This window comes from Schistocerca nitens, chromosome 2, assembly GCF_023898315.1.
Source record: "Schistocerca nitens isolate TAMUIC-IGC-003100 chromosome 2, iqSchNite1.1, whole genome shotgun sequence".
NCBI classification, from domain to species: domain Eukaryota; kingdom Metazoa; phylum Arthropoda; class Insecta; order Orthoptera; family Acrididae; genus Schistocerca; species Schistocerca nitens.
Window position 1 is genome coordinate 769933319 of NC_064615.1, and position 285326 is coordinate 770218644.

At 42.2% G+C, this 285326-nt stretch overlaps 1 protein-coding gene across 3 annotated transcripts; it reads right to left on the reverse strand.

The window, feature by feature from the left end:
- Positions 1-14863: 14863 nt before the first annotated feature.
- Positions 14864-209085, reverse strand: LOC126234619 (uncharacterized). 3 transcript variants are annotated; one of them, XM_049943347.1, is made up of 6 exons: positions 209007-209085; positions 152666-152827; positions 89543-89701; positions 60909-61074; positions 49284-49311; positions 14864-14999 (listed from the first exon to the last, which is right to left on the reverse strand). In XM_049943347.1, the coding sequence occupies exons 1-5, from the start codon at positions 209013-209015 to the stop codon at positions 49286-49288; spliced, it is 522 nt and encodes a 173-aa protein (XP_049799304.1). In that variant the 5' UTR covers positions 209016-209085; the 3' UTR covers positions 14864-14999; positions 49284-49285. The 3 variants fall into 3 exon arrangements, with proteins under 3 accessions (XP_049799304.1, XP_049799305.1, XP_049799302.1); XM_049943348.1 differs by lacking the exon at positions 49284-49311 and having other exon boundaries at positions 14887-14999; XM_049943345.1 differs by lacking the exon at positions 14864-14999 and having other exon boundaries at positions 49177-49311.
- Between the last annotated feature and the right edge of the window lie 76241 nt (positions 209086-285326).

Sequence of the window (285326 nt, forward strand, 5' to 3'; positions counted from 1 at the left end):
ATAAGGAGGACTCCTGCACTTATCGTGAACTGAGCCTCATCGCATAGCCTGATGCTGGCTCCCTTTAAATACTCAACATTCCATTTCTCATCAGAAGTTGATCATTGGGATCAATGGCATTCACACTAATAGCACTCAATTCCACGATTATGATACTGTAGTGAATCTATGTCCATGATGATGCAGGGCAGTCTATGAACCAGCCGAGGCAATGGTCTTCACCTGGTGAACTACATGCTTCTCGCTGCCTACGACCTACAGATAGAGAAACTGACTGTCTTCCAACAACACCACATCACAGGTTGCTGTCAGCACTGAACTTCAACACAGAAGTCCACAACAGGGCCTCATTTAGTCCACATTCCTGTTCATCATCCAGGCGTCTCTGGGTGCTGAAACCTACCAGAGAGTAGGGAGGAGCTCAACCAACCACACGACTATCACACAGGCACATAGCAGATGAGTCATCAAGGATCATTGTAGTAATCAGAGTGGGACTGAGGACACTCCAGCATCCATCGTGAGATCACTTTGTGCTGGGCAATGGCTGTCCCTCGTCGCTGGGAACCTGATGTGGCGCCAGGGTCGCTAATATCTTCTCCTGGGCGTGCAGCTATTGAGCTGATTGGACAGATGTCACCTAGAATCCAACACACAGCCGACCGAGCAGTAGCTGAGGCTAGTGCAGAAGAACAGCGACTTTTAAACATCGTGAATAAATGATTGAATTATAATAATGTTTTGGTAGCGACTAAGACACTTCGCAGATTCCCAAGAGCTATTCCAACACCGCACAGAGGTGTCTGTGCTCGGCCCCTCTACAGTATACCTAAGTTATATGAGAACGAAGTCTTTCACGGCGACACTACCGTATAAAACACTCTCGCAACTCTCGCCGTGTAACTGTGGAAATCGTCGAAAGCTCGAGGTTTTATCCTGAACTGATGCGTCAACAGGTCCGAGAATGTTTTATACATTTAAGTTGCTCATTACTGACAAAATTTTCGTTGTGTATACTTGTGTGTGATCCTTTAAGTGCAATTCGGTGATATCATTCATCATTGAGAGTACTGTAGGATATTGAAGACTTAAGTGGAGTTGAGTATCATATATTTCCATCACAACAAAAATTAAAAATTGTACATTATTACAAAGATGAACAACATTCTGGGACATTATTCTGGCTCCTGTATAGACAGGAGTTAGGGGGAACTGATAACGATCCTTACCAACATCCATATCTGCGTGTTAAAGAGTAGTATCACCACAGGAGCCTGCGGTGGATGGGCATTGTACTTCCACTGACAACATAATACGTAAATAAAACTTTCTCGGTTTTCAAGCCGCATCAATTCGAATAAAATCCTCGAGCTTTCGATGACCATCTCCGTCATCGTCGTCAGAAGTTCACTGACTGCAGGGGCTGCTACGGTTTCTCGTTTATATAGGCATAGTGACATCATCAGCAGCCAATCAGATAGACCCAATGTGGTGCGCGCGCGTAAGTCGACCCAGGCAGCTAGCGGAGCTATTGCCCGTGGCAGCACCGGTGACGTCAGATGGCGCCAGGGGCAGGCGCCACGTTTGAAAAGTCGCTCCCGCGTCGAGCATCTGTCTTTGCTTTCTTTCGATGTCCAACGCCCGCCCCCATGCCCTGCTGAGTGTGTACCCCTGGTCTCTGTTGAAATTGTTGTTTAAACGAATCTCGGCCGCTTCCTTTATAACGGAGTCCTAATATGTAGATGCAAGAGCCAACACTTTTCTATTTTCGATCTGTATTTTATGTCCGTTTTCTAGGCAATGCTCCGCTATGGCCGACTTGTCAAGCTCCCTTTGTTTTATATGGCGCTTGTGCTCAGAACAACGCTCCGCAACCGTGCGAATTGTTTGTCCGATATACGTACTGCCACATTCACAGGGTACACCATACAAGCTGGACACTCGAAGAGCAATGTCGTCTTTAACAGGGCGCAACATATCTCGTATCTTGGGGGCGGGCCGGAACACTGGTTTAACCCACGTTTCTGCAGCAGACGTCCTAACTTGCTGCTAGTTGCTCCACAGTATGGCAGGAATGCAGTCCGTTTGTCCTCTTCTACTGATTCACCAGGTGTCTTTCGTCGGTGGCCCTTGAAAGCGTTTGCGGCGGTGGGGAGGGTGGACTGCTGCGGTCTATTATGGAATTGTGAACCACTGAGGGCTATGGCAGGATGAAGCCTCTCCGTCGTTTCTAGGTCCCCAGTCCAACACACAATACACAAAGTGGGTAACAACAAATATTAAATGAAGGTACCACATCTTAAGTGCCACAGGATCATATTAAGGGACAAATTGTGTCCTAGAGGTGTAACAGGATGGAAAATAGGGGGTGGGGGCGTTAAATGAAAGAAGTGTCAGGAAAAATAGGTTACTGGATTGAGATGACGCACTTCCCTCCTTCATAGATCTGCAAACTGAAGAGTGAGCGAACGATTCCCAACTCTCTACGCTCCACTATGTCACAAGCTGCAACTACAGGGTGTTTCACAAAGTTATACCAACCCTTCCACAGCTCGCATCATGAATCACTGCTGATCCAGTGGACATGACTGAAGGTGTCTGTATTCCACTACGTTGAATACATAAATGAATTACTAATAGTAGTACTAACCCAAGAAAAGCGTAAGTACAGAATCTATGTATATCTTTGTACACTGTTCTAAACTACTAGAGGGGAATTGATTCTTAATTATCCTTTACGGTAACTGTAGCGTTCTTCTAGGATACGCAATTTCATCTAAATCTACGTCATACTCCACAAGCCACCTAATGGTGTGTGGTGGAGGGTACTTTCGATACCACTGTCTGATCCCTCCAACCCTGTTCCACTCGCGAATAGTGCGTGGGAAGAATGATTGTCGGTAAGCCTCTGTATTGGCTCTAATTTCTCGAATTTTCTCCTCGTGGTCAATACGTGAGATGTATGTGGGGTGAAGTACGAGTAATATGTTGTCTGACTTCTCCTGATAAGTGCTGTCCCGAAATTTCAGTAGTAAATCTTTCCGTGATGCACGTCTCTCATGTAACGTCTGCCAGTGGAGTTTGTTTAGCATCTCCGTAACACTCTCTCGTCAGCTAAACGATCACGTGACGAAACGCGCCACTCTTCGCTGGATGTTCTCTATCTCCTCTATCAGCCCTACCTGATAGTAATCCCAGATAGATGAACAATACTCAAGAATCGGGCGAACAAGCGCCTTATAAGCCACTTCTTTCGTGGATGATTTACATTTCCTTAAGATTCTTCAGATGAATCCGAGTCTTGTCTCTGCTTTTCCCACTATCCTCCACCACAAGCACTGCCCGCTTTTCGGTTTACAGAAAAGCTATACTTATCTAGCATTTTCTGTCCAGTTCTCTCAAGTGAGTAGACAAAAGATCTTCACTAAGCTCTTGCTTATATAGTGGAGTTATTTTCAGTTTATTAAGTGAGTATTTATTTGCAGATATTAAGCGAGCTGTTATGTAAAAAAGTCCGCAACTGAAGCCATCAATGGGCTACCAGCATGAAGAACTGTCCCAAATATAGCATACTTGCAAAATGTATTCGACGATATTAATTTCATTGCCTCCACTATTAATGGCTGAAATACTTATTTGCAGCATGACGGGTATCAGATGCATCACCCCAACATCTAAATAGGTCCAGAGGTTTAAATCAGCAACCTCTGTAACAGAAATAGGTCACCTAGTGATTACGGAACTTCGGATCTTCAGCGAAGTCCAGCAATGTATTGCAGCAGATTACTGCTCTAGATATGAATCTGATCAGTAGAGCTCGGATTATATGCACTTGCATGTTGCATATACATTTGCATATCTGGCTCCTTTTCACCGCTTATTGCATGTCTTAACTAAAAACTAGTGATGATGAATATTTTCGCTCTACGTTTACAATATTTTAAAAATTTGGACTGGCGGTCTCTAGCTCGATCCAGTTTTGATGTCTCACACATTGACCGCGATCTAAAACTGCGTGCAATCGCTAACCGAGAGGCCACTGCCTAGCGAAATCGTTACAGAAGAGGAACAGGAACAGGCAGACAGAGTCAATGCTCCTCCGACCGCGCCCCAAGTTAGTCCTCTCCGCTGACATACCGTACGCGTCGGCAACACTTAATTAAACTACGTAAGCTTTTAGTCCCACGTCCATTGTTTCAGTTTAACTTTCTATTTACTTGAACGAAGTTGAACGTCTTTACGACATGTAGTGTCTAACGTGTTGTGCGCCATGCCGACCGAAAGAAAGAAACGTTGTTTCGTGGATAGTTGACCATCCTAGAACATTTACATATGATAGAATTGTTTTATATTGTTGAGTTCGCGAGAAAAATGTTTCGTGCAAAAAAAAGTTTCAAACAGATCAGCATGTCAAGACAAGTCTTCATATCGCAGGAATGTAGAAGAAAGGACCACAAAAAAGAACTTCTGATACAGTAAGTTGCAGTAGCAGGGATTCGTCCAAAGGTTACCAAAAAAGTCGGTTTAACATGGATCTATGTGAAGCATTCATTGCAAACGATATTGCCCTTCACAAACTTACAAACTCTATCCTCAAAAGCTTCCTGCGCAAATATTGTTTAAATCAAAATACCAGATGAATCAACATTGCGTAAAAATTTTACCGACAATTTACGTAAATGTTCTGGAAGAAATACTCAGTAAACTCAAGGACAGCATTATCTGGATTTCAGTTAACGAAACTACATATATTTGTGGCCGTTACATTGTAAATTTAATTGTTGGTGCTTTAAAAGAAGAGCCTTCTTCTTCCTGTTTAGGGGTCTGCAAAGAACTTTAAAAAGTAAATCATCCTACGATCGCTAGATATGTGAATGAGGGTATTAGAAAAATATTTCGAGAATCTTCTGCAAATGAAAGGGCGTTTGTGTTTATTTCAGATGCTGCTCCCTATAGGATCAAAGCGGGAATAGCCGTCTGAGTATTTTATCCCAGTTTGATTCATGTGACTTGCTTTGCTCGTAAAGTACATTGCCTTGCTGAAGAAGTGCGTTCCACATTCGTGAATGAAAATAAACTGATTTCATCCACAAAGAAAGTGTTTCTAAAGGCTCCTGCTCGCATCAAGCCCTACAAAGAAAAACTACCAAATTTGCCTTTACCTCCCAAACCAGTGGTAAATCGTTGATGTGCGTGGGTCGAAACTGTGTTGCTTTACAGTGAACATTTCGATGCCATTAGAGGGATAGTAAACGACTTCGACAGTGCAGAGGCTTTGGCAGTTTGCAAGGAAGCTTTTAATAATTCCGGTCTTAAAAAAGATATTGCTGTGTTTAGCACTCATTTTTCCCATATACCTGCAAGTATTAAAAAGCTTGAAACTCAAGGTTTGGCGTTAGATGAATCTATTTAGTTAATGAATAAAATTATTCTAGTGAATTTCTCATTGCCGGAGGTATTCCCAAGAAAACTTAAAGAAATGTTTGAAAACATTTTAAACAATGACCCAGGCTTTGAACATTTGTGACAAAGTGATAGTTTTATTAATAAGGAGGGTGAACTTTTACCAGAAACAATAAGGGCCAACATAGCACCCAAGTTAAAATATTGCCCAGTTACCACAGTTGATGCAGAACGGTCCTTTTCTGCTTATAAAAATGTTTTGAGTGATCGAAGACACACTACCGAATATTTGGAACCGTACTTGGTCGTTTATGTTTACAACAGCAGAAAAACGTAAAATAAATTGTAAATGATTATTTGGTCCAACAGTATTAACTGGAAGTTAATGCTGTTCAAAAAATTTATGATTGTATGTTGTTTTTTAAATAAAATATAACAGAGTTTTTGATCATGGCCCTCTGCGTGCGATATATCTCGAAGTTGGTCCTGTATATATGGATTGTTTCGTTCCTAACGTCTACCAGGAAGTATCAGCGTTCTAAATGTACCGATTTTTCGCATGGCCGGCGCTCTTTCTCGTAACTGATATGCACAGGTTCGACTTTGAGATATAATGCATGCAGTAACTACCATGTTTTTTTATGATTTGATCTTGCATATTTGGGCACATTTCATGCATTTTTAAGAATTTTTCATGCATATTTGAAGGTTTTTGTGGTGTGTATAATCCGGTCTCTAATGATCAGTCTTATCCCATCAGACATATTGACACCCACCTTGCAAGATAAGTTGTGGATGTGTGGTGATTGGCTCCACTCAGTGCAGCCCACTCTACAAGTGTCAGCAATTACTGAATTTAAGATATTTATACTGTCTACCGGTAACACAATTAATGGTGATAGAACTGCAGAGTAACAGAGAAATGTGTTCAATTTTTATTCAAGAAAGGGGAAGTGGCCCTAAGATATTCAATTAAAATACAAACAGAAAATATCCTTATCAAACGCAGTGAAGTTACGTTGAGAGCATTACGAGAATGGTAGCAAAATCCCTTAACTAAATATTCATCATAGATATGTAAAAACTAAGTACATTTAGTAATCAAAATACAAGAAATATTCATCAGCTCAAAACAGTTCAGAGTTCAAAATGATGATTTACAAATTAACACACACGAGATGATGAGTAGAAACTCATATTCTGTCTATCCTCAGTTCTGTACACAAGAGAAAGAGAGTCTTACTGTGAAGCACATTCAGCTCTTCCGAGACATAAAGTCCCTTCAAATGTTAGAGTAATGTAGCTGCCTTTCACTGCCCAGAATCAACCACTCACAAGCAGGTCTGCATCCTTCAAGCACACACGTAAAAGTGCCCAGAATCGCTTCCTTGAGCTCTTCGCTCAAAAAAGTCCCAGTCTCCACTTTACTCCTGTATGTTCCGCTACTGTCTGCTTTTACATTGGCTGAAGGCCGTCCCCATATAAAAATACATCGTTGTTGAATTCTACAGACATGATTTGACTCAACTGACAACTTCCCAGACCAGACTAACATATTACAACAGCATTTAAATGATGAAATGTTCTAAGCATTCAGTCACACTCAAATCATTCACAATAAATGTAAATGAAGGGTTACCCGTAAATAAATAAGCCAGTATCCTTGCACAAGTACACTCATGATGAATGGCAATAGTTGTCGTTAAATATTCTTTAAACAATTAAATAGGCCTGCTTGTCAGAAGTATTATTTGCACTCTTTTACAACAGTAGTGTCAGCTAATACACGCAGTTGACCACTTCTTAAATTACCATGATTTTTTATCATCGGTTGTAATTAATATTTAAACAAATTTACTGGCAATATAGTAAACTGCTCTTTAAACACGCAAGTGTGATAAAAATTTGAGTTATTCATTTGCTGTGTAACTGTGGAGGATACGATGTTCTGACAAACATTTGCATAATGAAAAGATATAATAACGTAGTCAGTCCTTCGACCATAGATACTAGATTGAATCAAGAAATAAAGAAGATACAGATATGTAGCTTTCAGAGATGATATCTGTAGTGCAATGCTGTCATCTGAGATATCGCTTGTTGAAATCGCTTGAAGCATTTAAAAGTTGTGAAGTCAGAGGTCATTGTGAAATATTAACTATTGTAATTTTAAAGACATTGAAATATTGTTGTGTCACTTAATGCGCCACATTTTTCTGATATCACAAATTTATTCAGGTTTGCTTTAATACTTGACTGTGAATTATTATAGATTCTTGAAGAGCTGTATGAAGCCATATTTCAGCTTGTCCAACACTCTTGCCATTGCTTGAAGTGTTGTCTGTCATCATAAGTGTCGAAATTCCCCATACTGGAATTTACCCATTTCGGACGACGTTGCTCGTCTTTGTCCCTGGACACGCCCATACCGATCACCTATCCAGAACGGCCAGAGGGCGCCCTGAGCCTTGGGCCCGCTAATGTTTAGCTGTACAACAATTTTATCTTACCTTCTACCAATACTGGGCGGCTGATTTGCTTGTTACATATATGTAATGTTATATGTTATTGCATCTTGCTGCTGTCTGTCATTGAAAGCATATTGTAAAGCCATGTAACTGTATTGCCATAACTTGGTGGTGATATAATAAATAATCAGAAAATTACTGCAGTTCTATCACCATTAATTACAGCCGTTAGAACAAAACCTGTGTCATCAAATTATTCATTTATCTAATACTTTGTATTTCTGTATATTTCGATAACTCGTAGTTCCAACCAATACACAGACTATCTGACTGCAAGATCACAGCTACAGGTTATTATTTGGAGCGAATTAGTCGCATGGCTTGCCCCTATGAGTACATCTAACTATTCTTTTTAAACAGAGCCGTGCATAGCCAAGTATCTAGGTACAGCCACCAAAAATTAAGCTTTCCTCTGCCACTGTTTATTGTAAGGCATTATTGCATGAAATCTCACTTGCCAACTGCAAGTAGGTACTCAACTATTGAACTTTAACTCCTCAGTGAAGTTATTTTGTCTACTTACATAAGACAACTGGACAGTAAATTCTGGAGAGGGGGGTATAGCATAGACATCTATCCATAAACTGAAAAGCGAGCAGTACTTGTGATGGGGGAAGTTGCGTTTCCCGGAATAACCTTACAGCTGGAGCACAAGTTGACTAAGAATTAATTTATTCTCTAGTACTGCAAAGAAATGTGCAGAGATTCACGTAGAATCAGTCCACATGATTTTCTTGTGTTAGTATTATTATCCCACTTGACAACTCAAATCTGTATTCAATGCACTGTTTTCACACATCGTCTAAAATTTTCACAACCCCAACACGATACTGTGACTACCCTGTGCCGCCATAAGACGGGCTATGGAATGGTCGGTACAACAATGTGAAATACCCTGTTGTGGGTATGAGGCAGAGAGAGTGGGGAATCGCCTGCTTACTCTTTCAGTTCACAGACATAGAAATGAGCGACGTGCGTGACAACAATCTGGGGACCTGCCTTCCTCCACACATCTCCTCTGCACCCACTGCATGTCCTCCAGCCCATCAGAGCTTCACAACGCAATTTATCCTTTAATATGGTTCTGCTGCACTTTCATGCGATACACGCATTAAACGATGTTCTTAACCATTTTCATTTAACAATACGTGTCAGTTTTATATCATTCAAGTACTATTTTTAATAATCTGAAATTTTCCCATCCTCTGCAACGTGGAAAGTATTAGTTCTAGAGAAAAAAATGAAGATCTTCTTTGAAGGAAATTTAATGCAGTGTAATTTTGTGCTGGGAAATATTTTCGCTACAGGTCGTGGTTTTCGAGATATTCAAGAGAAACATGAAACAGTGATATTTAAACACCCCCCACGTCCGCTTACACCCCAAGAGTAAAGCTTTTTACTGTTTTTTTTATGATACTCTCCCCTACCACTGTACCAAAATTTGCGACTACACGAACGTTTCTCCCCAGCCGTCACTTTTGATTTTCGGTGACTGCTCTATATTGCCCTGTTGGACAGCGACCTGGCGAGCAAATGCTGTTTCACCGTCTTTACTATAATCCGTTCATCATAAGAATAAATCTGATGTAAACAAACACAAACGCGATGATTGGTCAGAAGAGGTAGCACACGTACACTCGTGTTGTTACGCTCTTGGAAGTAGGTCCTACTTATGTGTTAGATATCGGTTTACTAAGTTACGTTAAATGATACTTTAAGATATTCAAATGTATTAACAGCCATCAACGTTTTTTCTTAATCACGCTTTAGCTACGTAGTTTTTATTTTAAAAAATCGTGTACAGTCACAGCCTCTGCAGTAATGTACTCTGATTGTCGCACTGTTAATGCGCAGTATAAAAATGGCTGAGGCTGCTTTCTGTTTCGTAGAGAAACATGCGCGTGGAACACGGTTAAAAAGTGCCGTGAAATAGGCTGTTCTTAATATTTTTCATAAATTTACGGAGATAATCAATTTTGAATTTTTTCCAGCCTTGTACACAATGCAGTACAAGTACAAATCAATACAGTTTGTGGCGCAGTCGGTAGCATAATGGGCTTTATTCTTGCGTTGGTTCAAATCTCCCCAGTACCAATCTCTATTTTCTCGTTCAATTTGAAATATCTGCATCTCGTAATTATAAAACTTATCATCATTTTTTATGAATAATGCACGTCTTCTTGTTTCTAATTACATATTGGACGCGAAATTCCTGTTTCCATTTCAAATACAAATTCTTAATTATCGATGTTTTATGAAAGACTGTTCATGAAAGTTTTAAATTAAGAAAGCATAACAATTTAATTTTTTGAGTTAAAAATGAAAAAGCAAATCCTCTTTATTTGGACTATGTCCATCGTTTTATACCACACAGAAACATACACAGATACATACATATCGCAGAAACATGAAAAATCATCATTTTCACAGCGTCGAGCACATCATACAAATGCCGCATTTTTACATTTGCTACTGTACCATTACAATACGAACCCAACAGACCTGATCTGGAGCCAAGCTGCGGGATTTGGCCCGAGAAGTAACAAGACTGTACGTTACCAGACGTAACACAACTAACGTACGCAGATTTTTTACACGTCAATGTTGAACGCTGGCGGAATATAGAACGGCTCGCCATAAAAGAAGAAGAAAAATTACCCTGTGGTTAAGTCAGGAATTTTCATCATTCTTGCTTTTAATTACAACAGTGCGTTAGCTAAAAACGATAACGTGTTGCAATTTTCGTCTAGTCGTGTACGAAGCGTATTGATGGAGATTTGCCGTTTATTATTTCATTCTGCTTAAAAATTAAATGACATTCGAAGCTGTATTGTTCCTCTGCTCGTCTTTTTTTTACGTGTGAAGTTCAGCTGGCCACGTCACTGCAGGCTGGCTGTATCAGCTGACCGGCCAGTGCTGTCCAAATTAATGCACCGGTAAAACTGTTGTCCCGTATTATGGCACACTTATTGTCGTACTTGACAGTACTCGAGACAGCTTGGCTGCAGTCCCATGTGAAATGGCAATCCAATGAGCTTCCAGCAAACGCGAAAAAATACATAGTGCAATGTTTACATCAGGTTTATTCTTATGATGAACGGATTATAGACACCAATACTGAGGTATGATTAATGAAACATTCGTTGATTCACAGACAATTATCCAAAAGCACAATACCTACAGCTTTCAGGCTGTTGAGGCACAGACCCTTTTGAGGAACACTCATGGCGCCACCATAGTGTCCCTGTAGTGTACACTTCGAACAACCGTATCTGTGACAGTTCATTTTCGTCTCCACTGCCCGCGGACTTGAAATCCCGCGGACTTGAATTCACGCTTGCGAGTTCAGCGCGGCGAGCGCTCGTCGCTGTACTGCACACGACGGTGATAGTAGACGATCTGCATCCACACTACGTCATCAAAAGTATCCGGACACCTGACTGAAAATGACGTACAAGTTCGTGGCGCCCTCCATCGGTAATGGTGGAATTCAACACGGTGTTGGACCACCCTTTGCCTTGATGACAGCTTCCACTATCGCAGGCGTACGTTCAATCAGGTGCTGGAAGGTTTCTTGGTGAATGGCAGCCCATTCTTCACGGAGTGCTGCACTGAGGAGGGGTATCGAAGTCAGTCGGTGAGGCCTGGCGAGAAGTCGGCGTTCCAAAACATGCCAAAGGTGTTCTGTAGGATTCAGGTCAGCACTCTGTGCAGGTCAATCCATTACAGGGATGTTATTGTCGTGTAACCACTCCGCCACAGGCCGTGCATTATGAACAGGTGCGCATTCGTGTTGAAAGAAGCAATCGCCATCCCCGCATTGCTCTTCAACACTGGGAAGCAAGAAGGAGCTTAAAACATCAATGTAGCCTGTGCTGTGATAGCGCCACGCAATACAGCAAGGGGTGCAAGCCACCACAGTGAAAAACTCGACCACACCATAACACCACCGCCTCAGGATTTTACTGCTGGCACTACGCATGCTGGCAGATAACGTTCACTGGGAATTCGCCATACCCACACGTTGCCATCAGATCGCAACATTGTGTACCGTGATTCGTCACTCCAAACAATGTTTTTCCACTGTTGAATCGTCCAATGTTTACACTCCTTACACCAAGCGAGGCGTCGTTTGGCATTTACCGGCGTGATGTATAGCTTATGAGCAGCCGCTCGACCATGAAATCCTTCTCAACTCCCGCCTAACTGTCATAATACTTGCAGTGGATCCTGATGCAGTTTGGAATTCCTGTGGGGTGGTCTGGATAGATGTCTTCATATTACACGTTACGACCCTTTTCAACTGCCGGTGGTCTCTGTCAGTCAACAGACGAGGTCGACCTGTACGCTTTTGTGCTGTACGTGTTCCTTCACGTTTCCACTTCACTATCACGTCAGAAACAGTGGATCGAGGGATGGTTAGGAGTGTGGAAATCTCACGTATAGTCGTATGACACAAGTGACACCCAATCACCTGACTACGTTCGAAGTCCGTGAGTTCCACGGAGCGCCCCTTCTGCTCTTTCACGATGCATAGTGACTACTGAGGTGGCTGATACGGAGTACCTGGCAGTAGGTGGCAGCACAATACACTTAATAGGAAAACGTATGTTTTTGGGAGCGTCCGGATACTTTTGATCACATAGTGTACATCTACATGGATACTCTACAAATCATGTATAAGTGCCTGGCAGAGGGTTCATCGAACCACCTTCACAATAATTCCCTATTATTCCAATCTCGAACAGCCAACGGAAAAAAACGAATACATATATCTTTCTGTGCGACCTTTGATTTCCCTTATTTTATTACGATGATCGTTTCTTCCTCTGTAGGTCGGTGTCAACAAAATATTTTCGCATTCGGAGGAGACTAATGGCGACTGGAATTTCGTGAAAAGATCTCGCCCCAACGAAAAACGCCCTTGTTTTAGGGATGTCCACGATCAATCCAGTACTCTCCCCTATTTCGCCATAATACAAAACGTGCTACACTTCTTTAAACTTTCTCGATGTACTCCGTTAATCTTATCTGGCAAGGATCACAGACCGCGCAGCAGTACTCCAAAAGAGGACGGACAGGTGTAGTGTAGGCATTCTCTATAGCAGATTTGTTACTTTTTGTAAGTGTTCTGCCAATAAAACACAGTCTTTGGTTTGCCTTCCCCCACAACATTTTCTGTGTTCTTTCCCATTCTGACTGTTCGTAATTGTAATTCCTAGGTATTTTGATGAATTTATGGCCTTTAGATTTGACTGATTTATCGTATAACCGAAGTTTAACGGATTCCTTTTAGCACTCATATGGATGACCTTACACTTTTAATTATTTAGGGTCAATTGTCTACTTTCGCACCATACAAATATCTTTCCTAAATCGTTTTGCAGTTTGTTTTGATCTTCTAATGACTTTATTAGTCGATAAACGACAGCGTCATCTACAAACAACCGAAGACGGCTGCTCAGATTGCCTCCCAAATCGTTTATATAGATAAGGAGCAGCGGAGGGGTCTTTAACACTACCATAGGGAACGCCTGAAATCACTTCTGTTTTACTCGATGACTTTCCGTCAATTACTACCAACTGTGACCTCTGTGAAAGCAAATCATCAATCCAGTCGCGTAACCGAAACGATATTCCATAAGCACGCAATTTCACTACAAGCCACTTTTTGTGGTACAGTGACGAAAGCCTTCTGGAAATGTAGGAATATGGGATCAATCTGAAATCCCTTGTCAACAGCACTCAATAGTTCGTGTAAGTAAAGAGCTAGTTGTGTTTCACAACAACGATGTTTTCTAAAGCCGTGTGACTGTGTGTCAGTTCATAAAATTCGAACACAATATATGTTCCAAAATCCTGCTGCATATCGACGTTAGTCATATGGGCCTGTAATTTAGTGGATTACTCCTATTACCTTTCTTGAATACTGGGGTGACCTGAGCAACTTTCCAGTCTTTGGGTCAAGATCTTTCATCGAGCGAGCGGCTGTATGTGATTGTTAAGTTCGGAGCTATTGGATCAGCATACTCTGAAAGGAACCTAGTTGGTATGCAGTCTGGACCGGAAGACTTGCTTTTTTTTAATTTAAGTTACTTCACTACTCGGAGGACATCTACTTCTAAGTTACTCATGTTGGCAGCTGTTCTTGGTTCCAATTCTGGAATATTTATTTCGTCTTCTTTGGTGAAGGAACTGCGGAAGGCTGTGTTTAGTAACTCTGCTTTGGCAGCACTGTCGTCGATAGTATTTCCATTGTTATCGCACAAAGAAGGCATTGACTCTTATCTTTCCGCTAGCATACTTTATATACGACCAGAATCTCTTGAGACTTTCTGCCTGGTTTTGAGGAAACTGTTATAAGCATCTCACATTGAAGTCCGCGCTCAATTTTGAGCTCCTGTAAAAGACTGCTAATCTAGGAGATTTTGTGTTCGTGGCCACCTACTCCACCCCCCCCCCCCCCCGCCCCTCTGTCCGCATGCTTCACACCCCACGCTCTGTTCTGCTCCCTACCCCCACTCTCTGTCTATCTTTTCCTCCTCCCTCTTTCTGTCCATTCTCCCCTCCCTCTTAATCTCCTCCTCTCTTTTTTCTCTGCCCATCTCCTCCTCTTCCCGTGCAATCCATTTCGCGCTCCCCCTCCCACTGTCCTTCCTCATGACCTGCGTCTATCTCCTAAACCTCCCCGGCCCCCCTCTTTTGAGAGGTGGGTGGTTCTTACGTCACAATGGTTCTCTTCCATCAGTAAGTGAAACGTGATGTGTACAAAATTTGTTCTAAATCGACCCAATGGTGTAGGAGGAGATGTGGAACAAACTTACTTACATTACTATAATATGTATGGATTCGTACAGACTTCCCATTGACATTTATTTGAAACACAGTTGACCACAGGAACGGAGCGCCAATGAAACACTGAAAACTGTGAAACTTTATTTAATTTATTGTGAATACTGTACGATTTGGGTATTTCAGTTGTGAAACTGAAGCTAGACGAGTGCACAATCCCGACGCTATCGTCGTCAACAGTACGCGTTGATCGACTTTTTCGGCCCATTGCTTAACCTGAAACAAGGAAAACCAAAGCATTAGTGTTGACAATAAATTTTCTTTGCCATATGACGAATCTGTATCAAACCTTTCTCCTCTGCAAAATAATGGAAATCAGAGTAGATTTTAAACGTCAAAACTGATGATTTCGAACTCACTGTCATTACTATGTTTGAACATGCCGTTATCATCTATGAAGTTCTGTATCGCAGAAGAAAATGCTCGTTTATGGAAAAGTTGAGGTAGAAGATTTATGGGTAAGACACTGGCCTGCAATCCTTAGGACAGTGATTAAAATTCCTGCCATTCCCATGAGGTTTAGGTTTTACATGGGTTTCCTTAATTACTTAACGTAAATGTCTTAATGGTTCCTCTGAAGACAAAGCGGCCAATTTTCTTCCATACCCTTTGCCAGTCCGAATTTTCCTGTTCTGTAACAACCTCGCCAATCAGCGAAACGTTTCATGTTAACTTCTGTGGCCTAGTTGAACGAGCTTTAGTAGTGATATGTGATTGACAACTCTATCGACGGCAGGAGTGGATTGCAAAACATTTCCTCCTGATCGTGTGAGGGCCGTCTGAACTATGTGTGTGAGGTTTAATTATCGATTATCAGTGATATTAATGTTAGGTTTGTGCATAAGTTCGAAGCTTTCTTGTTTTGCATGGTGGTATTCCAGTTGCTATGGATTTACTTGTCGACTGTCAGTTTTTATTTGTAGTTCACTGTTGCTACTTGAGTTTACGTGTTGTCAGTTTGTCATTTGGAGATAGTGAGTGGAGCTGTGGACGCTAGAAAGTGGAGTGCCAAGTGGAGAAATCGAAACACTTCCGACATAGTCTTCTGTTTGAGTTCAATAGAGAGTTGACAGCTGTGGAGGCAGTCAGAAACATTGGCGTCCCGTATGGGGATAACGTCATTCGACAGAGCACAGAAAGTTATTGATTTTCTCATGTTAAGGGTGTAGGTTCACTCTGCAAGGACTTCACAAAGGAAGACACCGTGGTAATAGTGGGTGGGGCAGACAACAGCATAGACAGGGACCCTAATTATCAACTGAGAGTGACCTGGTGAAGAAAGCTTCAGCGACGAGACATATTGGTGTTGATCTTGTGTTTGTTCTGAGGCACCATGACTGGGCTCTTTTAAACCCGTCTGTTAGGAGAATTAATTTAGAGGTGGAACGGCTGCCTGGATCAGGTATGAGATTTCATATTGGTGTGGTTCCTATTGACCCTATCAATAGGTGGGACTATATGAGCTTCACCTCAGCAGGAAAGAGGAGGGAAAACTACATGGGATAAGCAAATTACTTAAGGTGGGGATCACTATCGCATGTGGTAAAGTATCAGTCTCTACAAGTGACAGAACAGCAGCTTTTTGGGGCAGGGAGGAAAGAAACAAAAGATGATCAGAGATAGGTTGAAAATGACATTACAGTCATAAAAGAGGCAACCAAAAAGCAAATTATTATGTATGCAGTTCATGCTAACAGCCCTTAATTGAAACTGGAGATGTTCAGAAACTGACAGAAAAATTAGGTTCATCCATTTGGTAACTCAGCCAGTGTAAAAACTTACTTATCCTTATTGCATCAGAATATCCGAGGACCGAAGGGTAAGCTTGATGAATTGCTTATTTGAGGTGAAGAATTAGAGTTGAGCAAACCAACTGATATAATCTGCCCCACTGAACATCATGTGACCAGTGGTGTAGATATGTTAAGTGTTACAGGATTTAAGTTACCCTCTTACTTCTGTAGAGAAAAATGGAGAAAGGTGGAGTTGCCACATTTGTCAGAAACTGTGTTTATTTCAAGAAGAATGATATTAATAAATTTTGCCCAGAGCAGCACTTGAAGCTTGCGCCACAGAATAGTATGTCACTACCAGTCCTTTATAATAGTAAGTTTTTACAAAGCACCTTCAGAAAACTTTAAGCTCTTCATAAAAAATCTGGAATCTCTCTTGTCCCATCACACAGTAAAAAAGAAGGAAATAGTGATGACTGGTGATTTTAGAGCGTATTTATTGATAAGCGCTCTCAGTGAACAATTATAGCTATCAGCAACATTGTCATTCAATTTAATTCCTACTCTGAACTTTGGAACTAGGGTACATAAAAGCTCTGAGATTGCTATTGATAATATCTTTGTAGAAAAATCTAGGAAAAAAAACTCATGTCACAAAACCAATGGTAAATGAGCTCACTGATCATGGCATGCAGCATCTTGTGTTAAATTTTGAAACTTGTTAGGATAAAAAATCTGTTAAATCTGAATACAGGGGAGTAATAAATCAGTCAAACTTGAGAATTTTAGGAGGCTGCTCAAAGACATGAACTGGATGATAGATGTTCACAGTACTTCTGACTCAAATGGAAAATACGAAGCATTTGTTAATAAAGTTACTTCCTCTTCTGAAAATTGTTTTCCTCTAAAGGTAACTCAAATCAAACAGAAGTCTAAAAATAAACCATGGATTACAGAAGAAATAAAGATATCATGTGGGACAAATAGGAGACTGTATCTACTATCTAAGAACAGCTCTGATGGTACCATTGTAATGCATTACAAAGAAGACTGCAAAACACTTAAGCAGGTAATCCAGAAATCTAAGCAGCTTTACTATGAGAAAAAATAGTTACATCAGGGAACAAAAGAAACTATATGGGATATAGTGAAGTCAGAGACAAGTGGGGCCAAAAAGGAAAAGGAACAGACATCTCTAAAAATAAATGAGACATCAGTAACAGGTGCATATAGTGTTGCAAACATTTTAACCAAGTACTTTATTTCTGTTACTGACAGCTTGGGGTTATCAGATTTAATAAACAGTGCAATGGAATATCTGAGACCAGTCTCTACAAATAATTTCAGCAAAATGGAAATGACACTCACTTCTCCCAAAGAATTAGCATCCATCATAAAATCCTTAAAATCGAAGTATTCTAGCGGTTATGATAATATGGTAGCAAAGTTAATTAAAGGGTATTTATGTGAGTTGAGTTCTGTTTTAAGTTATTTGTGTAATTAGTCTTTTACCAGTGGAGCATTTCCATACTGGCTAAAATGCTCATCTTCTGAAGGTAACCTTTTTTACAAGAAGGGGGATAAAGAGACCAATTACACTTCTTCCAGCTTTTTCAAAATTGTTTGGAAAGGTTGTGTACAAGAGTCTTCTTAAGCATCTGACAGGAAATAATATATTGTCCAAGTCACAATTTGGGTTTCTTAAGAGTTTTGATATAGAGAAGGCTAGTTACATGCACAGTCTGAATGCAGTTAACTCATTAGATAAAAAATTAGAGGCTACTGGCATTTTCTGTGACCTGTCAGAAGCCTTTGACTGTGTAAATCACAGCATTATCTTAAGTAAATTACAATATTATGGTGTCACTGACAGTGCCGCAAAATAGTTCAAGTCTTATCTAACTAACAGAAAACAAAGGCTGTCATTGCAAAACATCTGTGGAGTAAGCAACCAGTCTTCATCTGATTGGGAATTAATTTCATATGGTGTTCCTCAAGGTTCAATCTTGGGTCCATTGCTTTCTCTTGTATATGCTAACGACATCTTGCCTGTTACGATGCCAGATGCTAAGCTTGTTTTGTTTGCAGATGATACAAACACTGCAATAAATAGCAAGCTAAATACAGGTTCAGAAATGGCTCCTAATCAAATTTTCACTGAAATTAATAAATAGTTTAAAGTTTATTAACTATCATTAAACTGTGAAAAGTCCCATTATATGCATTTCAGAAACTGTAAGAGATTTCTGTTCAGAACATGTATAGCATACGAGGACAAGCAGATAGATGAGGTTGGCAGTATTAAATTTCTGGGATTACCACTTGATAATAAATTTAGTTGGAAGGGCATATTACAGAATTGCTGAATCGCCTAAAGAAGTCTGTATTTGGAATGCGAATGACTTCAGAATAGGAGATACAAATATAAAAAACTTGCACACTTCGGCTGCTTTATGCCGTATGGGATTATGTTTTGGGGTAACCTGTCAAGGCAAGAAAAATTCTTTAGAGTGTAAAAGCGTGTAATGAGACTCATTTGTAGTGTAAATTCAAGAACACCATGTAGAAACCTGTTCAAGGAACTATGTATTCTAACCACTGAATCTTAGTGTAATTATTCCTTAATGAAATTTGTTTCACGTAACATGTCTATTTTTTCAACTAATAGCTCAAAACGTAGTGTTAATACTAGGAATAAGAACAACATACATAAAAACTTAAATTCATTTACTTTGGTCCAAAAATTTGTCAAATATACAGGAACACACATCTTCTATAAACTGCCAGCAACTATTAAAAACTTGGTTCCAGATCAAGTTTGAAAAACTTTTTGGTAGGCAACAACTTCTACTAAGATATTCATCTACAGATGAATATCTTAACAGGGACTGTTACATAAGCTTAAGTAAAAATGTCTGTTAGATTTCAATTTTGACAGCACTTGGTCACAATAGTCAAGATTAGGTGCTCTATGTATGATAAATTTATTAAAAGTGCGTAACTACGTTTCATTGTGACAGTGTATTAATTCTGTAAATATTAGCAGTTCCAGTTTACTGTAATGTACTGGCATATTTTTACAATCTCCTGACAAATGATCAGGGAAGTGGGTGTTATTTTCAAATGTTCTATGTTTTTTATGTTATACTTTCGGAAATGTTCCACACCCACGAGAATCACCTAATTTTTGAGTATATGCAAGGAAAACTGAATCTAGTCTAATCTAAGGAGTGTGGTATCGACATTAGTGATTCTCCACGTTCAAGAAGACCTTCGGGGTTTGATGAAGATCGTTTAAATGCAATAAACCACAATGATCCTCGTCAGTGTACTCGAGAACTAGTAAGTGTGATGAACTCTGATCATGCCACCATCGTGCGATATTTGCATGCAATGGGGAAGGTTCAAAAATCGGTTGTGTGGTTACCGCATGCGCTAAGCCAAAATCACAAAAATCTGTGGGTGGCCATATGTGCATCTCTGCTTGCTCGTCATCAGTTGACTCGTGAACAACATCGAGCATTGCTAACCTGTATCGTTACGCGTGACAAGAACTGGTGTCTTTAAGTTAACATAAGAAAACTGAATTAAATGCTGAGTCCAAATAAGGCAACAAAGTCCCATACAAAGACCTGTGCACATCCGCAAAGGATAATGTTACGAATCTGGTGAAACAGAGACAGTGTGGTGTTCTACGAATTGGTTCCCCAGGCTTTAACCACGACTGCTGACGTTCATTGTCAACAACTGAGACGTCTTGCAATGCAATCCAAGAACAACGACCAGGAAGACTGCGTGAAGTGATGTTTGTCCACGATAACAGCCGCCTACATTCTGCTAGACTGAAAAAAGACACTATACAAGAACTGGATTGGGAAGTAATACCGCACTCACCTTATTCATCTGCTCTTGTTCCCTCAGATTTTCATCTTTTCCGCTCTGTATCGAATAACGGACAAGGACTGAGAGAGAAGGAAGACTAATTGAGTTCTATAATAAATTTCAGCTGGTGATAGCGAATATTCTGCTCAAGAATCATAAGAGGAGAAGGTATACTAGGAAAAGGCCGGGTGATACGTCAAGATTTCAGTTCGATTACATGATGGTGAGACAGAGATAACGAAGTCAGATACTGGATGGTAAGGTGCACTCGGGAGCAGAGATAGACTCAGATCACAATATAGTAGTGATGAAGAAGAGACTGAAGTTTAAGAGATTAGTCAGGAAGAATCAATACGCACAGAAGTGGGTACAGAAGTAATAAGGAATGACGACATATGCTTCAAGGTCTCTAAGGCTGTAGATACCGCAAGAAGGAATAGGTCAATAAGCAGTGGAATTGAAGAGGAATAGACATCTCTAAAAAGAGCAATCACAGAACTTGGAAAGAAAAACATAGGTACTGCGAAGAAACCATGGATAACAGAAGAAATACTTCAGCTGATCGATGAAAGAAGGAAGTGCAAAAATGTTCAGGTAAATTCAGGAATACAGAAATACAAGTCACCGAGGAATGAGATAAATAGGACGCTCAGGGAAGCTCAGACGAAATGGCTGTGTGAAAAATATGAAGAAGTCGAAAAAGAAATTATTGTCTTGTGGACTGATTCAGCATATAGGAAAGTCGAAACAACGTTCGGTGAAATTAAAAGCAAGACTGGTAACATTAAGAGTGCAACAGAAATTCCACTGTTAAATGCAGAGGGGAGAGCAGATAGGTGGAAAGAGTACATTGGCGGCCTCAATGAGGGGGAAGATTTGTCTAATGTAATAGAAGAAGAAACAGGAGTCGATTTAGAAGAGACAGGGGATCCAGTACCAGAATTAGAATTTAAAAGAGGTTTGGAGAATTTAATATCAAATAAGGCGCAAGGGATAGATAACATTCCATCAGAATTTCTAAAATCATTGGGAGAAGTGGCAACAAGACGACTATCCACGATGGTGTGCAGAACGTATTGAGTCAGGCGACATACCATCTGACTTTCGAAAAACTATCATCCACTGCAAGAGATGACAAGGGCGAGAATTATCGCACAATCAGTTTAGCAGTTCATGCATCCAAGTTGCTGACAAAAGTAATATACAGAAGAATGGAAGAGAAAATTGGGGATGTGTTAGATGACGATCAGTTTAGCTTCAGGAAATGTAAAGGTAGCAGAAAAGCAATTCTGACGTTGCGATTGACAGTGGAAACAAGACCACAGAAAAATCAAGACCCGTTCATAGGATTTGTCGACATGGCAAACGCATTCGACAATGTTAAATGTTGCAAGATTTTCGAAATTCTGAGAAAAACAGGGGTAAGCTATAGGGAAAGGCAGGTAGTATAAAATAAGTACAAGAGCCAAGAGGGAATAATAGGAGTGGACGACCAAGAACGAAGTGCTCGGATAAAAAAGGGAGTAAGACAGGAATGTAGTCTTTTGCGGCTACTGCTCGATATATACATCGAAGAAGTTATGACGGAAATAAAAGAAAGGTTCAAGAATGGAATTAAAATTCATCAGTGATAAGATTGCTGAAGACATTGCTATCCTCAGTGAAGGTGAAGAAGAATTACAGGATTTACTGAATGGTATGAACGCTCTAATCAGTGCCAAATATAGATTGAAAGTAAATCGAAGAAAGACGAAAGTAATGAGAAGTAGCAGGAGTGAGAATCGCGAGAAACTTAAAATCAGGACTGATGGCTAAGAAGTAGGCAAAGTTAACGAATTCCGTTGCCTAGGCAGCAAAATAACCAATGACGGACGGAACATGGTCATCAAAAACAGACTAGCACTGGCAAAAAAGGGCATTCCTGGCCTAGAAAAGTCTATTGGTATCTACCACAAGCCTTAATTGGAGGAATAAATTTCTTGAAATGTCCGCCTGCCTAGCTACGTGGTAACGTGCTTGCCTCCCATGCAGCGGGTCTGGGTTCGATTTCCGGCCGTGTTGGAGATTTTCTCCGCTCGCGGATTGGGTGTTGTGTTGTCCTCTTCGTCATTTCATCTCATCACCGGCACGCAAGTCGCAAATAACACTTGCACTCGGTGGCCGAACTTCCCCGGATGGGGCCTCCCGACCAAAAATGGCACACGATCATTTGATTTCATTTTTCTTGACATATAAGTTTGGAGCACAGCATTATATGGTAGTGAAACATGGACTTTGGGAAAAAAGGAAGAGAATCGAGTGATTTGGTATGTGGTGCTACGAAAGAACGCTGTAAGTCAGTTTGACTGATAAGATAAAAAATGAGGAGATTCTGCACGGAAAGTGAGAGGAAAGGGACATGTGGAAAACACTGACAAGGAGAAGGGACAGGATGATATGACATCTGTTAAGACATCAGGGAACAACTTCCATGGTACTAGAGGGAGCTGTAGAGGGTAGACAGAGATTTGAATACATCCAGAAAATAATTGAGGATGTAGGTTGCAAGTGCTACTTTGAGATAAAGAGATTGGCAAATTCGTGGCGAGTCGCATCAATCCAGTCAAAAGACTGATGATTAGAAAAATAGAAAAACGAACAACTTTCAAGGAATTTCCTCTCCGGATGAAAAAGCGCTGTGAATATGATTCGACGAGTTCTTCGTCTCAAAACCTTGTTATTTCTACAGTAGCGGAATAGAAAAGTTATCCCGGTGTTGGCAGACTGTTATAAACAGTGGAAGAGAAAGTATTATTGGTGACTAAAGTCTCTGTTATGTGTACCTGTTGTGTTTAATAAAGTTACCGAAAAACGCTACTAACTTAGGCACCAACCTAATACAATCAACACGCGAGAACTGTGTAGTCATTTTTTTAGGTTAGGTTCCTCCCCACGCTAAACAAACCGTTGGCCTCAAAAATTACCAGTTCATGACACTGATGTGGGTGTGCCAACTAAATGATAAAAGATCTTTCTTTCTGTGTATTCGCAGCACATTACACTTGTCTACATTGATATTCAATAGCCATTCGCTGCACCATGCGTCAATTCGTTGCAGATAAATGCAGAATATTGGAGCAACAACAAGTAGAATAGAAAGGTGGTTGCAGCACCTAAGTTGCAGTTGATGTTTTTAACAATGTATCACTTAAAGTTTTAAATATGTATTATACTAACTGAACATAGGGGAAAGGCCGAAATGCGGGATCCTATGAATAAAGATATACAAAATATGGCTGGTTGTTGTATTTTTTCAAGTAATAGATAGTGGGTTATGTTGCAACTATAATGGCCAGCAGTGTATTTGCTGTCGATTTAGATGCAGTTATGGTTTCATCTGGCCGCACTTGCAGTGGTATATCATGTCGATCACAGCGCTTAAGTGCCTGTAAAAAAGAAGCTAACGTAGTCTGCGAAGATCATGCTCACTGATTTTGGCTGTTATCGTGGTATGCTGGTATCTACTGACAGAACGTGTCTCCAAAGGGCACAGACCTCCACAAAATCTTAAGCTATCTACTACAATAGTGTTTTGTTTTTGTCTTCTGCTGCTATAATGTTACACAGGATATCCCAAAATCATACACACAGTACATACCCGTTATATTATTTGACACCAGATAATAGAATTTTAATCCTCGAAAATGCGCAGTGCAAAGAAAATGTAATAATTTGTCATTGGTAAAAGTAAACTTGCAATTTAAATTGATGTCAATAACAGCGGAGGAAAGCCTAAGCTACTGACAATCTACCCAAAGAAGAAAAATGTCTGGCACACAGAACAACAGCTTTCAGATGTAGATCACAAATGTTTCCCCTTAACAGTTGTTTCTGTGCCGCAGAGTAATTCTTGAGGAAAAATAATTATTTTTCCAGAAAAAGCTCTGTAAATTTTCAGCATATAGCCATATCAATAATTTTATCTTCTTTCCTTTTTAGATACGTACATGTGTCTATCTTTGGGACACGTTTCACATCGTAACGTTTATCTTAAATATGATCTATAGAACACTAGGGAGGTGGAGCAGTTTCCGGCGCACTGATTTATGACCTTATGTAAACAAACACCATCTGCCGCTTTTAATGTTACCCCCATCCCTCTCCCCTTTCTGAGGAGCCCAGCTGCATCCTTCCTAATGAAAATAACATCAATGATGTGATTGTAAACGTGTAATGTTAACAAGCTGTGCACCATTGCTCTTATCGTTTATTTGTTTCAATCCAAGATGTTTATCTCTCTGACCCATTTCCATTTGACACTTAACACCCCCCTCCTCCATCCATTAGCCACTCCCCCCCCCCCCCCCACACACACACACACTGCTAGGCCAATTGGGTGATGTATAAATGGTATGGCAGGTTGAATTTCTGTGATTTATGACCCCAAAAAACAACCACTTTGTCACTACAATGGATATGGGACAATCATATGAGTGTTATCCTACAATTTATGAAACAGTACGTTATTCCAATTATTTAATTAATGTAATTTATGATCCTCTATCAATACACAGCTGCCTACATATTCATGTCGCCCTTGTTTACAGTTTGTACCACTTTTGGGGAAATATATTGCTACTTAGCCGATTTTCTTCCAGTATTCCAAATATACACTGTTCAAGATTATCATCAGCAGACACGATTTGTATGTTCTGAAACACCAATTTCAGTTTTCCCTCCTAGTCAGCGCTACAGTTGTGGTACTGCAGTTGCGTTTTGGAGGAAAATAAAACATCAAAGATTGCAAAATAAAAAAAAATATTTAAAAAATCAAAGGCGTTAAGACGAAAAATTTTAAAATCGACTAGAGCAAAGGAGTATCAGTGCCCCAGTGCGGAGTGTGAGGGGAGGATGTACTGTTTTCCGCATATCTGGTCCCCTGACCGCTATCGTACCCTACTTGGTGGGTGATATAGAAGCCATTCCATCACTTTCGTCATCCAGAGGCTGAAATAGGCGTAATCCACTACGGTAGCACTAGTGGTGCTAATGTGTACACAGAAAACTATAGATGCTTGGAACCTATCTGACATGTGAGGGGTGGTGACCCTTCCTGGGTTATGTTCGTTTACTTAAATAAATGTTCCTGTTCCATTGTGTCCTTTTTTTATGGTCATCAGTCTACTGACTGGTTTGATGCGACCCGCCACGAATTCCTTTCCTGTGCTAACCTCTTCATCTCAGAGTAGCACTTGCAACCTACGTCCTCAATTATTTGCTTTATTTGCTTGACGTATTCCAGTCTCTGTCTTCCTCTACAGTTTTTGCCCTCTACAGCTCCCTCTAGTACCATGGAAGTCATTCCCTCATGTCTTAGCAGATGTCCTATCATCCTGTCCCTTCTCCTTATCAGTGTTTTCCACATATTCCTTTCCTCTCCGATTCTGCGTAGAACCTCCTCATTCCTTACCTTATCAGTCCACCTAATTTTCAACATTCGTCTATAGCACCACATCTCAAATGCTTCGATTCTCTTCTGTTCCGGTTTTCCCACAGTCCATGTTTCACTACCATGCAATGCTGTACTCCAGACGTACATCCTCAGAAATTTCTTCCTCAAATTAAGGCCGGTATTTGATATTAGTACACTTCTCTTGGCCAGAAATGCCTTTTTTTTTGCCATAGCGAGTCTGCTTTTGATGTCCTCCTTGCTCCGTCCGTTATTGGTTATTTTACTGCCTAGGTAGCAGAATTCCTTAACTTCTTTGACTTCGTGACCATCAATCCTGATGTTAAGTTTCTCGCTGTTCTCATTTCTACTACTTCTCATTACCTTCGTCTTTCTCCGATTTACTTTCAAACCATACTGTGTACTCATTAGACTGTTCATTCCGTTCAGCAGATCATTTAATTCTTCTTCACTTTCACTCAGGATAGCAATGTCATCAGCGAATCGTATCATTGATATCCTTTCACCGTGTATTTTAATTCCACTCCTGAACCTTTCTTTTATTTCCATCATTGCTTCCTCGATGTACAGACTGAAGAGTAGGGGCGAAAGGCTACAGCCTTGTCTTACACCCTTCTTAATACGAGCACTTCGTTCTTGATCGTCCACTCTTATTATTCCCTCTTGGTTGTTGTACATTTTGTATATGACCCGTCTCTCCCTATAGCTTACCCCTACTTTTTTCAGAATCTCGAACAGCTTGCACCATTTTATATTGTCGAACGCTTTTTCCAGGTGGACAAATCCTATGAAAGTGTCTTGATTTTTCTTTAGCCTTGCTTCCATTATTAGCCGTAACGTCAGAATTGCCTCTCTCGTCCCTTTACTTTTCCTAAAGCCAAACTGATCGTCACCTAGCGCATTCTCAATTTTCTTTTCCATTCTTCTGTTTATTATTCTTGTAAGCAGCTTCGATGCATGAGCTGTTAAGCTGATTGTACGATAATTCTCGCACTTGTCAGCTCTTGCCGTCTTCGGAATTGTGTGGATGATGCTTTTCCGAAACTCAGATGGTATATCGCCAGACTCATATATTCTACACACCAACGTGAATAGTCGTTTTGTTGCCACTTCCCCCAATGATTTTAGAAATTCTGATGGAATGTTATCTATCCCTTCTGCCTTATTTGACCGTAAGTCCTCCAAAGCTCTTTTAAATTCCGATTCTAATACTGGATCCCCTATCTCTTCTAAATCGACTCCTGTTTTTTCTTCTATCACATCAGACAAATCTTCACCCTCATAGAGGCTTTCAATGTATTCTTTCCACCTATCTGCTCTCTCCTCTGCATTTAACAGTGGAATTCCCGTTGCACTCTTAATGTTACCACCATTGCTTTTAATGTCACCAAAGGTTGTTTTCACTTTCCTGTATGCTGAGTCTGTCCTTCCGACAATCATATCTTTTTCGATGTCTTAACATTTTTCCTGCAGCCATTCGTCTTAGCTTCCGTGCACTTCCTATTTATTTCATTCCTCAGCGACTTGTATTTCTGTATTCCTGATTTTCCCGGAACATGTTTGTACTTCCTCCTTTCATCAATCAACTGAAGTATTTCTTTTGTTACCCATGGTTTCTTCGCAGCTACCTTCTTTGTACCTATGTTTTCCTTCCCAACTTCTGTGATGGCCCTTTTTAGAGATGTCCATTCCTCTTCAACTGTACTGCCTACTGCGCTATTCCTTATTGCTGATCTATAGCGTTAGAGAACTTCAAACGTATCTCGTCATTCCTTAGTACTTCCGTATCCCACTTCTTTGCGTATTGATTCTTCCTGACTAATGTCTTGAACTTCAGCCTACTCTTCATCACTACTATATTGTGATCTGAGTCTATAACTGCTCCTGGGTACGCCCTACAATCCAGTATCTGATTTCGGAATCTCTGTCTGACCATGATGTAATCTAATTGAAATCTTCCCGTATCTCCCGGCCTTTTCCAAGTATACCTCCTCGTCTTGTGATTTTTGAACAGGGTATTCGCTATTACTAGCTGAAACTTGTTACGGAACTCAATTAGTCTTTCTCCTCTTTCATTCCTCGTCCCAAGCCCATATTCTCCTGTAACCTTTTCTTCTACTCCTTCCCCTACAACTGCATTCCAGTCGCCCATGACTATTAGATTTTCGTCCCCCTTTACATACTGCATTACCCTTTCAATATCCTCATACACTTTCTCTATCTGTTCATCTTCAGCTTGCGACGTCGGCGTGTATACCTGAACTATCGTTGTCGGTGTTGGTCTGCTGTCGATTCTGATTAGAACAACCCGGTCACTGAACTGTTCACAGTAGCACACCCTTTGCCCTACCTTCCTATTCATAACGAATCCTACACCTATTATACCATTTTCTGCTGCTGTTGATATTACCCGATACTCATCTGACCAGAAATTCTTGTCTTCCTTCCACTTCACTTCACTGACCCCTACTATATCTAGATTGAGCCTTTGCATTTCCCTTTTCAGATTTTCTAGTTTCCCTACCACGTTCAAGCTTCTGACATTCCACACCCCGACTCGTAGAACGTTACCCTTTCGTTGATTATTCAATCTTTTTCTCATGGTAACCTCCCCCTTGGCAGTCCCCTCCCGGAGATCCGAATGGGGGACTATTCCGGAATCTTTTGCCAATGGAGAGATCATCATGACACTTCTTCAATTGCAGGCCACATGTCCTGTGGATACACGTTACGTGTCTTTAATTCAGTGGTTTCCATTGCCTTCTGCATCCTCATGTCGTTGATCATTGCTGATTCTTCCGCCTTTAGGGGCAATTTCCCACCCCTAGGACAAGAGAGTGCCCTGAACCTCTATCCGCTCCTCCGCCCTCTTTGACAAGGCCGTTGGCAGAATGAGGCTGACTTCTTATGCCGGAAGTCTTCGGCCGCCAATGCTGATTATTTATCAAAATTTAGGCAGTGGCGGGGATCGAACCCGGGACCGAAGACCCTTTGATTATGAATCAAAGACGCTACCCCTTTTTTTTTTTTTTTTTTTTTTTTTTTTTTCCAGCTGGATTTATTAGTCATAACATTCCACAGTAGTACATATTATTCAACTGACATTTAAAAGTAATAAAACAAAGGTTCCTTGGCATTAAAAAAAAAAAAAAAAAAAAAAAAAAAAAAAAGTCTAAACCAGATAGTGATGTTCGTCACTTGATCGTATTTGTTTTTCAAAGATCAAATTGTCTCTCGTTTCTTCATGTTCTGAATCGCATCATCGAAAATGGTGTTCACATGACTAGACCACGGGTCGAACATCCATTGTGTCCTATCACGTAGTAAATGATAAACATTAAAAGTCTCTACTTGTGTTCTGAATGAGGATTTAGAAAAGTAGATATTTGGAATACTGGAAGAAAAAAGCCCTAAAACTATACGAAAATACCGCAAAACTGTTACAAATTGCACTGTTGAACATTAAACGATGGGACATAGATGGATTTCTTTAACTAACTTCAAGGGTGCTAATTATTTAAAATTTAAAGTTTCATGTTTATGTATGTCTTTCGACGACTGTAGGTTTGGTATGCACTTTCTGGAACAATAGTTGTAGTTTCTACTGGTAGTTGGTGTAACAGTTGTGATGCTGCAGCCACATCCGAGATGATGGATGGTGGGAAATCAACAAAAAAGGGCAAGAAATATACGCAATCAAAGATTGTTTTGGTGGAACATTTAAAAATTGATGATAAAATATCAGACTATCCCAGTTGTGCTTTATGCCCTGTTCCCCATCCCCTCTCCTGTTTCCAAATGAACACAGTGTATTTTTGAAAATTAAGAAGCTAGTCAACAATCTGAGATGGCCAAAAACCCAAATATTTTAATGGGGAATTAAAATCCCTCTCCCTTCCTCATCCCACCACCCACTCCCCTCCCTTCACCATAGCTCCACTCAATCAAAAAATCCAAAATGGCAGAACTTGCTCAACTGTGCTTTACGCCCTACCCCAGCCCCCTCTTTCAACCAATCACAGTGAAGTGTTAGTAAGTATTAAAACGGTTCAGCCAAGCAGATTTCAGCTTCAATGAACAAATTAACAATAAATCAACTAGCCCAGCTGTGCTTTGTACCTCCACACCCCCATCTCTTTCTCTTGCCAACCAGTCAGTGTCTAGTATAAAATGTCTAAAAGTGACACCAACTTGCATTATTTCGATAACATTTATGTAGAGTTACATTTACAAACGCACACTGCGTTTTAGTACCTGAATAGTGTAAATTCGCGTAGTCGTCTGTCTTCTGTTTCTATTTTGAACGGCCAGTGTCGGTTGGTCACAGCCAGTGTGCTCCCTGCCGCCGTTGGATAAGCAGCTGCCAGCAGCAAGTCGTATACTCTTAGCTCACTTATTTGTTACATAGTTTAATTCTTAGTTTCTTTGCGCGTTTTTGGGTACTTTCGTTGTTTAATTCATAAATTTCGGGTGTATTATAGTATTTGAGAGTTGTAGCATCGCTTTTAGTACCTGAAGAGTGTAAATTCGCGTAGTCTCCTTCTGCCGCCGAGCAGTGTGTCAGCAGTGCGGAAGTAGCAGCATTACTGCATTTACTAGGTAATCTTGTATTTTAATAACCGTTTAAATTTTGTGTCGAATTGTTTGTGCTCTCTGTAGATGAGTTCAGACGTTCTTTGCACAACAGTATTTAGCATGGACAGGGACTGCGACTGCTGTGTTCGGATGCGGACTGATTTGGCGTCCATTCGCTCCCAGCTTCAGGCAGTGTTGGCTTCGGTCACACAGCTTGAGGCTGTTGCCAACGGACATCACTGTAGGGGGCCGGACAGGGGTTTGTCGGGGACGGCCAGCTCGTCCCACACATCCCCTGATCGGACTATGGCTGTGGCTGCCCGGGATACTGCCCACATTGAGGCTGACCCCTCACCCGTGGTTGAGTGGGAGGTCGTCTCGAGGTATGGCAGGGGGCAAAAGACATTCCAGAGGGCTGAACGGAAGGCCTCTCCAGTTTGTCTGACGAACCGGTTTCAGGCTTTGTCTCCGGCTCATACTGATCTTCGGCCAGACATGGCTGCTTGTCTTGTTCCAGAGGTTGCCCCTCAGTCTGTAAGATCCAGGCGGTCGCAGAGGGTGGGCTTACTGGTAGTTGGGAGCTCCAACGTCAGACGCTTAATGGGGCCCCTTAGGGATATGGCAGCAAGAGAGGGGAAGAAAACCAATGTGCACTCCGTGTGCATACCGGGAGGAGTCATTCCAGATGTGGAAAGGGTCCTTCTTGATGCACATGAAGGGTACAGGGTGCACCCATCTCCAGGTGGTCGCTCATGTCGGCACCAACGATCTGTGTCGCTATGGATTGGAGAAAATCCTCTCTGGCTTCTGGCGATCTGATTTGGTGAAGACTGCCAGTCTCGCTAGCGGGATGAAAGCAGAGCTCACCATTTGCAGCATCATCGACAGGACTGACTGCGGACCTTTGGTACAGAGCCGAGTGGAGGGTCTGAATCAGATGCTGAGACAGTTCTGCGACCGTGTGGGCTGCATATTCCTCGACTTGCGCCATAGGGTGGTGGGGTTTCGGGTTCCGCTGGATAGGTCAGGAGTCCACTACACACAGCAGGCGGCTACACGGGAAGCAGGGGTTGTGTGGCGGCGACTGGGCGGTTTTTTAGGTTAGATGGCCTCGGGCAAGTACAGAAAGGGCAACAGCCTCAAAGAGTGCAGGGCAAAGTCAGGACATGCGGGGACCAAGCAGCAATCGGTATTGTAATTGTAAACTGTCGAAGCTGCGTTGGTAAAGTACCGGAACTTCAAGCACTGATAGAAAGCACTGAAGCTGAAATCGTTATAGGTACAGAAAGCTGGCTGAAGCCAGAGATAAATTCTGCCGAAATTTTTACAAAGGCACAGACGGTGTTTAGAAGGGACAGATTGCATGCAACCTGTGTGGCGTGTTTGTCGCTGTTAGTAGTAGTTTATCCTGTAGTGAAGTAGAAGTGGATAGTTCCTGTGAATTATTATGGGTGGAGGTTACACTCAACAACCTAGCTAGGTTAATGATTGACTCGTTTTACAGACCTCCCGACTCAGCAGCATTAGTGGTAGAACAACTGAGAGAAAATCTGGAATACATTTCACATAAATTTCCTCAGTATGTTATAGTCTTAGGTGGAGATTTCTATTTACCAGATATAGACTGGGACACTCAGATGTTTAGGACGGGTGGTAGGGACAGAGCATCGAGTGACATTATACTGAGTGCACTATCCGAAACTTACCTCGAGCAATTAAACAGAGAACCGACTCGTGGAGATAACATCTTGGACCTACTGATAACAAACAGACCCGAACTTGCGACTCTGTAAGCGCAGAACAGGGAATCAGTGATCATAAGGCAGTTGCAGCATCCCTGAATATGGAAGTAAATAGGAATATAAAAAAGGGAGGAAGGTTTATCTGTTTAGCAATAGTAATAGAAGGCAGATTTCAGACTACCTAACAGACCAAAGCGAGAATTTCTGTTCCGACACTGACAATGTTGAGTGTTTATGGATAAAGTTCAAGGCAATCGTAAAATGCGTTTTAGACAGGTACGTGCCGAGTAAAACTGTGAGGGACGGGAAAAACCCACCGTGGTTCAACTACAAAGTTAGGAAACTACAGCGAAAGCAAAAAGAGCTTCACTGCAAGTTTAAACGCAGCCAAAACCTCTCAGACAAACAGAAGCTAAACGATGTCAAAGTTAGCGTAAGGAGAGCTATGCGTGAAGCGTTCAGTGATTTCGAAAGTAAAAGACTATGTACCGACTTGACAGAAAATCCTAGGAAGTTCTGGTCTTACGTTAAATCAGTAAGTGGATCGAAACAGCATATCCAGACACTCCGGGATGATGACGGCATTGAAACAGAGGATGACACGCGTAAAGCTGAAACACTAAACACCTTTTTCCAAAACTGTTTCACACAGGAAGACCACACTGCAGTTCCTTCTCTAAATCCTCGCACAAACGAAAAAATGGCTGACATCGAAATAAGTGCCCAAGGAATAGAAAAGCAACTGAAATCAGTCAACAGAGGAAAGTCCACTGGACCTGACGGGATACCAATTCGAATCTACACAGAGTACGCGAAAGAACTCGCCCCCCTTCTAACAGCCGTGTACCGCAAGTCTCTAGAGGAATGGAAGGTTCCAAATGATTGGAAAAGAGCACAGGTAGTCCCAGTCTCCAAGAAGGCTCGTCGAGCAGATGTGCAAAACTATAGACCTATATCTCTGACATCGATCTGTAGTAGAATTTTAGAACATGTTTTCTGCTCGCGTATCATGTCATTTCTGGAAACCCAGAATCTAATCTGTAGGAATCAACATGGATTCCGGTAACAGCAATCGTGTGAGACCCAACGCGTTTTATTTGTTCATCAGACCCAGAAAATATTAGATACAGGCTCCCAGGTAGATGCCATTTTCCTTGACTTCCGGAAACCGTTCGATACAGTTACGCACTGTCGCCTGATAAACAAAGTAAGAGCCTACGGAATATCAGACCAGCTGTGTGGCTGGATTGAAGAGTTTTTAGCAAACAGAAAACAGCATTTTGTTCTCAATGGAGAGACGTCTACAGACATTAAAGTAACCTCTGGCGTGCCACAGGGGAGTGTTATGAGACCATTGCTTTTCACAATATATATATAAATGACCTAGTAGATAGTGTCGGAAGTTCCATGCGGCTTTCCGCGGATGATGCTGTAGTATACAGAGAAGTTGCAGCATTAGAAAATTGCAGTGAAATGCAGGAAGATCTGCAGCGGATAGGCACTTGGTGCAGGGAGTGGCAACTGACCCTTAACGTAGATAAATGTAATGTATTGCGAATACATAGAAAGAAGGATGCTTTATTGTATGATTATATGATAGCGGAACATACACTGGTACCAGTCACTTCTGTAAAATATCTGGGAGTATGCGTGCAGAACTTTTTGAAATGGAATGATCATATAAAATTAATTGTTGGTAAGGCGGGTGCCAGGTTGAGATTCATTGGGAGAGTCCTTAGAAAATGTAGTCCATCAACAAAGGAGGTGGCTTACAAAACACTCGTTCGACCTATACTTGAGTGTTGCTCATCAGTGTGGGATCCGTACCAGATCGGGTTGACAGAGGAGATAGAGAAGATCCAAAGAAGAGCGGCGCGTTTCGTCACAGGGTTATTTGGTAAGCGTGATAGCGTTACGGAGATGTTTAGCAAACTCAAGTGGCAGACTCTGCAAGAGAGGCGCTCTGCATCGCGGCGTAGCTTGCTGTCCAGGTTTCGAGAGGGTGCGTTTCTGGATGAGGTATCGAATATATTGCTTCCTGAGTGATTCGAGGACGCACAGAGGCTTTCCGGCAGTCGTTCTTCCCGCGAACCATACGCGACTGGAACAGGAAAGGGTGGTATTTACAGTGGCACGTAAAGTGCCCTCCGCCACACATCGTTGGGTGGCTTGAGGAGTATAAATGTAGATGTAGATGTAGATGCAGATAGTGAACCATCTCCCTCGCTCTACTCTAATCAGAGCCTAGTACTGCAGCTGACACTGAACTGAAATAGCCAGTCATAATGTAGTCCTGTTTTGGCTGTGCTCAAACGTACCAGAATGACCTGAATTATTTATAAAAAAAATGAATACACACTTAGGACAATAGCTCATTTGCTTAAAATGACGAAATTGTTATGGATTACGTTTTCATTACTGACTTCGAACAATCATTTATAGACTGGCTTGCGCACTACATCTGTGAGTTTCATTTAAATCTGTATGTCATTCGCTATGGACTCATAGAATGAGTATAAAACATATTGTCCATAAAACCGACATTTGCTTGTACAAAGTAGTTAATGAACTAGTGTTACATAGTTGCTAAGAATGAGTTTTACTTTCACTATTTTGCCAAACTCCCAAAAAATGCGAAATAAAATCAGTTGCTGTTTTATGTCTCCCTGTTGCTTATCTTCTCCAACAGATGGCAGCGTTGAAAGATCGATCTGAGTACCACACTTGGAGACAACAGAGCCTCAAATTAATAATATTCCATATCTACTACATTATGCTTTTAAATGTCACAATATTGTAAAATTTCGGCAAAAACGCGTCAGTGACACAAAAATGCAATGTTTTGTGGTAACAGTGTAGAAATACATAAAGTGTATTCAAACTGATGATGTGTTCTATTAACAAATAAAATGTGTGTTATTTCCTAAGGGACCAAACTGCTGAGGTCATCGCTCCCTAGACTTACACACTACTTAAACTTAAACTAACTTATGCTACGGACAGTACACACACCCATGCCCGAGGGAGGACTCGAAGTTGCAGAGTTGCTAACTGCTGCCCATCGAGCACGTATGCCTGTTATAGCTATTACGAGACCAGATAAAGGCACTGCTATATTGATAACACCAAGTTTACTGGATTGGAGCAGTTTAGGCCTGAAGATGACGAAATATAACGTCGAAACTGGTTGCCTAGAAATAAACCTATACAACGTCGATTGGTATTGTTTTTATTAAACATGGGAAAGCCGTTACTGTTTCCGACCCCAACATGTTTGCTTGCTTTCTACACCCGTCTCCAGACTTTGGGATTACAAAATTATATGTATTTTCACATGGTTTACTACAATATCATACCATTTACGCGATACTCCTCGATATCAAGCACATAGCAGTATGCTACCGATCGCTTGCACAATATAATTCCGAAGATATAGACTGGAAATTATTTCTCTAGAAACCCCAAACTTTAGCGAGGTGCAGCGAGGTGGAGCGTGCTGTTAACCACTAAGTAACTAGAAACTTATCTCGTCTTCGAAGACCTTTACGTGAAAACTCAGGAAACTGATATTTTCACTCACGGATACCGATATTGGTGATATAACAGATTCCCCATCCCCCATGAATCATGGACCTTGCCGTTGGTGGGGAGGCTTGCGTACCTCTGCGATACAGATAGTAGCCGTACCGTAGGTGCAACCACAACGGAGGGGTATCTGTTGAGAGGCTAGACAAATGTGTGGTTCCTGAAGAGGGCAGCAGCCTTTTCAGTAGTTGCAAGGGCAACAGTCTGGATGATTGACTGATCTGGCCGTGTAACACTAACCAAAACGGCCTTGCTGTGATGGTACTACGAACGGCTGAAAGCAAGGGGAAACTAAAGCCGTAATTTTTTCCGAGGCATGCAGCTTTACTGTATGGTTAAATGGTGATGGCGTCCTCTTGGGTAAAATATTCCGGAGGTAAAATAGTCCCCATTCGGATCTCCGGGCGGGGACTAATCAGGAGGACGTTGTTATCAGGAGAAAGAAAACTGGCGTTCTACAGGTCGGAGCGTGGAATGTCAGATCCCTTAAACGGGCAGGTAGGTTAGAAAATTTAAAAAGGGTAATGGATAGGTTAAAGTTAGATATAGTGGGAAGCAGTGAAGTTCGGTGGCAGGAGGAACAAGGCTTCTGGTCAGGTAAATACAGGGTTATAAATACAAAGTCAAATAGGGGTAATGCAGGAGTAGGTTTCATAATGAATAAAAAAATAGGAATGCGGGTAAGCTACTGCAAAAAGCATAGTGAACGCATTATTGTGGCCAAGATAGATACGAAGCCCCCGCCTACCACAGTACCAAAAGTTATATGCCAACTAGCTCCGCAGATGATGAAGAGATTGATGAAATGTGTGATGAGATAAAATAAATTATTCAGATGGTGACAGGAGATGAAAATTTAATAGTCTTGGGTGACTGGAATTCGATATTAGGAAGAGAGGGAAACGTAGTAGGTGAATATGGCGTAAGATATAAAAGAGGAAGCCACCTGGTAGAATTTTGCACAGAGCATAACTTAGTTCAAGAATCATGAAAGAAGGTTGTATACATGGAAGAGGCCTGGAGGTACTGGAAGGTTTCACATAGATTATATAATGGTAAGACAGAGATTTAGGAAGCAGGTTTTAAATTGTAAGACATTTCCAGGAGCAGATGTGGACTCTGACCACAATCTATTGGTTATGAACTGTAGATCAAAACTGAAGAGACCACAAAAAGATAGGAATTTAAGGAGATGGGACCTGAATAAACTGACAGAACCAGAGGTTCTAGAGGGTTTCAGGGAGAGCATTAGGGAACGACTGACAAGAACCGGGAAAAGAAATACAGTAGAAGAAGAATGGGTAGCTTTGAGAGATGAAATAATGAAGGGGGCAGAGGATCAAGTAGGTAAAAAGACGAGTGCTAATAGAAATCCTTGGGTAACAGAAGAGATATTGAAAGAAGAAAATATAAAAATGGAGTAAATGAAGCAGGCAAAAAGGAATACAAACGTCTCAAAAATTAGATCGGCAGGAAGTGCAAAATGGCTAAGCAGGGATGGCTAGAGGACAAATGTAAGGATATAGAAGCATATCTCACTAGGGGTAAGATAGATACTCCCTACAGGAAAATTAAAGAGACATTTGGAGAAAAGAGAACCACTTGCATGAATATCAATAGCTCAGATGGAAACCCAGTTCTAAGCAAAGAAGAGGAGAGTAGAAAGGTGGAAGGAGTATATAGAGGGTCTATACAAGGGCGATGTTTTTGAGGACAATATTATGGAAATAGAAGAGGATGTAGATGAAGATGAAATGGGAGATATGATACTGCGTGAAGGGTTTGACAGAGCACTGAAAGACCTGAGCCGAAACAAGGCCCTGGGAGTAGACAACATTTCATTAGCACTACTGATAGCCTTGGGAAAGCCAGCCCTGACAAATCTCTGCCATCTGGTGAGCAAGATGTATGAGACAGGCGAAATATCCTCAGACTTCAAGAAGATTATAATATTTCCAATCTCAAAGAAAGCACGTGTTGACAGATGTGAAAATTACCGAACTATCAGCTTAATAAGCCACAGCTGCAATATGCTAATACGAATTCTTTACAGACGAATGGGAAAACTGGTAGAAGCCGACCTGCGGAAAGATCAGTTTGGATTCTGTAGAAACATTGGAACACGTGAGGCAATACTGACCCTACGACTTATCTTAGAAAATAGATTAAGGAAAGGTAAACCTACGTTTCTAACATTTGTAGACTTAGAGAAAGCTTTTGACAATGTTGACTGGAATTCTCTCTTTCAAATTCTAAAGGTGGCAGGGGTAAAATACAGGGAGCGAAAGGCTATTTACAATTTGTACAGAAACCAGATTGCAGTTATAAGAGTCGAGGAGCATGAAAGGGAAGCAGTGGTTGGGAAGGGAGTGAGACAGGGTTGTAGCCTATCCCCGATGTTATTCAATCTGTATATTGAGCAAGCAGTAAAGGAAACAAAAGAAAAATTCGGAGTAGGAATTAAAATCCATGGAGAAGAAATAAGGCCGGCCGCGGTGGTCTAGCGGTTCTGGCACTGCAGTCCGGAACCGCGGGACTGCTACGGTCGCAGGTTCGAATCCTGCCTCGGGCATGGGTGTGTGTGATGTCCTTAGGTTAGTTAGGTTTAAGTAGTTCTAAGTTCTAGGGGACTTATGACCTAAGATGTTGAGTCCCATAGTGCTCAGAGCCATTTGAACCATTTTTGGAGAAGAAATAAAAACTTTGAGGTTCGTCGATGACATTGTAGTTCTGTCAGAGACAGCAAAGGACCTGGAAGAGCAGCTGAACTGAATGGACAGTGTCTTGAAAGGAGGATATAATATGAACATCAACAAAATCAAAACGAGGATAATGGAATGTATTCGAACTAAATCGAGTGATACTGAGGGAATTAGACTAGGAAATGAGTCGCTTAAAGTAGTAAATCAGTTTTGCTATTTGGGGAGCAAAATAACTGATGATGGTCGAAATAGAGAGGGTATAAAATATAGACTGGCAATGACAAGGAAAGCGTTTCTGAAGAAGAGTAATTTGTTAACATCGAGTATAGATTTAAGTGTCAGGAAGTCGTTTCTGCAAGTATTTGTATGGAGTGTAGCTATGTATGCAAGTGAAACGTGGACGATAAATAGTTTAGATAAGAAGAGAACAGAAGCTTTCGAAATGTGGTGCTATAGAATAATGCTGAAGATTCAATGGGTAGATCACATAACTAATGAGGAGGTATTGAACAGAATTGGGGAGAAGAGAAATTTTTGGCACAACTTGACTAGAAGAAGGGATCGGTTGGTAGGACATATTCTGCGGCATCAAGGGGTCACAAATTTAGCATTGGAGGGCAGCGTGGAGGGTAAAAATCGTAGACGGAGACTAAGAGATGAATACACTAAACAGATTCAGTAGGATGTAGGTTGCAGTAGGTACTGGGAGATGAAGAAGCTGGCACAGGATAGAGTAGCATGGAGAGCTACATCAAACCAGTCTCTGAACTGGAGACACAACAACTACACAACAGATTCCAAATCATCCTTCTAATTTACAAAGTCAACTAACGCGTTTCTTATATCTAGAGAAACAGCAAACGTGTCTTCACCTGCCAGATGCACACAACATACACCACAATCGATGTTTTCTCAACCAAATAAAGACAGGAAATGTGTAGAAGCAGTCAACTGGACAGTTTGCATGGGAAAAAATAATGGTCCAGCGCAAACACTCGTCCATATTAAATCTTCTCAAATTTCCATGGAGAACACACACTATTAAGAAGGTTGTCCAACACATACTGAGTATTAGTTTGCTATTCAGTCGTCTAGAGGGCGGCACGGTTAGGTCAGCTCTATTCCTACACTCCACTTGATCTCTTCATTTGGATGACTCAATGACAGGAAACGTGAATCATTACCGTCACAGGCCACCGCCACCACGCGCCCCACAGCCCCAGACAGAATCGTCTTAGGAAACCGGCCACATGTATATTTGATCGCTGTACTTACAGTTAGCTATTACGATTGCAGCCTCAATCGGACGACGTTCAACATTGAGCGAAGAATCGGAATTGCCCCTTCCTGACGACTGTGGCTCTGGAAATAGAAATGTCTATACCATTCTTATGACAAGTAAAAAAATCTTTCATTCCCTTTGCGGCTATGACATCACTGATTTACCGCTCCACCTCTAGCTAACACTGATTCTCTGCAGTCCATGCTCCGTAAGGCTTCCCCCAGACAATGCTATTGTCTACATGAAAATCAGATGCCCAACACCTACATACCACTTTATGGTGTGGTCATTCCAAAAGAAGTATATGAAAGGAAAAAATTCGTGGTAAGTTCCTATGGGACCAAACTGCTGAGGTCATCTGCTTAATCTAACTTAATCTAACATACGCTAAGGGCAAAACACACACACACACACACAGACAGACCGATGCCCAAGGGAGGACTCGAAACTCCGACGGAGGAGCCGTGGCAAGGCGTGGCGTATATGCAAGGAAGTAATACTGTGTGTAAACTTTTAGATGGCAGACCTCTCCCCAGTCCTGAATCGGTAGAAGTCGGTAAACGTCGGGAGGCTTCGGTAGGCACGCAGTTTCGACTGCTGCCAACATTATGTAGCTGACTGTGTTGTACAAGGTAGCCATTGTCGTCTGCTTCGTTATTGTTTTGCGCTGTACTGTTCTGCGTGTTTTTATTGTGCAGTTGTGCTAAACATTATAAAAATGAGTGAAGAGGCAGTTGCTGGCCCATCTCGGGAGTCGCCAACAACCCCTACCGGTAGGCCTACGGTTATAAGGAAACCAGTATTATGTAGCGATGCTCGCAAAATTATATTGCGTGTGCTGAATGCTGCGAAAGGGAAAGGGAGCAGAAAAAATTGCTTCACCCCATTTACAAATCTTCAGTGAGAGCTGCTACATACACAGGACAAAGCATGCATAGCATTGGAAGATTCAAAAAGTTTTCCAAGAATCATCCTGGCGTATCACCACAAACGCCTGGCAAGAAATGGTGAGTTTCCATTTCAGATATTTTGTTCGCGATCACTTTGAAGGAGACCCCTATTTCGTCGGAATTACCTTATATTTCATTTTTCCTTGCTACTGTATTGCTTTGTATGGAAACATCACTGGTTACTGTATTATTTCGAAACACATTCATATTACAGTACATTTCCAAATTCAAAAAAATACATGCAATGCAGAAGGCATTTTCTTATAAATCTTTCTCTCTCTTTTAACTTAGGAAAAGAAGTGGAGAAATCGAAGTAATGATCGATGATTTCACTGCAATCGGATGAGTGGTTTGTGAGCGCATATATATATATATATATATATATATATATATATATTAATGTAGATGACGATTTCAGTTTCGTTTACGAACAACATTTAAAGCGAGTTTTACTTCCAAGCCTTTCGTCTGCTTTCGTGTAAGCAAGACGTGTAATTTGTAGTGCCAGCACTGCAACTGGTAGGCGTGCCTTGTCCCCCCCCCCCCTCTCCAAAGGCTCCTTTCCCCTCGCCAGCCAATGCTTGCTTCCTCCTCTCCCCGCACTCCCCTCACAACTCTGCCATTTTACAGTTAACACACTGTACATTATCCACAACAAGCTCCCTCCAACTTTTACAACAATAAACCTCTCCATGACACACAGTGTCTCTCTTGCAGCGACTGTCACTGGAGTCTGTTCAGCATCTTGCACCGACTAAACGACCCCTTGACAAAATACAAAGCTGTTCGTTCGTTCTTGTCTGCTTCGTCTATTAATACGACCTAGTAAGGGCCCCAGACTGAACCTGGTCAAACATGTCTCTTAGAAGTCACTTCTTTCAAAAATGGTTCAAATGGCTCTGAGCACTATGGGACTTAACATCTGCGGTTATCAGTCCCCTAGAACTTAGAATTACTTAAACCTAACTAACCTAAGGACATCACACACATCCATGCCCGAGGCAGGATTCGAACCTGCGACCGTAGCTGTCGCGCCGTTCCAGACTGAAGCGCCTAGAACCGCTCGGCCACACCGACCGGCAGTCAGTTCTTTCGTGGATAAGATTCCCATCAGCTCGACGCCAGCTTTTCCTGCTATTTGTCCTGTTAGTCATTACGCCCTAGGTCGGTCCGGACGGTATTTTATAGTTGTTACTGCCCCCAGTGATTTATCGCGAGCGGTAGAACGGTAGTGGGACTCTTCGCGTATTTACATGCAGTGTGTTCCAGTGGTTTACATTCAGCTCCAACCGCCAGTTCTCTCCAAGTCTTCCTGTACATCGCTATGGCCTACTAGTGTTGCAGCCACCCTATAGAGAACAGCATCATCTGCGAACAGTCTACATCCAGTCCGCCCCCGGTAGCTCAGTGGTCAGCGCGACAGAATGTCAATCCTAAGGGGCCGGGTTCGATTCCCGACTGGGTCGGAGATTTTCTCCGGTCAGGGACTCGTGTTGTCCTAACCATCATCATTTCATCGCGATCGACGCGCAAGTCGTCGAAGTGGCGTCAAATCGAAAGACTTTTGGACCCGGCGAACGGTCTACCCGACGAGCGACGGGAGGCCCTAATCACACGACATTATATTACAGTCTACATCCAGACATGTATTCCGCAAGCCACTGTGGCGTTGAGTGGGGAGTGGTGCATCATAACAATGTTATCGATTTTTGTTCCTGTTTCACTCATGTAATGATCGAGGAAGAAATGATTAACCATATATGTTCATACCCTAATCTCTTTAACCTTATTCCTATAATCGCTGTGCCAAATATATGATGGTGGCAGTTGGAGCTCCCAACCCTATCACTGAATCAGTTATATTGATGCAGCTGCTTCGCAGGTCAGGTACAACCAATCAGGCAACGCGATTGATCAGTAAAAGTGCCTTATTAATTACTTCTGTCGTGGATGAATTACATTTCCCTATTATTTCTGTCGGCGTGGCATCTACTTTTGCTTTATATAGCCATTTCACTTTACGTCACTCCTGATGCTTACTGTTTCCAGCAATAGCATAATAAAATAGTAATGGATTTCTTCTCCTGTGTACGCACAATATGTTAATACCTGTGGAATAACAGAATTTTTGGGATCAGTTTACGGTGATTTTCTATTCATGACCTATGAAATAACAAGATGTACAATATCCAGTCCACCACAGATTGTCTGACAAAATTTGGCGGTAACAGCCCTCCCAACACTGTTATTTAAGCAACTGGTGTGATATACTGAATCCACGAAGTCTGTAGTTTTAATGGAGCATTTGTTACTTACGATAATATAGGGAGAGGTGCATTAATAGTTCTCCATAGCGATGACGAAGTACACATAGCTGCCGCAGCTTTATTATACATTGCTTATTATAGACGGTCTGCCTTTTTTTGCAGTAGAAGTTTATATACTTCTGTTATGGTAGTTGGTTTCGCCGTATACCCCAGTTCTCTTTCTTTCCTGTATTTGCAGTTTTTTCCTGTACACATAACATGTTAACTGCACTTAAAGGAGCAATATATTTAATGGGGAACAGTTTCAGTCCGTTGGACACATTCTCTCTTTCTCTTAAGACCTGCGGAATAAAACTTTTTATGGGACCATTCATAATATCTATATTTGACGGTATTGTGGAAAACAACGTCCTAAAGCGATACATACTGCAAACTCTCAATCAATCTGTGACGTTTCTGATGACTGTGATCCACGATTACAGATCTGTATTTCGTGAATTGTATTATGACAATGAATCTGCGTGTCTTGTGTCGGAAGCTACTACTCTACTTCTCCAAAACACCTTCTTCAGACGTAAATTTAATGGAATGTAGTTATTGTAGTACCAGACTCGGTGTCTTTTCAGTGTGAGACAATCATTACGCCTCATCCAGGCAACTGTCAGAGTCACGATCACCTCACCCTGTTTAATATGTGGTGCTAGGAGTGTGAATGGAGGGACAACATGTTCGGGGACAAACTCGGAAATGCTTCGCCTAAATTTTGTTCTTCTGTGCTTGAGAGGTTAGTCAGCAGTCTGTTCCAGCTTCCCAGTTCTATTCACCTTATACAGCGTCCCCCTAAATCCTTAAGAGTGCTTGGTGATGTAGTTACTCGGATGTAATTGGTGCAGGCATGCTATGTGGAGTTTTTGGGTTACTGATCTGTTTTATGGACTATGTAGCATACAATTACACATAAGAGCCTACGATGGTCTCATACACAATGGTCTAATCGAATTTAAAATGGTTTTATCTCTGTAGTTGCAGGCAATAGTCAGTTCACTACATCACAGTCACTGTAAATTCCATTATGTTCACAGAAACGTTTCCAGTCGTCAGCAGTCCAATATCGGTGTTGACGGGTCCAGGCAGTCATCAAGGGTACACGAGTGGGCCTATGGCTCCGAAAGCACATATCGATGATGTTTCGGTGAATGATTCGGAAGCTGACACTTGTTGATGGCCCAGCATTAAAATCTGCAGCAATTTGCGGAAGGGTTGCATTCCTGTTACGTTGAACGATTCTCTTCAATCGTCGTTGGTCCTGTTCTTGCAGGATCTTTTTCCGGCCAGCAATTTCGGAGGTTTGATGTTTTACCGGATTTCTGATATTCACGGTACGCTAGTGAAATGGTCGTACGGAATTTGGAGATGCTGTGTCCATCACTCGTGCGCCGACTATAACACCACGTTCAAACTCATTTATATCTTGATAAACTGCCATTGTAGCAGCAGTAACCGATCTAACAACTGCTCCGGATACTTGTCTTACACAGGCGTTGCCGATCGCAGCGCCGTATTCTGCCTGTTTACATATATCTGTATTTGAATACGTATGCCTATACCAGTTTCTTTGGCGCTTCAGTGTAAAACATCTGCTATAGAGTGACACAACAGGAAGAAATTACCCAAAAGGGAGGAAAATTGGTAGATGTGATGCGTATGTACAGACTAACAAAAGATAACAATTTCAGAAAAAATATGAATGACTTATTCAAGAGAAAGAATTTCACAAATTGAGCAACCCAGTAACACATTGCTTCAAATGGTTCAAATGGCTCTGAGCACTATGGGACTTAACATCTGATGTCATCAGTCCCCTGGAACTTAGAACTACTTAAACCTAACTAAAATAAAGACATCACACACATCCATGCCCGAGGCAGGATCGAACCTGCGACCGTAGCGGTCGCGCGGTTCCAGACTGAAGCGCCTAGAACCGCTCAGCCACACCGGCCGGCACACATTGGTCCATCTCTGGCCCTTATGCAAGCAGTTTATTCGGCTTGGCATTGACTGTTAGAGTTGCTGGATGTCCTCCTGAGGAATATCTCGCCGAATTCTGTCCAGTTGGCGCGTGGGATCTTCAAACTTTCGAGCTGGTTGCAGGGCGCTACCCATAATGGTCGAAGCGTTCTCAGCTGGGGAGATATCCGGCTACCTTGATGGCCAAGTTACGGTTTGGCAAGCACGAAGAAAAACTGTGGAAACTCTCGCCGTGTGCTGACGGGCACTAAATTATCGAAATGTAAGCCCAGGATGGCTCGCCATGAAGGGCATCAAAAGGAGGCGTAGAACATCGTAGACGTACCGCTGTGCTGTAAGGGTATCGCGGATGACAACCAAAAGGGTCCTGCTATGAAAAGAAATGGCACCCCCGACCATCAGCCATGGTTGTCGGGCCATACGGCGGGCGACAGACACATTGTCTCCCAGTACTGACACGAAAAGGGCTCAGGGGGGTACATAAAGGGTGTCAATGAAACCTTCCCTTTCCTTGGGGCGTTCATTCCCATCCAGACATTCTGCCACAGAACAGCGTTCTTGACAACCTTTGATACTATTGACCCCCCTTCTCCCCCCCGATTCAATCCTACTCTGAGGTTATTGTGGCCCTGCAGCCCCACGGAAAGTGATCTCACCCCTTTGTATTGTAGCATGTAGCATGACCACAGTTTCTGCTCTGGTATACAAGGTGCAACCTCTGGGAACTGCTCAAAACCATTCGACAAAATTATCTAAATTTGATTTGTTTATGCTTTTTCACTTATCCTGTTTTACGCCCTCCTGTGGTGTGATCTTGGGGGGGAGGGCAGGGGGGGGGGGGACGTGCAGATATGACATTAACACATGCGTGAATAAAGCGGCATTGGGCCTCTCTAAGACCACCTGTTCAGCAAAATACATGGTACCACTCACGCACTTTTGTCGAGCACTTAAGAAATGTACGTGTACAGAGACAACCTATGACGAATTTCTAGATTCCTGCAGGCAGCCACTCGACACCCTTCAGATGAGTGCCGCTACGTTATTCTGTGTATGGGTTGATTTGTCACATAGGCCCCCAGACTATGGTATTGGTTATGGGTAGCGTCCAAAGTTGGATCCACCAGCGTCACCTAAAAACAGTGTTTGGAGATGGATACGGTAAAGTTATGTGCAGAGTTGGATTCGCCTGCATCAGGTCTGTGGTACCGTCTGGAGGTGGATCCACCAGCGTTTGGTCTAGGTAGAGCTTGGGGGTGGATACATCTGCACTATATGTGAATGTGGTTAAGAAATGTGTTAGGTTCAGGGTAGGATCTAGGAGACAGCAGCAACCGTAATATAGCTAGGAGTAGCCGTCTAGCCTGACCTAAAATGTAACGACCACATCAGAGAAATACTAGAAAAACTAAAGCCAAGCTGCTGGAAATATTACCTTCAAAAGAAGTGGCTTAGAAAACACTTGTTTTATTGGTTTTTAAGTATTCCTCAGCAGTCTGGCATCCTTACCATGTCTGATTCATAGAAGATTTAGACAAAATACAACAAAGAGCGTGTTTTGTCAAGACATCATTTAGTTGGTGCGAAATGCTAAACAGGTCCAAGTGGCAGTCACCGTGTGAGAGGCATTGTGTATCATGGACAGGATTACTGTTGCCAGAATTGGGAAGATTATGTTGTAGGTAATATATCGTAAAAGTGTATGCGGGTGTTGCGCAACTGATTTTCAGTATAGACGGTAGTATTGTCTGAGACAATGTGTAAGGAGCGTGTAAGCAAGGGAATCTGTGTTAGCTAGAGGTGGAGGAGTAACTCAATGTCCTTCTCTCTAAGGAGACATCATATCATACTGAAATACTCTCAAACAGCACTGACAAGCATCCTGTAGGCAATATCTTAAGCTACATATTTGCTGCTACATTTTCTAAGAGGTTCAGTGTCTTTGGCTCCCTTTCCACATCTGTTATACAGGGCTGTCACCGCATTTCTGTCTATATGCAGATGTTAATTATGACATGAAACAAACCAATTAATGCATTATTATTACAAACCTCAAATGAGGGAAATTAATATTGATGAGAGGATATATTCTCAACGTAGTGCACAAAATTTATGTTACGCAGCTGCTTATCGAAGATATCTTCGTACAGAGCATTTGGGGACTCTATATGGCTCATGCGATGTTATAATTTACACATTTTGATTAGTTCTTAATATCTGCAAGGTATAAGATATAAGAAATGTCACATAACTGCAGCCTCCTTGGGGCGTGGTGCAGAAACCATTCCAACTCTCATCAGTTCCCCAGATGTTGTGGCAGCCCATTCACACTATGGTAGTGGTGCTTCAGGATAGCATGCGAAATGACATGCAGGTGGTGGTGATCCTCCCTGGGTGGTGTTTGCATAGTCAAATAAACATTCCTGCTCATTGTATCCTATCATATGGCAATTGTTAAAAAACAAAGTCTTGTATTTACATGTGTGTTTGGATGAAGATCTAGAAAACCGTGTATTTGGAATACTGGGAAAAAACTGCCTTAAAACTGTAACATATTACCTAAAGTGTAACAAACTACCATGGGATACTGTGCATTTGTTTATATTATACCGTGACATAATTGTTAAACATTTAAAGCCCTGTATTTTAAGTGTCTCTGGATGACGATCTTGAAAAGTGGATACTTGGAATACTGGGGGAGAAGCTGCTAAACTGCAACAAATTACTCCAAAATTGTAAATAACGTTGTACTGGTACGTATGTTATATCGTGCAACTACTGCAGTGTCAAATTGACTGGTGTCAATTTTGGGTCATAATTACAAAATGGTTCAAATGGCTCTGAGCACTATGGGACTTAACATCTGAGGTCATCAGTCCCCTAGAACTTAGAACTACTTAAACGTAACTAACCTAAGGACATCACACACATCCATGCCCGAAGCAGGATTCGAACCTGCGACCGTAGCGCTCATAATTACACTAATAAAAATAAGAGTGAAATATAGGGGCAACAATATTTTGATAAACGGTCATAAATTATATTAACTAAGATAAATGGAATAACATTTTGTGTCATAAATTATACTATATAATAACTGAAATAACATATTGGATCATAAATTATAGGATAACACATATTTGAATTCTTCACATCCACTGTAATGTCGACGTGTCTGACATCATTTTTGGGTCATAAATCATAGTAATTCAGACCGTCGTGCCATTTAGATGTCAAACAACAGGCCTGGTGGAATGGAGAAGAGGGGAAGCCGAGGAGGGTGGTGGCAATTTGAAAGAGGTTGGAGGGGTTAGCATATGAAGCTTAAATAAATAAACAATCAAAGCATTGGTGGACAGTTTGTTTTCATTAAGCTCATAAATTACGCCTGCATAAATGTAAGACTGATGTCATTGTTTATGTTAGGAAGAGCGCAAATAGGCTACTCAGAGATGGGAGAGAGGTGGGCGTGACCTTGTAAGTGACAGATGGTGTTGTTTACATAAGGGTCATAGGTCAGTGCACTGGAAGCCGCTCCAACCCCTATCTGGGACAAATAACTAACTAAAATGATCCCTGTGACTTCTTAATCTTTCCTCATATAGAGAATAATGTCAATAGTAGGCATTAGTGGGACGGCATTCAGGTGAAAGGAGAAGTGGATCAGTTACCTTGAAGCCAAATTATGGAGTTACTCAATCAGGAAATCCATCAAATCGTCCACAGATGGGAGAAATATGTGTTTTTATCTTCCTCTAGTGATGATCATAGTAACTCTTTGGCCAAAAGTCGCATGTAAATATGTATTATTCTTTTTTCAACACGATACTAGTGACCTCATTAAAGCTTTTATTTAATAATTGCTGAAATTCTCGTCCCTTTCATAGTATTTTGTTATTTTGTACACCTTATAGGTAAAATTGTATAAGGACATAAACTTTTGCGGTGATGGTAAATCATGTTGAATGTTCTTGTGTAGTATTATCACATCATTCCTGCAGAATCTTCAGATCCAATGTTGAGCCTTTCACTGAGACATTCTTCTGGACACCTGGTGCTTACTATGAGCAGTATCTAGAAGAAGACCTCAGCAAGAAGGTCGAAACGACATATCCAAAAATTCGGCAAGAATGACACAATAACAACAGAAGTTAACTCTTAATGTAAACTGATTATATGCCATGTACACTGAAAGTGTATTTTGTACTTTATCTCACATAACTAATATTACAAAGATTCTGATGTACAATTTAGGCCACATCCTCAATAATAAGAACAAAGTTTGAGTGTACTGATATTACATACTTTTAAAAGGCTGGCTTGAATCCCATACCTGAAGAAAGAAAAAGAAATGTAAATATATAAAGTCAACAAATTCTGCCATAAGTAAATATAAATACAGAAGAGTAAGTGAGAGTAGTACATTACAATAGTGTAATTCTAAGTACCTTGAGCTACAATACTCGCAATTTTTACAACACTAAACATGTAGTTCTGTCATGATACAGACAAGAAGCCGTTTTTCTGATATTTTACAGACGACACTGTGAGCAGATTTCGACTACTAACTTGCAAATTAACTAAGTTGTTACCAGTCTTAAAGTAAAAAGTGTACAATAACAAACAAAAACAGAAATGAAATAAATATAGTAAGTGTTAATTATCACACTGCATTCCTGAACAAACAAAAGAAGTTTGACATTCATGTAACATAAGGAAATTGAATTTACAAGGAAATAAGTGTGTATGATGTGGTTCAGTGATTGGATGTGTGTTAGACTACCAGTCCTAAGGCCACAGGTTCGATCCCCAGTCGCTCCTCGCACTTTTTCACTCTCTCTTATCTTATTTCCCCTCTAGCAGTAATTTGTTAATGTGGGAAACCAAGGTTGACCATGATTTGGAGACCATGTTAAGAAGTAGGTTGCCCTTTGAGCGACTGTACAGGTCTGTATCAAAGGTCAGGGGATGGCAAGGGCGGATCACCTCCAACAAGACGATATATGGCAACGAAATGTGTTGTTCACACCAACCTATGGATCGAATACAGTTTGCAGGTTGTAAAAAATCGTAGGGAATTGAATTTGAAAACATCCATTGTACAAAAGTATGTATGACCTACATTTAAGAACTTACGTTCTACTACTGGTAGAGAGCTCCTTCTTATAATGCGTGAGATTTAAGTATGGGTATAATGTTACACGTGACTAATTTTATGATTTCTTCGAAACTTTTGACTACAGAAGATTGTGAAGGGAAATTTCTTGGTACTGTTAATATTATTACACATTGGACTATGATCTCCATCAATATTTAATATAAAATCTATTTATCTGACACAAATAAGCTTTGTCTTACACATTATACGACGGGTGTTAAATAAGTAACGCAACAATTTTTTTCTCCACCAATTTCGGTTGAAAAATGTGGAATTTGTTGTGGGACATCGTGGAATATTCACGCTTCTGCCCCCGTAATTTCATGAACTCCAACTGGTGGCAGCGCTATTCGTGGCCTTCAACATGCAGTCCGTAACGGAGGTGCGTTCCAAGCACAGAGCTGTCATTGAATTTCTTTTGGCGGAAAACCAGAGCATCTCAGATACTCACAGGCGCTTCCAGACTGTCTACGGAGACCTGGCAGTGAACAAAAGCACGGTGAGTCGTTGGACGAGGCGTCTGTCAAATTCGCAACATGGTTTCACAAACCTTACGATCTCCCGCCTGCCAGCCAGCCGCACATAGTTGTGGCTCCTTCAATGTTGCCTCGAGGTGTTCGACGGATCACAACCAAACACCTCGCTGTACAACTGGACGTCTCTGTTGGTAGCGCCGACACACTTTTCTACCAGTTGGAATACTCAAAGGTGTGTGGCCGCTGGGTTCCTCGCAGCCTAACAGAGGACCTTAAAGAGCCATGAAGGACCATCGGTGGGGAATTGCTTGGGCGTTACGAGGCTGGTTTTGACAACGTTCTATCGAACATCGTCACAGGCGATGAAACATGGGTTCATCACTCCGAAACAGAAACTAAAAGGCAATCTATTGAGTGGCGCCACACCACGTCTACACCGAAGAAAACGATCAAAGCTGCACGCTCATTTGGTAAAGTCATGGAGACGGTCTTCTGGGACTGTGAATGGGTTATTACGTTTTATTTCCTCCCTCAAGGTGCAACGATCAACTCGGAAGTGTATTGTACTGCCCTTAGGAAATTGAAGAAACGACGTTCGTGTGTTCGTCGCCACGAAATGCAAACAAACTTTTCCTTCCTCGTGACAACGCAAGGCCTCACACAAGACTGGCCATCCGAGAGGAGTTCACAATGCTTCAGTGGGCAGTTCACCCTCATCCACCCAACCGCCCGGATCGAGCACCTTTCGACTTACATCTGTTTGGCCCAACGAAGGGTGCACTTCGCGGGCAGCAGTACGTGGATGATGAGGAGGTTGTTGCTGCAGCAAGACGTTGGCTCCGGCGTCGACCATTAGAGTGGTGCCGAGCGGGCCTTCCCAATAAGGTGGAGTAAGGCCGTCGCATTGAACGGAGATTATGTTGAAAAGTAGGATTTTTTAGCCAAAAGAGTGGGGAATGATATGCTGTCTTGGAATTCGGAATAAAACCAACCTTCTTTCAGAAAGAAATGCGTTGCAATACTTGTTGAACGCTCGTCGTAAATATCAATAAGCTAATTATTCGTATTGAAATGTCCCCTTTGAAAAATTTTGAATGACTGTGCTGGTGAACTTCTACGTTATTTGATTTTCAAACAGCTGAGCAAAACTCAACGTACTCAAACAGTTTTCTCTTTACTTATTCTGATCATCACTAAACTGACATACAATATTTTTAGCGCAACGCAATCTCACTTTCAAATATCCCTACAGAAGAATGGCCCTGACTAACAATAAACTATACCTTTCATGAATCACTTACCTCACAAAAATTTTCGTTACTGGAACTGCTACAATACAGCGAGCGCCAATACTGCCAGCTAAATAAAAGATTCTAACTACTGAAGGCACTAACTACTGATGGGTATACTAAGCAAATGAAAGATTTTGATAGAGAACAAATAATGTATTTACCTTAATAGCGTTCAAAAGTCATTATATATATATATATATATTGTGACATCCAATTAAACAAATTTCTTTTTTCCGACGGTCACACTTCCAGATCGCCCGCTGAAAACTTTGGCATCTCTTTCCCCACACCCACCACTGCTGGCGGCTCACGTACAACTGCGCAACGCTACGCGCTGTTCCCATCCAACTGCCCACACTACAATAGCGAATATTCCAACATAGCCAACCAACAGACCGCACACAGCACAGTCAGTGATTTTCATACAGAGCTCTGCGTGGCGTTACCAACATAAAAACCTAAACAGCCTACTTAACAATATGCTTTTTCCTAAAAAAAACTCTTATCTTCCATCTCCGCCCTCAGAATGAATTCACAGAACTCTACAAGTTGTTGTTTATCACCGTCATGAAGGGCTTGTATCAACTGAACTCTGTTTGATTTGAAGCCTAAACGTCGACGCAAAACACGCAAGGTGGACACAAGCAGAACGTGTAACTCTCGGCTGGCGTGAAGAGTACATTTCTGTAAACTACGTGCAAAACTATTGGGTGCGCTCTACGTCTCGAACGAGCACACAAGTATAACTTGTGGATTTCCCCTTACATCAACAACTACTGTCTTGAACTACGATGCCATTGACAAATGATTTAGGAGGCGCAGCACCGTATTCTCGACGAAAATAATACTACGCAATTGGAACTGATTTAACTTGTTGAAATAGGGATCGCAGAACGTCTTTTGAACTAGCGAGCGAGGTACAGGAGTTGGACAAAAGTATGGAAACACTGCGAGGAATGAGTGGCTGAGCATAAATCCGGATACTACCCAAGCCTGCAGGTTGCACTTGGTTGTATCTAACTAAGAACGGCACGTGTGCAATGTCCTCAATACATTGTGTTAGTCGTTGTCGGAACAGTTATCTGTGTACTTGTGAGTGCTAAGTGAATTCGATCATGGGAAAATTGCCGGTGCACCTGCGGTGAGTGCTTTCGGGAGCAGTCCAAGTGGAGTGGTTCAAGAGGCACCGTATCGAGGATATATACTGCATACTACGAAATCGGAAAATATGATCCACTAAATCACAACGCAGACGAAAGTATGTGTTGAGTCTTCATGACAGACTGTCATTGAAGAGGACTGTGGCGAAAAATAAGAAGATGACAGGTGCAAAAGTCATTCCAGAACAAAACGTGGCACTTGCGAACCTTGTCAGCACCAAAACAACACGAACAGAGCTCCATAAGAAAGGAACTGCACAGCGAAATGGAATTCCCAAACCACTCATCAGCTATACAAACGACCGTAACAGGAAAATATTCTGCCGGAGTCATAAAACCTGGACTGTGGAGCAATGGAAAAATGTCGTTTGGTCGGATGGGTCTTGTTGGACACTGTTCCCAACATCTGGCCGAGTTTTCGTCCCAATAGGGTAATGAGACACTTAAAGTAGTAAAGGAGTTTTGCTATTTGGGGAGCAAAATAACTCATGATGGTCGAAGTAGAGAGGATATAAAATGTAAACTGGCAATGGCAAGGAAAGCGTTTCTGAAGAAGAGTAATTTGTTAACATCGAGTATAGATTTAAATGTCAGGAAGTCGTTTCTGAAAGTATTTGTATGAAGTGTAGCCATGTATGGAAGTGAAACATGGACGATAAGTAGTTTAGACAAGAAGAGAATAGAAGCTTTCGAAATGTGGTGCTACAGAAGAATGCTGAAGATTACATGGGTAGATCACATAACTAATGAGGAGGCATTGAATAGAATTGGGGAGAAGAGGAGCTTGTGGCATAACTTGACTAGAAGAAGGGATCGGTTGGTAGGACATGTTCTGAGACATCGAGGGATCACCAGTTTAGTATTGGAGGGCAGCGACACAGAAGTTTGAAACTTGGCTCAAAGGTGCCTACAACACTCCTCTGAAAGGGTACAAAATCTTGGCGTCATGCGACGGCACCCTCGGGTTCGGCAACGTTTCAAACAGCAAATGGAAAAACAGAAGAATCCAGAGCTCGGAAGTTCATGTGAGGCGTAAGGTGGGTTAATGACGCCACATTGGCAGCAAATTTCCCCAAAATTCTGTAAACGTCACTGTAGAGTACTACAAGATGGGAAGGTCGTAACACCCCGTCTTACCGACACTTTGCCTTTCTTTTGACGCCTCTGTGATGGAGGTCAGATCCGCGTCGCTCAGTGTTGAAATCACGAATTTTTCTTGTGAATGGTCGAAGGAAACGTTCCAGACAAAGAGCCGCTCGATATCAAGAAGAAAAGGTCTCAGGGAGTAGCATAAAGGGTTTCAATGAAATCACACCTACCCTTGGGAAGTTGATTTCCATACATTTCGTGGTCGAAAACGACAGCCCGCAGTCCACTGAGAAACCAGACGACGTTCTTGACAACCTTCGACGCTGCTGAGACCCCACGGACGATTCAGCCCTGCTCTAAGGACATCGTGGGCCTGCAACCCCACTGACAGTGACCGCACCCATTTGGAGTGTAGCGCGACCCCAATTTTTTCTCTGGTACACAGGATGGGCCCACTAGGGACTGTTCATAACCATTCGACACAATTTGAACATCATTCGAAAGTGCAAAGGGTTTTTATGCTTTTTAAGGCCTCCTAAGGCGCAGTCAGGGGGAGGGGGACGGGGGGGGGGGGGACGGGGGGTGCGACATTGACATATGCATGAAGAAAACAGCAAAGGTCCCCTCGCTGCCACTCTTCCACTTTTGCTGAGCACTTTAAAAATACCTCTACAGGGACAGCCAGTCACTGATTACTACACGCCGGCGCGACCAGCATCCCTTTCGACACCCCTTACATATCACATGCGGCCACAGCGCCGCTAAGCTCAGGGGTGTTGAAATGTTTGCCGGTCACACTGCTTCTTAGTATAATCAGTGACTGGCTGTCTCGGTACAGGTATATTGCTAAAATGTCCACCAAGGGTGCGCGGCGGGCCGCTGTGACCGAGCGGTTCTAGGCGCTTCAGTCCGGAACCGCGCTGCTGCTACGGTCACAGGTTCGAATCCTGCCTCGGGCAAGGATGTGTGTGATGTCCTTAGGTTGGTTAGGTTTACGTAGTTCTAAGTTTAATGGACTGGTGACCTCAGATGTTAAGTCCCATAGTGCTTAGTGCCATTTGAACCATTTTGAAGGGTGCGCGGGTGGCAGCGAAGGTGTTACCAAAGTAGTGAGGGGGGTGGGGTGTTAGAGGGGACCCTTTACTGTTGTATTCACACGTGTGTCAATGTCGCATCCCCACACGAGGGCACGAAACAAGAGGGCTGAGAAATCATAAACACACTTCCATGCTTTGGATGACATTCAGATTTCGTCGAAGGGTTTTGAATGGTCCGCGCTGATTCGACCTTGTATACCAGAACACGAATTGCAGTACAGTTACTCTTCAAAGGGATACGATCACGTTCAATTCAGTTGCAGGCCCACGATGTCCTTAGAGATGGGCTGAATGGTCCGGGGAGTATCGGCAATATCAAAGGTTGCGAAGACCATCTTTCTGTTGCTCATCGCACTCGGACTGTCGTTTCCGACCGCAAAATGTATGGGACTCAACCCCCCCCCCCCCCCCCAAGGGAAGGAGTAGTTTGATCGAGGCGCCAATCCCCCCCCCCCTCCCCACCCGAGGCCTTTCGACGTTTACCTACACCCTCCCAAATTCCCTGCTGTTTGTTGTACTGTGAACAGTTGGCAACAGAAACCCAGCCAACTGTTGCTTCTCCATATTCTGTTGTAGGTTCATACACGAAGGACTTCGTGGAACCATATGCGAAAAATCCGCACTGAGCACACATTATGGGTGAGTGCGTCTTGTTTTTCAAGTATATGCCACCATTTTTGATGCAGAAACGTAAACAGATTGAAAACACGCACTTCATACTCATTATCTGTTCGAGACCTTGTATTGCCTGAAATATTCATTTCAGTTCACTGGCTCCTTACTCTCAAGACACTCAGTTTAGCACCTCCATCGTCTGTGTAATTTACAACATAAAGTTTTAAAACACAGTTGGTACTCTTGGACGGAAAATCGTGATAGATAGGATAAAAAACCTAATAGGAGAAAGTTCTCTCGAGCTTCCAGTCACGTTAAGTGGTGTACAATTTACGAGCTTTCGACCGAGTACTCCTCGGCCATTGTTAAGTGATGACTGTCCGTTGGTTGCTGCTACCATTCTTATACAGCAGCGCTGCCTCCAATGAAGTCATCGGTGTTCGCTCCAGCGCCATTTAAGTTAGTGTGTTCGTTGTGCGCCCGCCGCGCACATTTCAGCCTTCCGATGGCCGCGTCCCAAGCCGTGTTTAGCTGCAGGCTGTCGTCTTTAATGAAGGTGTTGTCACAAGTTTTAATTTCAAACGTTTAATTTCAGTCGTTCCTTTTGTCCCGTAATTGACCACTTCCGGAAAATCTTCAAGGAAAATGGCTACAACAGTCGCCAGATTTTGCAAGCTATCTGTAACATAACAGGTGAAATTGCGTATCTAAACAGGAGTCATTCACAAATACATAAAGCTATCAGCCTGCGTGGGTAATTTGTACCAATATTTCACTGTTCTGCTCATTCAATAATAATTTTATGTATTAGTAATTGTAGAAGGATTTGAATAACATAATGCAAAACGGGCAAGAAAGAATTAAGTAGTTGTTTTGATGAGCGATTGCTGTTGCGGTTCGTGCAATATATTAAAATAAAAATAATTGTAATAAGAAAATATAATAGTATGTGACAGAATAAGTGTGCCAGAACTGTGTAATGTATTTGGTTTAAGTATTTGTATATTGTAAAAAGTGTTTGTAACAGAAAGACGGTCAGCTATATGGATGTAAATTTGACTAAGGAAGTGTGTCACGTGACAAAACGCAGGACAGAGACGCAAGGCAGAGATCGTGGTCTTTTGTGTCCTGGGACCCGTGTGTGTAAGGTGGGCTCGAACGACCTGGGGCCTCACGTGTTATATTTCCGAGGTACACTGAAGCGCCGAAGAAACTGGTATAGGCATGTGTAGGCCTATTTAAATACAGAGATATGCAAAAAGGTAGAATACGGCGCAACGGTCGGCAACATCTCTATAAGACAAGTGTCTGCTGCAGTTATTAGCTCGGTTACTGCTGCTACAATGCCAGGTTATCGAGATTTAAATGAGTTTAAACATATACTCGGCGCACCAGCGATGGGACACAGCATCCCCGAGGTAGCGATGAAGTGGGGATTTTCCCGTACGATCATTCCTTGAGTGTACCATGAATATCAGAAATCCGTTAAAACATCAAATTTCCGACGTCACTGCGGGCGGAAAAAGATCCTGCATGAACGGAACCTACGACGACTGACGAGAATCGTTCAGGGCGACAGAAGTGCAACACTTCCGCAAATTACTGCACATTTCAATTATGGACCATCATCAAGCGTCAGCGTGCGAACCGTTCAACGAAACACTCGTGTTCCCTTGATGACTGCACGACTCGACTGGGCCTGTCAACACCAACAATGGACTGTTGATGACTGGAAACATGTTGCCTGGTCGTTTCAAATTGTATCGAGCGGACGTGTACGGACATGGAGACAACCTTATAAATCCATGGACCCTGCATGTCAGCAGGGGACTGTTCAAGCTGGTGGAGGCTCTGTACTAGTGAGGGGCGTGTGAAGTTAGAGTGATACGGGACCCCTGATACGACTCCGACAGGTGATACATACGTAAGCATCCTGTCTAACCACCTGCATCCATTCATGTCCATTGTGCTTTCCAACGGACTTGGGCAATTCCAGCAGGACAATACGACATTCCAGACGTCCAGAATTGATACAGAGTGGCTCCAGGAATTTGCAGTGACTGTGATGTACTGAAGTGTTTATTGCCAGCTAAAATTATTTTAGATTCTATTTGAACATTGTGTGTAAGACCATCGTTGATAGCAAAGCAATTTTCTGGGATAAAGTAACGATATAATTACCGATTTCATTGCTCAGTTTGCTCTTATATATCAGTATTTCACTGAATGACCTCATAGGTGAAATTAATAATTGTTAATCGTTTATGTAAGGGCATAAAGAAACGGTGTGCAACAAAACCCCTGTGGAGACGAGTGATTTAACAAGCTGTGCGCTGGCCCTCTGCTGGACTGCTAGCATCAGTAGTTACCGCTAACCGTTGGTATCGTTGCACGTCTTTCTGAAAACACGTAGGCAGAAGGACTCCGAGGACCCGGCTGGAGTGGCCGAGCGGTTCTAGGCGCTACAGTCTGGAACCGCGCGACCGCTACGGTCGCAGGTTCGAATCCTGCCTCGGGCATGGGTGTGTGTGATGTCCTTAGGTTAGTTAGGTTTAAGTAGTTCTAAGTTCTAGGGGACTGATGATCTCATAAGTTAAGTCCCATAGTGCTCAGAGGCATTTGAACCGTTTTTAAAAATCTGTGACAAGAGCTTCAGTTAAAGTGGCCTTAACTAAGCACGGCCTGGCACCCGGCACAGCGGACGCGCAACGACAACATTGCCTCACATGGCGCTGAAGTGAATCCCAGTGACGTCACTGGGTTGTATACGAACGGTAGCAGCAACGAACTGACAGTCACCACTTGACAATGACCGAGGAGTAGCAACACCGACTCAAAGGAAGGCCTCGGCGCTTGTTCGTGACGTCACGTCAGCTAGGCACGGCGAACGCCAGGTCTGTTGCAGGCATACTCATAATGGTGGTGTCTCCCTCTCTGACACTGGAAAATGTGAAAATATTGGCGGTAGTTGACCAATACACATTGTTCTGAGAGATTTCTGCAATCAATTAATTGTGCAATTCATTACATTTCTTAACAAATAGTGTACTCTTGAACTTAAATTTCCACCTGTTTTAAGGATTGACATACAAAAACAACTTCATGGTCCAGCAGCAACAGAATTCGTGCTTGTTTACCTTATTTGTAAATCTGAGGAAGTTACGTTTGTACTAGGTTGCTTTTACAAGAAACTGTGAACATATTGGTGCTCTTCTTTAGGTATCTTGGTTGACTATGGGGTGAGGAGCACTGAATGTTAATGAAATATCTTGCGATTGTACACGTTGGGGGAGGGGGTGGGGGACAGAAGAAGAGGCAAAAGAGAGATACTTGTTTTATCCAATAAAATTTTTTTATCTTATAAAGTTTCTCCTTTCAGTTGCAAGAGGGGAACATTTATCTTTTATAATGTGCATGTTTAAAAAAGTTTAAGCTCAGCAGTATTTACGATGTATGAAGCTATTTTGTTTCCTGTTTAGAATTCCTTTCGTTGGAAACGACTGCAATCTAATGACTGGCAACAGTTGGACATTTACACATGTAAATTAGTTCACATTTCCAGTGACGATGTCAAACGAAAATAAATGAATAAATAAATAAAAGAAACGAGTTAATTGTAAGGGGGTTGGGGTAACTTTCGATAACAAAATGGATCATGTAAATATAATTACTTGAATGTAAAATTTCCGAAGCTTGCAATGGGGCAAAGCATCTTCTCATATTGATCTACGTTTGTTTCGACAGGATTCAGGAATACAGAACTATGATCATCATTTGTAGCTTTACGATAGTAAGAAAATCTTTCGTCTAAATAAAACTGCAGAATCCAAAACAATACCAAGCATTTTGTCCAAAAATAATAGATTTATAGTGATAAGCACGCCCAGGCGTTTCTGCCTGCATCAGACCTGGCGTTCGCCGTGCCTAGCTGACGTGACGTCACCAACAAGCCCGGAGGCCTTCCTTTGAGTCGGTGTTGGGAGTAGTCGGCCGAAGGCTCGTGCACTTTAAACCACTTGATGCGGCTGGAAGCTCGAAAGAATTTTATCAGTGCATATCGGCCGAAACCATGTATTTGTATACCTGATAAAGAAGTGTCGTATTTCTTCACACAACATCCATTTAGTTTCGTGAAGGTTGAGTGTTGTTACTTATTTGCATCTGTATAAGTGCAGATGACTGTGATGACTGCTTGTATCCCATAAGGTCATGTTTGTGTCTTTCAAGCCAATGAGAGCAAGTGGAAAGCGTGAAATAATGTCGTGCGCTGACTGCAATTCTCAAACAGCACTACGGGGCGTGCTGAGCTCACCTATGAGGTTACCAGTAGAGGGCTTCTGTACCGTATCATGAAGTGTCTGTCAGTCGATACTGTAGCTTATACTTAAAGATTAATCTGTACCTTATGGAAGCCGTCATATAGCAGAAGATAAAGTCGCAATAAAAATAAGTATGTGAATCTTCATATTAGAAGAAGAAGGAGAATTCTTGCGGCTGCACACCCGAAACTTGACGGAACGAAAATAAGTATATTTGCAACTATACTTCCCTCTTCTTTATTCACCTGAATAGCTTAGAAGAATATTACTAAAATCTTTATGGGTTTGTATTTGTATTTGCTGCCCATTACTATGACGTGATATTATGATCAGTTATCATCTGCATGCATGTATGCACTAACATAAATTGTTTTCAGTCATCAGATATACCGCTTATTTAGTAAATTGCTAGCTAAGACGTATAATAATGTAGACCAAGAGAAAACAGACACCAATAATGCTCTCTTTTCTTGAGACAGTGTGGACAAGTTAGAGGCTTCATCATTGCCAAACGTGCACAGTCTAGTGGTCGGTAACTATAAGCAAGCAGTTCTTCTTCCAGTGCCAACCATATGCTTATAAGTTTAATTTATTCCATCAGCGCTATTCCTAATTGGTGTCTGCACCTTTCTAAAGATCATGAACACCCTCGGCTGTGGAAGTTAATGCTTTGCACAGATATAATTACAAGATAACAAGAGTTAAATAGGAAGCAGTTCCTCACCTTGGGAATTTTCAACTTCGTAGACAGAAGCAAGTGCCTGTAAACAGGATAATCTTTCGCCGTCCTTCAGTCCCTTGACATACAATTTGAACTTCCCGTAAGGAAACGCGACGAACTTTTTTAGAGTGACTCTTCTTGGCATAAACCGGTGAATGTGGTAGACGCCCTGTAAACAGAGGAAACAGTATAATTACACGAAGCATATTTTTTCTCTGAATTAAAAAGTTACAGAAATGATGAACGTCGATTTCGGGATATTTACTTATTCTCTTATCTATATCTTTTTTTCATGCCCCTTCGCTCACTTCTCGTATGGGATAAATGTTGTTTGGTTAACATATATTGGCATACATAAATTAAGGGAGTAACACATTTCTTCAAATTCACACTCTTATGGTTTACTTGGCAATGGGTGAAGATTCTGACAGTCAGGAAAACAGAAATCTCGAAGCATTCGCATACACATTATAAAAATGTGTGTGTGTTTTCCACATCTCCTCCTAAACCACTGGACCGATTTCAACGAAACTTGTGTGCACATATCCCTTACTGTCAGACAGCAATCGCTGAGGAGGTAAGAACCACCCACCTACCATATTTCAGGAGATAAACACTGAGACGCGTGAAAATTCCGCAGTTTTTCACGAATCTCAGTGCTTATGTCTTGCATTGCATGACTTCCAAATTTATTGCTTTTTTGCTACTAATTCTGCTCGCAACATATTTTGCAGACAGTGTCCACATACGCCGCTGAATGTACCCTGCACGAATATGTCATTGTACGCCATATACGCTGAGGTTGCAAAAGTCGTGGGATACGTGCTAATATCGTGTCGGACCTCCTTTTGCCCCGTGTAGTGTAGCAACTCGACGTGGCATGGAGTCGACAAGTCGCTGGAAGTCTCTCGCAGATATTGCCACAGCATTGCCGGTGCAGGACTTGGTGGATTAACTAATCTCCATATTACGTCCCATAAATGTTCGATGGGTTTCATGTCGGGAGATTTGGGTAGCTAAATGATTCACTTGAAATGTCTTGAATGTATTTCAAACCAGTCATGAATAACTATGGACCGGTGACATGACGCTGTTGTTCGGGAATATGAAGTCCATGGTCCTGCAAATGGTCTCCAAGTAAGTCAACGATCGGCTCAGTTGTATCAGAGGATCCAGTCCATTCCAAGTGAACATAGTCCACACCATTATGGATCCATCATCCGCTCGCACAGTGACTTGTTGACGACATGGATCCATAGCTTCGTGTGGTCTGCCCCACACTCAAACCCAACCATCAGCTCTTATCAGCTGAAAGTGGGAATCGTCTGATCAGGCCACGGTTTTCCAGTCGTCTAGGATCCAACCGATATGGTGACGAACCCAGGAGAGGCGCTACAGGCGATGCCATGCTGTTAGCAAGGGCTCTCGCGTCGATTGTCTGCTGCCATGGCCCATTCACTCCAAATTTCGCCGCGCTGTCCTAACGGATAGATTCGTTGTTCGTCCCACATTAATTTCTACTGTTATTTCACGCAGTGAAGAGGAGCTGCTGAGTACCCACCACGGTCTCCAGACCTTACAACTCTTGACTTCTACCAATGGGGGAACTTAAAAAATGAAGTTTATGAACGAAGACAGCTACACTGAACGAGCTACGAGAAACCATCGAGGCGTCCTGCGCGACTATCACACCGGAAACACTGACGGCCGTAATTCGGTCAAAAGCTCAGCGGCATCGACTTTTTTGGCTGCTAATGAGGGTCACGTTGAACACATAAAATAACATTACCCCTTGCAAGAATTGTAACGACATGTCATATTGTTTAATTGGTACTGACTATTTTTCTGGACCCCTCTGTACATACACTCCTGGAAATGGAAAAAAGAACACATTGACACCGGTGTGTCAGACCCACCATACTTGCTCCGGACACTGCGAGAGGGCTGTACAAGCAATGATAACACGCACGGCACAGCGGACACACCAGGAAGCGCGGTGTTGGCCGTCGAATGGCGCTAGCTGCGCAGCATTTGTGCACCGCCGCCGTCAGTGTCAGCCAGTTTGCCGTGGCATACGGAGCTCCACCACAGTCTTTAACACTGGTAGCATGCCGCGACAGCGTGGACGTGAACCGTATGTGCAGTTGACGGACTTTGAGCGAGGACGTATAGTGGGCATGCGGGAGGCCGGGTGGACGTACCGCCGAATTGCTCAACACGTGGGGCGTGAGGTCTCCACAGTACATCGATGTTGTCGCCAGTGGTCGGCGGAAGGTGCACGTGCCCGTCGACCTGGGACCGGACCGCAGCGACGCACGGATGCACGCCAAGACCGTAGGATCCTACGCAGTGCCGTAGGGGACCGCACCGCCACTTCCCAGCAAATTAGGGACACTGTTGCTCCTGGGGTATCGGCGAGGACCATTCGCAACCGTCTCCATGAAGCTGGGCTACGGTCCCGCACACCGTTAGGCCGTCTTCCGCTCACGCCCCAACATCGTGCAGCCCGCCTCCAGTGGTGTCGCGACAGGCGTGAATGGAGGGACGAATGGAGACGTGTCGTCTTCAGCGATGAGAGTCGCTTCTGCCTTGGTGCCAATGATGGTCGTATGCGTGTTTGGCGCCGTGCAGGTGAGCGCCACAATCAGGACTGCATACGACCGAGGCACACAGGGCCAACACCCGGCATCATGGTGTGGGGAGCGATCTCCTACACTGGCCGTACACCACTGGTGATCGTCGAGGGGACACTGAATAGTGCACGGTACATCCAAACCGTCATCGAACCCATCGTTCTACCATTCCTAGACCGGCAAGGGAACTTGCTGTTCCAACAGGACAATGCACGTCCGCATGTATCCCGTGCCACCCAACGTGCTCTAGAAGGTGTAAGTCAACTACCCTGGCCAGCAAGATCTCCGGATCTGTCGCCCATTGAGCATGTTTGGGACTGGATGAAGCGTCGTCTCACGCGGTCTGCACGTCCAGCACGAACGCTGGTCCAACTGAGGCGCCAGGTGGAAATGGCATGGCAAGCCGTTCCACAGGACTACATCCAGCATCTCTACGATCGTCTCCATGGGAGAATAGCAGCCTGCATTGCTGCGAAAGGTGGATATACACTGTACTAGTGCCGACATTGTGCATGCTCTGTTGCCTGTGTCTATGTGCCTGTGGTTCTGTCAGTGTGATCATGTGATGTATCTGACCCCAGGAATGTGTCAATAAAGTTTCCCCTTCCTGGGACAATGAATTCACGGTGTTCTTATTTCAATTTCCAGGAGTGTACAAATACGTCCAGAGCATATATGCAGACAATTTTGTTGTAGCTACTGCGGAGGATGCACATGAGGCTGTGATGATGTTACTTATGTTGCAAATATTGTGATAATGAGGTGGTACATCACATTTAAAGGTGAATATTGCACCAGGTTCATCGCAGCAATCGCTGTGTTGCGGGGAGGAGGTAAGGAAAGTGCTTGTAATACAAGTGATCGGTCCAACAAAGCTAAATTCTTTCAGGAAGGTATACCTAAGGATTAGGAAGTTCGTGAAATTTGTGATATTTGAAATGTAATGTTTACAGTGGGTAAAAGGAAACGTCATGCAAAAACTGATCTTTGGCAGCATGCAGTGGCACTCGGCGGTGCGTTATTCCAACTGGGGAAGCTGTTGTAAATGACGTACTGGTGGAAGGCTCATCTGACGAACCAACAGTGACCAACGTCTTTAAGACTCAGTTCGAACCACTAGGAAGCGTAGCACTGTGGAATGGAGTCAGACCATAATCAGCATTATAGTATTGGAAATAAGCGAAACTGCCGTAGTGGGTACTGGTAGTACGATATATTAGTTTAGAATCATCTTAATCTCATGGATGAATTTCCCAGGAAAACGTGAGGTAAACTTCTGCCGTAAAGGCAGAGTACCGACGTATGTATCAAGACAGTGAGTTAAGAAGTTACCAAACAAACAGGCATAAGAGATAAATTGGATAGGACGATTTGTTGTTCAGGATGATTTTGTAGGGGAATGTCTGAAGGGGAAAGAACTTAGCAATACTGTTTTATTAGTTTGTTCCACATAATTAGGATGTGGTGATTCATTGTAGAGACTGGAAAACGAGGGGCTTCAGTGAGTCAGTAGTAATTCAAGTAAGGTGCATTACTGCGGAACAGATGCAATACTGTCATAATCAACGTCACGAAGTTGCAGTGGCATTTGTCTCAGTGGTTCTAACTCTGCTTAGTACAGGAAACACACACACACAAACTCACAGTGCTGCAGGTGTCACTTGATACGGTCAGCCTTAGAAAATAACGATTAGTAGGTAAGCAGCCAATGACCTTGTGATTCGTATAAGAAAAATCAAAAAGTGTTGTATATGTATTTCAAACTGTGAGATGTGTTGTCAAGATTTTCTTGAAGAGATATTGTTAATATACGATCCAGTGGAGTATATCATCGAAGGGAGGAGGCACGTTTCTGCTGATGTAGTAGCTGATCCCTGTGACCAACTTCACAGGAGATGCCACAGAAATCATGACATATGAAACCCTGGCATCAAGGGTTCGGTAGGTGTTCTTGCGAAAGAAACCTTATTTGAGTTATACTGATATTACAGGCTTTTCATCAAGGGCATATGAAAAGAGAATCTCCTACACCACTTAGCACAGCCACAGCTGTGAAAATGCAGACACAAAGGAAACACTGGAGTCATAACGCCATAACTGACCTATAACCACACAAGGCGCCTTGGTTCTGTTATAGCTTGTTAGAGAGGCGTGGCAACTTCAGAAACATTAGTGGACCAAAGTCATATAGTTGTTTATTATTGTACATATGTAGTTTTCAGTCACTGGCAGCAGCCAGCTACGAGGGGAGTTCTATGGCAGCCTAAGACTGGAAGTGGCTCAAGACGATTCCATCGCTATGCGCTGACTTCACTAGCCATGGGTCTGCTATCCACACTAAGTCCAACTGCTGCAGACTTGCCGCCTTCCAGCTGGTGGTCTACCTTATGACTAACTGCCATTTGCTACTGGCCGCCTCAATTTGGGGGACCATGGTTCATGCACTGAGCACCTAGCCTCATAGCTGCTATCGTCGATGCAAACAGAATTCACTGTTTTTGGTCGCCATATGCGGCGAACTCTGTTACTGATCGACTCCCTGTGCTGGCACACATCACCACTGTGAGCCGCTGCTGCCTCCATGGGGTGTATTCGCACGATCTGGCACAGGTGCTACTCCAGCTGCCGCTACCCGCCCTACTTGGTTCCTGAGTCAGCGCCACGTGTGTAGAGTGCTGACCAAGCCGCCTGCTGTCCACGGGGAAGCTGGTGCTAGCCATCCCAGAAGGCCGCTTGCTGACCCAAGCACGTCGTCCGACCTGCGCCTTTGGGGCGTTGTCCACCACCTGGCACCACAACTGATGCATTCTGGCTACAGTGGAATATTATCTGTAAACACAGTTTACATGATGACACGTCGACCATCTCCTGGTGCTAACCCACCAAGCCGCTTGCAACCACGCCCAGGATGGTGAACTGCAGCCTTTCCTGACCACTAGTAGCCTTGCTCCAAACCCGCCACAGTGGTCCACAACTTAATTCAGTGAAAAGGTATCAGGGCTAGATGAGATATCAGTAAGTTTCTACAGAGATTATGTGAAATAACTATATACTCTTCTAGCAGCAGTTTATCGTAGGTCGCTGGAACATCGAAGTGTGCCTGGTGCCTGAAAAAAAGCGCAGGCCAGTCCCGTTTTCAGGAATTCCAGGGAAATGAGATAGGACCATTGCTGTTTACAATGAATATAAATCATCTAGCGGAATGTTTCGGTATCTCTTTAAGGTTGTCTGCAGATGATGCGATTGTCTGTCAGAAGATAGCAACGCCAGAAAACAATAACGATTTCCAAAAGGAACTATAGAGGATTGATGACTGCTGTAGAGACTGGCAGTTGACTCGGAGCGTAAATAAATGTAACATATTGCGCATAAGCAAAAAAATCCGCTACGAAACAATTGCGCTCATAACCATTTTACTGCCATATTATGATGTCCTTTGCGTCTCCATTTCCCGCAATCCGTTGCTTCCTTCTTAGTGTTGCTGTGTGTGCTGCCGTCCATCACATCATCCAAGATCTGAAATCTCTTCCTCCCTTGTCTCCCTTTCAATTCACATACTCTCATAAGACCGTTTTCATAAGCCCCCTCATTCTTTTTTAATATATGCCCAATGCAGTTTCGTTTCCTTCTTTTTATTACATCCACTCCTCTCAGTACCCCTTCATTTTTCACTCCATCCGTCCAACTTACTATTTCCATCTTCCGCCATGTCCACATCTCAAAAGCCTCCAGCCTTGCTCTTCTTTCTTCCTCACTGGCCACGCTTCAGCATTATACAAAAGGTAACTCCATACAAAACATTTTATTAGCATTTTCCACAAATCATTGTCCACATTGCTGTAGAAAATTCTCCTTTTCTTATAAAACGTCTCTTTCGTCATTTCTTTCCTTGTTTTAATTTCTGTGTTGCTCTTCCAGTCTCTTTCCATCCAGCTTCCCAGGAATTTAAGCCTATGCACATGTTCTAATACTTCTCCATTCAGTATTATATTCACCTTTTTATTTCCTCCTAGTGCCATTACTTTTTTCCCCTTTCCTTTAGCTTCAGAGGTATCCAGTATAATCTGTAACTGTTGTTTACCTGTTGCGAGGAAGACCATATCATCTGCAAACCTCAAACACCATATTGTTCTTCCTCCAATTATTTCCCCCTAGTCGTCTGATGGGCAATAGTTAATCATATTTTCTAAGTACAGACTGAAAAGGGTAGGAGACAGACAGCAGCCTTGTCTTACTCCATTTCCTAGTTATATCCAGTTGGAACGTTCTTCTCTCACTTTTAGTGACACCTTTCGATGTAAATATAATGATATCATAAGGCGTCTGGTTTTCCATATCACTCTATTTTCCCTAATTATAGTTGCAAGCTTATGAGTCTGTCCCAAACCCCACTGTCCAAGGTCTTTTCCAAGTCTATATAACACATATATAGGTAATAAAATAAAAGACGGAAATATATCAGAATGCTGCTATAATTGTTATCTGATAGACATTTTACATTAGCAGTAGGCCTACATCGGCATTAATGCCGTCTTCAGGCTCTCTGCAACCAAATACGCTTTGTTAAAAGTTGTAACATTGTAATTAATAACAATTTTGTTTTATTGTGTGCTAGTACTTACTTCCATATTGCATGGTGACGTTGTCGCTGTCCTATAATCTTACTGTTGAATAAGTCGTTACCAACTGCAGATAATTTTTGAAATTTTCATCTTAATCTCTGTTAATTTCTGTTGTTTGGAGATATAAGCTTATCGCTCGGATATACTATTGTGGATTTGTTTTGTTGCGATTGACAGCTAATCCAGCGATGCTTTATGGTACCACACTATGGGGTACTTCCTGCGCATGATATGCATAAAACCATACAGCATCTCTGGATTAGCTGTCAGTCGTAGCTGTCAAACCAACAACAGTATGACCTGACTTAACATCTGCGAACAACAGCAATTAATAGAGATTAAGATAAATATTTAAAAACTTGGCTGCATTTGGAAACGACCTATGCAACAAGACAGCGACAGCGCCATGATGCAGTGTGGAAGTAAATACTTGCACACAGTGAAACAAAACTGTTATTAGTTATAATCTCACAACTTATAACAAAGTCTATTTGGATGCAAGTGCCTGAAGATGGCGATAATGCCGAAATAGGCTTATTGCTAATGTAAAATGTCTAGCAATTAACAATTATAGCAGCACTCTGATACATTACCGTCTTTCATTTTATTTTGCCAGTACATCTGCCATGCTGAGGACCAAGAGAAAATAAAAGCATATATATATATATATATATATATATATATATATATATATATATATATATATATATATCTTCCGCTTTCAGTAAACCGCTCACCCAAAACTCGCATGAATCCTGTTGTATTCCTTGCGCCTGTATTCCATCTACAAACAAACTGTTCTTTAGGTAGATTCTCCTCCATCAGCTCTTCCAGTCATTTATTAATGATTCTTAACATAACTTTGGGAGAATGTGAAATAAGGCTGACATTTGTCCTGTGCTCACTGCACCTCTTGGTTCCTTGTTTCTTTGGTACTGGAATCATTACTGTTGACAGAAAGTTTTCTGACCATTCACCACTGCCATATATTTTGTTACGTAACCTCACTATATATGTTGGTCCTCCTTGGTTAAAGTATTTTAGTATTTTCCCTGGTACTGTAACCATATCTACTACTTCCCATTTCTTTGCTGTTATTGCATTCATTACTTTTTTCTCTATGATTGTTGGTTCCTTCTCGTCGTCATTTACGCTGTTCGCGGGGTGAAGTTCACACTTGTCGATTTGCAGTCTGTATCATATAGCTCCTTTAAATAGTCTTGACCTCCCTGAAGGACGTCCTCACGATATTTGTACACTAAATTTTCATCTTTGCTGAGAATTTCCATAAAAGTACCTCTTGGTCTGTTTTGATCCTATGTAGTAGTGTTTACTCTGTTGTACAGTAAATCGTGTTTTCCCCTCTCTCCAGTTCTTCAATTGATTCGCACTCCTCTTTTAGCCATTTTTCCCTGGCCTGCTCTGTTTCTCTGTGCAATGCGTTATTCAGTCTTCTGTACTGTTTTCTTGTATCTTCATTGTTTTTGTTTTTTAATTTCCTTCTCTCCTCCATCTTCTAAATCATTTCCTGTGTGACTCAAGACTTTTTTGCCCTTTTACAGTTTACATATCCCATACTTTTCTGTCCCCTTTGTAAGATTCCGTCTTTAAACATATTCTAATACTCGTTGACACTGTCAGATGGTCCTTTGTCTAGTAATGTGAGAGCATTTCCAGAATTCTTTCTCTCCTGGATCTTATCTTCTCTAGGTTCCACTTCTTCACCATGGCAGCTATCTTCAGCTTTTTTTAAATTTTTATTTCTATGCCTGCCATAAGTAAATCATTGTCGCTAATAATATCTGCATCTGGTAAAGTGTGCATCTTTTTGATTCCATTTCTATACCTTCCTTTCACAAGTCTAAAATCGATTTGGTTTCTATATTTATCCCCTGGACATTTCCAAGTGTAGATCCTCCTACTGTGATGCTTGAACTACCAGCTGTCTTTCCCTGTAGAAGTCAATAAGCCGTTCACCTCTGTGATTCCTACTTCCAAAACCATGACTGCCTACTGTGGTTTCCTACTTCTCAACTCCCACAATGACTTTCCAATTGCTCATTACTATTTTGCTGCATTCTTGATTCTCATCCATTACTTTCTCTATGGGGCTAAATGTTTCCTCTATGAGTTGCTCATCATGTTCTTAAGTTGTTATATGCATGCGAATAATTAATATAACTTTTTTTTACTCCTTTCAGCCTTCACCAGTAACCTTGTCACTTGCATAATCTACATTTTCCATACACTTAGCCAGTTCCTTCGTCATCACCCCTACTCTATTTCTTCTTTTTATTTGTCCTCCTGAGTAGTATACAGGGTGTACCCCAAAAGTTCCCAGAATGATTTTTGGTAGTTGGCAACTCTGGCTGATGGGGCGGAGCTTTGGGCAGAGAAGTTGGTAGGAGATCGAAACTAGACCGATATCAGTGCCTGCGGGCAGTTGTTAAGGCAGAGTCACGCTCTGTACAGAGGTATCTACTGCACACTCGTCGAGGAAAAAATGGACTAGTTTTTGGAGCGGCTTTATGCAACCAAGTTCTGTGTGAAATTGGGAAAAAACGAGTAGGAGACGCTCGAAATGCTTCAGGGAGCCTACAGTGACAGGGCGATGAAGCAAAGCCAAAACTTCATGTTCTGGGAAGGTCGGCAGCCCGTCAACGGTCGACTCGGTGCAAAAAGTGAGTCAAGTTGTGGACAAGGACAGACGATTAAGTTTTTGGATGATTGCAGAGGAGTGTGGAATACCCGAAACAATCGTTCACCGCATTTTAATTGAGGAACCTCAAATGAGGAGAGTCTGTTCGAAAATGGTGCGTAAAGTCCTGGCGAATGATATGAAGGAGCAGAGTTTGTTGAAATGCCAGGAATTGTGTGAACGCTATGAAACGGACCCAGAATATTTGGACAGAGTGATCACAGTGGACAAGACGTCGATTTTTGAGTATGATCCCGAATCAAAGTGTCAGCGCAGTGGGTCGCACACCAAAGAGTTTCCTCACCCAAAAAAAGCAATGGTGATGAAATTACGAATCAAGGCAATGCCCATCGCGTTTTTTTGACAGAAAAGATGTGGTTCACAGTGAATTTGTGCCACAAGGACGAATAGTCGCCGGCCGCGGTGGCCGAGCGGACGGTCGCAGGTTCGAATCCTGCCTCGGGCATGGATGTGTGTGATGTCCTTAGTTAGGTTTAAGTAGTTATAAGTTCTAGGGGACTGATGACCTCAGAAGTTGAGTCACATAGTGCTCAGAGCCATTTGAACCATTTTGACAAATAGTCAACAAGCAGTTTTACTGTCAAATGCTCAAACGGTTGTGTAACAGGATTCGACGCATCCGAATAGAAATTTGCGACAATTGGCACGTGCACCATGACAATGTATCAGGCTACACCGCGCTCATTGTTTCCGAGTTGCTGGCCAAAATGGGTGTGGCATCGCTGCCCCTGCCACCGTAAAACCCCAATCTGGCACCAACGGACTTCTTTTTGTTCCCAAGGATCAAAAGAACCATGAAAGAAACTCGGCATAGGCCGCTGGAAGCGGCAAAAGTAGCTTCGACCACCAAACTGAGGGAGATTTTGTTTGACGGCTTCCAGGGCGCCTTCAGTGGTTGGGTGAAGCGTTGGCAATAGCGCATCGAAGCAGGGGAAGAATAATTTGGAAAGTGCTGAACAGATTGTAAACTGATATTGAACAAATGATTTAAAAAACTCATTTTGGGAACTTTTGGGACAGACCCTGTATTATGTATTCATGTAACTGCAATTCTCCGCATCCATCGCATCTTACCTCAAACTCCTACAAAGTTCGTATTGTTCTATTCGCCCTCTCTCTTAAGGTTTTCTAGTTTTCCTGCTTGTAACAGTGTTCTGGTATCCAGGTACTAATCCTTGCTTTGATACTACGCCTCCTTTCAAGTTTTCATACCCGCTCCCCTGTAGATCCGAGTGGGAGATTACTTCGGATATTTATTTAACATGAGAGGAAGCGATATTCTAAATATAAAATGGACACTACTTCATAATGGGAAAATAATTTACGGTGGTATTCTGTTGCCTCCCGCATTTCTAGAGACCGTCCCTAACGTATAGACATCATCGGCAGCCGCTCACTCCGAGTCAGACAACTACACTATTGATCAAATATTGCTGGAAATAGTAGAAACAGTAAAATATATAGCAGTATCTATCTAGAGCATCCTTAAGTGGAACGACAACTTAAAAGAAATAGTAGGAAAATCAGAGGCTCGACTGAGGTTCTCGGGAACAAACTTAAGAAAATGTAATTCGTCTGCTAAAGAAGAGGGTTACAAAGCACTTGTTCGACCGATTCTTGGGTATTGCTCATTAACCTGGATCCCTTACCAAATAGGGCTGACAGAAGAGATGGAGAAGATGCAAGAAAGAGCGCCGCGTTTCGTCACAGGATCGTAGGGCCGTGTGAGAGCATTGCGGAAATGCTCAACAAACTCTAGTGACAGAGGCTAGAAGAGAGAAGTTGTACTTCACGGCAAGTTTTACTATTGAAGTTTCCATAGAGTACATTCCCGGAAGCGTCGGACAATATATCATTTTGTCTCATACAAGTTTCGTGAAATGACCACAACGAGAAAATTCGAGAAGATAGATCTAACATGGAGGCTTCCCGACAGTCATTCTTTCAACGTGCCATTCGCGAATGGGACAGGGAAAGGAGGAGGGGGGGGGGGCATGGATCAGCACCACGACTACATGCACCACCAACCACCAGGGGTGTTGCGGAGTACTGATGTAGATGTAGAACTGCAGCAAACCATTTGTATCTTTAATGGGTCGCTATGAAACTTCATCTACATCTACGTGATTACTCTGCTATTCACAATAAAGTGCCTGGCAGAGGGTTCAATGAACCACCTTCATGCTCTCTCTCTACCGTTCCACTTTCGAACGGCACGCGGGAAAAACGAGCACTTAAATTTTTCCGTGCGAGCCCTGATTTCTCTTGTTTTATCGTGATGATCATTCCTCCCTATGTAGTTGGGTGCCAACAGAATGTTTTCGCAATCGGAGGAGAAATCTGGTGATTGAAATTTCATGAGAAGATCCCGTAGCAGCGAAAAACGCCTTTGTTTTAATGATTGCCACTCCAATTCACGTATCATGTTTGTGACACTATCTCCCCTATTTCGCGATAATACAAAACGAGCTGCCCTTCTTTGTACTTTTTCGATGTCATCCGTCAGTCCCACCTGATGCGGATCCCACACCGCCCAGCAGTACTCCAGAATAGGGCGGACAAGCGTAGTGTAAGCAGTCTCTTTGGTAGACCTGTTGCACCTTCTAAGTGTTCTGCCAATGAATCGCAGTCTTTGGTTTGCTCTACCCACAATATTATCTATGTGATCGTTCCAATTTAGGTTATTTGTAATTGTAATCCCTAAATATTTAGTTGAATTTACAGCCCTCAGATTTGTGTGACTTATCGCGTAATCGAAATTTAGCGGATTTCTTTTAGTACTCATGTGAATAACTACGAACTTTTCTTTATTCAGGGTCAATTGCCACTTTTCGCACCTTACAGATATCTTTTCTAAATCATTTTGCAAGTCGTTTTGATCATCTGATGACTTTACAAGACGGTAAATGACAGCATCATCTGCAAACATTCTAAGACGGCTACTCAGATTGTCTCCTACGTCGTTCATGTACATGAGGAACAATAGAGGGCCTATAACGCCGGAAATTACTTCTGTTTCACTCGATGACTTTCCGTTTATTACTACAAACTGTGACCTTTGACAAGAAATCACGAATCCAGTCGCACAACTGAGGCGATACTACTTAAGCACGCAGTTTGGTTAGAAGACGCTTGTGAGTAACGGTGTCGAAAGCCTTCTGGAAATCTAAAAATATGGAACCAATTTGACATCCCCTGTCGATAGCACTTATTACTTCATGAGTATAAAGAGCTAGTTGTGTTTCACAAGAACGATATTTTCTGAATCCGTGCTGACTATATGCCAATAAATCGTTTTCTTCGAGGTACTTCATAATGTTCGAATACAGTATATGTTCTAAAACCCTACTGTAAATCGACGTTAGTGATATAGGCCTGTAATTCAGCGGATTACTCCTACTACCCTTTTTGGGTATTGGTGTGACTTGAGCAATTTTCCAGTCTTTAGGTACGTATCTTACTGTGAGCGAGTGGTTGTATATAATTGCTAAGTATGGAGCTATTTTATCAGCATACTCTGAGAGGAACCTGACTGGTATACAATCTGGACCGTAGGCCTTGCCTTTACTAAGTGATTTAAGCTACTTCGTTATACCGAGGATATCTACTTCAATATTTCTCATCTTGGCAGTTGTTCTTGATTGGAATTCAGGAATATTTACTTCGTCTTCTTTGGTGAGGGAGTTTCGGATAAACGTTTTTAATAACTCTGCTTTAGTGGTACTGTCATCAGTGACTTCACCGTTGTTATCGCGCAGTGAAGGTATTGATTGTGTCTTGCCAGAGGTGTGCTTTATGTGTGAACCTGACCTTTCAGCGGTTAACAAATAGGTCAAGGATGAAAATGTGGAATATATCTGGTAATAATTTCAGAGGCATTGCAGACCATATGCCAACAGCCTTGCCACAGTGGTAGTACTAGTTCCCGTCAGATCACCGAAGTTAAGCGCTGTCGGGCTTGGCTAGCACTTGGATAGGTGACTGGTCTGCTGACCGCTGATGGCGAGTGCGCTGCACTCAGCCCTTGTGAGGAAAACTGAGTAACTACTTGATTAAGAAATAGCGGCTCAGCTCACGAAAACTGACAACTGCCAGGAGAGGGAGCGGTGTGCTTAACACCTGCCCCTCTATATCCGCATGCAGTGGCGCCTATATTCTGAGGATGACGCGACGGTCAGTCAGCATCGCTGGGCCTTCCGAGTTGTGTTCGGAGTTTTTGTATTGTAAACCACATGTTAGACTCAGTGGTGCCTTGGAATATGGTGAAGATTAGGAAGGACTCACCACGGTTCAATAACAATATAATGAAGAAGCAGCTAGACTTAAAACGAAGACAAAGCCTTGCTCACAAACAAAAATTAAAGGAATCAAAACAAGCATAAGGTTAACTGTAATCAACGTATTGGAAGCAAGATATTAAGCGGACACTAGATGGTCAATAACACTGTGGTTCGGACTGTTGACAAATACGCTGCTGCTGTGTTAATTGCTCTACTTTGTTGCAAGCAGAAAAAAGTGAGGATGAAAAATTGGGTCATGGAGGCTCAGAGTTCACCCACAAAAATTTGTTGAGAGATTTGAGATTGAATGAAAAGAAAAATGAAAGTTTACATAACTTTTTATGATGGCGCAGCATGTGATCCGTTACTGGAAATGGCTGTCAGAATACAAAGGCTCTTGCCACTCCCCCGCCCCCCTCCCCCTCTGAATCTGGAGTAAGGTGTTTTTATCCATCACAAAAATTTTATACAATTCTAGAAGTGATTTCGCATGCTTTAGCTAAACCTCTCGTTTACACGAATGTAGCACTACCTGGCCTTACGAAACAAGCTGTGTCTCCTGACATGTCCAGTGGTCAGGTGCAACAGCAGTTAACTGTACCTGTACTGAGTTTGCCAGTGAGGCGGCGCACCATCTTGCCGCCAAAGTTCGGTGGTTCAGCATTTTCCAACTGAGCAAAGCTCCATAGTTATGGCGCATCAAGATAAGAAGCGCCAATTACTGTTGCTTTACCAAAAAAGAAAATCCTATAAACTTTCCACCGGAATAGACACAAAAAAATTCAATTTTGGGGAGTTTAGTTGCAATTGCACCATTCTGTTAGGGTTTCTTGACCTCCAGATGCGCACATTATGTGTGTTCACATTTCCACTTAGGTGAGACGTCGATTCATCACTAAAGACGACACGATCCAAATTATCTTCATCATCATGCAACAACGTTTCCTTTGCAAATTTGGTATGTAAACCTGTCTGCAGGTTTTAGAGCTTGTAAAAACTGCAAACGATAAGGACGTGGTTGTAAGCGTCTGTTTAAAAGTCTGCATATAGACGTTACTGGAACTGGTAATTGACGGCTAGCTTTCCACACTTTTTGGGGCTGCGAGTGGAAGACTCTCTCACTCGTTCAGCGTATTCTTCAGTCACTCTTGACTGTACTGTACTCTGATCTTTGAAAAGACAGCCAGTTTTTTTCAAAACGATGATACTGTCTATAGATGCCATTATCACTTAGAGGGTTGCAATGGAACTTAATAGGGAAAGCACGTGCACTGGACCAACAGATTCAGTCCTTGCAAACTGTAAACCACAAAAATCTTTCTGTTCAGTAACTGCCATCTTTGTTGCTAGTGCTTTCTGACGGAAGACACAGGAACAGTGCATGGACATGCACGCAGAAGACAATTAAAACTGTTTGAGTTGCTCTGTCATTTGATGCGTTGGTTATGAACTGGATTTAATAAATGCTACGAAGCATTGAAACCCCGCTATTGAAACACCCAGTATTCCTGGACATAGCAATATATTTCAAAAGGTTTTTATGTTCTCAATACTACTGCGCAACCTCTGACATCACCCCCACATATTCCATGTTATTGAGCATCAAGAAATATTGCGCAATATTATTGATCATCAAGGGGACGATTTACCCACTGAATTGTCACAGAACGTTTTTATCATGCTTAAAATCAACCAGTGGAAGATGTCTGCCCGAATGCACTTTGGTCAAGGCGGATTACCTTAAGAGGTAGATGACAAAATTAAGGCACAAATCTTAAATTATACCTTTCGACTGTGGCACGAATGCAAAAATGACACATATAAAAATAATTTAAAGTGTGGCACATATGGGAGTCCACATTTCAATCTGTTCCATTCCAGTCTGATGCAACGTCATTCCAGAAATGCATCTTTTAAAATTTGAATTTAAAATTGAGCATATAATTAAAATCTCAGTGCAAAGGCTAAAGTAGCTCTGCATATGGCGCAAACTTCCAGTCATAAAGCAAAATAAACTTCTTATCCATAACTCAAAAATTATTTCTGGGCAGCAAATAAGGGACGTGATGATACTTTATGGCGGACAGAGCTGTTAGAAAGACTAATGATGAACTTAAAGCCCACAGTGCTACAGGTACAAAATCAGGGAAAGGATATGATGGTAATAATTGGGACACGCAAGTCACCGACATAGCATTTAACTAAAAGAGGTACACTTGGCCGTTGAGCAACATAAAATTATTATACTCGTAATAATTTAATTTAAAAAATAATTATAAAAAGTAGTGTGGTAAGCTAAGTTTTTCATTTATTTGTGTTTAAATGCTTTTAGGCGCAGAATACTAAGGGTGGAAATTAGAAAAATATTATCGAAACTCAGATTGCTTCAGGCAAATTCAAGTCGTACCAGAAACAGTGGCGGAAGCAGGAAGCGCATTATGTCGCAAGTAGGTCAGGACGATGGCACTGCCTACCAAGTAAGGAATAAGCATTTAGTGGTAAGGAGGACGGAAAACTGAACAAAGCAAGACAAGCATATTCGTTAGCTTGTAAGGCATATTGAAGTAAACTGTATCTATTTCATAAAAGCACATAGCGAGGGATCGATACAGCAGTTAACAGCCGGTTAAATGAATGTAGCAGAATGAGGAGGACACATTCGGTCATTATGAACCGAGCTTTGCGTCATGGCCCCAGGTCGCAGGACAGACGGACCTCTCATATGGTCCGATGTGCTGGAGACTAAGCAGAAGGCTGCTATTTCCCCTCAGTGTTCTCTGGCTGATGATAGTGGGCTTCTTTTGATCAATTGTCCTGGTGTTGTACTCCTGTAGAAAGAAACCATGGCAGCAAGCAATCTAGCGGTTAAATTAACTTCTTCTTCTTCGGGTTGTTGAAGTACTCGATGGCTGGCGTATCCTCAGGGGGAGACTTCTTTCTTCTCAGCCGCCATTCCTCCTTCAACCAGTTTCCTGAAATACGGAAAATATGTACCCAGTTGTCAGGGTTGAATACAGGATTGGTATTTGTGATCCTAAGCTCCGTCTTCGGTATGACACCAACCGTGAGGTCGCGAATTTCGCGGACATCATGTGGTTTATGGGGAAGAGGAGGTTTAGGAATGTCCGGAGGGGTAAACGGATATGGGTTGTTTAGGCGTGGGTACGTCCCGTCTCGAAATGACACGGATATCTTCTTTAGCACAGCCTGCACGCTGCGCTCGTTTGGGAGCGGCAGGCATTCGTGCAATTCTTCCTCCTGCTCTTCCTCGTCGTGTGAGGTTGTCTCGGTGAGCGTCTCTTCGTCTTGCGTCTGCTGATCAGTCTCTCCATAGGGAGGGGGAGCAGGCGTCTCCATAGCCTTACGCTAACTTCTTTTAAATACTCCAGTTCTCCAGATTTTGTCACGAGTTGATCATTGGGACCGAAGGCATTCACAGTAATAGCCCTCGATCCCATGATTACGATACTGTAGTGGATCTATCTCCTAGATGCTCCGGAACAGTCTATGAACTAGCCGAAGGTGTACTCAAATTGATGGCCTCCTCCAGGTGAACTTCACGCTGCTCATTGCACACCATCTACTGATGGAGAAACTGACTGTCTTCCGATAGCGTCACACCGCAGAGTGCTGTCAATACCGGAGTGCAAGGTGAAAGACAGCAACATGGCTTCTTGGAGTCTGCATTCCTGTTCAACACCCAGAGGCCTTTGGGTGCTGAAAGCTACCAGGGGTAGGGAGGAGATCAACCGACCATACGACTACCGACACCAGGTACATCGCGGATGTATCATCAAGGGTCATTACAGAATTCAGAGTGGGATCCGTGTTTACTCCAATAGCCAGCGCGAGAACCACTCCGCCACCGTCCCCAACACCGCCAGGATTTCCGATATCACCTTCTGGGCCTGCAAACGCTAGGCTGACTCGACGGAAGTCAGCTAGAACCCAACACGCAGTTGAATTAGCAGCAGCCAAGAAGAAGGACGACTTGTAAACATTGAGAATAAAGAACTGAATTCTAATAATGTCTTATTGGCGTCGTTGACGCTTCACAGCTTCCCAACAGCCATCCTGACTCCACGCAGAGGTGTCTCCGCTCGGGCCTCTGCAGTGCTTTCAGCAGTTCTTTTGAACTCAAGTTATGCAAAACAGCATGCATCATGCAGCTTGTATCAACGAGCGGGTAGTTGCCGAAGAGCTCCAACCAGGAGGCAGAATAGCGGCACGCTGAACAGAGAGAGGTAAGCGCATTTTGTGATACCTGCCATAGCAGACCATATGTGAGCCGTGCGTGGCTCGTGTTCCCGCCATCGTGTATTTTACATCCTGTTTTCAACGTACTTCCACCTCACTACGTTAATTTAAATTACTACTGTCACTGAATTGCTGCTTTGCCTGACCGTGACCAGCGGTAGCAAAAAATGGCTCAAATGGCTCTGAGCACTATGGGACAACATCTGTGGTCATCAGTCCCCTAGGACTTAGAACTACTTAAAACCTAACTAACCTAAGGACATCACACACATCCATGCCCGAGGCAGGATTCGAACCTGCGACCGTAGCGCCAGCGGTAGCAGCGCATATCGATATATCCATGGAGGTATAAGGAGGGGAGATGGCACTATGGCCGTCTGCTGTACGTCTGTTTGAAGCCGGTGGGCCGCCATGTTTGATTGGTCAAAACAGTGACACAGCTCTTGTTAGAATTGCGTGTTCTTCATATTTAACGTTATGTCTGCGAAATAATTTCAGATGATGAGTGTTACAATGTTTACATGCATAACACAACGTCAGAATAGCTTTTTCAGGTGTTTTCGTTTTGTTTTTAATGCGTTTTTGCCCCAGCAATACAACTGATTTGGTCTCGTTAACTTAAGTGTCTCTTTTGGATACGAACTTCGAATGGTGAAAAATAACAGTGTACAAAGCTCTTTTCAAACTCAAATCACCTTTTACTGTATTTGTGTCGATGTAAACTGAAAGCAGAACCCGAAAGCTATGCTAGTTTACATACTGGATGATATTTCTTACTCGTTTAAACACTTATACAAAATTTCATTTGTAAATACAAACATCGTTTGTGCTTTGTCAAGAAAAATAAGCATATGAACCCACAGAGCCCTACGAGCTTCATTGATCGGAAATCTGAAATAAAATAAGAAGAAAATAGTTTCACAAAACGTAAACAAGGCCGCACATCTCACGCATATAAACGACAATATTTTACGAACGGGGCCACTTACGCATGGAACGTGATTCCTTTTAACTTGGTAGCACTATTCCAACGGTTAGTACACCCGTAAACAACGCAAACCGGCATTTTAAAATGAAAAAACCTTCAGCAGCTCTAGACAGTAGCATAATCGGAAACGAGTCTTCTGACCAAACTGCAATGGCGGAGCTCGGTTTCTGTCGGCTTCAAGTTTGTGACGTCATGGCATCTCCCCTCCTTATACCTCCATGGATATATCCCCTCTCGTAGTATCTCTGCTTGACTGCTATTACTGCCCGATCGCTGTCTGTCGTAAGGGAGTTCGGGTCGGGAGTTCGGGCTGCCAGTCAGTTGGAACGTGTCTGGAGCGCGGTCCGGACCTGCCAGTCGGGGAGTTGCAATGCGGCACTAGTGCAGTCGGGTTGGAGCAGTGAGGCCTGCGTCGACATGGTAAATAATAATGTTGGGCAGTAAGCGCTCTGCTCTGCCATTGGCTGGCCTAGTGACGTCAGCGTGGAAGCAAGCGCTCACAAGCAGACGACACGGCATGCGCGTTTACGTCAAGTTTTTAGCGGAAGATTTTGTTTATACCAGAATTGAGATGTCTAAACTGCTTTTCTGCTGCTAAACTATCACAGTTAAAACTGATGAGTTATATTCTTTCTCAGCTTATGCCTCACACATCGGTAAAATATCAGATCACAACCACACTGACACATACTTGAAATTCGAAACCTCAGCTCAAATAAATCAGAAACTATTCATTTAATCGCATTGAAATGAATTTACTTAAGAGCTCGAAGTTGCACACACTTGTTTGTAAGAACAGCATTCCTTCTTTCTAAAGCCGCTATAGTATTCATGAAAGTAACTTTATCCGTGTCTGGAAAAAAACTGTCATCTGTACATGTGCTCTTATTATGATGTTTCTTATTTGGTGACAGCTTTTCCAGAGTTTCCAGAGATCTCTTATGTAGTTCTCGTTTCTTATACCGTTTGGTTCTGTCTTCTGTTGCGGGTGACACATTGACAGTCGCATTACTGCACGGCAAATTGCACGAAGGAACTGCATCTGGCTTGAGCATTCTTTTTCGGGGCAAATTAAGCAATTCAGACTGTAAATCCCTTAAGTAATCTGTTTCTGCGAAATGGCGAGAACATATTCGTGCATGCGCAACATTTACACTGTCTTTCCTACAACATTTCGACAACCATAGTTTTTGTAATGTTTCATTACGCGGGAAACTGTATCACATTACGTCAGTTCCCTTTGTGCTCCGGTTGTAGGAAAAACAGCCCGTAAAAGCAGAGCCTGGCATTGTAAAAATTAATTTTCTCACTCACTTGTAGATTCTCCAATAAGAATTTCACAGGACGAACCATAAACTATAGAGCTGGCGAACACAATGTTGATCGCCCGCATCTCGTGGTCGTGCGGTAGCGTTCTCGCTTCCCACGCCCGGGTTCCCGGGTTCGATTCCCGGCGGGGTCAGGGATTTTCTCTGCCTCGTGATGGCTGGGTGTTGTGTGCTGTCCTTAGGTTAGTTAGGTTTAAGTAGTTCTAAGTTCTAGGGACTTATGACCACAGCAGTTGAGTCCCATAGTGCTCAGAGCCATTTTTTTTTGTTGATCCCGCTGTCCACTATCGCTAACTATTTCAGTTCCGAATCAAATATCAATTACAGCAAAAACCGTTAACACTCCCGAATTCCGAATGTTTCCGCTGTTGACTGAGTACCTCAGAAGAAAGAACTCAATCAAAATACTCCTTCAAACACAAAACAACACAAGAAAAACAATCACACACAATTCGAACTGTGTACTGTTTGGCACAGCTGCTTCCACCGTGACGTCATGCGGACAACTGAGAAAACACGTTGCTTTCTGCGCATAACTTTCTGCGCCCCCCTGGTTCGCACGACCATTGCCGCCACGCATCACTTGAGCCGGGCCGCGGTCTTGGTCGATCGTCGGTCGGTCGTCCTACCGGACGACTCGTGTTGGCTCGCCGATCGCTCATGAGTCGGTTGTGTGTGTGTGCATCGACTCCCGATTTGTCTTCGAGCGTGCTTAGTTACTGTTGTGTATCGTTCAGGACTTTGTGTGTTTGTCAAGTTGTGTGTGTAATTGGTGTTATTTTCACTGGCGACTATTTTAGATGTTGTCGGCATTCTGAGAGGAGTCGGTCGGTTGCTGCGGACCAGGGAAGTTATCTCCATCCGGTGCAGTCGGCTGGGTCTGCTGGGGGTCCCTGCACAGTGTCAGAGCGTGTGTGGAGCTGTCTGATCGCTACGAGCTTCGTGGTTCACCAACCCAGAACGTCAAAGTTCAGTAGTGGTTTTAACTACCCAAGCCACGTCCATTCATGTTGTGTGGTTCGTTTCGGTGGTTCGCAGTTGGGGATGTTTTCCTGTGAGCAACACCGAGTGTTTCCATTGGGGAAATTTAGCTGCTATGTGTTGCAATTAACTATACTGCTTGACTACAATTCAAGTGCACCAGCTGAATTTTCTGCCTTGTGGCCATTACTGTTCCGGTTACCTGCCCTGGCCACTAATGTAATTTTAGGCAGTGTCCTTTCCTCACCTGTTGTCGCTGTCCAACACGGTGTGTAATTTTGACAGCTTAATACATATACATATTTGTCTGTGGATAATCACGCCAGTCACATTTTGTGTTTGAATTCTCATGTACCGATTGGTGGCAAGCAAATCGTTGTGTCGGTCGGTCAGTGGCTGTCCCCTGGTTGGGTTCCGACGGATCAAGTGTAGTTGGGTTCACCACCTGTCTCACCAAGTGAACGAGGGCAGACCGACCCACTGGAGGCTTCTGAGTGCTGTTGTCTTTACTGTCTTTCTCACCAATGTTTAATTGTCTGTTTATAATCTATCATAGCCAATGATAAAAGAAAAATTTCTTACCTTTACTGTGTTTTATGTAAAAAAGTTTGAATTCCGGCAAGTGGATATTTGCTAAAAGGTAATTGCCATTGTGTTGTCTTTTCTTTTAGTCTGGTGTCAGTTACTTAAAATTTAAGGCTTAAGGCTTTTTTTTTAATTTTGGAAAATTAATTGTGGGCCTTCAGCCTTGGAAATTTATTCTTAAAATTTCCTTTCAAGCTTAAACATTACAACTTGGAACCTTATTCTAGAAATTACCTTTCAAGCTTAAACATTGCGTCCTTGCCTTTGAAAGGTTATGGTATTTTATTTCAAAATCTTGAAAATTTTATTGTGGGCCTTCAGCCGTTTGTATTGCACCTTGCATATGTCTGTTCTATCTACTTTTACCTTGAGGCTTTTTATGTTTTAATTATTTTACAGCCTATTTTAACTGCATTTTTATCTCGTTGATTTTTAAGATTTCTTGTTTGGAGGCCTTCAGCCGTGAAAGAATTGCATTTTGAGACTCGTAGTTGTAAAGGTTGGACTATGTGCCTCTTTGGTTGTAAATGTGTAATTAGATTATAAAAAACTACAATTTTAAGGTGAAACTTACCCCAACCTTATTTGGCCCTTTCCATAATCCTGGTCACCTGTTCTGCCCAGCGGGTTTAGCTGCCGTTTCACTGGTAGCAGAGCGTGGTTACACTCGTGGTTACCAACTTAGTCACGGTCAGTATCACTCTTGTTCCGATTGTGTCTGTGGCATCGTACTGTTTGGCTTGCTATTGTTTCAGGTGTTAAGATAATGGCAGTCAGACAGTGTCCGAGGATTGGCCTGCTGAGAAGAGAGCATCTCGTTTATGAGTTGGCAGTAAGGCGTCAGCCGACTGAGGGCAGTGCTCCAGAACTGGCAGCACGTTCGCGCGCTGCCATGCTGCAGCCGGTTGACGTCACGTCGGCTGTGATCGGAGAGACAGGAGCTGCAATTGGGTTTCCTTTAAGGCTATTGAAGGCCTTCAAGACACTATTTGTCTTCTAGAGGGAACCCAACCTGGTGACAGTAAGCTGGATTGAGTGCAGGCACTGGTAATCCGTTAAGTTCAGACATTACCTTCTGGCCTTAAAGTTCTGGTAGCTCTTTGGTCATCTTGTGAGGCTTAGCTCAGTGCCTTCTACTGTGTAGGGATGTCGGGTTTCCTGGGGCATGTTTCCTCTGCATTGTTGAATCCCGAAGGGGGACTCGCTAATTTCCTTGCTGGCTTAGCAATCGCTGTGAATTGGTCATTTTGCCGGACTTAGGTCGGTCTCTTCCCGGGGCAGGGATGTCAGGTAGCCAGTGGGCATCTTTCCTCTGCAGGGGTGGGTCCGACCGAGTGGATTGCTTGCGGCCTTTCTTAGCCACTGTTGTGCCTTTTTACAAGCAGCTGGTCAAATTATTTCGGCATATCACCCCCGGGTTCTTGTTTGAGGGGGAGAGGTTGAGCCGCGCGTGGCTCGTGTTCCCGCCATCGTGTATTTTACACCCTGTTTTCAACGTACTTCCACCTCACTACGTTAATTTAAATTACTACTGTCACTGAGTTGCTGCTTTGCCTGACCGTGACCAGCGCTACCAGTGCGTATCGATATACCTCTTCTCATAGTATCTGTGCCAGACTGCTATTACTGCCTAGTCGTTGTCTGTCGTAGGGAGTTCAGGTCGTGAGTTCGGGCTGCCAGCCAGTTGGTACGTGTCTGGAGCGCAGTCCGGACCTGGCAGTCGGGGAGTTGCAATGCGGCACTAGTGCAGTCGGGTCGGAGCAGCAGTGAGGTCTGCGTCGACATGGTTCGGAAGACGATTCCTGCCACGCATCACCTGAGCCGGGCCACGGTCTTAGTGGATCGTCGGTCGGTCGTCCTACGGGACGACGCGTTTTGGCTCGCCGATCGTTCATGAGTCAGCTGTGTGTGTGTGCATCGACTCCCAATTTGTCTTCGTGCGTGCTTAGTTACTGTTGGGTATTGTTTCGGTCTTCGTGCACGTGTTTGTCAGGTTGTGTGTGTAGTTGGTGTTATTTCCACTGAAGACTATTTCAGAAGTTGTCAGCACTCTTAGAGAAGTCGGTCAGATGCTGCGGACCAGGGAAGTTATGTCCGCGTGGTGCAGTCGTCTGGGTCCGTTGGCGGTTCATGTTGTGGTGGTTCCTTTCAGTGGTTCACTGTTGGGGAGGTTTTCCTGTGAGCCACAGCGAGTATTTCTATTGCTGAAATTTAGCGGCCATGCGGTGCAATTAACTACACTCCTGGAAATGGAAAAAAGAACACATTGACACCGGTGTGTCAGACCCACCATACTTCCTCCGGACACTGCGAGAGGGCTGTACAAGCAATGATCACACGCACGGCACAGCGGACACACCAGGAACCGCGGTGTTGGCCGTCGAATGGCGCTAGCTGCGCAGCATTTGTGCACCGCCGCCGTCAGTGTCAGCCAGTTTGCCGTGGCATACGGAGCTCCATCGCAGTCTTTGACACTGGTAGCATGCCGCGACAGCGTGGACGTGAACCGTATGTGCAGTTGACGGACTTTGAGCGAGGGCGTATAGTGGGCATGCGGGAGGCTGGGTGGACGTACCGCCGAATTGCTCAACACGTGGGGCGTGAGGTCTCCACAGTACATCGATGTTGTCGCCAGTGGTCGGCGGAAGGTGCACGTGCCCGTCGACCTGGGACCGGACCGCAGCGACGCACGGATGCACGCCAAAACCGTAGGATCCTACGCAGTGCCGTAGGGGACCGCACCGCCACTTCCCAGCAAATTAGGGACACTGTTGCTCCTGGGGTATCGGCGAGGACCATTCGTAACCGTCTCCATGAAGCTGGGCTACGGTCCCGCACACCGTTAGGCCGTCTTCCGCTCACGCCCCAACATCGTGCAGCCCGCCTCCAGTGGTGTCGCGACAGGCGTGAATGGAGGGACGAATGGAGACGTGTCGTCTTCAGCGATGAGAGTCGCTTCTGCCTTGGTGCCAATGATGGTCGTATGCGTGTTTGGCGCCGTGCAGGTGAGCGCCACAATCAGGACTGCATACGACCGAGGCACACAGGGCCAACACCCAGCATCATGGTGCGGGGAGCGATCTCCTACACTGGCCGTACACCACTGGTGATCGTCGAGGGGACACTGAATAGTGCACGGTACATCCAAACCGTCATCGAACCCATCGTTCTACCATTCCTAGACCGGCAAGGGAACTTGCTGTTCCAACAGGACAATGCACGTCCGCATGTATCCCGTACCACCCAACGTGCTCTAGAAGGTGTAAGTCAACTACCCTGGCCAGCAAGATCTCCGGATCTGTCCCCCATTGAGCATGTTTGGGACTGGATGATGCGTCGTCTCACGCGGCCTGCACGTCCAGCACGAACGCTGGTCCAACTGAGGCGCCAGATGGAAATGGCATGGCAAGCCGTTCCACAGGACTACATCCAGCATCTCTACGATCGTCTCCATGGGAGAATAGCAGCCTGCATTGCTGCGAAAGGTGGGTATACACTGTACTTACACTGTACTAGTGCCGACATTGTGCATGCTCTGTTGCCTGTGTCTATGTGCCTGTGGTTCTGTCAGTGTGATCATGTGATGTATCTGACCCCAGGAATGTGTCAATAAAGTTTCCCCTTCCTGGGACAATGAATTCACGGTGTTCTTATTTCAATTTCCAGGAGTGTATATTGGTTGACTACAATTAGAGTGCACCAACGGAATTTTCTGCCTTGTGGCCGTTACTGTTCTGGTTACCTGCGCTGGCCACTGACGTAAGTTCAGGGAGTGTTCTTTTTGGGTGAAGTTAATTATATTACCGTATTTCAAATTCAAGTGTACCAGCGGAATTTTCTGCCCTGTGGCGGGTTACCTGCTCTGGCCACTAACGTAATTTCAGCCAGCGTCCTTTCCTCACCTGTTGTCGCTGTCCAGCATGGTGTGTAATTTTGACAGCTAATACATACATCATTGCGGATTATCACGTTCGTAACCTTTTGTGTTTGAGTTCTCATGTACTGACTGATGGCAAGCAAGTCGTTGTGTCGGTCGGTCAGTGGCTGTCCCCTGGTTGGCTTCCGACGGATCAAGTGTAGTTGGGCTCACCACCTGTCTCACCTAAGTGAACGAGGACAGACCGACCTCCCTGGAGGTTTCTGAGTGCCGTTGTCTTTATTGTCTTTCTCACCGGTGTTTAATTATCTGTTTTCAGCTATTTAAAATTTAAGGCTTATGGTTATATATTCTTAGAAATTTTGGAAAATTAATTGTGGGCTTTTGGCCTTGCAACTTTATTCTTAAAATTATCTTTCAAGCTTAAACATTGCGGCATTCTGCCTTTAAAAGATTATGGTAATATATTTTAAAATTGTGAAATTTAATTGTGGCCTCAAGCCATTTGTATTGCACCTTGCATATGTTTGTTCTATCTAATTTGCCTTGAGACTTTCCAGTAACTGTGATATGTTTTTTTAATTATTTTATTTGCTATTTTAATTGCATTTTTATCTTGTTGGTTTTTAAGATTTCTTGTTTGGAGGCCTTCAGCCGTGAAAGAGTTGCATTTGGTAAAGGTTCGGCTATGTGCCGCTTTGGTTGTAAATGTGTTATTAAATTAAAATAAATTGCAATTAGAATGTGAAATTTATTTGGCCTTTTCCACAATCCTAATTACCTGTTCTGCCCAGCGGGTTTAGCGGGCGTTTCAGTATGATCAGCAGAAAAAGTGAGATGATGTCTAACTCAACTACACGTAAGGCCTTACAACTGCTACGTCACAAAACAAAGTAAACGCGAAATTTTAAAACAGCTCCTATCGCTCGACAGAGGGAAGGCTCCATCTCACAATGATGTGTACGTTAGCTTCTGTATAAGTATGTACCTATCTCATAGACGTCCATTTCTTATACACTGTGCAACGATATTAAAGGATCACTTCTTCGAAACCCCGTAATTGGCTCCCATTGCAAAACATAGGTTTGAAATTTGACTCAGTGGTGCCTACAACCTCCGTAATGGTGCAAAAGCGCGGCGCCCTGTGCCGTCACCGTGGAGCTCGACGACGCTTCAAACAGCAAGGTGCCAACACATGCAAAAAAAAAGCCATAGATCAGAAGTTCATCTGAGGTGTAAGACGGCTTAATGACGATTCATTGCCACAAAATTTCACCACAATTCTGCTCAACACCAGCGTGGCCGTGTCCCACGGTTGGAAGGTCGCCACAGCCCCACTTACACACACTTCACGCCATCTTTTGACGTCTCTGCGGCAGAGGTTAGAAGCGTGACACCAAGCATTGAAACCACACCGTATTCATATGGGTGGCCAAGGAAAACATTTCAGACCCACCGCCGCTCAGAACTGACACGAAGAGGCCTCATGGGCGTTAATGAAACCACTCCTTTCGCTGGTGGGGGGGGGGGGGGGGGGGATGAGAGCTGATTTCCACACTTTTCCCAACTGAAAACGACAGTTCGCAATGCGATGAGCAAGAGGGAGATCCTCTTGCGAACCCTTCACACTGCTGACACCGTTGGACGTTTCAACCCTTCTCTCAGGACGTCGTGGGGCTGCATCCCCAGTGAACGTGTTCGGACCCCTTCGGAGTGCAGCGCGACCAAAATTTTTGCTCTCGTGTACGGGCTGAAATCAATAGGGACCGTTTAAAACCATTTGAACGCGATCCGAAGCAGAAAATGGCACCTGTGCGTTTTCGGCCTTCCTGTTTTCTACCCTCCTGTGGCGTTATTATTCTGGATACACTAACAAATGGGTGAATAAAACGACAAAGGGTGCGTCTAATATCTTCCAATTCGGTAACACCTTTGGTGCGAACGACTCAACTTTCTTGTGCATTTTACAAATGTTCCTGTCAGAAGCTTAGACGCAAATTCAGACTGGCGACTGTTCTGTTACCTGAAGGCAAGCAAACGCCACATAAGAGGTGTCGGACCGTCAGGTGCTAGAGCAGCTCCTGAGCTGGTGTGAAATTTCCGAAGGTACATTTCTAACGTGCTCAACCAATGAGTGTGGGTAGCACCATGAATATTGCCAAACATGATGTATTCTTTTTGCAGTTCTCTAAAGGCATCGCACAGTTTCAAAAAAACACATTAACTAAAAAAATCTGCAGCTTTTCCAGATGTACACATACTATTATGAGCCTAGCAACAACATTAATTTTTCAGATATCTTAAGTGCTAATTACTGTTCATCCTTCTGAAGAGATACTCATTTTAGTGTCCTGATGGAATACTTACAGGGGTCACTGGCTGTTTGTCCATGCCCATCTCCACAAAGAGAAGATCAAAGACCAAAGGAAAATTAGTCTTCGTGAACTCGTACGGTTTGGTGTAGTTCAGGTAGTAAATTTGACTCCATCCACCAGTACTGCCCCACTTGAAAGCGATGATCTCCGCCTGCGATGAAACCACAGCAAGTCAGCTTAGAACTGTTGTTGAAAAACTTTCTGAGTGAAGGTCACTAGGAGACAAATCTGGAGAAAACTTAGTCCAAACATGTACAAATATGTAGTGACCTTCCAAAAGTGCAACAGACTGCGTGTGAGCAAAAAGAAAGTAGTAAATTTAAAGAAATTGTTGCACCCGTCACTTAGCTAATGGAAACGATACACATCTCCGCAATACTTTCTTAACCAATGCAATGAAATGTCTTTACTATTCTGCAAACTCAATTTCTGTATACATTTTTCAGAAATGAAAATGTGAGCGTTAATATATATATGACAGAAGTTATGGGATAGCGATATGCACATATACAAGTGACCGTAGTATCGCGTACAAGAGGTATAAAGGGGCAGGGCATTGAAGGAGCTGTCATTTGTAATCGGTGATTCATGCGAGAAGGTTTCCGACGTGATTATGGCCTCACGACAGAAATTAACAGACTTTGAACGTGGACTCGTAGTTGGAGCTAGGTGCATGGGGCATTCCATTTCCGAAATCTTAAGAAATTCAGTATTCAGAGATACACAATGTAAAGAATGTGCCAAGAATATCAAATTTCAGGCATCACCTCTCAGCACGGACAGCGCAGTGGCCGACGGCCTTCGCTTATCGACCGAGAGCATCGACTTATGCCCAGAATTGTCCGTGCCTATAGACAAGCAACGCTGAGTGAAATAACCGCAGAAATAAATGTGGGACGTACGATGAATCTATGACGTCAGTGGACCATGGCAGCAGACGACCGACGCGAGTGCCTTTGGCTCTGAGCACTATGGGACTCAACTACTGTGGTCATTAGTCCCCTAGAACTTAGAACTACTTAAACCTAACTAACCTAAGGACATCACACACACCTATGCCCGAGGCAGGATTCGAACCTGCGACCGTAGCAGCAGCGCGGCTCCGGACTGGAGCGCCTAGAACCGCACGGCCACCGCGGCCGGCCGAGTGCCTTTGCTAAAATCACCGCATTGCCTGCAGCGCCTCTCCTGGGCTTGTGACCATATCGGTTAGATCTTGGACAGCTGGAAAACGGTAGCCTGATCAGGTGAGTCCCGATTTCAGTTACTAAGAGCTGGTGGTTTGGTTCGAGTCTGGCGCAGACCCCACAAAGCCATGGACCCAAGTCGTCAACAAGGCACTGTGTAAGCTGGTGGTGGCTCCATAATGGTGTGGACTGTTTACTTGGAACAGACTGGGTCCTCTGGTTCAAGTGAACCGTTCGTTGAGTGAAAATTGCTACATTCGGTTACTTGGAGACCATTTGCAGCCATTCACGGATGTCATGTTCGCAAACAATGGCGTCGTGTCACCGGGCCACAGCTATTCACGACTGGTCTGAAACACATTATGGACAATTCTAGCGAATGATTTGGCCACCCAAATCGCAACGACATGAATCCCATTGAATATTTATGGTAATCTAGAGGTTAGTTCATGCACAAAATCCTGCACTGGCAGCACTTTTGCAGTTTTGGACGGCCATAGAGGCAGCTGGCTCAATATTTTTGCAGGATACTTCCAATGTCTTACTGAGTATATACAACGTCAAGTTGTTGCACTACGCCGGCAAAAGGAGGTCCGACACGATGTTAGTAGGTATCCCATGACTTTCGTAACCTAAGTACACAAGTTGAAAGGAAAAACGAATACACATCAAAAAAAGTTTTGCATCACCCCAGTTCCCAAAACTCCTGAAGACAGACGTTGACTGTGGATTTTGTATCACAGTCACAATCCCTTTGACTGTTCAGAGACGTCATTAAACCCGCCCAAAGATGTAAACAACCATGCACGGCAGAGCCTATTAGACGGAGGCGACGACAGCCGATCAGTTCCAGTCATTCTACCAGGAAGGAGGTACACAGCTCGTGTTGTCTGTAGTTCAACCATGCGTAGACGGTCAATACCGCGATTCGATAAAGTCCGCATTGTTACTTTGTGCCAGGAAGGCCTCTCAACAAGGGTGTATGTGGGCTGTTTATGTTTTCTTATTGGTAACGTCACGTAGCGCTCTGTATCAAAATCACTGGCTGTGCTGTGTGCAGTCTGTGGCTAGTTTGCATTGTTGTCTGCCATTGTAGTGTTGGGCAGCTGGATGTTAACAGCGCATAGCGTTCGGCAGTTGGAGGTGAGCCGCCAGCAGTGGTGGATGTGAGGAGAGAGATGGCGGAGTTTTGAAATTTGTAATACTGGGTATCATGAACTGCTATATACATTATGACTTTTGAACACTATTGAGGTAAATACATTGTTTGTTCTCTATTAATCTCTTTCATTTGCTAACTATGCCTATCAGTAGTTAGTGCCTTCCGTAGTTTGAATCTTTTATTTAGCTGGCAGTAGTGGCGCTCGCTGTATTGCAGTAGTTCGAGTAACGAAGATTTTTGGTGAGGTAAGTGATTTGTGAAACGTATAGGTTAATGTCAGTCAGGGCCATTCTTTTGTAGAGATTTTTGAAAGTCAGATTGCGTTGCGCTAAAAATATTGTGTGTCAGTTTAAGCATAGTCCTGTATAAAGTGTTCTAAGGGGACGTTTCATATGGCGACCCTGCCAGGATACCTCACTGGAATCTTCTGATTTTTTCTTGTAGTTTGTGTAATTAATGTAGATTTTGTTTATTGCTAGCACGTAATTGTAGAGAGAATCTCCTTTGTAGTTGCAGTCTTTCATTGTTGTACAGTAAAACAGGTGTGGCACGCATGTAAATTTGCACCAAGTATTTCGCAGCTTGCAATTAACTAGATATTATTTTCAGCGCTATGTTAATGTGTTCTCTTATTTTCTGCGTTATCGTGTGAAATATTGTGACAATAATGGCGTGTGAAAAACGTAACACTAGGCTCCAAAGTAAACTGAGAAATAATAGTCACAACGAGCGTAGCTTATCAGCACCACTGTGTAATGAATTAACAGACATTCAAAGTAGTAATTTGGTAACTGTGCATAGAGAAATGGAGTGGGCGTCAAATAATGGTATAGACAGTGAAACAGGTAGTGAACAGGGAAGCATTATCGATCGATCGGTCGGCAACAGCTCGCCTCAGGAATCGGGAATGACAGAACACAATATTGCAAATACTGTAGACTCAGGTTTTGGGTTCTCACTGTTTTCTCAAATGAGTCAAGACACATTTTCCGCTTGTCAAAATGTGAATGTTGCCGGTGCAAATTCACTGCCGAAAAGCACTGAGGAACATGTTTCAGACACCAGTGCATTGTTATTACAATTAATGCGACAAATGGGACAAAAGCTTCAAAAGTTAGACACAATGGAACAAAATCTTCAAAAGTTAGACACAATGGAACAACACCAGAGACAAACACAGCAACAGTTAGACACAATGGAACAAAATCTTAAAAAGTTAATCACAATGGAACAAAATCTTCAAAAGTTAGACACCACGCTTGAACAAACACGTGAAGATTGAACTACTGAGTTACATAACATCGAATCGAAATGTCAAAAAGTCTGTAATGACGTAAAAACACAAATTTGTGGGCATTTCCAACCTATTTTTTCGCGTCATGAAAATGCATTACAGAATCACGAAGCAGCCATAAAAGAACTGCAAACTATTGTTCATGAAAATCACGACACCTTGCAAGCTAAAATTGACTCAGTTGCATCTACCGATTCGGTTACGCAACTTGCAAAAACTCAAGAAAACTTAAAGGACACAGTAGATACGATTTCAACACAAATGGACACTCTGAAACTTGGTTCAGAAAAACACACTGAGGAAATAAGTACACTATCGGAGAAAGTAGCCGAACTTTCGGATCAGTTCACTAACTTATCTGCAAAGGTAGATGATGATCTGAATGACACAAGACCTGTAGCCATCACTGACACAGAAGAGTATGAACAAATTAAGAAATTCAAACAAAATCAGAATCAAATTAATACGCAATACAAAAGAGAAATCCGGGAAGTACAAGATCAGTTGGCACAATATTTCAGAGGACACTCGCGCTCCAACACGGGAAGAGGAACTTAGAAATACGGAAAAGCCACAAAATAATAACACAGGGCATTTCGGAAATTATGAAAGAAATTGGCAAGGTGCACCGAATTTTGAGATGGAACCGCCGACACGACGTAACAATGACCGATATGCTACTCGCCGACACGATGATTTTGACTATAAGCTGTTCATTACTACACGTAAATTTAAAACATTTAAGAATTCTGGCAACGACAGTCATCCACAAGCGTGGCTCCATCAATTCTCTCATTGTTTTCCTCCCAACTGGTCATTAGAGCACAGATTAGAATTTATGTGTGGCTATTTAGAGAATGAACCAGCTGTAAGAATGCGATCGGTCATTCACGATTGCCACAGTGAAGGAGAATTTTATCATGCCTTCCTCTCAGCATATTGGTCTCAAGCTACACAAGACCGAGTAAAACATAGCATCATAATGATGAAACATTTCGAACAATCTGAATTTTCCAGTCTTGTGAAATATTTTGAAGACATGTTGCACAAGAATCAGTACCTGTCAAACCCATACAGCCCCTCAGAACTCATCCGCATTTGCTTAATCAAATTGCCTGAACATTTACGACATATTATTTTGGCAGGACGTTGCAAAGACGACATTGAAGCTTTTCAGGTACTCTTACAAGAATTAGAAATTGACACTGCCAATCGCGGAACGTGGAAACAGGAACACAACAATTACAGGTCACATCCATCGCAATTCCGCGATGAAAGAAATAATAACTGAACATGACAAGGCTATTCTCACAACACAAATCGTGACCAAAACAGACAGCACCTGTATGACAACCGTTGGCAGAGTAACAATAGTTACAGAGAAAGATCACATTTCCGTAGTAATGAATATGACAGAGATTACCTTAGAAACAGACAATATGGGAACCAAAACAATTATTATCAAGGGAGACAGATTAACTTCAGACGCAACAGTTCAGCGCGCAGTTACGATTCAGAAAGAAATTCTCCACCACATGACCGACAAGAAAGAAATTATGAAATCTACCGACATGACGACAGACGAGATAATCATAACGACAGACCTGAATTTCATCAGAACTGGCGGGATTCAAACAGAGCAGGGCACTTTCGACAACGTGAATTTGTAGAAGCTAGGTCTCCTAATCCCAATAACGACGCGCGCCAATAAAGGAACAGACAATGACTCGCACCGCAGGCAGCCACCTGCGCCGGCTGGCTCAGAGAAAAATAACACAGACGCTAACCTTGAGAAAAATTCCAGCATTCTTTACCGACGTATACAACATGATAATTACTTTGAAGTTGAAACTCTGCGTACTAGAAAGGGTAAAGGATTGCATCACTTTTCACATGTAAAACCGTTTGTTGAAAAATAATCTGCTTTTTAACTTTGTCTTTGCCATATAACTTTTCACTTTACATTACAAGTATGCTTTGTCAGACTTAGAATCTGTTAATATGCAGCAATATTTGAAGTTAAATATCCAATCAAGAACCAAGAGAACTTATTTAAACAGAAATTACGAATGCATTGTTATAGTGAACAGACGTCACAGTGTCATTGTGTGTGTACATTCTTGCGTGTTAGTTGCACGATTACGTAACAACTATAAGGCTTACATACTTAGAACATTTACCAGTACTGCTAATGAGATTTTAATGCAACATTTTGGTTTACTTGAAAATACATTCTGGATTTAAAGTACTTTCTGTGAGATACCAGATGACACAGTGGTTAGTTTATGTGACAGCTACACGATTTTATCACGACGCTACTAATGAGTGACAATATACAATGTTGCTTTTGCAGTGTTTCTGTTTTATTTCTGCACAGTTTTTCTGTATTATTCTGGAAAGTAAAACATGTTTTAGTAGTAACTTTTGTGGTATAGCTACAATGAGACAGCCTTTTTCGTAGCACAACAATACGTTACATTATAGTGCTTTCTTGATCACTGTAAGGTACGTAATAACTACGGTATCCATACGCAAAGCATTTCACTTTCGTTTATGATGAGGTAAGTATATTGACTTCAGCAGAACTTTGCTTACAGAGGACGATAACTACGATACTTCCACAGAATTATCTTACAGCAAGACGCACATTTAGCGCTACAGGACACGTATTTGAGTGATTACTTTTGTACTTAAATCATTTATTTTTAAAGATATTTGAAGTACAATGATACAAAGGTTTTCCGTGATACATTTCATTCCATTGCTGTAATCTGTAACACCTGAGGGTATAATTACATTAATCCTCAGGGGGCTACACGCTTACTTTGTGTACCATGTGTTTGGCAAGCACAAGGAGCCCTAGCTAATATGGTATTTGCTTATACAACTTTACACATCGGTACCATATTTCTCTAACACACAAATTACACAGCTATCTGATCATTTAACTGAGAGATAAACTTTTTTTTACTACATAAGTGACACATGTTTACGCAATTACACAGTTGGGTAACTTCACACTTACGAAATTGTATTTTGTCCGTACTTTGTGAACTGTTCATATTTTTTTGGACCCATTGTGATATTATGAGAGCTTTGAATGATATATTTGGTATGGGATCACGATTTTTAAAGTACGTTTGAGGCAGATGACACGTTTGACATGAGCAGAGAATTTTTTTTAGGTTTTGAAATTATTGGAGGAAGCTACGACGATTTTGAGAGTTTACTGAGGTGTTATGATGTTATTATTACGATGACTATGTGTATTATGCTATTGCGGTATGTTTATGATCAATAAGCTGATGCTATATGAGGAATTTGATTATGCTACGTATCTGTTATGATGAAATATTGAAGAAGTGTCGACGAATATTTATATGTGTAATAAGATAAGGAGTAATGAATAGTGGTTCGGGACTCTGACTTGTGAAAAAGGATGTTGGAAACCAAGAATCGTACTTTAAGAGTTATGAAATGTGTGTAAATGCGTGAATGTATCACAATGCCGGCGAAAATTTTTTGGACACTGTTATATTCATAAGATTTTGTATCTACACATTTGCAACGCAAATTCTCGACCCGTGAAATTTTGTATATGAGACTGCCACTGTAGTGCAAACTGGTGTTGTAAATATTTCGGTAAGAAAGTTAAGTGACCACCTGCACGTAATGCGTCGTAGGCACCCAGCTGGGCGACAGTCGCCTGGAAAAAAGCCATTTGCGTGTGCCTTTCAGAGTCACAGGTGGAGAAAAAAAGGGAGGCCATTATCCTCGCTATTGACGTTCCTTTGTAGAAAGCATCGCAAAAACGACACGGTCGAACTTGAAAACATATGATTACACTGTGGAGCTCTTAATTTATGATATTTACTAAATTGCCTAATGAAATGACGAGGAACATTTTTACATCTATTGTCTTGCTAGTTGAGAGAAAGGCCATATGGCTTGCTTTATGTATATATTTGCTCATTTCGTTTAATATCTAGTTTCTAGCTGCACTGCAGCATTGGTTAAAATAAAATTTTATATATGTACTAAAATAAATATTTTCTGTCTAGAGATCGAGTAAATAATAATTTTTTTCAAAAAAATGAGGGAGCACAAAAAGACATTTACCTTCACAGGAACTGCATACATAATTTACTTTTCAAGTACTTGGTAATTTTTATGGTAGAATAAGTTGTGGTGCACCACTTTAATGACATAGATATCAAGATGTGAATAGACATTTCCCTTATCTGCATTGTTGTCTTTACTGTAATATTTTTCTGCTTGAGCTCTGTCATGTTTAGATATAACTTGTTGCATTTGCTTCTGCTGTTTGCCAGGCATAGTACTACTAAATTTCACTTTACATTACTCTGTTAAGCCACTTTTACTACCGATTTATTTTTCTTGTTTGCTGCTCATTGCATAATATTAGTTGTAATATTGCTGCTTGCTTGGCCAATTTGAATATTTTGTCATTGCTGTTTGTGTTAATTGTTTTGTGCTGCTGCATTGCCTCGTCCCTTAGATTAGCATCTGAGCTCAGTAGATTTAAGTTAGCTTAAGATGGGATTGGCTATATGAGAGAACGAGTTGTGATGAATTGGAAGAAATGCATTGAGAAGCTGTAAGAAAATGGTTTGGTCAAAAAAAAGTATTTTGAAAGGGAATATGAGAAAAAAAGTAGGGTTTAGGGACAACAGGTTTAGGTAGGATTTTCTTGGAAATAAATGATGAGGTAAGATAATGGAAAACAAATAATGAGGTGAGAAATATGTGAACATAAAAATACAGAAAGCATGCTTGGATAGGATTTTTTTGGTGGAAACAAATGTTGAAATAAGACGAAAGATCTATGGAATGAAGTTTTAGGTTGGACTGCAGTACCAAATGTTACACTGAAAACAAACCCTGTCCTTTCCTTTTGTGTTATCCCACTATGTGTTTGTGTACCCTTGTGTATTTGTTTTCTTACTGTCTCTGTGTACTGTTTCATAGAATTTTTTCTCTTCTAATACCAAGCTACATTCACTATGATGAGGAATACTGTTATCCTCAAATATAATTTGCATTAATAATATGTTATTTACTTCGTATAGATGTTTAGACATTATTTATTCTGTTTTGTTTTAATGCTCATGTGTGAAGTTGATGTTTCGAAAGTTATTCTGATCTTTTATGTATGTACTTATGTCATAATTCCTGTAACACTGATGTATATGTTATTTCGATTCTTCTGTAAAGCCTGCATTACTACAAATGTTCTCTGTATTGTTATGTTCTTTAATGATGTATTTTGTACCTTTGTAATTGTATTCTTATGTTATAAAATTGTAATTGACACCAGTTCATCAAATTAAGTAACTTGTAAGTTCCATTTCACTGCACACGTTTCTGTTGGTCATAGTATATGGACAATATGTAAGAAGTAGGGACTGTTAGTGTTTGCACGTGTGTTAATAATTCAGCAAGGGACTGGATAACAGCATTGCTGGTTCTGAGGACAATTCCAAAAACTTCGTGAGTGCACAAGTGGTGGTTATGGACTTGCTATATTATCCGCAAGACTCTTCAATGGTGATTGTGCACCTGCACAGTCACAACAGATGGCTGCTGGCCATCTCTACAAGGACTACAGTGGGTCTGCATCTTTGATGACCTACCAATACCATTATTTCTACAAGGACTACAGTGGGTCTGGACCTCTGGTGGCCCACCAATACCGTAATCTCTACCAGGACTACAGTGGGTCTACTCTGTGATGACCTACGTACCAATATTCTTCAAGCCTTCGACTGACTCTGTAGTGGGTTTGCTCTGTTGTGGCCCATTACCTGCCTGCATGTCAAGAGTCAGCACTGTCTTTCCGTTGGAAGGACAACACTACTGATTCAAGACTGCGTGGAAATCCACTACTTCCGAGTGCATTTTCTTTTACTGCTCAGACTTTCAGAAAAACACTGCAATTGTACTGTGATGAATGATCAGGACTGTCTTTATGGACTGTGAGAAAATTTTAGCTTTTGACCAACATTGTATCAATAAGTGTGTGCATTTGATATCTTTGTTATTGTAATTATGAAAAATTTTATCAAATCATTATTGGCCACTGCCCAAAACAATTTGTAAAATTTTTTTGTGGGGAGCATGGGGGCTATGTATGTAGGCTGTTTATGTTTTCTTATTGGTAACGTCACGTAGCGCTCTGTATCAAAATCACTGGCTGTGCTGTGTGCAGTCTGTGGCTAGTTTGCATTGTTGTCTGCCATTGTAGTGTTGGGCAGCTGGATGTTAACAGCGCATAGCGTTCGGCAGTTGGAGGTGAGCCGCCAGCAGTGGTGGATGTGAGGAGAGAGATGGCGGAGTTTTGAAATTTGTAATACTGGATATCATGAACTGCTATATACATTATGACTTTTGAACACTATTGAGGTAAATACATTGTTTGTTCTCTATTAAACTCTTTCATTTGCTAACTATGCCTATCAGTAGTTAATGCCTTCCGTAGTTTGAATCTTTTATTTAGCTGGCAGTAGTGGCGCTCGCTGTATTGCAGTAGTTCGAGTAACGAAGATTTTTGGTGAGGTAAGTGATTTGTGAAACGTATAGGTTAATGTCAGTCAGGGCCATTCTTTTGTAGAGATTTTTGAAAGTCAGATTGCGTTGCGCTAAAAATATTGTGTGTCAGTTTAAGCATAGTCCTGTATAAAGTGTTCTAAGGGGACGTTTCAAGGGAAGTGTCCAGGCGTCTCGCAGTGAACCAAACCGATGTTGTTCGGATATGAAGGAGATACAGAGGAACAGTAACAGTCGATGAAATGCCTCGCTCAGGCCGCCCAAGGGCTGCTACTGCAGTGGATGACCGCTACCTACGGCTTATGGCTCGGAGGAACCCTGACAGCAACGCCACCATGTCGAATGATGCTTTTCGTGCAGCCACAGGACGTCATGTTACGACTCAAACTGTGCGCAATAGGCTTCATGATGCGCAACTTCACTTCCGATGTCCAAGGCGAGATCCATCTTTACAACCACGACACCATGCAGTGCGGTACAGATGGGTCCAACAACATGCCGAAAGGACCGCTCAGGATTGGCATCACGTTCTCTTCTCCGATGAGTGTCGCATGTACCTTCAACCAGACAATCGTCGGAGACGTGTTTGGAAGCAACCCAGTCAGGCTGAACGCCTTAGACACAGTGTCCAGCGAGTGCAGCAAGGTGGAGGTTTCCTGCTGTCTTAGGGTAACATTATTTGGGGCCGACGTACGCCGCTGGTGGTCATGGAAGCCGCCGTAACTGCTGTACGATGCGTGAATGCCATCCTCCGATAGACAGTGCAACCATATCGGCAGCATATTAGCGAGGCATTTGTCTTCATAGACGACAATTTGCGCCCCCATCGTGCACATCTTGTGAATGACTTCCTTCAGGATAACGACATTGCCCGATTAGAGTGGCCAGCATGTTCTACAGACATGAACCCTATCGAACATGCCTGGGATAGATTGAATAGGGCTGTTTATGGACGACGTGACCCACCAACCACTCTGAGGGATCTACGGCAAATCTCCGTTGGGGAGTGGGTATTAGAGGTTCTGGTGTGTACAGCAATCTGGACCACCTCATCTGAAGGTCTTGCTGTATGGTGGTACAACATGCAATGTGTGGTTTTAATGAGCAATAAAAAGGCGGAAATGAAGTTTATGTTGATCTGTATTCCAATTTTTTGTACAGGTTCCGGATATCTAGGAACCGAGATGATGCAAAACTTTTTTTAATTTGTGTATTTTGTTCTGTAAAGGAATACTCCTCAGTAACTTAAAGTCCTTCATCAATTAACCCGAACATTAGTTAAATGACTGAAGAGTAAAATCTGTAGTCACCATGTTGCGTTAGAATGTAACCGGTAGTAGAAGCTGACCAATAAAACACTTCTAATACATTTGCAATATTTGTCATTTATTTATTTTTTTTAAATCATTTCTTTGAGTTCTTTTCTTTGCCTCACTTTTTACTGTGTACCAAATACTTAGTATCCTATTGCTTATTGAAAACACACACACATCTTTAGACTTCCACAATTCAGTTTGTACTGTGATATAGTATTGTAATAATCTGTATTAATTGAGGTTAAGTAAGATATTCTTTTGGTTATTCCTTATGTTCACCATTCATTTGTTTACCGGGTTTGAGAAAAAATTGATCTTTAGATAGAGGTCAGTTGCTTAGGAAAACAACTGTCCGTGCAGCCTACGCTTGTTACAGAATACATTACATTTGTAATTTTTGCAGGTATATTTTGTATGTATTTCCAGATTATATTTTAAAACTACTTCTTGAAGTCCTTAATTCCTATATCGTTAACTCCTCGAGTTATATTCTACGTATTAATTTATGTCAAACATCACAATCTCACATGCACGCACTAGTGCACCGTTATATAAATGACTATTATGTGCAGGATTTACAGTATGCTTATGCACTCGGAATGTGTCTACAACAATGTTGCTAACTGAACTGCTGCTACTTCCCATAAGCCTGGTTGCGTACTGCAGGGGCTGAGCTAGATTACGTGAAGTGGCGAGTTACTGTAATATAGCTGTAGAATAGATTACAGTGTATATCACCCAAAACTTGCACCATAAACTTTGCGGAAATGTGCTATTGAGGTGCGGTTTTCACACAATGGATTGGTAACCAAGGTCTCGTATTGTTAGCCAATCAACAGATTGTACACTACTGGCCATTAAAATTGCTACACCACGAAGATGACGTGCTACAGACGGGAAATTTAACCGACAGGAAGAAGATGCTGTGATATGCAAATGATTAGCTTTTCAGAGCATTCACACAAGGTAGGTGCCGGTGGCGACACCTACAACGTGCTGACATGAGGAAAGTTTCCTACCGATTTCTCATACACAAACAGCAGTTGACCGGCGTTGCCTGGTGAAACGTTGTTGTGATGCCTCGTGTAAGGAGGAGAAATGCGTTCCATCACGTTTCCGACTTTCATAAATGTCAGATTGTAGCCTATCGCGATTGCGGTTTCTCGTATTGCGACATTGCTGTTCCAATGACTGTTAGCAGAATATGGAATCGGTGGGTTCAGGAGGGTAATACGGAACGCCGTGCTGCATCCCAAGGGCCTCGTATCACTAGCAGTCGAGATGACAGGCATCTTATCCGCATGGCTGTAACGGATCGTACAGCCACGTCTCGATCCCTGAGTCAACAGATGGGGACGTTTGCAAGACAACAACCATCTGCACGAACAGTTCGACGACGTTCGCAGCAGCATAGACTTTCAGACCGTGGCTGCGGTTACCCCTGACGCTGTATCACAGACAGGAGCGCCTGCGACGGTGTACTCAACGACGAACTTGGGTGCACGAATGGCAAAACGTCATTTTTTCGGATGAATCCAGGTTCTGTTTACAGCATCATGATGGTCGCATCCGTGTTTGGCGACATCGTGGTGAACGCATATTGGAAGCATGTATTCGTCATCGCCATACTGGCATATCACCCGGCGTGATGGTATGGGGTGCCATTGGTTACACGTCTCGGTCACCTCTTGTTCGCATTGACGGCACTTTGAACAGTGGACGTTACATTTCAGATGTAATACGACCCGTGGCTCTACCCTTCATTCGATCCCTGCGAAACCCTACATTTCAGCAGGATAATGCACAACCGCATGTTGCAGGTCCTGTACGGGCCTTTCTGGATACAGAAAATGTTCGACTGCTGCTCTGGCCAGCACAGTCTCCAGATCTCTCACCAATTGAAAACGTCTGGTCGATGGTGGCCGAGCAACTGGCTCGTCACAATACGCCAGTCACTACTCTTGATGAACTGTGGTATCGTGTTGAAGCTGCATGGGCAGATGTATCTGTACACGCTATCCAAGCTCTGTTTGACTCAATGCCCAGGCGTATCAAGGCCGTTATTACGGCCAGAGGTGGTTGATCTGGGTACTGAGTTCTCAGGATCTATGCACCCAAATTGCGTGAAAATGTAATCACATGTCAGTTCTAGTATACTACATTTGTCCAATGAATACCCGTTTATCATCTGCATTTCTTCTTGGTGTAGCAATTTTAATGGCCAGCAGCGTAATAATACTTAGAAAGTGTATTTTTTGTGAAAGCACATTTTTTTTAAATGGAAAAATGCCGTTGACATTAACAAACTAAAAGTAGCGTAAATCAGAATGTCAGTGGTGTTTGTTGCAGGATTTTAGTCCGAGCCGTTTACGAGATGTATTCTGAAAACTTCCCACTCCGACACTTGTACAATACCTGTGGTGGCACACACTGAAGAACGACACGTTTGTATACACTAGTGATGCGGATTCTGACCATTAAGGAGACAACTGACCATCACAAGTTGTGTTGGAAATGACCACAGGAAGTGGCAATACACGCTTCGAGTCTGGTATGGAACGACTGCTGCACACCTGCTAGCATTTCAGAGGAGACACCCGAGCAGGATGGAGTGATACGTCGTAGCATACCAACGGGTGTAGTTGGTACGTCCTTGTAGACAGAGTCTATGACTTTTCCCACAGAAAAATTCTACAGGCGTCAAATTCTGGGAACGGGTCGGCCAAGGTACATGTCCTCTGCGTCTAGTTCAATGAGTAAGAAACAATTTGTGACGACATTGTGTAGTACTTTATGCACTACTGGCTGGACACTCATCATGTTGGTACCACAGGTTCCGCCTAGTTTGCAGAAGAACGTCTTCTAGCATCCGTGGAAGATGATCTGTTAGGAGGCTGCGATACTTGTGCGCGTTCAGTGTTCCGTCTATGAAAAACGGGTCTATGAGCTGATGGTTCACTATCATACACCACGCGTTTACACTTCAGGATAACGACATTGCCCGACTAGAGTGGCCAGCATGCTCTACAGACATGAACCCTATCGAACATGCTTGGGATAGATTGAAAAGGGCTGTTTATGGACGACGTGACCCACCAACCACTCTGAGGGATCTACGGCAAATCGCAGTTGAGGAGTGGGACAATGTGGACCGACAGTGCCTTGATGAACTTGTGGATAGTATGCCACGACGAATACAAGCATGCATGAATGCAAGAGGACGTGCTACTGGGTATGAGAGCTACTGGTGTGTACAGCAATCTGGACCACCATCTCTGAAGGTCTCACTGTATGGTGGTACAACATGCAATGTGTGGTTTTGATGAGCAATAAAAAAGGCGGAAATGATGTTTATGTTGATCTGTATTCCAATTTTCTGTACAGGTTCCGGAACTCTCGGAACCGAGATGATGCAAAACTTTTTTTGATGTGTGTATTTTGGACGTAGAACGAAAGCAGCTCCAAACCCAAACCTATTAGGCTTCAAGCTCCAACTCAGCACGAGTGGCTCGTTCTTTAAGCTGACCTTCTATGTCACAAAATGTTTCAACATAGCATACAGCTCAACAGCAGTGTTCCTAGACATCAAACGTGCCTTCCCTATAGTATGGCGTACTGGCCTACTCCGGAAGCCACTAACCATCGGTCTACAGACGAAATTTGTCAGAAAAATAAATCGCTAATGGTATGTTCAGGGTTTGTATCGGTGTAAATAAATCCGAATCGTTCATAGGGGTTCTTCAGAGCGCTATCGTGGGCCATCTGCGTTATTTTAGCTTATACACCACAAGCATCAAATACGCCGAAAAACTATATTCGTATGCAGATGACATAGCTTACTGTGCAATGAAATGAAAACAACGAAGTTAGTAACAGACAGAGAGATATCACCGCCAGCTTGAAAAGAGGATGACAAAAGTGGAAAATCCCTATAATCCAGCAGGAACTCTTAACAATATTGCTCTGTTTCAGGAGCCTTCACAAAAAGCGCCAACAACAGAAGGGGCACATAAAAGTAACCCTCTCGTACATCATTTAGGCTACAATATGCAGTGAATCTATATAGTAAATGAACAAGTGGACAGTTTTTACGATTGCGCTGAAACCTCTTTCACGGATGCTCAACGAGGACAGCCATCCACACTTACAAAACATTCATTCGCCCTATTTTCGATTATACCAATGTCCCACAGGACGGCGGACCGAAATCGTTTGTAACAGAATAGAGACTGCTGTGAAGTCTCACGCAGCTGCACGCTGTTGTGGAGAGGTGAGCTACAGAGTGGTGCAGCAACAGTCATCGCAGGAAAGCTGTTCCTCCAAATGCACGAAGACGCATTACAAATAATACAGCATGAAATAGAGTCCAGCTACCTAAAGGAAACACGAACGACGGTGTAGTAGCGGTGAGGTTTCAAGTGCAAGTGGGCTAAGCAGTAACCACCTGTCGTCCTATATTGTGGTCGCAGTACTGATCTGCTGGAAATGTGGCGCAGCGGACGCATACCAGTTGGTACGTCAGAACCCACTCGACCACTATTGACATCAGACCGAAACTTGCCATTCCATTACCAATCTTGATACGCCGTGGGGTGATGTCAGTATGTCATGCCATACATACTAGTGCCAAAAATGATGACTTTTCAAGGGTTGGACCCCAGAAAATGGGACTGGTCATACTTAAAGGGAGATACCGGTATGGCAGCCATTTGTTGAACACTATCACAATCAAATTAGCACAACACAGATATACAAGCACATATACTGCACTCTGCCAGACGTCCAAAACACTGTACGCACGTACCCAGACTTCGAAATGGCATTAACACCCCAAACGAAACACGAATTACCGTTCTGATCGAGTATTTTGGCCCAACTTCTACAAGTAATTAAAAAAAGCCAGTATTGCAGCAGTAGAATGGGTATCGTAATGCATCTTGTGGGTGATTGCTGGCTATTGGTACACAGAACTCAGCAGCTTACGTGGGTTGCAAGCTGTTATATGGAGCCAAATATTTAATGTATACAGCTATGTGAAATTACACAGCACGCGCTACTGAAGAAAATTAACTGCTCATTGAAGTAGCTACAAGTTTTCGCTTTGTGATGTCAGTCTCTTTCGCTGCTTGATTTTATTCTGCATAGATAGTCTTACGTGTTTCATTGCCTAATATCTGTTTCCATATTCGCGAATTACAACAGAAACCTGACATAATTTGAAATGAATGTTTTCTAAAAATCAACTAACGCGACGGAGCCAGCTAAATAATAATTCAGGTTCCTATATTAAATGTAGGAACTGGCTGAACTAAAATTTAGTGGAAACATTACTTTTATGGCGTGTGGCGAAATTAAAGTGTTATCCAATACCACCAGTACAGTGTTTGCATCATGCTCAGTAGAATATCGCCTTTCTCACATTTACTGTCTATTGAACTGTTGTACATTCTCATATATGAAAAATAAATATTTCTTACACTTATAACTAAAGCACAATCCGCCAAAGTGCCGATTTTGCCACCAGCGACACGCAGGTTAAACACATAACGAATTGTTGAATATTAGTTATTTTCATATTGATCAGCCTGAAGTGCTTATATGTTCATATCTTCAGCGATCATAAATGTAGATATTCTCAAGTATGTCTGCTACTGCGTTCATTTGTTTTGTTTGTGCTCCACTATGAGTCATCTCAAAATTGTGAAGTAATAATCAGCTCAATTAGTAACACTGCCTCTCTTCAAATTAAAATTCGAATTAATTATTTCATGTGTGATAGCTTGTTTTTGCTCTTGTTTCGGAATGTGCACTATGTAAGGACAATTGCTGAGCAGCTTCTGAATGTGGCAAATAAAGGATATTCATAATTAGTAAGGGACCAATTAAGAGAAATGAGATGAAACCATTGCACAGAGATGGACGGAGGGGCTGGTCACTCGTTAACCATACTAAATAGGCAACACTCTGGGCATAACAGGCTGACTCAAGGTAAAGTGATCTCCCGAGGATGGTCAGGATTTTTATCATTCGCTGCCAAGAAATTTGTAAAAACCCTTGCAAGAAACAGCTATAAACGGCAGCAGCAAATGACCACTGAAAATGCCTAAATTCTGCTCCTGCTGCTGACTGGCTGAAAGGCTTACATGTGACATACTTTTGTGGAGTAGTTAGGAGCTCATTAAATCGTTATTTCTGAAGTGGGGAGTAAATGATCCTTTGGGGACAACCAAGTTACTTATTGCAGTATGGAAGACGGTAAGACTCCGAAGTGTGTTCCTGGGCACAGGCGTGAAATTCTGTCATGTTTTCGTGTTTTTCTAGGCCAGTGTTGAGGGTAAATGAGCGTAGAAATATTAAGTAAAATGAGAGATCTCAGAACAGAGCACGAAACCTTAGGATAGTTGGAGATGTTGCTGGATAAAAGTGATGGACTCAATAAGGATTAATTCATACCAATAAATTTCATTTGCTTCTTTGACAATTAGAGAGTGAGGTTTCTGTGTAATTGCCCCTGTTGACTTTAAACTGTATTCTAGTTTTGTGGTGGTTATCGTCAGGAATTGCTGGTGGCAGTTTCATGTGTTATATAGAGCTGTTAGTGATGAACATTTTCCATCTCAGTGATCTGATTTCTGAATCTTTCTTGAAGGCAGTTAGGTATCTACAGCAGTTTTAATTATTGACTTCGGAATTATGTGAAAATTAACCCTGGCTCGCAGACCCAAGTGAGGTTTCCGAAAGTTAGAGTGATTGATAATGTAGTGGAGCAGAGAATAAATCGGGGTCTGCTAATAAACGTTTCCAATTAAATCTACTTAGCAGCAGGTAATTTGCATAACACATTGCACATTACCAAGACTACGATGATTCTGGCTGCGGCTATGAGTGAGAGTTAGTGTGATGCCATGGAAACCCTGATGCAGGGACTAAGGGACATTTCACTGGACAATACCTTGTCAGATCTGGAATCATCACACTGAATTTCATCTTCACCAGTTGGAAGATCGACCATCACGCCAACGTCAAGCATTGTTCGTAGACTGTACATAGAAGAAAACACAGTAAGGTACATGCTATAGCCTAGTGTGAGCCATTCTGAGCAATCGACTTTTGTTCTCGTCTCAGCTGTCGTTTTCACTAGTGGTCCACAGCACTCAAATTTTTGTCCAGTGTGAACGGTTTACTAGAGAAATGTTTGAGTAAGTACTTAGGAATTTCTGTTTCTGTAATATTTTTGGGAGAGTGAGAAAATGACGATGGCAGTAAGTCCAGAAAAATCCAATGGAAGAAATGGAATGGGAGAAGGAAAGTGTCAAGCCATTTTGTTTTTCGAAGGCTAATGTAGGAAGGCAGATTCCTGACTATATTCTGGATGATACATTGACATACCAGTGCAGCGTAAATCTGAAAAGTATAGGAGTAATAAGTCAGACACCAGGCAAAGGGACGAACGAAAAGGTAAACATCAGGAACATTAAATGTGTCACAGAAAGAAAGAATAAAAAAAAACATAAATTATTTTCTGCAGGGGCACATGAAAACTTAAAAGACAGTGCAAGACAGGAATATTCAGATGACAGAATTTATTGTTATGAGACAGAGGTAAACTACAGCACTGCAGAAGTAGTGAGCTATATGAAACCAGACGAGGAAGACTTAGTACCTAACCATGACTTACCAGAAAGTGTAGATAGAGAGTTTCTGCAAGCAACATAGTGTAAAAACTAAAAGGACGAATCCAAAGAGATGAATTTTGATTTTGAAACTGTTGCCACACAATCAGTGGCACCTGGAATACAAAGCAATTCTGATAATAAGGGCCTGTCAGAAATGAAGTTGGAACAAATATATTCAGCACCATTGGGGGGGAATATACCCATGTCTCAGAATGTCTTCAACATTTGAAAGATGATCAAAAGAACGAGAAAGTGTCAATTATGCAAGAATTTGATATATCCTTCACTCTCATGTCCACATTTATATGTTGCAAAAACAAGAGAAGACAGATATTTGGCAGAATCAGAGGGTGAATTGCATATGTTTGGTGAAACAACTGTCTCTGTATTGTCGACCATGGAAGACATTTGTGAGAAATTTACACAAAGTGAAGCAAGCACAAAGAAGAAACGAATAACATGGATGAAATGGAACCGAGGTTTTTCGAGAATGTAGGTGCTAAAGAAAGCCTAAATTAAACTCGGTAGTCAGTACAATTCCAGCTGTGTGGGGCTACTGAGAACGGCCGACAGGAGTTGCAGTAGCAGACACTAGCGCGACTTGCTCATCTAGTGGTACAGCTATGACGTAAATGACTTACAGAGCAGAGATCGCTGCTGAAAGAGTTGTGAAGAGGAGTCGAACTTGGAGGAAAGAAGGTTTACTATCAGTTCCTCATCGTGGTGCATCATCGATCAAAATAATCGAAAGAAAAAGATCTAAGTCCTCTCTGGCGACCCTTTCAAACCACTAGGTCAGATGCTTCACCTTCCCGATCCATCTCGGCAGACCCACTAAATGTTAGGAATGTGCACCAAATACAAAGCGCTGATAACAAAGCAGAACAATATAAAAACAGCTTCATGTCATTAGAAATATTGAGTGACTGACTTTGGTGGTCTACTGACGCCTAAGAATTTATGCTAATGATGTGCTTACCGAATGACATTCACTAAAGAAAGTAATATTTTCTTCTATTCACTATTCATTTGAATTTCATTTGAATTTAAAATACAGTTTCCTTGATTTGGTAGCACAGAAAGACCCTTGTTTGGGCTCCTGCGAATTCTTCTTCTTCTTTCGAATGGGTCAGCTAAGGATCACGATATTCAACTTTTCAGCCTGGAGGGGGACTTGATGTTTGCCCAGTAATCCCACATTCTCTGGCTATGTTTCTCCCTTCTCTTCTTTGTTCAAAGGGCGCCGGTGTTTTTACGGGATGATCTGTCCTGAAACCTCTTTTCTTTTAGTATGCTCGGTTACTAATGTCACTTTCAGTTATGTTCAGTTTCTGGATGTCTTTCTTGATTTCTATCAGCCAAGGTGTCACCGTCTTCCTGCTGTTCCCGTAGTTGAGAAGTCGTTTGGTTCAACTTGTTTGGACCATCCTTGTGATATGTCCGTGGAAAGCAAGACGTCTCTTCCTGCCTACATCTGTGATTTTCTCGGGATGATTGTATAGTTCCTGGTTTGATTGTCTTCTGTACTCACCATCTGTTTTGACTGGTCCCAGAATTTTTCTCAGGATCTTCCTCTCCTGAATCTCCAGATTATCTGTCAAACCTTTCTTGTTCAGATTCAAGCATTGTGAGGCATATGGGGGTTCAGGGCAGATAAACTGTTTGGTAGTGTTTTAGTTTGGAATTGCGAGATAAACATTTCTTATTACAGATGTTCTTGGTTAATCGATATGCTAATTCTAACTTATTAATCCGAGTTGTTAGTGCTGTTCCTTCTGATGGATTAGGTTCTAACCATTCTCCCAGATACTTGAATCTGTCAACTTGCTCAATTTGACCTTGTTCCAACTGTAGTTCACTGGGAGTATCACTGATGTTGGTGAGGTATTTTGTCTTTTCTAGTGACGATTGAAGTCCTACCTTGGCAGCCTGGAGTTTGAGCATATTGAGCTGCTTTACTGCTACTTCCACTGAGCTTCCTATAATTGCCATATCATCTGCGAAAGCTAAACAGTCTACTACTAGACCCTTCCGTTTGTGTCCCTAGTAAATACCGCTCGGTATATTTTGTACTTCCATTTCCTTTCGGAACTCTCTGATCATCTTGTCCAGTGCTCAATTGAAGAGAAGAGGTGAAAGTCCATCTCCCTGTCTCACTCATGTCTTTATCTCAAAGATTTCTGGAAGTGTTCCGCTGAACTTTACTCATGATCTAGAGTTACTCAGGGACTTTTGGATAAGGCTGTGGGTTTTCTGGTCCAGGCCCATTTCGTACAAAATTCTCGCGATTTATTGTTTATTTTGTCATACATTTGAGACAATTACTTTTCTGGGCTTCAATCGGATTTTAAATCATTCTGTTTTATGCTGCTTTCCTACAATACATTTACATAGTTTTCTTCCTTTGTGTATTTGAGTTTATGATAAATAGAACTACATTACTAGTTAATTTTGAGTTTTGGAATCTGTACATTGCTGCCACTTAACATTCATTGTCACTTTAGATACACAGATTTTTAAAATTTGTTCGTTTGCATAGCTTCATTAGCTATGCTTTTGGTTGTCGAAGCAATAGTAAAGCAGAAGTAAGGTATAGTGCACCGGCTTGAGGCTGGTTTTATTTTGACTATTAGAGGTTGTGTCTTATGAACGTTTGTAAATCTTACTTTTCATGCATCTCATCATTTTTAATTTCTCTTTCACAGTAAAGTATGTAATGACATTATGGAATTTGAATATGTGTATAATGCATGTAAACTAGAATTGTATGTCAAGTTTCCGTTTTCGAACAACAGATTTAAAGAGTTGTATCTATGGTGTCATGTGTACACTAACAGTTAGCCATTGATCCTACAATTTACTTCGATTTTCTGGCTTAAAGGGGATCATTATCCTGGTTAGGAACTTTTACATCTGTCGCCATACATAGGAAACGTTCGTCAGTATAAATTTTCCACAAAACGGATGTAAACTAGAGGAAAGGCAGATAACATAAGATGTATAAGATTTTGGGAAGCTATCTTAAATGGTAAAGATCAAGGCAGTGCTCACCATCACTGACAATACTGATTGCAGTCCTTTGATATGTATAGAGCTGAGTGGAGGGTCTTATCAGAGGCTCAGAAGGTTCTACGAGTGTGTAGGCTGCAGATTCCTTCACTTGTGCCGATGGGTGGTCAGTATCGGATTCTGTTTAATAGATCAGGAGTCCATTACATACATGAGGCGCCTACGCGTAGTGGGGCTGTGTGGAGTGGACTGTGAGGTTTTTTAGGTTAGAGGGTCTCGGGAAAGAACAAAAACGGCTTCAGTCTCAAGGGTACAGCGCAAACACAGGACGAAGGCAGACCAAGGAACCATAGTAGTTAGGCATAGTACCTTTACATCGCCGCTACAGAAGCCAGATGAAAGCAGATAGCTTTATATGGACAATGAGTCACAGCTTCTGTGACAGATATATGCTATGATCCTGCAGCAGTTCCAAGCATTAATGGCTGTGGCCAAATGATGTCGCTGTCGTACAGACTGTGAAATCATAAGCAGTGAAAACAATATATTCTGGAAACAAAACTTTTAGCTTCTATGAATATTATGTCTTTTATTAATTGTTACTGATTTAAGAAGTTTAGTTATTAGTGTTAATGTGAATAGTTACCTGTGACTATGACAGACAACTGGATATAACTTAAGTTTGTTTGGTCTATTATATACTTTTGTTAAAAGGTTGGCCACAATGGAAGAAAGTGGTGGTTCTGTAAATGTGAAAGAAGGGGATAGGGCTCATTTCAACGAGAGAGATAGTCATTGCGCACTCCTAAACAAAAGCAAGCCAGTGATTGAATAAATAATGATGTTCAGTTAATAATGTACCTCAGTTATTCCCAGTTGTAGGGATAGAATTGAAACAAAATGTTTCAACAGTTGCAACTATCGAAGATAGTTTAAATTTTGACAATAATCTACTGAACAGCTGTAGTGGTGCTAATTTGTTTTGATGTTAGCCCATTTAATACAAATGAACAAAACTGTGGAAGCAGATGCTAAACTCAGTCTGATGCCTGTCGAAAATAGAAAACAAAAAATAGCATGTGAAGAAAGTAAATAGAGTACATGCAGGGAATGTTTGCTGATGGGCACCATGAAAATAAAATATGACATCAGTTTAGTCAGCTTAAAATTCAGACAGATACTCTTCACAAGAAAACTGAACTACAGTGTAGCAGTTTTAAGAGTTTGGCAATGGAGCTTAAGAAATTTAAATCAGAAATTAATGTAAAAGTGGAACGCCAAGCAGTGATTTAAAGAAATTGTGAAAGGAGGATTTATATTTGTTTGACACAAAAATTGATTAAAAATTTCTCACGTTAAGGATAAGTGTAAACCTCAGAAGTCCTTGAAATATGTAGAAACTCAGTAAACAGAGATTATTAAAAAGGTGGTTATTGCAAACAAGCAAAGAATAAATAAGTTAAAGAGGATGTGTATAACATACAGCAGAGAGTTGCTGCTGAAAAATTTGTTTGCGAAAATGTCCACACAGCTTTAGACAGTAATATTAATGAGGGAAGTATACACTGTTTGAGATCGGATCATGTGGAAATGACAGGAACTAATGAAAATCAGCTGACGAACCAGGTTGGGAATATGGAAAGTAAGTTGCATGAAAATGATAACCAACTATCTAAGCGAGAACACAACAGTAGAATTGTTAGTAACAGTGGAGATTGTAATTTGATGACAAATTCATTTGAATTAGTTTATATTACTAACAGACATTTTTTACATTTTGACGTACTGAGGTAAGTGCATCCAAAACAATTTTGTAACAAGAAAGGGTGGAAAAGTATGCCTTAATATACATTACCAATTTATCGTACTTAATGAATAAACTGGAGCCTGAATAAATTATCATCGATTTAGATTGGAAATTCCTTATGAACAAGTGAAACAAAGTAATTGCTGATCTCAGCGGTGACATTAACAAGTTTCTTATTTTCTTGAAGAGGTTTGAGGAGTTATTGCAGAATATGGGCAATTAAATAGGAACTTCAGACACCGAAATAATGTGTAAAACAGCTAAAATGTAACTCTAAACACAATGGGTAAGTTCAGGAATAATTGGGAGAGGTCAGAGGACTGGCATCATACCTTGAAAAATTGTTCATTTAACAGAGAGTAAGGAGCTGTTTGTAGATTGCATTCTCCAAGATATGAAATGGTTCTTTTCAAAACAGAGAAGATGTGGGGGTATGTGTAGAAAATAAGGTGGAATCACAGGATGTGGGAAACTAGATTCTGTCTGTGAAGCGGCTAACATTTGCAGATTGGGTAACAGTAATTTAAACCCAGTAGCTATGCCGTCTATTTGAAATTACCACAAAGTATCAGAATTTAAAACTTATAACAGAAGAAATACCACTAAGGCAAATGAGGTTAATGAAGTCAAAATATGACTGTTTAGTTGCTTAGACAAATTTTTGAGTTGAAATAGGCGAAATGAATACTGCAGTACAGATAAGTTGTTGGATGGTTTAAGTGTATGGCTCTGAGCACTATGCGACTTAACTTCTGAGGTCATCAGTCGCCTAGAACTTAGAACTAATTAAACTTAACTAACCTAAGGACATCACACACATCCATGCCCGAGGCAGGATTCGAACCTGCGACCGTAGCGGTCGCTCGGTTCCAGGCTGTAGCGCCTAGAACCGCACGGCCACTCCGGCCGGCGTTAAGTGTAAATGACAGAACTGATGATGAATCTTGTCTGTAAGAAGGGGAGGACCCATATGGTGAAGGATTTCAGAAGCTAGATGAGACAAAGATGAATGAGGCAATTGAAGAAAACTTACTTGTAGTGATGAGAGATGTGCAGGCAGATGACAAACAAAATGGGGGACAGTCAGTAAGGGCTGGCAGGAAGATGAAGAGAATAGTGAATAAGAGGAGTTAGTGAACAGATGGAACAGTCCCAAAAGGGATGAGGTCGATTTGGGATGAGGAAGATTTGGGATGAGGTCGATTTGGGATGAGGTCGATTTGGGATGAGGTCGATTTTTAATTTGTGGATAGATTGATTAAGGTCAAAAAGATGAACAGTGAGTACAATCTAGACCTCGTGAAGGTTCTAATATAAGGGAAATTGCACAAAATTTGCTGGAGGAAGATGAAGCCAATAATAGTGGGGAAAAGGCAGGACACTCAGTAATAAATTTGTTGGTACATGGTGAATATGTGTGGTGTTTAGCTAATAGTGGCAGTGGTCTTTGTGCTGTTAGTCATAAATGTTTAGAGGCATAACGAAATTGGAAAGAATTTGTGATAATGCCTGGATGGGTGATCAGGTAAGTGTAGCCACTGGCAAGGTAAAGAAATCTATTAAAAATGAAGTTGCCTAAAAAAATCAATAAGTGGTATCGAGCTGTCTCATATCTTTCTGATAATTCTGCCCTTGAGTACTGAAATGTTGATCACTGTAGACTTTTCCAATAAATACAAAGTGAAACAGCATTTAGATGAAGGTTCCATGATTTCAGAAATAAATCGAAGAAAACTGACTGCACCATTTTCTACGAAAAAAAATTGACAACTGAAGAAAAGAATACTATTCTTATAAGATATTGTAGGAAACAAGAAGAACTGGAAGGCTATAAAGAGTATGATGAAGAAACGGGTTGGATCTGGAGGAACTGGTGTCGGTATAAAACAAAAAGAGGAAAAACCAGATTAGATTAACAAATTAGATGACCACCAAAAGAAAGAGTTGGAAAAGGTTCTGCTGAAAGGTAAAAATGTTTTCTCATATCAACCAGGGTTAGTAGGAAACGATCAATAATTATTTGACTGTTGAAGAAGAATTTTTCAAAAAACCTACACCAATTGCTGAACAGCACAAGGACGCTATGCGTGACTTAATTCAAAATATGCTTAAGTGGGGGATTATTAAGAAAGCTATGAGTGTACATAATAGCCATTTAATTGTGTTAATTAAAAAAGATGCATCTGTGAGGTTAGTGTTAGACACTAGGACCCTAAATAAGATGGTTTTACTAGCAAGTGAGCGACCTGAAAACACTAATGAATTATTATAAAAATTTAAGGTAACAAACTTTGCATGGGGGCTTAATTAAAATAGAATGCAAATAATTTTAATTTTTTGCTTCAGTAGCTGTCTGTTCAGTTACGAAGTCTCGTAACGGTTGGCCCTGACTAGTATTGTTACGCAATCTGACTGCATAGAACAACAACAAAGAATGAAATGGAAATTTTCATTAACACAATTAATTAATTAAGTCCCCAGCAACTATAAAACCTACGAAACCAAAGCACAAGTGTAACTGTTCTGTGTGTGGAAGTATGACTCAACGTACGCATCTGGCACGGTTCTTCTTCAACAACACAAGAAATTTTAAATATCATTTATACTGAATTAATTAAAGAAAATAGAAATACCATAATTACTCAAGAAAACCAGAATTACACTCTAATACAAGAACACAAGCCAGATGCTTTGTTGACTGAACCTGTAATGACGCATTATTCAGGACATTGAAATAATGAGAAAGAAAAGAAAAGTAGTTTGTTACCTTAATTTATATTGATGAAAAGCACTCTAGGCATTACAATCTCTCCACACCGACTCGCTACTATCACATCTCAACAAGAACTTTTCAGTATCACATCTCAGCAAGCACTGCCTACTAGCTCATCTCAACAAACACTCCTCACTACGACATCTCAGCACTGACTACCACGAGTTCTCCCAAAGCACTGCCCACTACGACATCTCAATAATCACTGCCAGTGGAGGCGGCGGAACAATACTCTCTAGCGCGATCTCTGGCGCTGTGGCTCAGTGTAGCCACCTTTCATATGCCCTTCCTTCACAGGCTAGAATTTGATGGTATTTTGCCAGCATTGGTGGTGAAAATACCACCAAATTCGTCAAAAAAAAAAATACAGACAAAAATAAAAGATAATATTAATGTGTAAATATCATATAACTAGATAAAATTTTGGCTTTGCACTGACCTTTCAATAACCTAATATATAAAATACAGTAAGCAATACAAATTCCTCCATACATGTGACTTTACATAACAGTTTACACAAGTATTATGTGGTTAAACAGTTCAATCAATAGCGTCAGCAATGACGAATATGTGCAGTTAAGAGTCTCATAACTTTTCACAAACAGTAATACACAAAAAAATCAGTTTATACAAATATTCACATAAACGCTTTCCATAGCTCAAGAATAAGCAGTTGACAGTTCCAGCAGTAGCACCCAGCAATGGTCAACAGGTGCAAAAACCAACAAGTGACATTTTTTCAGTAGAAACAGTCCATCAGTGGCACCCAGTAATGTTGAATAGGTGCAGACACCAACAAGTAACACAATTTCAGTATAAGCAGTTCCATTAGTTGCACCAGCAATGTTGAGCAGGTGCACACAGCAACAGGTGACATCTTTTCAGTAGAAGCAGTCCACCAGTGGCACCCAGCAATGTTGAGCAGGTGCCGACACCAACAAGTGACATCATTTCGGTAGAAGCTGTCCATCAGTGGCACCCAGCAATGTTGAGCAGGTGCAGACATCAACAAGTAACACCGTTTCAGTATAAGCAGTTCCATAAGTGGCACCAGCAATGTTGAACAGGTGCAGATATCAACAGGTGACACCTTTTCAGTAGAAGCAGTCCATCAGTGGCACCCACTAATGTTGAATAGGTGCAGACACCAACAAGTAACACCATTTCAGTATAAGCAGTTCCATTAGTGGCACCAGCAATGTTGAATAGGTGCAGACCGCAGTCCATAATATTCACTTTCACTAATCACACTGTTCATCAGCAGAAATTAAACATGTTCTAGTGGCACCAATCATGTAGAAAAAGTGCAAATAACAGTCCATAATATTCCCTATCACTAATCACACAGTTCATCAGCAGAAATTAAACATGACTAAACGTCACACATCATGTTGAAAAGTGCAGCACCATCACTAATCAGACAGTTCAGGCATGAACAATAGTTTGAATACACATACAATGCTTTTACACTAAACATACAAATCATAACAAACACACAAATGATATCAGATAATTGTCCTATTAACTATTACAATACACAAATACCAGTAAACCTATAATATTTATGGGTGTCAGTGCAAGCCACAACAAACAAGTAAAATAATATTTAGGAGATAGGTTGGTACCAATTTGGGATAGGAAAAGGAAAACACACAAAACACACTCACTCATCTTTCATCCACATTAGTGCTACTGTGTAATTGAATAGTGTTAACTGTGTAAATGCAATTCTGTCAAACTTTTATGTTCATCATGTGTATCAAGTAGTAGTGGCAGCAATGTATAACAGTCAATAATAGTTAGTCAACGTCATAGTCATCATGTCAAGACCAATGTTTGCCAAGCCAGATCAAAATGTACGGTTGCTGAACAACTGTCAGTGAGCCAAGATATGCAAATGCTTCCTCTCTCAATAAATCTATACTGCTTAGTGATTTAACAAAGTGTGTGTGTAGACAATCTTCCTTCTACTTGAGTGTTCTAGTCTGCCATCTTCATCCTCCTTGCTCCATATAGACCAACAAAAAAAAATATGCTCCTCACTTACTTTACCTCTTATCCACCAAAACTCCAATAATCATCAGCATCACATAATCTCAATACTTCACTAATACCTCTTCAATACGTTGATACATATAAACCTCAGCACCAATATCATGTCACTTCCATAAGAATTCTTTCCTCTAGTCAGTCTCCTCGAAAAAGTACAGACAAAATCCTAGCGCAAACTTCAATTCAGCATCCCATACAATCCGAAGACACAGTGTCCACACACAACCTCTGTGTAATCCATCTGACCCAAATTTTCTACTCATTATAAATTATAAGATACATTTTGGTTCCTTGTCCATCATTAAATAAAAGAAATGCATACATGACCTCTAACAGCCTTTAGTTTGAATAACTTTCAGTAAGTAAGTACGATTACGAAGTGTTAATGATCATAATATTTCACAGTGTGTACACCACTTCAAGAATTATGGCAAACAGAGGCAAACATGTGGAGTATTTCTTGTGTCAAGTGTCACTTCCTATTTCAATTACTCACGAAAAATGCAGTGTAATAACTGTCAGTGGTCTAACCTAGTGTTGGTATGTCATGTCGTTAGCTTCCTTCCTATTAGCATAAATTTATACAGCTTCCATAAAACCTCCATCTCATGTGACTTCTATGAAGTTTCTTGTACTAATGTCGTTCGTAGCATTATAGCAGTTCATTTTCTTATCTTCAAAATATCAGGCACTGAGCGTAAGCAAAACATGCAATAGCGAGTAAATATACCAGTAGAGAACAGAATGTCAACAAATGGATGCAGCACAATCCCTACAACGAGGCTCTGCCAAGCAAACAATCTATAATTAATACCACAGTGTAACCTAAACTCTATGTTCGTACACAGTATATCAGCATTTGTATATTCTAAATTAAAGAGTAGTTATGACAACAAAACAGAAGTGTGTAAATATGCAATCCATACGCAAGGCATCAAATATGTTATCTAACATAATAAGCAGGTCATTAGCATCATATCAGCATAAGCAAATAAATGTTCATACGTAACCTTAATAAGTAAATATGAAGGCGCAAGCCGATAAATCACAAAGTGTAACTTACATACATAACCACAGTCAGCACAATTAATCAGTTGACAATTACAATTTAAATAAATAAGCACAGCAGGCAAATAATAAAAAAATATGACATCAGTGAAAAGGCAGTGCAGCCAAGCGATGCATAATATACACAAGTAAAACCCTATTCATTAATCAATCATTGTCAAAATCAGTAAATGTACGCAAGCACGTCGCTTCACAAGTAAATTCATAGAACATGAAATTTAGCACAAAGTATGAGTCACGTAATCGCAAGCAGCAAATTACGTCTAAAGTACGTACCTAAGTGGAAATATGTTACCTGAAAAATAAACTCAATTAATCGTTAACTTTTTGGTTTTTTTACTTGTTTTTTTTTTTTTTTTTTTTTTTTTGAAATTACATTCTTCCTGAAATTTTCTCCATAGCAAGTCCTCTTAACGTTGGACACACACAGAATTTACCTGAAGGTCTTAAATACTTTATACAACCGTATCCTGAAAAATACTGAACGTTAATAACAGAATTTATAAAGTCACTATCGCTTTATACTGAATTTAATCGGAGAAATTAGACTGTGTATTTGTTTACGGCTGTCAGTGCATTCGCACTGAGCGCTCGATCAGCTGTAGGCGCGTGACGTAGGAAGTGATTGTTTGCGGTCAACGACTGCCTTGTGCGGCGCGCAGACTTCATTGTTGCTTTGAGTATCTGCCGCCGCCGGAACACGGCGCGGTATCCTTGTACTCTCCGCATGTTTACATGTAGCTGTTAGTTTCTCTAAAGTATGTCATTCCACAAAAATTTTTACGTTCGATATACACTCCTGGAAATGGAAAAAAGAACACATTGACACCGGTGTGTCAGACCCACCATACTTGCTCCGGACACTGCGAGAGGGCTGTAGAAGCAATGATCACACGCACGGCACAGCGGACACACCAGGAACCGCGGTGTTGGCCGTCGAATGGCGCTAGCTGCGCAGCATTTGTGCACCGCCGCCGTCAGTGTCAGCCAGTTTGCCGTAGCATACGGAGCTCCATCGCAGTCTTTAACACTGGTAGCATGCCGCGACAGCGTGGACGTGAACCATATGTGCAGTTGACGGACTTTGAGCGAGGGCGTATAGTGGGAATGCGGGAGGCCGGGTGGACGTACCGCCGAATTGCTCAACACGTGGGGCGTGAGGTCTCCACAGTACATCGATGTTGTCGCCAGTGGTCGGCGGAAGGTGCACGTGCCCGTCGACCTGGGACCGGACCGCAGCGACGCACGGATGCAAGCCAAGACCGTAGGATCCTACGCAGTGCCGTAGGGGACCGCACCGCCACTTCCCAGCAAATTAGGGACACTGTTGCTCCTGGGGTATCGGCGAGGACCATTCGCAACCGTCTCCATGAAGCTGGGCTACGGTCCCGCACACCGTTAGGCCGTCTTCCGCTCACGCCCCAACATCGTGCAGCCCGCCTCCAGTGGTGTCGCGACAGGCGTGAATGGAGGGACGAATGGAGACGTGTCGTCTTCAGCGATGAGAGTCGCTTCTGCCTCGGTGCCAATGATGGTCGTATGCTTGTTTGGCGCCGTGCAGGTGAGCGCCACAATCAGGACTGCATACGACCGAGGCACACAGGGCCAACACCCGGCATCATGGTGTGGGGAGCGATCTCCTACACTGGCCGTACACCACTGGTGATCGTCGAGGGGACACTGAATAGTGCACGGTACATCCAAACCGTCATCGAACCCATCGTTCTACCATTCCTAGACCGGCAAGGGAACTTGCTGTTCCAACAGGACAATGCACGTCCGCATGTATCCCGTGCCACCCAATGTGCTCTAGAAGGTGTAAGTCAACTACCCTGGCCAGCAAGATCTCCGGATCTGTCCCCCATTGAGCATGTTTGGGACTGGATGAAGCGTCGTCTCACGCGGTCTGCACGTCCAGCACGAACGCTGGTCCAACTGAGGCGCCAGGTGGAAATGGCATGGCAAGCCGTTCCACAGGACTACATCCAGCATCTCTACGATCGTCTCCATGGGAGAATAGCAGCCTGCATTGCTGCGAAAGGTGGATATACACTGTACTAGTGCCGATATTGTGCATGCTCTGTTGCCTGTGTCTATGTGCCTGTGGTTCTGTCAGTGTGATCATGTGATGAATCTGAGCCCAGGAATGTGTCAATAAAGTTTCCCCTTCCTGGGACAATGAAATCACGGTGTTCTTATTTCAATTTCCAGGAGTGTATGATGTATTCCCTTAGAGCGTCGAGATTTAAGAGTTTCTACTTCAACAGTGTTATCATGAATTATTTTGCGAACTCTATATGGACCGTTATAAAGCAGAAAAAATTTGCGACACAAGCCTTTTCCTTTGTGAGACAAACGATGAGACTTAATTAAGACCTTTTGACAAACTGACAAAATTTTTAAACGACCAGGACGTTTAGCTGATTTCCCTCTTCTTGCAGCCGCAAACGCAATATTTCGTAGAGCCAGGTTGACAACTTCAGAATGCCGCAGTTTCCGTGAAGGCGGAAAAGGAACGATTTCAGAAATGCGATTTGTTGGTACTTTATTTTTTAATATCAATAGAGGCGGTAAAGAAGTTGAGTCATTAGGAAGTTCATTCAGAATGTTTTGAAAAATATGAAGATACTGATCCCAAGTTCTGTGATTCTGATGACAATAAAGACGACACAATTTATTAATTTCTTTCATCCATCTTTCTGAAGCGTTAAACTGAGGGTGAAAAAGTGAAATGAAAATTGGTTTAATCTTACGACGCCGTAGAGTACGAAGCCAAATTTTAGAGCGAAACTGTGATCCATTATCTGATATAACCTTATCAGCATGACCAACTTCTTTAAGAAAATGTTTGATGAAACCATTAGATACTGAACGAGCTGTTGCTTTGCGTAAAGGTGTAAACACACATATTTTGATGTCAATTCCACTGCTACGAAAATGTACGCAAAACCATTAGTAGAACGAACCACTGGACCGAACAAATCGACGGCAGCCATGTCCTTTAATTTCGCTGGAATGATAGGAAACAACGGTGCTCTGTGAGAAACAGTTGGCGGCTTAGCCTTTTGACATAACTTGCATTTGGCAAGAACAGATCGAATGCGTTTTTCCATATTATTGAAGTAGCAATTTTCTCGTAATTTATGAAAGCATTTTCTGGGACCAAAGTGCGCATAACTGAAATGTGTAAACGAGGTGTGGCCAAATCATCCAATCTAACAAAGCGTCTAAGAAAATTACAGACACCAAGGAAACTACAAACATCACGTTTTGTGGTAGGAACAGCATAATTACGAATAGCGTCTAGTTTCTCTGGATCAGGAAGAATACCTTCTGTAGAAATAATGTGACCGAAAAATTTCACCTGAGAACGACCAAATTCAGATTTTTCCAAGTTCTCTGTAATGCCAACTCTTGCAAAAATACGTAATAATAAATCCAAAATTTTGTTATGCTCACTCCAAGAACGTTTAGCAATAAGAATATCGTCAACATATGAAGTAATATTGTCACGAAGATAAACAGGTAAAATTTCATTTAAATTACGAATGAATGCTGCAGAAAATATAGTAAGACCAAACGGTAATTTCCAAAGTCACTTTTGGGTAAAACAGTCAAATCCGGTTATTCTTTACCTACTGTCTAGATAGATTGATAGTAGAAGAGTTGTTTTTATAGATGCAAAGAATAGTGAAAGAGTAGGCAGCGGTGCAGAAAACTAAAAGGGAAATAGCACCACTACAGCTCGGGGCCCTGTGAACGCTACGGCACATATTCACTTAGTGTAGTGAATCCCCTGAGGACGTTAATAGCTGCACATAAATTTCAGTTTGTGACTTAATGGCAAATTTGGCGGAAGTGCGTACGTAAATTGATCAAGCCATGAACATGGATGTATGTCATTCTTAGAATTACGAAAGATCTGAAATTTCCGGACAGTCAAAAAGTGTTTATAGTCAAAGTTTTCGCCTCGTGGCGACAAAGACCTACCGCGTCTGTCCCAGTCCCAATGTCGATTATTGTCAAGTTCGCGCGCCTGGCGCTCTCTTGTTGCATCCCATAAATGAAATAAATTATTTTCTTCAAAGCCCTCTGCTATCTGTGATTCCAAATTTCTTCTGCTGTCTTGTCCTACAATTTCCCCTTCAATTTGTTTGACTTGCTTTCGTAATGCCTCAACTTCCCTTTTAACATGTTCATTAAATTTTCCCTGATTTTCAACATGCTTATTTATGTTCTGGTACTCTTCGGTTTCTGCAAATGGTAATGGAGCTGTATCATCCAAATCTCTGCCCCCATGTAAACTAAGACTTGTCAATTTATCTGAAATCTCCTCAACTCTTTCCGATGAGTCACCTAATTGTTCTTTCTGATTATTTACGTCTTCCGTAAGTGTCGCGACTCGGGTTTCGGTATTGTCACATTTAGTAGTTAACTGTTCGCACTGTTGCGTTAAGTTATTTATTCTGTCATTTGGTACGGATTCCGCGATTTTCTCAAATATTTCTTCCTTATCGTGTGCGCGTTGTAAATTTAACTCTGAAAATTTTTGTACTATCACGCGATCTCTTTCTTCCTGTTCTCTATCTTGTTCCCTTTGTCTAATCTCTACTGCAATTAATCTATTATTATGAGAATTCAAAATCGGTTGTACTTCTTCTCTAATTTCTTTCTTTAATTCATCTTTCATGTTTTTGAAACATGTCCCTATTCGTGAATCTAACCGTGTTTCCATTGTTTCCATCTCTGTTTTAATTGTTCCTATTTGTGATCCCAACTGTGATCCCAGTGAGTCTAACCGCGTTTCCATTGTTCCCCTATCTGTTTTTAATTCAGATCATAACTGTGATCCTAGTGAGTCTAACCGTGTTTCCATTGTTCCCATATCAGTCCTTAATTCAGATCTCAAAGTTCCCATCTCAGTTTTAATTGTTCCTATTTGTGATCCCAAATTTCCCATCTGTGATCCCAAATGTAATATAGCACCCATCAACTGCTCCATATTACACGGTTCGAAATTCTTTTCGCCCCTAACATTTCCCGCAAAACTAACTTCCTTCTGCATAGCTGTAAAGCTATCTGAGTTCGATACTATTCCAGAATCTTCTGTCGTTAATCTCGGATTCTGAAAATTTTTTGATTGTGAAAAATTTTGAAATGGTTCCGGACTATTTTCCCGACTTATTAAATTGTTTTCCACTTCATTATCCATCATACTGTTTTCCCCTGTTGGCGAGTTCGCCATGTTAACAATTTCGTCATTCTCACTATTCATCATTTTTGCCTTTTTCATTGATCGCGTAATCATTTACAAAACATACAAAACTCGTCACTGGACGAAAATTACACACAATGACTCTTTATCATCAACAATACCATTCACTCGAAATGTTTCCCTCAAACACGATTAACGAACAATTGAAATAATTGCACTAATTGTCAAACCCGTAGACAAGACAACAGAAATGAAATTTTGCAAAAAAAATACCATTAGAAGAATGACAATTACCAAATCTACACATGCAATATAGACTACAATTACTAAACTACAAATTACTACAACAATCCTACTGTCTACTATTTCTACAATCAGAATAATTCCAAGGGACGATCCTGGCAGGGTCGCCACGTGCATGGTGGCTTAATTAAAATAGAATGCAAATAATTTTAATTTTTTGCTTCAGTAGCTGTCTGTTCGGTTACGAAGTCTCGTAACGGTTGGCCCTGACTAGTATTATTACGCAATCTGACTGCATAGAACAACAACAAAGAATGAAATGGAAATTTTCATTAACGCAATTAATTAATTAAGTCCCCAGCAACTATAAAACCTACGAAACCAAAGCACAAGTGTAACTGTTCTGTGTGTGGAAGTATGACTCAACGTACGCATCTGGCACGGTTCTTCTTCAACAACACAAGAAATTTTAAATATCATTTATACTGAATTAATTAAAGAAAATAGAAATACCATAATTACTCAAGAAAACCAGAATTACACTCTAATACAAGAACACAAGCCAGATGCTTTGTTGACTGAACCTGTAATGACGCATTATTCAGGACATTGAAATAATGAGAAAGAAAAGAAAAGTAGTTTGTTACCTTAATTTATATTGATGAAAAGCACTCTAGACATTACAATCTCTCAACACCGACTCGCTACTATCACATCTCAACAAGAACTTTTCAGTATCACATCTCAGCAAGCACTGCCTACTAGCTCATCTCAACAAACACTCCTCACTACGACATCTCAGCACTGACTACCACGAGTTCTCCCAAAGCACTGCCCACTACGACATCTCAATAATCACTGCCAGTGGAGGCGGCGGAACAATACTCTCTAGCGCGATCTCTGGCGCTGTGGCTCAGTGTAGCCACCTTTCAACTTCTTTACACCAATGGCATGTGACATGAGGCTATTGGAACCTACCATTAGCAAAGAAATCCCTGAAGTACGGGGCATTCTTGTTTGAAGGAAGGTGTCACCAGTTCAGAGTTGTACAATTTGGACTAAATGTAAGTGTCTGTGCATTTGTCTGTGCTATATTACAAGTCTTGGGTGATGAATTGCTAAGGTAATTAACAGTACATGTTGATGATGCTTTAATTTCCACATTTCCTTCAGAAGAAAATTGCATGTTGTTAGACAAGGTTTTGGAATCAACTGAAAAGGAGGGAATGCAGTTTAAGTTACACTAAACCGAATTTTATAAAAAAATGAAATTTTTAGGATTAGAGTCACTGGCGAAGATATTCTTCTAGATCCTGGAAAAATGAAAGCTAGAGGGAATACAAAGCTCCTGTTGACAGAAAGAAGATAACGGGTCCGTCTAGATTATTTTGAGTCCATCGTAGATTTGTGCCAGGACAGTCATTTAATGCTCCATGCTTAAGGAACCTGCTGAAGGACGATTTACGTTATAAATGGATGGCTGACTGTCAAACCATATTTGAGAATCGTAAAGAGGTCTTGTGTAAAAGTAAAGTACTACAGCATGCATACTTAGCTAAGCTATTTTCTTTATTAGTAGATTCATGTGGATACTGGACAGCTGTAGATCTAATTCTTCAAGCTTTCCTGGCGAGGCTCAAAAAATGGCTCTGAGCACCATGGGACTTAACTGCTGTGGTCATCAGTCCCCTAGAACTTAGAACTACTTAAACCTAACTAACTTAAGGACATCACACACATCCATGTCCGAGGCAGGATTCGAACCTGCGACCGTAGCGGTCGCGCGGTTCCAGACTGTAGCGCCTAGAACCGCTGGGCCACCCCGGCCGGCCCCAGCGAGACGTTGTCATGTTGATTAATCGTGTTTATGCCGGTTATTCGCGTCTTTCCTGCACGATACGCGCACAGTGTTCGGAACAGCCGCGGCTAGAAGAAAGTGCTACAGCCGTTGCTATTGGTCGGCGCTCACCACGGACAGTTCGCCACACGCGGCGCGGAAGGCAGTGGGAACGCCTAGCACAAGGTAGGCATCAATACCGGACTCGTTCAGCACTGGAATCAGCATCAGACAGAACCTGAAGAAGACTGCGAGTCACGCAGTTGAAATATCGTGCAGGAAAGACGCGAATAACCGGCAGAAACCCGATTAATCAACATGACAGCTGTAGATCTGTTTCAGTGGGATAAAGAAGGCATGAAGAGATACACAACACCATAGCATTTGCTAGTAGAACTTTACAGCAATCCAAGAGCATTTCAGCAGTAATTATTGGAACACAAACTGATGGTTTACAGCTATCACATGGCCTTGAATTTCTTACAAACCTGCAAAATTAGGCACCCAAGGTTAACAAGGTTGGCTTTATATTTACAGCAATATGATACTGGGAGTAAATACAGTAGAGATCAGAAATTGAAGTCACTGATGCTTTATCCAGGAATGTAGAGGAAGGTGGTGTAAATGAAAACCCACTGATCTATACAGAAAGGGTGCACATTTCTACTACAATGATGGAAATGAATGAGCAAGGTCAACTGAAAAGGATTTGCAAAGAATTACAGCAGGAGCAGAATCGGGATAAAAATCTTAAATTAGATAAAAGTTATTTAGGTGATCCCGCATATCTCAAAGTAGCTGAATATTATTAGATACATAAAGGCATCTCGTTCAGAAGGAGAAAGAAAACTGAGAGTCAAAAGAAAATTTACTTTCCTGAGTAGCATGTGGACTTACTCATTGACTATGTACTTAAAAATTTTGCGCACTGTGGAGCAAGGAAGTGTATAGCAAACCTCAGTGAAACTGTCATATTTAACAAAATGTCAAAACCATGGGAAAACCTAAAGAAATAACGTTGGAGAAGAAAAAATTACTGATGAATACATGGGTTCTGTAGTGACTTGGCAAGACAGCCAAGCCACTCGGAGGTAGCCGAAAGGCACGCGTTTAAGCTCACGCAGACTGGCGTGAGGTCTGGAACAGGACAATGTCTTGAGAATTGCAAATAAAGTACGATCTTGGAATACTTAACTTTAATCCATAATTGGTGAACATCGCTCTTGATGATACATAATTTATAATCTCAATATAAACTGGTAATGGCGCCTTGCTAGGTCGTAGCAAATGACGTAGCTGAAGGCTATGCTAACTATCGTCTCGGCAAATGAGAGCGTATTTGTCAGTGAACCTTTCCTAGCAAAGTCGGCTGTACAACTGGGGCGAGTGCTAGGACGTCTCTCTAGACCTGCCGTGTGGCGGCGCTCGGTCTGCAATCACTGACAGTGGCGACACGCGGGTCCGACGTATACTACCGGACCGCGGCCGATTTAAAGGCTACCACCTAGCAAGTGTGGTGTCTGGCGGTGACACCACAGGTTCATTGAAACTAGTCGAAAAACAACGTCCAAATGCATACAGGTTGGAATATTGGAAATCAGGAAAACCCTTAGGATTATGCAATATTGTTTTCTTAAAGAGTCGTGCACGTCAACAACAGGAGCTGGGTGTGTAAAGACGTCAGAGGGCCACTGCAGCATTTTGAATGCTGGGTGACTGAGGATTACTTGGCATTTGCATTATTGACATTATTACCTAATTTTGTTTTCATACTGTTAATCTGGTCAATCTTCCTTTACTATAATTCTGAGCTATATGTTGAAATAATGATGTAAACTAGCAGATATGATTAATAAAAGAAAGTAATTGATTTATGGAAACTAATGAGGAAAAAACTAGTTGCAGAAGGATGCATTATAGGGATGAGAAATAGGCAATAGATATGAAACTGGTGATCTAAAGGCTATCGGATTTGAGTTGTAAAGGAACTAATTATTATGCAGAAACTAATGATGCAACAAGATGACTTGTTGTAGAGAGATTCTGTTATGATGAAAGATTGTTAATGGTTATGGAAGTATTGATGTAAAACAATCTGCCAATGTGACTTATACACTGGAGTGCCAACGAAACTGGTATAGACATGCGTATTCAAATACAGAGATATGTAAATAGCAGAATACGGCACTGCTGTCGGTAACGCCTGTATAACACAGCAAGTGTCTGGCGCGGTAGATCGGTTACTGCTGCTACAATGGCATGCTATTAAGATTTAAGTGTGTCTGAACATGACGCTCTAGTCGGCGCACGAGCGATGGGGCACAAGATTTCCGAGGCATTTTCCCATACGACCATTTCATCAGTGTACCGTGGATAGCAGGGATCCGGTAAAACATGAAATCTCCAGTATCGCTGCAGCCGGAAAAAAATCCTGCAAGAGCGGTGTGAACGGCAACTGAAGAGAATTGTTCAGAATGATAGTAATGCAACCCTTCCGCAAATTGCTACAGATTCCAGTGCTGGGCCATCAACAAGTGTCAACATGTGAACCATTCATTGATATGGGCTTTCAGAGTACCCTTGATGAATGCACCACACAAAGCTTTATGCCTCGCCTGGAGCAGTCAACTGTTGATGACTGGAAAGATGTTGCCTTGTCAGACGAGTCTCGTTTCAAATTGTATCGACTGGATGGACTTGTACGGGTATGGAGACAGCCTCATGAATCCATGGACCCTGCATGACAAAAAGGGGTTTTTCAAGCCGGTGGAGGCTCTGTAATGGTGTGGAGCGTGTGCAGTTGGAGTGATATGAGACCCCTGATATGTGTAGATACGACTCTTGACAGGTGACACGTACGTAAGCATTTTGTCTGATCGCCTGCATCCATTCATGTCCATCGTGTATTTCTACGGACTTGGACAATTCCAACAGGACAATGCAATACCCCACTCGTCCAGAATTGCTACAGAGTGGCTCCAGGAACACTCTTCTGAGTTTAAACACTTCCGGTGGCCACCAAACTCCCCAGACATGAATATTATTGAGCACATTTGGGGTGCCTTGCAACGTTTTGTTCAGAAGAGATCTACACTCCATCGTACTCTTATGGATTTATGCACAATCATGCAGGATTCATGGTGTCAGTTCCCTCCAGTACCACTTCAGACATGTGTAGAGTCCATGCCACGTCGTGTTGCAGTACTTCTGCGGGCTTGCGGGGACCCTACACGATATTAGGCAGGTGTACCAGTTTCTTTGGCTTTTCATTGTAGAAGAAAATAAATAGTACAGGGTGATTCAAAAAGAATACCACAACTTTAGGAATTTAAAACTCTGCAACGACAAAAGGCAGAGCTAAGCACTATCTGTCGGCGAATTAAGGGAGCTATAAAGTTTCATTTAGTTGTACATTTGTTCGCTTGAGGCGCTGTTGACTAGGCGTCATCGTCAGTTGATGCTAAGATGGCGACCGCTCAACAGAAAGCTTTTTGTGTTATTGAGTACGGCAGAAGTGAATCGACGACAGTTGTTCAGCGTGCATTTCGAACGAAGTATGGTGTTAAACCTCCTGATAGGTGGTGTATTAAACGTTGGTATAAACAGTTTCCAGAGGATGGGTGTTTGTGCAAAGGGAAAAGTTCTGGACGGCCGAGAACGAGTGATGAAAATGTAGCACGCCTCCAAGAAGCCCTGATCTTACCCCCTGCGATTTTTTCTTATGGGGAATGTTAAGGATATGGTGTTTCGGCCACCTCTCCCAGCCACCATTGATGATTTGAAACGAGAAATAACAGCAGCTATCCAAACTGTTACGTCTGATATGCTACAGAGAGTGTGGAACGAGTTGGAGTATCGGGTTGATATTGCTCGAGTGTCTGGAGGGGGCCATATTGAACATCTCTGAACTTGTTTTTGAGTGAAAAAAAAACCTTTTTAAATACTCTTTGTAATGATGTATAACAGAAGGTTATATTATGTTTCTTTCATTAAATACACATTTTTAAAGTTGTGGTATTCTTTTTGAATCACCCTGTATAATGAAACTAATGGAATAGCTACTTGAGAATGAGATCGTAGTCTGGCATGAGATGTTTTCAGAAACAAATATTAATTTAAAACATTTTATTGCGTATGTGGAATAGATATTCTAGAGCTGACGTGACTAACCTGAAAGTGTGAGAGGGTGAGGATAAAAAAAAGTGATGTGAAGAATTTTGTAAATACTTTCATGACCCTTGATGTAAGCTTATAAAACTTGACTTGTGCTAGATTTAAGATCTTTAGAAAAAGAGAACAGTATAAAGTGAATACTATCAATTAGTTACGTAAGTATAGAAGAAGTTTTCACAAGCAACTTATTTTGCTAAAGTCATTAATTTTTCTCGCTTTGAAAAATAATGTTTCGAAGTAATTTCGATTTCTGCCTCTTGAGAGCACCAATTAAAGAAAATTTTCTGTTAATTTCCTTTCATTGAGGTTAATCAGTAAAATAACGAAAATATATAAGTAATAGTGTAAAGAAACAGACTAATTTTAAGAAAAGCGTATGTACTAATATGTAATGGATAAAACTATAGGAGAACTGGAGCAGAAGTTGGAGCCCAGAAGAGCAACGAGACGGCAGCTGGACAGTAGAAACTGGGTGCTGAATTGTATGATCAGCTCCAGCATCCTCAGACCACAAGGGTTGGAGCCAGGCCACAGTCCTACATCGCGTACTCGACTCAACCTGCTGACTTACTGTCAGTTACGCCAACCTCACAGCCAGTGACGTGTTCCAGACAATTCAGTGCAGCACACTAACCAATGCAACCAGCGGAAATCAGTAGGGAGAAGCAGTATTTGACCACAGCTGAACCAGCTAATCCTCATTCGACCGGTTGGGCAGTATGTGACGTCCAGTCTGTCTCAATAGAGGACACTCGCCATGTGTCATCACCTGAAGCTACAATAGCAAAGTATTACGCTAAGGAGGAAACACACCACAATGACTGTTCTAGCTGATGGGATAATTAAGCAGTTGTTCATATTGTTGGAGGAGCCAAGTTGTATGATCCAATAAAGGACTATTTATAAGTACACCGCTGGTCTTTCTGACCCTTACCCACACATCTTCCCTGTCTCCCAAACCATCTACGGACCTAGAGGATGGATGGCAGAAGACAGCAAACAGGACGGTCGAAGTGGCCGAACGGTTCTAGGCCCTTCAGTCTGGAACCGCTCGACCGCTACGGTCGCAGGTTCGTATCCTGCCTCGGGCATGGATGTGTTTAATATCCTTAGCTTAGTTAGGTTTAGGTAGTTCTAAGTTCTAGGGGACTGATGACCTCAGATGTTAAGTCTCATAGTGTTCAGAGCCATTTGAACCTTTTGACCTGCAAACAGTGATCAACAGGGACAGCAAGATATGGAAACAACAGCACAAACTGTCAGTCGTAAGATTCCTGTAGCTTGACCTTTCCCTACACACTTCCCATAATGTCAGTACCACTGTAGTGATCAGTAAGGGACTGAGGACCGAACCGTTAACTCCAGTAAAATGCATCCTATGCAGTCTGCCTGGGCACTCTGCCTCATGCACTTAGTCACATCCCACAGTATGTTGGGTTTGCCAATAAATAGGACATTACGCCAGCCAATGCAGAGAGTGTGCCTGACTTAGGTGTGGCAAACGTGTACCGAGCAAACTTCGGCAATTTTGTAATAATAAAACAGAAGAGACATAAGGATTTTTCCTTTTAATAAGAAATCGTAATAGAGTAAACGATTTAGGATGAGAAACGACGGTAAGAATAACATGTTCAAAATGGTTCAAATGGCTCTAAGCACCACGGGACTTAACAAAAAATGGTTCAAATGGCTCTGAGCACAATGCGACTTAACTTCTGAGGTCATCAGTCGCCTAGAACTTAGAACTAATTAAACCTAACTAACATAAGGACATCACACACATCCATGCCCGAGGCTGGATTCGAACCTGCGACCGTAGCGGTCGCTCGGCTCCAGACTGTAGCGCCTAGAACCGCACGGCCACTCCGGCCGGCCACTTAACATCTGAGGTCATCAGTCCCCTAGACTTAGAACTAAGTAAACCTAACTAACCTAAGAACATCACACACATCCATGCCCGAGGCAGAATTCGAACCGGCGACCGGAGCAGCCATGTGGTTCCGGACTGAAGCGCCTAGAACCGCTCGTCCATCGCGGCCGGCGGATAACATGTATTTCAGTAAAAAGTATAATGTAAGATTTGAGGTCACAGCTAAGGCAGAAATACTAGGATATGTAATCTGGAAAAGTTGACGCCCAGTACTACTTAGTTTCTTGAGACACTTTTAAATTGTCGTACAGAGGCAATGGATTAGGACTACAGTAAATAGTCGCAATGGTGTTGTTTGCTGAGGTTTTACTATCTCCACTGCCCATTGTCCGAAACAGCCATAGCACTGAGATACCACGAGGATGTGAGACATTCCACTGGCTATCAAGTCATCAATTTAACCACTACAGGTACCTCGAATAGACATGTTCGTGATAGCGGCAAATTCACCAGGAACATCCGACCAAGCGAAAGAAGTGACAGAATGGAAAAACCTATAAGATGTTGGAAGAGATTTGGAAGTAAAGGAGTAAAAGTTTTTTATTGTACTACTCAGGGGAGGGGGTGATAAATTTCCTTTAGTCGGGAAATTGTAGGATTATTGTACAACACAGGTGGGACAGTTATAGCACCTGTGGTTTGGAAAATGTTATGGTTTTCTACAGCATAGGCAGGATTGTTACAGCGCCTGTATCTGGGTCAGTGGTATTGGATACCTCTTGAAGAGGGGCACTGGATAAATCTGTCAGAGTGTGAGGACTTTTGGATGGATTCCCAAGTCACAATGTCTTGAAACTGTGACCAGAGCAAGGTTACCATGGATCTCCTACTGTTTTAGAGAAACTTTGCTCATTGTTAAGGTATAAGAAAAAGGGGAAAAGAACAATGCGCAAACCACATAGTTCACGCACGTCACTATCGATAATCTTTCTGTTTGCATAGATCAATTCTGTTCAACCTAGGTTAAGATAGAACGTAGCCCACAGTACATGTATTCTCTTTGTTAATCAATAACGATAAACTTCCCCATGAACCATGGACCTTGCCGTTGGTGGGGAGGCTTGCGTGCCTCAGGGATACAGATGGCCGTACCGTAGGTGCAACCACAACGGAGGGGTATCTGTTGAGAGGCCAGACAAACGTGTGGTTCCTGAAGAGGGGCAGCAGCCTTTTCAGTAGTTGCAGGGGCAACAGTCTGGATGATTGACTGATCTGGCCTTGTAACATTAACCAAAATGGCCTTGCTGTGCTGGTACTGCGAACGGCTGAAAGCAAGGGGAAACTGCAGCCGTAATTTTTCCCGAGGGCATGCAGCTTTACTTTATGGATAAATGATGATGGCGTCCTCTTGGGTAAAATATTCCGGAGGTAAAATAGTCCCCCATTCGGATCTCGGGGCGGGGACTACTCAGGAGGACATCATTATCAGGAAAAAGAAAACTGGCGTTCTACGGATCGGAGCGTGGAATGTCAGATCCCTTAACCGGGCAGGTAGATTAGAAAATTTAAAAAGGGAAATGGATAGGTTTAAGTTAGATATAGTGGGAATTAGTGAAGTTCGGTGGCAGGAGGAACAAGACTTATGGTCGGGTGAATGCAGGGTTATAAACACAAAATCAAATAGGGGTAATGCAGGACTAGGTTTAATAATGAATTAAAAAATAGGAGTGCGGGTAAGCTACTACAAACAGCATAGTGAACGCATTATTGTGGCCAGATAGACACGAAGCCCATGCCCACTACAGCAGTACGAGTTTATATGCCAACTAGCTCTGCAGATGATGAAGAAATTGAAGAAATGTATGATGAGATAAAAGAAATTATTCAGGTAGTGAAGGGAGACGAAAATTTAATAGTCATGGGTGACTGGAATTCGAGAGTAGGAAAAGGGAGAGAAGGAAACATAGGTGAATATGGATTGGGGCTAAGAAATGAAAGAGGAAGCCGCCTGGTAGAGTTTTGCACAGAGCATAACTTAATCATAGCTAACACTTGGTTCAAGAATCATGACAGAAGGTTGTATACATGGAAGAATCCTGGAGATACTGGAAGGTATCAGATAGATTATATAATGGTAAGACAGAGATTTAGGAACCAGGTTTTAAATTGTAAGACATTTCCAGGGGCAGATGAGGACTCTGACCACAATCTATTGGTTATGAACTGTAGATTAAAACTGAAGAAACTGCAAAAAGGTGGGAATTTAAGGAAATGGGACCTGGATAAACTGAAAGAACCAGAGGTTGTACAGAGTTTCAGGGAGAGCATAAGGGAAAAATTGACAGGAATGGGGGAAAGAAGTACAGTAGAAGAAGAATGGGTAGCTCTGAGGGATGAAGTAGTGAAGGCAGCAGAGGATCAAGTAGGTAAAAAGAACGAGGGCTAGTAGAACTCCTTGGGTAACAGAAGAAATATTGAACTTAATTGACGAAAGGAGAAAATATAAAAATGCAGTAAATGAAGCAGGCAAAAAGGAATGCAAACGTCTCAAAAATGAGATCGACAGGAAATGCAAAATGGCTAAGCAGGGATGGATAGAGGACAAATGTAAGGATGTAGAGGGTTATCTCAGTAGGGTAAGATAGATACTGCCTACAGGAAAATTAAAGAGACCTTTGGAGAAAAGAGAACTACTTGTATGAATATCAAGAGCTCAGATGGAAACCCAGTTCTAAGCAAAGAAGGGAAAGCAGAAAGGTGGAAGGAGTATATAGAGGGTCTATACAAGGACGATGTACTTGAGGACAATATTATGGACATGGAAGAGGATGTAGATGAAGATGACAAGGGAGATACGATACTGCGTGAAGAGTTTGTCAGAGCACTGAAAGCCCTGAGTCGAAACAAGGCCCCGGGAGTAGACAACATTCCATTAGAACTACTGACGGCCTTGGGAGAGCCAGTCCTGACAAAACTCTACCATCTGGTGAGCAAGATGTATGAAACAGGCGAAATACCCCCAGACTTCAAGGAGAATATAATAATTCCAATCCCAAAGGAAGCAGGTGTTGACAGATGTGAAAATTACCGAACTATCAGTTTAATAAGTCACAGCTGCAAAATACTAACGCGAATTCTTTACAGACGAATGGAAAAACTAGTAGAAGCCGGCCTCGGGGAAGATCAGTTTGGATTCCGTAGAAATGTTGGAACACGTGAGGCAATACTGACCTTACGACTTATCTTAGAAGAAAGATTAAGGAAAGGCAAACCTACATTTCTAGGATTTGTAGACTTAGAGAAAGCTTTTGACAATGTTGACTGGAATACTCTTTTTCAAATTCTAAAGGTGGCAGGGGTAAAATACAGGGAGCGAAGGGCTATTTACAATTTGTACAGAAAACAGATGGCAGTTATAACAGTAGAGGGGCATGAAAGGGAAGCAGTGGTTGGGAAGGGAGTGAGACAGGGTTGTAGCCTCTCCCCGATGTTATTGAATTTCTATATTGAGCAAGCAGTAAAGGAAACAAAAGAAAAATTCGGAGTAGGTATTAAAATCCATGGAGAATAAATAAAGACTTTGAGGTTCGCCGATGACATTGTAATTCTATCAGAGACAGCAAAGGACTTGGAAGAGCAGTTGAACGGAATGGACAGTGCCTTGAAAGGAGGATATAAGATAAACATCAACAATAGCAAAACGAGGATAATGGAATGTAGTCGTATTAAGTCGGGTGATGCTGAGGGAATTAGATTCAGAAATGAGACACTTAAAGTAGTAAAGGAGTTTTGCTATTTGGGGAGCAAAATAACTGGTGATGGTCGAAGTAGAAAAGATATAAAATGTAGACTGGCAATGGCAAGGAAAGCGTTTCTAAAGAAGAGAAATTTGTTAACATCGAGTATAGATTTAAGCGTGAGGAAGTCGTTTCTGAAAATATTTGTATGGAGTGTAGCCATGTACGGAAGTGAAACATGGACAATAAATAGTTTGGAGAAGAAGAGAATAGAAGCTTTCGAAATGTGGTGCTACAGAAGAATGCTGAAGATTAGATGGGTAGATCACATAACTAATGATGAAGTATTGAATAGAATTGGGGAGAAGAGGAGTATGTGGCACAACTTGACAAAAAGATGGGACCGGTTAGTAGGACATGTTCTGAGGCATCAAGGGTTCACAAATTTAGCATTGGAGGGCAGCGTGGAGGGTAAAAATCATAAAGGGAGACCAAGAGATGAATACACTAAGCAGATTCAGAAGGATGTGGGTTGCAGTAAGTACTGGGAGATGAAGAAGCTTGCACAGGATAGAGTAGCATGGAGAGCTGCATCAAACCAGTCTCAGGACTGAAGACCACAACAGCAACAACAACGACGATAAACTGTAAGATATCATCGTAAACTTATAGACAGGTTCCATCAAAAGCTAGACGATAGTGGTGAGTAACAGAACAGTACACGTGCAGCCCAACGAAAAGATAGAATCGTACAGGACCACAGGTGTCTGGCTTTTTAATGATAGTGTCAAACAGCGTGTAATACTATTTATGTACATGTGAAATATGACTTACAAGGAACTCCTTCAGAGCGAGACCAACGATGTTTACGGCATTCGAGGCCCCACGAATTGTCTACCATGCAACCACAATATTGGCTGCTTATGGCAACAGATGGCGGGATTGGAAGTATCCAATGGTGAGAACAGCATGAGATTACGGAGCGTAGTTGATCTGCTTAACGCATAAGAAAAACTATACATATTCAAGCGAGGACAAGGTGCACTTGTTACAAAAACTGATGTCTGCGCGTTTCAGTGATGCTCGATACAATTTACCGGATGTGCATGATAGTGACCTAGCACGTCATATGCGCGACGTAGATTGCAGTGATTTCAAGGGAAGCAGTGGATGGTTGCATAGCTTCAAATAGTGCTACAAAACTGAGAGACGTAAGATACGAAATTTCAAACAAAGCATCAACTTGACGATGCACAGCAAACTGCGAAAATTTGTGGATGACACAATGAAAATTATCTCATCGTTCAGTAAGGAATTCGTTTTGAACTTCTACCAATCGGGATTTGAAGAAGAACTGCTTGTGAAAGGAACCCTAGAAATTAGAGGTGCCATAAGGATCATATCAAGATCAGCTAACATCAATGTCGTAACGCATTCGTGTTCAATTATGCCGACTGTTAATCTGGATTGTAAATTGGTTGGAAAGTTATTTATTGTGCTGTGAGATGTTCGAGATGTTCTGACTCCTTGCCATTCTTTCTAGTTTGCTTGATCTTGCAAGGGCAGAATGGAATATTTACATCAGAGCAAGCAAGAATGTGTGTGTGTGTATGTGTGTGTGTGTGTATGAATTCCTAAGGGACCAAACTGCTGAGGTCATCGGTCCCTAGACTTACACAATACTTAAACTAACTTACGCTAAGGACAACACACACAACCATGTGCGAATGAGGACTCGAACATCCGACGGAGGGGCCGCGCAATCCGTAACATGGCCCCTCAGACCGCAAGGCTACTACGCGCGGCCGCAAGAATGGAAAAATTGACGTAAGAGAACTACAGCTATGATATGAGCACTGCTTTTGGCCCGTAGCTACTCAAAATAACTTGCTTTTGTTTTATTCCTGGTCGGCATATAAAAATCATATTCGCTGAAACTATCCCTGCTGAAAAGTGTGAGATTGGAATCCATACCACCTGGTACTACTAGACAAATTCAACCCCTGGATGTTTTTTTTTCTGTCAATAGAAAACATATTATCGAACTATGTGCAGCTACATCTAAAAGGATAAGCAGTTCCACGATAAGCCCAACTACAGACTACTTCATGATCGGTGGCATGCTGTGACATTTCATCAGTTCTCATCACCTTGTTACGCCAATATGATTCTATGTGCGTTCTTAAAGAGTGGATAACGAGATGATCGTCCTGAACGTTTGTGATTTACATGGAGATTCGTACTTGACGGTGTGAACCTTTGTGATCACTGTGGCGCGCCGTTTTTCATTTGGTGTTCATGATGCAAGTTAACGGTATTTTTTTAACGTTTTAAGAATTTCGACGATGTCCATTTTGTGAAGTGTAATACAAACATCTCATAGAAGTTATAAAGTATAGATTAACTTCAATTGGTGGCCTATATTTTTTACTTGTTAGAAATAGTTTATCTTGTAACGAAGTTGTAGTAGATAGTTACCTGTGAGTTAGCATGGACATAAGTTGAGAATTGACAACAGGGATCAATTAATAATTAATCTCTTTTTCACTGATCCCCTGACAGATGATACAGTTGCTGAAAAGTTCAAAGAAAACTCCATGTGAGTTACATCTGAAGTAGTTATAGCTAGTGGTGACGTCAGTCTACACTCGATATTTGGGCGAAAATACAAGTTCGAATCTTGTGGTAGGTATAAAGTATCATCGGAAATTATGCTAAATGCTTCCTCCGCAAATTACACTCCTGGAAATTGAAATAAGAACACCGTGAATTCATTGTCCCAGGAAGGGGAAACTTTATTGACACATTCCTGGGGTCAGATACATCACATGATCACACTGACAGAACCACAGGCACATAGACACAGGCAACAGAGCATGCACAATGTCGGCACTAGTACAGTGTATATCCACCTTTCGCAGCAATGCAGGCTGCTATTCTCCCATGGAGACGATCGTAGAGATGCTGGATATAGTCCTGTGGAACAGCTTGCCATGCTATTTCCACCTGGCGCCTCAGTTGGACCAGCGTTCGTGCTGGACGTGCAGACCGCGTGAGACGACGCTTCATCCAGTCCCAAACATGCTCAATGGGGGACAGATCCGGAGATCTTGCTGGCCAGGGTAGTTGACTTACACCTTCTAGAGCACGTTGGGTGGTACGGGATACATGCGGACGTGCATTGTCCTGTTGGAACAGCAAGTTCCCTTGCCGGTCTAGGAATGGTAGAACGATGGGTTCGATGACGGTTTGTATGTACCGTGCACTATTCAGTGTCCCCTCGACGATCACCAGTGGTGTACGGCCAGTGTAGGAGATCGCTCCCCACACCATGATGCCGGGTGTTGGCCCTGTGTGCCTCGGTCGTATGCAGTCCTGATTGTGGCGCTCACCTGCACGGCGCCAAACACGCATACGACCATCATTGGCACCAAGGCAGAAGCGACTCTCATCGCTGAAGACGACACGTCTCCATTCGTCCCTCAATTCACGCCTGTCGCGACACCACTGGAGGCGGGCTGCACGATGTTGGGGCGTGAGCGGAAGACGGCCTAACGGTGTGCGGGACCGTAGCCCAGCTTCATGGAGAAGGTTGCGAATGGTCCTCGCCGATACCCCAGGAGCAACAGTGACCCTAATTTGCGGGGAAGTGGCGGTGCGGTCCCCTACGGCACTGCGTAGGATCCTACGGTCTTGGCGTGCATCCGTGCGTCGCTGCGGTCCGGTCCCAGGTCGACGGGCACGTGCACCTTCCGCCGACCACTGGCGACAACATCGATGTACTGTGGAGACCTCACGCCCCACGTGTTGAGCAATTCGGCGGTACGTCCTCCCGGCCTCCCGCATGCCCACTATACGCCCTCGCTCAAAGTCCGTCAACTGCACATACGATTCACGTCCACGCTGTCGCGGCATGCTACCAGTGTTAAAGACTGCGATGGAGCTCCGTATGCCACGGCAAACTGGCTGACACTGACGGCGGCGGTGCACAAATGCTGCGCAGCTAGCGCCATTCGACGGCCAACACCGCGGTTCCTGGTGTGTCCGCTGTGCCGTGCGTGTGATCATTGCTTGTACAGCCCTCTCGCAGTGTCCGGAGCAAGTATGGTGGGTCTGACACACCGGTGTCAATGTGTTCTTTTTTCCATTTCCAGGAGTGTATTTTGAATGGTTATTCTAGGGGCACGCTCGAAGTGTAAATGGTTGCGAAAGCCTAGTTGATGTCTCAGCATCAAATAATCCCGAGCAAATAGGGAGCATCATGATTGACACAGGGATTAGTGACCATGAGGATGTTGTAGCGAGATAGAACGTCGTAACGTCCGCAGTCTAGTGGTTAGCGCTGCTGCCTGTGGATCACGGCGTCTCTTGTTCGATTCCCGGCCGGGTTGAGGATTTTATCCGCCAGGGAACTGGGTGTTTGTGGTGTCATTATCATTCGTGAACGTGGCGTCACTGGACTGCGTAAAAATTGAAAATTTGTATGGAGCGCCCCACAAACCAAACATCATCAGACTGTCCTAACACCCAAACCTACCAAAAACGGGAGCAAAAAATATTTTTTTTAAAAAATTCGCTCGACCCCTTCCCATTGGACAGTCTCCTTTCTTTTCAAAATAACCGTGTAAGCATAGATCGAAGTAGCTTAAATTCAGAGTAGTATCGACAGCAGTTGAGATATTTATACCAAATAAATTTAGACGAGACAGTACTTATCTACCACGGTTCACAAATTATGTCATAACATTTTTGGCGCAGTTTACAGAAACTCGAAATTTAGCGCAAATTTCAAACGAGATGCTTTTAATAATTTGCACAACGAAACTCTGTCTCGAAATTTGGCACGAAATCTAACGAGATTCTGGTAGTGCATAAAGTACAGAAGCGTCAATTCGCAATCAATACCTTCACTGTGCGTTAGTGGTAGTAACCTTATCGATCACAGTACCACTAATGCGGAGTAACTAAACAAGACGAAGTATATATTTCAGAATTAGGATCAACAACTGCAAAAAACATGAGTAACTTAGAAGTAGATATCCTCGATGCAGCGAAGCAATTCAAACCACTTAATGAGGGTAAGTCTTCTGGTCCAGGCTGCTTAACAAATATCTAACCTTCGTTGATCCATTATGGATCGTGGGACGACGGCTGGCATGAACTTCTTGATGCAATAATTTACCAACAGCCGTATGTATTGTAGAAATTTATTTTATTTTATGAACTTCTATGTGCTACCAGTTTCGGCATTACATTGATGCCATCTTCAGGCCCCACTCGTCTGTGTCGCCTGGCCACCAAGAGCTGTTGCAGGACGATTGATTCACGGATCCAGTTATGTGGCTCCTTCCGTGTATAGCGATTTTACGACTATGATGAGTAGGGCTGTGACATTATTGTTCATATTTAAAAAAAAATTGTAAATATTTTATTGAAACTGTTAAAGCAGAAGTAGAGACATTTTGTTTGAAGCGAAATCGATACTGAAAATAAAAGATGGAGTAGTTCCGTCAGGAACGGAAAGCTGTGTAAGCGAAGGAAAAGGTGGGAGCGGAAACGTTTGGCGCGCTTTGGCGGACGCGAGCGAAGTCAGTCGGTGGCCAGTGATCTTAGAGGCAGCACGTACAGTGCCAGCATAGTGTGGAGTGCGCCATATTGTTGCATCTTGCCTCGGTTGGAAAGTGCACTTTATCATGGCCTGGTATGGGGAGAAAAACGGGCTATTGATTATAAGATGGATCATCGCTATGAAGATATTAATGCAGTGTTGCCACCAACGCCACCGTCGCTGATCACAGCTTACAGGGTACGACATTTTAGCTCTGTATTATAGTGTGTGCCATGAAGTTGAAATGTGCTTTAAGAATAATAACCATCATCCAAATTAACAATTGTGTCCACCTGGTAATTTATCCCACTCATAAACCAAGCAGAATCCTAACCTGGTAAATGAAAATTCCGAGTGACCTGTATTCAGCCAAGACTGTGAAATCTTTAACATATTGTTGGCAAATCAGTGATTATTCAGTGAAATAATTGATGGAAAGAATAACTGAGAATTTCATAATTAACATTGCTATTACTTTCTGTGTTAAAATGATTACGTAAGGTTATGCCAGATTCAGAGACCACATTAGATAAATTGTTTGCAGCTTTCACATTACGTATTAATGAAAGGAAATACTAAGTTGATGATTAATGGTGATAAATAGTAACGTTAAACAGTTTATAGTGAATCAATGAAATATTGAGTACCAAATACACTCCTGGAAATGGAAAAAAGAACACATTGACACCGGTGTGTCAGACCCACCATACTTGCTCCGGACACTGCGAGAGGGCTGTACAAGCAATGATCACACGCACGGCACAGCGGACACACCAGGAACCGCGGTGTTGGCCGTCGAATGGCGCTAGCTGCGCAGCATTTGTGCACCGCCGCCGTCAGTGTCAGCCAGTTTGCCGTGGCATACGGAGCTCCATCGCAGTCTTTAACACTGGTAGCATGCCGCGACAGCGTGGACGTGAATCGTATGTGCAGTTGACGGACTTTGAGCGAGGGCGTATAGTGGGCATGCGGGAGGCCGGGAGGACGTACCGCCGAATTGCTCAACACGTGGGGCGTGAGGTCTCCACAGTACATCGATGTTGTCGCCAGTGGTCGGCGGAAGGTGCACGTGCCCGTCGACCTGGGACCGGACCGCAGCGACGCACGGATGCACGCCAAGACCGTAGGATCCTACGCAGTGCCGTAGGGGACCGCACCGCCACTTCCCAGCAAATTAGGGACACTGTTGCTCCTGGGGTATCGGCGAGGACCATTCGCAACCGTCTCCATGAAGCTGGGCTACGGTCCCGCACACCGTTAGGCCGTCTTCCGCTCACGCCCCAACATCGTGCAGCCCGCCTCCAGTGGTGTCGCGACAGGCGTGAATGGAGGGACGAATGGAGACGTGTCGTCTTCAGCGATGAGAGTCGCTTCTGCCTTGGTGCCAATGATGGTCGTATGCGTGTTTGGCGCCGTGCAGGTGAGCGCCACAATCAGGACTGCATACGACCGAGGCACACAGGGCCAACACCCGGCATCATGGTGTGGGGAGCGATCTCCTACACTGGCCGCTAAAGCTGCTAAACTTTTCTTGTATTGCTGAACTATCTTTTATCTATATATAAAGTGAAGTCTGTTAGGTAAGTAGGGAGTTACAATCTTTTCTGGTGATCGTCGAGGGGACACTGAATAGTGCACGGTACATCCAAACCGTCATCGAACCTATCGTTCTACCATTCCTAGACCGGCAAGGGAACTTGCTGTTCCAACAGGACAATGCACGTCCGCATGTATCCCGTACCACCCAACGTGCTCTAGAAGGTGTAAGTCAACTACCCTGGCCAGCAAGATCTCCGGATCTGTCCCCCATTGAGCATGTTTGGGACTGGATGAAGCGTCGTCTCACGCGGTCTGCACGTCCAGCACGAACGCTGGTCCAACTGAGGCGCCAGGTGGAAATGGCATGGCAAGCTGTTCCACAGGACTATATCCAGCATCTCTACGATCGTCTCCATGGGAGAATAGCAGCCTGCATTGCTGCGAAAGGTGGATATACACTGTACTAGTGCCGACATTGTGCATGCTCTGTTGCCTGTGTCTATGTGCCTGTGGTTCTGTCAGTGTGATCATGTGATGAATCTGAGCCCAGGAATGTGTCAATAAAGTTTCCCCTTCCTGGGACAATGAATTCACGGTGTTCTTATTTCAATTTCCAGGAGTGTATGTTGATGGAGAAACCCCCCCCCCCCCCCTGTCCAAATTTACTTTTGCTTTCATGAAATCAGTCTGTTTGTTTAAGTAATTGGGTACTGTAGTTTTGTTTCGAGCTGCTAAACTTTTCTTGTATTGCTGAACTATCTTTTATCTAAATATAAAGTGAAGTCTGTTAGGTAAGTAGAGAGTTACAATCTTTTCTGACGTCCTGCTCAGCTTCATTACGTGTGCCTAATTAGACTGGCGAATGATAGTGTACCACCAACCACATATCTTGTTATCGATGCAGAATAGTAGTCTAACTACTGTTATTTGCCATACCTCTGAACTAATGACTTATTTGAAGAAACGAGTTAAAGTCTGATGCTTATTCCTTAGGTTAACACACACGGTTATTACACTTGTTTTTGTGGTTCTGCTGTCCGGATAGGTAACTGTATTTCTGTTTGTTACATTGCTTATTATTAACAGTATGGTATAAGAATATTATAGATGGCTTTGCATGACAGTATGTTTTGTAAACCAATTCAGAGAATACAAAATGCACGCAAGTATTAAATCTAGTTTTACATATCAGGATAGTAAATAACACACGCAATCAAAAGGAGGAATATTACAGGGCCTGAAGATGGCATCAATGTAATGCTGAAACTGGTAGCACATAGAAGTTCATAAAATAAAATAAATTTCTACAATACATACTGCTGTTGGTAAATTATTGCATCAAGAAGATGCTTAACATATAGGATCCTTTCAAAATATGCCGATGTCATATGTCCATATTAAGCAATCATATACAACCTCTCGGTCAATGAAAAACCCTTAATTAAAGGCTGGAAAACGAAAATTTGTATCGTATACATCTGACGTCAGTGCAGAGTCGCAGAATGCGGATGTATTTCGTGATAATAATGAATTAAGGATGGATCCACCCTTTTGCAAGTACACAAATTATTGTTTGGTTTTGTCACACAAACATGGTTCACCACAATTGTGATATTCTCAGTGTTTTTTTTATTTTTCTTTTATTTTAAATTGTGAGTGTCCTGTGGCTGCCAATCAAAATCAGCCACACGTCTAAATTAGTACACCATGTAATCATTGTAGTATTTTGCTAGTCTTTAGCTGTGACAAATTTGTTTTTATGTACGAAACACGTTTTTGTGTACCTGAGCTAAACGTTTTGTTCTGCTTTTTTGTAAATACTGCGTCCTGTTTTGCGGATGTGGCTTGGACACAAGTTTCACTGCACAAATTTACATCTCTGATGGGAGACATGAATTTCTGGAAACACAGACATTTCCGAAGGACTTTGAACTGTAAAAAATACAGACAGTGTAGAAACACAGACATTGTAACCTCAGTGTTGTGTCCATGCCCCGATGGGCTAAAACGACGATATAATATTTGCCTCCTTTTATGGGAATCACAAACTGTGCGAGCATAATATTTGTGACTACGTGATGTATGGAAGTTTGGATTGTCTCTACAGGTGTTGTCGGATAGCCGAAGTTGTTGAGTGGAGTATCATGACAGAAAATGGAAGTGACAGGAGGAAGCTAGCAAGTACAATTCGTGCATTTCAAATTGCAGCATCTGTTTTAGAGAAGACACCCAATGTAAGGTTCGATACGACAAAGAAAAGATTAGAGACCATTCTTCTGCACTCTACCACCTCAATTGGTTTTAATTTCATTTGCTCTTCCATTTTTCGCCACACTTCAGGTAGCCATACCTTATCCCATGTGTTCTTACTTAACTGCTTTTCCAACTGCCCTAATTCGGATTCTAATCTTTTGTAATTTATTGCCCTAAGCAAAAGTGTCGTAGAAGCACTTGTGTGTCTACAGTTCATGTTTTGTCTATTTAGTCAACCGTCGCGCAGCAAGATGCGTCTGTCGAATAAGTTGGATGTGCTCTACGGCCTAAAACCGATTCCAGACTTGCCTCAGTCCACTGACCTCAACATACTTATTTTAGGGGTTGACATACTGGCGTCCCAAGACCTAAACTACTGTGGATAAAACTAAACTCCGCCCGAACAGACCATGAAGGCCCAACGGTACCGACCGGCCGCCGTGTCATCCTTACCCACAGGCGCCATTGGATGCGGATACGGAGGGGCATGTGGTCAGCACGCCGCTATCCCGGCCGTATATCAGTTTACGAGACCGGAGCCGCTACTTCTAAATCAAGTAGTTCCTCGGTTTGCCTCACAAGGGCTGACCTGCACCTCTCTTGCCAACAGCGCTCGGCAGACTGGATGGTTTCCCATCCCAGTGCTAGTCCAGCCCGACAGCGCTTAGCTTCGGTAATCTGAGAGGAACCGGTGTTACCGCTGTCTAAATTACTGATGTATACATACAAAAAATAAAAAGTTAAAGTGGAACTATACTGACGGCATTAACGGCGTTGCTGCTGGTGTGAACTGACAACTGAATTTTTGTGCTAACACCAATAGAGGAACTGTCTTTCTCAAGCTTGGATGGCCTAATGGTACAGAGATTGCTGTCAAAAAGCCCGAAATCCAAATGCGAGCTCTCCCACGGGCATACAATTTTCTTTCTACACAAATGATGTACACTGTTGGATCCAAACATTATGAGCACTGCCGACTGTAAGGTTTAGTGCCGCCTGTTGGTGTTGCGTGCCTGTTACGTAAGGGAAGTACTGGGTGGCAATAAATGAAGTGTTGCTACCGACAGATGTCCAGCGTAGGTTGTGTAATCATCATATGGCAGCGAAATTTGATATATATTCTAATTTTAAACATGGTTGCCAGGCAGCAACTGTGTAAATCTCAAGAGGTTGAAAAAATCAGCCAACCAGTTGCAAAACAACAGCTTATTAGCCCTTGACCTAGGTTTCGATATTTCTAAAAATACCTTCTTCAGAAGAAACCTACGTCAAGGGCTAATAAACGGTTATTTTGCAACTATTTGGCTGATTTTTTCAACCTCTTCAGATATTGTAATGCTTTAACGTGTAACCAATTTCTGCTGGGAAAAGAACTAGTTCCAGTTTTGGGCAACAGGTGCAAATCTGACGCTGTGAATGCATGAAGGACGTACAGAAATGTTTTATTACGTTTTGGATTAGGAACCGGATGCAGGCACAGAAAGTCAAACAAATGAGAAAGGCATAATGTTGATGTTATTATCAACCACTGCTTTTTAAATTATAGCACCGGAGATGTCGACGAGATGCTGCACAGCGCGAGGTTTATTTGCACTCGGTGAACAAAATAGGAACTAAATTTTTCCAGCTTAAATCGGTACTGCATTAACGCATTAGAATATCTACCAAGTTTTACCGTACAGGATAATTACAGCCTTACTGGATCTCTCTGAGTAGATGCACTTTAATTATAGCCGCCTGGTATCATAGTGGGCAGGGGCTAAATGGGGAATAATCCCAGCGACGGTACGACGGCAAAAGAGGGAATCCGCTGACATGTGGCTCAGGCGAAGAGTAGATTACTGTAGCTCTGTCCTTAAGGACATAGACAACGTGTTGGATGTCAGTGCCTCATCGCGGAATGTGGATGTTGCAGGCCTCTTTGCTCTCTAAAGCAGGATAGGTGGCGATATGTCGAGGGTCTGACGACAGATTATAATGAAGGAATTATGATACGAGGGGTCATTCACCTGGGCTCTCACGGAACCTGTCGTTGTAACGCAAGGCACCACGACTGCTGCCGGCCGGGGTGGCCGAGCGGTTCTAGGCGCTACAGTCTGGAACCGCGCGACCGCTACGGTCGCAGGTTCGAATCCTGCCTCGGGCATGGATGTGTGTGATGTCCTTAGGTTAGTTAGGTTTAAGTAGTTCTAAGTTCTATGGGACTGATGACTTCAGCTATTAAGTCCCATAGTGCTCAGAGCCATTTTTTTGAACCACGACTGCTGTGGATAAGTGAACGACACTGCGGATACCTAAATCCCTTCAGTCTTGACGTCTTCCCGAAGCGATGGTGTCTTCTGATAGGGTAACTGCCCGTCCGTGTCACGACGTCAGAATTGTGCGACAGTGATTTTGAGGAGCGCGACACTGAATTTACGTTGATGTCTTGGTCACCATCTGTGCCCGATGGAACAAATCTGGGATGCAATCGGGAGCGAGCTCCGCACCCGCAAACCAGTGGCCTGCAGTTTGCGGGAACTGACCGTGTCATGCGGAATCGCCGCTGTGTTGCTTTCAGATGGTGGTTCATACCGCTATTAATCAGGCGGTCCCAATGTTTCGGCTTAACGGTGGATGCGGGGTGTCCCAGGAGGAAAGGTCAACAGTCAGCGATATGACTGCAACCCTTATTTACAGCAAAAAACTTCTACATCTACATCTACGTCCATACTCCGCAAGCCACCTGACGGTGTGTGGCGGAGGGTACCTTGAGTACCTCTATCGGTTCTCCCTTCTATTCCAGTCTCGTATTGTTCGTGAAAAGAAGGATTGTCGGTATGCCTCTGTGCGGGCTCTAATCTCTCTGATTTTATCCTCATAGTCTCTTCGCGAGATATACGTAGGAGGGAGCAAATGGTTCAAATGGCTCTGAGCACTATGGGACTCAACTGCTGAGGTCATAAGTCCCCTAGAACTTAGAACTACTTAAACCTAACTAACCTAAGGACAACACACACATCCATGCCCGAGGCAGGATTCGAACCTGCGACCGTAGCGGTCGCGCGGTTCCAGACTGAAGCGCCAGAACCGCTCGGCCACCAGCGGCCGGCTAGGAGGGAGCAATATACTGCTTGACTCCTCGGTGAAGGTATGTTCTCGAAACTTCAACAAAAGCCCGTACCGAGCTACTGAGCGTCTCTCCTGCAGAGTCTTCCACTGGAGTTTATCTATCATCTCCGTAACGCTTTCGCGATTACTAAATGATCCTGTAACCAAGTGCGCTGCTCTCCATCGGATCTTCTCTATCTCTTCTATCAACCCTATCTGGTACGGATCCCACACTGCTGAGCAGTATTCAAGCAGTGGGCGAACAAGCGTACTGTAACCTACTTCCTTTGTTTTCGGATTGCATTTCCTTAGGATTCTTCCAATGAATCTCAGTCTGGCGTCCGATCTACCGACGATCAACTTTATATGATCATTCCATTTTAAATCACTCCTAATACGTACTCCCAGATAATTTATGGAATTAACTGCTTCAAGTTGCTGACCTGCTATATTGTAGCTAAATGATAAGGTATCTTTCTTTCTGTGTATTCGCAGCACCCTTACACTTGTCTACATTGAGATTCAATTGCCATTCCCTGCACCATGCGTCAATTCGCTGCAGATCCTCCTGCATTTCAGTACAATTTTCCATTGTTACAACCTCTCGATATACCACAGCATCATCCGCAAAAAGCCTCAGTGAACTTCCGATGTTATCCACAAGGTCATTTATGTATATTGTGAATAGCAACGGTCCTAAGAACTCCCCTGCGGCACACCTGAAATCACTCTTACTTCGGAAGACTTCTCTCCATTGAGAATGACATTCTGCGTTCTGTTGTCTAGGAACTCTTCAATCCAATCACACAATTGGTCTGACAGTCCATATGCTCTTACTTTGTTCATTAAACGACTGTGGGGAACTGTATCGAACGCCTTGCGGAAGTCAAGAAACACGGCATCTACCTGGGAACCCGTGTCTATGGCCCTCTGTGTCTCGCGGACAAATAGCGCGAGCTGGGTTTCACACGATCGTCTTTTTCGAAACCCATGCTGATTCCTACAGAGTAGATTTCTAGTCTCCAGAAAAGTCATTATACTCGAACATAATACGTGTTCCAAAATTCTACAACTGATAGACGTTAGAGATATAGGTCTATAGTTCTGCACTTCTGTTCGACATCCCTTCTTGAAAACGGGGATGACCTGTGCCCTTTTCCAATCCTTTGGAACGCTACGCTCTTCTAGAGACCTACGGTACACCGCTGCAAGAAGGGGGGCAAGTTCCTTCGCGTACTCTGTGTAAAATCGAACTGGTATCCCATCAGGTCCAGCGGCCTTTCCTCTTTCGAGCGATTTTAATTGTTTCTCTATCCCTCTGTCGTCTATTTCGATATCTACCATTTTGACATCTGTGCGACAATCTAGAGAAGGAACTACAGTGCAGTCTTCCTCTGTAAAACAGCTTTGGAAAAAGACATTTAGTATTCCGGCCTTTAGTCTGTCATCCTCTGTTTCAGTACCATTTTGGTCACAGAGTGCCTGGACATTTGACATAAGACCAAAATTTCTTAGGATTTTCTGCCAAGTCAGTACATAGAACTTTACTTTCGAATTCATTGAAAGCCTCTCTTCGGACATATTCCCCGTTCCGAAGAGTTTCACAGGTAGAACACAATTTAGTGTACATTTGTTTTTGAGCTAGTGGCACGCCTGTACGTATCGAACACAGCCAACATCTTTGACATTTTGTTTTAGCCCAACGTATCTCGTTTCTTGCATCCTCGCTGCTCGTGGCTTCCATCTGTCATAGGAATAGGAGTAGACCGAAAATTGAACCCTATGGAACTTCCTTTGTGATTCCTCCCCAGGCCTAAAATTTTCTACCTTTCCAACTTTGATTGAATTATTCAGCACGTCTTTTGCATTCTGTTCGTTAAGTATGATTCAAACCAGTTGTGTGTAAATGTATTTAAGGGCAGACGTAGACCAAAGCACATACTGACATTTAAACACCGATGTCACCAACAATGCTAAAGTTAAAACGTTAAAAGTTGAGACTCTTGTGTAGAAAATAGCGTACCATATTGTGTGCATATTTTGTTTGATAATGTTCATGGAAATTCAGTTCATGAAGATTTGAATTTTTAATTACCTGTGTACATATGGTGTACCTTTTCTCAACAAATAATGGAGCATTAACGCTGAAACTTTAAAACTTACATCTGCATAAAAGGCTGGTTAAATGAGTGCAACAGATTTTTGCTTATGTTCATACTTACTTCCAAATTAATTTTTCATTTTTATGTTAACCGAACAGATCTGTTTTCCTCATATAATAAAGGATAATATTTCTCAGACGCAAGATAAATAAAAAATGCTTCACAGGATTGTCCAGTAAGTGATTTTTTAGAATTGTGACATAGTTCAGGATGTTAGCTCTTATAGTTCCTGAGAAAAGGTGCACTGTAGCTAAAACAAGTCACTCAATGGCAAACCTCGTTTGAAGCTTTTTTTCATTTTTTACCAATATTGCAATATCTCCATTTATACTCCTTGGGAATTGTCAAGCCGTGCTTCACCGATCCCTCTGAGTATCTTCAGTGTGAATGCGCCTGGATGGAAACCTAATCTCTGCAGGCACTTAATCGTTCCTACATTTCCACTATTAAACACAGACACGCATCATATACAGCTTGTATTACAACATCTGAAAACATAAATACTGTTTTTGGACAAAAGGTGATTGTAACTCTCATTCATGCTTTATGTTTCCTCATCTACATATTTTTTCTGCAGTTAAGGATTGGCTAGGTATCTAAAAGTTGCCATTATAACATTTAAAACAACAAGTAGCAAATAATGCTTATAGGTGTATGTCTTTCCACTGACTTCTGCCTGAAGATATTTGCACCGTGATATATCACAGAGGAGTGCTACAGTAACGACTTTCTTCAGTGCAAAGTTTGTGAAAGAATATTGCCCACGCTGCTTACTGCGTTGTTTTCACGCTAAGTGCATTGTCCCTGATGGGTTTTCCATGATATATTTTTAATGTATGAATTTCTTCATCTGCAAGTCTGTTAGCGCCTCCCAGTGGCTTTCTATCGTCTAATTTCTTACCGTTCATTCCTTCACAGCCTTCTACGTAATACATCTGCAGTTCCTTTCGATTGTGTGATCGAAAAATTATCACAAAAATGTCTAGTACACAGAACATATGATTCATAGCACGGAAAGAAGGGAGCGTAGCCGGTGCCCATGGCCAAATAACATTATGAAAAAAACATACGTTTCTAGGCAGATGTCGATTATGAAACTTTGAGATGTCATTCTTAAAGCATCAATCTAAAGAGTTAAACAATAAAAAAATTCTATTTTTTCGCTTTTCTTGCTCTACATCTTTCCTTAACGTACAGTAAGTGTGTTCAATCTCGGAAACCATTCGCAATAGGACATATGTCCATATGAACGTGTTTTGCTTCAAACCAGCATTCCTGTCATATCCCTGAATGTTGACCATTCCTCCCGGGACGCCCTACATACCTGAAAAGCTGTGTACTTCTGTAAACGATTTCACAGTGCATAATGGCGAAGAACGTATTGAACCAGGACTCGTTGACGAGTAGGGCAGCCTGTGTCTCACTGCTTTCTTTCAGAGCTGATGGTTGCAGCAGTGGATGCAGCTGAGCGACGTACCTCGTTCTCGTCTGCAAAAACGTCGTAGAAGACTGTGAGGTCTCCTCTGTATGTGGTTTCGTTGGTTTCCTCGTCCAGGATCTGTGAGACATTGATTGTCATGCCACGGTATTCCCCATCGTCGCAGCCGCCGAACTCCAAGAGGTCCCCAGCGTACGGGCCCTGCCAACCAGAAACACGTACATTAAAACAGGTCTTCACTTGACAACAAAGAAGAAAACGTCCCCCACAACAGAACAGAAGCTAAAGCTAGGCAGTCGCAAAGAAAAATGTATTGCTACATTATTAACGCAAACATCTTTCGGCAAAAATTTTCGATTATACAATTCTACCAAAATTCGATGAGAAAAGTTCAGAAGTAGACTCTTTGTATTGAGCAAAAGTTGTATGAAACAATTATGAAGCCCACTGTGGTATGGAAAATCTCAGGGTAGTTTTTCTTGGATTTTAGGTATTGCTCTGAGACAAACAGAGCTGTATTGGTGACTTCCAGTTGTTGTGCTCGGGACAGCAACTGTTCACGGTGGTGCGTATGAATACCCGCCTCTGTCGATAGTATTTACAGCCCAGGTTGAAGCCAAAATTCAGCGTTACATGCAGTATTACCCACTGACTGCTATCGTTTTTGCTCAAGCCCAAAGTCTCACCATACTTTTAAATAACCTCCCAGGATGTCTCACGGCAAAGTGTCTCCTTCGAACCTAGCACCCTAGCGTCTCACACCAGCCTTCTGCAGAATTGCTATGATTGTGTCCATCCATATGACCAGCCACCTTGGATGTTTTGCCCTGTCAACTGAATTATGAGGGTTGCCCAGAAAGTAATGCATCGCATTTTTTTTCTCAGCCGAAAACAATGCTACGAATGTGAAACGTTAAGTATGTATTATTTGAAGTCCCCTGAGTGAGCGCGCCAAGTTTCCGTCACCTCCGACAGATAGCGTAGCTGCTGGACAGACTCACAATGGCGTCTGTAGGTGATGTACGTCACAAGCATCGTGCAGTCATTGAAATTCTCACTGTAGAAGAAGAAACTGTGGGGAATATTCACAAACGCTTGTGCAAATTCTATTGCTCACCTGCTGTCGAAAGAAGTACAGTTAGTCGCTGGGCACAGACGGTGAGGTCTTGAGAAGGCGGTTCGGAGGAGCTTCGCGATTTGCAACGGTCAGAGAGACCATCTAGGGCTGTCACACCTGACATGTTGCAGCGAGCTGATGTCATTCGCGAGGACAGACGCATTAGACTCGGAAGTTGACACTGCATCTGTCATCAGCAATGGAAATGTGGATGCAGTTATCGGCACTCTCGGTTATTGAAAAGTGCGTGCAAGATGGATCCCGCGGTGTCTAATGGTGGATCACAAATCGCACAGAAAAAACTTTTGTCCTGATTTGTTGCAACGATTTCAATCTGAGGGGGATGTCTTCTTGTTCCGGATTGTGACAGGTGATGAAACCTGGGTTCACCATTTTGAGCCCAAAACAAAACGATTGGCGCCATTAATACCCCCTATGGAAGAAAAAATTCAAGGAAACTGCTTCCACCAGTAAGTTCATCATCACCGTGTTCGTGGACTGTGAAGGTGTGATTGTCATTGATGTGACGCCAAGAGGTGTAACATTACTTCAGTAGCATATGACAACATTATAACAAAACTCAAGACGCGCTTCGAGCGACTTCAGAGCCACAGAAACCAAGGAGATGTAATTCTTCAGGCTTTCCCGGCGATCTGTTGACATTTTGAGAAAACTGGACTTGTGCACTATGTTCGCGTCGTTCTCGCACGATATTTCGACAGTGTAATTCGCTGTCTTCTTCAGGTGCAACCCGAGAATGGTCCACTATTTATGCCTGTAAGGTGCTGGGCGCTCCCTAGTCGGTAAGCGCCGCATCGAGTGTTCCCTCCAGTGTCTGCGTCCGCCAGACGCGGCTTCGTTGGTCCTCTCTGGTCGTTGGTGTTCCCACTCCCGTCTGCTCACGGCTCGGCCGATCTATGGGGTAACGGTAGTCATCTGTAGTGTCTTATACTCTGTAATCTGGCTGTTTCATTGGTCTCCACTTCTGTTTCTTGCTCGGCGCTCCGTAACTGGTCCGCGCCGTGTCGATTGTTCCCTCTCCAATGATTCCCTCTGATCGTTGGTGTTCTGATCGACGTCCAGGCCCAACTTGGACGTCCTATAGAGTCGTGGTCTTCATCTCGGGAGTGTCAGGACAAATCTGTCTTGTGGCTGTTTTCTCGGTCCCCACTCCTGGTTCTTGAGAAATCTCGATGTGTTTTGCATTGAGTTTTAAGAAGTTCGTGGCCGGATCCCAGGCCGTGTGAAAGGTGGCTACACTGAGCCACAGCGCCAGAGATCACGCTAGAGAGTATTGTTCCGCCGCCTCCACTGGCAGTGATTATTGAGAACTCGTAGTGGGCAGTGCTTTGGGAGAACTCGTGGTAGTCAGTGCTGAGATGTCGTAGTGAGGAGTGTTTGTTGAGATGAGCTAGTAGGCAGTGCTTGCTGAGATGTGATACTGAAAAGTTCTTGTTGAGATGTGATAGTAGCGAGTCGGTGTGGAGAGATTGTAATGTCTAGAGTGCTTTTCATCAATATAAATTAAGGTAACAAGCTACTTTTCTTTTCTTTCTCATTATTTCAATGTCCTGATTAATGCGTCATTACAGGTTCAGTCAACAAAGCATCTGGCTTGTGTTCTTGTATTAGAGTGTAATTCTGGTTTTCTTGAGTAATTATGGTATTTCTATTTTCTTTAATTAATTCAGTATAAATGATATTTAAAATTTCTTGTGTTGTTGAAGAAGAACCGTGCCAGATGCGTACGTTGAGTCATACTTCCACACACAGAACAGTTACACTTGTGCTTTGGTTTCGTAGGTTTTATAGTTGCTGGGGACTTAATTAATTAATTGTGTTAATGAAAATTTCCATTTCATTCTTTGTTGTTGTTCTATGCAGTCAGATTGCGTAATAATACTAGTCAGGGCCAACCGTTACGAGACTTCGTAACCGAACAGACAGCTACAGAAGCAAAAAATTTAAAAATAATTTGCATTATATTTTAAATAAGCCCCCATGCACGTGGCGACCGCTGCTTCGGATCGTCCCTTGGAATTCTTCTGATTGTAAAAATAGTAGACAGTAGTATTGTTGTAGTAATTTGTAGTTTAGTAATTGTAGTCTATTTTGCATGTGTAGATTTGGTAATTGTCATTCTTCTAATGGTATTTTTATTTTGCAAAATTTAATTTTGTTATCTTGTATACGGGTTTGACAATTTAGTGCAGTCAGGAAGATTTCAATTGTTCGTTAATCGTGTTTGAGGGAAACATTTCGTGTGAATGGTATTGTTGGAGATAAAGTGTCATTGTGTGTAATTTTCATATAGTGACGAGTTTTGTATGTTTTGTAAATGTTTACGCGATCAATGAAAAAGGCAAAAATGATGGATAGTCAGAATGACGAAATTGTTAACATGGCGAACTCGCCAACAGAGGAAAACAGTATCATGAATAATGAAGTAGAAAACAATTTAATAAGTCGGGAAAATAGTCCGGAACCATTTCAAAATTTTTCTCAATCAAAAAAGTTTCAGAATCCGAGATTAACGACAGAAGATTCTGGGACAGTATCGAACACAGATAGCTTTACAGCTATGACGAAGGAAGCTGGTTTTGTGGGAAATGTTAGGGGCGAAAGGAATTTCGAACCAGACCATATGGAGCAGTTGATGGGTGCAATATTAAATTTGGGATCACAAATGAGAACAATGGAAGCACGGTTAGACTCACAGATGGGAACAATGGAGCAGTTACGATCTGAATTAAAAACTGATAGGGGCACAATGGAAACACGGTTAGACTCACTGGGGTCACAGTTGGGATCTGAATTAAAAACAGTGGGTTCACAAATAGGAACAATTAAAACAGAGATGGAAACAATGGAAACACGGTTAGACTCACGAATAGGGACATGTTTCAAAAACATGAAAGATGAATTAAAGAAAGAAATCAGAGAAGAAGTACAACCGATTTTGAATGCTCACAATAATAGATTAATTGCAGTAGAGATTAGACAAAGGGAACAGGATAGAGAACAGGAGGAAAGAGATCGCCTGATAGTACAAAAATTTTCAGAGTTAAATTTACAATGTGCACACGATAAGGAAGAAATATTTGAGAAAATCGAGGAAACCGTACCAAATGACAGATTAAATAACCTAACACAACAATATGAACAGTTAACTACCAAATGTGTCAATACTGAAACCCGAGTCGCGACACTTACGGAAGACGTAAATGAACAGAAAGAAAAAATAGGTGACTTATCGGAAAGAGTTGAGGAGATTTCAGATAAACTGACAAGTCTTAGTTTAAATGGGGATAGAGATTCGGATGATACAGCTCCATTACCATTTGCAGAAACCGAAGAGTACCAGAACATAAATAAGCATGTTGAAAATCAGGGAAAATTTAATGTTCGCGTTAAAAGGGAATTTGAGGCATTACGAAAGCAAGTCAAACATATTGAAGGCGAAATCGTAGGAAAAGACAGCAGAAGAAATTTGGAATCACAGATAGCAGAGGGCTTTGAAGAAAATAATTTATTTCGTTTATGGGATGCAACAAGAGAGCGCCAGGCGCGCGAACTTGACAATAATCGACATTGGGACTGGGACAGACGCGGTAGGTCTTTGTCGCCACGAGGCGAAAACTTTGACTATAAACACTTTTTGACTGTCCGGAAATTTCAGATCTTTCGTAATTCTAAGAATGACATACATCCATGTTCATGGCTTGATCAATTTACGTACGCACTTCCGCCAAATTTGCCATTAAGTCACAAACTGAAATTTATGTGCAGCTATTAAAGTCCTCAGGGGATTCACTACACTAAGTGAATATGTGCCGTAGCGTTCACAGGGCCCCGAGCTGTAGTGGTGCTATTTCCCTTTTAGTTTTCTGCACCGCTGCCTACTCTTTCACTATTCTTTGCATCTATAAAAACAATTCTACTACTATCCATCTATCTAGACAGTAGGTAAAGAATAACCGGATTTCACTGTTTTACCCGAAAGTGACTTTGGAAATTACCGTTTGGACTTACTATATTTTCTCCAGCATTCAATCGTAGTTTCAGCGAAATCTTACCTGTTCATCTTCGTGACAATATTACTTCATATGTTGACGATATTCTTATTGCTAAACGTTCTTGGAGTGAGCACAACAAAATTTTGGATTCATTATTACGTATCTTTGCAAGAGCTGGCATTACAGTGAACTTGAAAAAATCTGAATTTGGTCGTTCTCAGGTGAAATTTCTCGGTCACATTATTTCTACAGAAGGTATTCTTCCTGATCCAGAGAAACTAGACGCGATTCGTAATTATGCTGTTCCTACCACAAAACGTGATGTTCGTAGTTTCCTTGGTGTTTGTAATTTTCTTAGACGCTTTGTTAGATTGGATGATTTGGTCACACCTCGTTTACACATTTCAGTTATGCGCACTTTGGTCCCAGAAAATGCTTTCATAAATTACGAGAAAATTGTTACTTCAGTAATATGGAAAAACGTATTCGATCTGTTCTTGCCAAATGCAAATTATGTCAAAAGGCTAAGCCTCCAACGATTTCTCACAGAGCACCGTTGTTTCCTATCATTCCAGCGAAATTAAAGGACATGGCTGCAGTCGATTTGTTCGGTCCAGTGGTTCGTTCTACTAATGGTTTTGCGTACATTTTCGTAGCAGTGGAATTGACATCAAAATATGTGTGTTTTACACCTTTACGCAAAGCAACAGCTCGTTCAGTATCCAACGCTTTCATCAAACATTTTCTTAAAGAAGTTGGTCATGTTGATATGGTAATATCAGATAATGGATCACAGTTTCGCTCTAAAATTTGGCTTCGTACTCTACGGCGTCGTAAGATTAAACCAATTTTTATTTCACTTTTTCACCCTCAATCTAATGCTTCAGAGAGATGGATGAAGGAAATCAATAAATTGTGCCGTCTTTATTGTCATCAGAATCACAGAACTTAGGATCAGTATCTTCATATTTTTCAAAACATTCTGAATGAACTTCCTAATGACTCAACTTCTTTACCACCTCTATTGATATTAAAAAATAAAGTACCAACAAATCGCATTTCTGAAATCGTTCCTTTTCCGCCTTCACGGAAACTGCGGCATTCTGAAGTTGTCAACCTGGCTCTACGAAATATTGCGTTTGCGGCTGCAAGAAGAGGGAAATCAGCTAAACGTCCTGGTCGTTTAAAAATCTTGTCAGTTGGTCAAAAGGTATTAATTAAGTCCCACCGTTTGTCTCACAAAGGAAAAGGCTTGTGTCGCAAATTTTTTCTGCTTTATAACGGTCCATATACACTCCTGGAAATTGAAATAAGAACACCGTGATTCATTGTCCCAGGAAGGGGAAACTTTATTGACACATTCCTGGGGTCAGATACATCACATGATCACACTGACAGAACCACAGGCACATAGACACAGGCAACAGAGCATGCACAATGTCGGCACTAGTTCAGTGTATATCCACCTTCCGCAGCAATGCAGGCTGCTATTCTCCCATGGAGACGATCGTAGAGATGCTGGATGTAGTCCTGTGGAACGGCTTGCCATGCCATTTCCACCTGGCGCCTCAGTTGGACCAGCGTTCGTGCTGGCGTGCAGACCGCGTGAGACGACGCTTCATCCAGTCCCAAACATGCTCAATGGGGGACAGATCCGGAGATCTTGCTGGCAAGGGTAGTTGACCTACACCTTCTAGAGCACGTTGGGTGGCACGGGATACATGCGGACGTGCATTGTCCTGTTGGAACAGCAAGTTCCCCTGACGGTCTAGGAATGGTAGAAAGATGGGTTCGATGACGGTTTGGATGTACCGTGCACTATTCAGTGTCCCCTCGACGATCACCAGTGGTGTACGGCCAGTGTAGGAGATCGCTCCCCTCACCATGATGCCGGGTGTTGGCCCTGTGTGCCTCGGTCGTATGCAGTCCTGATTGTGGCGCTCACCTGCACGGCGCCAAACACGCATACGACCATCATTGGCACCAAGGCAGAAGCGACTCTCATCGCTGAAGACGACACGTCTCCATTCGTCCCTCCATTCACGCCTGTTGCGACACCACTGGAGGCGGGCTGCACGATGTTGGGGCGTGAGCGGAAGACGGCCTAACGGTGTGCGGGACCGTAGCCCAGCTTCATGGAGACGGTTGCGAATGGTCCTCGCCGATACCCCAGGAGCAACAGTGTCCCTAATTTGCTGGGAAGTGGCGGTGCGGTCCCCTACGGCACTGCGTAGGATCCTACGGTCTTGGCGTGCATCCGTGCGTCGCTGCGGTCCGGTCCCAGGTCGACGGGCACGTGCACCTTCCGCCGACCACTGGCGACAACATCGATGTACTGTGGAGACCTCACGCCCCACGTGTTGAGCAATTCGGCGGTACGTCCACCCGGCCTCCCGCATGCCCACTATACGCCCTCGCTCAAAGTCCGTCAACTGCACATACGGTTCACGTCCACGCTGTCGCGGCATGCTACCAGTGTTAAAGACTGCGATGGAGCTCCGTATGCCACGGCAAACTGGCTGACACAGACGGCGGCGGTGCACAAATGCTGCGCAGCTAGCGCCATTCGACGGCCAACACCGCGGTTCCTGGTGTGTCCGCTGTGCCGTGCGTGTGATCATTGCTTGTACAGCCCTCTCGCAGTGTCCGGAGCAAGTATGGTGGGTCTGACACACCGGTGTCAATGTGTTCTTTTTTCCATTTCCAGGAGTGTAGAATTCGCAAAATTATCCATGATAACACTGTTGAAGTAGAAACTCTTAAATCTCGGCGCTCGAAGGGAATACATCACATATCTAACGTTAAAATTTTTGTGGAATGACATACTTTAGAGAAACTAACAGCTACATGTAAACATGCGGAGAGTACAAGGATACCGCGCTGTGTTTTGGCGGTGCAGTCTGGACCCGCAAGACCGCTACGGTCGCAGGTTCGAATCCTGCCTCGGGCATGGATGTTTGTGATGTCCTTAGGTTAGTTAGGTTTAACTAGTTCTCAGTTCTAGGGGACTAATGACCTCAGCAGTTGAGTCCCATAGTGCTCAGAGCCATTTGAACCATTTTTTTGTTTTGGCGGCGGCACATACTCAAAGCAACAGTCAGTCTGCGCGTCGCACAAGGCAGTCGTTGACCGCAAACAATTACTTCCTACGTCACGCGTCTACAGCTGATCGAGCGTTCAGTGCGAATGCACTGACAGACGTAAACAAATACACAGTCTAATTTCTCGGATTAAATTCAGTATAAAGCTATGGGACTTTATGAATTATGTTATTAACGTTCAGTATTTTTCAGGATACGGTTGTATAAAATATTTAAGACCTTCAGGTAAATTCTGTGCGTGTCCGACGTTAAGACGACTTGCTATGGAGAAAATTTCAGGAAGAATGTAATTTCAAAGAAAAAAGTAATAAACTAAAAAAGGGTAACTATTAATTGAGTTTATTTTTCAGGTAACATATTTCCACTTAGGTACGTACTTTAGACGTAATTTGCTGCTTGCGATTACGTGACTCATACTTTGTGCTAATTTCATGTTCTATGAATTTACTTGTGAAGCGACGTGCTTGTGTACATTTGCTGATTTTGACAATTATTGATTAATGAACAGTGTTGTTACTTATGTATATTATGCATCGCTTGGCTGCTATGCCTTTTCACTGATGTCATATTTTTTTTATTATGTGCCTGCTGTGTTCATTTATTTAAATTGTAATTGTCAACTGATTAATTGTGCTGACGGTGGTTATGTATGTAAGTTATACTTTGTGATTTATCTGCTTGCGCCTTCATGTTTACTTATTAAGATTACGTATGAACATTTATTTGCTTATGCTGATATGGCGATAATGGCCTGTTTATTATGTAAGATACATATTTGCTGCTTTGCGTATGGATTGTATATTAACACATTTCCTTTTGTTGTCATAACTACTCTTCAATTTAGAATATAGCAATGCTGATGTACAGTGTACGAACATAGAGTTTAGGTTACACTGTGGTATTAATTATAGATCGTTCGCTTGGCAGAGCCTCGTTATAGGGATTGTGCTGCATCCACTTGTTGACATTCTGTTCTCTACTGGTATATTTACTCGCTATTGCATGTTTTGCTTACGTTCAGTGCTTTATATTTTTAAGATAAGAAAATGAACTGCTATAATTCGACGAACGACATTAGTACGAGAAACTTCATAGAAGTCACATGAGCTGGAGGTTTTATGGAAGCTGTATAAATTTATGCTAATAGGAAGGAAGCTAACGACATGACATACCAACACTAGGTTAGACCATTGACAGTTATTACACTGCATTCTTCGTGAGCAATTGAAATAGGAAGTGACACTTGACACAAGTAATACTCCACATGTTTGCTTCTGTTTGCCATAATTCTTGAAGTGGTGTACACACTGTGAAATATTATGATCATTCACACTCCGTAATCATAATTAATTACTGAGAGTTATTCGAACTAAGTCTGTTAGAGGTCATGTACGCATTTCTTTTATTTAATGATGGACAAGGTAAACAAAATGTATCTTATAATTTATAATGAGTAGCAGATTTGGATCAGATGGATTACACGAGAGGTTGTGTGTTGACATTGTGTCTTCGGATTGTATGAGATGATGAATTGAGGTTTGCATTAGAATTTTGTCTGCACTTGTTCGAGGAGACTGACTAGAGGAAAGAGTTGTTATGGAAGTGAAATGATATTGGCAATGAGGTTATATGTATCAACGTATTGAAGAGGTATTATAGAGGTATTGAGATTATGTGAAGTTGATGATTATTGGAGTTTTCGTGGACAAGAGGTAAGGTAAATGATATTGATGATAAGGTTTATATGTATCGACGTATTGAAGAGGTATTAGTGAAGTATTGAGATTATGTGATGCTGATGATTATTGGAGTTTTGGTGGATAAGAGGTAAAGTAAGTGAGGAGCATATTTTTTTTGTTGGTCCATATGGAACAAGGAGGATGAAGATGGCAGACTAGAACACTCAAGTAGAAGGAAGATTGTCTACACACACACTTTGTCAAATCACTAAGCAGTATATACTTTTTTTTTGAGAGAGGAAGCATTTGCATATCTTGGTACACTGACAGTTGTTCATCAACCGTACATTTTGATCTGGCTTGGCAAACATTGGTCTTGACATGATGACTATGACGTTGACTAACTATTATTGACTGTTATACATTGCTGCCACTACTACTTGATACACATGATGAACATAAAATTTTGACAGAATTGCATTTACACAGTTAACACTATTCAACTACACAGTAGCACTAAATGTGGATGAAAGATGAGTAAGTGTGTTTTGTGTGTTTTCCTTTTATAATCCCAGAGAAGTGATCCCAACCTGTCTCCTAAATATTATTTTACTTGTTTGTTGTGGCTTGCACTGACACCCATAAAAATTATAGGTTTACTGATATTTGTGTATTTGTAATATTTAATATGACAATTATCTGATATCATTTGTGTGTTTATTATGATTTGTATGTTTAGTGTAAAAGCATTGTATGTGTATTCAAACTATTGTTCATGCCTGAACTGTCTGATTAGTGATGGTGCTGCACTTTTCAACATGATGTGTGACATTTAGTCATGTTTAATTTCTGCTGATGAACAGTGTGATTAGTGAAAGTGAATATTATGGACTGCGGTCAGCACCTGTTCAACATTGCTGGGTGCCACTGATGGACTGTTTCTACTGAAAAGATGTCACCTGTTGCTGTCTGCACCTGCTCAACATTGCTGGGTGCCACTGATGGACTGCTTCTACTAAAATGATGTCACTTGTTGGTGTCTGCACCTGCTCAACATTGCTGGTGCCACTAATGGAACTGCTTATACTGAAATGGTGTTACTTGTTGATGTCTGCACCTGCTCAACATTGCTGGGTGCCACTGATGGACTGCTTCTACTGAAAAGATGTCACCTGTTGATGTCTGCACCTGCTGAACATTGCTGGGTGCCACTGATGGACTGCTTCTACTGAAATGGTGTTACTTGTTGGTGTCTGCACCTGCTCAACATTGCTGGGTGCCACTGATGGACTGCTTCTACTGAAAAGATGTCACCTGTTGGTGTCTGCACCTGCTCAACATTGCTGGGTGCCACTGATGGACTGCTTCTACCGAAATGGTGTTACTTGTTGGTGTCTGCACCTATTCAACATTGCTGGGTGCCACTGATGGACTGCTTCTACTGAAAAGATGTCACATGTTGCTGTGTGCACCTGCTCAACATTGCTGGTGCCATTAATGGAACTGCTTATACTGAAATGGTGTTACTTGTTGGTGTCTGCACCTATTCAACATTACTGGGTGCCACTGATGGACTGTTTCTACTGAAAAAATGTCACTTGTTGGTTTTTGCACCTGTTGACCATTGCTGGGTGCTACTGCTGGAACTGTCAACTGCTTATTCTTGAGCTATGGAAAGCGTTTATGTGAATATTTGTATAAACTGATTTTTTGTGTATTACTGTTTGTGAAAAGTTATGAGACTCTTACCTGCACATATTCGTCATTGCTGACGCTATTGATTGAACTGTTTAACCACATAATACTTGTGTAAACTGTTATGTAAAGTCACATGTATGAAGGAATTTGTATTGCTTACTGTATTTTATATATTAGGTTATTGAAAGGTCAGTGCAAAGCCAAAATTTTATCTAGTTATATGATATTTACGCATTAATATTATCTTTTATTTTTGTCTGTATTTTTTTTGACGAATTTGGTGGTATTTTCACCACCAATGCTGGCAAAAATACCATCAAATTCTAGCCTGTGGAGGAAGGGCATATGAAAGGTGGCTACACTGAGCCACAGCGCCAGAGATCGCGCTAGAGAGTATTGTTCCGCCGCCTCCACTGGCAGTGATTATTGAGAACTCGTAGTGGGCAGTGCTTTGGGAGAACTCGTGGTAGTCAGTGCTGAGATGTCGTAGTGAGGAGTGTTTGTTGAGATGAGCTAGTAGGCAGTGCTTGCTGAGATGTGATACTGAAAAGTTCTTGTTGAGATGTGATAGTAGCGAGTCGGTGTGGAGAGATTGTAATGTCTAGAGTGCTTTTCATCAATATAAATTAAGGTAACAAGCTACTTTTCTTTTCTTTCTCATTATTTCAATGTCCTGATTAATGCGTCATTACAGGTTCAGTCAACAAAGCATCTGGCTTGTGTTCTTGTATTAGAGTGTAATTCTGGTTTTCTTGAGTAATTATGGTATTTCTATTTTCTTTAATTAATTCAGTATAAATGATATTTAAAATTTCTTGTGTTGTTGAAGAAGAACCGTGCCAGATGCGTACGTTGAGTCATACTTCCACACACAGAACAGTTACACTTGTGCTTTGGTTTCGTAGGTTTTATAGTTGCTGGGGACTTAATTAATTAATTGTGTTAATGAAAATTTCCATTTCATTCTTTGTTGTTGTTCTATGCAGTCAGATTGCGTAATAATACTAGTCAGGGCCAACCGTTACGAGACTTCGTAACCGAACAGACAGCTACTGAAGCAAAAAAATTAAAATTATTTGCATTCAATTTTAATTAAGCCCCCATGCACGTGCTAAGCTGGTATCCAGTGCCACAGTTGATGAGATTCTCTGTGATCTTGATCTCGATGGACTCTTTCATGACACTGTCCCAATATCTAGGTGTCTGTGTGACAATCTTGGTGTGATTGTAGTTCATCAAGTGACTGAGCTCTAGACAGTGTTCTGTTATGGCTGATTTGGTTGCCCATCTGAATCTAGTGTGCCTCTGGTGTTCTTTACACCCGATGTCCACAGTCCTGGTGGTCTGGCCGATGTATGACATCCCACACTCGCATGCTGTGTTGTAAATGCCTGGCTTCCGTAACCCCAGCTCATCCTTTACATTCCCCAACATTGTCCCAATCTTAGTAGGTGGGGAAAATACGCTCTTGATGACATGTTTCATGAGAACTCTGCTGATCTTAGCAGAGATCGGTCCAGCGTATGGCAAGTATGCCATCCTCTTCACCTGTTCTGGCTCTTCTACTAGATCCTGTGGTTGACTGGCAGGTCAAAGTGTCTTCTGGATGTCTGTAGATGAGAATCCAGTTTTGCTGAACGCCGACTGTATGTGTTCTATTTCCAGAAGGCACTTCGATCTGCCAGTCAACCACAGATTCCAGTAGAAGAACCAGAAGAGACGAAGAGGGTGGCATACTTGTGCCTTGTACTCGACCGATCTCTGCTAAGATCAGCAGAATTCTCATGAAACATGACACCAAGAGCGTATTTTGCTCACCCACTAAGATTGGGATAATGCTGTGGAATGTAAAGGATGAACTAGAGTTCTGGGAGCCAGGCATTTACAACATACCACAGGAGTGTGGGATGTCATACATCGGCCAGACCACCAGGATTGTGGACATCAGCTGTAAAGAATACCAAGGCACATCAGACTCAGACAGGCAACCAAATCAGCCACAGCAAAACACTGTTTAGAGCTCAGTCACTCGACGAACTACATTCACACCAAGATTGTCACACAGACCCCTAGATATTTGGACAGTGTCATAAAAGAGTCCATCAAGATCACGGAGAATCTCATCAACCGTGACACTGGAGACCAGCTCAGCATGACCTGGGATCCATTCAGCTCTTGAACTTATGAAAACTCAACGCAAAACACATCGAGATTTCACAAGAACCTGTAGTAGGGACAGAAAAAACAGCCACGAGACAAAGCACCAGACACTGCATATTTGTCCTGACACTCCCGAGATGACGACCACGACCCTAGAGGACGTCCAAGTCGGGCCTGGACGTCGGTCGGAACACCAACGCTCAGAGGGAACAACTGGAGCCGCGGCGCCTGACGGGTGCGGACTGGAGACGGAACACTCGACGAGGCGCAGACCGATTACGGAGTGCCCAGCAAGAGACAGAAGTGGAAAGCGAGGAAATAGCAATGAGACATAACATCAGACGTTACAGACCAGTTTTGACAGACCTCAGACAACGACCACGACCCCAGAGAACGGCCGCACAGGGCGCGGACAGCAGTCGGAACACCAGCGATCAGAGGGGACCATGGGTGCTGGGCCTGGCGAGTGGGGAACGCGAACGAAACACTCGACGCGGCGTGGACCAGTTACGACGCGCCCAGCAAGAAACAGAAGTGGACACCAAGGAAACAGCCAGGATACAGAGCACCAGACACTACAGATAACTACCGCGACCCCAGAGAGCGCCCGAACAGTGCGCGTACGGCAGTGGGAACACCAGCGACCAGAATTGACCGTGGAAGCCGCGTCTGGCGGGCGCGGACTGTGGAGGGAACACCCGGACCGACTAGGGAGCGCCCAGCACCTTACGGGCATAAATAGTCGACTTGATCCGCCCAAGGACCATTCTCGCATAGCACCTGAAGAAGACAGCGAGTTACGCAGTCGAAATATCGTGTGTGAACGACATGCAGATCTGACAGAAGTCCCGTTTTTCCAAAATGTCAACCCAGGAGATGTTTTGCTCCAACACGATAACGCTCGGCCCCACACAAGTTTGACAACTGATGAACACATCGCAAATCAGGGTTGAACAGTGTTACCCCATCCACCCTATAGCCCTGACTTAGCCCCCTCCCACTTCCTCTTATTTGGGCCATTAAACGATGCCATTCGCGGAAGACATTTTGAGGACGATGAGGAGGTGATTCACACAGTGAAACACTGGCTCCGCCACCAGGAGAAGTATTTGTACCGACAGGGCATACATGCTCTTGTTTAGCGCTGGAGGAAGGCTACAGAATGGAATGGAGATTACGTGAAAAATAGGGTGTGTAGATAAAACACTATTCTTCCGTGTGTGTAATTTTTATTATGTTCAATAAAGAATTTTGAAGAAAAAAATGCTGTGCGCTTCTTCCTAGGAAACCATCATATTTGGTTAAAACTTCTTTTGATATTCTGTAACGCCCTCATTCCTCACGCTAGAAGACAAACATACAGTCCCCTAGAAAATTCCTCTTTGATGGCATTTCAGTTCTATGTTGAGTTACATTTAATTTCTTTCATATCTGCACGCTCTCTGGTCTACTGAACTCTGTACTTATTAGCTCTCTTGGCAGCACAAGTATCTGTGCTCATAACAGAAACACACGGTAATGGCGCCCATTCCATCCAGTCACATAAGGGTGCTTGGCCTCCTGGGCCACTATTGTCCAGCGATATTCCCTGCGTCGTCTCCAGGCTCCATTTCGCTACCATTCTCCGCCTGCTCAACATACTGCAACCTTACTTGTTGATAAATAACTCAGAGAAGCAGGAACTGTCCCGCTGATTTAGTGAAAAGCACCTGATGTTGCTAGAATGCAACGAGACCTCCAAAGTCACGGTATCAGTTGCAGATTTAAGTGCGTTGTTAACCGTAATTTAGCGCTGGTATATTGACTCACTATCTGAGAGTTCAGCGTCTCTCACTGCAATGTGGAGGACTGAGAAACAGTGAGAGTAAAGAAAAATTACAAGATCTGTTGAATCGAATAAACAGTCCAACGAGTACAGAATATGGATTGACAGTAAATCGAAGGAGGACAAAAGTAATGAGGAACAACAGAAATGAGAACAGCGAGAAACATAACGTCGGATTTGGGGATCATGAAATAGAAATTAAGGAATTCTGCCACCTAGGCGGCAAAATAACCCATGGTGTACGGAGCAGGGATCACGTAAAAAGCAGACTAGCAGTGGCAAAGGTGGCATTCCTGACCAAGAGAAGTATACTGGCTTCATGTATAGGCCTTAATTTGAGGTAGAAATTATTGAGAATATACGTCTGGTGTACAACATTGTACAGTAGTGAAATATGGACTGTGGGGCAACTGAAATGGAAGAGAGACGAAGCATTTGAGATACTGTGCGACAGAAGAATGTTGAAAATTTAGTGGACTGGTAAGGTAAGGAATGAAGCGGTTCACTGCGGAATCGGAGTGGAAAGGAATATGTGGAAAACACTGACAAGAATATGGAACAGGATGATAGGTTATCGGATAAGACCTCAGGGAATAACCCCCGTGGTACTGGAAGGAGCTGTAGTGGGTAGAAAGAGTAGAGGAAGACAGAGATTGGAATACTCCAGCAAATATTTTACGACGTAGGTTGCAAGTGCTATTCAGAGACAAAAAGGTTGGCAAAGGAGATGAATTCCTGGCTGACTGTATCAATGAGAAGTAGTAGTCCTGAAGCCTGAGACGCTGACAACATCTGGGAGAGCGGTATGCTGACCCAACGTCCCTCAGTAAAACATATAAATGATGAAATACACTTAGGTGACAAAAGTCATCAATCTTCTCATTGGTTTCATGCGGCCAACCACGAATTCCTCTCCTGTGGAAATCTCTTCATCTCAGAGTGGCACTTGCAACCTACGTCCTCAATTATTTGTTGGATGTATTCCAATCTCTGTCTTCTCTACAGTTTTTGCCCTAGCTCCCTCTAGTACCATGGAAGTCATTCCCTGATCTCTTAACAAATGTCCTATCATCCTGTCTCTTCTTTTTCTCAGTGTTTTTCACATATTCCTTTCCTCTCCGATTCTGCGCAGAACCTCCTCATTCTTTACCTTAGCAGTCCATCTAATTTTCAAAATTCGTCTGTAGCACCACATGTCAAATGCTTCGATTCTCTTCTGTTCCGGTTTTTCCGCAGTCCATGTTTCACTACCATACAATGCCGTGCTCCAAACTCACATTCTCAGACATTTCTTCCTCAAACTAATGCTCTTTTTGCAAGTGCTAGTCTGCTTTCGAAATCCTGCTCGCTCTGTCCGTCATTGGTTATTTTGCTGCCCAGGTAGTAGAATTCCTTAACTTCATCTGCTTCGTGACCATCAATCTCACTTTTCTCATTTCTGCCACTTCTCATTACTTTCGTCTTTCTTTGATTTACTCTCAATCTGTATTCTGTACACCGTTCATTCCATTCAGCCGATCATGTAATTCTTCTTCATTTTCAATCAGAATTGCAATGTCATCAGCGAGTTTATCATTTATATCCTTTCACCTTCAATTTTAATCCCACTTCTGAATCTCTCTTTTATTTCCATCACTGCTTCTTCGATGTACAGATTGAACAGTAGGGGCGAAAGGCTACATCCCTGTCTTACTCTTCTTTTTATCTGAGCACTTCGTTCTTGGTCGTCCACTCTTATTTTTCCCTCTTTTTATAGGTTCTCCCTATTTTTCTCAGAATTTCAAACATCTTGCACCATTTTATATTGTCGAACGCTTTTTTTAGGTCGACAATCCGATGAACGTGTCTTGATTTTTGCCTCCATTATCAACCGCAACTTCAGAATTGCCTCTCTGGTACCTTTACGCTTCCTAAAGCCAAACTGTTCGTCATCTAACAAATCCTAAATTTTCTTTTCAATTGCTCTGTTATTATTCCTGTCGCAACTTGGATGCATGCGCTGTTAAGCTGATTGTGCGATAATTCTCGCGCTTGTCACTTCTTACAGTCTTCGGAAATGTGTAGATAACACTGTATATTTCCGAAAGCCAGATGGTATGTCACCAGACTCATACATTCTACACATCAACGTGAACAGTCGTTTTGTTGCCACTTCCCCCAATGATTTTCAAAAACCTGCTGGAATATTATCTGTATCTGCTGCCTTATTTGAACTAAGACCTCCAAGGCTCTTTTAAATTCTGATTCTAATAGTGGATCCCCTATCTCTTCTAAATCGGCTCCTGTTTCTTCTTCTATCGCATCAGACGAATCTTCCCCTCAAATAGCTCTTCAGTGTGCTCTTTCCACCTATCCTCTCTCTCCTCTGCATTTAATAGTGGAATCCCCATTGCACTCTTAATGTTGCCGCCTTTGTTTTTAATTTCTTATATGCTGAGTCAGTCCTTACGACAATCATTTTTTTTCGACTTATCCACATTTTTCATGCAACCATTTTGTCTTAGCTTCCCTCCAGTTCCTATTTATTTCATTCCCCAGTGACTTGCATTCCTGTATTCCTGGATTTCCCAAGACATTTTTGTATTTCCTTCCTTCATCGATCACCTCAAGTATTTCTTCTGTTATTCTTGGCATTTACCTTCTTTGTACGTATGATTTTCTTTCCAACTTCTGTGATAGTTCTGTTTAGACATGTCCGTTCTTCTTCACTGAACTGCCTACTGAGCTATTCCTTATTGTTGCATCTGTAGCCATAGAGAACTTCAAGCGTATCTCGTCATTCCTTAGTACTTCTGTATCCCACATCTTTGCGTATTGATTCTTCGTTACTAATCTCTTAAACTTTAGTCTACTCGTCATCACTACTACATTGTGATCTGAGTCTACATCTGCTCTAGGGTACTTCTTACAATCCACAATCTGATTTCAGATTCGCTGCCTCACCACGCTGTAATCGAACTGAAAGATTCCCATATTACCCAGCCTTTTCCAAGTTTATCTCCTCCTCTTGTGATTCTTGAACAGAGTATTCGCTATTACTAGCTGAAATTTATTACAGAACTCAAGTATTTCTCCTCTCTCATTCCTAGTACGAAATTTTTATATAAATTTGGAGTTGTCATGTTCGTCCATATAATTTGTGTAATGTCCCCGTTTCTTCTGCTTCCTCGTTCTAACAGATTATCACCACTAATTCTGTAACTATTCCTGCCAGTGTCTGAATCCATGGATTTCGCTGCTATGCATTTATCTGTTTCCTTGTCGAGGTATTCTCCATTACTAACAATCATTTTAAGTAGAACTGATGTGGGCATAGTATAATTTCTGAGCCGTGATTGGATGTGGACAGTGGACAATGTATCACACAGAGCCGCTGTTTTAAGGAAGTAGTTTTCTCGTTTTATCGTTCGATACCATAGTTTATCGTAGAGAAACCTGCAAGAAGGATGTACATCATGAACTGGAAATATATTTCTTACATTCCTATATTAACATGACTGATAGGTCAGAAACTCAAGCGATCTAACATTATAGCCTGTTTTATGTGCGGAACGTTGTAGCCCTAAGAGTGCATGAGTTTATGTTCTCTCTTACTAACACCTTCCAAGTACTGATCCTAGACCCTAGAACAGTACTTTAGAGTTGGTAGTGTTGTTGATATATGTAAAATGGTTTGAACTCCAACCGTCTGGAGCTCCATCATGCATAAAAATCACCTTTTTCTTGTTCTTCTTAACCATCTATTATTGCATCACAACAATTACAAATCTGTTACTATACACCGACAAGGGGTGCTATCCTCAAAATGGTTCAAATGGCTCTGAGCACTGTGGGACTTAACATCCGAGGTCATCAGTCCCCTGGAACTTCGAACTACTTAAACCTAACTAAAATAAGGACATCATACACATCCATGCCCGAGGCAGGATTCGAACCTGCGACCGTAGCGGTCGCGCAGTTCCAGACTGTAGCGCGTAGAACCGCTCGGCTACAATGGCCGGCTGGTGCTCACCTCCTCTACATGGGTCATCTGGAGAAATCTTGTGTACTTGGATGGCCGAGGACTCGGCTAGCTCCATTCATTCACGAGACATATGGAATGTAGCGGTCTATTTCTGGTCAGTTGCATATTAAATCAGTAATGGTGCTGCAGAGCTGGTTGGTCAATGACAGTGTGAGGGGGGTCTTTCAGTCTCTAATTTTACCCTAAGACTGCGAGAATGCTCTGTGACCCTCATCAGCATAGAGATAGATCGTAAATTAAGCACTACGCTCAAGGTGATAGAAATATGTAGAGCGCTGTCTGGTATACTTTGATCATGTATGTTTTCGACAATTAACACTGAGTGGACATACTGCACAGCCATCTATCTACATTCGCAATGATACTCGAGAAGCAGAGAGGGGACAGCTTAGCTATAGTACTGAAATTGGGAAACATGCTGTTGCAGCATTCTTCGGTGTTCAAATTACTGTAAAATTGGTAAAATTGTTCGCCCTATCAACTTTATGCTTATTATTAGAGTACATCGATGGTGTCTTTTCCATCCCATCCGTCCACTTGTAGGCTGTTGGTTACCACATAATGATTGACTGACATCGCTTGTTTGAATTGGAGAAAGAGTTTAGGTGGAGGGAAAAAACATTCTGCAGATGGATAGCACCGAAACAGCGATCACGTACATGACTGCAATGTGAGGAATCAGTCGAAATGGAATGCAGAGCCATCAGCTCTTCCGTCACTTTGACAGATATCACTGTGACAGTTTGCAAACTCTCCACAACGCCGCCAAACTTATCCAGTTTCCTTATGTTGTATCTGTCTTTTATTTAAAATCATCCAGTGTGTGTGGTGTGTTATGGTAACAACATGACTTATACTGTGCAATGTCTTGTTTTCTGTGAGAAGCAATGGAGCAGAATGTGTTAATGTAAGTTTAGAACTTGACACAGACCTCGAAGTCTAGTCGATAACAAAATGTTTGGCAGTGTACAAAGCGTGTTAGAGCAGAAAAAAACAATGTTTCAAACAACGACACAGGGTCTTCGACTTATAGCGTAGTTTGTGGGGTACGGTACAGTACAGGTGATGAAGCTTTAAACTGGCCTCTGCAGTGGATCTATACCTGTATATTTAATAGGATCATCACATGTGCTCGATGCCGACACGCATGTGGTATTTATATATACACTCCTGGAAATTGAAATAAGAACACCGTGAATTCATTGTCCCAGGAAGGGGAAACTTTATTGACACATTCCTGGGGTCAGATACATCACATGATCACACTGACAGAACCACAGGCACATAGACACAGGCAACAGAGCATGCACAATGTCGGCACTAGTACAGTGTATATCCACCTTTCGCAGCAATGCAGGCTGCTATTCTCCCATGGAGACGATCGTAGAGATGCTGGATGTAGTCCTGTGGAACGGCTTGCCATGCCATTTCCACCTGGCGCCTCAGTTGGACCAGCGTTCGTGCTGGACGTGCAGACCGCGTGAGACGACGCTTCATCCAGTCCCAAACATGCTCAATGGGGGACAGATCCGGAGATCTTGCTGGCCAGGGTAGTTGACTTACACCTTCTAGAGCACGTTGGGTGGCACGGGATACATGCGGACGTGCATTGTCCTGTTGGAACAGCAAGCTCCCTTGCCGGTCTAGGAATGGTAGAACGATGGGTTCGATGACGGTTTGTATGTACCGTGCACTATTCAGTGTCCCCTCGACGATCACCAGTGGTGTACGGCCAGTGTAGGAGATCGCTCCCCACACCATGATGCCGGGTGTTGGCCCTGTGTGCCTCGGTCGTATGCAGTCCTGATTGTGGCGCTCACCTGCACGGCGTCAAACACGCATACGACCATCATTGGCACCAAGGCAGAAGCGACTCTCATCGCTGAAGACGACACGTCTCCATTCGTCCCTCCATTCACGCCTGTCGCGACACCACTGGAGGCGGGCTGCACGATGTTGGGGCGTGAGCGGAAGACGGCCTAACGGTGTGCGGGACCGTAGCCCAGCTTCATGGAGACGGTTGCGAATGGTCCTCGCCGATACCCCAGGAGCAACAGTGTCCCTAATTTGCTGGGAAGTGGCGGTGCGGTCCCCTACGGCACTGCGTAGGATCCTACGGTCTTGGCGTGCATCCGTGCGTCGCTGCGGTCCGGTCCCAGGTCGACGGGCACGTGCACCTTCCGCCGACCACTGGCGACAACATCGATGTACTGTGGAGACCTCACGCCCCACGTGTTGAGCAATTCGGCGGTACGTCCACCCGGCCTCCCGCATGCCCACTATACACCCTCGCTCAAAGTCCGTCAACTGCACATACGGTTCACGTCCACGCTGTCGCGGCATGCTACCAGTGTTAAAGACTGCGATGGAGCTCCGTATGCCACGGCAAACTGGCTGACACTGACGGCGGCGGTGCACAAATGCTGCGCAGCTAGCGCCATTCGACGGCCAACACCGCGGTTCCTGGTGTGTCCGCTGTGCCGTGCGTGTGATCATTGCTTGTACAGACCTCTCGCAGTGTCCGGAGCAAGTATGGTGGGTCTGACACACCGGTGTCAATGTGTTCTTTTTTCGATTTCCAGGAGTATATATATATATATATAAATATATATATATATATATATATATATATATATATATATATATATATATATATATATATATATATATATATATGAGAGGAGAGAGATGTAGTTAAAATCTTATCGAGTTCTATATTGGATGAAGTTAGTGGAGCTTTTATAGTACGTAATTTTTCTCAGTTGGATGGTACAGAATAACGATGATAGTATGTTGGGCTGATAGACGTGAATGGCTCCTGAGGGATGCGGATCTGCTTCGGACTGTAGTATCTGTATGTACAGTAGTTTTGGGACGTACCACAATACGCCCATTTCCACCAAATGGTGAAAACACGGTCCTGTCACACTAACTCAGGCCGCTCTGTTTCTAGACGGTTTGCAGAAAGTGGTGGATATGGCTTTCTCCGACTTAAGCTCGATTACGACTTAATGGCAGCAGTGCATACAGGTTCGAGAAAGGTGACTCGTTTCAAGATATGAGAGTGCCATAAATATGATTCACTTGTAGCTGTAATCATTAAAGGTGTTCTCCATAGGATCCAATGCAGGTATGTAGTTGAATGGAAAGACTTGATTCCAAATCATAGGCATCATTTCTAGCGGATAGCTTAACACTAGAGATCTGAAAAGCGAGTGTACATTTCTTACGACCTCAATCAGCAAACCATCTAATACTGTTTGTGATCCTTCTCAATCAGTCATCGCCTTTAACTCGGTGGATATATGGCAGAACCTCTGACATGGTATCGAGACAGAATACATTACAAATACTGGATAAATATCTAGCGGCGTGAGGGAGTTGCAAATAGCAGTTTCATACCACGTTCCTTAGCCGAATCACTTTCAAAATTAGCGATTTTATGACGAGGTTGCGTCGTGGGCTACGTGTAACCGGACTGCTGGTCTGATAATATACAATCCTATTATCACCGTCTCAGTATTTGTCTGGAAAAACTAATTCATTCGGAGGTAATACCATACACCGATTTATAAAGCCAGTATAGCTTTCAACATGGATACTTGTGTGCACCTGTAGAACCAAGACCTCTTGTGACAGTAGCATACAGCAGTTGTTGCGATCGGGTTTTTTTACCATCTGGCTGTTTGTAAGACTATTAAATTTCTCTTTCTAAGACACAGTGGTACCACTCGCAAGAAAAACTTATGAGACATGTCTGCCCATCGCTGATTTTCTCTCAGTATTATTTTGTATCGTCTGCAATCATTTATTGGCGAAGTATTGTACTTAGTAGTAGGGGATGCGTGATAGGTTCACCTTGAGCATCAGGATTATAAAGTGTGTGTTTGTGTTCCGACATGTGCAAAGGAAATAACTATGTCCAGTTGTAAGGAAGGCACGGATTGGACGTGGAGTACTGTGATAGCAAAGGGAAGAGTATGTCAGGTCATAAGAATGGTGCAGATATTTCTATTTCCAGAGCCACAGCCGTCAGCAGGGTGTATTTCTGATACTTTGCTCATTTTCGAATGTCGTTCAACTGAGACCACAATCATAACATTTAGTTGTAAGTACAGGAATAAAATATATATGAGGCCGGTTTTTTTCCTAGGACAGATCTCTCTATGTGTGCTTGGTGTGTAGCGCCAGTGACCTGTGCGGGAATGATGCATGTTCCCTGTTAACAGTAGGATCCGTCCGAATTGAGAGGCCTGTTGGAGTATAGGAGTGTAGCTGACTTAACTGTGTTGTCCTCTACACGACCGAATAGCAAACTAATACTTAGTATGTGCTGGATAGCTTTCGTGATCAAGTGGAAATTTGAGAAGGTTGAATATGGACTTGTGTTTGCGCTGGACCGTTATTCCCTCCCATGTAAATTGTTTGGTTGACTGTGTGTGCATCTAGCAGGTGAAAGACACATATGCTGGTTCTCTAGACATGAGAAACACATCAGTTGACTTTGCAAATTATAGGGATGATTTGGAATCTGTTACATGACCGACATCGTTATTTGTGAGTGGAAATATCATTTTCCTTTATTTGTTTCGAGTTCTCACGTAAAGGTCTTCACAGATGGGATATGTTTCTTGTTACTCAGTGGTCTAGAGCATGCTCCACCTCGCTAAAGTTTGGGGTTTGTAGAGAAATAATTTCCAGTCTATATCTTTGGTATTATGTTGTGCAAGTGATCAGTAGGATACTGCTGTGTGCTTGACATGGAAATGTATCGCGGAAATGGTATAATATTATGGCAAACCATGCGAAAATACATGTGTTGTTGTAACCCCAGAGTCTGGAGATGGGTGTAGAAAAGCAAGCACGCAAGCATGTCCAGACCAGAAACAGTGACGCGTTTGTGTCGAGGGAAAATGAGCCCAAATTTGTAGAACAGTTCTGAGAGTGACTTTGGTCTTCTGAGGGCACTCTGGTTACCCGTCAGGAGTGGATGACCACCAGCCTAGCAGGGAAATATCTAGTGCTGCAACGGGTATATATGGTGCTGTCTGTCTTCACGGTATATGTACGAATGATGTAAAAGGGGTGATTTTGTATGGTGCAGGATACGAATTATGTGTTTATTACATCAACACAGTATGCGGTGATATATTGCTGAGTTGGAGATCGGTTTGGTGCAGGATACGAATTATGTGTTTATTACATCAACACAGTATGCGGTGATATATTGCTGAGTTGGAGATCGGTTTCATGCTCTAATATCCAGGCTCCTGTCCTCGGTGGGAGAGCAGTGTAATTGAGTAAGAGTCTCTCCATATAGTTATTTGCCGCAGAAAGTCTCATATGCAGAAAGAAAGAAAAGACGGACGGTACTTCCACACCGGCGGCATCAGTAATTCAGAGGGTAAATTCGATAAGAGCCAATCATAATGCCCAACTCACTCAGAAGACATCCTTTGTGCCAGTACATAGGAAGTCTACAAACTGATTCGAACAAGATGGAGGCAAGGTATGCTTGGAAAGGTCTGAGAAAGCAAGTGTTCAAAGACAAGTTGAAGCAGACCATCCATCTCTGGAGGGAATGCCGTCACTCATCCGCCACTGTGGCATTAGGACATCTCCAGACCTGTAGCTGTAGGATACCGAAAATTCGCGCCATTTTTCTCTTCTGCAAGACAGTGCTTTGAATTCTGATTTCATAATTGTTCTGATTTCCTCCCACCTGCACCTAGACAGTGCTCTCTTTCCAAACAACAAGATTGCTTTTATGATTAACGGTGTTTTCACGAGCATGCACAGACATGATTAAGGCTTTTAGTGGTGAGAACGTTTAACGTTTTTGAGGCGTATATTGACAGCAGGATGAACATTTCACAGCAATGTCTCAGCCACGATGGGTATGCATGCATGGCTAGATGCAGCTCACATGTCCCATTAGGATCGCTAGGAACAATGCACCCTGTGTTATTCTGTGACATCAGTATCCACAAGTATTGCATCAGCAATGGTAAACACATGTGCTGTCCAGAGGTGTCTCGCATATGGGACTAGCGTGAGCGTGCCTTGGAGTTCTGTGACCTCAGTATAACACTCGAAGAACTCTAAATGTATACACGAAAATGGACCTGACTTCCACCTGCTTGCTGTAGGCAGCAGAGGCGTGAGAGTGCTGGCTTGCGTCTGGTGGTGGCTCGCGGTGGCGTCGACTCACACGCACCCTTGAAGTGTTGAATATGTTGACGATAGTTCGAAAGTGTTTTTACGTGCAATGAGTGTTTGTATTCTACATTATTTCCGGAAGTTTAAGCGTTGTGAGTGTGTTGGCAGAGCTTTATATATGCATTATTTCGGTAATTTATGAGTAGTTTGCAGGTCTGTAGGCTGTGTGGCATGACCCCAAGCATGACAGAACATGTGTTTTGTATCAGTGTAATAAATAATCTGTGTGAAATCCGTCCTTACATAAATTGCTAGAAAATAAATAAAGTACACTCCTTCCTCTCGCCAGCAGCCCAGCACAGGCTGAGTTGTTTTCCCACCATTTTTCCCTGAGACCGCCATCTAGGCTGATGTCATGGGTAGGATGACAGCGCCCTCTGGTGGCAGTACTGTGTACTAGGTGAGTTGGACTCCAGACCTTGTGGTGGACACACTGTTTCCCGCCATTTTCCCCCACCCCAGACCGCCATCTTGGATTACATTCCAGAATGGACAACAGTGCCCTCTGGTGGCAGTACTGTGTACTAGGTCAGTTGGACTCTGCACCCCATGGCGACTACACTTGATGGTGGTACTGCCTCTAATTGTTTAAATAAATAGTGCATGCAAAATAAAGACTTATGTCGAGCCAGGTCAAGTTCTCTTCCCACCATTTCCTAGAAAGAGGTGGCGGTCAGATGACTTAGGTTAGTGGAGGCAGCCCAAGTGCCCTTTCTTTCCCACCATTTTCTTAAGTTAGCAGAGATAGCCCAAGTGGCCTTTCTTTTTACCACCAAAATTCAAATTTCCCGCCAATCCCTAGGAAGAGGTGGTGTCAGATGACTTAGGTTAGTGGAGGTAGTCCAAGTTCCCTGTGTCCTTGCTATTTTCTTATGTTAGTGGAGGTAGCTGTGATGTGTTGCATTGTCCTGGTGGAATTTGAACTTCCTTCATTTTCTGGGGGACGGGAGGTTCAAAAATGGCTCTAAGCGCTATGGGACTTAACACAAACCTAAGGACATCACACACACCCATGCCCAAGGCAGGATTCGAACCGTAGCAGCAGCGCGGTTCCTTACTGAAGCGCCTAGAACCGCTTGGCCGCAGCGGCCGGTGAGAGTGGAGGAGTGGGGTGATTAGGTTAGTGGAGGTAGCCCAATTGACCTATCTTCCTACCAAAATTCAAACTTCAGGCCAAAAGCCGCCATCTAGGATGACGTCATCAGATGACGTCATGGCCGCCATCTTGGATGTCGTCATTGCCGCCATGTTGGATAACGGTACTTGGGGTGCATTCGCCTAGTGCCTCTACTTATATGATCTGACGAGGAGCAAAAACCGAACTGCACTGTAAACAGCCATAGCTGTGTGTGTAGTGGTAGCCTGAAAATCCTTACGTACACATGGAGAAACATGTTATTCTGCCGGGTATTAATGTGTGGTGTGGTCTGTCATCCTGCGATTTGACTGGCCAATTCTTCTTTGAAGGCACTGTAATTGGTGAGGTGTATCTTCATATACTGTAAACATCGATTTTACATGCCATTGCAGAGGTGTTAAATTTTGGAAATGAACGATTATAAGCAACAACAAGATGGTGCTCCGCCTCACTAACTCAGAGACGTCAGAGCCTACTTGGACGTAAATCTACCTGGGCGTTGGACAGGTCGAAGAGGAGCTGTTGAGGATCCATCACAGTCTCCAGACCTTACACCTCTTGACTTTTACCTGTGAGTGACCCTGAAAAATGAAGTTTATCAATAGAAGGCAGGTACACTGAACGAACTACGAGAAAACATCGAGGCGTCCTGTGTGGCTACCACACCGGCAACACTGCCAGCCGTAGTTCGGTCAACAATTTAGAGGCATTGATGTTGTTTGGCTGCTAGTGGGAGTCGCTTTAGACACGTAAAATAACCTTCACCCTGTGCAAAAATTGGAACAGTATGTAATTTTGTTCCATTAATATTGACTATCAAAGAGCCTTTTTTCTGGACCCCACCAGCAATGGGATGAAATTTCTTATTAATTTTTTCGGTTTGTTTGTCAATAATAAAGCTGGAGGACGCTTTAGTAAAATTGTGCGGTCATTCTTGTTAGCTGTATGTGAATTTACCAACGTATAGCTTAAAGAGACTTCTCAGGTTATTACTGCAGAAGATACATCTTCTTACACAATGTAAATTGTCCAGCCTGAGGCTACTAAAGGATGTAGGCTGGAGACGGCATTTAGATTTGGACCATGATTGTCACTGGGCCTGTGATACTCTGGAGTAACGAACAGCTGCAGATTTATGTTCGAACTTGAGAGTTTTACGTGTGTAAAAATTTGGAGTTATGGCTTGCACCCAGACTGTGTTCCGTACTTTCTCAGACTCTGCTGACTTTTCATTTCAGCCACCAATAATTTGTAACGATTAGGTGTTTGAGTTATTCGTATGTTAGTCACAGTCGAGATTTGTGTTTATTTGTGATGTGACGAACGGTCAGAAATTGTATCAGTAGAAATAGTTAACTGAAGTACCACATGAACAATCCTAAAAGTGAAGTAACAAAAAAGAAACTTAAAACAAAACTGCGGTGGCATCTATAACACTGTTTGCTTGCAAAAAATTCACGTCAAATCACGTTAGCGGCTTTTTGTTACTTTAACCATTCTATCTATAAATGTTGACTGGCATGATAAAAGTTGAGCATAATGCGTTTTGAAAACTAACTTTTTAGTTCGTTTGGTAACAAATGTCTTGGGTACGACTAGTTCCTGGAGACGATATTTTATTACATCGAAATTTCAGACTTTTTCCCCTCTCTCCTAACGCGCCAGTGCAATAACTCTAGTAAGCAAAAGCGAATATATAATCAGGAAGCCATCATGGATCGTCTTCGTCCATATGAAAACGATAAGCTATTGTTGTGATTCTTTGTGCAGGGAAGGTAGAGGACGTTATTTAACCTGCTGCCTAGTTTCTGATATGCAGGAAGGAATAACAACATTATTGTTGAACTGACATACTGTATTGTCGTCTGACAATGCGTTTATCGTTTAGCGGCGAAGGAAAACAGCAAGAAAGTTTAAGAAGCTGCTACAAACTGTAACAAATAGCAAAAAATGCATTAAAAATAATAAGAGAGGGAAGTTTTTGCTAATCTGCGGAATTTTAGAAAAAAGAACGTACAGCCAGCCGTACACAAAAGATACCGTGTTACAGAGTACTCTCATCCTAGGCGGCATACCTGACGTGCAGTTACATTAAAATAAGTAAAGTATAACAACAACAGTGAGTAAATAAACTGCATTTAATATCTATGAAAGTATATCAGTTATCAGTACGTATCAAGTAATTAAAGAATAAACTAGCACCTTCTTACTTAAAATCAAAGGAAATAAATTACATTTAATTAAATTTCTTTAAAAACGTAAAAATTCCCGATATGTCTAAAATCTAAACTACTTAACTCCTTTCAATAATACGTAATCGTTTACGTCACTCCATTCACTTTGTGGAGGGAACACTGACTTAAAAGTCAGTTTGGCACATTCGGCTAATTTTACATCGATACCATGTCACGTGGAGTTTGGCTAAACAAGCGACAATATGAACCTTAGGTACTCAGCTTTTTCTACTAACTTTCCATCTAAAAGCAATAAATTACAAAACCTTGACACTAAGGACAGGTTTGTGAAATTGAAAGAGGAGTTAAATTTAATTGCACGGGATACCGTAGGGTTATCACAAGCGCAGTGGGAAAAAAATGGAATAAAATGTTTTATAAGAGAGGGGTAGAGAAGGGAGGAAAGGCAAGTGTGGGGTTTCTTATAAACATGGAGAATAGAAATGCTGAAAGAAAGAATCTCACACCCAATGGGAACACTTATTTCAGCGTAAACGAAAGGTATTTCATGGACATAAAACAAGTTAATGCACAACAAACACAGTACCAGTCTGACAATGAGCTAGATGCAAAGCATTACATAAAAAGATAAATGAGAGCAAATCCCGCTATAGAAAATTTTAATTCAAGTGTAGGATAGCAGCTAAAATATTGTGAGAAAATAAAACACGCACAACCGTCCTTATGATTTTATTTATTTTATTGCAACAAAATAAACAAAATAAATAAAATCATAAGAACGGCTGTAGGTATTTTATTTTCTCACAATAGTAAACGGCCGTCGTCCCAAAGATCTCCTGTCAGAATAACGGACATACAGCAACTAGAATATGTGAGAGACTTTGGGCACAGTTACCGACATCATTCCGGGCATCAGTGACCATGCATAGAATTTAACCGTTTCTTCGACCGGCCCCGGTAGGTGAGTGGTCAGCGCGACAGAATTTTATTCCTAAGGGCTCGGGTTCGATTCCAGGCTGTGTCGAAGATTTTCTACGCTCAGGGACTGGGTGTTGTGTTGTCCTCTTCATCATCATTTCTTCCCCATCGACGCGCAAGTCGCCGAAGTGGCGTCAAATCGAAAGACTTGCACCCGGCGAACGGTCTACCCGACGGGAGGCCCTAGTCACACGACATTTACATTTACCGTTTCTTTATTCTTCTATAGTACACATGATCTTCGTCGCTGGTAGATGAAATGATATGCAGATAACAATAAAGAGAAAACCGAACAGAATAGATTATTTTAAGACAATATGTTTTGCCAGCAATGGTCATAATATTACGGACACAGATCCTCGTATTATTGACATTCATACCAGTAGATATACTCAACATTGGTGGCCGAAGACTTCCGACATAAGAAGTCACCCTCATCTGCCAACAGCATTGTCAAAGAGGGCGGAGGAGGAGATATGGTTTCAGGGCACTCTCTTGCTCTTGGAGTGGGAAACTGTCCCTAAAGGCGAAGAATCATCAATGATCAACGGCTGAAAGTGCAGAAGGTAATGGAAATCATTGCATTAAAGACACGTAACGTGTATCCACAGGACATGTGGCCTGTTACTGAAAAAAGTCATGATGAACTCTCCATTGGCAAAAGATTCCAGAATAGTACCACATTCGGATCTCCGGGAGGGGACTGCCTAGGGCAGGGCTGCCAGAAATTCTGCACGCGTGCGGTGCTCCTGCACGCGTGCAACTTCCGGGTCACAGCGTGCACGCCGCAGCCGTCAGCGTTCATGTAGTCCATGTTTCTACCCACAGATGTCGCTTTATCCACTTGCTGGGATACTCTGCACCGGCGCATTCTAGTGCTCTTTCCACAGCTTGCAAGCCAACCATGGGAAGGTATTTCGCGTATTAAACATTTAAAATACTGTCACAGTCTACTCATTGAGACATTTACTTTTATGTTAACAGTTTAACCCAGTAAGACATGTAATACAGTTAACAAACGTGGGTTTTTATTAATGCAGCTTGACTGACGGCACGTAAATACGCGTAATGTTTTTGACCTAGTATTAAAGAAATAGAGCACTTAGCGACTTCTAACGAACCTTATTCACGATTTCAAATAACATTAAACTAATGCAAGGTTTTCTATAACTAATTCTCGGTGCTCTCAGTTACACCCACATAATTTCTGTCTCACTGACCTCTGAACAGAATGATAACCGCAGACCTCTCGATGATCACCTGTTATTTCAATACCATTATTGCTGTATCTTTCATGTAGCCCTTCACACATTTAAAAAAAAAACCCTAAATGTAAGTATACATTGAAACAATCGGTTTAATGACCAATTTTCCTCTTGCTTGTACCACATAAACAGGGAAGTGGAGCCGTCGCCGTTCATTTAGGACACATGTCTAATAACAGATGTCGCTGTCGCTCCCTGTCGCACACGTGCGCACATGTGCAGCACTTCCGCACGTCTGCACACTGTGCAGCATTTGGCCGGCCCTGGCCTAGGGGAAGTGACCATGAGGAAAAGATTGAATAACCAACGAAAGGGTAACGTTCCATGACTCGGGGTGTGTAATGCCAGAAGACTGAACGTGGTAGGGAAGCTATAAAATCTGAAAAGGGAAATGTTAAGCATGAATTTAGACATGTAGGCGTCAGTGAAGTGAAATGGAAAGAAAACAAGGTTTTCTGGTCAGATGAGTATAGAGTAATAGCAACAATAGCAGAAAGTGATATAATGGGAATAGGATTCGTTATGAACAGGATGGTAGGGCAAAGAGTGAATCATTGTGAACATTTTGAACAGTTCAGTGATAAAATTCTTCTCATCAGGGTCGACAGCAAACCAACACTGACAACGATAGTTCAGGTACACATACCGACGTCACATCTACATCTACGTCTACATCTACATGACTACTCTGCAATTCACATTTAAGTGCTTGGCAGGGGGTTCGTCGAACCACAATCATACTATCTCTCTACCATTCCACTCCCGAACAGCGCGCGGAAAAAACGAACACCTAAACCTTTCTGTTCGAGCTCTGATTTTTCTTATTTTATTTTGATGATCATTCCTACCTATGTAGGTTGGGCTCAACAAAATATTTTCGCATTCGGAAGAGAAAGTTGGTGACTGAAATTTCGTAAATAGATCTCGCCGCGACGAGAAACGTCTTTGCTGTAATGATTTCCATCCCAATTTGCGTATCATATCTGCCACACTCTCTCCCCTGCTACGTGATAATACAAAACGAGCTGCCCTTTTTTGCACCCTTTCGATGTCCTCCGTCAATCCCACCTGGTAAGGATCCCACACCGCGCAGCAATATTCTAACAGAGGACGAACGAGTGTAGTGTAAGCTGTCTCTTTAGAGGACTTGTTGCATCTTCTAAGTGTCCTGCCAATGAAACGCAACCTTTGGCTCGCCTTCCCCACAATATTATCTATGTGGTCTTTCCAACTGAAGTTGTTCGTAATTTTAACACCCAGGTACTTAGTTGAATTGACGGCCTTGAGAATTGTACTATTTATCGAGTAATCGAATTCCAACGAATTTCTTTTGGATCTCATGTGGATCACCTCACACTTTTCGTTATTTAGCGTCAACTGCCACCTGCCACACCATACAGCAATCTTTTCTAAATCGCTTTGCAACTGATACCGGTCTTCGGATGACCTTACTAGACGGTAAATTACAGCATCATCTGCGAACAATCTAAGAGAACTGCTCAGATTGTCACCCAGGTCATTTATATAGATCAGGAACAGCAGAGGTCCCAGGACGCTTCCCTGGGGAACATTTGATATCACTTCAGTTTTACTCAATGATTTTCCGTCTATTACTACGAACTGCGACCTTCCTGACAGGAAATCACGAATCCAGTCGCACAACTGAGACGATACCCCGTAGGCCCGCAGCTTGATTAGAAGTCGCTTGTGAGGAGCAGTGTCAAAAGCTTTCCGGAAATCTAGAAATACGGAATCAACTTGAGATCCCCTGTCGATAGCGGCCATTACTTCGTGCGAATAAAGAGCTAGCTGCGTTGCACAAGAACGATGTTTTCTGAAACCATGCTGATTACGAATCAATAGATCGTTCCCTTCGAGGTGATTCATAATGTTTGAATACAGTATATGCTCCAAAACCATACTGCAAACCGACGTCAATGATATAGGTCTGTAGTTAGATGGATTACTCCTACTACCCTTCTTAAACACTGGTGCGACCTGCGCAATTTTCCAATCTGTAGGTACAGATCTATCGGTGAGTGAGCGGTTGTGTATGATTGCTAAGTAGGGAGCTATTGTATCAGCGTAATCTGAAAGGAACCTAATCGGTATACAATCTGGACCTGAAGACTTGCCGTATCAAGCAATTTGAGTTGCTTCGCAACCCCTAAGGTATCTACTTCTAAGAAACTCATGCTAGCAGCTGTCACAGGTTGAAGATAAAGAGATAGAGAATGTATACTAATATATAGAATGGGTAATTCAGTACGTAAAAGGAGATGAAAATCTAGTAGCCTTAGGGTCTGGAATGAGGTTGCAGGGGAAGGAGTAGGAGTAAGGATTATGGGAGAATGTGGGCTTGGTACTAGGAAAGACAGGAGAAAGAATAATTGAGTTCTGCAATAAATTTCAGCTAGTAACAGCGAATTCTCTGTTCAAGAACCATAAGAGGAGGAGATATACTTGGAAAAAGCCGGGAAGTACGGGAAGATTTCAGATAGATTACATCATGGTCAGACGGAGATTCCGAAGTCAGTTACTGTATCGTAAGACGTATCCAGGAGCAGATATAGACTCAGATTACAATGTAGGGGTGATGGAGAGAAGGCTGAAGTTTAAGAGATTAGTCAGGTAAAATCAGTGGAATACGGAAGAACTGAGGAATGAAGAAATACGCTTGGAGTTCTCCAAAGGTATAGATACAGCAATGAGGAATAGTTCAGTACGCAGTTCAGTTGAAAAGGAATGGACATCTCCAAAAAGAGCAATCACAGAAATTGGAAAGAAAAACATAGGTACAAATAAGGTAACTGCGAAGAAATCGTGAGTAACAGAAGAAATATTTCAGTTGATCGATGAAAGAACGAAGTAAAAAATGTTCGGGAAAATTCAGGAATACAGAAATACAAGTCGCTGAGGAATGAAATGAGTAAGAATTTCATGGAATCTAAGACGAAATAGCTGCATGAAACACGTGAAGAAATCGAAAATACATGATGAAACTAAAAGCAGGGGTTGTAACATTAAGAGTGGAATGGGAATTCCACTTTTTAGTGCAGATGAGAGAGCAGATAGGTGGAAAGAGTACACTGAATGTATCTATGAGGGAGAAGATTTGTCTGTTGTGACAGAAGAAGAAACAGGAATCGATATAGAAGAGGTAGGGGATTTAGTATTAAAATCAAAATGTAAAAGAGCTTTGGAAGACTTAAGATCAAATAAGGCAGAAGTGACTGGTAACATTCCATCAGAATTTCTTACATCGTTGGGGGAAGTGGCAACAAAATGACTACTCACTTTGGTGTGAAGAATGTAGGAGTCTGGCGCTACACTATCTGACTTTCGGAAAAAAATTATCCACACAAGTCCGAAGGCTGCAAGAACCGACAAGTGCGAGAGGTATTGCGCACTCAGCTCAACAGCTCATGAGTCCAAGTTGTTGACAAGAGTAATATAGATAAAAATGGGAAAGGAAATTGGGGATGTGTTAGCCGACGATCAGTTTCGCTTTAGGAACGGTAAAGGCTCCAGAGAGGCAGATCTGAGGTTGCTGTCAATAATGGAAGCAAGACTGAAGAAAAACCAAGACACGTTCGTAAGACCTGTCGACTTGAAAAAAGTGTTCGACAATGTAAAATTGTAAAAGATACTCGAAATTCTGAGGAAAATGGGGATAAATAGGGATAGACGGGTAATATACAACGTGTACGAGAACCAAGAGGGAGTAATAAGGGTGGAAGACTAAGAAGGAAGTGCTCGGACTAAAAATAATATGACAGGGATGGAGTCCTTCATTCCTGCTGCTCAATCTATACATCGAAGAAGCAATGATGGAAATTAAAGAAAGGGTCAGGAGTAGAATTAAAATTCAAAGAGAAAGGATATTAGTGAGACGATTCGCTGATGACATTGCTATCTTGAGTGAAAGTAAAGAAGAATTTCAAGACCTGCTGAGTGGAATGAACTGTCCTGTGGGAAAACCGGAAAAGAAGAGAATAGAGTAATTTGATATGTGGTGCTACAGAAGATTTCTACATGCCACAGATTCGACAAATCCTTCGTAGGTTTCTGGATATGTGTGGCAGTACAGGTCAATTATCATAAACTAGCGAACCCAGCAACACTTCACAATTGCTAAATATCTATGGGAATTGCATATACATCCTAAATTTTTTGCGCCTTTCTCTCTGCCCATCTTCTCATCCCTCCTCCCCCCCCTCTCACTATACATTTCCTCTTCCCCATCTCTCTGTGCATAACTTTCACCCCACTCTCTGTTCATCTCTTCCTCCCCTATGTCCATTTCCCTCTGAATCTTTAGTAGAGTATCGTGTAAAAATTTGAGGTAAATCAGTCAAGATATTTTCGAGATTTTTGGTAAAAACTTTTCGCCTTTATATATTACATACATATTTACAAAAGTATTTAGCCTGTGTCCCTCCGAATGTTCATTAGAGTATCGCGTAAACGTTGGAAGTAAATCTTTCAAGAACTTTTCCAGATTTGTGATATGTATGTACATGTATTACATGTATTAAAAGAATATACAGCTTATCTGCCTAAGCTCGTACGAGTATTTATTACAGAATCGTGCGAAAATTTGAAGTAAATCAGTGAAGAACTTTTCGAAATTTGTGGTAACTACGCTTCCCCATATATATATATATATATATATATATATATATATATATATATATATATATATATATATATATATATATATATATATATGTTCATTAGCGTCGTGTAAAAATGTGAGGTAAATCGGTCAAGAACTTTTCGATGTATATATTTTAGATATAACTGTCAACTGATTCTTTTTTTTTTTTTATGAGAACGTGTGACACCAAAACTGTCAATGTGAAAGCAAAGATTTTTCGTTTCATTTTTCATACAAAAAGTACCATTACCATCCACAATTACGTACACAAAAAAGAACAACCAAACCGGTCGGGACTTTCTCACGTGATGATCTTTCACAAATGATTCTAATTTCCGACTTCTCTGGTGGATTTTCCAAAAACTTTCTTTCATAAAAACCGTGTCCTGACAATTATGAACACGAAAAAGAGAAAAATCAACCAAATATGTCGAGCCGTTGTGAATTGATGATATTTCATACATGTGGCAATTGATGTTAATTTCCAACTTTTTCGTTGGATTTTCCAAAAATTTTCTTTCATAGAAACCTTGTCCCGACAGTAACAAACACAAGAAAAAATAAAATCAACTATGTCCGCCATGCCGTTCTGAGGTGAGGATCTTTCGCACATGCGGCAACTGACGTTTATTTATATAAATTACATGAGGGTGGTGTGAATGGTGGAGCTGCCGATAGTGTCCCCAGTGTATTCCATCGGATTCAGATTAAGCGAATTTGGTGACCAAGAAATCAACGTGAGTTCATTATCATATCATGTTTCTCAATCCGCTCTAACACGACTCTGTCCTTGTGACCCGTTAGCTGTCGGGGAAGCATTCAGGCAAGAAGGGATGCAGGTGATCCGCAATAACTTCCACGTTGTCCAGCAAGTCTCATGATGCCTTCCATTACTAGTACAGTTCTCATGGTAGCTCGGGTGAATGTCTCCTACAACACAATAGTATCTCCCCTGATCTGCTTCCGCCAAAACATAATACTATCTCTACCTACCTGCTTCCGTGCCTGGATGTCGACGTAACCGGACGCTGTAATCGACCTGGTGCAACAAGAAACGTTATTGAAACGACTAGGTGACACGTTTGCATTCATGTACAATCCAGTGTCGATGATCCCATGCCCACTGCAATCGTAACGAAGTTTACCGTTGGGACGCCATTGGAGCACGTGGGGGTTGTCTGCTATGGAGTCCCGTGTTCAACAATGTGTGCTGAAGGAACCAGTTGTGCCCGCTCCCCCAGCATTGTACACTGTCCTCAGATCTGCCACAGGCCGCCGCCTATTCATTTGCACAGACTGCGCAAGCCGACCTCCACGTTCTGAGGCGAGGCGCAGACATCCAGTACCTTGTCGCCTACTTGTGGTTTCACCGTAACTCAACCACTTACCATAGACGCTCACGACAGTAACACGTGAACGAATGAACACGCTGGCGTTTCCGAGATACAGGCGCCGGGCAGTAGCAATCTGCCCTTTGTCAAAGTAGCTTACGTCCCCACTTTCCCGTTTGCGGCCCGTAACGTCGCTACAGTAATTCTCAATTCCGCTCGCTCCATTTTTACGTTTTCCTTACCACTTAACCTGCCCGCAACACCACGAGGTGACATTCAGTCTTACGTCGTTGCACTATCCCTACTATGCCGTGAAGTTTAATTCTCTATGGACTTTTTATTGTCTTTCCTTTCCTAACACTAGAAAAGTATATCTTTCTTCCCATTTTATTTATTTATTTGTTTTTGTCATATGTCTTCTGCATGGTTTCATGTGGCCCACCAATTCCCCCTCTTCTGTGCAAACTTCTTCATTTCCAGAGTGCCATCTACACGCCAGGTTTCTCAGTTATTTGTTGGATATATTCCGATATCTGTCTTCCCCTATAGCTTTTACTCTTTACGGCTCCCTCCTGAGCCATGGAAGTTATTTCATGATGTCTTAACATACATCCTACCACCCTGTTCCTTCGTCTTGTAGTATTTCCCACGTATCACATCCCTCGCTGATCCTGCAGAGAACGTCCTCATTTCTTACCTTGTCAGTCTACCTAATTTTCAGCTTCCTTCTACAGAACCACATCTCGAACGCGTCGATTGTCTTCTTTTGTTGGTTTCAGCACAGTCCACGATCCACTTCTGTACAGGGCTGTGATCCACACATCTGTTCTCGGAAACTTCTTCCTCAAATTGAGGGCAATGTCTGATTGCTTTCGCCAGGTATGCCCTCTTTGCAGTGCGAGTGTACTTTTTGCGTCCTCCTTGCTTCATCCGTCATGCGTTGCATATTACGTGCCTTTCCCGTAAATTACACCCATTTTTTCTCGTAACTTCGAACATCCTTCGCCATTTTACATTGTCGAACGCTTTTTCTACATCGACTTACCCTATGAAGGTAGTTTGATTTTTCATAAGTCTTTCTTCAATTGTCAAACGCAACGTCTGATCTGCCTCTCTGATCTCCTCACCTTCTCTAAAGCCGAACCGATCGTCACCTAAGAGATCCTTAATTTTCTTTTCCATGCTTCCGTATATTATTCTTGTTAGTAACGTAGATGCATGAGCTGTCAAGCTGATTGTGCGATAGTTCTCGTGCTTGCCTAGATGATATTCTTCCGATGTGTGTCCAGTCGCATAGATTCTACACACTAACCTGTATAGTCTGTAATCTGCCATTTCCTCCAACTATTGTACGAATTCATGTACTTGTCTACATTCTTCAAAAATTTGAAGCGATTCGCCCAAGATTGAAACATAGAAGTATGAGCGCGTGTAAAACTCAAAAAAATGTGTATTTTGTACGTAAAATACGAATGAAGCTAGATTTTTCAATTCTATCGTAAGAATACGTTTTTTAATTACTTGATTCACTTTAAACCATTTCTGGGTATTCAGTTCAGGTAAGAAAGAATTTTACCTGCTACACTTAGCTCGACTTTAAATCATACTAGGCGCTTCAGTCTGGAACCGCGTGACCGCTACGGTCGCAGGTTCGAATCCTGCCTCGGGCATGGATGTGTGTTCAAATGGTTCAAATGGCTCTGAGCACTACGCGACTCAACTTCTGAGGTCATCAGTCGCCTAGAACTTAGAACTAATTAAACCTAACTAACCTAAGGACATCACACACATCCATGCCCGAGGCAGGATTCGAACCTGCGACCGTAGCGGGCACGCGGTTCCAGACTGAAGCGCCTTTAACCGCACGGCCACACCGGCCGGCATGGATGTGTGTGATGTCCTTAGGTTAGTTAGGTTTAAGTAGTTCTAAGATCTAGGGGACTGATGATCTAAGAAGTTAAGTCCCATAGTGCTCAGAGCCATTTGAACTATTTTTGAAATCATACTATGTCGACAATGGATAAAGATTAATGTATAAAAAATTCTTTTAGATATTATCCATTTAGCTACCTTCGAGGAAACTCTGACTCGATTCATGCAAATTTAAAGTACAGAGGTGGTGCGCTTGAGACACCTCCCAGAAATACTTCTTTTTTTTTGCGTGTAATATCCAAACGAAGCAAGCATTTTCAAACGGGTATAATTTATCTTACACCAAGTTGCAGCACACCGGAGGACCAAATTTGAACCATGAGACTCGCTACAGTCCGGTAATATTTAATGACTGTTATTGCACTTAAAATCCACACGGTGCACATACAAATGGTAAAACTAGCTTGAACATTAGTTTCAGCCCAATTAAAATATTTTGGAAAAGGAATTAATCGATTCACGTAATCTGTCTAGGTATCAGCTCCGGTTCGTCGTCCAAACCCTGCTTACTACACTACTGGCCATTACAATTGCTACACCACGAAGATGACGTGCTACAGACGCGAAAATTTAACCGACAGGAAGAAGATGCTGTGATACTCAAATGATTAGCTTTTCAGAGCATTCACACAAGGTTGGCGCCCGTGACGACACCTACAACGTGCTGACATGAGAAAAGTTTCCAACCGATTTCTCATACACAAACAGCAGTTGACCGGCGTTACCTGGTGAAACGTTGTTGCGATGCCTCGTGTAAGGAGGAGAAATGCGTACCATCACGTTTCCGACTTTGATAAAGGTCGGATTGTAGCCTGTCGCGATTGCGGTTTATCGTATCGCGACATTGCTGCTCGCGTTGGTCGAGATCCAATGACTGTTAGTAGAATATGGAATCGGTGGGCTCAGGAGGGTAATACGGAACGCCGTGCTGGATCCCAACGGCCTCGTATCACAAGCAGTCGAGATGACAGGCATCTTATCCGCATGGCTGTAACGGATCTTGCAGCCACGTCTCGAACCCTGAGTCAACAGATGGGGACGTTTGCAAGACAACAACCATCTGCACGAACAGTTCGACTACGTTTGCAGCAGCTTGTCTATCAGCTCAGAGACCATAGCTGCGGTTACCCTTGACGCTGCATCACAGACAGGAGCGCCTGCGATGGTGTACTCAACGACAAACCTGGGTGCACGAATGGCAAAACGTCATTTTTTCGGACGAATGCAGGTTCTGTTTACAGCATCATGATGGTCGCATCCCTGTTTGGCGACATCGCTGTGAACGCACATTGGAAGCGTGTATTCGTCATCGCCATACTGGCTCAGCACCTGGCGTGATGGTATGGGGTGCCATTGGTTACACGTCTCAGTCAGCTCTTGTTGGCATTGACGGCACTTTGAACAGTGGACGTTACATTTCAGGTGCGTTATGACCCGTGGCTCAACCCTTCATTCGATCCCTGCGAAACCCTACATTTCAGCAGGATAACGCACGACCGCAAGTTGCAGGTCCTGTACGGGCCTTTCTGGATACAGAAAATGTTCGACTGCTGCTCTGACCAGCACATTCTCCAGATCTCTCACCAATTGAAAAGTCTGGTCAATGTTGCCGAGCAACTGTCTCGTCACAATACGCCAGTCATTACTCTTGATGAACTGTGGTATCGTGTTGAAGCTGCATGGGCAGCTGTACCTGTACACGCCATCCAAGCTCTGTTTGGCTCAATGCCCAGGCGTATCAAGGCCGTTATTACGGTCAGAGGTGGTTGTTCTGGGTATTGATTTCTCAGTATCTATGCACCCAAACTGCGTGAAAACGTAATCACATCTCAGTTCTAGTATAATATATTTGTCCAATGAATACCCGTTTATCATCTGGATTTCTTCTTGGTGTAGCAATTTTAATGGCCAGTAGTGTATATGGTGACATAGCTACAGTAAGACAGATGTGCCATGGCTGCACAAATGACCTCTAGTCTGGGCTAAACCAAAAACGTTTTACCTCATGATTCTACCATCTTAGGAACCGAGCACCAAGACCTCCGCCCCTCCCCCGTCCCCTAAACCGCTATTCTGTGCGCGGCCTTTCGGTGCACATTTGTTGCAGCGCTTCCGTGCTGTAACGATAAGCTACCTGGCAATTAGCTACTTCATGAAATTTCCTGTATTTCTATATGTAATCTGGACTTACCAACGTTCGCGCGTAATTCAGTTAAATAGTTGGTAGAGGGCTGCGTATTTTCGCTAACAATCGTATTAAGTTCCACGCGAAATGTTCTTCTTTCATAGTGCAGAATAAAAAATAATAATATCAGTAACAGCTAAGATTAGTAAACAGTACATGTTTAAAATAAGAAATATTCGAATTATTTTGTTTTTGTTATGCGTACAGTCAACTCAAACAAAAGCTCTCTCGCTTTCGAAAAAGAAAATGACTGAACAAAACGTAACGTATTGCACAAGCCAACATTCTGGTTACATATAGCGAAAGTCGTCGACTCTACTCTGTCCTCACGTTGTCAAATACTCATACAAATTAACTAGAGTAACGCTAAGTGACACTGCTGGGTTCAGAATCTTCACGCAAAACGTTACTGTTTAATTGGCTTTCTAGTGGGTGATGTAACGACCAGTTTTTCCTCACTTTGCAGACCCAGTTTTTGCGTTAGATCACAATTTATTAAAACGTACACAGCTAGCTGGACAAAGAAAACTTATTTTTAAAAGATGTGGTTCACTTTACTCTGAACATAGCTGCTGCAACGGGAAAGGTATCGAGTGACCTGTGACTGAGTCCCTGCAAGACCAACACAAAATAGTGGCTTCCAAAACATCAATAATTGTTACAAACTGCACACATTACGGCATTATAAAATGAAATACTACTGGTTGAAATGTTTCTTTAATTGTTTGTTAATAAAATTCAGTCATTCTAATTAAACTCAATGCTGTGTGCCACAGAATATGGTCACAAGTGTACTGTTCTAATGTTCATTTTATTTTACAGCTTAAGACCATGTTCTTTTTAAATTAATGTGACTTTTCACAACTCGTGACAGGTTAGATCTCAAGATTAACTGTGACCTAAACTAGCTATCAATTGTGACATGCTGCAACTGAGCTGTAGCGGTAAAAATTTTTTAAAAAATTGTACAGTTGTGGCGTCTCTCATGACGATATGATCTTCATTATCAACAGAGAAAACTCTGCATAGTGCGTGCCGAATGGGCGCAAACATTCTAAGAATTCCGAGTAGCGTTTGAATAGCATGCGCAAGAGCTCAGAATTCCGGTGAGAACAACTGACGTGTGTCCTTAAAGATGCTGAGAGTCTCTCGCACGCTGTCAGTTAATGATATTACTTTAATGGTTTACTAAGCTATCATAATTTTTTTCTGAGACATATTACCACAGAATTTAATTCAAAATTGTTCCAGTCACAGTCCGGAACCGCGCTGCTGCTACGGTCCTGCCTCGATCACGGATGTATGTGATGTCCTTAGGTTAGTTAGGTTTAAGTAGTTCTAAGTCTAGGGGACTGACGACCTCAGATGTTAAGTCCCATTGTGCTTAGAGCCGTTAGAACCTTTTTTTTTTTTTTTTTTTGTTCCAGTCACCCTCTTAAAAACTCTTGCCGGGAGGTCTGTTTGGTTGTAAGAGAAAATCCGTAACTGGCAATTCTCTTCCTAGTATTCAAAATTGGGTCTCTTAAGCCCTACTGCAAGCTCGCCTTTTATTTGGCTGGTAAGACCCAAATTCGACAATGGGTCAGAACATGAACTGCCTGTTCTACCTTTCGGTGTGGAGAATTGAAGTAGAAATAAAAAATTAGGGGTGACAGGAGAACAGATGCCCTTCAGCGTATGTCTAACACGCTATCGACAATTACTTCTTACACACACGAATAGTTACATGTACACACACTGGGTCCTTGCATTTTTTGCCTCCTACGTTGTACTAGAAATAAATGAAAAATAGCTCCAGTCTTCTAATTTCAATCGCTCCAACAAGTTCGTACCAAGATTTTGTGGAACCTTCGTTAAATGGAAGATGCAGGAACTCCGAATTCGCTCTCAAATATTATCAATTAGGAACCCTTCAGCCCAATATCAGGAAATCTTATGTGTGGTTTGGAAGAACCAGGGACTAAATGGGTAGTCTCTGAAATAGCTCTTCCTGTTCATTCGGTCAGCGAATGAAAATTAAAAGCGAATATTGTAAAATATGTCTCAAACTCTCTAGATATTTTCCACACATTTGTCTTGACGAGACATTCACAACTGCTGATACTTATCATCAATCATAAAATCCGATACAGTTGCAAAAACTGTTAATTTCTAAAAGGGAAAGCACGACCTGCGTCCCGTCAACAGCTGCATTCGCAATCAATAATACCACCTATCCACGTTGTTAACATATGATGATGATGAGGTCCCATACTCCGAGGAGCGTAGGGGACGATGCGGGAAACCCGCACAACCGTACTAGGCAAGGTCCTAGCGGAGGTGGTTTGCCATTGCCTTCCTCCGACCGTAATGGGGACGAATGATGATGATGAAGACGACACAACAACACCCAGTCAGCTCGAGGCAGGGAAAATCCCTGACCCCGTCGGGAATCGAACCCAGGCCCCCGTTCGCGGGAAGCGAGAACGCTACCGCAAGACCACGAGCTGTGGACTTGTTAACAACACAAACGCTAAAGAGAACCAACAGAAATTCTCAGAAAGAAAGTCCTTTACGTACATTAAGCTGTGAATTCATAAAGGATGCATAACTGAAGTTAAAATAGGTTGAAATAGTGCATCCCTGTTACGTGGCATGAAACAGTATATCCTCTTCAATCGTTGGCCTGCCTGAAAGACTCTCACATAATACGACCTCCGTAAAAGGACAAAGGTCTTCAATTAAAAGAGCGGGAAACACCAATAAAATACAAATCAAATACAGAGTATTAACTGATTGACAGCCCATACCCCCATTACAAAATTTAGAACTATTCATGGTTAAGGGGGTGCCACAGATGGATCCGCATGAAGATAGATCGGCGGTCATCAGCTCAACAGCTGTAACGTCGAAAAAAGGTGGTTCTACAGAATGTGTGAAAACACAATGGAACTTCCTGAGTAAAATTTGCAACTCATTAGTGCTGCAAACACATGAGAGGTTAGTTTTCACTACAGTGAATATTAGTTTTTGGTTTCTTAAAGCTGTTGTCGGCGGTTTCATTGATCGAAATGTTGACCGTCAGATGGCGTGAGCAATCCACTCGCTTAAGTTACGGATGTAACTTGAGTTGTGTCTCGTATGAATCTGGTGGGTTTGTATTCAGTACTGGCGAGTTGCAAATTTTACTCATGGAATTACATTGTGTTTACACACATGCCTGCAGGCGCACAGTCTATACAGAGTGCTCGGAAATTCCCGTTACAAACTTCTAGGACTTGTTGAGGAGAGTAAGTACGTAATGTTTTGATTAAGAACCCATCTCCACAAACGCCGTCCAGCGACTCCACACAGCGTCAAAGTTATAGGCCCTGGCGCCTGTACATATATGAATATACATCGTGATTCCGTGATAACGCTCCAAACTTTCATTGATGACGGAGAAGGATGATTGTATCAATTCGAGGTAAGGGTCCCTGGTTCGGCAACGAACGAGTCGAAAGCTAAAAGCGAAAGCCATTCTGATGCCTCTGGCACCAACACATGTGTACCGGTACTGTTGTATGCAACTTTCAGAGGTGGTAGTACGAATATGGACCAAAACAAGAAAAAAGGTCTGATAAACGTGGCTGTAAAATGAGCACTTGAAGAGCTATGAGAACTTTTTTATCTTCGCTAGTATGAAACACATCTCCTCTATGGAACACGTGCGCATAGCTCTTAAAATTCGCATTTTACAGCCCACATTTACCAGACAATTTTTCTTATTTTGCTCCATACTAGCAGCTTTGAAAGTTGCATACCCTACATTTTAGCAACGACAGTACCAGTACATGTACTTTGCTGTCAGAGGTATCAGATTGATTTCCGCTTGTATCTTCCGACTCGTTCGTTGCCGAAAGAGGGACTTTTACCGCAAATTGATGCATTTGTGATTCTCCATCATCACTGAAAGTTTGTGACATCATCACGGAATCACCCTGTATATACACACATTTACACACGGCAGGGCCTATAACTTTGATGTTCTGTAGCGTTGTTGAATGACGTTTCCGGAAATAGGTTCCTATTCAAAATATTATGTACTCACTCCTCTCTACAAGTCCTAGAAATATGTAACGAGAATGTCCGAACACGCTATATAATCCTCCTTTTTTCGGCGTTTCAGTGTTCGAAAGACTACCTGTCTATCTTCTAGCGGATCCATGTGATATAATGAGTACAGTAGCACAAGTAATTGGTGAAGGAAAGATGAAAACTACAGTGTTTGCAGATGATCTGGTGATTTGGGGGAATAAGGAGGAGGAAGTACAAGAGCAGTTGTCCGGCCGCTGTGGTCAAGCGGTTCTAGGCGCTTCAGTCCGGAACCACACGGCTGCTGCAGTCGCAGGTTCGAATCCTGCCTCGGGCATAGATGTGTGTGATGTCCATAGGTTAGTTAGGTTTAAGTAGTTCTAAGAATAGGGGACTGATGACCTCAGATGTTAACTCCCATAGTGCTTAGAGCCATTTGAACCATTTTTACAAGAGCTGTTGGATGTATGGGATCGAACAGTACAAGAATATGGGATAAAAAGTATTATAAGTAAGAGTGAGATGATTATCACAACAAGAACTAAGGAGAGAGGAACAAATGGGATAACAATTGGTGGAGAACGATTGAGGAGAGTGGAGAGTTTCAAGTACTTAGGAAGCCTGATACAGGAAGATGGAGAAAACAACAGAGAAATAAACGAGCGGGGGAGAAAAGCAGAAGCATTTCGGAAAAGTGTCAGAAGGTTAATATGGACTAAGGAAGTAGCCCAAATCAGTAAAAAGGTTGTATACCGGTTGTACTATGTCCCGATCCTGAAATATGCATCCAAAACTGGGAGTATTGGAACAAGTCAAACACCTGTACCGTTATCCAAGTTGGCGATGAAGACGTCATCCAAGATGGCGGTGATGACGTCAATCAAGATGGCGGATTTTGCGGGAAGTTTGAATTTTAGCGGGAAAGTGCCACGCCCCCCTCACCCAGAAAAATGGCGCGAAATTCAAATTCCAACAGGATAATGCATCACACCCAACAAAATGGCGGAAAAAGGACTTGTCTTTACTGTTTAACCAATTTAAAGCAGGTGTGTTCTCCACTGGGTATCGACTCCAACTGGCTTAGTTCATATTGGTGCAACCACAGGGCTCTCTCCTGACATCAGGTGATGATGGAAGTACTGTCATTCAAGATGGCTGCACCCAGTCTGTTCACCAAGAGCTCCAGAGCCCAACTGGCTTAGTTCATATTGGTGCCACCAGAGGGCACTCTCCTGATGTCAGATCATGACACAAGTACGGTATTCAAGATGACGGCACCCAGCGTGTTCACCGCGAGCTCCAGAGCCCAACTGACTTAGTTCATATTGTGGCCACCAGAGGGCACTACCGTGAAGTCGAGTGATGACACAAAATCGTCTTCACTCTCGCGCGCGTTATACCCTGACACGCGACGCATCAGCGGCCTGTGAGCGACCACTTACATCTCAGCCTCAAGACCGCACCTTTATACTCGGGCTGGACATAGACTTCTGTAAATATGCTAACTAAAGTAACACACACATTGTGCATCTAACCTATCAATTACGTAAGTACTTAATCCCATTTCAATTTTAATCATATTCAATAAGTCAATTTACAAGTTCAATGTTCAATGATCAAATGAGAAGTTCCACATTTTCCCACTATCAGTGGGGTGTTAATTCATGACCTAGCACCCTCCACCCCTAGAATGCTGCACTCCTATTGACTACTGCATTAGTCATGTGATTCGACTTCATAAAACCTAGGACTTGGAATCAATTTTTACCAATGCCACACCCAACTGGACTTGGAATCAAAGAGTTAAATTCTCAGCCACGATTTTCAACCCAGCACCACACTGCCTTACTGACCAATGTTGGTGGGTTAATGTGCACTAACCTGTACTAACGTGTACTAATGTGCACAGTGCATGGTTAATCCAAGAGGGTGGGGCAAAATGGCGGGAAAACAGATCTGAACAGAAGTTTTTATTTTGCAGGCGGTGTCTCCACCACAAGGTTTACTGTCCAACTGACATAGTACACATTACTGCCATCACATCATACTATCATCCCTCCTATGACTTAATCCCAGATGGTGGTGTGAGGGGTGAGAATTATTCTAAAATTACTCAGGCTGCGCTAGGCTGCTGTGGAAAGTAAGGAAGGAGTCCACTCTATTTCTTTCGAGCATTTTATTTAGAGATAGAATATATTTATCACACTGAAGCAAAACACTCTCCATCTTATGCTTGTGCTCACAATACACAGTCTGCAGACACGCAAACAACTCCTAATTTACGCAAATAATTTAATTACAGACATTCATACTCCTCCTAAATAATTCAGCACAGGTATGTCTAGACAAGCTCAGTACTCGTAAACTGTCCAAATAACTCATAGCACTGCCTACACACTTGCTTCCAAAATATTTCAATCAACACCTATAAGCACCCTCCGCCAACCCCTGCCCAGTAGAGCGCACATACAAGCCCACCAACATCATGTCATGTCATGTCATGTCATGTTCATCAGCTGTCAAACCTTACACTGGCACCCGCCTGGGTCCTGCAAGCATGAGGCGGCGACATCTCATTCATACGTCATTTCTGAGAAATTCCTATCCAAACACGCTTTCACCTAGACACACACGTTGACGTGATCGGGCAAGAGTGCAGCCGCGAGCTGCCCCCAAATGCAGGGGAAAGTTGTATGTAAGCACCATTGATGACACGACCGGACAGGGGTTGGGGCTTATTTACAGTGCGCGCCTTCCAAGCAGGGACGCGCATGTGGGGCTTTCCTCACTACCCTCACTCTAACTGCGGTCCGGCGAAGACCCTGCAGAAGTCAATTCCACAATAGCAGAACCTGTTTTCTCCTTAGCGATTCTAACAGACCATACGTGACGTTTGACTGACGTTTCACCGCGGGTAGCCGTATACCATCGCAAACGCATCTAGCAACGTTATCAATCTTAAACTCAAGTCACATTGCTATCTAACATAATAACCAACTCGACCTCTCCCAAATTGTGTATTCTCCCAGAAATAGTTAACTCTAGCTTTCTATATGTCCCAGCTTGTATGCATGGAAATTCCTACTCTAACAGAACCTCCTTACGAAAATAATATCGAATGCACTCATCCCAGCGCTGCTAACGACTTTCCCCTCCAGATTTCAACATACGCAAACGTTCCCTGCACTGTATAGAGACTCCTATATCCCAGCACAAACGATGTCAATGAATCGAGCATTCTTATTTGCTCTTATCGAATTTACACAACGAATTACTTATGCCGCTAGTGTCGAAGTGCCACCTACCTATTCTTTCTCGGACTTCCAGTGGTTATTTTACACAGATCGCTAAATTGCGTTGACAATTAAACCCACAAAATTCTCCCCAAATTATCAAATACATACTAGACTCACAAGAATATTGCAAGCCCAGAATACATTTACCAATCTAACTACAATTAAATATTAGCATTGCTGCTACCATCCGACACCAATCACTGTACAGGCAATGTCTCCTCTTGACGACTGTGCTTCAGTATCTATAGTACATATAATTTTCCACGTAAAAACTCTCTATCATACCCTCGTCGTTATCAATGTGTTGAATCTATATGTCCCTCACGATAGGACACACAGTCATTCTGTCTGGTCATGCAATAACACATACTATAGTAACTTTACAATGCAATATATACATATTTTATTACAATACAATATATACACATTCTATAGAAACAATGCACTTATCTTTTATATCTGTACAGCATCCGAAAAAATTATCATATGCCTACACTCACACCGGCTATATGTTACAATGCCATCCAGTCCTAGGGGAGTGCCGTCAGCCTTTTCTTTATTTCTACAGACGCGACATTCTGCGGTAATAAACTACTTTACACTGATCACCAGTTCACACCGACAACTAAACCACGCAAAATTGTCTACAGATCATCAAATACGTAAACACACCTACTCATTTACACCCTCCTCCCACTGGGGCCAGGAGCTTGAACATTAGTGAGTGAAACCGATCTCCAACTCAGGAATATATCAATGCGTACGGTGTCAATCTAGCGAACATACAGTTCGTATCCCCCGCCATACAAAATCGACCCTTTTACATCAGCGGGCCGAAATCGCTCTCAGAACTGTTGTACAAATTCGCAGTCGTTTCCCCTCTACACAAATGCGTTTCTGTCGCTCCGTCCTTGCTGCTCGCTTTTCTATACACATCTCCAGACTCGGCGATTACAAGAACACACGTATTTTCTCCATAATATTATACAATTTTCCTGATACTTCTCCATATCAAACGCTAGGCGGCGTCCTACAGATCACTAATGCTTCTCGACAAACAGACGCGAAGTCATTTCTCAACATACACGAAACTTTAGCTACCTGGAGTGTGCTCTAGACCACTGACTAACTAGAAACAAACACATGAAAAATCATATTTCCACCCGCAAATACCTATCTCGCTAATCTAATATACTCCAAATCATCCATATAATTTACAAGCCAATTAAGGTCTTTCCCATGTCTGGAGAACAGGCAAACTTATCCTCCATGTGCCAGATGCACACACCACAATCGATCTTCTCTCAACTAAATAAAGATGCGAAATGTTCAGAAGCAATCAACCAAACAATTTACATGGGATGGAGTAGTGGTCCAGCGCAAATGCACCTCCATACACAATGTTCTCAAATTTCCACTTGATCATTAAAGCCGCCCATCTTACGATTGCGATCTCAATTGAACATCACTCGACAATGAGTGAAGTATCATAAATACACTCTACTGAAAGCAGTGGCTCTGAAAAATGAAATATCTCTACCTGCCTTAAGACTGGACGCACTCTTCCCTTTGCTATCACAGTACTCCAAGTCAATTCCATACCTTCCCTACAACAGGCCATAGTCATCTCCTTTCCACAGACACATGCTTTATAAACCTAATTCTCAAATACGTACATATCATGCACCCACAGTCACTACTAAGTATAAAAGTTCGTCAATAAATCATTGCCTGTGATACGAAATAATACTGACCCAAAATCAACGATGCGTGTGCATGTTGCTTATGTTCTTCTTGCGAGTCCTACCACAGTGTCATAGAAAGAGAGACGTAATCGACCAGATGTTAAAGAAAAACACTCCATCCCAACAACTATTGCATGTTGCTCTCACAAGCGCTCTTTGTTCTACAGGTATCTTTGTTCTACGAGTATCGATGTTAAAAGCTATACCCACTTTACAAATGGTGGTATGACGTTACCTCTGATTGAGATAGTTTTCTTTTTTCGGGACAAATACCATGACCATGATCGTAGGAATATGCAAGCCCACGATGCAACCTCGGAATAAAAACAATGAACTTTGAAAGTGATTCGGCCAAGGAACGTGGCGTGTACGTGGTATTTACGACCCCCTCACACCGACCCTAAAGAATTATTATTTGCAGCGCATTCTGTCTCGAGACTATAACACAGGTTCCACGACATATCCGCAGAGTTACAGGCCATGACTCATTGAGAAGCAACACAAACAGTAGTAGCAGATGATGTGCTGATTAAGGTCGTAAGAAGGAAAATGTACACTAGCTTCTCTGATCTGTAGTGTTACACTATATGTCAGAAATTACGTCCATCATTTGGAAACAGATCTTTCCATTCAAGCACATACTTGCGTAGGCTCACAGCCACAAGTGAATCATATTTCAGGCACTCTCATATCTCTAAACGAGTCACCTTTCCTTGAAACTATCTGCTACAGTAAAATTAAAACATGTTTTTAGTCACACCCTACGCATCTTGCAACTGCTCCCATTTCTACAGCTTTCCGCATGTGATCGTTCCAATGTAAGTCAGAACTGAGCAAAAGTCGTATAAAGACATATCCACCACCCTCTGCAACTCATGTAGAAACAGAACGACCTTAGTGCAACAGGACCGTGTTTTGACCATTCGGCGGAAATACGTGCAATGTGGCACGTCCCCAAACTACATACAAGTACTACAGATCCGCGCCCATTCAAATCAGCCAGCCCAACATGCTATCATCCTTATTCTCTACACCCCAGCAGAGAAAAATTACGAACATCCCATTTAGAAGTCACCTAGGCACTTATGCTGGTGCAATGACACACAGCTGCGCTGCACTCCAGAGCGGAGAAAGATATTACACAATACTCCCCAGAATAGCGCAGCGTACAGCCAGCCAAGCATTCCTAGCGGTGTACACAGTCCCTCTGGGAATTTTCATCTCAAACTGCTGCTGCCAGTGCCTCCTGTGTCTTATGGCGGAAACCATAACACACCACACATCTGCTGATTTAAATAAAAGACACTCCCAACATAATCAAACTGGAAGATGGAGAGTGTTTTGCTTCAGTGTGATAAATGTATTCGAGCTCTAAGTAAAATGTTCGAAAGTAAATAGAGTGGACTCCTTCCTTACTTTCCCCAGCAGCCTAGCGCTGCCTGAGTAATTTTAGCATAATTCTCGCCCCTCAGACCACCATCTGGGATTAGGTCATAGGTGGGATGATAGTACGATCTGATGGCAGTAATGTGTACTATGTCAGTTGGACAGTAAACTTCATGGTGGGGACACGGCCTGCAAAATAAAGACTTGTGTCCAGATCTGCTTTCCAGCTGTTTCGCCCCACCATCTTGGGTTACACCATGCACTGTGCACAGGTTGAGGATCGTGGTTGAGAATTTAACTCTTTGAGTCCAAGTCCAGGTGGGTGTGGCATTGGTGAAAATTGATTCCAAGTCCTAGGTTCTATGAAGTCGAATCACATAACTAATGCAGTAGCCAATAGGAGTGCAGTTTCTAGGGGCGGGGGGTGCTAGGTCATGAATGAACACTGCGCTGATAGTGGGAAAATGTGGAACTTCTCATTTGATCATTAAATATTGAACTTGTAAATTGACTTATTGAATACGATTAAAACTGAAATGGAATTAAGTACTTAGGTAATTGATAGGTTAGATTAGCGATGTGGGTGTTACTTTAGTTAGTATATTTACAGACGACTATGTCCATCGCAAGTATAAAGGTGCGCTCTTGAGTCTGTGATGTAAGCGGTCATTTGTGGGCTGCTGACGTGGCACGTGTCCAGTTATAACAAGTGCATGAGAGAGAGCAGACGATTTTGTGTCATCACTCGACTTCACGGTAGCGCCGTCTGGTGGCCACGATATGAACTAAGTCAGTTGGGCTCTGGAACTCGCAGTGAACACACTGGGTGCCATCATCTTGAATACAGGTACTTGCGTCATGATCTGACATCAGGAGAACGCCCTCTGGTGGAACCAATATGAACTAAGGCAGTTGGGTTCTGGAGCTCGTGGTGAACAGACTGGGTGCAGCCATCTTGAATGACGGTACTTGCTTCATCACCTGACGTCATGAGAGCACACTCTGGTGACACCGACATGAACTAAGCCAGTTGGAGTCCAGATCCAGTGGAGAACACACCTGCTTGAAACTGGTTAAATAATAATGACAAGTCCTTTTTTCCCGCCATTTTCTTAGGTGTGATGCATTATCCTGTTGGAATTTGAATTTAGCGCCATCTTTCTGGGCGAGAGGGGTGTGGCACTTTCTCGCCAAAATTCAAACTTCCCGCCAAAATCTGCCATCTTGATTGACGTCATCGCCGCCATCTTGGATGACGTTATCGTCGCCAACTTGGATAACGGTACTTCGGACTGGTGCCTGCCTAGTTCCAATACTTCTGGGTTATGAAAGGAAAAGAGAAAAGCAAAGTACAAGCTAGTGAGATGAAATTCTTGAGAAACAGTATCGGAGTGACAAAAATAGACAGGTTAAGAAATGAGAGGATCAGAGAGTTAATGAAGGTGGAACCATTACAGGAGGGGATAGAGAAATCAAGGCTTAGATGGTATGGGCATGTTAAGTGAATGGAGGAGAAGAGGATACCCAGGAGGATACACGAGATGAAACAGGAAGGAAAGAGACCAGGAGGAAGACCAAGAGACAGATGGCTGAAAGGAGTGGAGGAATGCGTCCAGAAGAAAGGAGAAGACTGGACCAAGGTGAAGATGGAGAGATGGTGGCAAGATACAACACGATGGAGAGACCTATGTTCAAAACAGACCCAGCCAGAGGCTGGAAACTGTCCAAGATGATGATGATTATACTCCACATATTTAATACTCTATATTTGATTCGACGGTGTTTTCCGCTCTTTTAATTGAGGAGCTTTGTCCTTTTATGTAGGGCCACCTCTGTGATAGGCTTTGTGGCAGGCCTAGTATTGAAGCAGCGTGCACTCCTTAATACTAGGCAGAAATCAAATCTGCATGTGGAATGCACTTCCTTGACTCTTGTGCAGAAACGAGTGCAGTATTCTGCTGCATCCATTTTCAATAAGCTACCACAAGAACTCAAAAATCTTAGCAGTAGTCCAAACACTTTTAAGTCCAAACTGAAGAGTTTCCTCATGGCGCACTCCTTCTATTCTGTCGAGGAGCTCCTGGAAGAGATGAAAGATTAAGCAAATTCCAGTGTTACATTGTTGCTTTTCTATATTTAAACTTACGACTTGTCGCCTGAATATGTTTCTTATATTGAGAGGTGGCATGAGCCCCCTCTCATATTTCTATCTTACGATTTTCGTCTCTAATTGCATGCGGTGAAAAGTTGCTATTCCTTCACACGTGGACTTCCCATGCAGCGTCTCTCGTCACCCAGGTAGTCTGGTGACAGACGGGCTCTGCGGATCTCGACGAGTGTGAGGGAGTCGAGTGAATGCTTTCCAGACGCCGACATTGTCAAGAGACACGCCAGCAGGGGCCTGAAGTAGCGGCTGGGGTAGAGGTTCCGTTACTTCGCAGAAACTTAGCGAAAACACTTTCTGGCGGGCTACCAGCGAGGCGTGGGAATGACTTGTGTACCCAGGCAGTTGTGGCGGGAAAATTCCCGCGCTTTCTGCAAAATAGTAACTGTGATTGGCTTGCTCAGGGCATAGCTCCGTGACGTAGCAAAATCAGCGCAGAAATTGGCGCCAAGAATCTCCATTGGTGGAATGCTAGTGCTCCGGCAATGGAGTGGAATTTTCCGCCGGTTTTCGAGTTGCTGATTGGAACGTTTAACCACGGCCACTGTCGTGGGGGCGGGAATGTTCTGTGTTCGGCCTGTACGGGTGCTCAGGGGTAGTCGGCTCTCGCATTTCGGTCCAGGACGTCGAAGCAACCAGCCATCGCCTCCGGTACGCCAGATCGTGTTCTGGCAGTTAAGAAGCCAGTTTGGTAATGTATGTCCGCAGCACCGGCAGATAGGGATTTTCCTAGGTGGTAATCAGAGCACAGCAGAGCGCGCCTGTTCGTCTTTTTCTAACTTTGTCCTGTCTTGAGTAGCAGCAATTAATGTTGGGTTAGCTGTGTGTCTCTCTTAAGATTTGAGTGGCAAGGAATTGGCTCCACATACCACTTCGTCATAAACCACACAATCTAGTTTAAGGACAACTTCACCTTCACAGCGTTTGTTTGAGTATCCAATTTGAGCCAATTTGATGTATTATAAATGTTTCATGTGTTTTTGTTTATTATTTTGTGTTTAGTCTTAATAAATCATATTGGTATATTGGACAGAACTTTCATTCTGTTAATCGGTAGAGCAACCCTATCATTCCTCACTATGTTAATGAAACCTTCGTTTATTTAACTTATTTCTCAAATTAAATTATTGCAGGTGCCAAACTCTCTTCTACTCCACTGGCAGGGTTGATTAGAGCCAGTTCGCGTATTTTTTTTTAATCCTTGTGCAACAGCAAAAGTCGGAGTTAGAATAGGGGGGCTTAGAGCATCATTTACATATGTAGATTCTAGAAGAATTTAGTGTTAAATACACTGCTAGCCCCGGCACCTCGCAATATTTCATTTTATGTGTTTCTACTATTGTGTTATAATTTCATGTATTGACTCGTTCCATGACCATGGAGACTTGTCCTTAATTTGGTCCCACGGAACAATAAATAAATAAATAAATAAGGAGGATATCCTGTTTCATGCCATGTACCAGGGATACACCATTTTTATATATTTTAATGTATTTTAACAACAGTAATCTTTTATGGACTCACATTTTAAGGTAGGTACAGGTTTTTTTTCTAAGAATTCTTGTTGGTTCTGCTTTTCTTAGGTTAACAATGTGGCTAGGTGTAATTATTGACGTATACCGTACTTTTGCATATGCACATGAGGATGGGAAAAAAGTCCCTATACCAGGTTGGCCGGCCGGGGTGTCGAGCGGTTCTACGCGCTACAGTCTGGAACTGCGCGACCGCTACGGTCGCAGGTTCGAATCCTGCCTCGGGCATGGCTGTGTGTGATGTCCTTAGGTTGATTAGGTTTAAGTAGTTATAAGTTCTAGGGGACTGATGACCTCAGAAGTTGAGTCCCATAGTGCTCAGAGCCATTTTTTTTTTTTTTTGGACCTGTACCGGGTTGAGCTTTTCTTTTTAGAATTATATAATTTTTAGGACAGCAGAGGATTTTGTCATTGATGGGCTCTAGATATTAATTCTCCTCTCTTCAGGTTTAGCCCAGTCAGTTGATGCTTGTTGTCATTTCCCACCCCCTTAAAAACAGCATGCTGCTGACGATGGTTTCTCGGTCCAACAGTGCCCGAAGTTTCTACTTTCAAATCACTTCACAAATCGTGCTTTAGCGACTTCGACTGCGTGGGAGGGTCAAATTATGCAAAATTACAAAGGTACAAATGACGCTGGCACGTCGATTCGTGGAATAAAGAAATAGAGAAGCTACTCACCGCGGCCATGAGGTCTGCAGAAACGAGGAGGAATACCGTTACGCTGGCGACAGCCGCCACTAGCAGCGCTCGAGCCTCCATCTCGGTAGCGAGTGGGCCTCCACTCCGACCGCGCTCCGCAGCCCGGCAACCTCGCGTGACCCATCCGGCGCCGGTCTGGTAAATACGAAAAACCCTGAAAAGCGCTATCTCTCCGCGGCACGTGTGCTCATCGAGGCTACCTTTCCTCACCTGCTCGTCGATCCCATCTGTGTCCTCTTTTTGTTTCGCATCAGCCATCAGCTCTTTGAGTATAATTTGGGAATCAGGAATTAGCATCGTTGGCTAGGAACGTAAGGTTGCCCCGCTCATTTCGCAGTGATCATCTCAAATTTCTCTGATTTGGAGTGTCTGTATACGCGTCTACTCTGCCTCGTCACGTCAAATGAAAACCGAGGTGATTTATATGGCTTCGGCAGCATCACTCACAACTAAACGTTATAAATGGGACGTATAGGTCACTGAAAACGTCCTGGGATTTATGTTTCGTATCCTGTGTGAGGTTATTAACTCACTGATCGCCCCGCTGGGGCACATTCAGTACCTTACTGTTACATGGCAGGAGTTCTTTTAGAAGATAGTTTACCCTTTTTTCTTCTGAAACTTGATAAAACTCGAGTAAAAATACTGCGCACATTTGCTTCCAGGGTAATTAGATGGTAACGGTGAAGGCTAAAAAATATTAGATCTACTACTTAGCTTCCGCCGTTTCCCAGAATGGATCAAATGGCTCTGAGCACTATGGGACTTAACATCTGAGGTCATCAGTCCCCTAGAACTTAGAACTACGTAAACCTAACTAACCTAAGGACATCACACACATCCATGCCCGAGGCAGGATTCGAACCTGCGACCGTAGCGGTCGCGCGGTTCCGGACTGTAGCGCCTAGAACCGCTCGGCCACCCCGGCCGGCCCGTTTTGCAATACAGGGTGTTATTAATGAATATCGGGGTTTTAACGCTTTATAATATTTATTACATTACACTTACAGTTATAAATGGTATGTCAAATGAAAGAGCAACTCAAACAGTTTTACCAAGAACCTTATAAATGTTCAGCGTAAGTACCAGTTGTCACACGGCACACATCAACTCTGGATAGGCTGCAAGGGGCCCAATGACAGGGCTTGCTTTGCATGGCCTCCGCGTTCACCCGACCTAACGCCATGCGATTTTTTCCTTTGGAGCTTCATCAAGGATCGTGTGTACGTGCCTCCGCTACCAGCAGACCTCCCTGAATTAAGAAACCAGATTGAAGCAGCTGTTGCTACAATCACTGAAGACACACTTATCAACGTTTGGGGAGAACTCGGCTATAGACTTGATGAGTGCCGTGTGATAAATGGTGCTCACAGTGAATATTTATAAGGTTCTTGGTAAAACTGTTAGTTGCTCTTTCATTTCACGTATCATTTATAACTGTAAGTTTAATATAATAAATATTATAAAGCGTTAAAACCCCGGTATTCATTTATAAACACCCGTATATGGCAGTCGCGGCACCTGCCGGTGCAGATTGTAGGTCATAAGTGTCATACAATAAGCTTAGGTATTTGTAAACATAACGCCATCAAAATATTAGTCGACTTGTGATTGCATCACAAAGTTATTCTCGATTGAATATGTCAACATACGAGCCCAGTTCTCGTTATTTGAGAGCAGAAATCTGCGACTGAGGCTCGTAATATGCTGGGTAAGACCTATGGCAAGGCGCTTGTTAGTGAAAGAAGCGCAAGAACGGTGATTTTGACGTCGAAGACCGGCATGGCGGTGGAAGAGATAAGGTTTTTGAAGCTGCTGAAATCTAAGGAAACACTCGCAGCAGATCATTATCGAAAGCAGTTGATGCGTTTGAGCCATGCACCGAAAGACAAAAGGGCATAATGCAGCGATACAAATGAAAAGGTGATTTTTGCAGCATGACAGTGCTGACGCCCAATCGCAAAACCCGTCAAAACGTACTTGGTATTGTATTCTCTTTAGCCGCTTTTATGTCGTCTCTTTGTCTCTTTAGAGCTGTACCACAGGAAGCAGGGAGAGGATGTTGGTTGCTGCCCGATATACTCGTTCTATAACGCAAACTGCACGCTATTAATAACTGGCTAAACAGTCTGGCTAAATTGGCCCTCCGGCCCGCGGCAGCGACCCTAAATACTGGCGGGTGAGAGGGCATTAGCTGCTCGTTCCCAGCGACTCTTGTGGTTGGCCTCAATACTCTCGTAACCTCTATGCCGCATATTGCGCTATCGCTAGTGAACGCCAGAACACTTGGAAACGTTGAAATGGGAAGTCCTTACTCTCCAGACATTCCCCCCTCTGACTACCACCTTTTTCGATCAGTGCCACACGGCCGGGCTGACCAGCACCTCTCGTCATGTGAACAAGTGCACAATTGGATCGATTCGTGGATCTCCTCGAAAGACGGCCAGTTCTTCCGCAGTAGGATTCGTATGCTGCCTGAAAGATGGGAGAACGCAGTGCAAGCAGTGTGAGTGTCTCACAATAGTTCCTCGAACTTCGAGAAAAAAAGGGCGAAAGCAGAATTGTAGACCTAATAATTAGCAGAACATTTTCTAATACTTCCAGATTAGCTATTCCATCTTCAGACTCTCTATTTATTTAATGTCTTGTCAAAAGTACAACGTGTATTATCAACAAAAAGAAATCGATGGTTGGCATCAGTTTATACATTGGTTGACAAAAAACTGGCCACGGCAGGTCTCTCATTGTACATGTGGCTGCAAGTAGATGTGTGTTAGTCTACACAGAGACTCACTTGCAGAGAATTGACTCCATAGGAAGGCCTCACTTTTGCAGGCTCGTCTTCCGCCTCGTAGTACTAGAGTACTCTGTTGCCCACTTTCAAAAATGTTCAAATGTGTGTGAATTTCTAAGGGACCAAACTGCTCAGGTCATCGGTCCCTAGACTTACACACTACTAACTTATGCTAAGAACAACACGCACACCCATGCTCGAGGGAGGACTCGAACCTCCGGCGGTAGGGGACACGCAGTCCGCGACATGGCGCCTCAAACCGCGCAGCCACTTCTCGTCCACTTTCCTAAATGACAGAAGGGAGCTCTTCCTTCTGAACCATCCATTTCTCCAAAAAGCGCCACGTTGAGATCCTGGCTTGCTGTAAGAGCTTTAGTGGTTGCCAAAAAGCGCTTTCTTGATTTCAGCCGAGAATGCGCCGGTTGACGGCCATACAATGTGCGGGCTTCCGTAGTCATAGCCTTGCTTTTCTCGCATCTAGGAGCTACCTAGCGTCTAATTTCAGGAGGGGCTACGCCAGCAAGACAATGAAGTTTACATACGAGTGTATGTCTTAAAAACCCGTTATAGTCGACAGGTTTCATTAAACGCCACATCTCTGTTTCTGGCATGGCTGTACTTGTACCACGCCGGCCGGAATGGCCGAGCGGTTCTAGGCGCTTCAGTCCGGAACCGCGCGACCGGTACGGTCGCAGGTTCGAATCCTGCCTCGGGCATGGATGTGTGCGATGTCCTTAGGTTACTTAGATTTAAGTAGTTCTAAGTTCTAGGGGACTGATGACCTCTGCTGTTACGTCCCATAGTGCTCAGAGCCATTTGAACCATACTTGTACCACACCGAACATGCATTTCGTGCGCGGAAGCAGAACACTGTATCAACGAATCTAGTGCGACGGGAACTGAGCAAATATAAGGAAAGGAAATATATCCGTAGTACTTCTGCTCTTAGCAAACAACTTATAAATCAAGTGAGCGCATAGAAAATGTTTCAGTAGTGAAAAGAATACAGAATCTGGACTACTGACCAATGTAAGGCGTAGAACTTCGTTTGTCAAGTGACAAAATGGAAAACGTTATTGTGAGGTCGCGTGTGATGTTATTTCGTAGTATAAGAATAGCAGGCACGGACAAAAAATATGTTCAGGGGCAACCTCAACATTTACTAGTGATGTTATTACAGCCATCAATCAGAAAAAGTGAATTAAGGGTGACAACTAAAAGAAGAGAAACGAAGACAGTGCCAATGAAAAAGGTAACGTAATAAGCTTTCAAAGAAAAAAAACGTTTTAAAGTTTTATTGAAGTTGGTTTTCAAGTGGAGAACTATAAAATAAATGTAAAAAAAAATGTAAAAAAGGATACAACTGGGGCATGAATGAAGCTTGGATAAGTTTATTGGTGTGACCATTTTACTCAACAAGTACTGGGTGGCAATAATTAAAGTACAGCTACTCGCAGAGGTACAGCGTGGGCTGTAATGATCGTATGGCAGCAAAACTTTGCTAACGCGTTAACGCGGAACCGATTTATGCTGCAAAAAAAATTAACTCTAGTTTTGACCAGCTGTTGCAAACCTGGCGCTGTCAGTGCCAGAAAGACATATAGAAATATTTCCACACGTAATGGATTAGGAACGGGACGTGGGCAGGAAAGTCCAAACAAGTGAGAAAGGCATATGTTGATTTTATTTTTAACCGTCGTTTTAGTCAGTCTGTTCAGTATGGACATCGGATGCGTCGACGAGATGCTGAATCCGTGAAATGACGTCATGAACAGCTGCTTGCAGCAGTTCTGGTGGAATCTGAGCAGCTTGTTCCTGTGTACTGGCCTTCAGATCAGTTAGATATCTAACGTATACTAGTAAAGGTGTCTTTTAGATATCCCCAGAGCCAAAAGCCACATGGATTAATATAAAGTGATCATGCAGGCCATGCATCTGGGAAACCTCTAGACTTAACACATTCATGGTAGATTGCATTAAAAAGATCTTTCGCTGGGCGAGCGACATGAGGTCCTGCCTCATCTAGCATGGAAACAGTGCTTTCCACACAGTTGCGCTCTTCCAAAGCAGGAACGACATGCTGTTCGAGAAAGTCTCGATGACGTGGAGTAGACAGGCCCTCTGGGTATATTCTCTTCAAAGAAGTACGGATCGAGAATAGAGGTTCTTGAAAACCACACCACACAGTCACATAGGACGAGTGTAATGGGTTTTCGTGCACAGCACACGTAAAACTACACCAGCCATGGTACTTCTGTGCATTCACTGCACCCTCTAAATGTAAGTTGTGTCTCATCATCCCACAGAATATTGCCCGGCTACATGTCATCAACTTCGATTCGTGCCAGAAATCGTAGAGCAAATTCAGGACACTGCTGCAGATCATGAGGTTATAGTTGCTGCACCGTCTGGATCTTGTACTGGTACACGTGCAAAATAGATAGCAAAACATTCCGCACTGTTGATCATAGGATGGACAATCCTCGTGACACTGCACGAGTTCTAGCACTGCCCCAGGGACGGTTCTGCATGGTCAGTTACAGCAACAGCAATCTCGTCAATCACTTCCACCAGGATAGGAGGGCTTCGCCTTTCAGGTGCCGATCATATAAAACAGTTTCACTAACAGCGCACGGTTTCTCTTCTCCACAGCCATACTGTTCACTCACGATATGGTTGTCAAAATACAGCGTGTATGTCACACAAACAGTGTACAGCTCCAGATTCGTACCTGGTGGCCAAAATTGGAACTAATTTTTTTCGAGCGTAAATCGGTTCCGCATTAATGCATTAGCATGTGTACCAAGTTTCTCCGCCATCCGATGATCACAGCCCACACTGGGCCTTTGTGGGTAGCTTCACCTTAATTATAATCACCCTGTATACAGGGTGTTTGGCGAGGGAACGTCAATATTTTACACAGTGACAGTATAAGTAATTCTGAACAAAAAGTGTTATATGAACATAGGTCCGCAAATGCTTCGTTAGGGAGGTATGGGTATTGAAAGGAATGTAAACCCAATACAACTGGGCCGTAACGTGATATTCTTGAAAACATTTTTACAGACAAGTACAGTTATGTCACATATTTTTACATAATGTTTATTTACTTTGTATTTAGTACATAATGCATAAAAACATGCATGTTACATGTACTCAGTTGACAAAGACGTACCACATCTTTTACAAACGGCTTTAACACTTATCGTACAGATGTTGTACAGTTCACAGAACAGGCTCGAATATTCCACCATGAACGTCAACACACTTTTGCGCTCCAGCGATAAAATGTTGTGTTGCTTGTTCAGTTGCCTGTGGTTGGTTCCTAATCAATTCAGCAGCGTCCATGATACGACGAAGCAGTTCATCTCGTGTACGAGTATTTACCTTCACTTTGTGCACCTCTGATTTCATCCAACCCCATAAACAGAAATCTAAAGGTGTAACGTCAGGTGGTCTTGGAGACCAGTTAATAGCACTGCCACGGCAATTAGGAAAGGTGCGGCTTAGATAGTCCCTCAGGCGTAAGATAATATGTGGAGGGGCACCGTCATGTTGAAAATACCGGGTGATCAAAAAGTCAGTATAAATTTGAAAACTGAATAAATCACGGAATAATGTAGATAGAGAGGTACAAATTGACACACATGCTTGGAATGACATGGGGTTTTATTAGAACCAAAAAAATACAAAAGTTCGAAAAAGTCCGACACATGGCGCTTCATCGGATCAGAACAGCAATAATTAGCATAACAAAGTAAGACAAAGCAAAGATGATGTTCTTTACAGGAAATGCTCAATATGTCCACCATCATTCCTCAACAATAGCTGTAGTCGAGGAATAATGTTGTGAACAGCAGTGTAAAGCATGTCCGGAGTTACGGCGAGGCATTGGCTTCGGATGTTGTCTTTCAGCATCCCTAGAGATGTCGGTCGATCACGATACATTTGCGATTTCAGGTAACCCCAAAGCCAACAATCGCACGGACTGAGGTCTGGGGACCTGGGAGGCCAAGCATGACGGAAGTGGCGGCTGAACACACGATCATCACCAAACGACGAGCGCAAGAGGTCTTTCACGCGTCTAGCAATATAGGGTGGAGCGCCATCCTGCATAAACATCGTACGTTCCAGCAGGTGTTTATCAGCCAAGCTGGGGATGATGCGATTCTGTAACATATCGGCGCACCTCTCACTCCTCACGGTAGCAGTTACAAAACCAGAATCACGCATTTCCTCGAAGAAAAAAGGCCCGATAACGGTGGGTGTGGTAAATCCAATCCATACCATGACTTTCTCGTTGTGCAATGGAGTTTCCACGACAGTTCTAGGATTTTCGGTAGTCCAAATTCTGCAGTTGTGGGCGTTGACAGACGCTCGGAGCGTGAAATGAGCTTCGTCGGTCCACAACACGTTACTCAACCAATCGTCATCTTCCGCCATCTTTTGAAACGCCCACACCACAAATGCCCTCCGCTTCACTAAATCGGCAAGTAACAGTCCATGATCCCAATGGTTTTTGTACGGATAGCATCGGAGGGTACGCCTAAGTGCCGGCCAAACAGTAGTGTATGGAATGCTGGTGCGACGTGCGACTGCACGAGCGCTGACTTCCCCGTGCATAGACGGTCCCGCTACAGTCTCCATTTCTTCCTGAACTGTTTCAGCAGCATTACGCCTTGTGCTCGGTCGGTCACTACGGGGTCTATCGTCTAAACAACCCGTGACTTCGAGCTTCAAAATCATTCTCGCCACAGCTGCATTTGTCAACGTACCTTTACCCGTTCGAATGCCCTTCCTATGGCGATAGGATCGTAACGCTAAACTAGCACATTCCTCATTCTGATAATACAGCTTCATTAAAAGCGCCTTTTCAGGTAACGTCAACATGCTACGACTGCTGGCGCATCTGATTATCTCTCTCATTACAGCTCTTTTTATACACGATTGTCATGCGCAGTCACTGATGTTTTGTTGTCCAGCGCCATCTGTCGGACATTTTGTGAACTTTGTTTTTTTTTTCTAATAAAATCCCATGTCATTTCAAGCATGTGTGTCAATTTTTACCTCTCTATCTACATTATTCCGTGGTTTATTAAGTTTTCAAAATTATACTGACTTTTTGATCACCCGGTACATTCCAGTTCGCTTGGCTAAAGGAACGTCTTCCAATAGTTCCACAAATGAATTTTCCAAAAAATGCAGGTACCTCTCTCCCGTCAACCGCTGATTGATAATAAATGGACCTATCAAAAGGTTACCGATCATGTCGCACGAAACATTTATGGCAAAACTAACGTGGAAATTGCTATCCACTGAAGCGTGCGTATTTTCCAGTGACTATCGATGATTATTGCGTGTGTTGTTTATTCCATGTCGCGAAAACTAAGCTTCGGCAGTGAAAAGTATGTATGGAAGCAAATGATTATTTTCAGTTACCCAGTGACAGAACTGAAGTCGTTGGGTATTGTCGCCAACGTGGAGATTTTGGACACGCTGTGTGTGAAATGGAACAGGTTTTCCGCATTTAATGTTTCCCATACACGTGTCTGTGGGACATTCATACGCAGAGACATTCTTCATATGCTCGTACTGGGACTTCGCTCAAAACGTGCCATAGTTTCTTCCTGTTCTTGCAAAGTTTGTTGACTTGCACGCTCGGACGAAAAATGTCTACTTTGAAGAGAGACTGTTGCACGCAAAGTGATGAACACTTTGGTAAACACCCTGCGATCACATAATCATCGAGTCGGAAAGCGCCTGTGGTATTCTTCTCTTTCAGCGGTAGCACTACCGTCGCAGAAGCTATAAACATACACCATATCTGCGTATTCCTCATTAGTGTAGACGTGTTGCATTGTTAGCAGCGCTTGTACGAACACAGTTAACACTATATACTACACAGCTAACCGATCCGTCTTACAAGGCACAAATGCGCAAACAACGGGTGATTGTACTACGTACATCACATGACCATAATACGTGGTAGGTTGCATAGCGTAAACAGAGCATGTACCCGTGAATTATTTGCAACAAAATCACGTTACGGTCCAGCTGTATTGCGTATACATTCACGTTGTGCACATCAATTTTGCATAATTAAAGTTCCTTTCAATACCCATACCTCCCTAACGAAGCATTTGCCGACCTATGTTCACATAAAATTTTTTGTTCAGAATTATTTATACTATCACCATTTAAAATATTGACCTTTCCTCCCCAAACACACTGTATAAATATTTGTATTATAAATCAAAAATCCCTTAACGCTGCAACCTTATTTTTACTTCTGCTACAGATGCGTTACGCCGTTTATACACTACTGGCCATTAAAACTGCTACACCACGAAGATGACGTGCTACAGACGCGAAATTTAACCGACAGGAAGAAGATGCTGTGATATGCAAATGATTAGCTTTTCAGAGCATTCACACAAGGTAGGCGCCGGTGGCGACACCTACAGCGTGCTGACATGAGGAAAGTTTCCAACCGATTTCTCATACACAAACAGCAGTTGACCGGCGTTACCTGGTGAAACGTTGTTGTGATGCCTCGTGTAAAGAGGAGAAATGCGTACCATCACGTTTCCGACTTTGATAATGGTCGGATTGTAGCCTATCGCGGTTGCAGTTTATCGTATCGCGACATTGCTGCTCGCATTGGTCGAGATCCAATGACTGTTAGCAGAATATGGAATCGGTGGGTTCAGGAGGGTAATACGAAACGCCCTGCTGGATCCCAACGGCCTCGTATCACTAGCAGTCGAGATGACAGGCATCTTATCCGCATGGCTGTAACGGATCGTACAGCCACGTCTCGAACCCTGAGTCAACAGATGGGGACGTTTGCAAGACAACAACCATCTGCACGAACAGTTCGACGACGTTTGCAGCAGCGTGGACTATCAGCTCGGAGACCATGGCTGCGGTTACCCTTGACGCTGCATCACAGACAGGAGCGCCTGCGATGGTGTACTCAACGACAAACCTGGGTGCACGAATGGCAAAACGTCATTTTTTCGGATGAATCCAGTTCTCTTTACAGCATCATGATGGTCGCATCCGTGTTTGGCGACTTAATTCCTAGGCGTATCAAGGCCGTTATTACGGCCAGAGGTGGTTGTTCTGTGTATTGATTTCTCAGGATATACTCACCCAAACTGCGTGAAAATGTAATCACTTGTCAGTTCTAGTATAATATATTTGTCCAATGAATACCCATTTATCATCTGCATTTCTTCTTGGTGTAGCAATTTTAATGGCCAGTAGTGTATATTACAGACATTATTAGTGAATTTTAACTAGAATAACACAGTTTTGTTTTTACAAATGATACTTAGAGATTCAAAACAATCACCTAACAACTGTTACATAAATAAAGTTTTATTTATCCTGCCAAAACCTACGTTTTCTCTTGATACAGGGGATGGGCAAAAATATGGAAACACCGCGAGAAATATATGCTTGAACAAAAATACAGATGCCAGTCAAACGTGCAGGTTGCACTGTTATACTTGCGTATTGGCTTTTGGTTTCATGCCCGTACAACCGAACATGGTTTGTACATATCGGTAACAACTGTCAGTTTTGACTGTTATTTTTGGCCATGCACGGCATCTGTACTATGTCCTGAATGCGTTGCAAGTGTGCATCGTGGTCATAGCAGTGTTTTGTGTAGCTGTGAGTACCATATGTCAGACCTTAATGCATAATTACATGGGCAGTTGTTGTTGCTTCTATGACGGGTGCTTCCCTGAACAAGGTAGCCGAAGTGTTTGGTGCTTCAAGAGGCGCCGTATCGAAGATTCATACTGCTTGCAGGGAAAGCGGGAAAAATATTTGCTAAATCACGAATTGGACGAATGTGTATGTTGAGTGATGGTGAGCGACAGTCACTGAAAAGGATTGTGACAACGAATAAGAGAAAAACAGCTACATAAGTCACTGCAGAACTGAATGCCGCACTAGCGGTCCCTGTCAAGACCGAAACAAATGAAGCGAGCTCCATAACCAGGGAATTGCGAGGCGAGCTGACATCTCAAACCCACTCCTCAGTTATGCAAATGCCCGTAACAGGAAAACATAGTGCCGTAGCTATTAAACATGAACTCTGGAGCCATGGAAGAATGCCATTTCGTCGGGTTAATCTTCTTTCACATTGTTTTCAACTTCTGGCCGACTTACGACCCAAGTTTGAAAAATGGCAGTTCGGTGACTGTTGGGCGGCCATATCGTGATATTCCACTGGCCCCATGGTTACCCTGTAATTTCGCATTACAGCCAAGAATTATATGACCATTTTGGCTGATCAGGTTCATCCCATGGTACAATGTTTGTTCCCCTATGGTGACGCAGTGTCGCCTCGTCCAGGACTGGTTTTAGAGCACGAAGATGAACTGTTGGGTCTCACCTGGTCGCCACAGTCACCAGACCTCAATACTGTGCCCTTGTGGCTTGCTTTGGAGAGAAGCGAACGTGATCGCTGTCCACTCCCACGGACGCTACCTCAACTTGCCGCTACTTTGCGGAAGAATGGTATAAGATTCCCTTGAAAACCATACAGGAGCTGTGTTTATCCATTACGATATGACTGTAAGCTGTTTTTAATGCTAGGGGTGTCCTACACAGTATCGGGCACGATATTGTGTTGTATCTTTGGCGATTCCATATTTTTATCAACCCCACCCCCCCCCCCCCCTCCCCAGGTCAGAAACCGTACTTCCACTTCACTTACGGAAAACCAGCAAATAGTTGCATTGCAAATTCCATGTTTTGTTACAGTATATTGATAATTTTTACTTTTTGGACCTTCTGACTACAACTAAATGAAACACAATTTTCGTGCCATACCCGTTTCGGCTTTATACTCTGCAAGGCGTCTTCAGTGGCCTGGAATATGTACATATTTTTACAATTTAGTTTACGTTTTGGGGCAATGCACCTATAGGTTGTAAACGCTTCTGGTGGCTGGTTTTTGCTATTATGTAGTAATATTTTAAATTCTACTTACAGGTTGCGTGGACGATTTTCTACATATTATATTTCTGTTCCATTTTTGGTGCCGTTCCTCTTCTTATAATTTCCACATTTCGCAACATTAGGAACTGAACACTTCTTTTGATGCCGTGTTTTGGTTTGTGTTGCCGACTGTCGGATGTTCTTGCCAACGAACGAATGTTATTGTCAACTTTCGAGAGAAATTTTTGAAATATCTGTGCGGTTTTGTGTGTGTGTGTGTGTGTGTGTGTGTGTGTGTGTGTGTGTGTGTGTGTGTCTGTGTGTGTGTTTTGGTGTGAAATAATATTTATTTTGGTGTGCTTTTTTTTGTGGCAACTTGTGTGAGAGGGACGATTTTATCTTGTCATTTCTTTTATTGAGTGTAGTAGAGAGCCTGTACTGATGTGTGTTTGCTCATTTATCACATGTTTGTTTTCAGTGATTGCTTTCTGAATGTGGAAGTTTCTTGCATTTGTATAAGGTATTTGTAATGGTTGTTTATTCTCATTATTTTCATTTCTTGTTCCGTGTTTGTAGGATGGTGGTTATGGTGTTTTAAATGTTCTGCAAATGTGGAATGGTTTGTTTCGCACTTCCAACACCTGATATGTTCTTTGTACCGTGTTATAAAATCCCTTCATGTTATGCCTATGTATACTGCATCACAACTTTGACATTCAAGTTTATACACACACCAAAAAAAGTTCTGCATCACCTCGGTTTCGAGAGTTCCGGAACCTGTACAGAAAATTGGAATAGAGATCAACATAAACATCATTTCCGCCCTTTTTATTGCTCATGAAAACCACACATTGTATGTTGTACCACCATACACCGAGACCATCATAGGTGGTGGTCCAGATTGCTTAACACACTGCTATGTCTAATACCCAGTAGCACGTCCTCTTGCATTGATGAATGCCTGTATTCGTCGTGCCACACTATCCACAAGTTCATCAAGGCACTGTTGGTCCTACTCCTCAACGACGATTCGGCGTAGATCCCTCATAGTGGTTGGTGGGTCACGTCGTCCATAAACAGTCCTTTTCAACCTATCCCAGGCATGTTCGATAGGGTTCACGGCTGAAGAACACGCTAGCCACTCTAGTCGAGCGATGTCGTTATCTTGAAAGAAGTCATTCACAAGATGTGCACGATAGGTGCGCGAATTGCCGTCCATCGTTCGGGGGATGGCATTCACGTATTGTGCAACAGTTACGGCGCCTTCCGTGACCACCAGCGGCGTACGTCGGCCACACATAATGCCACCCTAAAACAGCAGGAAACTTCCACCTTGCTGCACTCGCTGGACAGTGTGTATAAGACGTTCACCCTGACTGGGTTGCCTCCAAACACATCTCCGACGATTGTCTGGTTGAAGACATATGTGACACTCCTCGGTGAAGAGAACGTGATGCCAATGCTGAGCAGTCCATTCGGCTTGTTGTTGGGCCCACCTGCACAGCGCTGCATGGTGTCGTGGTTGCAAAGATGGACCTCGCCATGGATGTCGCGAGTGGAGTTGCGCATCATGCAGCCTATTGCGCACAGTTTTTAGTCGTAACACGACGTCCTGTGGCTGCACGAAAAGCATTATTCAACATGATGGCGTTGCTGTCAGGGTTCCTCCGAGCCATAATCCGTAGGTAGCGGTCATCCACTACAGTAGTAGCCCTTGGGCGGCCTGAGCGAGGCATGTCATCGACAGTTTCTGTCTCTCTGTATCTCCTCCATGTCCGAACAACATCGCTTTGGTTCACTCCGAGGCGCCTGGACACTTCCCTTGTTGAGAGCTCTTCCTGGCACAAAGTAACAAAACGGACACGATCGAACCGTGGTATTGACCGTCTAGGCATGGTTGAACTACAGACAACACGAGCCGTGTACCTCCTTCCTGGTGGAATGACTGTAACTGATCGGCTATCGGACTCCCTCCGCCTAATAGGCGCTGCTCATGCATGGTTGTTTACATCTTTGGGCGGGTTTAGTGACATCCCTGAAAAGTCAAAGGGACTGTGTCTGTGATACAATACCCACAGTTAACGTCTATCTCAGGAGTTGGGGAACCGGGGTGAAAACGTTTTTTGATGTTTTTATACTCCTGATCCCTGGAATTTATCCCTCTTGGTGTTTGGTTGGCTTAGGTGTGATTGGAGTGTCTGCCCAGTCTCATATGCTATCTGGAACCCATGTCTCTAGCATGTCGGCAACTCTGAGTGTTAAGTAAGTCGCGAAAGTCGCATGACACGAAAATTGTATTTCATTCGGGTGTTGTCAGATGCTCCAAAAAGTAAAAATTATCAATATACCGTAATACTACACGCAACTGAGGAAGACAGGACTAAAAAAGTTGAAGATGTTTTGTTTTGTAGTTTCATACTTCGTTTTCGTTACCTAAATGACATGAAGCACATTAATATTGATCTGGTAAGAAGTGCAGGTTTATCTTACGAGAGAAGTGTGAGCGATTTTGATCTAAAAGAACAGATACCATCTTCATATAGTTAAGGCTAGCCGGCCATTGACCTTCTTCTTCTGTGCGGATGCACACGTATTGCCCGAACTCTTACGGGACTCGGTAAGATTGTCTCCTGCGAGTAATGAGTGTAATGGGCAGGGTCACTACGAATGTAGTATGTGGACATTAATGTGGGAATGTGGGTCTCACGGGGAGCGTGCAAGGGATAAGTCCCTGCAGGCGCACTATCCTCTGTACCCTCGGTGGCTCAGATGGATAGAGCGTCTGTCGTGTAAGCAGGGGATCCAGGATTCGAGTCCCAGTCGCGGCACACATTTTCAACTATCCCCATTGATGTATATCAACGCCTGTGTGCAGCGTAGAGTCTTGATTTAATTATCATTTCATATGTGGTGTTTGTTCTTTCAGACATGTCCGAAAGAATGGACACCACTAAAGTAATTAACGTGAGGACTACCAAGTTCAAATGGCTCTAAGCACAATGGGACTTAACGTCTGAGGTCATCAGTCCCCTAGACTTAGAACTACTTAAACCTAACTAACCTACGGACATCACACACATCCATGCCCGAAGCAGGATTCGAACCTGCGACCGTAGCAGCAGCGCGGTTCCGGACTGAAGCGCCTAGAACCACTCAGCCACAGCGGCCGGCTGAGTACCAAGTTGTCACTTCAGTACAGACGTACACTACACTCGAGCTGGGAATCAGTGAAATGCCGCGAGTAACATCGGTAGTGGGCAAGGGGCACTACAACAGTAGTATGGATAAGTTGAGAACTTCAGTCTGACAGGAAGCGTGCTAGCATAGTCCGTGCAGTTGCAGTGAACCATTGTGACCAGATGGCACAGTGGTCTGTACATCTGGCTAGTAAGCCTGAGATCTGGGTTCTAATCCCGGTATGCCACAAATTTTTAACTTTCCCCTTCGATTTAAATCAATGCCCACTTGCAACTGATATCTCTCTCTCTCGCTCTCTCTCTCTCTCTCTCTCTCTCTCTCTCTGTGCGTGTGTATGTGTGTGTGTGTGTGTGTGTGTGTGTGTGTGTCGGTGTGCCCTTGTCTGCATGCATGTATGCGAGTACACGTTATTAAAATTGTGTGGTATGGTGACGTATTCCACAGGGGTGTTAACATTACACTAAGTTGAAGAATGGAATTGTGGTATTGGGGAGGGGGCTCCAGAATGCTGAATGTAGATTGAGTAGTTGTCATGGAGTGGGTAAAGGGTCGTGGAGGGGGGCATTATGAGTTCAAACGATTAGATTTTTGGTTTAGAGGCTATTTGGAGGGAATCAGGATAGGAGGGGGATGTCTAGATTGTAAATAAATATTAGATTACATCGAGAAAATGTCGTTTGCACTCATAAAACTAAATTCGAATATTTTTTCTGGGCAGGAAAGAGAATCTGGAAAGTGCTTTATTTATACGTTCGGTGAAAGATCTGTTTAAATATGTTACGTGGCAGCTGTCCTTTTAGTCGTATGATTAGTCCAGTCACTCTTTGGAAACTTAGCACCACTTTCACAGGTGAATTCTTCATTTTTTTGTTGCCATATTGCCAAAAGATTACAGTAGGCTGTTAGTTCTGAGACGGAAAATGTAAATGACCTCAATTTAGTGGCGGAAAATTTCCACAGGGCTGCTGACAGAGGACATGAAGCAAAATGCAGTAGCTGTAATATAATTGGCGGCTGTTGACCTAGTTATTATTATTGGGATTTTTTTCAGGCGTGTCGGAAGTGCATTACTTTCGGGGATGCGGCCAACATAATTTGAGTGCTCCGAAAAATGTCATAGAGATAATACAGAACAATAAAATAATGTGTTTCCAAATAAGGTTACCGGCTTGTTGTACCTTTTCAAAGGAAGTTTGTCTGATTGTAATCGACACGCAAAACTGAAATGTGTCACGTCAATGCATGTTTGCCTTCCATCCTATCCTTTGTCTGCTGTTGCATTTTAGACGATCGTCATATATCTTTACCTGTCACAGGCCACAAAAAGTGCAGCGGGAAAGGGAGGGAGAGAGTGAGACATCAACATTTCCAATACAGGATAGGTGGAACGCAGGGAATTGTGTTGTCGCTTTGTAAACCTACACTGTATGATCATAAGTATCCGGACACCTAGCTGAAAATGACTTACATATTCGTGCCTCCGTCAATCGGTAATGATGGAATTCATTGTGGTGTTGGCTCACCCTTAGCCTTGATGACAGCTTCCACTCTCGCAGGCAGATGTTCAATCAGGTGCTGGAAGATCTCTTGAGGAATGGCAGCCCATTCTTCACGGAGTGCTGCACTGAGCAGGGGTATCGATGTCGGTCGGTGAGGCCTGGCATTAAGACGGCGTTCCAAAACATCCCAAAGGTGTTCTAAGGGATTCAGGTCAGGAGCCGGTGCAGGCCAGTCCGTTACAGGGATGTTATTGTCGTGTAACCGCTATAGGCCGTACGTTATGAACAGGTGCTCAGTCTTGTTGAAAGATGCAATCGCCATCCACGAATTCCTCAACAGTGGGAAGCAAGAAGGTGCTTAAAACATCAATGTTGGTCTGTGCTGTTATAGTGCCTCGCAAAACAACAAATGGTGCAAGCCTCCTCCGTGAAAAACACGACCGCCCATAACACCAACGCCTCCGAATTTTACTGTTGGCACTACACACGATGGCAGATGACGTTCACCAGGCATTCGCCATACCCACACCTTGTCATCGGATCGCCACATTGTGTACCGTGATTCGACACTCCACACAACGTTTTTACACTGTTCAATCGTCCAATGTTTAGGCTCCTTACACCAAGCGAGGCGTCGTTTACAATTTACCGGCGTGATGTGTGGCTTATGAGCAGCCGCTAGACCATGAAATCCAAGTTTTCTCACCTCCCGCCGAACTGTCATAGTCTTGCAGTGGATCCTGATGTAGCTTGGAATTCCAGCGTGATGATCTCGATAGTTGTCTGCCTATTACACATTACGACCCTCTTCAACTGTCGGCGGTCTCTGTCAGTCAACAGACGACGTCGGCCTGTACGCTTTTGTGCTGTACGTATCCCTTCACGTTTCCACTTCAATATCACATTGGAAACAGTGGACCTAGGGATGTTTAGGAGTGTAGAAATCTCGCGTACAGACGTATGACACAAGTGACACCCACCCACCTAACCACATTCGAAGTCCGTGAGTTCCGCGGAGCGCCCCGTTCTGCTCTCTCACGATGTCGGATGACTCCTGAGGTCGCTGATATGGAGTACCTGGCAGTAGGTGGCAGCACAATGCACCTAATATGAAAAACATATGTTTTTGGCGTGTCCGAATACTTTTGATCACACAGTGTGTACATAAAAACGATCTCCGTTTGAGACACATCTTCAGGTACTATGATCAGATCTATAAAAGGAGGAACGTTCAAGATACATCTTTGATTTAATGCATTAGTAATTATCATAAAACCCACGTTGGAGGAATATTAAAAGAATGTTGATAATGATCTCTCACAAAGAACACTCAGCAGAGGATATGCAGAAATGTAGTGAACGTTAGACATGGGTAGTCATTGAACTGCTAGAAGGAGTTACTCCTGACACATTTACCTTTTTTATGTGAAGGAAATAAAGAAAAGAGACTTATCGTGTTAATAAAGCTGTATAAATTAACAGAAAACTGTGATTTTTTTGCTGTTACGAATGTGTCATTTTAGTATTATTCTAGCAAGAGAAAAGAGTATGATAAAACATTAAAATGAAAGTTCCTGGCAGATTAAAACTGTGTGCCGGACCGAGACTCGAACTCGGGACCTTTGTCTTTCGCGGGCAAGTGCTCCACCAACTGAGCAACCCAAGCACATTCACGTTGGGTGAGTCAGATATCATGGTGAGTTTTGACGTCGTTTCCTTGTTCACGAGGGTACCCCTGCGAGAGTCACTAGAACTGATTAGTCAGAAGTTTGACGAGAAGACCACTGAACTTTTTAGGCATGTCTTGACTTCCACGTATTTTCTTTTTAATGGAGAATACTACGAACAAACGGAGGGAGTCGCCATGGGTAGCCCACTCTCACCGGTGGTAGCGAATTTGTACATGGAGAACTTCGAGGAAGAAGCCCTGTCGTCATCCGAATGGAAACCTACTTGCTTTTTCCGTTACGTGGACGACACGTTCGTCATCTGGTATGGATAACTCTTTGACTTCCTTACACGTCTAAACTCCAAACACCCCAACATCAAATTCACTATGGAGACTGAAACGGAGGGTAAACTACCTTTCCTTGACGTCTTGGTCAAGAGAAGGCCTGACGGCAACCTAGGTCATGGGGTGTATCGGAAGACAACGCACACTGATCTGTATTTGCACGCAGACAGCTGCCACCACCCTTCCCAGAGGAATGGGGTACTTAAAACTCTAGGACTTAGGGCGCGCACTATCTCTGACGCAGAGAGTCTACTCCAGGAATTGGAACATCTGAGAACTGTATTTCGAAAAAATGGGTACTCAGAGTGGCAGATTCAACGTGCTCTCCGCCCAACCACTACAGCACAACCTGTGGAGATGGATGAAATCACGAGGGAGGAGGTAGGCCTGCATTTATCCCATATACAGGCGCACTCTCGGGGAAAATCGCCCGCATTTTGAAGAAACACCGGGTCGGAACTGTGTTTTGTCCTCCGAATAAAACTAGTGCACTGGTGGGGAGCGCCAAAGATGACCTCGGTTTGAGGAAGGCCGGCGTGTACCAGATTCCGTGTCAATGTGGCAAGTCGTATATTGGTCAGACGATGGGTACCGTCGAGGATCGATGCCGTGAACACCAGAGGCACACTCGACTGATGTATCCGAGCAAGTCGGCGGTCGCTGAACATTGTTTGTCGGAAAATCACGCTATGGAGTATGAACGCACGAGGATTCTGGTACAGACGTCGAGATACTGGGACAGCGTTGTTAGAGAGGCCATCGAAATTCGCACCAATGACGACCTCATAAACCGTGACTGTGGCTATAATCTTAGCAAGGCTTGGGAACCAGCGATTTGGTTAATCAAGAGTTAATCGAGCAAATGTATATAGTTGTGACGACCACGGCGGACAGAGCCATCACACCGACGTCATCTCAGACGCCGTCGCAATCTGTTCCACCGCGCGACCGTGGCGCGGGGCGCGGACGGCGGAGTGAGCGCGCCGCGGGCGGAGGGTATTTAAATCGGCCGTCGCCGCGACCGAACCCAGTTCCCCCTGAGCAGCCATAGTGTACGGATCTCCGTGCCGGCACGTTCACAGGAGCTCAGTCCGTCAGTTCACCTGATGATGGCGACATTATGATCGCCGAAATATTGTGCCCGTTGGACACTGTAGACCGGCAGTACACCCGTGGATATTTTAAATCTACATTATCAGGAGCTTGACATTCAAACAGATCTTTGAATTCATCACAGTTGGGGAAGTCTCTGAACTATTGTTTCAATCTCTTAACAATGCTGAACTCATTGGTCAGTACGGCCCCATTATTGCGCTTGACGACTCTGATATCCTTTCTTAAACGTCTTTACTTCACTTTGCATCTTTTGAACCTCTTTTCCCAAGAAATCTTGTTGCGCCTCCTCTAATATCCCTTTGACGTATATTCTCAAGACTCTCCACAGGGTTGCTTGGGTAATTCGATGTACTTCTTGAAACTGTGTTTTTCCTTGTACAAAATCTGGGCCTTGTAGCCAGTTTTCTTCATTAGTTAGTTAGTCACATGTTCCATGGATCATTTGAACGATTCTATTGCCTATATTATGTGGAATGAGTCAGTTTACAGTATATGTATACATGATTAGTGTCAACATTAATGAATACTTTTTTTTCCTAGTCATGCCACTACACTTAGAAACTAATTTTTTTTACAGGTTACCAGTTTTTAAATAGAAATTCGAGCATGGAATAGTAGAAGTTGTCCAGGAGTATGATTTCAAGATAGATTTAAAATTTCCTTTCTATTTGTCAGAGATTTTATCTTACTGGAAAAATTATGAAAAAATTGTATTCTTGCATATTGAGCTCCTTTCTGAGCCACTGGCAACTTTAATAATGGTTAATAAATGTAATTCTTTCTGTTAACGTTGTCGCTATGTATATCACTATTCTTCTGAAAATGTGATGATTTTTTATGACGAATTTTACTACCGAATATATGTATTGTTATGTTGCAGTTAAAATGCCCAACTCCTTGAAAAGGTACCTACAGGATGACGACGAGTGAACACCACACATTTTTCTTACTGCACGCTTTTGTGTAGTCAGTACTTTCTTTCTGAGTGATAGTTACCCAGAAAATATTTCCAGAAGACACAACTGAGTGGAAATATACAAAATATGTCAGGAAATTGATTCTTTTGCACAAAGGGTAGTACTTATACGAAAAGCAGAAGCAGGCGAACTTAATTGTTTGAGCACCTAAATAATAAGCCTTCATCGACATGTACAGACCAAATCTGGAGCATTCTACCCAATTTACTAACTCCTTTTCATGTACTGCCTCAGTTTTTATTATGACTCCATTTGTAGTATGGATCTGTATGTTGTGTGTTTTTTCAGAATTTTGGGAGAGTGTATTTTCAGAGAACCACTTACCAGTTGTTTGTGAAACATCATTAAAAATGAAACATCCTGGCAGATTAAAACTGTGTGCCTTACCAAGACTTGAACTCGGGACCTTTGCCTTTTGTAGGCAAGTGTCCTACCGTCGGTAGAGCACTTGCTTGTCGAAGGCAAAGGTCCCGAGTTTGAGTCTCGGTTCTGCACACATTTTTAATCTTCCAGGAAGTTTCACATCAGTACACAATACGCTGCACAGAGATATTTCCGCCAGCCGTGGTGGCCGAGCGGTTCTAGGCGCTTCAGCCCGGAACCGCGCTACTGCTACGGTCGCAGGTTCGAATCCTGCCTCGGGCATGGATGTATGTGATGTCTGTAGGTTAGTTAGGTTTACGTAGTTCTAAGTTCTAGGGGACTGAAGACCTTAGATGTTAAGTCCCATAGTGTTCAGAGCCATTTGAACCATTTAGAGATATTTCCATTCTGGAATCTTTAAAAATTTCTTCTGTTGCTATCTGTCTAATGTGATGTATTGCAACACTAGTTTCATCTGCAAAATGTACCAATTCTGCTTGTTGAATGTTAAGTGCAAGGTCATTCACATACGTAGCAAATAGGAGTGGACACAAAATTGAACCCTTTGGGGCTCCCTTTGTGTTTCCTCCCCAGTCACCAAAATTTTCTAGTTCTCCATTCTCCAGCACTGATTGAATTATTCAGCACAACCTTTAGCATTCTGTTTGTGAAGTATGATTCAAACAAGTTGAGTGTAAAGTCATCATTTCTATAAAATTAAAGTTTTTCTAAGATCATAACATGATCTACATAGTCTAAAGCCTAGGAATGATCACAAAAATACTAATTGTGATATTTTATTATTTAAAGGTTGTAATATTTGGTGGGTAAATGTGTCAATAGCCTTCTCAGTCGAGTAATTCCTCTGGAATACAAACAGCAATATGCTAAGCAAATTGATTCTACTTAATTGTGGGACTGCTATTGAATATATAACTTATTCCATTATTTTGGAAAAAGATGTCAATATAGAAAGTGGACTTTAATTATTGAAGTCTTTGTTGTCACCTTTCTTATAAAAAGGATTAACAATTGCATATTTTGAACTGTCTGTAAAAACTATCTCTGTCAGTGATGCATTAGAAGGACACAACTAGTTAAGATAGAGCAACATTTCAGAAATTTGTTCAAAATTACATCAACATCCTATGAGCATCTTTTTTTAGAATTTTTATAATTCTATCAATTTCAGTGAAGAATGCTGGTGGTACTTTCAATTGCTTAAAGTTTTGTGCATTGATGTTTTTAATATATTCTCTTGCTACTTCAACTAAACCGTTTAGTCCTACTATTGCTGCAACATTTAGAAAGTGATTGTTAAAAGTACTTGCAAATCGTAAATTATCACTCACAACATTGTCATTTAGTTTAATTTGTATGGTATTTCATTCATTGACTGTCTGCCCTGTCTCTCATTTGACAATATCCCATATAAATTAAATCTTATTATCTGTGTTATTAATTTCCATGAATACAACCATACTTCTGGAAATTTTATTTACTTTCTTCAAATGTAACAGTATTTTTCTGATATGCAGTAATGTTAGATCTTGATTTATATTGTTTTTTATACTGTGTATGCCCTCTTCATAACATTTTAATTCCCTTTGTTATCCATGACTTACATTTTTTAAATTGATTTTCTGAATAACTTTTCAGGAAAGCTACTTTCAAAAATTGGCACAAATTTACTTGGTAATTAGCGTGTCTTTTTATATAAACCTCATCCCATAAAACCTCATTTCACTTACTTATAAAATTGAATTTGTCCTCATAACGAGCCTCACTGCCTTGTAAGAACCTAACTCACGGGTTTTGGTCTATTGTTAGTTCCATTAACTGATAATGACGATCAGGTAGTCCGTTAACAATTGGGTACACATTAATTGTCTCAACTTGAGCACTGTCTCTAAAGATGTAATAACCAGCTGCGCATGAGTTGAAAAATAAACCGCTGAAATTAGATTTAAACGCTCAAATAATGATATCAGTTCATTTGCCCTGCCTGTACCTTTTAAGAAATCTACGACGAAATACCTACAAATTACTGTTTCTTATTGTCTGGTAGCTCAATAATGCATCTAGATTTCACATCAAAAAGTGAAAGTTATCGATAGGGGATCTGTAACCCGTTAAAATCACAAGAGTATTCTAAAGTAACAATTCACAGTCACCTGAGTCCATCAGTATCTTCGAATTGTTGAATGGATTATATCTTTCTTTCCACTTTAGCATTCATATTGCCCAGTGGGACTTTAAAACTGCTATCTGGAATGGCATCAACCACTACCTCCAGTTCTCCATAGAATTCAGCCTTCATTTGAGGTGTGCTTTCTTCTGGGGTTGCATGCCAATTCGCAAATGACAATTTACATCTCTTTGTGTCTGTTCTAAATACTGCTGATCTAGGGGTCACTGACGATAACCCAGATACATTAGCAGCTAGAACCTTACTCACACAAAGTCCCATGCACCCTTCGTGTCCTGACTTACAGTTTTCGTAATAGATTGTGAGAATTCGTTTACTTGCCTTCAAATGAAATGTGTCTCAAGTAACAAGCATCAGGCAAAGCTTCTGGCTGTTGTTGACTTAAGAAGAACAAATTGTCTTCAGTGCTGTACCACAAAGGCATAATCCTGGTAATGAACCTAAAATATGCTCTATATTGCAATAATATATGACACAGCAAATTACAGTAGTGGTCTTCTAACAGTGATTAAAAAAACTTCGAGAAGATATTTAATTAACTAAATGTGTGTATCGTAAAAGAGCCAATACATTTGTATTTACTGTGATATCAATTGCAGCTATAGTTTTTTTTAATATACGTATAGCTGTATGATGCAAGAAGAACGTATTATCATTCATGGACTGAATCAAGTATGAACAGCTACTGTAAAACTAATACTTTTCATGTTAACAGAATCTTCCGTCGGTTCTTGGTAGAACAACATTATAATAAATGAGAAGTACCAGTTTACTTTTGTACTACAATATTACTTTTATTGTGTTAACCGGTTTTCGGCTTACATCAGTAAATGTATGAAGATGGCCTTGTAAGCTGAAAACCGGTTAACACAATACAATTGATATTGTAGAACAAAAGCTACCGGCTGCTTTTCATTTATTAATACTTTTCATATGTAGTACAAGTACTTAAATGCTGCATAAGCCACTGTATAGCAAAGGTAGAAGGTACGTCGTCTTTCTCACATTTCTCTTCCTCTGCGGTCTGCAGCGTAGGGTTTTCCTGTCTCTACACCTCTGTTCGAGCGCCAGTCTCTCCTAACTTTTTTTTCTGGTTCGCATGTGGGAAATACGATGGTGACAGTAGAACTGAATAGCACTGAACGAAGTGGATAGCATCGTGAAAAAGAGGATGTAAGATGAGCATCAACAAAAGTATAACAGGGATAATGGAGTGTGCTAAAATTAAATCAGATGATGCTGATAGAATCATGTTAGGAAATGAGACGCTAAATGTACATGAGCATTATTTGAGCAGCAACGTAAGGAACAATGGCCGTAGTGGAGAGGATATAAAATGCTTAGCAAGAAATGTGTTTTTAAATAAGAGAAATTTGTTAACATTGAATGTAAATTTAAGAATTAGAAGCCTTTTTCTGGTGGTAGTTGCCTGCGGTATACCCTTGTAGGGCAGTGAGACGTAGACGACAAACTGCTCATACAAGAAGAGAGAATAAGCTTTTGAAATGCTGGGCTACAGAAGGATGTTACAGGTTAGATTCATCTTTCTGATAACTAATGAAAAGTTACTGAATCGAATTAGGGAGAAAATAAATCTATGCCACAACTTGAGTAGGAAAATTGATTGGTTGAGAGGACACATACTGAGGTACCAAGGAACTGCCAGTTACGTAATGGAGGGAAGTGTGTTTGGGGGGTGGGAAGGGGCGATGGTATAGGGAGACCAAGGCCCGAGTACAGTAGGCAGATTCAAATGGATGTGGGTTCTGGTAGTCAACCGCAATATGAAAAGGTTTGCGCAGGTTAAAGGTATGGAGAGTTGCATCAAACCAGCTTTCGGACCAAGACCACAACAACAACTGGTTCGCTTATGAAACATTTAAAAAAATTCGCTGTCACTGGTCCTTCTTTGTTAACGAGGCTGTTCTACCATGTTCCTGTAACATACAAAAATTTTAACGCTTCATTCGTATTCCTTTCCGGCCTTTAATTTATTTAATACTGTCAGATTTTTATCTGTCAATTGTATGGCCTGGATCATTAATTTGAGTACCTATTGCCGATTCTTTTAGTGTGTTGTACGAGAATGCATCGCAATGTTCTCTAACCACTGGTGTGATAATTCCACCCAACATATTTCTTATTAAGGTAAGTATGATACCAACCTCAACCCCATCCACAGGAATATCTTTCGGGGAGGGGGGGGGGGTGGAGGGGGCAAATCGGAAAGCTAATTTCACCTAGTGTGGCTCTGTATTCTACACAGGGTGTCCATTGATCGTGACTGGGCCACATATCTCACGAAATAAGCGTCAAACGAAAAAACTACGAAGAACGAAACTCGTCTAGATTGAAGGGGGAAACCAGATGGCGCTATGGTTGGCCCGCTAGATGGCGCTGCCATAGCTCAAACGGATATCAACTGTGTTTTTTTAAATAGGAACCCCCATTTTTATTTCATATTCGTGTAGTAGAAATATGAGTGTTTTAGTTGGACCACTTTTTTAGCTTTGTGATAGATGGCGCTGTAACAGTCACAAACATATGGCTCACAATTTTAGAAGAACAGTTGGTAAAAGGTAGGTTTTTTAAATTAAAATACAGAACGTAGGTACGTTTGAACATTTTACTTCGGTTGTTCCAATGTGATAGATGTACCTTCGTGAACTTATCACTTCTGAGAACACATTCTGTTACAGCGTAATTACAGGTAAATACCACATTAATGCAATAAATGCTCAAAATTATATCCTTCAACCTCAATGCATTTCGCAATACGTGTAACGACATTACTCTCAACAGCGAGTAGTTTGCCATCCGTAATGTTCGCACATGCATTGACAATGTGCTGACGCGTGTTGTCAGGTGTTGTCGGTGGATCACGATAGCAAATATCCTTCAACTTTCTCCGCAGAAAGAAATCAGGGTACGTCAGATCCGGTGAACGTCCGGGCCATGGTGCTTCGACGACCAATCCACCTGTCATGAAATATGCTATTCAGTACTGCTTCAACCGCACGCGAGCTACGTGCCGGACATCCATCATGTTGGAAGTAAATCGCCATTCTGTCATGCAGTGAAACATCTTGTAGTAACATCAGTAGAACATTGCGTAGGAAAGCAGCATACTTTGCACCATTTAGATTGCCATCGATAAAATAGGGGCCAATTATCCTTCCTCCCATAATGCCGCACCATACATTAACCCGCCAAGGTCGCTGATGTTCCATTTGTCGCAGCCATCGTAGATTTTCCGTTGCCCAATAGTGCATATTATGCCGGTTTACGTTACCGCTGTTGGTGAAGCACGCTTCGTCGCTAAATAGAACGCGTGCGAAGAATCTGTCATCGTGTCGTAATTTCTCTTGTGCCCAGCGGCAGAACTGTACACGACGTTCAAAGTCGTCGCCATGCAATTCCTGGTGCATAGAAATATGGTACGGGTGCAATCGATGTTGTTGTAGCATTCTCAACACCGACGTTTTTGAGATTCCCGATTCTCGCGCAATTTTTCTGCTACTGACGTGCTGATTAGCCGCGACAGCATCTAAAACACCTACTTGGGCATCATCATTTGCTGCAGGTCGTGGTTGACGTTTCACATGTGGCCGAACACTTCCTGTTTCCTTAAATAACGTAATTATCCGGCGAACGGTCCGGACACTTGGATGATGTCGTCCAGGATACCGAGCAGCATACATAGCACACGCCCGTTGGGCATTTTGATCACAATAGTCATACATCAACATGATATCGACCTTTTCCGCAATTGATAAACGGTCCATTTTAACACAGATAATGTATCACGAAGCAAATACCGTCCGCGCTGGCGGAATGTTACGTGATACCACGTACTTATACGTTTGTGACTATTACAGCGCCATCTATCACAAAGCGAAAAAAGTGGTCCAACTAAAACATTCGTATTTCTTTACGTACTACACGAATATGTAATAAAAATGGGGGTTCCTATTTTTTAAAAAAACGCGGTTGATATCCGTTTGTCCTATGGCAGCGCCATCTAGCGGGCCAACCATAGCGCCATCTGGTTTCAAAATGGTCAAATGGCTCTGAGCACTATGGGACTTAACATCTTAGGTCATCAGTCCCCTAGAACTTAGAACTACTTAAACCTAACTAACCTAAGGACATCACACACATTCATGACCGAGGCAGGATTCGAACCTGCGACCGTAGCAGTCGCGCGGTTCCGGACTGACGCGCCTAGAACCGCTCGGCCACTGCGGCCGGCATCTGGTTTCCCCCTTCAAGTTAGACGAGTTTCGTTCTTTGTAGTTTTTTCGTTTGATGCTTATTTCGTGAGATATTTGGCCCGGTCACTATCAATGGACCACCCTGTATATTGTAAATATAAGTACAAATTAGATTAAACATTAATAGACCAGATAGACGGACAAGAACTAATTTGTTGTTAATAGCTGAAATGACAGCAAAATTTCTATATAAATATTTATTTACTTTACAGCAATGTTATTGAAATATCAGTTTTACGAAGTACCCATTAGAATAGCAAATACTTTGAAAAATTCGAAGAATCTAACCGATGGTTACAAAGTAAAGTCAAGTCGTCGAGGAGCTCGAGCGAAAATGTCAATTATGACGTCGGGGTTCACATTAATATGACACTTAATGGACAAATATGCCAGTCTATTCAGCCTCTTTTCGTTCATTACCGAGAGCAAATAAGTTTTCAGTCGACGTAGACAGCTATAACTTCACTCACCAACTGCAGCTTTATACAGGGATGACAGAAAACGTTTGATGCAGCGTTCGAATGTTTGGGAAGAAAGCCTCCGAACACGTCCACAATGTTTCGACTGCGTTCTTCGACTTATCACTGTAGTCAACATTTTCCCACTTCTTCTTCCGTCTCTCGAACTCATTTTTTTACTGAACGTGGGAGGTCACTACCATAGTCGCGAATAACGGACTGTACATCTGAAAAGTTTACTTTAATAATGAATTTCGGGACAAGGTGTTGCAACTTAAGAAAAGGTTCTGGCAGTTCACTGTGCAATATCTCAATGTAAGGGATGGAAAGAGTAATGCGTAAGTATTCCTCAGGTGCCGAGTCAGAAGTGTTCTCAGGGTGTGGTTTGTCTCCGAACCAGAAGTGACAATCGGATATCGATATCAAGCTCTTCACAGAGCTCTGTAAATTGTAGATCCATCAACAGCAATTTGCCTCAACCAGTGAGTATACTGACATCTTCAACGTGGAACTAGGGAAATTATACCTTTTATTTCTTTGAACACTTTTTCAGGTTACAAAGGTAATATAGGCACTCATACAAATGTTGGAAATGCGTCTCTGTTTTGACTCAGTTCCAATTTAAAAAAAAATATATAAAATTGTTTATGTAACAATTATGATAAAAACGGTTTGTTTCATGTTTATATTACATTTTCCAACTTCAAATACAGAGCAATCAAGTTACGGTATACAAAATAAGAGGTATTTCCATGTGATTTAAATGCAATAAAAGCGACACAAATAATTGTGTTTATCTGTTTTATGCCTCAATGATGTCAAAGTTGTGGAGTTCCTCAGGAGCTCAAACTTTTCTCCGTCTTGGATATTTCGTTTCCTAACATACTGTCCTATGTCAAGACGATGAAATTCGGATGGTGGCTCCTCTTCTTGTATTTGTACCCTTTTACCTGGGTCACCGATGTCCAGGCGTTTCTTTTGTAGCTCTGTACTAGTGCTTGAAGATGGTAATGCTATGTTTATCCCTACATGTGAACCTTCAGGCACATCTGGTACAGAAGAGTCAGGTCCTTTCTGTTTTTCGGCAAACAGTTCAGTCAAAGTTAATTGTCTTTTTTTCCCTTTCTCCTTTGCACTCATATTGAAATTTTCATATATTTATTTGATTACTGCGATTACTTCAATAGGTGATAGAGAAAGGCTGGGTTATTTGAGGTATTTAGCATTTACATTATATACTAGTTTCTCATTGCGACGCAAAATTAACACACGCACACAAACCATTTGTGACTTAAGGGGGGTAGGACGTCAAACGGGCCGACTAGGAGCAGGAGAGGCACCACAGCACATTTTAATTTCCACTGTCTACACTTTTACAAATAAATTCATAAAACTTTGTCAGCATGACCAAGAAGGATTCAGGAATCACAGTCACAACAGCGGAAGTTCAAAAACAGCAAAATAAATTTTTATGTAAAATTTCATCATTTTTTTCTCTTATTATTGGCTGCATTTGTTACTATAGGTACACTTTTCTTCATAAGTAAGAGAAATTCTTCGATGAATTTTGCACAGCATACAAACCATACTTACAGGTGTATGAAACTCCAGAATTTATTAAATTTATGAAAAAATGAATGAGCTGTTACATTTTAAACTTCATGTTTAGAAAAAATTCAAATTTTATAGTTATTATCTCAATTTTTACCCCGGGTTTTTATAGGCTTGGAAAATTCTACAGTTTCATACATATGAAAGTATGGTTTGTACGCTGTGCAAAATTCATCGAAGAATCTCTCTTACTTATGAAGAAAAGTGTACCTCTAGCAACAAATGCAGCCAATAGTAAGTGAAAAGATGATGAACTATCACATGTAGAAAGAAATTTATTTTGTTTTGTTTTTGAACTTCCAATGTTATGAGTATGAATCCTAAATCCTTCCTGGTCATGCTGACAAAGTTTTGTGAATTTATTTGTAAAAGTATAGACAGTGGAAATTAAAATGTGCTTTTATGCCTCTCCTGCTCCAAGTTGACCCGTTTTGCGTCCTATCCCCCTTAAACTGTTCACACTTCCACCACGCGCAGTCAGACGACTTGTCTGTAAGGTTCTCTGAGCACTACTATTATGATTTAAATGAAGTTCCTAGGCGAAACAAGTCGGTTCAATTGTTTGAAAGGAAATAATGCAAAAACAGCATACTATAGCCATTGTCACGTTAACTGCGTTATTGGACTACACTGTACTTAATGGGTTGTCGCGATCGAATTTCACGTGCCATGTCGCTCTATACCACTTTGAAATGAATACGACCGCAACAATCGCAATTCACGTATTGCCAATAATGTTCGAGAATTGCGGTTGACCCTTGCTCATCAATTACACGTGGGGTTAGGGTTGCAATATTTCAGTATTTCAAAGGCATGGAGCGATCAAAATATTACAAATAACATTAAATTAAAATTAGGACATTGCTACATCGCCCAAAAAATCACGTTGATCGACAAAGTAACGTCCAAAAATGCAATGGTCGCATTTCTTTAAAAAATTATCAACAAATTCTGTCGTTAATAGCCGAAAAGGCGACATATCGCCCAACTGGTCACCCAGTGCTGGCTTTCTGCTTCGCTGAAACGAAGTTCATTGTTTAATATATTGTTATTTGATTACTGTTGTAGAAGTCAAGAATGGACTCAACTCTCGCAAAGTTCGTTACTCTACATGAAAATATTTGAAATACATAAAGCTGTACTTGAAATTTTACAGTTTTGTTTCACGGAATTTGTTGGCTAGTGTGATTTACCAATTCTATGAGTGGGCGCCCTTCAGGTTTACTGCTAATTAACCTTTGCTTATTCCCAGTGAGTTATCCATGTCGCCCCTTTCCCTTGTAAGATTATCATTTAATATAAAATGAATGGGTGGATACGAATTCGGTACGATGCTGTGATAATGAATAACCAACGATCAGACCCCAGTCCCAATGACTGAGGATTTTCACTCAGCTCTGCTTAGAAACAGTGTGTTCCAAGGCCAACTCGGATCTGTGGTACGCATTTTACGCTCAGAATCGATATTAAGTAATGAATGTTGGTTTGGTGGCTTTGGAGGAGAGGTATCTTTTATATCTCATTAAACAAATTTTTCTGGCTTAGAAATGTTCATAATGTGGATGAAATGTTTAATGCCATTAAACTTTTGGAGAACTGAAATAAAGAATGAAATGATTTGCATTACTCACAATAATTCCAATGATTGGAGATGCTATGGTTACCCTGTTTCTATCTACAGTATACTTGAAGCAAGGATACAAAATACTGAATGTGCTGGCTTACAAAATTGCCTACTTCACTAGACAACACATACACGTTAAACCGAACAAACTGAAAATTTACTTCCAGTAGCTAAGTGGGTCAAAAGCTGTCTTATAAGACGATCGACGAGAAATTCCTAGTTAAGTGATTCCGAGTCGGTGTCTGCAAATGTAACTGGCGGTGATTTCTTTGAAATGATTGGACAGGTGCTTGAAGATGACTCTCGCTTCGAAGACTATTCCACTTTATGTGGCCCTTCCTGCTAAAATAATTCGTTAATTTTTTCCTACGCGAAAGGCATCTGTTTACTTTACCCAAGTTTCCGAACGAAGATAGTAACATTGAGTCTACTCTGTTCTGCTCCGAAATATCCCGACACCGCCGTATTGTACCTTAACTTCACCTGGTTTGGCTAGTATGGCACTAAAATTCTAGATAAAGGAAGCTAATTAGCTCAAAGCTGTCCTTCGGTGATCCATTTTCAGCTAAACGGAAATCTTTACGCAAATATAGATTTAGTAATGTTATGAAACTGTTCGCCACCTACTTTGCTTTACAAAAGTTAAAGCCTGATATAGTTTTGTGAATCTTCCTCCACTGTTTTTCACCAACTTCTTTACACCTGGAACTCATTTCACTTAACTTTCAGTCATAAACAAGAATGAGTAATATTAAGAAAGCATTTTCGTGCTAGAAAATTTCAATTGTTTCCAGTATAAGCCCAAACACTTCTGTGTGCGGAGGGGAGAGTGGGGGGGGGGGGGGGGGGGGGCGTGGGGTTGTTTTACGTTCCCTTGGTACACCAGCCCCCCCCCCCCCCCTTCCCTGCTTGTTTATCTGGCCAAACTTCTCTGCAGATGAATATTCTTCTAAAATTTTACTAACACTTTCAGCTAAATAAATTCAAATGTCTGTCGGAGTGACTGAGTGGTTGCAGCCAAACGGACGACACAAAGAAGCTGATAAGAATAGGATCTAGCTTACAAGCTCGCGCAAAACATTTACAATAATAAATCAATAATCAACTGAACTAAACTAAGAAGCTACTACACGATGGTAAGACTAGAATGTATCCGAATGTTTGAACCAAAACCAGGAAATACGAGTAGAGGACATGAAAAAAAAGAGACGATAATATCAAGAATGTGAGGGAAATATGCCAGAAGTTTACCAGGCACATTCCTAGGAAGAGCAGCACCAGAATCAGGAAATACACCAAGAAACCCAATGCCATCAAGAAATGAAAGAATTTACTCCACGTAAGACTTAGGTGAAGTATGTCTAAGCACAGAAGACATGATGGGTGGGGGCATGTACTGAAGAGCACCAGAAATACAAAGAGTTCAGGCAACCCAAGAAACAATGGAAAACTCTAACTGACCAACTGAGGGAAGCTAGAAGTCAGAATGTGAAGTTGTGACAGTGGGGAAGGCAATACTGGTCCGAGGGCTATCAGTGCCATTCCTGGCCCAAAGAAACCTGATGTCACCACATTCCACTAATAAAATGAGGGAGGCATCATGTTACACTTCCTGTGGCAAGGTACACACTTGGGCTAGTTGTAGTCATGTTCAATGTCCCCCCCCCCCCCCCCCCCCAATCACCTCCACTAGGGAACCATGGGCAGTTCATCAAGGCCAACCAGTGGAATCCCCACACCCCACTCCTTCCGTTCTCCCCTTCCTCCTGGACTAATGAGGTATAAGCCCCTTCCCTTCCTCATCTTTCATAACTGGAGCACCTGAGTGGGTGGCTTCGGTCTTGAGTTTCGCAGTGTAGGGAGAGGATCAGGATGTGTCCATTTTTACTAACAAATTAATGTTATTACAGTCATATCAATCAAAGTCAGTTACTTAATAACAAATTTAATTTAATATTATGTGATTTTCATCATTTGGGGCAACAGAAGCAACCACACGCAGGCACATATGTAAGAACTCTCATTCTTCCATGTTCTCTACAATTTTACATATTTTTCCCAGTTTTTAGTATTTTTTTCTTATTCTTCTGTTTTCCACAATTTTACTCTATTTACACAATTTTTCGTATCTTTCCGCATTTTCCACAATTGTACTTATTTTTCTCATTTATTTGTATTTTTCCACAATTTTATTCAGTTACGCCAGTTCTGTCCCACTGTTCTCGAAGACACATCAGCATCACGTTACATTGTGTTGTGCCTTGATGCCATGTCGCGTCAATGTAAGGTCATGTCACGGTGATGTCACGTCAGCGTCGCGCCGTGTCTTAAAGAGGTGGTGTGAATCATCTGACGTAGGCAGGCGAGCATGTTCTGAGGCGTTGGAAAGCCTTTCGTGACTGTTACCTATAGAGAGACCACGCCCCGCCCCCCTCCCCCTCTTTATCAGTTTTGCTTAGGACGTTCTTCCAGTGGTTATTGTCAACCAATGCCTGTACGTTGAGGCTGTAATGGTTCTTTCCCAGTGCCAGACGCTTCTTTTAGCGAGGAATGCCATTGCGTCGACAGGTGTATTCCTCTGAGCTACCAGGAGACTTTGAGGTGGAGGCAGCGTTCACTCGCGGGTGCGGGAATCGAAACGAAATGATGGTGATTCTGCTCTTATCAGGAATGTGCTGGGCGTTTTTCCAGCAGACATTGTGCTTGTGGTGTTCAGGAGTTAATTCCTGTTTGTGGAGGATCAACTTTAATTACGTGCGCGTCTTTGCAGAAACAACTTATAGACAAGCAGTGCGTGAAATCTGCATCTCTCTCTAAGGTCTCATTTATCGAATAGCGAGAGAAGGGTCGTGACCTCTGTAAGTCGATTACTTCGTATACTGAAATAGCTTCCTAGCTTTCTTTATTTTTTATTTAATTTATTTTATTTTGCTGCACTGTGGCCATAGCGCAGTCTTATTGTGGTGGTGAGGACGTTTGCGTGCACTTCGAATTATTTCAGTATCAATTTACATGTATTATAGTGACGTCACACATATTGCGAGAGTTTATTTCAATGTTACATGTCTCTATAATCTGCCTCGGACCACAGGCAGATCTCTGCCACTGTCAGCTTGCTTGCAGGATTGTATTTCTCGCAAAATTTTTGCTGATATCCCCAACATGGTCCACGTGTAGAGGGAATGTAGCGATTTCGTTGCATTGCGCCACTCCTGTCCATGTCTGAAGGAAACTCCGGACCAACCTTACCAATGTGATGCACACAAAATGATTGCTAGCACTCTTAGCGGGATTTTTTTCGGAGTTATTTGTAAGTCTTCGAGCAATGTTCCGCTCTCATGAATACTGCAACTGTTGATGTCGTGTTGTGGAAGGTCTTACACATTTTCATTCTGGCTGGGAGCTCTGGTCGACCGGGGCTGATGCCGCCATTCCATGATCACTAGTTCTGAGAGCATGCTGCTTGTGATTGCGAGAGCTTGATTCTGACTGGTCCACAGATAAGTGGGGAGGGGAGGGGATTGCTTACCGCTTATCTACAATACACCCCACGTATTTCCGGCGACTAGTTGAGATCTGTTTGCCGTGGGCAGGATAGCTTTTCCTGGTGTGCATGCTTTCGTAACAGTGCATTTTTCCGCTAGAAGCCAACTTGATTGCATCAGAAATGATTACACATATATTAAGCAACTTTCTCCTCCTTGGGGGGAGGGGGGGGGGCGATGGTTGGCTAGCATAGTGGTTGGCAGACATGTGGAGCTCTCTTATTCGAGGACCTTTGTCGCACCCTGAGCGTGGGTTTCGCCTGTGATTGAATGGCACGTTTCGTTATAAGGGATTTAGGCGATTTACCGTTGTGGGACTGACGGTAGACTGGAGGTGGCATGAAATTAAACCCCTGAGAAGTGTTTACTTAACAACTTCTAAGTTTATTTCTGAAATAGTAGAAGCTCAACCTAGTGGTACTGAAGGAGATGTCTCCGCGAAGTGACCAAGTCTCAAAATACAGAGACGGAGACTTTCCGTGTTCTATAAGTGAACCTATCCGTGCTAACAAGACTCACGCGATAAACACACAGAGTCCCACGGCTCGTTAACAACCCTCTAAGATCCCTTCAGTCTGCTACCTTCCTGCAACATCCTCTGTCTAATTATACCTGCAGCATATCGACAACTAACTTGCCTCCATAGTCTATACCCACTTCCTCTTCGACCCCGTCTGCTATGCCATGACTTAATGTCGAAGCGCTCTCGCCACCTTACTGGCTTTACATATGTTACTCCTTTAGCAGTTCTTCAGAGTCTGTGTGGAGGGGAAGAGCTGCCGCTCTTAGTACGGTCACAATTGTGTCCTAAGCCCTTCATTGGCTTCTCATGACGCATGGCTGTCCCCACCAAAGCTCCCCCCACTCTCTCTCTTTATCGTCCCACGATCCTCTCTGTCTGCCAAAAAGTTCTGGTATCACCATTAAACTATCATAATAAGGTGAATGAACTTAGATACCACGCTTATGAATGGACCACTGTCCAGTAATGACCTCTGGACTCTCTGTGTGGTTGCAGCGTACCTTAATTACACCTGGCTGATAGACTGTTGTCTGGCCGATGGTCTCGCTTCCCATCGCTTCCCAGAGGCTTCTCTTGCCGCGACTAAGAATCTGAGTTTATTCTTACTTTGTTTATAATGTTAATAAGAGACTTGACTTTTTGCTGTGGACACGACAAGGGGAACGCCACCGTCCTTCTCTCACGAGTTGAATACAACAGCAAGATGGAGGCGCTGCTCGACGATCCTGCTTGTCGCAAGCTAAGAGTGGATCCGACTGGCAAGATCCACGGAAAACCATGAGATCTTCTCAAGAAGGGTTCTATTCCTTCTAATGTCATTAAGAGCCTACGCCAACAGGCTGCAGTTCCTCTAAGACTGTACGGCTTACCCAAGATACAAAAGCACGGGACTCTTGTTCACCCAATAGTGGGCAGCATTGGCGCTCCTACCTATTTTCTGGCCAAACATCTTACTACGCTGTTGCGACCTCTCATAGGGAAATGTGATCTCCATATCCGGAATTGAGAAGCCTGCAACCGTCGGATCTTTTGGTTAGCTTTTTATTTACGAAAGTACCCCTGTAGGTCTCGTTGGAGCTTATCAGCAGCCAGTTTCAGAAAGACATTGTGGCATTATTTAAACACGTGCTTACCTCTTATTCAGTGACCAGTATTTTGAACAAGTGGACGGTGTCGCCTTGGGAAGTTCTCTGTCTCCCATGGTGGCCAACTATTCTATGGAAGACTTTGAGGAAAAAGCACTGCAGTCAGCACGTCTCAAACCTTCCTGCTTCTGCCGGTATGTAGACAATACATTTGTGCTGCGGCCTCACGGAATAGAGACATTACCTGTGTTTCTCCAGCATCTGAACTCGCTCCATCCCAATGTACAATTCACAATGGAAGTGGAAAAGGACCGCATTTTACCATTCCTGGATGTTATGGTAAAAAGAAAAGCAGATGGTACACTGGGACATGGTGCCCATCCGCAAATCAACTCACATCGAGCTACATTTGCAGGCCACAAGTTGTCATCATCGTGCAAAACGCGGTAGTGTCTTACGCTCTTGGTATATGGAACACATGTGGGCCGCGCGGGATTAGCCGAGCGGTCTTGGCCGCTGCAGTCATGGACTATGCGGCTGGTCCCGGGGGAGGTTCGAGTCGTCCCTCGGGTGTGGGTGTGTGTGTTTGTCCTTAGGATAATTTAGGTTAAGTAGTGTGTAAGCTTAGGGACTGATGACCTTAGCAGTTAAGTCCCATACGATTTCACACACATTTGAACATTTGAATACATGTGGTTTCAGATGCCGAGAGTCTACCTGTTGAGCTACACCACCTAAGAACGATATTCCAACAGCGTGGTTATTCCGGTACACAGATACGCCGTGCATTCCGTTCTAAGCAAACTCGAAGCAGGGATGAAAATGAAGATGCGGAGCCACCAGTTGCATCGGCGTTTGACAGCATGTCTTCAAGAATAGAAAGATTCCTCAAAAAGTACGACATCAACTATGTTTTCCGGCCACCAGCAAATTTGAGGAATTTATTAGGCTCGGTCAAAGACGAACTTCGCCTTAGGAAACGTGGCGTGTATAAGATCCCATGCCAATGTGGAAAGTCTTACACTGAGCATACATGCCGAACCGTGCAAGAACGTTGCGTTGAACAGCATCGTCATACACGCCTGGGGCAACGTGATAAGTCAGCGGTAGCGGAGCATTGCCTGAACAGGGGGCATCGTATGTTTTCGAAAATACTGTAAGTTTATCCCCAGCGTCGTATTTCTGGGAATGTGTTTTTAAGGAGGCCATAGATATCCGTACGGCGGATAATCTTATCAACAGGGATACAGGTTATCAATCAAGCGCCGCCTGGAATCCAGCACTGGCTGTCATTAAATCAAAATAGGAAAAACAAGAACTTCCGATTCATGACTCGACGCAACGCACTGCTGAGATATAATTCAGCTTCTAGCCACACTAGCGTCCTGCAGCACAGTCATTACTCACAGCGCACGCGCGAAGGCCTTACTGCGGCTACTAGCAGGGGCACTAGGAGCGTCGCTTTCTTAGGACTGTGAGCGTCTTCTGAGCATGCGTATTGCCTGCTCCCGGCCTGATAAATTTCGACGCTGCTTTGCAGCAGTGACAGCAGCAATTATCACCATACGAAGATGTCGAGCAGCTGCTTCGATGAAGTATTGTGCGATTTACACAATACGATCCGACAGCAAACCCGAGAAGCGTATGTGCAACAGATCCGTCGGGAAGGCCTGAAAAATAACATCAGTAATTTTTCTATTTTTTCAGTGAATCGACGAACGATATTTTAGTTATACAAGCACATATCGTGTTAATTACTTCGTCGAATAATGTACCTCCCAAACGTTCCTTACTTAGTAGATTCACGAGCGCATTATGTAGACAAAAGCGAATTCGAGCTTCTCAAACAAACGAGGAACGATAGGCGGGCAATGAAGCAGAACGTTTACGAATTGCACATTCACATGCAGCAAGAACCGAAACAGAATGTTTACGTGCTACCCAGTCGCTCGCATCACGATCACAAGACCAACATACAGCAAAGAATGAAGCTGCTCGTTTACGAATAGTTTATTAGCGGGCATCACCATCAGGAGATCGGCATGCTGCAACAATCGAAGGGGAGCGTTTATGTGCTACCCGATAGCGCGCATAAGAATCAGAAGACCAACATGCAGCGAGAATTGAAAGAGGACATTCACGAGCTCTCTGATGACGAAAAGTACGTGTTGATTTGAATCTTGCTGCATTTCAGTTTGATGTTAACTGCAATTACAGTTTGCGTTCCAATGTAAATAGTGGCAAAATGGATAAGGTGTATGGGCATTGCGGTTCTCTTAACCCTAGGACGCCTAAGGGGGGGCGGGTTTGTTGAACCGACAATTTTTTTATGTCCACTGCTTTTGCCCAAGTAACTTTCATACTACATATTCCCTTTGAGTTATTGTTTGTTGCCTATTTTATGAAAAGTTAGTGTCAATATATTTTATAGAAAATTCCTGCTTTGAAAGAAAAAATAAATAAACTTATTATGGGTCCAACAACCTCCCCCCCCCCCCCCCTTAGGCTTCCATGCTATAGAAAATTTCCCTTAGTAGGATTTCGTATTTCTCATCTCTACAACAATGCAAGTTAGTTTCTTGTTGGTTGGTATTCTTGATATTCACAACAATCGGTTTACTTTCAGAGGAAGTGATTGTTGATGTCAGTCAGCTGTTATTTATCTTTTAAACTTGCAGTGAACTAGTGCAGTTCCGAACACGTAGGCCTCCAGTAACTTTGGTGTCCTACACAGCAAAAACGAAACCAGGTAAAAACTTAATGATATTGTCAACAATGCACCAAGATAAAGGCGCTGTTGGAGGAGAGAAGAATAAGACCGAGATAAATGCATATTATAATTCCACTAAAGGTGGAATTGATACCATTGATCAAATGGCGCGTATGTACACCTGCAAGAGGGGAACAAAGAGACGGCCTCTATCTGTATTCTACTCTCTCATCGACATTTGTGCTATCAATGCAACCACCATATTCATCGAGCAACATCCAAGATGGAATGAAAAGAAACACAACAAACGGAACTTTATCTTCTGCAAGCTGGGATGGAACTAGTGAAATTGCAGGTAGAAGAAAGAAGTGTCAATGCAAGAGGGTTATCTAACCAAATTGTTCAATCAATGGAGACTATTCAACAAAAGGAAATCAAAGAAGTGACAACATAAGCACGTCGGCCTCCTGCAGGGAAAGGTCGGTGCTATATTTGTGTAAGAAAAGCTAAAACAAAGAACCAGAAGTACAACAATCTAAGTGAACAAAAACAGTATTGTGGACAGTGTCATAAATATGTGTGTAACACACATTCAGAAAAAATTTGCCTTGAAGTTGAGGACTCTGAGTAGTCTATTGTATATGAACACATCTGTATTTTGTATTGTAATATGTTAATTTTTTATTCACTCTGAAAGGGTACAGTACCGCCCGACATTGAAAATAGGTACAAAATACTTCATTATTCTTGTCAGAACAACACATTTTTTGTGTAAAAATAACTCAATTTCAATTAATGCAGCGAAGCCGGATACCAGTGTGGGAAAGAATGACAATTTATTTATTTAATTGATCGCCTGTGCACTCCCACAAAGTAAATCCCTACATCCAGTTTGGTGAGATCTGTGAAATGAATGATTGTATGGTCGTCTGCTAACCACAGATAGTGAATGTGAATATATGATCATCTTTGAGTCGATCCTTTGGCCACCTTTGGTGGGACCAAAGACATGAAATTTACCAGAGCTTTGAGCGCCTGAAATGTGGCTGACCAATACGATAGCAAGGTGCTTCCCCCACCTCGACAGAGATGGGAGATGACCTACAGAACGGCCATGTTTCGGCACTCTGCCGCTGGATCTTGTGCTGTTAAGACCTGTTTTAGTTGTGCTCTGTAATGACGAAAGAGTGGAGACATGGTATGCATGTGGAATATTTAAGAGTAGTTTGAACTAATAATTTCTCTATCTCAGGAACTTTTGTGGGGAGAATTAAATGTCAGGCAGGTAACATTAATGGGCTTGTAGTAATCTTCGGAAGTGACCAACGGTCACAATGAAACCACGTGTAGCAATAAGTTGAAATACTTCCGTGTGCTTAAGTTAAGCTGAATTACTAGCGTGTGTACAATAAGTTGAAATATTTAAGAAATAGCGTGTGTACCATAAGCTGAAATATTTAAGTGTGCAGGACTTGAAATTAGAGACGAGTACTTCCACGTGGTGAGTACTGTGTGAGTCTCAATTTGTGTATGAGACAAAGGATAAAGAGAAGTACTCGTCCATGGTATCAGTTGAGGACTCGCGTGTGTGATGAATATGTTCTTAATGTTATTCCGTGTGACGCTAGATTTAAACTCTGAGAGAGAATCAAGGTGAGTCGGCCGTCTATCCAGCAACGCCACTTGGCTTGCATTGCACAGGAAGACGTGCATATATCTCCAGAGTTCATAGTAGGAAAGTAGAATTACAAAGTGGGGCAGTTAAATAAAAGACAAAAAGAAAATGTGGTATTGCCAGTGCGTAGTGTACAGTCCGAGTTCTGTAAATCACTGATAGTCAGATATGCGTTTCCGTTGCGTAGTAATCATATAGGAGGATAACTTGTAACTAAGTGTGACTACTAGAGTTCATGTTACTCGTCAAATAAGAAAGAATCCACTCGCTTGGCAGACCACTCATCTTGCAGGCCTGACTGCTTGATGCCACAGTATGAGCAAGGCATGTGGGTGCCTCTCAACTCAATCCAATATTTATAACAATTAACAACATTTATAAACCGAAGCCTTACTTAAAATACATAAACCATTTTGAAAGTAGTAATTTTTCGTCAGTAAACTTATTTAATACCTGTGGGCTCGCTGAACCCCCGCCCCCCCTTAGGCATCCAAGTTAGAAAAAAAGGCTTGGGCGTCCTAGGGTTAAGTTCAACAGTGAATCACCAGGAATATGCTGCGCGAATGGCTAAGTTAATTTGCCGACATTGCATCCACCAGTTGATCCAGTGTTGTCATTGTTTTCGGGCGACTCACCTGATTCCAAACACTTTTTGCAGCGTTTTAAATGACGTCTTTTGAGCAGACAAAGTTTTCTGGGAGCAGTGGCTTGGCTCTGAGCGCTATGGGACTCAACTGCTGTGGTCATAAGTCCCCTAGAACTTAGAACTACTTAAACCTAACTAACCTAAGGACATCACACACAACCATGCCCGAGGCAGGATTCGAACCAGCGACCGTAGCGGTCGTGCGGTTCCAGACTGTAGCGCCTTTAACCGCTCGGCCACTCCGGCCGGCTGGGAGCAGTACATGCCTACTTTCAAAAAGCGAGGACAATTACATCAGTGTGCTGGTTCATTTCTACCCGTTTCCGACCCTCAACGCAAATGTGTACAAATATACTTTACGGGTAGCGGTGGTGCGCAAGCTGATCAATGCTGCGATGCAGTTCCAGCTACCAAACGCCACATTAGATGCTATTTGCAAAACATTTTTCCACCAAAACAATTCACTGATAAAATTGAATAAAAGGTTCTCGGTTATCCAGCCGCGTCAGTTCGAATAAAATGCTCGAGCTTTCGACGGCCATGGCTCGCTTATATAGGCACGATGACATCATCAGCAGCCAATCAGTGAACTCCTGACGACGATGGCGGAGACGGCCATCGAAAGCTCGAGCATTTTATTCGAACTGACATGGCTGGAAAACCGAGAACGTTTTATTCATGTATGCCGTCGCGAAAGACTCCGAGGACACACACTGATAAAATTATTCAAAACTTCAATTGACAGTTTACCGGCGGATCATTACGCAATTCAAATACGAACCGACAAAACACCGCTCGGAACTCATACTGGACCCCACAACGCACCTGCCGTAAATGAAGTTGTGATTGTCACAATTGGCGAAGAACGTGATACGCGTGATCTACTGTTTCAGCGACGGACTAATACAGTTTAATGTGTTGCTGTAACACATCGATCATACGATATGCAGCAGTACCCCATAATGTTTTGGGAGGGGCAGGACGGATATCACTCCAATATGCAAACTATTCCAATTACAGAATGACATGGTAGAGCACTTGCCCGCGAAAGCCAAAGGTCCCGAGTTCGTGTCTCGGTCCGGCACACAGCTTTAATCTGCCAGGAAGTTTCATATCAGCGCACACTCCGCTGCAGAGTGAAAATGTCATTCTGGAAACATCCCCCAGGCTGTGGCTAAGCCATGTCTCCGCAATATCCTTTCTTTCAGGAGTGCTAGTTCTGCAAAGTTCGCAGGAGAGCTTCCGTAAAGTTTGGAAGGTAGGAGACGAGGTACTGGCAGAAGTAAAGCTGTGAGGACAGTGCGTGGGTCGTGCTTTGGTATCTCAAGTGGTAGAGCACTTGCCCGCGAAAGGCAAAGGTCCCGAGTTTGAGTCTCGGTCCGGCACACAGTTTTAATCTGCCAGGAAGTTTTATTCCAATTACAGGTAAACATAAATATATTTTTTCATTTGATCAAATAAAAATATCATTTTCTCTTAAACATTAAAACATTCGTAAGTATAATTTACATTTTTCTTCTCTTTCCTTTTCTTTATTCTTTACAGGTGAACAACTCAATAAAAAATGTCAGCCATAAATTATTATTCACACCGCGTAATGAAACGCAGCGGGGCGGGGCAAGGTGGGGTGGGGCGAGGCGAGGCGAGTAAGTTGTCATATGGATAAAACTCAGAAGTAAGGTAAACCTTAGCATTTGTTAAATTAAAATTGTCAAATTTTCACAATTGAGTTTCGCTTTTGTTACCTGTTTGAAATGTAAATATGGTAAATCATGGTATTTCTAATTAAACTGATGTTTTAATATTCCATGATTGTTGGGATGAACTTGGAAGTAGAGAATATTCAAACATTTACCATGATCTGAAATGTAAAGGCCTGAACCTTTTCCAAATTAATTTCTCAAACAGAAGCTTGTTCTCTCCTGGAGTGATGCCTAAGATATATGCATTACCTTTTGTTCCACTTTGTACTAATATAAACTCCCACTTAACACTAGAAGGTGCCTTACATCCTCAGAGTGCCTCATCAGCATCTTGAGAGGAATGCATACACTAAACTGCATGTACTCTTCTGCTCAGCGGGTTTCTCCACAAACCATCCTGCGTTTTCTGAACCATTCAAGTCTGACGCTGACACTGAAATATATGTTTTATGGTTGATGTGATACCTGCATTTCGAGTACAGTCAATTTCAATCCAATTCAGCTCATACACTATCTTCTGAACGTGTTACACGTAAGATGAAATGTTGCTGTAGGACTTCCATCCTTCATGAATTTCCTCTCTAAGTATAGAAAATTGTTGTTTGGGATGGTCAAAGAGTCTTGGTGCTGGATCACAACCCAGATCTCATCGTTGTTCTTAAACATTGTTGGAGCAAAGGTTTGTGGGAGATGTATTCGAACGATTCGCGCTCCATATTCGAGTTTAGTGATTATGGTGACTGATGTCATTATTCTTGCGAGATTCAATCCCAACGACTTAAGGAACTGACATTTTATTGTCGTTAACACGTTATGTTTTGGTTGTAAAGTGACGTGCTGTTGGCTGTGTGTGCTGGTTTTATACCATACAACCACCATGTTTCAGTTGAAGCCATGTCACGAGTTCTTCACCACGAAAGTTGAGGAGATCATTTTGATTCAAGCTGTTCAGCTGTATATTACCTAATGTCTGGAAGGTAAATGGCGTTGCTGAGCTTCTCTGCAATTGTATATCCTGGTTTTATTCTAAGGAAGAATCCAGAGATTGTGTGAATCAATTTAGCGTTGAGAAATGAATTTTTCACAATACTCTACTTGACACGAATTGTGCTAACTGGTAGCGAATCCACTGAATGAGAAACCTTATAGTGATCCTATTGATTTTCCTTTGTGAGTTCTAGCACCTCCCTAGCCACACCTATTTCCGGTTTGAGTGTACTGATGTTCACGCGCAACTCGAAACCTGGTACAGCTTGTTTTAAATATAGATTTAAATTGTCGACATCATATGCATTGTGGCGTATATGCAGATCTGTGCAGTTTGATATTGTGATATTAGATGTAGTTATACGTTTCTAACCCAGTTAATGCAATACTCCAAATCCCTTTGCTTAATTCGATCGATGGCAAGTAATTAATATGTAATTCCCACTACCGATTTTTTAAAGTCAAAATGTATGATCTAGTTCCTCAAGCTCAACTTATGTACATAATTGTTTTTATATCTTTTTCTTTGTAGCTGTCAGGATGAACATGAGTTATAGGTGCCCACAGAAATAGGTATTGAACTTTTGGTAGTGTTGCAAATTGTAGAATACATGGTTTTCAGTAAAGTAATACCATGATTCTTCCGATGGCTGTAAGTCGCCAAATGAATCGAAGTAATAGATGTTATTTCGGGTTCTTTTTTTTAAATATATGGTACCCAGTGAGTTCCACATCCTCCTTCAATGTCTAAATTTACTGTTCAGGCATTCATTAGATTTCCACATAGTCGTACGTGGTGTACTCCGCACAAAAACGCCACGAAATCTTGGACTGCAAAACTTTTCGATGAATTTAAGCAGGTCGATATTTGTAAGCGGTCTGTTGGGCAATACAGTCAATAGCTTCTTCTTCTTCTTCTTTAAAAAAAAATGAACAGTCCAAGTCCTTTCCTGTGCAGTTTTAATTATAGTCCTTTCCCAATAGCCACAGTTTCCATGAACCTCTCCACATTATGTTTTCTGCTTTTTTCGCTGTTCTGGTAATAGCTGTTGTACTGCTAGCTGGAAAATCAATCGCTGAAAATCTCACCAAAGTTGAAATTATGAAGGGGAGGATTCCACACGACATGGCAGACAAAGGCAGGACACTACTTTCTTTAATCAGCTTTCCTTTTGAGATTCTTTTAACTGCCATGAGTGATAACAGAAAGGATTCTTTAAACACTTTAATGAACCTTTCTTCTTATTATTCCTCAATGGACAACAAGCTGTATTCATAACAAGACTGAAACTTAATCCCATGCCTAATTTAAGTTTTGCATGCATTGCTTTATGAACTAGAAGTGCGACAATATGCTGGCCAATACTGATATCCCTTCTTGCTTGAATCTCCTTAGCTGTGTCAGCTAAAATTCAGTCTGCAATGTGACACAGTGAGAAATCTTTATTTCCTGCATAGATGGTAATATGTTGTCTGCAGGCCACATCTAAAACATTGATCCCCTTGTCACCAAGTATGAGTCGTTCCTCGAGCTTCTTTTCAGGCTCACAATCCCTGTATGTAGGGATGTGGAGTTCTGTAGGTAAACTGTCAGGAATACCGTTACCACTGGTGATGTGCTTCCTATCATGCATGTTATGCTACTGTGTTGTTTGTTATAGAGCAAACAGTCAGCGTCTACCCAAATGTTGTGCGATGAGTGGAAGCCAGACCATTTAATAAGGGCTGTACTTTAATAATAATTTATTTTAAAAATTTTCACTCACTAATTCACCAACTTAGGGTTTGAGTTTCGAAAAATTCTGAAACACGTATTTTCTTATTTCTAATCGACTAGCCAAACACAACTGTTTATAGAATTAGCGTCAAAAATGCTTTTATAATGAAATATTTCCGTAAAAACTTTAATCTCCAATCTCATTCCCTTGGGGATTGAATTTCCAAAGTGCAGGAACACTTACTTTTTTTATTACTGACAAAGGTGGTAAATATAAGTTTCATCGATTTAGCTTTAAACATGCTTTAAAAATATTTTCATAAAACTTTTCATCACCTGTTTCACCTGCTTAGGAGATGAATTTCCAAAAACACTAACTGAGAAGTCAAATACCAATTTTCATAGACATTGCTTTAAAAACTCTTTAGTAGTACTTTAATAATAATTTATTTTAAAAAATTTTCACTCACTAATTCACCAACTTAGGGTTTGAGTTTCGAAAAATTCTGAAACACGTATTTTCTTATTTCTAATCGACTAGCCAAACACAACTGTTTATAGAATTAGCGTCAAAAATGCTTTTATAATGAAATATTTCCGTAAAAACTTTTATCTCCAATCTCATTCCCTTGGGGATTGAATTTCCAAAGTGCAGGAACACTTACTTTTTTTATTACTGACAAAGGTGGTAAATATAAGTTTCATCGATTTAGCTTTAAACATGCTTTAAAAATATTTTCATAAAACTTTTCATCACCTGTTTCACCTCCTTAGGAGATGAATTTCCAAAAACACTGAAATATATTTTTTTATCTAACTGAGAAACCCTATACCATCTATTGTAGTTCTATCTTCAAAACTGCCTTAACAGAGGCATATTTTCCAAGAACCTATTATCCCCTGTTTCGAAAAGTCTCTTCTTAAACTATTGCCTACAGTATAAAGTCAATATCCCTCCCATATTTCAAGTTTCTGTCCTTACCGGTTTGGGCTGGGTGATGCTCAGTCAGGACTTTTCCTTTTATATATGGAGATATATGCTGTTGTGCATATGTAATTTGATGGAAAAAATCGCAGCACCAAAAAATAATTAATGTAGAGTAATAAATTTCGAAAATACATTTGTCTACATAACATATTTAAGTGATTAAAATTGCAAAATCACCAATTAATGTAAGCATGGGATAAGCCATTGCAGATGTGAAATGCTGGTACAATAACAACCAGTGTAGCCTCCAGAATATTGCTTACAAGCATGCAAATGTACATGCATTGTGTCGTACAGGTGCTAGAAGTCAGTTTGTGGCATGGAGTTTCATGCCTGTTGCACTTGGTCCGTCAATAAAGGGATAGTTAATGTCGTTTGTGGATGTCACTGGAGTTGTCGTCCTATGATGTCCCATATATACTCGATTCGAGATATCTCTGGCGGTCAAGCAGGCCAAGGCAGCATGCTGATAGTCTGTAGAGCATGTGGGGTTACAATGACGGTATGTGGGCGATCGTTGTCTTGTTGCACAACACATCCTTAATGCAGCTCATTAATGGCAGCACCCTGGTACCGAGCCAGAAACAGCTTTCATTAGAAAACACAATAGACCTCCATTCTGCCCTCCAATGAGCAGTCGTTTGATACCAAGTCGCAGATGACGCTGGTTTGCAGTCAGTGGAATTCATGCTACAGGGGTCAGACTCAGAGCTGTCCTTGAAGTAACTGATTTGTAACAGTTCGCTGTGTCATTGTGGTGCCAACTGCTGCTCTAATTCCTGCTGCACATCCAGTATGATGCACCGGAGCCATATGCTGAACACGATGCCTTTCCGTTTCAGTAGCGCTAGGTAGCAGCCCAGAGACCTGACTTCTTTCAGCTGTACACTCTTGTGACCACTGCTGCCTGCAATCATGTACAGTGGTTAAATTCCTGCCAAGTCTTTCTGCAGTATCGCAGAAGGAACATTCAGCTTATCGTAGCTCTATTACACGTCCTCGTTCAAACTAGTGAAGTCTTGATAACGGCGCCTTTACCACCTTAAAGGCATTCTTGAATAACGTTAACTCGCCGTGTCCAATCTTAAAGGTAACTAATGCTCAAAACCGTTACGCCTGCGACTGTTGCGAAATCTGAACAGATGTAGAAACACGCCTACCAACTTCTGTTATGTCGCACAACTCCTTCTTGGTGTTGCGATTTTTTCGACCAGCATGCATACTCAAATTAGATTGCAGTTCTAGGCCTACATCAAGTGTTGTAAAGTCAGACATAGTGGCCTGCAACTCAATCGAAATATTGGGCCACATCTTCTTCTGTGGGATTAAAAGTTTGTCGCAACAGTTCTGTAAACTGTCCACAATGGTTCTTAGAAGCCATTAACATATGACATTTTTTGGTCTAGTACGGGCATTATGGCATAAGTGCTATGGGAAGTCACCTGCACTGATCTTTTGATCGTTAACACTGTTCAGATGTTTGCCTATTTCGAGCAAACATGCCCACAGTCACATTTGAGTCATCACACAGGGTACACCAATCTGTATGAGGTAATATGACTTTCGTGCCACAACAACGCAGGTTTTCAAAAATCATAGATGGTTTGAATTCACGATCAGCCATCATCTGAACACTGATTCCTTTACTTCCACATGAATTTAGGATGAAATGCATGTTGAATATGGATATGTACTCCTGTTAAGATATCTTTGGCAGGGTATAATCCGCAACATCATCTGAAAATTAAAAAAAAAAACGAGTTAAACGATGTGCGCGCACCCACACACACATACACACACACACACACATGAAAAAAAAAAAACAGCGCGTTCGCGCAAGCGAACTGATTATAGTTACATGATGTCGACTGTTTTGGTGCAGTTTGGCGTTCATAGCGGCGATGTTACTGCTTTGACAGCTCACTATTAATTGAAATCATTGCTTATCGGTGGTTTAAATATTATTTTCGCAATCTAGTGTGGTTAACTTTGTAAAAAAAATGTCTGTGCTGATGTTCAGTAGTCATATGTGCGGACCTAGTGTTAGAATCTTTGGTAGTGTAGGAGATTGTGTGAGCTACTGTTTGAATTTATGGAATGAGCATACGACTATCACGAAACCAACAGCACCACGCTGCCAACACATCTTTATTTATTTTCAGGTGGTTCGTGGTCCAATAGGAAGGCTATTAATAGACGATTATCCTCTTCAAGTTTCTATATTCGCTGTGTGAGTTCTATTAGTATTGAATCACTGTATTCTGGGGTCTAGTGTAGCAGGGGATACTACAGGGGGTGCTGATACAACCCGTCGGCTTTGAACAATGACGTCACAAGTCGCCAGAGAGCATGTATTACAAAGATGAAAGAGCTGAGGAGAATGTTGAGAAACAAAGGAATGCGAGATAGATAAACTTTATTTCACATATGTAAGGGCCACTAGTATTTTCACGTTAACGATAACGCGTGTTTGTATCTTAGTATTTCTGCGCAAAATACAATGGAAAGAAATGAATGAAATTACTAGCAAAGAATACATCACGTTACATGTATGTCAGTTGTATCTCGAAAGTGTTTTGAACTGTATTGCTTAAGTGCAGTACGGGGGTCTAGTGCAGCAGGGGATACAACCCGTCGGCTTTGAACAATGACGTCATTCCTTAGTTATAGATCGTAATGTCTTCACTTCGAGGCATAGATAATAAAGCAGTTCTGTGTTCTAATAAGCACTATCATTAAAATAATTGAATGTTAATCTAAAAGCGATCGCTTGATATTCGGTGCATCATTAAATGTGAGATTTAATTAACTTAATTGTTTGTTTTTTATTCGTCCGGTACTTAATATTTTTCGTAATGATATTGAGGTAATGTGGATTGTGTTTTTTGGCTTTTTTTTTAAAAAAATCTCACGAGATAGAATAAACTGATCCTACTTTATTCAGCAATCAATAAAAAAAAACTAAACTAAAACATAACAGCTTTTGCTGTTATCTTTCCATTTCGTTTTTTTACTGATTGCTTAATAAAGTAGGATCAGTTTATTCTATCTCGTGAGATTTTTTTTTAAAGCCAAAAAACACTTATCAGCTACTGAAGGCAGCTACAACACTACGAATAATCGCTTCTCGGCTTCTGACAAGATATTGCGTAATAAAGTAGGATCAGTTTATTCTATCTCATGAGATTTTTTTTTAAGCCAAAAAACACTATTGCTTAATAAAGTAGGATCAGGTTATTCTATCTCGCGAGATTTTTTTTTTTTTAAAAGCCAAAAAACTCTTATTACGTACTGAAGGGAGCTAGAACACTAAGAAGAATCGCTTCTCAGCTTTTGACAAGATATTGCTTAATAAAGTAGGATCAGTTTATTCTATCTCGTGGATTTTTTTTTTAAAGGCAAAAAACAGTTATTAGGTACTGAAGGGAGCTGCTTAATAAACTAGGATCAGTTTATTCTATATCGTGAGATTTTTTTTAAGTCAAAAAACACTTATTACGTACTGAAGGGAGCTACAACATTAAGAACAATCGCTTCTCGGCTTTTGACAAGATATTGCTTAATAAAGTAGGATCAGTTTATTCTATCTCGTGAGATTTTTTTTTTTTTAAGTCAAAAAACACTTATGCCTTTGACAAGATCAATGTTTATCACTCTCACATTCCTTTGTTTCTCAACATTCTCCTCAGCTCTTTCATCTCTGTAATACATGCTCTCTGGCGACTTGTGACGTCATTGTTCAAAGCTGACGGGTTGTATCCCCTGCTGCACTAGTCCCCAGTACGGGATACAAGTTCAGCGTACTCGATTTCTTAGTTTCAAGTGGCATTGCTGTCGTGTTGTTCACTTGAACTATGTATCCCCTGCTTCGCTAAACCGTAAATGAAACACCCGATACAAATTAAAAGCTGATTCCAAGTGTGTTGCTTAAGTACAGTCCCCAATACGAGTTTGTCGTAAGGCGATTTCTTCGTTTTCACTAGCATTACTTTCCTGTTCTTCGCCTGAACGATGTATCCTCCGCTTCAGTAAACCCTAAGTGGAACACGGGATACAAATTGTAGATGTGCTGTTTATTTCGTCTCCGCTATTACTAACAGTCCTTTCTTACGTACATATCAGTATTACTGATGACGGAAGGACCTACGTATGTAATATATGTATACCAAACTTCCATTGACCTCGATATATGTACACTGGTAACGAATAGGTGGAAATACACGTACGTTACATTTGCAACCTGTTTCATTTTATACGTTTTGATTGTTTATTTAACCTTTGTGTTTCACTTGTTGAAAGGGAACTACACAGTGATCTTGTCAAAAGCCGAGAAGCGATTCTTCTTAGTGCTGTAGCTCCCTTCAGTAGCTGATAAGTGTTTTTTGGCTTTTAAAAAAAAATCTCACGAGATAGAATAAACAGATCCTACTTTATTAAGCAATCAGTAAAAAAACGAAACTGAAACATAACTGCAAAAGCGAAAATGGTAAACTGCAAATAGAATAGATTACCACATGAGAAGGTATGTGACCTTCATTTATTATTGTTTCACAAATTTTATTGCATTGATTGCGCTCAGATTTATCTACAGTGTATGTGCGTGGAGTAACTCAAAATTCCAAAACCGTAAGTGCTAGAAAGTACATTTCCACATTCCTGATCAGTGAATTTTCGTGGGTCTCCTATAAATATCCCTGCAGATCCCTGCATACCTGATTACTTTTCTTGGTGAGCGAAAAATTTGTTTATGCCTCTTAGTGGCTTCCTAGAAATAGCTGACAGGTTCTGACTCGTCCACAGAGGTTTAGCTCAGCAGGGGAAAAATATATTTGTCTTACCCGTAAATAACCGACAGGTTTAAACTTGCTACAACCAAAATAGCATGACTAATCAGTTTCTACCCGCTTGGAAAAAACATGTTTGTGTCAGCTAAATGTAATTTCATGTTGTGGAAACGTAGATCATATGTGAATAGTGAACCACTCATGTTTGAGCTCATCTGGGAGAAAATATGTTTGTCTTAGCTACGAATAGCAGGCAGGCTTGAACCAGTTGGAGAACACAATCACACATCTGAAGCCATCTTGGTCAGTAGACACCACGTGGCTTCAGGATGCACCAATGGAGAGATTGGCAGCAGGAGAGAGGGACAGGTGAAGAGCTCAAAGCGACTTAGCGGCAAGGAAGTGGTGGCCATCACTGTGATGTCATGTATTGTGTGGTGATGGGTGGGGGAAGACATTATCAGGCAGTACATTTCGACCAATTGTGTACTCACAGTAGGTTACTGCAGTGCAGTGACCCAACCTGGCCTGGCGTGGCACAGCACCAGTGACCTGGTGGCTCCCCCTGGCTGGTAACACTTGTGTATATTGCTCCCACAACTTCTCTTACGTGCAGAGAGCTGTGCTGGGGTGCCAGGGGCGCTTCTGGTGTGGTATTTGTTTAAACAAAGGCATAAACTTTCCTATACTATTCCTATTTCACAGCACATAATTTTAAACTTATGGCAAGTCGTTTTTTGGAATTGAAACTTTGGATGACAATTGTTTAAACTGTGATGTCTCTTGGGTGGGGGAAATTGTTTCACCTGAGCTGTCAGAAGAGCAACTGTTTAAACTATGGACAGCTAGATTACCAATTTTTTAAACTTAGGGCAAGTGAACTGTAATGACATAGGAGTGGGGAACGCCCATCATTTTTGGACTTCTCGCCATTTTAAAGTTAGGAATGGATTCAGTACTTGGCAAAAGCGACCTGGCAGCCACTCAAGCTCAGGTCCTCCATCTTGAATTCTATACTTATCCCAAATGATCTGGCAACTATGCAAGTTGTGCTCGTATTCCAAGATTGAATTATGATGTCATAGGACTGTGCTTGTATTCCCAAGTCAGTTATTTTGGATTGTCACCTTGGATTGTGATGACATAAAGGATGTGCATACATTCCCAGGCCCGTCATCTTAAATCGTCATCTTGGATTTTGATGTCACGGATTTTGTACCTGTATTACTAGGTTCGCCATCTTGGACTGTGATGTCTTAGAGTCTGTACTCATATTATGAGGTCCGCCATCTTGTATCGCCATCTTGGATTGTGACATTGTAGAGCCCATGCTCATATTCCCAGATCAGTGTTCTTGGACTGTGATGTAGAGCCTGAACTCATATTCCCAATCTGCCTTCTTGGATTTTCAACCAATAAGACAATTTCATATATTCGATTTTTCAAATTTTATGCTTAGGATATCTCCCTAACTTCCACAGTGACATCATAGGAGTGGAGTATACATGTAGCACAGTTGGACTATTTTGAATTTTCCATCATTTTTTAATTTCCTGGTATTTGATACATTGGGCAGTTGGCCTATGAAGTATTAAGGGTGGGAAAGGGCAGGGGGAAATCTGGCAACGTTGTATATTTCTTAGAGGGGTGAGAAAATCTAGTAACAACACTGACTGTGCTCAAATTGTCTCAGCCCCACTACTAATACAATGTTGAGAACAAAATTATTAGAGAAGGAGAGAAAACTGTGATAGATCAAGGATGGGGCTAGAAATCAGCCGTACCAATTCAAATGATAAATCCCAGAATTCACTTCCATATGTTTACAGAAAACACGGAAAATCGAAATCGAGGTGGTCGCACAGACATCTGAACCCTGCTCCTTCAAGCCCCAGCTCTCGGATGATACACTTCTACAGACTGGCAAGTTAAGTGTTTATATTTTCCTGTCATATTTGTAAAACTTCTTGCATGTTTCCATTTAAGAGGTGTGAGCTCACATTTTGTAAGCGTAAATTAGGGCAGCCTGTAGAGCAGTTTTCAGTTCTTCTGAACAGACAGCTAAATAACTCACTGAGGCATCAGCATACACTGATGATATTTCAGGAGGGTAGCAAGTTGCCTATGTAGGATTTGTCTGGTTTTTTAATTTACTTTTTCAGTCACTCTTGTTAGGATTTGTAGGACGTGTGCATGCTGTGTGCCGACGCAGAAGGAGATGGCCACAGTTCATGAATAGCTGAATGCATTTTTGGCTATGGTCAGTCACCTTCAGGCTGCTGCCTCAAGGAGTAATGGTAGTGCATAATCTGGCACATCACATGGGATACCTCATGTATAACTTGTTTCAACCATGGATTCTGTTGCTGAGGCACTTCCTAGTGCACCAAATGCGATGGACCTGCCCTCACAGTAGAGAGTGGGTGGTAAAACATTTATGTCACCCAAAGCAGAGGGTCAATGTGGAGACTGGTCATCTGGCCTTGGCCATTTACCCTGTGAGTGGACAGGCACCCACTCCTTCAGCAGGGTCCCATCAGGCACATGGGGGTGGGGGTGCGAGGTGGGAAGTGGTTTACTAATTATTGTGAACTCCAACACTAGATGCATTACGAAGGCCCTTAGGCAGGTAGCATTCAGGGCTGGAAAGAAAGCCAATGTGCCCTCGGTGTGTCCACCAGTGAGCCTCATCCGAGATGTGGAGGTGGCAGCTATCGAGCGAGTTGTGGCTCCCGTCAGCACCAACGACGTCTGTCACTCTGAGGCCATCCTCAGTTCATACAGTCAGCAGGTGGAAGTGTTGAAGGCTGCTGGTTTCACACTTGGGGTGCATGCAGACTCTGGCTGTGGATTTGTAGGGCTCTCCTTGATGGGTCAGGGGTACGCTACACAAAGGAAGCAGCTATTGGGTAGCAGAGTACTTGTGGAGAGCACATGGCGGCTTTTTAGGCTAGACGATAGTTTGAGGTACTCTGATGAAAACTCGTCAATCAAAACGCAGCAAGGGAAATCAGACTGCGTTCAGAGCAAAGACACTTCGACTGACAAAACTTTATCAGCAATTTGTCAAAGTATTCATAACAAAGTTCCGTAATTTACTGCCCTCCAGGAAAGTTCTCGCACTCAAATTATTCTCGGGACCGAGAGCTGGTTGAAACCCGAAGTGGAAAGCTGTGAGATATTTAGCTAGTAATAGAATATACAATGGAAAGACATATTAGACAGTTTGAGAGTCATTCAAAGAATGTCTATTGTCAGTAGCACGTAAATACCCAGATCATGCACTGCTGTTTGGACGCGACTTTAACCTATCGAATATAGACGGGGGTGGTTATGAATACATGGCAGGGGGTTACAGACATTCATGAGAAGTACTTTTGAACACGTTTTCTGAAAACTGTCTTGAGCAGCCAGTTCGGCAGCCCTCGCGCAGTGGAAATATCTTAGACCTTGTAGCTACAAATAAGCCGAACCTTATCGACAACGTCAGTATAGAAACTGGGATATGCGATCATGATGCCATTATAGCAACAATGTTTATGAAAGTTAATAAATCAACCCAGAAGGCTAGGAGAGTATTTCTGCTGGGAAGGACAGGTAAGTACTTGTTAGAATCTCATTTACATAGTGAGTGGAATCACTTAGTTCCCGTAAGATGGCCGTAGAGGATTTATGGGCAAAGTTTAAGCATATTGTAAATCGTGGTATGGAGGATTATGTGCCTATTAAATGGATTAAGGACGGAAAAGACCACCAAGGTCTAATAACGAGATTCGGAAGCTGCCGAGGTAGCAGAGGCTGTTACACTCTCAGTTCAAAATGGAAAGTACAAATAACGACAAGCAAATGTTAGTAGAGATTCCTGCGTCTGTGAAACGTACTATGCGCGAAGCATACAACTACTTCCACCGTCATACGTTAACAAAAGTTCTGGCGGAGAACCCGAAAAATTCTGATCCTATGTAAAGTTGCTATAAAAAACTATAAGCGGGTCTAAGGCTTCCATCCAGTCATTTGTTAACTAGTCTGGTGTGGCAGCTGAAGATAGAAAAACGAAAGCCGAAGTTTTAAATTTCATATTCAAGAATTCGTTCACGCGTGAGAATAGTACAAAGATATCGTCATTTGACAATTGAGCAGACTTCCGTATGGGCAACATAGTAATAAGCATCCCTGACGTAGAGAAACAACTGAAGGAGTTGAAAACAAATACGTCACCAGGTCCGAATGGTGTCCTACTTCGGTTTATCAAAGAGGACACTATGGCATTTTCCCTTTAGTTAGCTTGCATTTATCGCGAATATCTCGCCCAGCACAAAGTCCCAAGCGACTGGAAAAAGTACAGGTGACTCCTCTGTATAAGAAGGGCAAAAGAACGCTCCCGCAAAATTACAGACCAATATTACTGCTGAATCCTTAAACACATTCTCAGTTCAAATATAATCAATTTTCTTGAGACCGAGAAGCTTATGTCCGCGAGTCAGCATGGTTTTAGAAAGTATCGCCCGTGCTAAGCTCAGCTTGCCCTTTTTTCACATGATATACTGTGAACTGTGGATGAAGAACAACAGGCAGATTCCATATTTCTATATTTCCTAAAACATTTGACACAGTGCTCCACTAGAGGCTGTTAACGAAAGTATGAACATCTGGAGTAAGTTCACAGATATGTGAGCGGCTCGAACACTTCTTAAGTAATAGAATCCAGTATGTTGTTCTTCATAGCTAGTGTTCATCAGAGACAAAGATATTGTCAGGAGTTCCCCAGGAAAGTGTAACAGGACCGCTAATATTCTCTATATACATAAATGATTTGGTGTACAGGATGGATAGCAATCTACAGTTGTTTGCTGGTTAGGTTGCGGTCTATGGTTAGGGTAAGGTGTCATCATTGAATGACTGTAGGAGGATACAAAATGACTTAGACAAAATTTCTAGTTGGTGTGATGAATGGCAGTTGCTCTCAACGTAGGAAAATGTAAGTTAATACAGATGAGGAGGGAAAACAAACCCATAATGTTCAGATACAGCATTAGTAGTGCCCTGCTAAACAGTCACGTCGTTTAAACATCTGGACATAAACGTTGCAAAACAATATGAAATAGAACAAGCATGTGATGGTTGTGGTAGGAAACGAATGATCGACTTCGGTAAATTGGGAGAATTCTAGGAAAGTGTGGTTCATCTGTAAAGGAAACTGCAAATAGGACACTAGCGGACCTATCCTTGAGTATTGCTCGAGTGTTTGGGATCCATACTAAGTCGGATTAAAAGAAGACATCGAAGCAGTTCAGAGGAGGCTACAAGATTTCTTATTGTAGTTTCAAACAACATGCAAGTGTTACAGAGACGTTTCAGGAACTCAAATGGGAATCCCCAGAGGGAAGGCGTCGTTCTTTTCGAGGAACACTATTGGCAAAATTTAGATGATTGGCATTTGTAGCTGTCTGCAGAACGTGTCTACTGCCGCGAACGTACATTTCGCATAAGGACCATGAAGATAAGACAAGAGAAATTAGGTCTCATACAGAGGTACATAGACACTCATTTTTCCCACGTTCTGTCTATGGGGGAACAGGAAAGGAAGTGACTGGTAGTGGTATATGGTACCTTCCACCATGCGCCACAAGGTTGATTGTGGAGTATCGATGTAGATGCAGAATATGAGTCAAGTGTTTTAACCACTTCACCACCATGCTCGGTAGTCATGCATTATGGTAAGGACGTGTTGGTGAGAAAGATAGCGGAGTTTTTCACCACTCCAAGTAACCGCTGTTGTGTGAGTGTTAGATTATCAAGAAAGCCAGTAAACATAGTGGCTAGCATGTGATGGCATGTCAGTCTCTCGGAACCAATGACTGGATGGTTTCAGTGGATGACAGATCTGCAGAATGTGCTGGCCAGGGCAACAGTTGAACGTCGATGGTATGAACGCAGGTCAAGGTAGCATGGATATCATGCAGTCTTGCATTATCTTGTTGAAAGGTGATGTAAGCCTTAACATGTCAGAAATGTACTGGCTGTTGTCCCAATTATCAGCTGTGTGAACCAGAGAAGATCATATTGTATAGCCAGTGGTAATACAAACCACCACTCTAGGTGCAGAGCCAGTATGATAAGGACGAATACCATCTGGCAACTTTTGTTCTCTACAGATCTTTCTCATATGAATACATCTATCGTGGTACTGTATGCAGAACAGGGATTCTGAAAAACCGACATAGTGCCCTTCATGTGGCCAATCTTGACACTGTGTGCATTGCTGTCAGTGCACCTCTCAGCTGCCATTCCAAATAGAGGTATAACAATGGCCACCGTGTTGACAGTCTGTGGTGCTACAGGCATCATACACTGTGCATGTAGATGTTTCTCTTGCTGAAAATAAGCCCATTTCCTGACCCAAGGTACATGGCGTACCTACACGTTCCCGCACAGCCAAGCAAACACTATGTCTGTCACTCTTGGGTACTAGATGCGTCAGGCCATTAACATGGCATTGAGTGTGGTGTTCCTGAACTCCTGAGCTCATATTCGAATTTCAGTCTTATAATCCTGACCATCATGAGCAGCAGTATTGTGGGCGAGAATGTCCACAGCAAACACATCATGAACTTGTAGAAGAAAGGGAAACAAATGGTCATTGAGGCTGTTGAGATGAACATCCTGGTATATATCCATAGTAACTTGAATAATGGGTCCATGGACCCAAGTCATAACACGAAAACACTTACAAAACGTCGTAGAACAATCTCTGGCATGAACGACATTTTCAATACACTGTGGATTTAATGTCTCACTGGTTTTTCGACGCACTTAACGCCTTGCATCAATTGAAAAGAGACCAAATCACGAGTTGTCAATTCACACTACACTCCTCCAGTCAGCTCTTGTGCAGTTTTTGTGTTGTTTGGAGCACTTACAATATACAGGTTTAAATGCCGCTATCCGCTCGAAAAATGAGTGAGATGGACAAAATTCCTTGAATGCAGCAGCCCTCTTAGGATTTGAGACTGTTAGTCATTGAGAAGGAGTGAAACTCGTCTTCGACTCATGTCCATCAGGATCTTTCCATGACCTCTGTTTTTACGCCATATTACATGGCTGCAAGCGATACACCATTCCTTGTAGACATATCGAACAGCCCATGCTGACACACCAACAAATTTAGCAATTTTATGCATGGTGTAATAGGTACATCCAAACACGATAGCTTCTTTCTGTCATTCTGTGTCACCTCTACATCAACTCCTCTTACTGCACTGATACCATACAACCAGCTGACGCATTCTCACCACTTCACTGCCATGTCTTAAGTCAGTAAGGGAAGGTTATGTAACAACTGATCTTAGTGCACTGATTCTATACTACCAACTGGCATATTCACACCACTTCACTGCCATGACTTCAGTCAGTAGGGTCATATGCTACCTACAGCTTTTCACAACGACCAGCATTGCATTTTAAGAGTTGATTAATATTTTGTCTGGTGAGATAACACATGTTTTGAAAATTTTCTGTGTTATAACGAAGGTTCATTGTTACAGTACTAAAAAACTGAGCGTAGATATGGAAGAATGCCCCCAAAAATCCATGACATTAAGCTGTTAGTTATCAAGAAGAAATTTAAAAATGTTAGGGGCGTTCAATAAGTAATGCAACACAATTTTTTTTCTGAGAGCAGGTCTATTTTATTCGTGATTCTAATACATCATGCTATTCCTCTCTTTTGGATACAAAGCCCCGTTTCTCAACAAAATCTCCGTTCAAAGTGACGGCCTTACACCATCTTACTGAGAAGGTCTTTATTTCCTTATGGTACCAGTCCAAAGTCGATGTTGGAGCCAAATTCTTGCTGCACCAATAAACTCCACATCATACATGTACTGCTTCCAAAGAGTGCATCCTTCATTGGGCCAAAAGATAGAAGTTGTAAGATGCAAGATCCAGACCACAGGGGGGATGAGGAAGAACAGTGCAATGAAGTTTTGTGAGCTCCTCTTGGGTATACAAACTTGTCTGGGACCTGGTGTTGTCATGGAAAGGAGAAGTTCATTTGCATTTTTGTGGTGGTGAGCATGCCACAGTCGTTTCTCCAATTTCCTAAAGGTAGCACAATATGTGTCAGAGTTCACTGTTGCCCTGTGAGTTAGGACATCAAACAGAATAACCCCTCCAGAGTCCCAGAAGCCCACCATCATATCTTTACCGCCTGGTGGTGTGGCTTTGAACTTTTTCTTTGGAGGAAAGGTGGTGTAGGGCCCCTTCATGGATTGCCATTTTGGTTCCAGTTCAAAGTGATGAATGACAATTGATAATGGGCCAGAGAATGCTGTGAATACTCCATGCCCCTCTGTACTGCGCCGGCCGTTGTGGCTGAGCGGTTCTAGGCGCTTCAGTCTGGAACCGCGCGACCGCTATGGTGCCAGGTTTGAATCCTGCCTCGGGCATGGATGTCCTTAGGTTAGTTAGGTTTAAGTAGTTCTAAGTTCTAGGGGACTGATGACCTCAGATGTTAAGTCCCATAGTGCTCCGAGCCATTTGAACCTATATGCTGCAATGGATGATGCTAACATTGGGGAGAGGCTTCAACCCTATCTCACTCCCTTCCCAACCGCTGCTTCCCTTTCATGCCTCTCGACTCTTATAACTGCCATCTGGTTTCTGTACAAATTGTAAATAGCCTTTCGCTCCCTGGATTTTACCCTTGCCACCTTTAGAATTTGAAAGAGAGTATTCCAGTCAACATTGTCAAAAGCTTTCTCTAAGTCCACAAATGCTAGAAATGTAGGTATGCCTTTCCTTAATCTATTTTCTAAGATAAGTCGTAGGGTCAGTATTGCCTCACGTGTTCCAACATTTCTGCGGAATCAAAACTGATCTTCGCCGAGGTCGGCTTCTACCAGTTTTTCCATTCGTGTGTAAAGAATTCGCGTCAGTATTTTGCAGCTGTGACTTATTAAACTGATAGTTCGGTAATTTTCACATCTGTCAACACCTGCTTTCTTTGGGATTGGAATTATTATATTCTTCTTGAAGTCTGAGGGTATTTCGCCTGTATCATACATCTTGCTCACCAGATGGTAGAGTTTTGTCAGGACTGGCTCTCCCAAGGCCGTCAGTAGTTCCAATGGAATGTTGTCTACTCCTGGGGCCTTGTTTTGACTCAGGTCTTTCAGTGCTCTGTCAAACTCTTCACGCAGTATTGTATCTCCCATTTCATCTTCATCTACATTCTCTTCCATTTCCATAATTGTCCTCAAGTACATCGCCCTTGTATAGACCCTCTATATACTCCTTCCATATTTCTGCTTTCCCTTATTTGCTTAGAACTGGGTTTCCATCTGAGCTCTTGATATTCATACAAGTGGCTCTCTTTTCTCCAAAGGTCTCTTTAATTTTCCTGTAGGCAGTATCTATCTTACCCCTAGTGAGGTAAGCCTCTACATCCTTACATTTGTCCTCTAGCCATCACTGCTTAGCCATTTTGCACTTCCTGTCGATATCATTTTTGAGACGTTTGTATTCCCTTTTGCCTGCTTCATTTACTGCGTTTTTATATTTTCTCCTTTCATCAATTACATTCAATAGTACGGTGAGTGAATAGACCAAGTTTGTTTCCAAACAAGACACATAGCATACACCATCATACATATAATCGACATTTGCACTGTACATTAGATTAGATTAGATTAGATTAATACTAGTTCCATGGATCATGAATACAATATTTCGTAATGATGTGGAACGAGTCAAATTTTCCGATACATGACATAATTAAGTTAATTTAACAACATAATTAAGTTAATATGACAACTTTTTTATTTTTTGTTTTTGTTTTTTTAATTTATTTAATAATTTTTTTGTTCTGTTTTTTTTTCTTAATTTATATCTAAAAATTCCTCTATGACGTAGAAGGAGTTGTCATTCAGAAAGTCTTTTAATTTCTTCTTAAATACTTGTTGGTTATCTGTCAGACTTTTGATACTATTTGGTAAGTGACCAAAGACTTTAGTGGCAGTATAATTCACCCCTTTCTGTGCCAAAGTTAGATTTAATCTTGAGTAGTGAAGATCGTCCTTTCTCCTAGTATTGTAGTTATGCACACTGCTATTACTATTGAATTGGGTTTGGTTGTTAATAACAAATTTGATAAGAGAGTATATACTGAGAAGCTACTGTGAATATCCCTAGATCGTTAAATAAATGTCTGCAGGATGATCTTGGGTGAACTCCAGCTATTATTCTGATTACACGCTTTTGTGCAATAAATACTTTATTCCTCAGTGATGAATTACCCCAAAATATAATGCCATATGCAAGCAATGAGTGAAAATAGGTGTAGTAAGCTAATTTACTAAGATGTTTATCACCAAAATTTGCAATGACCCTTATTGCATAAGTAGTTGAACTCAAACATTTCAGCAGATCATCAATGTGTTTCTTCCAATTTAATCTCTCATCAATGGACGCACCTAAAAATTTTGAATGTTCTACCTTAGCTATATGCTTCTGATTAAGGTCTATATTTATTAATGGCGTCATACCATTTACTGTACGGAACTGTATGTACTGTGTCTTATCAAAATTCAGTGAGGGTCCGTTTACAAGGAACTACTTAGTAATTTTCTGAAAGACATTATTGACAATTTCATCAGTTAATTCTTGTTTGTCAGGTGTGATTACTATACTTGTATCATCAGCAAAGAGAACTAACTTTGCCTCTTCATGAATATAGAATGGCAAGTCATTAATATATATTAAGAACAACAAAGGACCCAAGACCGACCCTTGTGGAACCCCATTCTTGATAGTTCCCCAGTTTGAGGAATGTGCTGGTCTTTGCATATTATGAGAACTGCTTATTTCAACTTTCTGCACTCTTCCAGTTAGGTACGAATTAAACCATTTGTGTACTGTCCCACACATTCCACAATACTTGAGCTTGTCTAGCATAATTTCATGATTTACACAATCAAAAGCGTGTTGTTCAGAAATCTTCAGTGCAATACACAAGAATAAATGAGGGCAAGAAATCAAACAATATGTAAGTACTCTATAATTAATGATCAGAGACCATGGGTGCCTTACACTGAAATACTCAGAAAAAAATCCCTGAACAACCCACCAAATTTTGTCAATGTAGTTTGGATTGATCCTTTATATATAACAGCAAATGAACTACACTGTGTACCTCTAGACATATGACATAATGGGTGTGATGTGTGTGCCAAATCTTTGTGTGCAGCCCAACTTGCATTCAATTTTGACATGGATTCCACACTCATCCAGCATCTGTGGTATGGGGTACAAAGTGCTGCCATGTTTGTTCCTTTCTAAACATGTTCAACAATCCTTTGATTGAATTATAGAAGACACATGTTGCATATGAATGCCAAAGAGTGTGTACACACTGCTGACTCTCAGGGTATAACCAATATTAAAAGACAACTAATGTCACCGGGAAGGACCAGTGAACATCTTCTTTCCAATAAATGTTGTTCACTTGACATGACCTATAACTTCTTAAACATTTGATGCAAAGACTTTGGAACACTGTGAATACTGATATTACTCTCATTCACCATTGTATCTGTCATGCATTGAAAATATCTGCATGATAGTGCAAATGTCAATGGCACACAGTCTGTGTCTTATTTGAAAACAAATTTGTTCCATTCACTTACGGTACTTACTACTGTCAATGGTAATGCCCAGTTTATTCTTCATCCTCAAGCATGTATTCAGTACTGCTCGATTGCATCTCTTCTTTGTTTTTCTGCAAGTGTCAGTTCTGTGTCAACACTGATATCCAGCAATATAGATATGTTTACTGATGAAGAGCTGGAAAGTGTTCAACTCATGTACAGGTTCACTGAATGCAATGAAAGAGTTGCACAATGACACAGTGCTGGGCTGTTCCTGCAGTGATGGCAATCACATTACAGTACTTTTGCATCTGTTCAGAGGCGCCTACAAGAAACTGTGTTAGGTTTGGTGACAGCATATTGCAGGCTTTTTTACTGTTGTGAATGTGTACTTTCACAAAAACAAAGGTAACAAGCTGAATAAACCATTACAACATTACTACTCTGTAACGAGCCACTGGGGATGACAACTCCATCAATAAAAATTCTAAGAAAATATCTCTGAACAACCTCCAAAATTGTGCTGGTGGAGTTATGGTTCACTTTGCATATTCTTGTAGCTATATTATTTCTTATAAAAGGTATACCACTGCCATTCAACAACATACAAAGTTCACATTCCCCTACGGTCCGAAAATAACCTGTGGAATATGTTTGGGCCTAATATTTCCAGTAATAATAGTTTTCTAAATCTTTTGTTTGATGACTATTCTGAAATGTTTCATAATGCACATTTTCTGTGATGTATAACACTAACTTTGCAACAAAACATTAGTGGCAAAAAGTGTTAACAAGGCCAAGCAAGCTTCGTACGGAAAATGCTGAGGGTCTACAAAAGGATCACAGGAGGCACTGCACTAAGATATTTTTAACAGTATGTTAACAGTGATAAAGTGAGCCACTTAGCTCAGCAGGATAACTTCAAGGCTCGTCAGGTTAATCACATGACTCTAACATAAATAAAATAGCTATAGGTACCCACACAATAAAAAATTGCCTAGAATGAGGGTGTCTGCTGCTACAAATCCAGTTTCCAAACTCAAGAATTACTTGTACTTCGTAGAAAATTAAACGAAATAATGAGCTACAGAAAGTGCAAGCAATAATTGACAGAGTAAGGAAAAAATGTCTGTGCTTGCCAGCTTCCATGTGGCCTATACATAAGCAAACAATATCACTTGGAAAGTAAACAACACCTCAAATACAATAGGGAAAGATAACTTTTGAGTTAGCAACTGCAGTTAGACTTGTGTTTGATTTTTTCGTTTATCAAGGAGCTAGTATGTGGCTTCTGAGCATCCAAAGCCTGGTTTGGGTATCAGAATGTCAGTTATCAGAAACCTGGCTGAGGGCATGGTTTCTGGTGAGCATGTAGTGTATTGTGATGGATATTTCAAATTTTTTCCCGTTTTGGAAAATCTGCTTCAAAGACAAATATATGCAACTGGAACTAGCGAACCATTTCCCATACATGGTTAAATTCAGTCCTACCATGAACAAATAATTGATGAACCTTTGATGAATCTGTCAGAGAAGATGAGAAAATTTCTGTTGTGAAATAGATGAACAACCATTTTGCTACAGAAGCAGGCACTCTATTATACTTATCCTACTACAATAGTGAGAGGATGGGGCAATATAGTGAAGTACTGCTATTCATTATTATTTATGAACAGACACAAAAAAATCAATGAGGGATATCTGCTGTAAGAATGACTTCATATTATCAAATATCCATATGGACAAGGAAAAAAAGATTTAGTGTTTAGCACCCTATAGATGCTGCGGTAATTAGTGACAAAGTATAAGATCAGGAAAAGATGAGAAAGGAAAAAGGCCATGCCTCTTTCAAAGGAGCCATCTTGTCCTAAGATAGTCAGGGTAATAACCAGAAATTAAATGTGGATGGCGAAATGGGGCTTTGAACCCCACTTTCTGAAGATTAGGCTAGGGAAAAATGAGAAAGGAAAAGAGCCACGCTGCTTTCAGAGGAACCTTCTTGTCCTAAGATATTTAGAGCAGTCACCAGAAATTAAAGTGGGTGGTTAAATGGGGATTTGAACTCCATCTTTACAAATTTGCATACATCACACTCTGTGAAAAGTCTGAAATTGAACTGTATAATATCTAGATAGGTAATATACGTTCCAAATTTGAAAGTATTTAGGTGAAGATAAACATAATAGGTGGGTCAAACATGGTGATTGGGTGCTTTTAGAGATCACCTGTGTTAGTGGCTGTATTAGCAAAACACTTTAAAGAAAACTTGAACAATATTATAGATAAATGTCCTGATCATGCTGTGGTGGGGGGGTGTGGAATTTTAAATTTCCAGATATACAGTGGGAGGATGATATGATCAAAGCAGATGCCAGAGAAAGGGATTCAGGTGAGACCATACTGAATCTATTTCCTGGAACCTACCTTCAGCATTAAGTTAGTGCATCAGCTCATGATGGCAACATCTAACAGACCCAAACATTTTGATTCAGTTAATGTAAGGGAAAGAATCATTGATCATAACACCATTGTGACATCAACTACTATTGTTGTTAAAAGAAAGGTTGAAAATATCTCTGATTAGCAAGTGTAACATGAAGCAGATTGCACAATATCTGACCAGTGACATCAAATATTCATTGCTGGGTATAAAATATAGAGAATTAATGAATAAAATTCAAAAGTATTGTGCAGTATGCTCCAGACACCTCTGTCCCAAGCAAGGTTGTGAAGGTCAAGAAAGATCAGCTATGATCCCATAGTGAAGTTAGAAAACTGATATAAAACCAAAGAGAAATCTGTCACAGATTAACACAAAGTCAAAGGTTGTCAAACAAAAGTTGAAAGATGACAAACTGAACCCTAAGTAAAGCAATGTATAAAGCATACAATACACTAACAAGTAAAATTTTGCATACCAGTCTGATGGAAATCCTAAAAACTTTTAGCCTTATTAGGAGCCTGTAAACAGATGAAAATCATTGTACAGTTGCTCAGTGATTATAGTGTTACTGAAATGGATGATGACCAACAGGTTAAAATACTGAATTCTGTTTTTCAAATTTATATCAGTGTGGGAGTCTGTCAACTATCATACAGATAAGCAATTCCACTATAGAAAAGCAATAAAAATTTCTGAACAAAGGGAAGGTGACTACACCTAATGATATATTTGTATTATTGTATACTAGCCTTTTCCCCACAGCTTTGTCTGCATATGCATTTGACACATGTATTGAACAAACCTCCTCCTCCCCTTCTCTGCGACTACCTCATCCTCCCTCTGTTTGCTTACTGTATTCTTCTACCTCTTTCTGTGTATCTCTTCCTCCCCACTTTCTCTATGCCTTCATTTCCTCTTCCCCTCTCTCTGACCATTTCCTAAACCCTCTCTCTCTCTCTCTTTCTCTCTGTCTGACCATATCCTCCTCCCCTTTCTTTGTCCATCTATGCCTCTCCCTTTTCCTCTTCCAGCTGTCCACTAGCCCTCTACACCTTCCACTTGCCTCATGCATCTCTCCCTCCTCCCCTCTCTCTGTCCGTTTCCTTCTCCACCGCATTCTGTCCATCCCCCTCCTCTATCCAGCTCAGCCTCTCCCCATCCATGTTCATCAGCATGTGTGCCCCTTGCAACACAGATAAAACAGGCTGATACTACTATTACAACATGCCTGTCAGGCATGGCAGACTGTATGTTGGAGCCCGGAAAACTATTTCGTGCCCCTGACATGTAGGCTGTCCTGGAAAGCAGGTTGATTTGGCAGACCGATAATATATATATATAAGACTGTATAGATAAAATAGCAGTTGAGTAGTGTAAGTGAAGGAGCACTGGCTTTTTCCCAAGTAGCTGTTCTTCTTATAATATAAAACTATAAAGTAATTACCATAATTATCACTTTGAGCAGAATAACATTAGTCATAATTTGTTGTTATTATACTTTATAGGAGAAGCCGGCAGTGGTTGCTTCTGCCTGTTAATATATAACTGATTTGCTCCACATCATTGAACTATCTTCTTCATGATGACATTTATGAATCATGATGTGTAAGTCACAAGTGTCACACAAATTCAGGGCTCCACAAAATTATGTCTAGTTTCCTCTTTGCATATTTGAGGCTAAGGGTCTATCCTTATGAGATTAGCCAACAAGAGTTCAGTTATTAAATTCTGCAATTTTTGGTTAGTAATGCACTAGTTTTTCAAAATTCTAAATTTCTAACATATCTCCCTGGCTGGAAGATCTTTATTTAGTGTAGTGCAAAAGTTACTCCACTTCTGCCTTTTCTGATTCCCCAGCAAATATTTTCTTCTGGCCACAATAAGGGACAGGTTAAGGTAATTTGTTAGCATAGGTTTTTCTTTATACACTGCCTTGCAAAATTTAAGGACAAAAGTAACTTTCACAGGATGTGTCACTATCAAGTAACATACCTCGATGAAATTTGGACCACACATAAAAAGAACTGCTACAGAAAAGGAGTTTTGCTATTTGGGGAGCAAAATAACTGATGATGGACGAAGTAGAGAGGATATAAAATGTAGACTGGCAATGGCAAGGAAAGCATTTTTGAAGAAGAGAAATTTGTTAACATCGAGTATAGATTTAAGCGTCAGGAAGTCGTTTCTGAAAGTATTTGTATGGAGTGTAGCCATGTATGGAAGTGAAACATGGACGATAAATAGTTTGGACGAGAAGAGAAGGTTTCGAAATGTGGTGCTACAGAAGAATGCTTAAGATGAGATGGGTAGATCACATAACTAATGAGGAAGTACTGAATAGGATTGAGGAGAAGAGAAGTTTGTGGCACACTTGACTAGAAGAAGGGATCGGTTGTTAGGACATGTTCTGAGGCATCAAGGGATCACCAATTTAGTATTGGAGGGCAGCGTGGAGGGTAAAAATCATAGAGGGAGACCAAGAGATGAATACACTAATCAGATTCAGAAGGATGTAGGTTGCAGTAGGTACTGGGAGATGAAGAAGCTTGCACAGGATACAGTATCATGGAGGGCTGCATCAAACCAGTCTCAGGACTGAAGACCACAACAACAACAACAGAAAAGTACAAAAAGTAACTAAAACAAATATGCAATGAGATGAACAGAAGTGAGACCTTTACTCAAATGCAATAATGACACTGAAGTCACCATGATGTATGATGGTCCCCTGGACATTACAAGTGTGGGACATGGCTCTTAACACCACAGATAGAAATGTGCTCTGCAACATGATAGGACATGGTGGAGGCACCAGCATGGTAGCCAACCCCTGAATGGTGGTTGGTGCATGTGTACATTCTGTAATACATCTTCCCAAAGCATTCCACACATGCTCGATGGGACTTAAATCGGGGCAATAGGCAGGCCAGTTTATTTGTCGGGTTATCTTCTCATTCCAATGGATCCCCCAATAGAATTGTTAGATGCGGTCGCACACTGTCACCTGCAAAAATGAAGTCAGGACCAAACACTCTTTTAAAAAGACTCACACGGGGAAGGAGTAAAGTGTCACAATAAGGTTCACTGGTGAGTCAAAGTTCAAAGATTTTGAGGTCAGTACATCCATGCAACATTAGGCCTCCCCGCACCATAACACCTGGACTGCCACAATGAGCATGTTCAACAATGTTCCCGGGTGCCTTACAGGTTCCCAACTCTCACCGTACGAGAGTACATTGAACATGATAATTTTGGTGGTCCAGATGTTATGACGTGTGGAGGCGTAATGTTGTATGAACATACTGACCTCTAAATTGTTCAACATGTTACACTCACTCATCAACATTATTGTGATACTGTAGTCCATCCCCAAGTGCATCTTTTCAGAGGTGCATTCAGCCGTGACTTCATTTTTTATAAATGGCAATGCACAACCACATCAAAGTGTGCAGTTGGAGAAGCTCCAGAATGAGAGGTTATTTGACAAATGGGCAGGCTTACCAACCCCCCCCCCCCCAACTTAAATCGAGTCGAGCACATGTGGGATGCATTGGGGAGAGGTATCACAGCACTTCTACATGCACGAACAACCATCCACTAGTTGTCAACTGCTCTAGGTATGGAAAGTCCTACAACAAGAATGGCTTACCAACTTTGTGGCCCATGTTGGAGCACACTGCAAAGCACGCATTATCATCTGTGGTGATTACACACCCATTAAGAACCATAACTTCCTCTTGTAATGTTCAGGGGACCATCATAAATCCCAGTGACTTCAGGGGAATTAATATCTTTTGGTAGAAGTGTCATTTCTGTCCATAACACACCACATTTCTTTCATTTATCTTCTGTACTACATTGTAGCAGTTCCTTCTAAGTACAGCCCAAATTTGATCAAGCTGTGTTAGTTGGTAGTGACGCGTGATACAAAAGTTACTTTCATCCTTAAGTTTTGCACACCAATGTATCAATGGCAAGGTGCCTTATCACGAATCAAAGCTCTGTGGCATCCAGCCCACCACCACCACTTAGAGACCTTCTCACTAAATAGGCCTCTGGTTTTCAAGACATAGTCTTCTCTGTTGTGTTTTCAAAACCCGTAATCAGAATGTCATAATCCTGTAACTGTTTCTGCTTCTTTATGTAGCTTCAGTTTTCATCAGCCTTTCATCAATGTATTTGCTACAGCCCAACCAACCAGTGTTTCTCATGTCCTATCTATATTTTGAACACATACGTTCTGGCATCATGAACAAATGTAGGAATGATTCCAGAATGAGATTTTCACTCTGCTGCGGATTGTGCACTAATATGAAACTTTCTGGCAGATTAAAACCGTGTGCCAGACCGAGACTTGAACTCGGGACCTTTGCCTTTCGCGGGCAAGTGCTCTACCATCTGAGCTACCAAAGCACGACTCACCCCCCCCCCCCCCTCCCTCACAGCTTCATTTCTGCTAGTACATTGTCTCCTACCTTCCAGACTTCACAGAAGCTCTCCTGCGAACCTTGCAGAACTAGCATTCCTGGAAGAAAGGATATTGCGGAGATGTGGCGTAGCCACAGCCTGGGGGATGTTTCCAGAATGCGATTTTCACTCTGCAGCGGAGTGTGCACTGATATAAAACTCCCTGGCATATTAAAACTGTGTGCCGGACCGAGACTTGAACTCGGGACTAGTGCTCTACCATCTGAGCTACCCAAGCATGTGTAGTAGATTCATAATTTAGGAATTGTAGTTTCTCTTCTTCAATCACGTCTGAAATCATTTGCCCAATGTTGTCTATTTTTCTATGTAACCATAAAGATTGGTTTGTATGGAAGTGTCCCTTAGCCAACATAGGTGCTTTAATATGAATGAATAAGAACCCCACAAACTTGGGATCATAAATGTAATTCATATCTTGTAGAAAAATGAAATGTCTCTGCTCAGAATGTGGTACCATCAACTGGATTTATGACTACTCTCCATAAAACAGGTCTGTTCATTAGTATATTATCTAAACCACAATAAATAAATACTTGAGAATATTACAGATTTTGATCAAGCCACAAGACTGCTTAGCATTAAATTCAATGCTCACATTGTTTTCACAATAGTATCCAAAGCATAGATGGTAGGTACTCAATGTTCTACTACTTGAATGTTTTCATGTTGTAAGTTTAAACACTCTCCCCCATAATAATTATGTTTAACATGACCATATTTTATCAATGTCTTGCTTTAAACGAATGTTAATGGTAAAGCTTTATTGAATTTACTGGTACATGGTGACAGTGATTGACCAATAAAGCTTCAGTGATTATAGCATTGTACTGGCCCTCATGGCTTTTGGCCACATGATGCCATCTGGTTTAGACACATCTGGTTTAGAGCACAAAGCCTGTGTCTCTACATTAGTGAAAATCATTCTAATGTAGTGTCATACATTTAAATTGTTATTCACGTCATGTAATAGAGGACAAATGATTTACTAGGCAACTTATAATGTAAAGTAGATCTAATTAAACTGGAAACTTACCTTTATTGATGTGGTGGTTTTTGTTTAACTCATGAGATTTTCACCATTTGGCACTCCACTGAAAGGATGAAGAGACCAATAACCAACTTTGTCACTAAGGTAATGGATAATAAGGTGGCAAATTTTTGGGTGTAGCCAATGCTTATACATCAAAACGGTAAGTCTGCAGCACGATGTTGCCACTCATTCAGAGTACTTGGCACAATTATATATTTACAGTCTACATAAAAGGATACTGAACAGTGAGACTCTACTAATAGACACTACAAATAAGCAAAAGTAATTAACGAATGTGAGGGGCAGGTGAAAACCAAGAAAATAATAACACCTTTAGCACATTGAGGTCTGCCAAAAAACTTATATCAGTCACATACATGACCAAGCGTTTAGCTCCAGAAGAGTAATGGGACTTCTATGAAGAGGAGGGATTGTGTATGGAACAGTTTAGTGCTTTATGTTACTCATACAAGAATGTTAATAAGAAATACAGAAATTACAGCAAGAAACTAACTATAAATGCATAAAATGGAGAACTAACCACAAGAAACTGATCAAAACTTGAAAAAATGTATAATTCACTGCACAAACATATTTAATTGTTAAAATGGCATTTGCAGGACCAGGAGCAAAAGTTCCGTAAAATTGGAGATGTCCTACGCAAGCATGCGCAATCCATAAGTGAATCTTCAAGGAACGACATGACTCAAATAGGAGAGATTAATCACGCCAAATCTGAAGCACACACATTAGTGGAGAAGCACATTTACAATGCATTACCAAATGTACAGAGGATGATAGAATAGGTTTATTTTTTTTTTTAAAAAAAAAAAAAAAGAGCATGAACTTATATAGGAAACAAAAAGGAAATGTGTTACATCATAAAAAGGAAAGTTCTGCATATAATTATGAGGATAAACGACATCACCAACAACTCAATTCATCTGACAATGTGAAATTAGTAGCAGTCTTGAAATCCTTCAGCTGCATGTTCCAAAGATAAGGAAATGAAACAAAGAAATAAAATAAAGTTGACTTTATGATTATGCACCTGTATGATGATGAAAATACAGAGTGTAGTAAAACAGTCAAGTATTGCTCAGGTTGCCAAGCATCCAAAAAGTTTTCATAAGACTGTATTAGCCGAAACTAACAAGGGACAGTGTAGATAGCATTACATCTACATCAGCTAAACTCAGCGATGTTCCCCGTACATCACAGTGCACAAAAAAAGTTGGGTCAGTGCAGGAGGCATGCACAGATAGCCAATGTGATGAAGGCAACCGCTTGGGATAAGTGGGAATTTCAGGTTTGAGTCCCAGTCTAGCACAGATTTTCATTTATCACTAATCATTTGTACAGCTGAAAAACATTTTGATAATTTAATATGGTTGTTGATCGTTGGCAGTGACATGCATGCATGTCTGAAGGACACTACATTAGACAATACAGACACTGAACAATGCAGATATTGCCAAATTGTACAAAAGAAAGAGGTACCATATAGGACACAAGCAGTGGAGTGGAATGCAGTGTACAGCTTGATCACTTACAGCTTATCACTAACCAAGAACTCCACAAATTCAGTGTCACTTGTGTTCATATGCACAACTTGGCAGACAAAACGGCGGGCATATATCAAAATACTGTTTACTAGAGTCTGAGCCTGGGAGGGGAGCAGGGAGAAGTAGAGTGGGGGGGGAGAGATCATGCACGCATTGGCCTTAGCAACATGGAACGGCATTTATTCACCCTCCCCACATTGAACATTTGCCATGGTTTGTGCTAAATGCCATTTTATTTCAAAACTAGATTACACCAGGGCCTGTGCTCCTGTAACAGTAGTTCTGTTACGATAAGTAAGTAAGCTATTCAACATGTAGTAATGTCAGTTGCCCTCACATTCCTGCCTGTTCAGGTAAGCATAGCATGTGACATGCAACCCTCTGCCCCCAACTGCCCCAATGCATAACAACATGGCACACGCAGTGTCGCTTCCTAATGGTGCAAGAGTAGGGACATGGAAAGGACCACACATCATGCTATTGAAGGAACTATATACTATACAACATGTACATTACACAGCAAATTTAATAATTTTTAAATGTGGTTTATGTTCACTGAATATAAACTATGTTCCATACCAACTTTAACCTCTTAAGGTTGATTTTTTTCCCCTAAAATAACCTGATTTCTCACCACAAACCTTAATAAATACCGAGAATAAGTAAATTTATTGCTATTTCACAACACCAACCTACTACACTGATAAAACCAGAATCAGTGACCCTCTGTGTTACAGGTAGCAAGTGTTAATACTTTAAAGTCTCTCAACTGCCAAAGAAGAAGTCTTCCTGGATGTTGTGGCATGTGGTAAAATCAAAAGACAATTTAGTAATAAATCATTCCTTGAACTGAGGGCAGCAGTGGATTGATGAGTTTTCTGCACTGAAAACAAGATCATATCATACATATTACCATTTTCAACATTCTACATTTGCAAAACTGGATTTTCTGTGTTGGCTGCTTTGAAGACAAAATATAAATCTCAGCTAAACATAGAAAAAGAACTCAAGAGTCTGTTTCTAATAATAAACCTCCTTTCGAAAAACATTGCAGTGCAAACCAAGCCCAAAGGAATTACTAATAACTGCAAAATTTGTTTTTAGTTTAGTAATGAAAAGTTATATTAAATGCAGTGTGCAGTACTGATACAGCACTATTTATAAGTGCATTATAAGTGTAAATGTGAATTTTAATTTTTTATTGTGTCAGAATATATTTTGCTTGCTTTTCTTTATGTAAATTAATCAGTTTATGAATTCATATTTTTTTTCTTTTCAATAAGCTCACACGCACCATTTACTGGTGTCACGCTCCCCCATAGGGAGGCACACCTCGTAGGCTGAGAATCATTGGTCTATGTTCTTGCTCAGGGCTAAAGCTATCTGCGTACCAAATTTCACCACAATCAGTTCAGCTGTTTAGTCATGAAAACAAAAGACAGCATTACTTTCACCTTTACAGAACTTAAACAACAGTATCTGGTCCAATTTTGATGGAACAATGCCTGTAGAGTGCCCCAAGCTACACTCAAGTTACTTGTGAAAACCCCATAAAAATTTGTCTAGTGGTTTTGGAGATTAATGTGTTCAAACACACAGACATGATGGACATGACGGATTTACAGTTTTATTATTAGTACAGATGTTGGGGAAAAAGAATGTGTATAAATGATTCACACTGTAAAGGAAGAAAGTATAGATAGGTATAGCCTAATTTTATTGAGCAAGTGCCACAACACTGTGACAGTCATGTTCCACTTTGTTTGGACTGTACAAGGTGTTTCACAATTCCTGTTACAGGTTCCCTGGGTTGTAGAGGGGCCTTAGTAGACAAAAGTTTTGATAAGGAACTCGTGCCCAGAAATGTACTGTTTAGATACAAAACAAGTTTGAGAACAGGACCTCTTTCAAATCACTCACTTCATGGCACGATACATAATAGTAGAGCTGCACAACATTTTCTCGATCATCTCAGTTCATCACATACCACCTTCATCTGACTACAACAATGGCTGCAAGCAACTGGTATGTTTGCAACTAGGAGTGTTGACTGTGGTGCTCCATGGATGTGCACCATGATTTGTGGATACGGGTACGAGAGCATGTGTTGCAGATACATCTCATACAATGAACACCTGGGTCGCCATTTGGAGCAGTCCCTGAACATCACACAGATCAGAGTTCATTGTCTAAAACTGTATGCATACCATGAAGCAGGAAATTTGAAAGTGATCCATTCCTCAAAAGTGATTTTACATCCAAATGTACATTAAGGGCACTCTCCAATCTTTACATGCCTGTAACAGGAATTTAAAACACCCAGCGTATTATGCAGGAAATCCATAATAATTGACACTGTATATTATTTATTCCATTTTGTGACTTTCAAAATTTGCCATGGAAATGAGAATTATTATAGTCCTTGCACCTTTAAATCCACAAAACAAAAACCTAAAATATATTATACTAATTGTAAGCAGAATGTGATCATAGTTGTAAGGTCATACATATCAACAATACAGGGTGTTCGGAAATCCTCGTTACAAAATTCTACAGGTTGTAGAGGGGAGTGAAAACATATTTTGAATAGCAACCCATGTCCAGAAAAGTACCATTTCCGTTCACTTCAGATGTGTAATCCATCCACTTCTGATGAAGGAAAGAAAATTCTCAGAATTGCTTGTCCTGGTATGCTATAGGATAGACAGGATTACGTGTACTACATCAGACGGTCACCTGATGTCAGTTAATGTCTGCCCTGCAAAGTGTAATTTACGACACTCCTTTAGAGACATAGAAGGGTCTGCTGGCATGAGCTTTGGCCACTGTACCAGAAACTGACGAGACACCAGCTAGGATTTAGTATGTGTACCAGAACATACTTTATAGGAACAATGTCTGTAACAACATTGGTGGTCACCACATCCAGCCACTGTTATAATGCATCAGTACTGTTCTGTACATATGGTATGCTGGGTTCTTTTTCATTTTGGAATAATGTAAATATGTAATGTTTAGGTGTTAATACAAACAAATGTGCTTAAGTGATAAATGGAGGTTTCCTTATGTATCATTTTGAATTGTTACCTAGTAATTGTACTGCATCATGCCATTGCAGTCTGGGACAGAATGACTAACATATGCCTCTCATGAATCACCAGCGCCAACTCACACTGAATATGCAGGACAATTTTTTAGATGGATCACCTAGACCCTCTCAAGCCTGTAATACAACCATGATGTCATTCAGTAAACTGCATGTATGACACCTTCAGCATGTCCTTGCATGCAAGCAATGATAATTAATCCAGTATGGTGCACTGTAGCAGCAAATCAAGCACTATTGTTATATGCTCAATGTTTTCAAACATAATACATTGCTTCAAAAAAATCTGCTGCACTTTTTTTTTCCAATCATTTGCTCTGTGTTGCATGTTAGCGCCTAGAAGAGATAATAAATCAAGTTATTACCAAAGTTCACTTTTCATTTTTAATACATGTAAATTAACAAAAGGCTTTATTGAATATGCTGTCAAATCACAACAGTGGCTTACACAACATATTGTCTGTGGCTGTTTGTAAATTTATGGCTGACAACTGTGAAGCCCTGTCAGGTATGGATTCATGCATGTTATATCTGTGTGTCTGTGTTCCTGGATATCTTACATAT

What these genes read in the sequence shown, in the direction of transcription:
- LOC126234619 (XM_049943347.1), bottom strand. An exon ending in ACAAACAGCCAGTGACCCCT is followed by an intron (nt 61,075 to 89,542) that starts GTAAGTATTCCA and finishes CTCTGTTTACAG; the next exon opens with GGCGTCTACCACATTCACCG. An exon ending in CGAAGTTGAAAATTCCCAAG is followed by an intron (nt 49,312 to 60,908) that starts GTGAGGAACTGC and finishes TTCTTTCTTCAG; the next exon opens with GTATGGGATTCAAGCCAGCC.